The sequence below is a fragment of the Gopherus evgoodei genome, chromosome 8 (assembly GCF_007399415.2).
Source record: "Gopherus evgoodei ecotype Sinaloan lineage chromosome 8, rGopEvg1_v1.p, whole genome shotgun sequence".
Classification (NCBI taxonomy): domain Eukaryota; kingdom Metazoa; phylum Chordata; order Testudines; family Testudinidae; genus Gopherus; species Gopherus evgoodei.
The window spans coordinates 21,303,462-21,591,819 of NC_044329.1; the positions used below are offsets into that span (position 1 = coordinate 21,303,462).

At 44.4% G+C, this 288,358-nt stretch overlaps 3 protein-coding genes across 9 annotated transcripts; 1 reads left to right on the plus strand and 2 right to left on the minus strand.

The window, feature by feature from the left end:
* Nucleotides 1-1,188: 1,188 nt before the first annotated feature.
* On the minus strand, nt 1,189-86,329 carry STK10 (serine/threonine kinase 10). Its single transcript, XM_030574191.1, has 19 exons — nt 85,595-86,329; nt 65,199-65,363; nt 35,519-35,567; nt 32,326-32,475; nt 27,508-27,580; nt 26,422-26,616; nt 26,200-26,281; nt 24,032-24,166; nt 19,890-20,468; nt 12,932-13,062; nt 10,632-10,755; nt 8,917-9,096; nt 8,572-8,664; nt 8,274-8,403; nt 7,757-7,881; nt 6,671-6,859; nt 5,305-5,430; nt 4,759-4,872; nt 1,189-4,643 (listed from the first exon to the last, which is right to left on the minus strand). The coding sequence occupies exons 1-19, from the start codon at nt 85,748-85,750 to the stop codon at nt 4,503-4,505; spliced, it is 2,937 nt and encodes a 978-aa protein (XP_030430051.1). The 5' UTR covers nt 85,751-86,329; the 3' UTR covers nt 1,189-4,502.
* A 6,439-nt stretch (nt 86,330-92,768) lies between these two features.
* EFCAB9 (EF-hand calcium binding domain 9) lies at nt 92,769-105,092 on the plus strand. Its single transcript, XM_030573692.1, has 4 exons — nt 92,769-92,904; nt 101,473-101,621; nt 103,149-103,325; nt 104,937-105,092. Exons 1-4 carry the CDS (start codon nt 92,769-92,771, stop codon nt 105,090-105,092), a joined length of 618 nt encoding a protein of 205 aa, XP_030429552.1.
* A 3,615-nt stretch (nt 105,093-108,707) lies between these two features.
* Nucleotides 108,708-227,927, minus strand: UBTD2 (ubiquitin domain containing 2). 7 transcript variants are annotated; one of them, XM_030572758.1, is made up of 4 exons: nt 201,010-201,085; nt 199,881-200,116; nt 172,983-173,219; nt 108,708-115,883 (listed from the first exon to the last, which is right to left on the minus strand). In XM_030572758.1, the coding sequence occupies exons 2-4, from the start codon at nt 200,092-200,094 to the stop codon at nt 115,486-115,488; spliced, it is 849 nt and encodes a 282-aa protein (XP_030428618.1). In that variant the 5' UTR covers nt 200,095-200,116; nt 201,010-201,085; the 3' UTR covers nt 108,708-115,485. The 7 variants fall into 7 exon arrangements, with proteins under 7 accessions (XP_030428618.1, XP_030428619.1, XP_030428620.1 ...); XM_030572759.1 differs by lacking the exons at nt 199,881-200,116; nt 201,010-201,085 and adding an exon at nt 227,805-227,927; XM_030572760.1 differs by lacking the exon at nt 199,881-200,116 and having other exon boundaries at nt 201,010-201,086.
* Between the last annotated feature and the right edge of the window lie 60,431 nt (nt 227,928-288,358).

Sequence of the window (288,358 nt, forward strand, 5' to 3'; positions counted from 1 at the left end):
GGCCCATTATCCCCAACTCTTATTCAGACATCAACGCACAGGCAGTTTTTCAAAGTAGCTTTGCTTTCTATTTCCACCACCTACTCTATTGTACTGGAGCACATCGTGTTCCCATTATAAAACTATACAGTCTCAGCCGAGAGCCCCTCCTCCCGCTTGATGCCAGACTTCAGGCACCAAGGGGATAATATAAACCAGTTTATAATTTGAATTTATAGCAACGTTTATTAAAAAATGAAGTTTAAACAGGCCCTATGGCCTGTTACAGACAGAAACATTTAGACAGAGCAGACTGGAGAAGTAGTGTCGAAGCCACAGACAGCCCTCCTGAATAAACGCAGTAAAGAAATAAGTACTGTCTCACAATCTTATGATGTTCCCAAAGCCAGAGTCCACCCCAGCAAAAGCTAAAACCATGGTCCAGTGGTTAACAGCACAGAACTGGGCATTAGTCCACATGGGTTCTATTCCAGCTCTGTGACTTATAGGGTGACCAGACAGCAAATGTGAAAAATTGGGACGGGGGTGGTGTTAATAGGTGCCCATATAAGAAAAAAAGACCCAAAAATCAGGACTGTTCCTATAAAATCGGGACATCTGGTCACCCTAGTGACTTAGGACTAGTCACTTAACCTCTGGGTCTCAGATGTAACCACATGCAGCATCAGAAGTTGGCATGGCCAATTCACAAATGTTGGTAAAGGGTTTTGAGCTCCTGAAAACTAAAGGTACCATAGCACTATTACTGATGATTTCAAGGCAGAATACAAGTCCCATTGAAAGTGCAGTTCCTGGCTCTGCCAAACAGTGTCACTCTTTAACTATCTTTAGATTAACATCAGCAAGGACTTTAGGTCTCAGCTTCAAGCTGTAGCTCTTCTAGACTCAGAGGGGTCTAGCTTCCCTGCAGAGATCCATCAATACAAAATTGCTACATGCAGCAACAGCATTTTCAGAGCAGCCAATTGCATCTGGAAAACTGAAGTTCTGCTTTGCAAGGCTGATAGCCCAGAACAGGTATCACAGAGTCCCCTCACACAGTTAAACCCAAGGTTAACTCTGCCAATCTGAAGCCAAGTTCAGAGAGTACACAGAACATTAGACACAAACCCCGTGTCTCACTTTGTTACTTCATTAGATTACTATTCACAGAGTGGCTGCCCCACTGAAGACACTTTACAAAATATTAAAAAAAAAAAAGTTTTATTCAAAGCCACATAAAAATGACATCCCCACCCCCAACAGACAAAAATAAGTTGGTTTTATTTGCCTTAGAAAAAAGATTACTTCCAAAAAGGGAGAAAAATCTGACCCTTAAAAGGAAGAACAAGCTTCCTTTAAACGTTGCAACTGCAAAACACACTTCGCTGCTCTCCTTTTGGAGATCAGTATTGCACTTACGTAAAGCTACAGTGCACCATACAGCAACTGAGAGGCAGCAAACAGCACCGGAAAAAAAAAAGTTCTCAATCCCAGGTTAAGAAAATGGCAACTAAGTTACAGGTTTCTAGCCACCAATAAGATTAACTAATGAGTGAATGACTGTTGATTTACAAAGAGCTGGCATATCCGATTCAAGCTGGAAGCCCCCAGAAGTTGTCCCCATCATCGCTGCTGCACAACATACAAATCAAACTCTTGCCCAAGCTAGGAGTAAGTCTAGCTCTGACTGACTCTTCGGCATGGAGTTCTGAGAAAAAAACTGTCTGGAATACTGTTCATGCTTTGACATTTTCCTCCTCTCTCTATTTCCAGCATAAAGATTTAAACTGGAAAAGTATCTCATGTATAGGTATTCCAGAAAGTCCTTCCAATGATAAACATTTCAGTCACGCACACATTAAAGATGAAGGGGCGGATTCCAATCTCAGGGACACTAGTGATTTCACAGAGTTCTTCTAAATTTACAGCAGCAAGACTGAACAAAAAGTGGCCCCAGGGCTACTGTAAGACATTTCTAACACTATCAGAAGGCTCAAGTCAACCCAGGTCCTTCAAAGACAACTCACCTCCTTCATTCCTACATCAACTCCCAGAGAGGCAACATCACCATACATCATGATACATCATGAAGGCACAGCTGATACTTAGGGAAATAGACCAGTTATACTGCAGATAGAGGTAAACTAGCCATTTCAAAAAAGGGGCTTAGTAGTGAGTGAAAAAAATAAAAATAAAAAATGAGGACCCCAGGTCTCGGAACGCATGGTGCTTTGAGAGATGGTACAACCAACTATGCAGTTCTTCTGTGTGCTTTTCTTTTTCCATTGACATATCAGTCAAGCCTCCACTATGTATGGCTGGCTGCCCAGGTCAGTCTATCAGAGCTACTGTGAGTCAAGTAATAAAACAGTAATACCTTTAATTTCATACGGAACTCAGAACAGTCAAGAGGACACAAGTTTTCAGGGAACTGAAAGATACTTTTAAAAAATTCTAAATGGATAGGAAATGTCCTCCTCTTTAGTACAAAGGTGTTTCGAAACTTACACCTTTGAGCTCCAAAGCTTTCAACTTCCCATGTATCTAGGATTCTGTGCTAACATGAGGTGTCTCCTCAAGCTGGTGCTACACAGCAGAGTTAGTAAGTCTCTTAAGACACCACCTGAGATGACGACACAGTTGCTCTTAGGTGGAATATTTTTAATAAGGATCCCATGATTGGAAGATACAATCTAAGCTTCAAATGACAATGTGGCACATAGACCAAAGGAAGGAAAAGCTAACTGTTACCACATGCTGTTTTGTGATCAGACAGTCACACAAGGGAGAGAATGCTACATATCAAGGCATCTTGTACACTACGGCAACTCTGTGCTCTTGTCAAAATCAGACAACAGCTGTATCGGAAACACAAGATTCACTTGCTACTCTGCTAATTGGAACAGTATAAGGAGACTGGCCGCAGTCTGGATACCTTGGGACTTCTTAGGATTGGCAGTACCTAGGCTTGGATAAGGGAATCTTAATTCCTACCCAGTCACTACTTAAACAGAGATGTAGACCATCATGGTGCCAATTTGTGTGTGTTGGGGATGGAGAGTGAGAGACTGATTCACAGCATCGTGTGGATACGGGTGAAAAAAGGTAGACAGAACCTGAGGTACAGCTGCCCTGTCTAGTTTTGTACAACCCCAACCCTAGGCAGGAAGCCAAGAGAATGTGAAATAAAGTCGTGACAAATCTTTGCAAGGTCTTTGCTTAAGGAGCTTAGGCACCACTTCTGGAAGAAGTTACTCTTTACAGCTGCAAGCCAGCCGGAGCTGTCAATTGCATCTTTCCCATCACCAATTTAAGAGCCAGACTGCCAAGTCTTTGCCAGTTTGAATCCTTTGAAACCAAGCTTTGCAGCAAGTAATCTGTGTTGCAAAGGCCTGGCTGGCTAATCTACATGCTCCAAAAATGCACAGCACTTTCTGAACTCCAGTTTGTGCACAGCTCTGAGGGCTGATAAAAGTATTTTCTGGAAGCAGTAACCCCCCGATACAGAGGGTACATGATCACTACTGACACCTCGGTGTGTTAAACTGCAGAACCAAGTAAAACCATGAACCTCTCCCTGCTCCTCCTTCCAACCATACTTGTGTTAGGAGGCAAGAGTTTTAGGCTAGCCTAGCAGCATAGCTGTGATGCTTCATACTGCCCTGTGGCACAGGGCAGTGTGATTCCTAGACACCATACCCCACACAGTCCTGCAGGGTCAGCGAGTGACACAGAGTGACTAGGAACCTGAGAGGAAGCTGTGCCATTTAACATCAACTCCCAGGGCAAACAAAGGAAAAGCAGAGACATTTCAGCGGGGGAGCCCAGCTAGTCCCCCAGGGTTTAAATTGGGAGGAAAAACTGCTGAACCCCTTTCGAGCAAACAGGGGAGGTGGAGACCACAGTAAAACTCAGGTAACTCTGCTTTGTGTTTGCAAGAAAACCATCTGAACCCTTGTAGGCCTCATGGATCCAGGAGGCCAGGGTGGCATCACACAATGCTAATGCTGACAAACTGCACCCAACCACTGCACTGGCAACAAAGAGGGGAAGGAGGTAGCCACAAAGAATAGGGATGTTTAAATAACCACTTTGGACAGTGTTTGAGAGTCCCTAATACTTCTCATGTCCATAGCATTTATTGCGCCAATCTAGGATTGGACATAGCATGGACACCAGTCTCATCCACAGGGTAAAGAGTTCAGCAGACAGCATGAGTAGAATCATGGGTACAGCCCTGCCAGCTATCCCTGCTGGGAGAGTCACTGCAGCTCTTCTGGCACAGTGAGCCGGTCCCAGGAAATGCCACCTCTGCTCAGAATCAAGCTGATCTCCCAGTGTCAGACAGAAGTGGCAGGAGGCCATATTTCTCTCAGGCAAAGCAGAGACACAGAAGGGAACTGCCCTGAGGGAGGCCGGCGTGTCAGTGAGAGGGTTCCTGCAGTCCTGAGTTGCTTGTCCACAGCTAATCAAGGTAGAGCAAGTGCCAGCTAGCTCGCTGGCCCGCCCCGATCCAAGCGTTATGAACACTCTGCAGAACTGAAGGGAACGAACTTGACAGGTTTGTTTAGAGATGCTGGGGTCTGACCATCTGCTGCCTCGCTCAGTCTGAAGAACATCTCCTGCTCCCACTTCTTCTGGTTCAGCTCGTCCTCCAGAGCCTTAATTAAAAAATGAACAAAGAAGAGAGTTTTATTTGCGGTCATGCTGTCACTGTATTGACACAGCCCATGCCAACCAACCAGGCTCCAGCAGCCTGTGTGCAGGGAATGTTACCTTCTTCCGTGGCCTCAGCATATCCCGCCAGTCCTTCAGGTGCTGGTTGTGGTTTTCATCCAGGGCCTTCAGTTTCTGGGTCTCATGTTCCACCAAGAGATGACACTTCTCATTCTAAATAAAAGAGCCAGAAGAAGGTATAATGAGTCTGTGGATGGACTGTATCAAGGAAAAGCAGCAAAGAATCCTGTGGCACCTTATAGACTAACAGACAAGGAGACACTAGAACCATCTCCTCCCTACATGCTCCAGAAGAAATGGAGAACCCTCTCCACCCATGCTCATCCTACGGTTTTACACCACTTCTGCTGAACCTTCGGCAGCTCAGAGCTCTGAACTATGATCACATGTTTAAGGGAACCCTCTAATAGGAACAGATAGGAGATTGCACCTTCAGTCAAACTTAACTGCCAGTTCCCACAACCATATTTCTCACAGCAGCCATGACCCCTCCTCCGTACAGGTAATGCTAGTGAAATGATGCTCCCCACCCCCAGCTTATACATCTGACTGCATATGTGCAGCTCTGCCTCAGTGTGATGTTACCTGCAGTTGCTGCAGTTCGTTCGCGTTGCTCTCACACTGGGCACTCATTTCCTTCATCTGGAACTCATGTTTCTGCTGCTGCTGCTGCCGCTCTGCCTTCTGCCGCTTTTCTTCCTGCTGAGCAAACTGGAACAGAAAGCAGCCCCCAGTACCCTCAGTCACCCAAGAGCAGAGGCTGGCTAAGAAGTTAACGAGCTGACACCATCAAAGGAATAAAGAGCCAAGGTGGGTGACACCTAAATGCTCGGTTTAACTGTGACATCCATATACAGCCCATTCAAAACAACCTGCCCCCAAACTCAGCCCCAACTCCACAGAGTCAGGCAAGAGCCAGTGATCAAAACAGATGCTCTTTTAATTGAGCAACTTTAAAACAAACACATTATGGACCTATATAGTGGTTGCTGGCACTCTCTCTAGGCTGCCCCAGAACATCCTACACCCATGTGGACATATAGTACCTACATGCAGATATTTTCATGTGAACGAGAGCTCATCCACTTCACTGTTAAGCTGCTGGGCCTGCAGCAGGCCTGTTACGCTGCTGTTATTCTACTGAAAATCGTCCAAGCATTTGGAATAGCTGGGGGCATTCAGCAGCAACCCCAGATTCGAGAAGCAGTTTTCACATCAGGCTCCTAACACTAATGAATGTGGTCAATTAATTTTAACAGGAGATGAGAAATAGTTTCCCTTACCCCTTATAATGGGACCTGCAGTGACGTGGCTGGATTCTGGGGCTTTAGGACCACATGTCCCACTGACATGTTCTAAGTCACTTGTTCTAAGTGACGCCCACCCACTGCGACAACCACCATCCCTCTTTCCCCATTCCCTTCGCTTTCGGGCACACAGTTCAAAGAGTGGGAATGACAACTCCTTGCAGACCAACCAGGGGGAGGTTCCAGGCAGTAGCTCACTGCCTTGCTGGGTGGCAGAAGGGGTCAAGGTCACCTTTGGAAATCCCTCCCTGAGTGCAGGACTCTGCACTACTTTGATACAGGTTTTCATGGGTTATGGGAGAACCGACAAGTTATACCACTGCTTTCCTCCCACAGGGCCCATCAATGCTGTCCTTAGTTTCTCAGGGTGGGCTGCTGTTGAAAGATGGCAAGCATTTCCCTCTAGCACTGCTATAGGGTGACCAGACAGCAAGTGTGAAAAATCGGGACGGGGTGGAGGTAACAGGAGCCTATATAAGAAAGAGACCCAAAAATCGGGACTGTCCCTATAAAATCGGGACATCTGGTCACTCTACACTGCTATGTCACCTGCAAAGCAGTGCAGTGCTCCACCCCAGGCCATGGGGGAAGTCTCCAGAGCCCATGTGTTCTGCAGCATTACCACGTGGCTCAGTGAGCCTGACCTGTTTTATCTTCTCCCTCTGTTCTGACATGCTCCCGCTGGAGTTTATGTGGAGGCTCTTCTTGTACATAGCCATGCGGGTCTTCCCTTCGCTCCTCTGGATTTTGGGGAGACGAGCTTTCTCTTGCTGCTGCCGAATCCTCAGCTGCTCTATCATTCGCTGGTTATACCGCTGCATTTGCTCTCGCTCCTAGAACAGCAAAGCAAGGAAATAAAGCAAGGTCAGCAGAAAGAAAAGGCAAGTCAGGCCGATGGAGAGCAAAAGGATGATTACTGTGCTAGGGAATGGTGGAAAACACCACATCATTGCTGACTACAACAAAAGCTCCTCCCTAGGGCTGTAGGAAAACATGTCCAACAGGCCCCAGAAAAAGCAGGGGATGGAGGTTAAGATGAAGAAAAATGGCAGCCCACTTCCATGTGCTCCCTTCTGAGTTCATGACATGGCCTGGTGGGCAAGGATTCTCCATGCTCCAGGTGGGAGTGGCGCCCTTCCCATCACAAAGGGAGAAATGAAGACACAACTGATCACGGACAAGGTGAAAAGAGCCAGACTCATGTATCATGGCAACATTCCAGGAGCAGAAACATGGGTGCAGTGCTAGCTTTGCTCCTCAAGGGTGGGAGTTGGGATCTTCATTCAGCAAGCCTGGTCACAGGCATCTTACTGAAGAATTTCAAGTGAGTCAGGTTAACTACAAAGCCCTGCTCCTTTCATGCAACTATTTCATACTTTCAATTCCCTTGCCATCCGTAAACCAGCAACACATCAGAGACTTTCTGGAAATAGCTCATTGTCGAAGATCTCAAAGCACATGCCTCTCTTCTTGAGGCAACACTCACACAGCGCAGGGAAGGGATCTCAAATATTAGCAACAAAACAGGCTGATATTCACTCCTTGTCCTGCTGCACACACACCCACCTGTGACAATCACCATCCCTCTCCCCATTCCCTTCGCTTTCAGGGGCACGCAGTTCAAAGAGTGGGAATGACAACTCCTTGCAGACCCACCAGGGGCAGGTTCCAGGCAGTGGCTCACTGCCTTGCTGGGCAGCAGAAGGGGTCAAGGTCAGTTACTCTCTTACTTTGTCATGCTTTCGGACCAGCTCGTGTCTCTGGAGGAAATACTGGTCCTTCAATTGCTGCTTGATCAGCTGGTGTTTCTCCTGTAGGTGGTGCTCTTCTAGCTCCCAGATGGAAGCTTCTCGGTCTAAGGAAGGGGAGAGAAATTAAACACACACTCGCTCACTCTTATCCTGAGCTCTAGTGATCCCATTAGTCGGGAGTAGTAAAGCAGATGAAGGGGCAATCATACACCTTCTTCTGTTTTCCAAGAGGCCCTGGTTGCAAGCTATATCTGTGAATTGTCTCTTGTAATTATGAGGCCTAATTGGTTTGTATTTGTAAAGCGCTTTGGAGATTAAACCGCTAAGTATTATTATTATTATTAAACATTCAGGCAGGACCTGGCAAGGCTGTTTATTGCTAAATCCTCCTGATAGCTTGCAGCAATGTCAGCATCTGTTGTGTAGGAAGAGCCAGCATTAGATAAACCCATTGCTACAGCATTTGTTTTCTTCCTCCCCACTCTATCCCACTCACCTCTCATGAGCTGCTGCTTTTTGTTCAGGCACTCACGCTCCTTGTCGCAGATCTCCTTCCTGTTCTGCACAGTAATATTATTCATGGCCAGCTCCAGATCCTCTTTCTGTTTGGCTACAAACTCTCGTTCCTGGGGGGAGATGCCAGTAAAGTGAGCTGTTTTCCAGCTGTAGCTTTACGTGCACCTTCAGTATTTTAAACCCTGTGGCACTTGGAGGTAAGAAGCCAAGTCACCAGGTGCCCCTCTCCTGCATCCCCTCTGCTCTTTGGTGTGAGGCTAATCCTTTCCTGGGCTTACCAAGACTTGTTTCTTCTGCGCAAATTCCTCCGTCTTCACCTTCATGCTCTCCTTGCGCACATACCGGGGAAGCTTCTCAACTTCGGTCTTGACCTTTGAGAGAGAAGAGACGAGACTTTCAGTGGGTAACTTAGGCTGAAGCTCCACCTCAGGAGCTGGGCCACAGGAACAATCCTACAGAATAAGAGAAGCAGAAGCCTCCCACTGAGGATAGCTACTGCTGCCTCTCCCTCCCTGTCCCCAAGATATCCCCTGGGTAAGGATGCTGTGATCCACTCCTGGAAGGAACGCTCTCTGTAACAGCTAGTGCAAACCAGTTCTTCCCCATCCCTTTCCCATTTTTACCTCCTTCTTCTTCTGCTTAAGCTGCTCCTGGAATTTGTTGTAGTCTCGTTCCTGCTCAGCACGGATGCGCTTCGCCTCTTCCCGCCGGCGTAATGAGTGATCTTGTTCCATCTTCTCGATCTGCTGCTTCTGTTGACGTTCTAGGTTCTCCAGCTCAGTGTCGAAAAATTTCTTTTTTGCCTATTTGGGGGCGAGGGGAAGAGAGGGGAAGAGAATGAAGTTCAGACTAAACCCTCTCTGGGCTATATTCTTTCTCAAATCAAAGATAGCGAGCACTGAAGGAGTGGACACAAGAAGTTTATGAAAATGAGATACTAATTGTACTGGGCAGAGCCAAGCCTGGGGTGGGCAGGCATTGTGCAAATCTCTCTTCCCTCCCCCCCCACAGTTCTACCAATGCACCTCAATCTTGGGTATGTCTACACTTACATCCGGAGCAATCGATCCAGCGGGGGGTGGGGGGGGAATTTATCACGTCTAGTGAAGACGCGATAGATTGACTGCCAAGCGCTCTCCCATTGACTCTAGTACTCCACTGAAGCGAGAAACATAGGGGAGTCAATTGGGGAGCATTAGCAGTCAACCTACCGCGGTGTCTTCACTGCGGTAAGTCGATCTAAGTAAGTTGACTTCAGCTACGTTATTCACGTAGCAGAACCTCCCTTATTCCATCTCTGGGCTTGGCCAGCTCAGGAGGTGAACTTCATTCCTGATGTGCAATATACTTCTGGAAGCAACATCCTGGCGCTGGGAGAAGCCCAAATGTATGATTTTTTGCTCAACGTCCCTGGGTATGCAAACCACTGAAGGACATTGCCTTCTGCAACATTTCACCAACGTATCTGTCTTCTCTCTACTCAAGTCGCACCAGCATTATACCACCATCAGCAGGAACATGGGCCCTTGTGGGATGTGGTTTGATTGCTAAGTGCCTCAGGAGAACTGTAGAGGGAGCACATCGTTGTTCCATAATGTGTCACACTACGATGTTGGCAAAAATCTTAGTGAGCAGGTACTTCTTTTTAAGGAGGGATTCAAGTGGACAGCATGTCAAACAGGTCAAGAGAGACTCTAAATATTTAGGGAAACGTGAAATGCGTACAGTCCCTCTTGGCCTCTAGGGAGACCTGGGGGTTACTGACAGGATGCAGGATACACTTATCTGCTGTCTCCTGAAAGGTTTTTTTAAAGAAATTTGACTTGGCTATAAAAAACCCCATCCATTTACTTCAACACATTCTGACGCCTCTCCCTTGAGCAGGCACAGCTGGGCACACAGCTGTAAATCACTACAGGACAATTCACCTGTATTCAGTTTATAGGACCCAAAGTCTCACCTACAGGCTCAGCTCTGACACCACCAGAATATGGGGAGAAGAGCTGGCCCAGCACCTCCCCTTTGCTATTGGACAGGGTGGGTATAAAGGAAGTCCTGGCCCACAGCAATGCGTTCTGGAAAACCAGCCTAGGGCTGCAGGCTCCCATAGGGTTTCCTTGATTGTTGTGCCCTCTGAGTGAATCCAGCCAGCATCGCTTTAAAGAGTGAGCAAGGGTTTAGGATTAGTTTTTAGTGGCTTGTGTCACAATAGGCATTGAATATCTCTGCTGACCAGCCTAGAGTACACGGCATCTCTCGCTCTGTATCTGCAGGACAGTTGCAAAGGAGAAGTCAAACGAGCTAGGACATTTAGGTTCACCTTCCCCTTCTCACCTACCGTCATTTCTTGTTCAAAGCGCCTCAGCATTTGTTCCAGCTGCAGGTGGTGTTTGTTGTTCAGTTGGGTCTGGTTCCGGTGTTCCTCTTTCTGAAGCAGGCGCAACTCCCGCAATTCCTGGCGCCTAAAAGAGTTTAAAAAAACCCAAAACCACGAGTAAAATTCCAGGCTTGGTGCCTTCCCCATGCAGGCAGAGTTTGTAAGTGAAATAACATGGGAGCAGAAATTGCATTTTCAATGCATATTCAACCACAGTGCAAACCAACCAACCACACAGGCACCCCCTGCAATGATCAGGAAAGGGTTACTGCTTTGAACTCTGGGAGCGAGGTAAATGCAGACTCATTGATTTGCATCCAGGCTCCATGGCACCAGTTCTCTGTCTGTAGGAAGGCAGGATGTTAGCGATATTAACAAGGGCAAGAGGGTCAACTCTTACAGGCAAGATCTATTAGCCAGCAGAATAGTAGTGGAAGCCCCATTGCTTGGGACAGTTAAAACTTGTCTAGAGAAACCCCTTGAAGATATACTTGTAAGAAAGAAGCCTCTCCTACCCAGCAGGGTAAAACCGGTCTATTACGTCCCATCCAGTCTAACTTTATAGTAGTCTTTGCAATACAAGTCAGCCTGAGTTAGGGCTGCCCTGCCCATCCTGCAAGTTCAGGACTGAAAGCAGTCCATGACACAGATGGTGAGAAGGATAGTTTTCCCATGTGAACCAAGGAGATGTTACACCTCAGATCTGATCTAGTCATCTGCCTTTCACTGAAGCATCTATTAGGCAGTCCAAGCCTAGTCTGAGTGTCACATCCATGCTCATTTGCCAGGTTTACAGGCTGGCTCAGCTAGAAATTGCTGATGTCCTGGGTGAGGGAGAAAAAGAGTCACAGTTTTTAAGTGAAATTCCCAGTATGACCTTCGCTCCAGTGCATTAGCGTTATGCTCTTCAGCAAACCACACACAGTCTGGGAATCTTGCTGGGAAAACCATTTTAGAGCAATTTCCCTTATCCAAACACACTCACCCCATTAAATCAATTGGCCCAACAAGATCTGCTCCTCTCCACTCCAGTCTTAAAAATCAATATCTTGGCACGTTCCAACAAGCAGCAGGAAAAAAACCCAGATATGAAACTTGCAAGTGGGAAAAGATATGCAAAGAAAATGCACTAAGGCTGCTAGGCAAACCTTGTGAAATGGTAGCTTTCTCTGAACGCACTTTTGTGCAGTGACGTGTGAGTTTTCAACCCCTTCTCTGTCCCACTTGCCCCCCCCCCCACACCCAGTAGTGTAGGTAGAGCAGGCCAGTTATGAAAATAGAGGCCCAATTTTCAGTTACTCCTTCCCTGTACTTGTGCAGGAAGAAGAGGGTGTAAGAGTGGCTTTAAGCCATCTTTGCATGCCCTGTATTCTAGGGCCACTTGGCACCTGCCTGGCCCTCAGTGCAAGTTGGAGCAGCCTCAGGACTGCTCCAACTTACAGTAAATTTCCCCTGGCACTTGGGAAATAGACCAGCTGAAGAGTAATATACCTTATGGGAGCAGGGATAGCTTAGAGACTTGTCAACAAGCAAGGGATATCCTCAGGGGGTCCTCCAGAGCAATGCTGAGGGATCTTGTTGTAACAAACAATTGGGCCCTGGATTTTTATAAGTCTTTCATTTCACTGTCGCCACTAATCATAATGAAGCCAGAAACAGCCCTCTCTCTCCCCCGACTAGAATCCTAGAGGCTTGAAGGTTACAAAAATGTAATGGAATTAAAGCTTTCGAGGGCCTGAACATGCCGAAGACTAAAATTCCCCCTAGTTCTTCCGTTATTAAAAGTCTATCCGAGCAAATACAAAAGCCAACAAACAAAAGCATCTTGAAAAGTTCTATTAGTTTACTCTAGCTGAGTTGATGTGTCACACTGATGGCTCTGGAAATGGATGCAAGTTTATCCACACAACAGGCTTAGCCAAGACAGAGGCAGTGAAAGCTTCCCACACAGAGTGCCCCTGGTAAGCCTCAGCAGTGAATGCATGGCCCATAAGTGAAAGTGTACCTCAATGTCCAATGTCAATGTCCAATCCTTAGCCTCTACTGGGACTGCCAACAAGCGTGCCAGTGAGGTGGTTTGTACGTTGTGGACAGCTGCCCATTGTGAGCTGGACTGTTCCCATTAACATTTTGCTACCATGTGGAGAATTGAGGTCATTACTGGGTGTGTGCTTAGGTGAAAGGCTGTGTCCCCCATCGCTAGTCCTGGGAGCCAGCCAAGCCAACCCTCCCAAATTCCCAGTGACCAACTTCCAGCTTGCCTGAGGAATCTCATCTCTTCATCTTTCTTCTCATCCTCGCTGATGATCTTGGAGGTGGTGACACTCACTTCCACTCCATCTACCACAAACTTCCTGGTCCGTTTCAGTGTCTTGTTGTGTATCCTGGATTCCTAACATGTAGTAGGAGAGAAGGAAAAAAAACAACCGAAAACAAGAGGTCATGAAATGAAATTCTAGGTTACTGTTTAATGCACATTCTGAGCTGAAGCTTTGCCAGTGGCCTGTATGACAGCCAAGCACTAAGGCCAGAGATCTCAAAATAATCCCATTAGCATTTTTAATAAAAGAAACAGCCTCCCAACAGAATAAACAGAACTCATTCAAAACTAAGCACACAGCTTTGCCTCATTTTATCCTGCAAATCCATACTGTGCTCTCATTTATCGTTAAAATGAAATACTGGTATCACATTAGGACAGTCAGCATCCTCAGTACAAAAGCATTACTTAAAAAGAAAAACAGAAACAATCCAATGATTGTAGAACTCTCCTCCATACCTAGCCATATAGATGGCTGATGTCAGTGTCCCTCTTGTTCATATCATGAGACTAAGGTGCAAATTTTTAGCAGTGAGAGTAATCAACCACTGGAATAATTTACCAAGGGTCATGGTAGATTCTCCACCGCTCAGAATTTTTAAATCAAGACTGGATGGTTTTCTGGAAGATCTGCTCTAGGAATTATTTTTGGGACCTTCTCTGGTCTGCGTTATACAGGAGGTCAAACTAGATGATCACAGTAGTCCTCAGAATCTATAAATTCACAGACATAACAACATTTGTCACCCTTCCCTTTTTAAGCAAGTCGCAGCTTGTTGAAGATGCCAGGGGTATGTCTACACTGCAATTAGATACCCGCGACTGACTGACTTCCAAGGCTCAGACTGCAGGGCTGCTTAATTGCAGCGTAGACATTTTGGCTCAGGCTGCAGCCCAAGCTCTGGGACCTTCCTACCTTGCAGGGTCCTAGAGCCCAGGCCCGAACATTTACACCACAATTAAACAGTTCCTTAGCCCGAGCCTGCTGGCGTCAGCTAGCTGCGAGTTTTTAACTCAGTATAGGCATACCCTGAGCCACCAACTGCATCTGCTCTAACCCATCAGACAGAGACCAACATCTACAAAATCTCCACCAAGCATTCTTAAAGCTACAATACCCGCATGAGGAAATAAGGAAACGGATCAACAGAGCCAGACGTGTACCCAGAAGCCTCCTACTGCAAGACAAACCTAAGAAAGAAACCAACAGGACTCCACTGGCTATCACATACAGTCCCCAGCTAAAACCCCTCCAACGCATCATCAGGGATCTACAACCCATCCTGGACAATGATCCAACACTTTCACAGGCCTTGGGTGGCAGGCCAGTCCTCGCCCACAGAAAACCTGCCAACCTGAAGCATATTCTCACCAGTAACTGCACACCGTACCATAGTAACTCTACCTCAGGAAGCAGTCCATGCAACAAACCTCGATGCCAACTCTGCCCACATATCTACACCAGCAACACCATCACAGGACCTAACCAGATCAGCCACACCATCACTGGTTCATTCACCTGCACATCCACCAATGTAATATACGCCATCATATACCAGCAATGCCCCTCTACTATGTACATCGGCCAAACTGGACAGTCTCTACGGAAAAGGATAAATGGACACAAATCAGATATTAAGAATGGCAATATACAAAAACCCGTAGGAGAACACTTCAACCTCCCTGGCCACACAATAGCAGATCTTAAGGTGGCCATCCTGCAGCAAAAAAACTTCAGGACCAGACTTCAAAGAGAAACTGCTGAGCTTCAGTTCATCTGCAAATTTGACACCCTCAGCTCAGGATTAAACAAAGACTGTGAATGGCTTGCCAACTACAAAACCAGTTTCTCCTCCCTTGGTTTTCATACCTCAACTGCTAGAACAAGGCCTCATCCTCCCTGATTGAACTAACCTCGTTATCTCTAGCTTGCCTCTTGCTTGCATATATATATACCTGCCCCTGGAAATTTCCACTACATGCATCCGACGAAGTGGGTATTCACCCACGAAAGCTCATGCTCCAAAACGTGTTAGTCTATAAGGTGCCACAGGATTCTTTGCTGCTTCTACAGATCCAGACTAACACGGCTACCCCTCTGATCCCTGAGCCACTGCAGCTCCCACTAAACGCAACAGGAGCTGTGAATGCTCAGCACCTTCAAAAGTCAGGACATAAATTCCTAACTGGTGCATTTGGAATGATATCCAGCTTTGTCTGCTGGATCAGAATTTGGGTCCCTATATTTTGCTAATCACCAGCAGCTCTGAGCTCCTTCCAGGGAAGAAGCAGACTAGCAAATCTTTGGCTCATTTTCACTAGTACAGGTAGAGACAAGTGTTTTCACTCTCTCATTCAGTGGCGCAGTAGGCTGCAGTTGCCATCTATTCTTACAGAGGATCTGAATACAATTAGGCTGGAGGATAGGACCCAGTGACTGAATTTCTTTGTCATGAATGTGGGAAGGAAATGACATAAGCCATGTGGCATTTTGGAAGGTGGCCATAGGGGTGGAAGGAACAGCAGGAGGGTGAAAAAGAAAGGAAGAGGGGAAGGCTAGAGTATGTCAGTTATTTTACCTTCCCCAGCAATGACGACTAGTTAGGGAAAAAAAGGTTGCAAGAGCTTCCAATGAGCCCAAGAAGCCCAGAGTTTACTGTGCCCATGAAAAGCTTGTTGCTCAATTCAGCAACAAAAGGAACAGTCAAAGGACTTGTTTATACGAGGGAGTTGTGCCAGGATAACTTAAATCCATCTAAGACTAGCTTCATTTGGTTTAAGTCAGTAAGCAAACTACTTAAGCTAAAAATCAAGAGATGGCATCCGCAGCCTAAATTACAGCCAAATAGCTATGTTAAGAGAACATGATGGTTGCAAAGCCAAACATTCAGAAGTTAGAAAATGCCAGAATTAAGGTTGCCCATGCTACCTTAATTTAGTCCATTTCTGCATACGTATTAAGCTACAGTCTTTAGTTACATGGTCACACACTATTTCTCCTGCTTCTTTCAGTGCACAGGATGCACAACACTCAATTACTGAGCAGCTATTCAATCTCTCAGTGTGGCCTCGTGTCTTACTACCTGCACAGCATTCAAACTCCTGCTCTAAGACAGAATTATTAATTTTCTCAAGGTCATTTCTACCTGAGTGCTTTCCAAAGATTCGTGAGTTTATTTTCACAATACTCCAGAGAGAGGCAGTGTGGCCTAGTGGATAGAATACTGAACTGGAACTCAAGACCTGGGTTTTAGTCTTGACTCTGCCACTGGCTTGCTGGATGACCTTGAGCAATTCACTTTTCCTCTCTGTGCTTCAATTTCCCCACCTGTAAAATGGAAATAATGATACTGACCTACTGCATAAAACTCTGAGATCTACTGATGAAAAGTACTAAATATCATCATCATTCCATTCTACAGATGGAGAACTGAGACAGAAGTTAAGGTCACATGTCCACTAATTTTAGGTGCCCATTGTGAGATGCTTGGGCCTGATTTTTCAGTGTACTTAGCATTATATAGCTCTTTATAAGTTCAGAGCACTGCTCCCATTGACTTCATTTGCAGTTCAGTAATATGCTGGGCACTCCGAAAACAAGGAACACAGTTAGTGGCACCTGTGAAAAGTCCCGTTTAACTAACTTGCACAATATTACATAGGAACTGTGCAGCAGGGGCTGAATCCAGTTCTGCAGATATTTACTGACAGCAGAGGAATGTTGAGACACAGGAATCTCAGGTTCCATACTAGCTTCTGAAGAGGAGTGTACCCCCTAGGGGTCACAGACCTTTCTGTCTCTATTTCCTCCAGCCTGTGTCCTCATCTCAGTCTCCCCTCCACAATCTCCAGGCTCCTTATCCTAGTCTCCTTGCCCAGCAGTCCCAACCCCACCCTCCTGGTCCCTAATCTCATTATCAGAAACAACTGAACCATTTTTGCTGAAGTTTCCAAAAAGATTCAACCCAAGGCAGACATCCAGCATGGAAAATTTCAGCCAAAATGGTTTTTGTTTGGCAAAGAGTTATAAGCAACTAAAACCAAGGTCTTATAATGGAAAGTGTTGGGCACCCTTGACTTTAGGTGTCTTTACAGCTCAGACGAGAATAAGGGTATCCACACACTGTCAGTCAATTGCACAGGTTTAGTGATATTGTTTTAAATTCACACCCTAAATTATTTCAGTGCAACTTTCTACATACACAAGCCCCTGGTCCTGTATGATTCAGTGCAATGCACATTGAGCTCCATCTAGCAACATCTGTAAGTTTTGAGATTCCATCTGGAGGACGACCAGCAGGCAGTGAAGACCCCCCCATGTCCTTCAGCTGCCCCCGGCATCTGGTCAGTACATGAAATAAACAGACAAGCACAGCCACTTCCCCTGAATATAAATGGGAGCCCCCTGGAAATCCCAAAGCATGCTAGAAACATCACCTGCAGAGCACAGGCTAACTGATCCCCTCACCACTGCCCAGCTGGGAGGAGGGGAATTCAGCACACAGACCTCAATCCAGGAGGACTGAAAATGTGAATGGGGAGCTCAGCACCTCTCAGAATCAAGGCAGAGAGAGGAAGTTTGTGCCCGAGCTTCGCTTTCACATGAGAACTTTTAAAAGAGCCACTAAAAGCCACACTTGCAATTGGTTGCATACTAGGGCAAGAATGAAATGTTCTCCACAAGTTTGTATCAAAATGCCCTTACCCAGGAAGATCTAGAAACCCATGGGGAATTCTGCCATTACAAGCCTTGGTCTAGGACAGTGCTTCTCAAGCTCTCTCATGTGGGAGAGCAGCAATTTTTTTTTCCAGTGTGCCAGGGACTGGTGCTATATTATTATCCTATTCGATGCTCTTATGAGGAAACTTGTTGCGGATCGGCAGCCGATGGCTCGGGGACCGTCACCGGTCCGCGGACCACCACTTTGAGAAGCACTGGTGTAGGAGATCCAATCAAAGGGCTGGGAACCAGGAACGCTGGAGCCCTAACTTTGGCTCAGACATGGATCCCCCTCTCTGGAGTTGGGCAAGTCAATTCACCTTAAGTATATGAGGGGTGGGATTTTACAGATGGGGACAATGATGCCTCTCCCCACTTCATGAGAGTATGGCAAGAATTTAAGTTCACGCAGTGCTTTGAATGGGTCATAGGCTGCATCATATATAGCTAGCGGGCTGGGGGAAAAGCAGCACATGATTTCAGATTAGATTCTTTTATGAAATTGGTGGCAGAATCCCAAATGCGGGATATGAAAGATAGAAATCAACTACTGTCCCATGGACCTTTCCGACAGTGTTACTGCTCCCCAGCAAGTACAGTACGGGATCCAAAGCTCTCCACTAGAGCTAGACTGTCCTCAAGTTTACTCGGAGGGTGCTATTAGTACAACTAGAGAGTCACATCTAGCTAAAACGCAACAGCATTGCTATTCACTTATTGCTCCCTACAACCCTCCCTCCCTGTCAGGGAGAACGATTAACACATGTGATATGTTCTTGGCTGGCCTCTGGAAGTGGATCATTTATCACAGGGAGACTGAAGAATGGGGATGAGACTTCTAACACAAGAGCCCCCACTAGCAGAACTGTGGACTCCAGGGGGAAGTGCCAATTATTCCTCTCCCAGCAGGAGAGCAGAGCTGGAGGAGGAATTTTGTTAGGAACGCTATTTGGGCATGTTTCTACACCTGGAAACCATCACTTGCACAGACAACTGGGCAAAGATCTTGTGCAATACACACATCTGTGGCTCTCTGAGTCACACTGCACCTCACTTCTCCTTCCAGGACTCAGCAAATAGTCACTTCATTTATTTTGCCTCCTCGATCAAAGCAATACTGACCCCTCACACTGAGCTTTGCAATCGTCCTCACTGGCCTCCCTAAAAGCCCAAACTGCTTGAAGATCTGAGTGCAAAGAACAGTTTAATCTCTGATATGAGCTAGGCCAGAGACATGGCACATTTGAGAAATCACAAGTGATCTCCACCCAAGCTTACACCAAATTAAGTTGTCTTTTTATCAGTGTTTAGGGGAGAGAAATAGGCTAATCAGCACTGTACAAAGGTGCAATTTAGTTATTTTGTTTTTCAGGCTGGGACTTGTTCACAGACTCAGTTAAGTACCCGCAAGGGAGAGGCTGGAGCAGTTATGTCAGCTTCAGGTTTCCTGCTGATTTACCAAAGACTATAATTAGTTGCAGAATGTAAAACCTTAACTAGATTTCACTGGCTTGGAATCTGTGAGTGTCAAGGAAAAGAGCATGTAACATACAGTAGCAACACTGAGAAAGTACGTGTTTAAAGGAAGTAGCGGTTAGGCTAATTCCCCCTACCACAGATTAATAATCATTACACACCACACAACCTCTGCTTCCAGGTAGGTTATCTGCCCTTAAACAAAACTACTCCCCAGCCTATGGGGTTGGACCCATTTCAAACTATTGCTGAAAGCTTTGGATGGACACTGGAATTATTTTGTGGCTTGGTGTTTATTACAGTGTCACCTGCCTGGAAACTGAAACCTGGGCGCTTTGATGAGTTTATAAGATTGCCTCTGCTGGAATGATAATTTGCTGATCCTTTCTGCAGCGTTCAGCAATTAAACACAAAGCAAAACCAAATCACTGCACTGTTAATCTTTATCTACCCCACCCATCACCAGGGTATCTGGATCCCCCATTATCATCATACACTAGGGACAACTCACTTTTTCTTCCCTGGCAAAAGATCACCACCACCCTGAAGGGGGAAAAAACCCCAAAGTTTGCTAGGTGCATCAGGAAAGGTGGCTATCTGGAAAGAGTCAGGAACCTCTAACAGGATCTCAATGCCGAGGTCTGAATATTGAGTTCCAGATTAAAATCAACTTTTAATCTTTGATTAATGCCTCCTACCTTACCTTCAGGGACAGCGATCCACTCTCCCTGTTAAGAGACAGATCAGCAGACAGAGAGATGGTGAGGTCCATGCTTTCCGAAGCAGAAGTGCTGCCAGAATCCGAATCCCTCTTGGACCTACTGCTGGCAAACTGAATAGGAGAATCCAAATTCCCATTGGCAAGCTTTTCCCCAGCTGCATTTTCCAGATGGCTGCTCTCCGGCCAGTTCCCAATGCTCTTACGCTCTTTGTTCACTGGCTCCAGGTGCTTGCTTTGGCGGCTTCTCTCCTCCATTGGATTAACCTTGTCATCCAACAGTCCTGACTGGGGGTTGGTGATTGGCTTTTCCTGGATGCTGGGGACTGTTCTGCTATACTCCGTCCCGGACGACTCGGAGCTGCTGGTGGTTTTCATGGAGTTCTCGCTGCCGATCCCTTCGTCTGAGAGTCTGTTTCTCTGCCTGTCTACAGTCTTCTTGGCCGTCTCCACAGACAATTTGGGTCCATTCATCTCCAGTGGGGAGGGGGATTCTGGAGGTTTCTCTCCCTCAAAACTCAGCTGACTCACCTCGGAGGGGCCTCGCTTGTGAGTCCCAGAGGGCTGAAAGGACAGGCAAGAGAGATGTGATAGAGCTGAGGCACACACAGCATCAGAGTGAAACTCAGATCACACGAGCGAGGAGACCCAATGGAGCACCTGAGCAACACAAGACTAGGTGCTGCTTAGTGAAAGACGCACGTCTCCCACTCTCACTAATGCACTGAACTGGTATTCCTCCTACCAACCCCCACCTCTTTATATTAACTTACCTTCACAAGAGAAAGAAGCCCACGTGCTTTAGGACTCAGCTAGCCATTAGCTGCATAGGGCTTAGGAAGAAAGGTCTCCCCGGGGTCATTATGTTGCATTATTGTTCCCCATGGGAGGTTTAAAACACTTTACCCTTGAAGCATGTGGTACTGGCCACCATCGAAGTCTGATAAGACTAGATGGACCACTGGCCTTATGCAATATGTTCATTCCTCTCAAACTCTCCCCCCAGAGCCAGGTTTCTGGGGCTGTGCCTGGGCCCTGAGATGCCGCAAGGTTCACACATCAGATCAGTGGCATGCACAGGTTTGCTTTGCACCAGTCAGACTCTAGTTAGCCTGGGGATGAAAGTCGGAAGTTTGGGGAAAACTGCCGCCCCCAGTTCTAACGAAGCGTTATGTTGAATGCTGGCACCATGTGGTCCAGCAAACAGAGTCCATGGGAAGAGCCTGCATTCTGGGGAGGAGTGAGTGTTTGACTCCCGATGTCAATGCTGTACACCTAGGTCAGCAGGCAAAGAGCACCTGGACTATTTGGATCTGGAGCTGCAGGTCCTAGCCACATGCGCTGACATCAGCATTTTCCAGAGGTCTGTCACAGTGTAACATGGAAGGACAATACTCCTTATGGCCCACGAATAACCAACACCATAGGAGACCCAGAGGAGCTGTATTGCTCCACTAGAGCTGGTTTCTGTGTTATCAATCCTTGCACAGGGAAGCAGGGCATTGCTAGGTGATGCCTTTGGGAGACAGCTAACAGCAAGGCTCAGGGAAGAGTTACCCCATTGTCCCTCCATTCTGCCAGCTCCTTTTAGGCTACACCCACACTGCACACCACTGGCAGCAGCGTGTAGGATATACGTAGCTACGTGCTGCAGTGAAAAGCAGGTTGTGTCCATACCATGATGTGTAGCTACACGGGACAGTGCCACTACCAGAGCCTCTCTTGCAGCAATGGGAAGGCAGTGGGGCATGACGCTGCTACAAGTAGCAGTGTAAATGGGGGAAACACTACTTGGATGTGCAGAGAGCCATGTAGGGTACATAGCCTGAAGCTCTGGAGTGTCTTTAGATGCCTAAGTAGTGCCTCAGCATCTAGACTGCTATTTATACCCAAGCTTGGGCTGTTTGCAGTGTATATGCTCCACACGCTGCCATAAGAAGTGTGCAGGGCAGATGTATCTTTAGACACTGCAAGTGCTGTAGCCAAGTGGCTTTTGCTCCAGGAGCTTTCCTGGGAGAAGCTGTGATTGTGCAGGAGAAATGGACCCAGGGCCAGTGTGTTTAGCTCGAGCTCGTACGGCAGTGAAATTCTGGGAGGGCAGTTTAGGTTCTTTCCCAAGATACCGTGCTCAGCCCAGACTGCTGCTGCTCTCTTCTCTTGGCTAACACTGGGTTTTAATAGTTCCTCTTTTGGAGCTGGGTCCAATTTCAACAGTGATCCTGCAGTGGGAGTTTAAGTCCCTCTTGGATCAGAAAAATCCTGACATCCTGCTGGCATCTCTCCCACAAAGCTTCTGGGATGGCCACATTCTGACCTGTTCTGTGCTCCTCGTTGTGACCTGTCTCAAGGAACCCCCTAGCAGCACATCATGAACCGGAACCCAGTGCTGCCAGAATGATGTTAACACAGTCAGCAGTGCCCTGATCCCAGAACAATTGGCTGTTGCTTCAGCCACCACTGACAACAGCACTGCATAACTGGAGGGGGGTCAGCAGAGGGGGACGCCTTCCCTGCCCTTAGAGCCAGCGAGCCAGTCCACACTAGTGCTGCCGTCCTGCTGAAAGCCCGGCATTACCAGCAGCAACAACAATTGTGGGTTCTTCCTCCCAAGGGAAAACTTTGCGTCCCTCCAGCTGCATTATTTTCCAGTACCCTGGGCAGGCATGGAACTGCGGTCCCCACCCCGACTTTCTGTCCACCTGAATTGACTTAATAAGGGCAGCAGCTCTGGAACTCTGAGGCAGAGATGGTTAAAAAAAAGAGGCTATTATGTTCTCTATTCTAATTAGAGATCTCTGTCTAGGTCTTAAATCTTTACTATGTGTTCTATTTATATTGGGAAAAAAAACCAGTCACTGACTGAAAGCACTTAAATCTATTAGGGCTCTAATTCCACCCTTAGACAAACTTGCACAACCCTCACTGACTTCAGGAGGAATTGATCTGCAAGGACAGAATTTGGTTCAAAACAACGTAGCTCACAAAGATTAGAGTTTACAAAATATAGTGATCAAATCTCTCACATCGGGCCTTTGATTCATCTGCAAACCTCAGCCCAGGCTTACAAAATTTGAAGTACATGAGGTAAGGTATTTGTGATAGTATATCTGTATGGAATGGCAAAATCTGGCCCTGTGTGATACAACATTGGGTGACAGAGGATGGAGTCTGAAACCAAGTTCATAATTTCTTTGACAAAGGATTTCTGATGAGGTTCAACAAGGACAAGTGCAGAGTCCTGTACTTAGCACAGAAGAATCTCATGCACTGCTACAAACTAGGCACCGAAGGGCCAAGCAGCAGTTCTGCAGAAAAGGACCAGGGGTTATAGCGAACGAGAAGCTGGATATGAGTCAACAGTGTGCCCTTGTTGCCAAGGCGGCTAATGGCATTTTGGGCTGTATAAGTAGGGGCATTGCCAGCAGATTGAGGGACGTGATCATTCCCCTCTATTCGGCATTGGTGAGGCCTCATCTGGAGTACTGTGTCCAATTTTGGGCCCCACACTACAAGAAGGATGTGGAAAAACTGGAAAGAGTCCATCAGAGGGCAACAAAATTGATTAGGGGGCTGGAGCACATGACTTATGAGAGGCTGAGGGAAACTGGGCTTGTTTAGTCTGCAGAAGAAAAGAATGGAGGGGGGAGGGATTTGATAGCTGCTTTCAACTACCTGAAAGGGGGTTCCAAAAAGGATGGATCTAGACTGTTCTCAGTGGTACCTTATTACAGAACAAGGAGTAATGATCTCAAGTTGCAGTGGGGGAGGTTTAGATTGGATATTAGGAAAAACTTTTTCACTAAAAGGGTGGTGAAGCACTGGAATGGGTTACCTAGGGAGGTGATGGAATTTCCTTCCTTAGAGGTTTTTAAACTCAGGCTTGACAAAGCCCTGGCTGGGATGATTTAGTTGGGGATTGGTCCTGCCTTGAGCAGGAGGTTGGACTAGATGACCTCCTGAGGTCCCTTCCAACCCTGATATTCTATGATTCCTTTCAATCCCAACAGTTTCCTGCAGCAACTTTGTCCTGCAGCTTTCCCAGCCTGCACCTTTACAGCCACTTTACAGGAACCTTCCACCCTTTAAGAAATAGGAGAGGCTGAGTGGAGGGAGAGAACAAGACTTACAGATAGAGGTTCTGATGATTCATCCTCTTCTCCTTCCTCCCGATTATCTTCGATTTCCTCCATCACTTCGGCCTTCGCCTCCGCCACCAGCTCGCGCAGAGCTCGGTTGCTGGTGACCTTGTTAACAAAGGAATGCTGCAAACCCAATCACACACGCGTTAAAAAGATTCCCACATATGAATAGAACATGTCAGAGCACACTGGGGAAAACAGACTCAGTTTATTTTCCATTTCTAGTCAGTTTCTAAGGCCCTCGCCAGTTAGCTAGCATTACTAGCTTTCCTAGGTTGAAATAAGCCCAATCCACCTAGTCGGCACCGTGGATTCAAATGTCTTGCCAGAGATCACAAAGCCTGGCAGTTAAAGACAGTTTCAGCCATTAGCTGTGCTTATTTGTGGATATAAATCCAGAGCTTTACGTTGTTTTGAACTCAGTTTTGTGTGATATGAGGTATGAAGAACTGCATGTGGATACAAACGTCCTAAACACTACGCAGCCTTGCAAAATACAGTGTTAACATTTACCACACAGAGCAACAGTAGCATTTAAACAAAAGTCACTTGCTGCAGTATAGATACGGTACAATGCCCTCTCCCTGACACCGAATGACTTGGGAGTGTCTCCATGATGCATGCATGGTGTGGGTCTCATCTGAAGGAGAGTGGCGTTTTTAAGAACCATACGTGTAAACCGAGTGGAGAGATGTGTAATGGAAATTGCAGTCAAAACCCTAGACACACACAGAGTATGCATTTGTGCTAAGCTTCATCAAGAGGCCAGACAGTGTATTGTATACTTCCTGTTATTGACTAAGGTAAACACATCCCCAGTTGAACTTTTCTGGGTGGCAAACCACAGGCTAGCGCACTCTCTCATCCACTCAGGGTTATTAGGCCAGAACTATCAATTTTCCAGATCAGAAGCTAATTTAAAGAGGCACATTACATACCAAATGAAATGCTCATCAGTCAAACAAAACCACATGACTGACCACTGTGGAGAGCGTGAAGGATGAAGACGACACGCCAGCACCACATACAAGTTATTCAGATAGGCAGTAAAAAGCATTTAACATTTTTGAAGGGAGAAGATGTTGTTTGAAGTTAAATTCACATCTGACACCTTGGCAGGTCTGGGAAATCAGAGTCCATTCCTGTTCCCACTGGAGTCAATCGCAGTTTTGTCATTGGCTTCAATGGGAACAGCTTTCGAATGCTGTAGTGCCCAAAACGTAGCAGGCACTTTCCAAACAGAGGATGAGATTGTGTACTCTGGGGCAGGGACAATCTAAAAGAGAGACGGGGAGGAGATGGCAACAGGCCTACACTTTGGTCGTTAGACTTCATATGGATATTCCGTACAAAAGGCCAATGCTTCTGAGTGAAGCAGCTAGATGTCAGGAAGTGACAGATTAAGATGGCCTATGCAACCTTAACACTGACCCTTCTGCATCTACATCATGGAAATCCACTGTACCATCAAATGCCATTCCCTCCTCAGGATCCTACAGCCATCCTGAACTAGAGTGCGAACTCTCCAGTTGCTTATCAGCCCCAGGCCCTGGCCGTTGGTGTTTAAATATTCGGATTATTTTCCATTTCCATTTTATGGCAGAAGCTTCTCCCAGGACAATCTTCCCAATTAGGTCAGCTGGCAACTGCAATATCTTGCCCCCTTCAAACATTCAGGTGACCAGACAGGATAGCGTTGTAGGAAGCTAGCTCTAAAGGCACTGCATGAGTCAGTCAGTAGTGGGTGCTAAACAACTTTCAACCTCTATCCCAAATACCATCTCTCCCACTCCTTGCTGATCTTTGGCTAAGAAGGACCCCAAGCGTTACTCCGAAATTACTTCTGTTGCACAAGTGCACAGGGCATTCTGATCATACCAGAGAGTCTGTCCAGGCACAGCCTTTCAACAAGCAGACACAACAAAGCTCATAGCTCAGTGTGCCTGTAAGAGGGTGTTACCAGCACAGCAAGAGATCCTGGAGAAGTACAAGTGGACTATAAAACTAGAGAAGATCAGTAAGTTTTGCTTAAAACAAGGTTTGGGATGTGCACAGCTTACTTAGACACATGGACTGCTTAGCAGACTCCAAGACAACCTAAACATGCAACAAAGGTGAGTCTGAAGGGGTCAGCTCCCTTGAGGATATCTGCCTACCTCCAGTAGCTGTGCTGCACTTGGCCGAGTCTCAGGGTTCTTATCAAGTGCCGTCTTCAGGAAGTCTTTGAACTCTGGGGACCTTAAAACACATAATGATTGGCAAGGAACTCCCTGGATGGAGTCTGCATGCAGCGCAAACAGCTGAGCCCAGCATCACTGGGAAGCCACAGCAAAGAGCTTCCGTGCTCTCAGAAGTGAGGTAGTCATTTGTCTTCTTACCATTTAGAAGGGCAGTTGAGCGTGGGAGGGTCAGACTTGGCAATCTTCAGCAGGACTCGCATGGGGTTGAGTTCATGGTGAGGGGGCTCTATCTGGGCCATTTCTATCAGCGTTATACCCAGGGACCAGATGTCAGCCTTGTAGTCATAGGGAGTGTCCTTCATGGTTTCACACATCACCACCTCAGGGGCCATCCTGCGAGGGAGAGCACAAGGGGGAGTGGGGACTGTCTGAGGCATCACTGCTACCAACACAAGCATGTTTCCAAGAGTAGCCTGACTGCATACAAGCCCCAGGAGTCAGTATTTAAACACTCTCATTGATCTGCAGCACTGCACCTTCACCTGAAATAGGACTTCACAGCTAGCCAAGGGGGAACAGCAGCTTTCCCACGGTTTGATAAGACCCATATTTCCCCTCCTTCTCCCCCATTCCCAGATCAGCTGAGACAGCCTAGGCAGTGTGTGAAAACCTCCAGGGCAGTGACATCTGGCATGGATGCTGCTTCAGACAATAAATTAATGCTCATTGATCCCATTCCTTCAGCACAAGGGTGATTTAGAGATTACATTCCTGGAGTGAGTTGTGGCTCCCATGCCTTTGGAGCTGCTTCAAAGAACATTCCACCATATGTGGTGGGGGAGGAGGAAGGAGAGAGAGCACATGTCCCAGATTCCACCCCACTTCCAAGTTGTAGGAATTGCACTGGGTTGGAGGGAGGGGTGCCATTCCAACAGAAGAGTATTCTGAAGAGATTCCTGTTTGTTTCCAGCTGCCCCAGTACAATCCTTGCTGCCCCTTTATGATATACACAGTTGGGGAGACTCTTGAGAGCAGAGAGGATACGGAACAGGTATTTTAGTTATTTTTTTTCTTAAGATTTCTGAACATATGCTAAAATCCTCCAATCCACACCTGATAAGGCAACCTGGTTAAGGGGATCCTATGTTCATCACATCCTCATCCCTAGCAAGACAATGTTATACTCTAGATTTCCGGTCTGATCTCCAAAAGGTGCTGAAAATGCACCGCTCCCACTGAATTCACCTTTCAACATAAGGCTGCTGAACAAGCCAGTTTACTCACCAGTAAGGGGTCCCGATGAAGGAATCTCGTCTCTGCAAAGTTTTAATGTTTTTGGCAGACACTCCAAAGTCAGCTGCAAAGAGATTAATCACATTAGATGCTCTAAAAGAACCAAAACGCCTTTCAGAATTGTAAAGCAAAGGCAAGAGTGCTGTGCAGTATGAATATGCATCCTCTCTAGACTAAAGACTGTGAAGTAAATTTACCTCTGAGTGCATGAGTTCCTTCCATCTGTGAGACCCTAAGAACATTTCTCCAGGTTAATGGACCTCTTTGCAAGACATGAAAGAGCAGATACTCCATGCAAGCCCATTTGCTAAGTCTCTTAGAAGCACAATTTGTTAATAAGAACTCTTACTTTTGAGACATAAATAAGGCAAAGAGTCAAAATTACCTCCTTTCCTTTCCCCACAACCCAACAAATGGTAATTATCGAGTGACATTAGCCATCTCCTTCCTGGTTAATAGGAAGCATTCTGTGCCTGCTACAGAAGAGACACTTTAAACAGCACTAACCAACTCAATAAGACTCCCCAAGCAACCTCATGTCCTGGGTGTCCCTAAGCTTCTAACTGCCAGAAGCTGGCAGTGGATAACGGGAATGGACCACTCAATAATTGCCCTATTCTGTTCATTCCCTCTGAAGTATCTGGGATTGGCTACTGCTGGAAGACAGGATACTGTTGTCACGGAGTGTAGGGGAGTCCAGTCCTGCACCCCTCTTCCTGGGACCCACAGTGACTTTTAGCCAGCCAGTAAAACAGAAGGTTTATTGGACAACAGGAACACAGGTTACGGCAGAGCTTGCAGGCATAGTCAGGACCCCTCCATCGAGTCCTTCTGGGCTTTTACGGTGCTTGGATCCTAGCTAGGATACCCTGAATTCCGCCCACACAGCCCCAAGCCCAAACTCAAAAAACTGCTTCCCTCCTGCCACTCTCTTCCTTTGTCCTCCTTCCTAGGCAAAGGTGTTGACCTTTCCCCTCCCTTACCTAGCTCAGGTTACAGGCTCCGGTATCGTCCATCCCCTGAAGTCCTCCCCTGCTCTCCTATTCCCCACACAGACAGCCCCTACTCCATCACAACTGGGGTAGATGGACCATTGATCTGACCCAGTATGGCCATTCTCATGACTCTGAGAGATCATCAGTTTTGCTCTCATTCCAGCCCAGCTCCACCTCTGTGCTTCTTAGTCTCTTTGGAAGATTCCTTCCCCCTTCCCATCATATATCCTTTAAGGAGCTGACTTAGAAGGGTCAAGTGATTCTGGGTTGCTGATGTGAATGTGGCCCAAGGCCATAGGAAGATTTAAATAGTTGCCTGTTCACTGGTTCACATGTAATTAACTGGAACAGATCTCAGTCCTGTTCCCAGCACATCATAAAAGCCAACCATCACTGGCAGCCTTGTACGATACGGGCTGGGCTGCAGAGAATGAATTGCCACCTCTACGGAGTAGAGGAAGGTCAATTCAACTCAGGCTCATAGCACGTTGGCAGAGCAGCTCTTTAGGGAAGCCTGCCCTGCCCTGTGCCAAGCCTGCTCTGTGGATAGAGGAATTAGTCCAGTCTCCAGCCATACCAGTCTGGCACCTTACTCCAGTACTGAGATTCTCCTGGGGAAGGGAGACTGTAGAACACTGCCTATTTTTGCTTTGCACATGTTTCACACCCAAAATACAATTTCTGGGCATCCTGCAAGATGTGAAACAAAACAAACAGTGATTAAAATAACAGCAGAACAAGTGACTGGACAGAAGAGAGATGCCCTACATGTAATACAACTCCATTCCTTTTGCTATTATAACCATGATTGCAGAGCAGCAGAAAAATTCTGCAAGTGTTGGCATCACTTGTGATACATTTTTCAGTGGAGAATTCATAACGCATGATCCAAAGCCGCTGTCTGACCCGGAGTGACTGTTCAACAAGCCAGCATGCTACAGTACCCCTGAAGACATTCAGGCAGAAGACCTAGTGAAGCAGTTTCCTGAAGGATGTGCAAACCGGACCAACACTTCCTCCCCGTAGGAAGTCCCCTTACCCGAGAGCGGATGGGGAAAAGAGAGAAATGCTCCCTTTCCTCATTTCCATCTCCCATTTGCTCAGCTGCCAAACCTGAGCTTCAGGTTAAAGAAAATCTATAGAGCAGTATGTTTCTGAAAGCTGAGTTGCAGACAGTAGGCAGCCAGCGCTGCTTAAGCAGCAATGACTTTATTCCTTCCTTCCTTCCATTCTAGCCTTCTGCCTCAGCAGTGTGCAGAAAATTTCCCAGCATCTTTACTTCCACCAGGTATTAAGTGAACTCCTCAGATTAAACACACTGGCTAGTTTCACAGCAGATTTTGCCTCCCAAGCATGTATCGTACTGAGGGTACGTCTACACTACAGGATTATTCCGATTTTACATAAACCGGTTCTGTAAAACAGATTGTATAAAGTCGAGTGCACGCGGCCACACAAAGCACATCAATTCGGTGGTGTGCATCCATGTACCGAGGCTAGCGTCGATTTCCAGAGCGTTACACTGTGGGTAGCTATCCCATAGCTCCAGCAGTCTCCCCCGCCCATTGGAATTCTGGGTTGAGATCCCAATGCATGATGGTGCAAAAACAGTGTCGCGAGTGATTCTGGGTAAATGTCGTCACTCAATCCTTCCTCCGTGAAAGCAACGGCAAACAATCATTTCGTGCCCTTTTTCCCTGGATTGCCCTGGCAGATGCCATAGCATGGCAACCCTAGAGCCAGTTTTGCCTTTTGTCACTGTCACCATGTGTGTACTGGATGCCGCTGACAGAGGCGGTACTGCAGCGCTACACAGCAGCATTCATTTGCCTTTGCAAGGTAACAGAGACGGTTACCAGTCGTTCTGTACCGACTGCTGTGCCATTGTAAATTGGCGATGAGATGACGGTTATCAATCGTTCTGTACCGTCTGCTGTTATCATGGGTGCTCCTGGCTGACCCTTGCTGAAGTCGGCTGGGGGCGCAAAGACAAAAATGGGAATGACCCCCCGGTCATTCCCTCCTTTATGTTGTATCTAAAAATAGAGTCAGTCCTGCCTAGAATATGGGGCAAGTGTACTAGAGAACCAGTGTACCAGAGCGCACAGCTGCTCCATGTCAGATCCCGCAGAAATGATGAGCTGCATGCCATTCTAGGGGGTGCCCCTGCAACAACCCCACCCGTTGCTTCCCTCCTCCCCCAACCCTCCTGGGCTACTGTTGCAGGGTCCCCCCATTTGTGTGATGAAGTAATAAAGAATGCAGGAATAAGAAACACTGACTTGTTAGTGAGATAAAATGAGGGGGAGGCAGCCTCCAGCTGCTATGATAGTCCAGGCAGTACAGAATCTTTTCTTTAGACATGAAAGGGGGGCAGGCTGATGGAGCTCAGCCCCCAGTTGCTATGATGAGGACAGTTACCAGCCGTTCTGTACCATCTGCCGGGAATAACCGGGAGTCATTCCTATTTTTACCCAGGCGCCCCCGGCCGACCTCACCTGAGGCCAGCCAGGAGCACTCACGAGATGACGACGAGGACGGCTACCAGTCCTCCTGCACTGTACCATCTGCCACTGGGGAGGGGAGGGGAGAAGATGCTGCTGTTCAGTGCTGCAGCACCCTGTCTACCAGCAGCATGCAGTAGACATAGGGTGACATTGAAAAAAGTCAAGAAACAATTTTTCCCCTTTTCTTTCACGGGGGTGGGGTGGGGTGGGGTGTTAAATTGACCAGATATACCTGAACCACCCCAGACAATGTGTTTGACCCTACAAGCATTGGGAGCTCAGCCAAGAATGCAAATACTTTTTGGAGATTGCGGGGACTGTGAGATAGCTGGAGTCATCAGTCCCCCTTCCCTTCCTCCACGAGTGTCCATTTGATTCTTTGGCTTTCCGTTATGCTCGTCACACAGCACTATGCTGTGGACTCTGTATCATAGCCTGGAGATTTTTTTCAAATGCTTTGGCATTTCGTCTTCTGTAATGGAGCTCTGATAGAACAGATTTGTCTCCCCATACAGCAGTCAGATCCAGTATCTCCCGTATGGTCCATGCTGGAGCTCTTTTTGGATTTGGGACTGCATCGCCACCCATGCTGATCAGAGCTCCACGCTGGGCTAACAGGAAATGCAATTCAAAAGTTTGCAGGGCTTTTCCCGTCTACCTGGCCAGTGCATCCGAGTTCAGATGGCTTTCCAGAGCGGTCACAGTGGTGCACTGTGGGATACAGCTCGGAGGCCAATATCGTCGATTTGCAGCCACACTAACCCTAATCTGACATGGCAATACTGATTTCAGTGGTACTTCTCTCGTCGGGGAGAAGTACAGAAACCGGTTTTAAGAGCCCTTTATATCGATATAAAGGGCCTCATTGCGTGGACAGGTGCAGGGTTAAATCGGTTTAACGCTACTAAAATCAGTTTAAACGCATAGTGTAGACCAGGCCTGAGTGACATCAAGCCTGCCCCCTTCCTCTTATAACCAGACCCAATAGATAAGGATGAGAAGCAAAGCTTCAGAGCAGGAGACCCTTACAAACCAGTGCACATTACCCCTCTCCCAGTGGAGGGATATTTTGCCTTTGAAAAAAATGTCAACCTGAAGTTTTGTTTCTGACATACAGATAACAACCAAGGCTTCTTAAAATATGGCTTGTAAGAGACTATGCTCAGTTGCTAAGAGTTTATTACAATACAGTCACAAGTAGAGCAAAGCTACTCAGCGGAGACTGAAATCACCATCAATTCAGAATTATACACCTAGCAAGCATGCACCCAACTTCTCTCTCTGTGACACCCCAACTAAAAGCTCACCAAGTTTGATATCTCCATCCTGGGTGAGTAGTACATTGCCTGCCTTTAAGTCACGGTGGATGATCTTCTTACTGTGGAGGTAGACAAGAGCCTCTAACATCTGGCGGCAAATCACTTGAATCTGGGGTTCCGTCAGGCCTCGATCCAACTCTGCAGAGAGACAGCCGTTAAACCAAGAGGGGATTAGAGAGGCTTCACTTGAGCAACAGATGCAGCCTGTGACCCAGACCCTGTGCAGCAGACTGTATATGGCCACTATACATCTGTTAGGTCAGTGAGATACCCATACAAATCACTCTAGTATTGAGAAAGCTAATTCCCTAAGCTCACAGCACAATATTCCCACATGCTTTCAGAACAGGGATACTACTGAACCCCCCGGGACACACACATGGGTCAACTGGCACGAGAGCATCGCAGATGATGCACACATTTCCCTTTGAGGGAAACCTATAGATCAATCATCCTTGGAATCCTAAAAGGGAGTCTGATTTCCCTCCTTGAGGGCTGGACACAAGTACTCACCACTGGGGCACTGTGGAGAGAACAGACCTGAACTCTAATTGTAGGAGACACCAGAATCTGCACTGGGATACTGATTTGCACACTAAAGCAAGGAGGACTACAGTCCTTGCCCCAAACAGTGAGAAGCTGGCCACAAGGCAGTGTGGGCATAGGGAGAGACATGACCTGAGTGGTGCTAGGCCTAGTCAACAGACACGTGCACAATTCATATACATTTGTCAGCCCAACGGTAACTACAGCAGCCTTCTATTTCTGCAGTTCGTTGGGACGCCCCAGAAAACAAAGTTATGCTCCTGTGCGCTCTCCCCTACCCATCAGGGAGATCCTCATTCTATGACCTTTATCCCAAAGCACCATCTCAGCAAACCATCTTCCTTGCAGAATGTTGAGAAGAGTCAGGCCTCCACTCCCCTCTCCCCACCCAGCCTCCTTGTGTTAATCTTCCCTCTGTGCCCAAAGTTAAATGGACAACACTGGAACCTGCAGATCCGGGCAGCTGGAATAGATGTACATGTGTTCCGGGCAGCTAGAATAGCCTATTGTACACTAAAGGAGGGGGCAGATTCTAGGACTGAAGGGAGCTTATGTTAAGTAGGACAGCCATTCATTCAAAGCCAAGGAACTTAATCGCAGAATCAGAGAAAAAGATGCTGGTTCAGCTGTTTTGTTCTTCTCCCTGCTTTTCCACCTCCCCCTTCCCTTCAGTAACTCAAAGCTGGAGATTTTCAGTGACCCTCAGCTACGAGTCTGGCCGAAGCACGGCTTTCACTGCACAGCTGTTCAGGAGCGTGCTATCAAGACAAAGGCAAATGTAAATGGTCGTGATTTTCCCACCCCTCTTGTTTTCCAGACCACCTCTACTATTAAGAAACTCTTAGTCTGACCCTCTTGGGACTGATTTACCTACAGGGGCAGCAGCCTTTCCCAGTCCCCAATCACCTATTTAATATACCCCGATACTGGTAACAATGGAACTCGGAGATTATGGCAACATCACCATCCCTTGGCCTGTATGGCCAGGCCAGTCAGTTAGGATTTCATAATACCTGTTTCCTCCCTCCCACATTCTAAGCCATATCCTCTGCAAGGCTGGCTGCCTATGAAACAGGAGATACCAGACCTGATCAGACAGGAGTCTAGGGGCCCAAGAAACTCAGATAGGTTGGAGCTCTCCTGCCCTGCTGGGACCTACCATTCAGCTGGAAAGCTCAACCACAGCCCCAGCACTGTGAGTGCAGTTTCGTGACAGAGATTGCATCATCCCTTATCAACCAGGCATCCTTGCCCCCAAACACGGACGCCAGGTTACCATAAGATGCGGTGATTTGGACACCACAGCAGAACACTGCAGTTCTTCAGGCAACTTTCCTGAATTAGACACATTTCCAATTTGCAGACTGGGAACTGAAAGTTATGAGCCTGGGCTCAGCACACTTCCGCAGGAGAAAACAGTCAGATCTTCATGAACACTGGGGGGAAAAAACCCAGGAGAAAGTGACCAAAGTCAAGGTTGTCACCTTGTCCCACAGTCTCTAGATGATCAGACACCAGGAGCACTGTTCTCACTCTCCAGCAGGGGAAGCCCTTTTTTATTTTTTTAAAAGGGAGAGATTGTGTCTTCATATAGGTTTGTACTGTGCCCAGCACAATGGGGCTGACATGCCAATGGGGGCTGCTGGGTGCAACTGTGCTGCTCTACCTGACATCAATATGCTTCACAGCGCTCAAAGGCCAGCTCCTCTCAACTGGAGGCAGGGCCCACATGCAGAAGGGAGGAGTTAAAGTGGTGGCTTTAACTCCTCCCTTCATGTGAGGGCCCGTCTACACTGGCAATTAACAGCGTTGCAACCTTCTCGCTCGGGGTATGAAAAAACACACCCGCGAGTGCAGCAAGTTGCAGCGCTGTAAAGTGCCAGTGTAGACAGTGCCCCAGCTCTAGCAGCTACATCCCTCGTGAAGATTTTTTTTTTTAAGAGTTTTGGGAGAGCTCTCTCCCAGCCCTGCGCCGCAACCACACCAGGTCATTGTCAGTGTAGACTAGCCCTTGGTCTCAGTCTGCTGTAACACTAGCTGTTTCAATGGATTACTGATGCCAGGGGTGGAAGGAGACTTGGAGAGACTCAATGTCAATGACACCCAGATTAACAGCTTAAACCCCTTTTCCTTTTACTGGAGGGCTTTCTTTAGGAGCATACAAGTGACACGGTATCAGTGTGCTGTATACATGGGGTCCCAAACAGACCTCCTCAGGCAGGAAGTATTATAGGCACCCATCCCCCCTAAAAATCACCTCCACCCCACTGCTTGCCAACACTGAGCAATCTATAGACCACGCAGCAGACTGACACACATAGCTCGGAAGATGCCCAGAGGTTGCCACAATAAACCTAGCCAACACGCAGATTATGGAGGAGAGGCAGAGGCTCCATAGTTAAGGCTGCAGCAGGGTTTCTTTTTAGTTACACAGAAAACCACGACCCACCACCCTACAAAAGCCATGCAAGGAGCCACACCCTGGGAGGGTAGTGGAGGATGTCGCGTCTGCTGCTAAGGAGCACAGGAACATTACATGAAGAGGACGGAGCTGCCCCGCAGTCCTTTGGGTGCAGATTTCTCTGTCTGCAACATATCCCTAGTCAAAGTAAGGATATTGATTTGCGGCACTTACCTAGCATGACAGCATCCACTGCCCCACCAGGGCAAAACTCAATCATGATCTAGCAAAACAAAGAGATAGGGGTTAAAATCAGTTATAAATAGAGATCTGAAACCTGTATTTTTGAGTACAGCCCACGTGACAGGGGAAAGGGAGCAAAGGGGCTTGTGTTGGAGCCAAACCTACTTCCCCCTCCCTACTCAAACAAGACTAGCTCTTGGTAACCCTCTGCACTGTTCAGATTTATTCACCATTCTTGCAGCAGCACAGAGACACTCAGTGGTTTTTGTTAGCCAGAATTTTATTCCTGATGCTACAAAACCATAAGTTTTACATGTGCCATTTTCTCCCTGGAGTGAGAGATCTCACAGGCAACCATGGCACAGAATCCACATGGCACTCTGTTGTTCCCAACAGAAAGGGCATACACACACACACCCACAGCACATCCCTCCGAGAGCTTTCCTGAGTCCCTACGGCCCACAACCTGAGGAAGCAGGACAGAGCTTTACTTGGCTACAGCGACGGAAGTATTGTTTTCTTATTACGCCGACACGCACGTGAATCAAAGCCAGGCTAGACCCTCATACCTGGAGGCCCATCTGGAGCAGCCTTAAGGTTTCAGTTCCGTCTTCATGTTTGTTTACAGCTTTTGATGGCTGCTGGGAACAGGGGCTATTCCAGAGCTGTGGACTTGCCAACAGGATGAGATAGCTGTCATACCAGAGAGCTGATGTGGCTGGAATTACTATGTTACTTTTTTTTTAAAAGGGGCTTTTTTACGTTTGGTTTTGATTGCTCCATAGTTAGCAGCCTTCTCCTGATTTTATAAGTGATTTAAGGAAAAACATTTCAGTACAGAGCTGTAGTCAACTGCCAGATCTTTGTTACCTCCACTATGGAGGAGGTACTATGTATCTGCTGGTATCCCAGCATCCTCCTGCACCATCACCACCACCCTTCAAGGCCGAATCCCAGAAAGTTAGTCTGACCCAGCTACGTCACTCAAGGATGTGAAAAATTCACACCCCTGAGAGACGTAGTTAAGCCAACCTAAACCCTAGTGTAGACAGCACTAGGTAGCTGGAATAATTCTTTCCTCGAACTAACTACTTCCTCTTGGAGAGGTGGATTTACTACAGTGATGGAAGAACCCTTTCTGTCTAGTACAGACATAGCCACAGTGACTAACCTTCTGGCATCCCCTCAACCAGTGCTGCTTCTTAATCTGTTGATATGATCACTGCTGAAGAGCTGGGCCCTGCGCCAATAGCCCAGTGGTGTGAGAGACAAGACAAATCTCCCACATGTGGTACAAAGCTGCAGCTACCAGGCTAGCCCTCCTTGCTGTGCTGCTGCTCACGTAGCCGCCAAGATGCTACTTGTGGAAAGTGCCAGCAGAAGCCATGTGGATACCATATTTCCATGCAGAAAGCTAAGAGGCTTTCCAAATTGACTGGCAAATGCTAACAGGACTGCAGCCTGGTTAGTGATTTACTTCTCTCAAGAGCAAAAGCCTCTACTTAGCAGGATTAGGCACAATAATGGATTAGTGCCATTTGAGATTACGCCTCAGCCGGCTGCAGTGCTAGATGATCACACAACTGTGCCCTTCAGGAGATCCCAAGCAAAGAGGCTGCAGCACTGGAGACTCAGAATCACATAAGACCTCTTTGCTGTATGTTGGAGAGGGATCTCATCCAGGCTGGTGGGTCCAAAGTTGGGCCACTCAAGACCTCTTGCACTGGTCTGAAGACTGCCTGGGTTTCCACCCTCACCTCCATTCATCTCAGTGAGAATGCTTCCAACGCCTTACTTCAGGAAAAGCAGCTCTGTACCAACAGCCCTGCTCCCCAGAGCAGCCCAACCACCAGAGCGTGCATTCCCGGGACAGAAGTGGGCTCAGGTAAGCAAAGACTCAGTTTTCAAAACTTTCAGGGGTTGAGATGAGGATATGGAAAGATACCTTGCACTATAAAACCACCCTGACGGTGTCTCTTTTCATGTCCCAGTACCATACAGGGCAATATGCAGAGAGATTAAAGGCCAGAGTTTACTTTTGAGGACAATAACCAAATAAGCTAAGCCCTCTTTTAGATGGGGCTACTGAGGACAGAGCTGACTGAACTGCAGCTCTGTGTGGAGCCAGACATTTCATGCTGAGGTAGTACTAATCCACACCGCTTTGAGGAAGGACGCTCTTATGGTTAAAAAGCACAGGACGAGGACTCAGGAGATTTGGGTTTAAATTCCCAGCTTTCCAACTGACTCACTGTGCAACTTTGGTCAAGTCACACCCCACTCCTTTTGCCTCAGATTGCACAGGGTGTACTTCCCTGTTTCCGAGACAGCGTGAGGCATAATTCATTAGTCTCTACAATGCTTTGAGCTCCTCAGACTGAAGGTGCTATAAAATATAAGAACAGCCATACTGGGTCAGACCAAAGAACCATCTAGCCCAGTATCCTGTCTTCCAACAGTGACCAATGCCAGGTGCCCCAGAGGGAATGAACAGAACAGGTCAACATCAAGTGAGCCATCCGGTCTCCCAGTCCCAGCTTGTGGCAAATCCTTGATAGAGGATGATAATAGCAACATAACAGATAGCCATTGGTGGACCTATCCCCCATGAACTTACCTACTTCTTTTTTGAACCCTGTTATAGTCTTGGCCTTCACAATATCCTCTGGCAAGGAGTTCCACAGGTTGACTGTGCATTGTGTGAAGAAATTCTTTTGTTTGTTTAAACCTGCTGCCTATTAATTTCATTTGATGACCCCTACTCCTTGTGTTATGAGGAGGAGTAAATAACACTTCTTTATTCACTTTCTCCACACCAGTCATGATTTTATAGACCTCTACCATATCTCCCCCTTAGTTGTCTCTTTTCCAAACTGAAAAATCCCAGTCTTATTGGGTAAAGAATGGTGTCCCTAGCCTCTGTTCGTCAGAGGATGGAGATGGATGGCAGGAGAGAGATTACTTGATCATTGCCTGTTGGGTTCACTCCCTCTGGGGCACCTGGCATTGGCCACTGTTGGTAGACAGATACTGGACTAGATGGACCTTTGGTCTGACCCGGTACGGCCGTTCTTATGTTGGAAGCTGTTCCATATCTCTAATATTTTTTGTTGCTCTTTTTTGCCCTATAGAAGGGCAATGTACTACTTTGTGTCTCTTACAGTCACTGTACAGAGAGCCAGCTGCCACTCAGGAGTCAGCAAGGAAATTGCTCTGGACAGGGTTGAGAGATCCAAGGCAGATGCGGCAGCACTAGGCAAAGTGTCTTCACCTGCAGAGCTGCGAGAAATGAGGCAGAGGCAAAGACTGGGAGAGCACTTTGAAGAGGCTGGGGAGTGGGCGGATATAAGGTGAATTGATGGAATGAGCCCAGAGAGTCTGAAAACAGGGAGAACAATTTGGAATGCGAGTCACAGAACTCACAGGAGGTAAAGAAGCTGGGACAATATGCCCCACATGCTAACATGAGAAAGGGGTGCAGTTGTGGCATTACCTAGATTGGTGTTTAAAACTGGAGTGTCTCCAGCAAAGTAAAAACACAGGGACTGCTCTACTGACACTGTTTCCCTGCCCCACATCCCCACCTGGTTCATTAGATCCATATCACAGCTCAAGTGAGGCTGGGGCTGCCTCACTTAAACCATTTACTTTAAGTGGCATTCTCCACCCCCATCCATTAGAACAAGTGGATGCAGTTCCATGCATCCGCAAGCGAAGTGATCACACAGGATTCCCCTGCTACACACTACTGCCAGCAAGGGGAAACAGCACTTCCTCTGGACAGAGCATTAGAGGGCAAAACAATCCGGAATGATGGGGATTGGCATGGAGTTTTGTAGCAGTGGCATGTTCAGTCTCATAATGGGGAAGGATAAGATGCAACGGCTGTTGAAAAATGAGAATCTCCCTCTGTTCTTTCCGGGAGCAGCAGTGTCAGAGCAGTACCATCGAGAAGGGATTGGACTCTCTTCATTCATACAGCTCAGCACGACTTACATTGCTTTCATGAAGAAGGCCCAACCAGAAGCTACCTGTTGTTGCTTGTACTACCCAGGCAGCACACCTGGGTTCGGTTCTTGGAGCTACCTTTGACCTGGGGTTCACAAACCTCAAGCTCAGCCCAGGAGCAAGAGGTAAGTCAGTCCCACATGGCCTTTGTATAAGGGTCAGTTCAGACTCCCAGTAAGCAGCCATCAACATGCTTCCTGCGCTGTGCCAGAAGGTTCCAGTCACATGCAAGTTCCTCCAGGTCCCGTTCTGGGAGCATCCATATTTACTTTTGTAATTTGAATTCTCTGAAGCTGTAAATGGCAGGGGGCAGAGCCCCAAGAAGAGATGGGAACTCAAAGTTCAGCCCTGAGGCACTTCACATGTAAGCAGCCCCACTGATTTAAATGGGCAGAGCAAGTTCTGAGCACCTCACAGTCAGCCCCTTAGGGTACGTCTACACAGCAACTAGACACCCACTGCTGACCTGTGCCAGCTGACCCTCGCTCTAGGCCCCTGCGGGGTGGAAGGATCCCAGACCTTGGGCTCCAGCTCCAACCCAACCCAAACATCTACACAGCAATGAAACAGCTCCACAGCCCACAGAGCCAGCCCCAGGTTTTTCTTTGCTGTGTAGACATACCCTTAGACACCCAGATGTTAAACTGGTTGCCAGACCACCCTCCTGCTGGGTTACACCTCCCGCTGAAGCATTTAAGGTCAAAATACTCTAAAGCATCCTCCCTCAAACGCAGTCATTCTTGAAAGAGAGTGGAGTGCCACAGAGCCAGTCAGCTGACACAAGCAGGAAGCGTCATATGTGGGGTTCTTGTGCAACAGGAGCCTGTTGTCACTCCAGCTCCCCAAATTTCCCTGGGAATGGACACTTGTGTTCCCCAGCACAGCGAGTGAAGGTTGCTCTATAGGTTTGGCCTGGAGAGAGATTACGAGTTTGTATGGGGAATGGAGGGAGCGATGAACCCAGCTTTGTTTGGGTCAATATTTGGTGTGTTTGATCTTTGCAAAACCTGATTTTGGATTACACTATGAGAAGGGGAGGAGGCAGAGAAAGCCAGGAAAGTTAATACATCTGAAACACAGGCTGAGCACAGAGAAAAGGATGTATGTGTGGCGGGGGGAGAGGCGGGGAGGAAGAGAGCCAGACAATGGGAATCTGGAAGGTTAAAAAAAACAAACTGCATTTTCAACTAGGCCAGAGATGCTAATGAATAACTAAGGGTCGGGGCTGGTTGGTCTAAATATCTAGAAAGCATTTGTGCTCCTTTCAGCCCTGAAATCTGAGTTTAAACAGTCTAACTCTCACAGTCCCAAATGCATGAAGTCCAATGACCTGAGTTCATCTTTTAGCACTGGACACACTATCCCATACATTCCGTCCCACAGAATGCAGTCCTGCAAAGCATGGGTGCGCGCGCGCGTACACACACGCACACACTCTCTCTCTCAGGACCAGCCTGACACAAAATAAAAACCCAGGCATCATTACTATTAATAAACTGAAGCCACATCGAAAGCCAGTCCTGGATGTTGGCAGCAACTATGACTCTTGAACTTGAAGCCATGAAATGAGAAAGAGTTGAGGAAGGTGGCAAAAAAGCAGGATTTGGATATTACACAGACAGGATTTAAAGCACAAAGGGTAACGATCTCTCAGTCATTCACATGCCACAGGGCAGGCACCCTGGTGGTCTGGTTTAAATGAGGTTCTGGGCAAGTTAAGACAGTCGTAAAAAGAACTGTTGACAAGAGTCCATGTTTCTGCGCACTGATTATGCCTGTAACTCATTAAAAGACTTTGGCTACAAATTAACCCTTTACTCAGTCCTATTTTCACCTGTTTTGATAAGCTAGCTAACTGTACTGTATTTTCTGTCAATGTCACCCTGCAAATCACTGGTAGCCTTGTACCACCTCACTCCATGAACGATGCCAATGTTAATACTCTGTTTGCTCCCATCTCCTCCTCCCTGCCCTGTGCCATGCTGACCTGTCTGGATATTATGCCCTCCCCATGACACGTCCCCCACCTTAAACTCTCCTCAGTACCTAAAAAAAACAAAAAAAAGACTTCACTTCTTCCCACAGAGAAGAGTTTAATATTTCAAAAGGTGCGAGGGGGGCGGAGAGAAGAAAAATCCATGGCCTATTCATCCTGCCCTCTGGCTTCCCTCAGGCATCTTTCAGAGTGCAAGCTCTTTAGGACAGGGACTGTGCATTCTGTATGGCACAAGCACATCCCTGGCACTTAACCCTTCAGCAACAGGGCACAGCGGCATTACAAAAGGCATGATACACCAGGATTCTAGCCACTCAATCAAAAGCCTACAGGTTTCGTACAGACTGCAAACCAAAGATTCAGCATGCACTGTCCAGTCACCTGCAGCCCTAATGGTGTCTTGCAAAAGCCAACCAGTGAAGACAGCAGGCAGGGCCAGTGCAACCATTTAGGTGACCTAGATGGTTGCCTAGGGCGCTGGGATTTGGGGGGTGCCATTTTCTTCGGCAGCGACCATGGCGGCCGGATCTTCGGCCGCCCCGGTCGCCGCCGGCATTTACGTGGAGGGAGTTGGGGCAGGGGAGCGTGGGGAGGGCCGCCTGCAGCAAGTGGGGGGGGCAGCACACAGGGGAACTCCCCGCCCCAGCTCACCCCTGCCGCACGTCCTCCCCAAGCACTCCATGGCTGCTTCACTTCTCTCACCTCCCAGGCTTGCGGTGCCAAAGCTGATTGGCACCGCAAGCCTGGGAGGCCGGAGAAGTGAAGCAGCGACAGTGTGCTCGGGGAGGAGGCGGGGCAGGGGTGAGCTGCTTCACTTCTCCCACCTCCCAGGCTTGCGGTGCTAATCAGCTTAGGCCCCGCAAGCCTGGGAGGTGGGAGAAGTGAAGCAGCCACGGTGTGCTCGGGCTGCTCGTGCACAGAGCAGGGGTGAGCTGGGGCAAGGGAGGGTGCCTCAGGGTGGAGAGTGGGGGGTGGGGAGCTGCCGCAAGGGGGGGGACCTCAGGGTGGAGAGGGGGAGCTACCGCGGGGGGAGGGAGGGACGCCTCAGGGCAGGGGGCGCAAGGTGGAAGTTTTGCCTAGGGCACGAAACATCCTTGCACCAGCCCTGGCAGCATGTTATTCTATAGCTGTAGCCCACGAAAGCTTATGCTCAAATAAATTTGTTAGTCTCTAAGGTGCCACAAGTACTCCTGTTCTTTTTTGCAGATACAAACTAACATGGCTGCTACTCTGAAACCACTCAATATTTATAATCCTTGGCGAGCACAGGATCCGAAGCTGCTAGGATGCAGATTGCACAGCCTTCTCAGGAAGCTGCCTCCTAAAACTACAAAGGTTGGTGTAGAGATGTGGCTAGCCAGCACAGCCCCCTCCCCCCTCACATCAGGAGTCTCACATTCAACAGTAGAGCCAACAAAGTCTGGGCTGGCTTTCTTATGAGCAGTTAGGAGAGGGGCTTTGGCAAACATCCTGTTTATAATAATTTTTTCAATGCAACAAGTTCAGGACTTCCTTAGCAAAGCCTGCTGAGCACATCTATGGGTCTGAGCTCCAGAAGAGGAAATTTAGCCTGAACAATAGCTTTTTTTTTTTCCCTTTTCACTCAAATTGTTAAAGCAGTCACAAATCTCCTGGGTTACACTCTTCAGTCTTTGGTTAACACTTTGTATACTGTACGTGCAGCAGCACCCAACTACATGCTGGGTTTGTATTGGTTTTCATCACAGAGGGACCTAAGAGACAAAAGACAGACTGCTGACCACATCCTGTTAATGCCACCAGAAGTCACAAGGACCACTGATACAGAGGGTCTAGAGAGATCTCTTTACCGAAAGTGCAACAAGCAATCTCCTGTCTAGCCCTGGCACCAGATACTAAGATGGGGACTTTACCTTCACCACCTTTGTCCCCAGCAGCAAGGAGAGTATTTCAGATTCTTGTAGCCACTACAGATGTTGACAGGTTGCAGCCAACTGCACAGACCTGAGAAGGATGCTGTGGGATGTTGTACTGATCTAGTTTTCAGTTTAACAGAAAGTCCTGAGCTGCACCAAAGGGGTTAATTTTGTCCCCCAGAATCAAGCTCATGGGCACAGCCACCTTTTTATGATCAAAAGGGAGAATAGACTCAACAGAATCTTGCAACAATAGTTGGGCACCTTTTATGTGGGAGATTTGATCACTGTTGCATGGTAGTGCCAGGCAAGAACCCTCCCACGCCCTCTTCTTGCACTCGGAACGCTCCAGTAAAGCAGCAGGAAGGGGATTTTAAGAGGGTTCGAAGAATCCACACTCCTTCCAAGTTTTTCCAAACCGCTGCAGAGCACCTGTCCCTCCCCTTGCTCTTTGCGCAGCCAGCCAGCAGCTGTATTTATACAGAAAGGGCCACAGGAGGGACATGCATTCCCCATATGGAAAGTGTGAAGCTCATCACCTCCCCTCAGAAAATGCACATTTAATGTCAGGAGTGCTTCTGACTCAATGATTATAGAACTTGTGCTGTGTCACCGATTTGCTCCTTTGCAGAAAAAGTAATTCTCTCAGTAGGTAAAGAAGGAACGGTGCACTGGACCACCTGGGCTTTCACTGCGATTTCAGCTCCATTAGGACTCTTTAGATTTGGTAAAAAAAGAACCCAGAACAATCCTCATTCCCCAAGCCTGCAATAAGTGAACACACCCAATTTTCCAGCAAAGCTGATGAGCACATGAAGCCCAGTAACTTGCCTGTACCCGCACATTTCCAGGAGATACTCAAATTTTTGATACAGGGCCTCAGGCTCCTAGGGTCTTGCTGAAGTCACTCTAGTGCTCTGAAAAATAAAAACTCACAGAGGACAAGTGTCACTTTCTGCATTTTCCACTGCTTCTACTAGAAGCTGCAGTTCACTGGTGCCCTGCCACAAAAACATTTAAAAAAATGTTCTGCTCCCATCAAGTCACAGTTAAGGACAAGCACTCCCCAAAACAATGTCACAGCTAAGAATGAAGAGTAAACTGAGTTTTTTCTCACCCACCAGCCATTGCATTTGCCCGTGCAGAATGGGTGTGGAACAAATTTGATGGAAGAAGTTTGAGGAGGGGAGGAAGCCTGCTAAAGGGTTTACAATGAAGAGACCCAAACCTGCAAGTGATCAGATTCTTGCATGGTTTCTGGTTTCAAGTGAATTTCCTCTCTCTTTCACAGAGCTCTCCTTTGCCCCTTCCATCATCCAACACAGAGCAGGAAGTACGTTTCTTTATAAATGGTTTCAATCTTCCTGTAGCAAGTTTAGCGAGCTCATTCCACACAAGCATAACTATTTTTTCTAGGGTGTGTTTAAACTCAGGGCACTCTAAGGTATGTGGTTTCTCTCTTTTTTAAAAAGTTGGCATTTATTTGGACTACACACTGTAAGTTCGCATGGTGAGGAGCAGCTGATGTCTCTGAACTATCACTAGATGTAACAAAAGTTGGATTAAATGAGTCAGCTGACAGACAGGAAGCGTCATCTGGGGGGTTCTTGTGCAACAGGAGCCTGTTGTCACTCCAGCTCCCCAAAGTTCCCTGGGAATGGACACTTGTGTTCCCCAGCACAGCGAGTGGAGGTTGTTTGATAGGTTTGGCCTGCAGAGAGATTAAGAGTTTGTATGGGGAAAGGGGGGGAGTGATGAACCCAACTTTGTTTGGATCAATAAATTAAGCCTCTCAATGAAGCTCTCTTCTTGACCAGCTAAGAGGCATGAAGGGTCACATAAGCCTATGGACTGAGCACCCCTGTGGTCTCAGGAGGGACATCTCCAGGTCAAGGATGAGTCATGGTGGTCATTCAAGACCAAGCGGGGAGCCCAGAGTCAATAGAACCGTTTCTGCCCACCTACAATGCTGCAGAGGTGTTATCTTTGTGCTGAACAATGAGCAGACTATTGCTTCTTAACAGCAACACTGCTCTGGAGCATCAAGGCTGCTATTAGATGGTACAAACTGTGCTAGGCAAATTGACAGCAGTGTTTAAATGTTCCAGGTCATCTCCCTTCATTTAAACATTTATTACTGAGCAGCTCACAACTCCTGGGTGCTGGATTGTGTACACCCCCAGGGATGTATTCTCCTCGACCCCAGCCACATGGGCTGAACAGCAGCAACTTCCTCTACAGAACTGTGCTGAGGTTTTTAACCTTTCTGGCTAGCAGCAGGCTGCTTTTCGCACAATTCGACTACAACAAAAACAATAAGCGGCAGCATCTTGCAGCTGTGTGCGCTAGGTGGAGCAGGGTTTGAAGCAGGAGAAGTCTGTGCCTCTGTGCCACAACCACCTGTCAGTGTCCCACTCCCACATTCTTTGCAATACTACTGCAAGGCCCATGTGGGAAGCTTACGATCTCCCCTCGTCACATAAGCTGAAAGTGCTCTGGGCACCATCCTTTCACATTAATCATGTGACACGATCAAACTCTCATTTATCTGGAAGGCTGGAAAGTGCCAGCATTCCAAGGGTTAATTTCTAGGGAAAGGGGAAACCACTTGATGGGGAAGATGTGACATTGCAGTGCAAAGAATCATCTGGTGCTGCTGGCTGCAGATTCGCTACCCCGGTATAGAATGTTTACAGCCTTCTGAATAAACACACTGATGCTGTTTTTGGTGGTGAGGGGCAAGATGTGAGGCCCATGGTTTTTGTCCCATTTACAAGCTCTTGCTGTAAAAGCTAGGAACTGCCTGATCTGCTGCACTATGTGCTTCATTTACACCTATACAGAAATTAGACTAAACTAATCATATACTTTCCACCTTCCCCCTTCCTATGAATTCCCACTAAGCCTGCACCTAACTCACTAGCAGTGGCTAGTTATGTCTTGTTTTTAGGCTACTTCCCACATCAGTTTCCCCTTTCACACCCCACCCTGGCCCAGTGTTAATATTTTTCATGCTGGAGCAGCCAGCCATCCTTTAGGAGACCATGTTGCCACTGCAGATCTGGATTGAAAAACAAAAGGAAACTGAGTAGCGGGAATGGTGAGTGGTGTGGGGCAGGGGAGAGGAAGAGACACACTCCTAATGACAAAGCCACTGTGTGTGTATGTATGTGTGTATCATGAACTCCAGCTCAGCGTCTGTATCTCGGCCTGGGAGGCATTAACCCATATTTCCTGTTGTGCCTCGAAAAGCAGCACCCATTGATGTTTACAGCCAGATGGAGTGATCCATCTGTTTGAGCAGCAACAATCCTGACAGGTGTGTATAGGGGGAGGGGATAAAGAGATGATCTATTTCTCCAGCCCTGCAGGGAGTTTGCCCACACCCTCTTACAAAGTCTGCTTGAAATCACAAGACTGTTTAATTACAGGCCAGGGCAGTATTTCTACAACAGTGTGGCTGCCACCTCAGCCCAGAAGAGGATTCCATCTCCTCTCTCCCTTTCCAAAGTTATCCCTATAAATGAAATATTTTCAAGGAGGCCTCTGCCTACAGCAGGAAGGCCAAAATTCTCCCATGAGCTGAATGAGCAACCCATGCACCCCTCAGAGCAAGGCTCTGCTCTCAGTGACCTGCATTGCCAAGCAGGCTGCTGCCTTCTGAACCAACCAGAGACTTTTCAGATTCAATGTCTGCATTCCTAGGTACCAGGCATTGCAATAACCACTCATTACCAGCAGTTTCAGTTTTTCCATGTTTAGAAGCATAGCTGCCACGAGAAAAGTGGCCATGCAGCAGCAGAGAGTAGAAGATCATTCTCACCTGCACACAGGGCTGGCTCCAGGCACCAGCGCAGGAAGTAGGTGCTTGGGGCGGCCAATGGAAAGGGGTGGCACATCCGGGTCTTTGGTGGCAATTCGGCGGCGGGTCCCTCGGCACCTCTCAGAGGGAAGGACCAGATGTGGAATTGCCGCCAAAGAATGAAGCGGTGTGGCAGAGCTGCCGCCGAAGTGCCGCCAATCGCGGCTTTATTTATTTTCCCTTTTTTTCCCCCTTCACTGCTTGGGGCAGCAAAAAAGCTGGAGCCAGCCCTGCCTGCACAGTTCACTGCAGTAGAGCTGATTTGAAGAGGGGATGGGGAAGGAGGAGGAGAGAGTCAGGAGCACATGGTACTGAGGTGCGTTAGTAGCAAAACGTGTTCAGGAGTTGTAGATCTCAGCAAGAGCTGAGGTTTCTTAGCATATATCACACCCACTTACTGGAAAAGCAGAAGCAACATAGCAAATAGCAGCAAGCCCTGTGAATCACAGACTTCTACTATGCAGTGCTGAGTTAGTCAAGCCTGAATAAGCAACCCCAATTCAGCACAAATGCTTTACAGCAGGACAAAAAGGTAGACGGGATTCTCTCGGGAGTCCAGGGTAAGAGGGCCCAGACTACCTCAAAAGCTTCTGGTATCACAGGGGAGAGACCAGATAATTGAGCTCTAGATTAGAGAGAGCATGGTGAGGGAATCAGAAAAATGGCTAACAGGGATTTCCACCTACTAAATAAAAAAAGCCATTTGGATTCCACTAAGTGTCAGGAATATCGCTGACAGAACATCTTTTCCCTGTTCTGTTGCTCAGGAGATTCTTCCCGTGAACAAATTCAGAAAAGTGGGGCCTTGGCGCTCTCCTTTCAAGCGCTGAAATACAAAGTACAATTCTGCTCAGAAAAGCAACTTCCTGGGTGCATGTGTCAGCATCCTCTCTGCCAACATCAGCCACTAACATCTTCACCCCTTTACACTCATTAGCAAGGCAGAGCCAGCAACTCTGAGTGAGAGCGGGATTCCCCTCCTTGTGTACATCAAGCTGATTAACACAATTTAGTAAAGAATTATACCCAGGCAGTCCACTGAAAGCACAGAGTCCTCAGTAATGTCTGTAATCTCTTATTACAGTAATGATATTGTGAAAGGAAAGAAGCCAGCCTGACTCTCAGAGTCCAGGCTGCATTTGCAGGGATGGCGGTGAGAACATTCCCACTTACAAAACCGAGTACATGTTCTGAAAAACAAAGAGACAAGAAAACTCCACAAGACCAATGTTATGTGGCGTCACTTTTCTGAGTGCAACCTCTAAGCTACATGAAGGCAGGGTCTGCTTTAATGGTAAAGAGACAGTCCACCTCCTCCTTCCACTGTAAGGAGATGGAAAGCAGGAGGGCTAATAATATACCAGGGAAAAACACTCTTACGCAGTGTCAGTTTGGGTGAAAATCACCAGTCATGTTCTGTTGATTAAATTTCAACAGCCCACTGGCATTAGGTAACAGCCGGTTGGTTGCCTTGGTAATAATCATCCCCATGATGGGTGAAGTCTTTCCATTTTCATTTCTAAAACCCAGTTCCTCTAACTGATTGCATCATCTGTGATTAACAGGAAGTCACCCCACTAGCTTCAGAGAAAGAGAGAAGCAGATTCAGGATGATAAAATCCATTCAATCCCTTTAAACAAGTCCCCATCTATATCTCAAAAGGGGACTGGAGCTATTTGGCACTGCAGTTAAACTGCAGAGAAAGAGAAAACAAGTGCAAAAGATTTCAGCGGCAAACCTGGCACCACCCCTTCCTCTTTTAAAAAGAGCCATGGCCTTTGGTCCATTCCTTCTCCCCTCCGCCCAGTCACCCTGCAATGCAAACATTTCAGATCAGTGTCCCTGACACACTCTGGGTGCAGCACGTATTCCCCTCCCACCCTCCCCAGCTATACATGATGCTGGGGGAATTCACCTTTAGAACAGTATCCTCTATGTGAACTATCCCAACCCACTGAAAAAATTTCCTGCCTTAGGTGCAGGATAGACTCTCCCTTTGTAGCACCCAGCCCAGGAAAGGATCATGTTTCCTGGCAAGCTCTTTAGATAGAAAATGCTGGCATCCTTTCACCACTTTAACAAAGTGACTCTTGAGGTATTCGGGTTGGCAGAGGCGGAAGGTGTGGTTCAGAGGCAGACCAGTCTGCAGCAGGCTGCTCCCCGAGGGGACGTAGTACTAACTCTCCCCTCCAGACTATGCACAGACACAAATTGGCAACTTTCCTTAACCCATCCATAATGCTCTTTCAACATCCATTGGCAGAAGCTGAGAGGCACTGGAATGATGGGAAACAGGTTGGTCTCCAATCAAGGAGAGTCAGGCCATCTCTAGGACACTCTGGACTTGAATGAACAGATCAAATATACACAACATCTCAGGGAAGCTTCTTCCCATGGATTTGTAGTTTTGATGCCAGAACAGGATAAGCAATGTAAAAAATCCACCATCCACAAAGAGGAAAAAGAACAGTCTTACTGGGTTGGTAAACTCCAGCTCTCTGGGCTTATTTTAGCACACTAGGTTTAACTAAGAAGCAAAAGTGGCTGCAACAACCCTGAGAGAGTCCAAAGTTTGCACCCCAATAAAGCAAGGTCTGCAGAGGACGGAAGGGTGAAAAGCAAAGACAGCGCTTCATGTATTTGTATTATGGCAGCATTAAAGGCCTCAACCCAGATCAGGGCCGTATTATCCTAGGTTGTGTACAAAATGCAGAAAGGGCCATTTGCTGCCCCAGAGCTCACAACCTAAATCATGAATGGCCAAACTCGCAGATCCTCCAAGCCACATACAATAATATTCAGAAGTTTGAGAGCCAGGCGTGCCTGCCAGGACTCAAAGCTCCCGCTTTGCGGCAGGGTAGTGGGGCTAGAGGCTGAAGCCTTGAGCCCCGGCAGGCCCCTCCCATGAGGCTAAAACCCCTAGACTTCCCTCTCTGCTTGGCAGAAGCCCCTACCTCCACCATCCCGCCGCAGGGCAGAAGCCCTGAGCTGCCCCTAGTCTGGTAGGCAGAGAATGGGGGAAATGCAGGGGCCCCATGGGCCACACTTTAACTGTAAAAGAGCCACATACAGCTCAGGAGCTGCAGCTTGGCCACCCCTGGTCTAAACAGACGAGACTCATAGACTCTAGGACTGGAAGGGACCTCGAGAGGTCATCGAGTCCAGTCCCCTGCCCTCATGGCAGGACCAAATACTGTCTAGACCATCCCTAATAGACATTTATCTAACCTACTCTTAAATATCTCCAGAGATGGAGATTCCACAACTTCCCTAGGCAATCTATTCCAGTGTTTAACTACCCTGACAGTTAGGAACTTTTTCCTAATGTCCAACCTAAATCTCCCTTGCTGCAGTTTAAGCCCATTGCTTCTTGTTCTATCATTGGAGGCTAAGGTGAACAAGTTTTCTCCCTCCTCCTGATGACACCCTTTTAGATACCTGAAAACTGATATCAGGTCCCCTCTCAGTCTTCTCTTTTCCAAACTAAATAAACCCAGTTCCTTCAGCCTTCCTTCATAGGTCATGTTCTCAAGACCTTTAATCATTCTTGTTGCTCTTCTCTGGACCCTCTCCAATTTCTCCACATCTTTCTTGAAATGCGGTGCCCAGAACTGGACACAATACTCCAGTTGAGGCCTAACCAGTGCAGAGTAAAGTGGAAGAATGACTTCTCGTGTCTTGTTTACAACACACCTGTTAATGCATCCCAGAATCACGTTTGCTTTTTTTGCAACAGCATCACACTGTTCACTCATATTAAGCTTGTGGTCCACTATGACCCCTAGATCTCTTTCTGCCATACTCCTTCCTAGACAGTCTCTTCCCATTCTGTATGTGTGAAACTGATTGTTCCTTCCAAAACACAAGATGAGGAGGAAACAGAAAAATAGGGACTTGCCCAAGGCCGCTCAGCAGATTGTTGGCAGACCTGGAAACAGAATCCAGGGCTCCTAAGAGCTAGCCTAGTGCCCTACCCATTGGACCACACTGCTTCTTCCACGCTTGTACATCAAGGTAGGTGAAGACCAGCACTGTTCATTGGAGCTGATGTACTGTTGCAATGTGCTTCTTCCGTTCCCACTGCTGAACATCCCTGTAGGACTTTGCCAGCAAGCTACTTCCGTAATGCAGACTCCCTAGTATGACCTGGGCAACAGCCTGAACATTACAGACCAGTCGAAGATTAGCAAAGCCTGACATTCTTCTGTGTCAAAAGTAAACAAAACAGGCAGCATCCAACCGCAGTTATCAGTTTCAAGAGGCTTGGCACTGGCTGAGTCTTGCTAGAACATAGCGTTGCTAGATAAGATCAGCAGCGGATCATATATTAGAATGAGCCATCAACAGAGGTATTCCCCTTTCTCCAGCTTTTTGTGCAGTAAGAAGCAGAAAAAGCTGATTCAGTCTAATTGAAAATCCAGGTCTACTGTACCTGGGAGTCTACCACCTTGCTCACAGCCTCCCAAAGCTCATTTCACGTAGATCAGGCCTCTCCCTCTCTCCATATTCTATAGCAGGTATGTGTGTGCATGCACGCACACATTACCGGGCAGCATTTCATGATGGGGCCTAGGGGGTGCAGAAGTTTAAACTTCTGTGAAAAGAAGGTACTTGCCATTGATAAAATGAGAGGGCAACAGTAATATTAGCATTATGATACAGAACAAGCAGACTAAAGGAAGCAGATAGCCTGCTCTCCCTTTGGCCTATTTGGCAGAGCAGTGGTTCTCAAACTTCATTGCACTGCAACCCCCTTCTGACAACAAAAATTACTACATGACCCCAGGAGGGGGACCAAAGCCTGAGCCATCCTGAGCCCTGCCACTTGGGTGGGAGGACCAAAACCAAAGGCCTTCAGCCTCAGGCCAGAGGTCTGTAATCTGAGCCACGCTGCCCAGAGCTGAAGCCAAAGCCCAAGCCCTGTCGCCCAGAGCTGAAGCCCTCAAGGTGCAGCTTCAGCCCTTGGTGATGGGGCTCGGGCTTCAGCTCTGGGCCCCAGCAAGTCTAATGCCAGCCCTGGCGACCGCATTAAAATGGGATTGCGCCCCACAGTTTGAGAACCGCTGTGGCAGATGCATGACCAAGTTCTGATGCAGAACTATGAAGCTGGGCAGTTCTGCCAACCGTAAGAGGAGAGACTCCATTTGCCACAACTCACCCTCCTTAGAAGAGCTATTAACGTAAGAGAACAACTTTTCCCTCTGCACGCTGACTGAAAGCTAGTCTGCTTCACACTGCTACAAGTTACACCCCACCATTAACTTCCCTCTTTTTCCCCAAACACCTGGACTATCTCCTTCAGGAACATAGGAGAGCACAGAATACAAAGTTGTTGGATTTTGGTTTTACTGCTCACAAACTGGCCTCAAATTTGACTGACTCCACTCTGGGTTGAGGGCTTTTTTGTGTTTTATTTTTAATCACATAAGCATTGTACTGATCAGTGAAAGTCAGTTTCAATTTTGTTACAAAGTCCAGGGGATATCCCTGGTACCTTAATCCACATTCCTTTCTTCAATAAAAGAGTAAAGTCCAAGGGCTAAACTCCCATCAGAAGACGAATGAAAGACAAAACAACACATTCCTACACCTACTTAGCTTGGCACCTTTATCTGTGCCCTTCTGTTTCCCAATACATGCTGGAAGAGAGGGGTGCCAGTTCCACTGCCTTCAGGTTTTGAATTTGGCCCATATGATGCTTGTGAGCTGCTGGTGAACTGTCTGGCACATTTAACATCAAGACTGAATGTCCTTCTAAGAGAGATGCTGTAGCTCACCAGTAAGTTCCTGAGCAAGAACGTATAGCCTGTTTTATGCAGGAAGTCAGACTAAATGACCATAATGCTCCTTTTTGGACTTAACAGCTATGAATTTGCCTACATAGCCCCGGGCCCCCACAGGATCTGCTCCAAATGGCCCAGGGGTTTAGAGAGTCTTTCATAAACTCCATTTCATAGAATTCTGCAAGGTCAGCATCACACCCACACAGAAATGCACTAAGGGCCAACGAACAATCAGCATCCACTCCACCCCATCGGCAGCACTCTCCCTCCTAGGCAGCAACAGGCCCTTGTGCATGCTAGAGATCTCTGGTTACTCCATAAAATAATAGCGAAACCCTCATTGCTAATACAGTAAAAACTCAAATGTCAACAGCTTGTCTGACATGGCAAATATTCTGTAGGTGGAAGTGAAATAATTAGCTCTCTGTAAGACAGGCAGCTACAAGCTTGCCAATATTCTTTACAAGAAAAGGGCACTATTTACCAGGGACTTGAAGGATAATAGATCATTTTCCCAGAACAAAATAACCTCCATGGAGAAATATTTGGAATAAAAAAAAAGATCAATCCCCATCAGCACAGGAAGAGGCAGCAAGACAACAGGTTCAAACCGCCCCCCAAAAAACCACCACACATCTTTTTGGACTTCACAATGGAGAGCTTTATCTATAATGAAGCATGAGGACGATAATCGTACCACCACTTAACTCTTGTACAGTACTTTTCATCTGTAGAGCTCAACGTGGTTTACAAAGGAGGTTGGCATCATTATACGCATTTTCACAGATGGGGAAACTGAGGCACAGCGAGGGGAAGTGACTTGCTCAACATCACATAGCAGGTCAATGGCAGAGCCAGGAATGAAACCCATGCCTCCTGATTACCAGTTTGGTGCCATATCCACTAGACCACACCACCTCTCATTCAACTGCCAACATTCCCATGTTGGATGTATGTTGAAATGCAGAGTTCCTGAGAGACTGGAATGGAGCTTGGTAACAGTCTTTTCACTGCTAAGTAACCACTTCAAACATACTCCAAGCTAGCAGCAGCCCACAGTCATCAGCATATGAAGGTACCCTCCAAAATAAATTTGTTGTCTCAGTCCCGTTCTTTGTGGCTACATGACAGAACCACCATCACAACAGCACCCCATTGGCAGTCTCAGCAACGAGGCCAAAGAATAAGTGGGTCATAAAGTGATGCTATGAATGATGCTATCACAGCAATCTCATCATTACCTTGTGTTCCTGTCTGCTGTATCCACTGGCTGAGTTGCAGTCTTAGGCTTGGTCTACACTACACAGTTAGGTTGATGTTAGCTGCCTTATGTTGACCTATGTCAGAGCCTACACTACAGCCTTGCTCCCGCCAATGTACATGTCCTACTACACCCACATAACTCCACCTGCATGAGAGCTGCAGGGCTTATGTTGGTGTAGTTAGGGCAATGCAGTGTCTGTGTTTATGCTGTATTCCTTACATTGGCTGCTGGCTAGAGCCATGAAATTGACAAGAAAGCCCGTTCCCCAGCTGGGCCTCCGCTCCGAGCTGTCCCCCAGACTCCGGGCTTGAGCAGCCCTCTGAGCTCCCTGCTCTCTACTGGGAGTATGTCAGCCAACTGGACTCCGGGTGCAGATCTCCCCGCCAGAGGTAAGAAGCCTCAGGTGGTTACCTCCCCTTCCCAGCAGGGATCGAGAGCTGGGAAGCAGCTGAGCTTGGGGGGGGGGGGGGTGGGCGGAGGGAGCCTGGCTCTCAGCCCGAAACTGCCCCTCTTCAGTTGGTGGAAGTGCTCCTGGTGAGCGCACACACCACCGACAGAAGGAGGGTAGCATGGGCATCAGCCACTGAAGTAATTACTGCTGTGGCTGTAAGTCGACCTAACATAGGTCGACTTAGATTGCAGTGTAGACATGCCCTTAAACTAAGCTCTTCATGGCAAAGGCCATCTCTATTATACACCTGCACAATGCCTAGCATAAGGAGGCTGGGGTCTCTAGGTGCTATCGCAAATACAAATAACCAATCCTCCTCCCCTCTGCACTGCAAGGTGGGCCCTACAGGGCGCGCTGAAACACACTGGCAGAGGGAGGCATTGGCAGCACCTTGCATTGCTGCTCTTGGGTGCAGACAGACTGTTAACCTCAAAGGCACCTCAGACATTATATCCCCTTAATTAAAGGTTTATTTTGAGCCTCTGAGCACAACTGCCAGTCTGTGCCCAGTCACCTGGTTTAGTAACCAGGGAAAGCTCCCTTCTTTGCATTGTCAGGATTTAAAAAGAAGTCCTTCCAGCTGTGCAAGCCACTAAAGCACAGATCCGTATCCCAGGGACTCCTCTGAGCCAGACTCGCACTCTGAAGTAGCGAAACACTTCCTTAAACTAACGACTGAGAGCTGGGGAGGGACATTCCCATTCGAGTTCAAAACCAAGCACAACACAGGTTGAAACACTTCCAATTTAATCAAATGGATGCAAAGGCAAAGACAAGTCCATTCCCCCAGTAAGCCAGAGTTAGTTTCTTTGGACATCACAGGAAGTTTAACTCCCGGGCCATTGGCGTTTCCACTTTCTGACCTGTCAGTTTGATTAGTCTCATTACTCAACTTCCTCGTGGGAAGAACAAGCCAAAAATACAAGCAGGCAACAGATTCCAATCACTGCTCTGGAATCAGGCATGGAGCATGCCCATGGCTACTGGGAGCTGCCATCTTTGTGAAGGGATGGGTCACTTGTCACCTCATGCCAAGGGCATGACAACTGCAGTATCCTGTTTTCAAAGGAACAAAGCTGCATGACTCCACTTTGTACAGAGGTCATCACAGGGAGGGATAAATGCAAAGCCTGACTGGTAATTCACGAGTCTCCCCCTTCCATCTGAGTGGCCAATCCCAGTAATTAGAGCCTTTGAGATTGTGCTCTGGCCTTTAAGTACCTAACTGCAGAGTTTGCTGCTGTGGTACTTATCTAGCTGCTTCATGCAGTCCAGAAGCATATTCGTAATGAGAAACCACCTCTCCCTCTTTGTTGTGCCCAAATAGCTGGGCTCACATGCCTGGTCTGAACACCTAGGACAAAGCCTTTACTGTTGGAGGGTTTTCAGTTGGAATTTGCTTCCCGCACTGATCTGATATGGCTTGAGTTGGGCTGGCCTTCAAGGAATGGTTTAAAGGCCTCTTCACTCAGGCTTTTGCCTGACGGGAAGAGGACTAAAGATTTAACAGCTGAACATTCAGGAGGAGCCTGTCAATTTCAGTTAAGATTCACCAATTTGAACAGTCCAATGTTTGTGTCTGAAAGGTTATGGGTGTAGGTGTGTTTTTAAAGGAATCACAGTTTAAGATAAGCTGAATTACATCAAGCACATGTTTCCTGACATTTTACTGACACTATAGATTACAACTGAATTTTAAAACTGTTACTTCGTTATGATACTGGCTATTCACTTTTTGCACACATCTATCAGCATTTCACCGGGGAGAGCCACTAGTTGGCTTTCCTTCTGTTTCTAGTCAACTTTGAGCTTTAGGGCATGGCTACACTTGCAGATGTAGAGCACTGAGAGTTAAACCTGCCTTCAGACAGCGCAGTAGGGAAAGCGCTGCAATCTGTCCACACCAACAGCTGCTTGCGGCACTCACAGCAGCGTTGGGAGCGGTGCATTATGGGTAGCTATCCCAGCATGCAAGTGTCTGCAGCGTGCTTTTCAAATGCAGGGGGTGGAGTGGAGTGTGACAGGGAGCGTGTTGTGTGTATGTGGGGAGAGAGAGTGGGTTTGGGGGGGGGCTGAGAGCATGTCAGCAAGCTGTCTTGTAAATTCAAACAGCAGCAGATCCCCCCACCCCTCTCCCTCTCCCTCTCCCTCACACACACACCATTCCACAGTAACGGTTGCTTTGTCTCGGAGCCAGCTGTCAGAAACGGAGCTTTCAAAGGCCATACCTCCATTCCTAGGCGAGTTCAAAACAATGAGAAGAGTGGCCACTTGACTTAAGGGGATTATGGGACGTTTCTGGAGGCCGATCAGAATGCAGTCATATAACACCTCATTCACACTGACGCCTGGGCATTGGAGCTAGGGCGCAGCAAACGTTATTCCTCTTGCCGAGGTGGAGTACCAGCAGCGCTGTAGCCACGGAGTCAGAGCGCTCTACGTGCCTTGCCAGTGTGGATGGGTAGTGAGCTAGAGCGCCCAGGGCTCCTTTATTGCGCTGTAACTTGCAAGTGTAGCCAAGCCCTCAGATTCTCCTACGTGATCACAGTGCTAGGATGCTTGGATTGGAAACAGCAGGGAAAATGTTTATTTGCATTTCTTAATTGTTTTTATGGAATATTTTTAAATCAATGGAAACATTTCCATGGCTCTCAGGGCTTTGTAAAAGCATTTTTAAAAAAAGAAAGAAAAAAGAGAGGAATGCTGTAAGATCAAAACTGCAACTTATTACTCATTGCAGGATGGGCTCTCAGTTTGGTTTTGAGTTACTGTATCATCCCCACCTGGAAGTACCTTCATTAATATCAATTATGTGCAAATTTTATGTTCTTGGCACTTCATTTAATAAAATCAGTGATGGTGCAGGTAGGGAGTAACATGGCGAGATAGGATTTACCTCCATCCCATCTATAGTGCCCTCGTATTTATGGGTAATGAAATTAAGTTCTCAGGCTATCCTTCTGAAAGTGTTGTGCAGGTTTCCTTTGAGGACTGACAGGTCAGATAGAGGGATTGCTTTGTGAAAGGTGTTCACCCACAGGGCATAGCGTGTTTTTGTCTATCATCATTTTCCTGTGTGAGTTCATTAAAAAAAAAACTCTCTCCGGTACAATAAAAAACCGACATTCACTAGATGATCTAGATAAGGCAGAAGCACCCCACCTCAAAGATAAATATTCCTGCTGCACCTGTAACTCTAAGCTTGTCAATACCTTGGAATGTATGACTTTCTGGTCATATACCAGGTGTGGTAACAAGCATTAGAAGACTCAGTGGAACAGTGAGCCTGTGGTAGCAAAATACAAGGAGCAGATGCTCAGCTAGTATAAATTGTCATGGCTCCACTGATTTCGACACCAGCGGAGGATAAGCCCCCAGGTCCAGGCAATTTCACACCTAGCAAAAAGCCAATTACTCATTTAAGCAATCTGCAGGAGCCAGTTTGTGTTACCCTGTTTCAGTCCTCAGAGTGAACTACCTGGATATCAGAGTCCAAACAAGCATACCCCAAAATCCAAGGACGTGCTAACGCACAACAGCCAGGCAGAGATTAACTGGATCATGTAGCAGTCACATCTGAGTTCCAGGGCATCGGTAAGTATTTAGGAACAAAGAGCAGCTAGTGAATCCTCTGCTGTGCTTGTGCAGTGGCTCTCTGGTTAGACCAAGTTTGGGGTGAATTTTAGTGACACAGATATAAGCATTGGTTGATGAGAGACCTAACAAGGGCAGGAACTGTGCTGTCTCCCCTGTGCTGCATTGAGGTTTTTTTAGGGTCAATCACAGTATAAGTGTTCAAAGCACTTTCAGAGAGAAACATTTACTACAAAAGCACAAGGCAGTGCGTAAAGCACCAATTTAGACCTGCAACACTCCTGCTAAGTGAAATGTTAAACATTAAAACAAAACAGTATTAATTCCCAGGGGAAAGGACTCTGGGGGGAAAAAAACACAACACATCCTGGGAAAGTATCTTGTACACATGGTATCTGACGAATACACCTTTCTATGGCTCAAGCTTACTGTATAAGGGATATTTCCCTGGTATTTAAGGTTGTTACAGCTGGACTTAACATAGCAAATCTGATACTTCAGTGTCAGCTTTAAAAAAAAACAAAAAAAACCCACATTATTTCCAGTTAAAAGAAGTTAAAAGCCACCCAACACCTCACGGGACTCAGTATCCTGGGGCAACACGTAAAGAACTTTTTATGATGATGCAGGATTTTCAAGAATGCTTGGTATGAACTGGTACAGAGAAAGGGAACAGAAACCTGCTGAATGCACCATCTTGGTGCCATTTGCTTTTGATAAGGATTTTTTAAGTTGGGTGTTCCCAGAGCAAAGGCCATCACTAGAAATGGATGCAACAGGACATGCTAGTGTGAAAAGCTTAATTTCTTATCCAGGACTTCAGTTCTCCTCTCTAGTTACCTTAGTCTTATTTTTGCCCATACTGTCCCTCCCCATCCTCTCTGCCCCCTTGGATGACTACGACGGAGTGTAGCCTAATGTTCTCTCTCTTTGTCCCACCCCATCAGATCTGGAATGCAGACACAGACATGATCTTGTCCTGTGGGCAAGAGGACATGTGATGGTGCCATATGGATAGTTACATATGACCAGAAGTCAGAAAGCCCACACAGTGTCCATGTAATATGCACAATGATCAAAACAAACATGTTTCTCTGCCCACTGAAAATTCAAAGGGTTTTTGTGGTGGAAGTGAAATAGTTGCAAGGTAATGGAATCTGTTCTCCAGCTACTTCAGTTAGGTATTTATACATACAGAGCAGGCAAACTAGGCCAATTCCATAAACTGAGCCACTAAGCCAAGCCATTAGCTAAATAAACTCTGATGGCCTACAGATATGCTCCAGCAAAGGTAAGTTACCAGGCTGGGGTGTGAGGTTTAAGCTTTGGTCTCAGGAAAAAGCCCATTTACATGACAATAGAGGTTTAGTTTCATAACCACAGTTTATAGCAAAGCAGTAAAAATATACCACCCACAGCTTACTTCAATTAGAACCTCACACCTTATGGAAGAGTTTTGTAGACATTAAAGAGGGAGAGGGATAGCTTAGTAGTTTGAACATTGGCCTGCTGAACCCAGGGTTGTGAGTTCAATCCTTGAGGGAGCCATTTAGTAGGGATTTGGGGCAAAAATCTGCCTGGGGATTGGTCCGGCTTTGAGCAAGGGACTAGATGACCTCCTGAGGTCCCTTCCAACCCTGATATTCTATGATAGGGATTAAAGCAATAGGGTTTTATACAAATTACCCTAAAAACCTATTAATTTAACTTAGGTTTTTCAACCCACCTGTAAAATTCCATAGCAGGGAGATATGAATGATCCTCTATTCCAGTGGTCCCCAACCTTTTTCGTCTGGCGGGTGCCAGACGATGAGCCAGAGAGGACTGTGGCGGCAGACAAGCATCCGTCGAAATGCCCCCAAGCGGCAACATCAATGGGCGTCACCGTCGAAATACCACCGACAAGCTGCAGCATCCAGAGGCGTCACCACCGAAAATCGGTGGCATTTTGGCGGCGATGCCTCTGGATGACACTGCTTGTCGGCGGCATTTTGGTGGATGTTTATCCGCCAGCCAGTATGCGGGCACACGCAGACGCCCCGGCAGGCACCATGGCGCCCACAGGCACCGCGTTGGGGACCCCTGCTCTATCCATTCTACAGAATGGTCCAAGAAACCTACAGGTTTCAAGTCTGGTTTTACTGGGAAAAAAAAATCAATGGAAATACTCCCACTGACTTCAACTGGCCCAGGATTTCACACACAGAGGTTCTAATTCTGTGTTAAGTTCATAGGACTTTTCTATACAGGATGCAAAAGGGATATATTTGTTACTGTTAAACAGACTGTCAAGCTGTAAACCAAACTTCCTCTCTGGAGGTCAAAAGTCAGGTGCTGAGAATGAAGGCTGGTGGAGAAAACATCAATCCAAGAGCAGTTCCACCCCCACCCCTACCCCCAAAGAGAACACACACTTAAACAGATGGAGACATTTGAAAGTAGGAGACTGCAAGCTCCTCTGGCCCAGGGCCATTCCTTATCTGCTCTAAGCATTTCTACAGCTCCTAACACGTGCAGTATCTAGAATGAGGAAGACAGTGCATCCAACAGCTACTATATTCTCTCCCCAAGAGGAGGAAGTTCAATAGTGCCAACCCCAAGCATTCAAAAATCATGAGGCTCCGGCCCCAAAGAGTTATGAGATTATTTTTAACAACAGATATCGGGGGCAGGTGGTGGTGGTGGGGTGGGAATTGCCTTCAGGTTCCTGAGCCCATAGGCTGCACTCAGGTCACATTTGCAAGCTTTTCTCCCCAACCACAAGGGCTAAAAACTTGCTTTTATTTGCATGAGAATCTCCACCCTGGTTTAGTGCCCCAATTCCAACTGCTGGGCTTTAAGAAACGCACACCAAATATCGCTAGGCTCGCGATAAAAATCATGAACGTTGGCAACACTGCAATTCTGGGAGCTTCTTGGGGTTGTTTAGAAGCAGCACAAGCTTGCTTAGCTCTTGCCCAGATCAGAAGAAAGTGAAGTAAATCAGTAACTACTGGCACGGTGCATGGAGCACAGCATCAAGGTGATGTATTACAATTTAAAATTCCTCAGCGTAGAATGTTGTAATGAGGATAACTCCATCCCATAAAGTTCACGGGGTGTCCATACTCAGCACTGTTTACACCTGTGGCCTGCAGCAGGCTTTCACTCTCACACTCGAGAATGCAGGGGCTTCTTTTCACTCAACTTTATACAGCTCAGGGGATGCCTTGGACCAAAAGAAGGGTGAATATTTAGTTTAAAATGAACCTACTTCAGAGTCGGGAACATTTTATACACTCTGCCCCGTGCAGAAGTTAGCTCCACAAACACCGCACTCAGCTGTCTACCAAAAATGAGGCAAAACCCTGACCCCTAAACATGGGAACTGCGAGGGCAGCAACTGGAGCTCACAGCAACACTAAAAGCAGATGCTGCTGAATCCCAGGTTTCTTCACATCTTTTCTTTATTAATTCAGGAGCACTTGCTCTACCAGCTCAGTTAACTTCTCAATACTGGGGCCAGCACTGCAACATGGACTTCAGTCTATTAAGATTTCTGTGTCTGTGTCACGCAGGCTGCAGCTGTAACCCACACACTTTCGAGACAGAGATAAAATGAGTCTGTTCTACAGTCTTAGCTAACAGCCATTTGGCTTTTAGCTCATGAACTAAGCTCCAGAGGTCCCACATTCGATCCCGCCCACCGACAACCAGGGTCTGTCAGCATCACACAGCAATAAGATGCTGGGAGCGGAACATGGTACTGACAGGGAGGCTGAGTAAGTCATGACCTCCGCACTGGCTGGCGAAGCCCTGCAATGCCTCTACACTTGGGGCACTCCTTCATGCCACTCTCAGAACCCTGGGGAACCCCGTTGCACTGTTGACATGGCACAGCACAGCTGGAGTGTTCCAACAGGGCTTTGCTCCTGCACGGACCGTTTGAGCCAAAAACTCTATAGATTCTGCCTCTCTGGCTTCTGAACACCTCTATGAGAAAAAGGTTTTTACATAATTCTATTTAACAGAAATTTATCTTCTTAAAACAACAAAAAACAACCCACCCCTATTTGGATGCAAAAATTCCCCTACAATGTTTGCAACCCAAAAGCTGCAGCCTTGTATTTGTTGCAAGAGAATTTGGGAAATGTTGTTGACAGAAGCTAGGCTCTTGGGTGGGTTTGTACTCAGGCAACCAGCCTGAGCAGCGACCACACAGCTATTTTTGGTACACTAGCTGAATCAGAGCTGGCACATGTCTATCCAAGCAGGGAATTACACCTCCTAGCTGCAGTGTAGATGTAACTAAGAGTGGAACTGCCTGGCATGTTTACTTCCTACGAGCTCGGTGAAACATAGGAGTATTTAAATGAACGGCATAAACGGTGAAAGACAAATGCCACTTGCACATAACCAAAAATAGGACACTAGCCACCTAACAATGGACTGAGGTATAAGATGATTTCCTCTCATGGGAGGTTTTGATACCAGGGTATCTTGTTTCATTAGTTTCTAAAGGACTGTTTAATTTTAGTAGGTCAGCAGGCACTGACACATTACACAGAGCTTTGCATAGAAAAGCAGAGCAAAGGGGAAAGGCAGAATTTGCTACAGGAAGGAAGGAAAGCTTCCTACAGAGGGAGGAGGTGGGGACGAGAAGCTGATGTTTTAGAAAACAGAGGCCAACAAATAAATCAGGCTGACTAGTTAAAGTGGGGGGAAGCTGAAGGAGGTAGGAATGGAGTGGGGAAAGCTGTAGAGCAGTGGTTTTCAAACCTTTTTTTCTGGCGACCCAGTTGAAGAAAATTGTGGATGCTCACAGCCCAACAGAGCTGGGGATGAGGGGTTTGGGATGTGGTAGGGGCTCAGGGCTGGGGTAGGGGTGCGGGAGAGGGTCAGGGCTCTGGGCTGGGGGGGGCAGGCCCTGGGGTGGGGATGAGGGGTTTGGGGTGCAGAAGAGGGTTCTGGGCTGGGGGGGCTCAGGGCTAGGGATTGGGGCATGGGATTACCTTGGGCAGCTCCTGGTCAGCAGTGCAGCAGGAGTGCAGAGGCAGGCTGTCTGCCTGTCCTGGCACTGCGAACCGCGCTGCACCCTGGAAGCAGCCAGTAGCAGGTCCAGCTCCTAGGCAGAGCCACATAAGTGACTCCGCACAACTCTTGCCTGCAGGCACCGCCCCCATTGGCCAGAGTGCAGAGCCAGGGCTTGGGCAGCCTAGGAGCCAGACCTGCTGCTGGATACTTCCGGGGCATAGCGCGGTGTCAGACCAGGTAGGGACTAGCCTGCTATAGCCGGGCAGCACTGCCAACAGGACTTTTAACGGCCTGGTCAGCAGTGCTGACCAAAGCTGCCGCAACCCAGTGCCTTACATTCTGCAACCCACTACTGCGTTGTGACTTGCAGTTTGAAAACCACTGGTACAAAAGTAAGACAAGTCTGGACTCTAATCCTGAGCTTGTTGGTTAGTTTGACTTTTTGATTTCTGGCAAAGTCACAATGTCAGCGGACTCCCTGAATTCCCTCACGAGGAGAACGTTTGCCTTTCACTTTGCTGGAAGGTTATAGATTTATTTTGATGCTTGAACCTAAAGTGACACTTAAAATGAAGATCAGTTGCCATCTGAATGCTAGTTCTCAAGACAACGTGCAAACCGCCTTCCCTTCAGAGTTGCAGTGCTCATGGAAAGGAGGGTTTGAGTCTCACATTTAAGAGCTCAGATGCTGCACATTTAACCTTGATTTATAGCAAGCCACAGGAGACAGGGGAGAGCGTTAGTGTGCTTCTCAAAAAGGACACTGATACATGCTGGCACAACAGGCTTCAGTCTGGGCTGCATCCTAGCACACAGTCTAACATGAAGCAAGAGACCCTGGCGTTGGCATTTCATCTCTCAGATGCCAGTGACCTTACCAGCTAGCAGAGCCCTACATTCAGATTTCAGAAGCCACTAGTTTAAGTTTAACAGTGAGGGTAATTAATCATTGGAACAACTTTCCAAGGTTCGTAGTGGATTTTCTGTTATGGGCAATTTTTAAATCAAGATTGGCTGTTTTTCCTCTAAGACATGCTCTAGTTCAAACAGGAATTAACTCAGGGAAGTCACATGGCTTGTGCTACCAGGAGGTCAGACCAGATCAGAGTGGTCCCTTCTGGCCTATAATATATGAATAGAGAGTCTTCAGGAATCTGCTGGGAGGCTGTGAAGATGCTTGAGGGGAAGGGCATTAAGATTGCTTGGAAACACAACATCTTGCATGTTTATGGTTTGACATAGCCGTGAAGGCTTCTAGGGCCACCCAGATGTAGTTGCAAGAAGGGGCAGCTGTACTGGCAGATATGAACAGAGAGAGAACAGAATACATTGGTGAAGGATCTATATACACCCCAATTTCTGAAGCCCCATACAGGCATCCTCACTGACACATAAACCACAGTCTGAATCCAGCAGGGAAAGGGGAATCCTTCTCTAGCACCACAACCCCTTCTACCCTCCCTGCAGCCGCACGCTGAATATCAGAGGGTTTTCCTCTAACACAAGAGGAATGATTACTAAGTAGTGTATGCTGACAGACAAGGAACGGGGGAGTCTCGGGACCTTGTCTAGACTGTTTCTAAGCAGCTCATCCAACTAAAAGAAGAATGAGGGGGACCCAATGACTATGAGAACAGTGTCTAGTGTACACTTTGTGCCTTGCTCGCAACTGCCAGAGACTTTCAGAATGTTAGAGGCTCTACGGAGGTCGCTTTGCCATGAGCAGTGTTTTGTCTTCCAGCACAGCATGGAGAGAATGAAGAATGTACAAAAGAGGGGGTGGCATGCAGTAATAGCCTCTTACCCACAGTTTGCTGTCATGATAAAATGCTCCCAGGAGCTTGACAATGTATGGGTGATCACAGGTCGCCAAGATTTCAATCTCCACCATATAATCCTCCAGTTCCTCGTCACTCTTCGCCTCAATGACTTTTGCAGCGGCTAATGCCCCTGTCTCCTTATTCTTGGCCTGTAATGTAAAACCCACAATAAGTACATGGACTGAAGGAAAAAACAAGATGAGCCTTTGGTGTTAACCCAGGCTCCATTCTCCCAATTCTCACCCTCAACTCCTTTAGGAAGTGCCTGATATAAAAGTGGGGAGAATGTGCAGATGCATCTTTGCTACACAGACCCAGGGATAGGATAACTTACATAAGGTGACAAAAATCCCTCTTACCTTTCTCCAGTTCCCTGGTCACCGCCACTTCACTGCAAGAGGGAAGATGCTTTTCAAGAAGTCAAGAGACAAACCCATCAATGTTACCGTGAAGGCGTGGGAAGCTAAGACAGCCCCATAGCATAAGAGGTAATGGCCTGATTTTCAGGAGTCCTACGGGATCCACAAATCCCCTTGGTTTTGGCGGGAACTGCAGCGCTCAGCATCTCTGAAAACGTTCAGACCATAAACATTTACAAAGCAGGACCTCCTGCTGTACAGTTCTGAACCAGCTCCAGCCTTGCCCCCGAGACATGCTTAGCATTTACCAATGTAGCTGTGCATAATGGAGATGGGGCCCTCAGGTAGCTGTTTGGTGGGGGGGCGGGAGGGCAAAGCAGAACAGAAGTTAAATCTAACTTTCCTTGACAAGCCAGCACCTTATGTTTTATTGATCTTTGTTGCCATGGCATTTCTGGAAGCCTTAGATCAAGTTGGGGAAGACATGAGATATACTCTCTTGCCCACATCCTCCAGAGGGCTTATTTAACCAATGATAAGGGCCAGATATACTAGAAACAGCTTTGTTTATCTCAAGCTGCACCACATAAGCTGAAGGGTTCCTCCCCTTGTTCTCCTTTCCTCCCTGCTTCTTCAATCAGACCAGTGTGCAAAGTAACTGAAGCAGCCAGAAATGACATTCAGATTGCAAGCTTGTCTCTCACCAACAAAAGTTGGTCCAATAAAAGATATTACCTCACCCACCTTGTCACTCAAATTGTCATCACTTTCAGTCAAGAGAAACAAGCTCTAATCGACACTTGCATCCATTATACTGCATGCTACCAGTGAGGGGAAATGCCAACATATGCAAATAGGCAGTATGGTCTTCTCTTTCCACACAAAGGATCAGCCTCCATCACACTAGCATCTGTGATCTGAACTACCCTGCCCCCAATGCACTACTGCCTAGAGACTAAGGTATAATCCCCAAATGACAGACAGTTCAGGGGTGCGTTGAGACAGATCTGCTACCTTTGTTCAAAAGCAAGTGATTATACGATCAACTTCAGCTTTAAAGGAGGAGGGGCTGAGGAAATGGGAGTGACCTCTTTCATATCGGGCCCCTAAAGAGCTATTTAAAAATCAATGTGCTAAACTGTTTTCTATGAAGACAATCATAGAACTGGAAGAGACCTTGAGAGGTCATCTAGTCCAGTTCCCCACACTCAAGGCAGGACTAACTATTATCTAGACCATTCCTGACAGGTGTTTGTACAACTTGCTCTTAAAAATCCCCAATGACGGAGATTCCACAACCTCCCCAGGAAATTTATTCCAGTGCTTAACCACTCTGACAGGAAGTTTTTCCTAATGTCCAATCTAAATCGCCCTCGCTGAAAATTAAGCCCATTGCTTCTTGTGCTATCCTCAGAGATTAAGAAAAACATTTTTCTCCCTTCTCCTTGTAGCAACCTATTATCATGTCCCCTCTCAGTCTTCTCTCCTCTAGACTGAAAAAATTAGGTTTGTTTAATCTTCCCTCACGGGTCATGTTTTCTAGACCTTTAATCATTTTTGTTGCTCTTCTCTGTATTTACTCCAATTTGTCCACATCTTTCCTGAAATGTGGCACCCAGAACTGGACACAATACTCCTGTTGAGGCCTAATCAGCACAGAGTAGAGCAGAATTACTTCCCATGTCTTGCTTACAACACTCCTACAAATACATCCCAGAATGAGGTTTGCTTCTTTTGCAACAGCGTTACACTGTTGACTCTCATTTAGCTTCTAATCCACTATGACCCCCAGATCCCTTTCCACAGTATTCCTTCCTAAGCAGTCATTTCCCATTTTGTACGTGTGCAACTGATTATTCCTTCCTAAGAGGAGTACTTTGCATTTATCCTTATTGAAAATCATTTACCTTCAGACCATGTCTCCAGTTTGTCCAGATCATTTTGAATTTTAATCCTATCCTCCAAAGCATTTGCAACCCCTCCCAGCTTGGTATCATCCTCAAAACTTTGAGTGTACTCTCTATGCCTTTATCTAAATCATTGATGAAGATACTGAACAGAACTAGACCCAGAACTGATCCCTGCAGGACTCGTTATATCCTTCCAGCATGACTGTGAACCACTGATGACTACTCTGGGAACAATTTCCAACCAGTTATGCACCCACCTTATAGTAGCTCCTTCTAGGTTGTATTTCCCTAGTTTGTTTATGAGAAGGTTATGCAAGACAGTATCAAAAGCTTTACTAAAGTCAAGATATAACACATCTACCTCTTCCCCTCATCCACAAGGCTTGTTACCCTGTCAAAGAAGGCTATCAGGTTGGTTTTACACAATTTGTTTTTGACAAATCCATACTGACTTACTTATAATGAGGAAAGGGTCTGAGCAGCGGATGCATTTTAGTAACTGAAGCCACATACACTGCTGCTCTCTAAGAAGGTTATTGACAGGGTGGTTCCTCTGTTCACAGCCACACCGTGCCAGCAGCAGGCTGATTGAACATCCATCCGGGAATGTTTACAGCATTATTTTTCTTATTACTTTGCCCTTCCCAAGACCCCAGAAATAATCTAAGAGACTGAAGTCAACAAGTGGCTTGGCTAACAGAATGCATTTGTTAACAGTTGACAGACATTGGTCTCCCAGCCAAGTCAACCACTCTACAAAGGCGATGGTAACAGTGACACACCAGGCGCTTAAACATCTGCCTGACTGATGTGTCCAGTACACAGGGCACAAAGCTGGGCATAGGACATGTGTGGGAGAGGGGGCCCGACAATGTATTTTTCTGCTCACATGCCCAATGGCAGCTCGTTCCCACTCCTTGAGACATCCATTCCTCTAGCCTTAGGTCCTCTTTCCCCTCTCTCCTGTGTTCTTCCCCCTTTCCTCCCCAGAAGGCAGAGTGCTCTCAGCAGCAGCTCCAAATTCTTCAGAGTCCCACCCTCCAGGGTGCAGTGTGGGGCCTCACAGATCAGGATGTTAGTCAGTTTCACTTGGCTGGCAGTACATTTGCTTTGGTCTGCTCTGAATGTGAGCGTCCATATAAGAAAAACTTCCCTATCAGGCACAGGACTGCTAGCATTGTTCACCCAAAGGGGAAGAGACTAGCTGTTGGCTATCTGACTCCGGAAGTCACACCCTGCACAAAGACTGTTTTCACAATTTCACAGAATCAGCAGTTTGAGGGGTAGTAGAAATCCCTCTTAAGTCACCGAGTCTATTTCCCTGTCAAGGCAAGAGTTCTCCCTATGGTGCATTTCCTAGTGCTCAGTCTACTCTATTAAGTGCCCCATGTACACTGTATGTTTACTCCTCCATCTGAACAAGCAGGGAAACTTGGTGCAGAGTATTCAAGGCAGGCAGGTAACTGCTTTCATACAAGAGTTTGGCGTGATGCATTCACCCATGACCTGAGAGAAGGGAAAAGCCACATTTCTGTGTGTTATTGTTTGAGAGGGAAACGCTGGCAGGCTCCAATTATGATCTACCTTGTTTCTCTTTTTATGTATCTGTTTGGAAGGCCTACGCAGAGAGCTTAGAAAAGGATTAGTTCCCAGCATAAACAGAGTAGGTCTAGCTGAATCAGTCTCTCTCAATATATGGTTGTATCATCTATACTGAATAAGTGGCCTGGCAGAGGATAAAAGAATGGAGGGGAAACTGCATGAAGTGTAGAAGAAAGGCAAGTCTTCTCTCCCCAAACTGGACATATTTGCACTCTAGTGGTTTTAGAAGAATCCAGCACTTGCTGACCCAATACACCCTAAGAGGATGAAGTGGGTGGTGACCCCATTTCTATTAGGGCATATAAAACTAGCTTGAGCTTGGAGCAATTACAAGGGTGCCTCTAATTTTTTCCTCTTAAGTTTTAAAGAATGAATTACCACCAGGACACTGAAAAGTGATGGGCAGGTAAGTGGACCGGTGGGAGACACAGGAAAGTGCTGCCTTTCCTAGTAGAGTTCTTTCAAAAGAACGGACAATAATGACTGTACAGAGCAAGAATAAATACCCTTATAGAGCCTCTGTGTGCGTTAGAGGCTGGTAGAGATCTGGCAGAGGAAGTATGTGCTGTGAGAAAAGGTGTGGCTTCCCTTTGTGGTTACAACACAACACATGCACTTCCCCTCTGATCAAGGCCAGTTAGACAACATCCTCCAGTGCCACAATGCACTTGAGAAGCACTCAGAGGCTCTGCACTCAGCTGTCCTTAGCAAAGGCATCATTTATAGCTACTGTCCTTGAATTCCAGACAGGTTCTCCTGGCAAGATGGGACATGGATCACCGTGACTCACATCCAGTCTATTTTAATGATGAGTCTGAACCAAACTCCCCAAACTTTGAGGGCTCCTCTTAGTTCAGATCCAAGGCAAGAGAGTCCAGCTGCATCTCTAATACCATTGCCTCTCCTTCATGCTGGGGGCGAGGCCCCTTCCAGCCTACATTTCTAGGAGTCTGCTGAATAACCTTCTCTGGTGCATGCATGGTCTCATGTGTTACACATCTCGCATCAAAAAACTGGGTCCTGTCCACCTCTCCCTGACTCTATGCATTTGCTTTCTAGGGCTTCCCACCCTCATGAACCCAAATCCTCTTCTCTCCCCACTCCAAGATGGAAGCCAGAGTGCATTTAGAGGACTGTACTAGTCACTTTAGAAGCACCAGAAAGCCCCACCAGTCAGCATTCAGAGCATCATGCAAGTCAAACATTCATTTTCATGTGCAGCAGCCCATTTACAATCTAAATCTCAGAGAGCAGAAGGTGAGCATTCAGCAGGTGTGAAGGAAAGCCTGCTTGCAAAATGGGGGAGGGTGTTTTTCCACAGACTACTCCAGGGAACTGTATCTTCAGTTCAGTTGCCATCTCTCAGCAGCACTGCTGATTTCTGCAATTAGTTCAGTGAACAGAGTTACACTTGTGCAGGGAGCCAGAAGCCCCAGATGGAAGGTCCTGCCTTCCTGCCAGGTTTCTCTCTGTCTTTTCTTTGTTTTTTGAAGAGGGCCGCCAGATAAAGCCTTTTTTTGGCAGGCATTTAGAAGGTGCATTTGTAGCACGGCATCTCCTCTAATTTCAGATTTGCACTGAGGTGTCATATGCAGTGCACGGAGCAGCGAGGGGTGGAGAAGGGACTCCTGCCCTCTCCTAGGTGCTTAGTTATCAAGCCCTCCCCAGTCCCCCATCCCCTGGCCTGTATTCCATAGGAAGGGGCCTTTGCTCTGATGCAGTGCATAGGAATTCTGGGGAAGTTCCAAATTTTTTTAAAGGGATATTATTGACGTAAATATATTTACTACCATAGCAAGGAACATGAGCCATTGCACTAGCGTAATTTTATATCGAAAATTAAGAATGAGGAGGCAGAATGTTGCACTGAAAATGCAGAACCACACTGCAGAAGCTGCAGGGATCTAGCCAAAAGCTTTGACTCTGAAGCACAATTCTACCCCCAAGGAATGGGTTCTATGGCAGATTCCACAGCCCTGCTGGTCATACTAGGCATGGTGACACATCCCACTGGCAGGGAGTGCTCAGAGCACCCGTGTTCTGATCCAAGGGGAAAAACTTCAGAGCACGGACACAATAGCCCAACATACAAGACTGGCCAAGGCACTACCAGAAACTTGCTAGCAGAGACCTACAGGACACCCTTGCTAGAGAGACTTCAACTACATTAAAATGTTTCTTAGAAGCTTGACAGCACTGAAGAGTTGGAGATTAGGCAGATTTGAGCAGGAGGTCTGTTCCCAGCTTGACCACTACCTGTGTGTGAAGTCTGGGCAAGCCACTTCCCTCTCTGCCTCAGTTTGCCCAACAGTAAAAAGACTGCAAGGCCTCATGAAATCAGGGCTTGCAAAGCAGCTCGAAGCCCCCAGAGGAACAGTCTCCATTCCAGTGAGGAGCGTTACTAACAGGCTGAGTAACAACAGAGTAACACCCCCTGTTAGTCTCCCTCTGGGTATGAGCAATTCTTATTCAGAAAAGAGGATGTTTTAGGAAACTATATGCTTATGTATCCATTTAGATTGAATATCTAATACAGTCCTTGTGTGGGCTGGAAACTCCTCACAAGCCAGGGAAGACGTCCCTGCCCTATCTAGACAAACCCAGTCTAGCACACAATGGCCTAAGACTCAAAGTGCACAGCCCTATTAAACAGATACAATTAAGGGGCACAGGCTAAGCGGCTGTTTGAGCCAGACGGGCCAGCTGCCGGTTTTTAATTGCAGTGTAGACATACCCAATGAGACTTTAAGGCTGTCCCCAATTGGGTTAACAGCACAGGAACTGCTAGCTTTCCAACCAGGCGTTGTACTTTAGGCAGCACTGAAGCAGTTACATTTTTGACCATCTCAGCTTCCTCTTCTCTTCTACCCATTAATGGAAGTAGAAGACTACTGGTATCGGCTCAGGGAAGATGAGGCTGGAGCTGCTCAGCAGCAGAGACAGAAAGAGCAGAGCCCTCTCTCCTCCATTGCCTGCAGGCCAGCTGGGGCAGATTTACTGAACCCTGCTAGAGGAAGTTACAAAGTCACATTTCAGAGGAAGTCTGCATAAGAGCAGATAACTTTCTGAGCCAGTAGTTAGAGCACCTGCTGCTCCCATTTCAAACCCAGTGAACTAGTGACTCAAGAAAGGGAATCTGTATGTCGAAACCAGCGCTGCCCTGTGGGCCCATTGCTATGAATAAGCAGCACTTACCCCACGCTTTTCAAAGGGTCTCAAAGCATTCACAAAAGGACACTAATTCCCCACACTTTCTAGGGGGAAACTGAGGCACAGAGGCAAAGTGATTTATCCAAGACCACACAGGTCAGTAGCAGAGCTGGAAACTCACTTCAGGTTTCTGGACTGGGAGTCCTAACCCCTATGCACTGAATTGCCTTCCCCAAGTGACTGCACTAGAGAGGCCAAATCCAAATCTGGTACAGTCAGGTGAGTTTTCTTCTACCGAGCTCCACGTATTCACTCCAGATCTGAATTTGACAGTAGGTCCTCCTACTACATGAGCTTTAGCAAAATGTGCTATAGCATACACCTCAGAATTACACTATACATAAGCCACACTTACAATCCCACTACAGGTTTGGAATTTAAGGCAACTGTTTCCAGTCATGTTTATATGAATATTTTGCACTTATACCATCCCCCTGTATCCTTGAAGTTAGAGCTACTATTACCTGCCAACTTCATCCATACTGTGCCGAACGACACATCTACATCTACACAGTCTGACAGCTGTATCATGTAACCTCAACCCACCCACCCAACCTAGAAAGCAGCTTTCAGGATGCCAGATACATGCAGACCATACATACACCAGACTTGGGCTGTGGTCTGGTATGCAGCATTTCTGTAACTTATGGCTGGCCATTTCCCTGAACTCTGCTTGCTGGAGTTTTGCTAGGCATGACATAATACAACATGGACATAGATAGAGTGAAACCAATCTGGAAGTAAGTAGGTCACATGCTTGCACTGCTATCCATGGAACTACAATTCAGGTTTACAAGACAGGCCATTGATAATTTAAACTTTCAAGCCAGCTTCTGATCTCAATTGCCATGTAACTGATCAGAATCTGCCCCACAGATACTGAGAGGAAGGGAGTGTGTGTGCGTGTGAGGGGGGAAATCACATGAAGGTAGACTGAAAACCAAACTAACAATTATATTTAAGGAATCTATGCCCTTCTAAGTTTCTGACCTTGGAGTCAGGACAATATTCCTAATAGCAATGAGAACGCACATCTCCAGGCTGAGTAACTGAAGTTATATCACTATCTACAAGCTGCCAGCTATAAGAAAAGGGTCATTAAATGTAACTTCTCTACAGCCTTGTGTCACATGTAATCTGGCACCAGCACTGGCTCCCTCTGCAGCCTTGGGCAAGTACAACTTTCTGCCTCAGTTTCCCTCTGTACAATGCATCATAGGGGGTTTGTTTTTTCGGGGTGGAGAGCACTGAGGAAGCATCAGAATGGATCAATGTTGGTAACGCACTGTATACGCATTTATTGCTTGAGCCATGCATTAGGACTGATGAGGAAACCATTTGAGACTATGGTGACCTACTGCTCTATTTTATGAGGCAGATTTGTTAAAGAGCAGAACAGTTTGGAGTTCACCACTCTAAAAGAAAGTGTAGTTTAGCCACCAATCCACTGTCTCCAGCGCACATCTCCCCAACTATAGGGGCTCCAGAGAAGGAACATCAGCCAGCTATCCAGCCAGAAAAAATGCTGGAATATGGTGAAGTAGGAAACTGAAAAGCATTTCTGCCGTCAGGTAAAATACTCTCAGCTGTTCAACATTTAAAGAGCTAGCAGCATTCCAGAGGCAGTCAGTTTTTCGACTGAAGTTCACCAACATAAGAGACCTTCAAGAACTCAGCAGGTGAATGCCCAGATGCCAAGAATATAAACTGCCTGATACCGATCTGATTATGAACCGCAGCAGCTTATTCCAAAGCGCATCAAGCTGCATCTTGAAGCCCACCATCACGGCCATTCTAACCCCAAGGTAAATTTATCCCTAGACTGCTTCTTTACACTGAAAAAAGCAGACAGCTGCCAGTGGGGTGCCCAGATTGTATTGATGAGCGATGGATGGAATTATAGCCTGGTATTTGAAATCCTAAATGCCTTTTATGGCCAGCACCCACCTTGCTGGAGATTAAGTCACTAAGCAGCTGAGATTGACAGCTTTTAAAAAGAGTAAATGCAAAAGCAAGGTAGGAGCACTCACTTACCACTGGAAAACATATAAACTAAAAGTCACTCACTGAAGCACATCTACGGAACCAAGCAAAGGATCAGAATCTAAGGGTACAAGGCAAGAAGAGGATTTAGTTGTAGTTGTAGAGTGAGAGGTGGCTGCCCGACATGTTACAGCTGAACACACTGGGAATACCCAGAGCAACAGAACATATTTATAGGACTACACGCTAGAGGCAGAGGCAAGAAGTTATTGCTCAGCTTATGGACATAAGGAATAAAGATTGAATACTGTAGAAGAAAGGATCTCTACCAATGACTATGTACGAGAAATGTCCAATCTTCTTCCTACACGTGGCCTCCCCAACAGCCAACGCAAAAGGTTGGTCTGAATTCCAGTAAAACAACCCTGTAGAACATATAAGTGGAAATAATGGATTGCATAAAACCTAGTCATCTTCTTTGCATCTTAACTACCTCATGAGCTATTGCAAAATTCAGAGGCTGACAAATCCACCCTAGAACTATTCGAAGGCATTAATGAACATGCTACCAGAGGCCAGGTCTTGCTGTCCATTGAAAGAGAACAGAGTCATGGGTGATGTAAGGATAAGGCTCCAAGTGAACTTGTTCTTTTTCGTTATAAAAGGAGAAATCACTACTGAATGCATGGGGGTTTTTTAGAACAAAAAGCTTTATCAGTACTATAGCACATTCATTCTTCCTCCATTTGCTTGTCGGCACTTCCAAATAACCCACTTACTCCTCCCAAAGCAGAGGCTGATCTTACTAACATAGTGGAATAACATCACCCCATTTTCAGGGTGAAGTCTCCATTTTCTATCACTTCTTCCCTCCCACTCCCCCCCAAAAAGCTTTTCTCTGCATTGAATGGTGTTTGACACTTCAGATCTCTTTGGAAGTCCAGTGACTTTGTTTAAAACAGAGAGTGTATGTTTATCCTCCCTCATCAAACTCTGCATTTCAGGGTTGATAATTTCGATAAAAAGACTTTGCATGCAGCATGGTCACATTGTGTAGATCTGGAAATTGCTCATTCAGATATTTATCAGGGACAACATAATGGTTAATTGCTTTCAAATGAACTTAGCCTGAGCTGTCTGCATCAATAAATTAACGCCACTATAGAGAAGCTAGAGTTAATGTTCATATAACAGTCAAATAATCAATGACAGCTGAAATTAGTTTCCTAGCTGACAAGCCCCATAGAGTCACTCAGGTTTGTCACAATAAATTATGCATTTTTATACCCTCTGAACTCAGTGTTTGGGACCACCCAGCAGACTGCTATGACAAACAGGCAGAGACAGAACTACTAAATAGGTCAGGGCTGCAGAATGAAGCACTATGGATGCAACAGGAGACTCATGGGATTCCCAGCACTCTGCTGGAAGCCACCATGGCACAGGTACGCCTAAACTCACGCTGGGAGGGCAGAGAGGCTGATCTGTGAGCAAAACAGAGAACTCCACAACAAGAACTCGCTTACTATTGGCAGAGAAGAAGAGATATATACCAATATCCATTAGTTGTTGCTTTTTAAGAGGAATCCCCAGCCTGCTCCACTGGGTGTTGGAACTAACACTTGTTAACACTTGGTAGCAAAATGAGACCTTGACTGACACTACCCAACTCTTTTCATGCAATGACGTTGGTCATTCATGTCCTTTATCAGTTCCGTGTAAGCAGGAAAATGGAGTGGTTGGCACAACCACTGTGTCAGGTGACTATGAACCCATTTGTACAAAAGGGGTGAAAATCCTGGTCCTACCCCAATCGGTGAGAAAACTCCAAATGACTTCAACAGTCAGAGTTTTTCACCCAACATGTCACCCTCATTCTAACCTCGCTACCTCTACCAAAGCAACATGCTGGCAATGCTGAGTGAGCCAGACAGTGTGTGCGTGTTAGGTTCTCACCCTACATTCAGCTGAGCCACTAGGGCTTCAGATCTCTAGCACAAGAGCTGACCAATAAATTCTCCTAAGGGAGATGTTCCACCCACAGGAGGAAGAGGAGGGGGAAGTACTTTCCTGTAAAAGGGGATTCAAGGGTTGCTTTATGAGGAATTTTATGCAAAAGATTGTAAGAATTAAGGTGCAAACGCCCAGTCATTCCCTCCACACACGAAAGGAGGAAGGTTAATAGCACTGGGTAGGAACCTGCCTTAGGACAACAAGAAACACTGGCATCACAGGCCTGATTTGTATTTCCTTCCTACCCCTCTTCAAATGCAAGTCAGCACAGAAGGTCAACACTACCTACTATTTTGAGCCTACTGGAAATGAGGCCTACATAGACAGGCTCATTAGCTCTGTTCATCACCCCACCTCTTATAATCCTCCCTACTTCCAAAACCACCACCCTAAACTATTTGCAGGCTAGACCTCGCAAAGTTTTACCCCAAACCAGAAAGAGGAAACCTTATTCTACCCAGCAGCCATTGCTGCCTCAGCACAGACAAAAAAGTCCTTTCACTTCTGTTTACATGTTCTTATTTGTGCCGCAAACCTCACCAATGTAAAGCCTTCTCCCTTGTTCTTGGTCCTCTGTATCAAGTTATGGTGACTACCACTGACCTGCAGAACTCTGCCTGTATCTGAACAAGGATTAAGCTGGGAGCTTAACACCACGTTTCAATTTAAGGCTCCGCCTGATCGACTCTTTCCTCAGTCTCCTTGGCATGTTTCCTTCCCCACTATCCCCATCCTTGTTTACTTGCGCCAAGTCCTGCAGTGCTTCATTTGGCACTAGATTCACTCGGAGAGAAATGGAGTGCACCATAAATCACGTGCAACAACTGCTCCAGTTACCAGGCTATGGGCGAGGGAGGGTAGCCTGTTTCCAAGGTCTATCTTGCTACAGGGCCTTTCAGGAAGAGACATTTGTGAATGTGTGTCGAAGGGTGTGGGTATGGCTGAGAGAGAGGGGGGGCGGCTCTGTCTGATCCTTAGCAGGATAGAAGGAAAAGTGTTTTCCTAAGGCAGGGGTTCTCAAACTGGGGTCAGGACTCCTCAGGGGTTGTGAGGTTATTACATGGGGGATCGCGAGCTGTCAACCTCCATGCCAAACCCTGCTTATCTCCAGCATTTATAATAGTGTTAAATATATTAAAAAGTGTGTTTAATTTATTGGGGGGGGAGAGGTCGCACTCAGAGGCTTGCTGTGTGAAAGGGGTCGCCAGTAAAAAAAGGTTTGAGACCCACAGTCCTAAGGGAAGGTGTGGGGAGGGAGGGAAGGGAAGCTGAGCAGAGAGTTAGTGATGCCTCACTTTTCAATAGAGCTGTTTAACCACAGTTTATCAGTCCTCCCAGAGTGACAGACCAAGGTGTCATCTGTAAAATGAAGAAACTGAGGTAGGCAAGATAACGTCACACAGCGCTTCGGAGGCAAAGGCGCCTAAGTCTGGGCCCAATAGTCCTAGGTGGTAAACACGAGCTGAGGCACAACTCCTACATGAAATGCATAAGCAAAAACTTTCTGCTCACTCACTGTGTGTGATTTAGAGCCTTCTGGTAAACATGGTGCAACATATTGGGTTCTGTCCCATTAATGTAATGTCAGCCAGGATTAGAAAAACCACTGTCCAACTCTTAATGATTTGCACCAAGTGGTTACTCCGGCAACCACGGAAACTTTTTGGAAGGATTAGGGGAAGAGAAGTGGTTTGGAAAACAAATTGTGAAATGTTAATGAGAAGCAGAAGCACTTCCCCCAGCTTTGCAGACTAGGTGCAATAAGAAATCACATAGTCAGAGAGATCAGCCTATGGCTGTGGATCTCCCGGCTCTAAAACATCACAAGGACAAGCAAATAACATGATCGAAGCATGATGCAAAACCCTGACACACACGTGTTTCCTCCCTGAGGGCTGAAGGAGAACCCAGCATCATTTCTCGTAGAGAATGGATGAGAGACTAAAAGGATTAAAGCAATGGCACATCAGACAAAGATGGGTGGCAGTCACAGGCCTTTAAGGACTAGCCCAGTATTGCTTCTCGCTCACCAGCTTGTTCCCATATGCCACGGCGCTGAGTGCATCAGAAACGGCAAGGCCAACCAGCTGACTTTTTCTTTGCTGATACTTTTAAAGTGCTGCTCTGCAGCATCTGCTCATGAGCCTTCTGCTCACCTTGTATTTTTGAGTGGGTATGGGGAAGTGTAACTAGCAAATGGATTTATCTGATAATGCATCTGCTCCTTCCCAGTGGGGCCCTCATTGCTTTGAAGCAGGGGGAAAGGATAGAGAAGTTTTAAGAGCCAAGAATCCACTAAACAAGAATTCCCCCCAAGTCTCCTGGAGATATTCAGCCAGCATAGACCCAAGAGCTTTGTAACACTGCGCACTGCTCACTATTAACCTCTTCCTCCCCAGGGGTTTTTGTCAAAAAGCCATAAAGGCTAAAGGAAAAAAACATGCGACCACTTGTTGGAGGTTTCCTAGCAACTTTCTACGTTGAGCTGGGTGCAGAGGAAGCTCACAGCTGAGGAGCGGGTTGAATAGCTGGTGTGAGTCAGTGCCAGGGAATGGGGCTTAGGCAGCCAAGGTTACAGTATTTTGGGGCACGTTTTGTTCAGCCTTTTTGCCACATGCCAGAAATGCGTCAGAACAACTGGGCCCTTGTAGGGAAAAAATTAGCCCTTCACTTTCCTACCTCCACAATTAGAAACCCAACCACCATTGCTGGTGTACTGGGATTGTGAATTGCTTCTGCCCTGCAGCACAGATCCTCTTGAAGGACTTCGTTGATGGAGACAGAGGTGGCATGCTTGAACCTACTTGCAAAAGTTACACAAAACTCAATACAGACAACAACGCAAACACTTCAGAAGTTCCAGCACCCACGCACTTCGCCCAGCAGGTCCTCCAGGACCTCCTTCGTGTGCAGTTTCAGTAACTATTTCCAAGCTACAGGAACGCCAGGCAAAAGTGTCTCAAGTTAGGTTAACTAAATACTTTTGCATGAGATCACAGGTAGCCACTGAGGAAGTGAACACAAAAGCAATAAAATGCTATTACAGCTGACAAGAGATGTTTTATAGCCTTTATACTTTGTGAAGTGGCTGCGCTGGGAGCTGTTTTTCTGTAAGTAAGTCAACTGAAACGTAAGAAATTGGACTGACTTAGACTCCACTTCCAAGCGGAAGCAGTTCCCTCAGTATTCTCCTCACAAATGGCAGACTGTCCCTCCGTGACCCCACATCACTGTGAGAGCACTGGGATACAATTCTCAGGCATTGCTTCAGAGGCGAGGGAGCTGGGCGGTTGTCTTACCTGAGAAGTAAGCAAAGCTGGGAAATGGGAATGAAGTTTGAGACTTAGTGTCAGGCCAGACAAGCTAGACTGTGAATGCTCCAGTCAGGTAAGCAGGGGCCTTTGCTAGCTTAATACCATATGCATCTCACCCTTTAAACCCTCCAATACCTTAAGCATGCCAGTGCCAATGCTACATCACTTTCTTAAGAGAAATGTTTGCTGAAACTTAGCACAAGTGATAAAAGAGCCTGGATAAAGTTTTCAAAAAAGTGACTTAGGCACTTAAGAGTTAAAAACCCACTGAAAATCAATGGGTGCCTAAATCACTTAGGTGTTTTTTAATACTGTATCCACCTTTTAATCCAAGTCTTCAGTTACAGAACCGTTTGAGAGATTGGGGGCACTATAGGCAGAGCGGTATAAGCGTAGTGCTTAGGGCCCTATTTGAGGATCCTGGCCACATTGAATTCAATGGGAGTTTTCCCTTTGATCTCAATGGGACCAGGATGTCATCCATAGTGGTTGTATTTGTAGGGCCACTAGGATGCTGACACCCATTTACTAGGAAAGAAGCAGCTTCTTCCTCTCCCCCCTTTTAAATGGAAAATAACCCCCTTGCTGTTCAAAGAGACAAGGGCAAAATTAACAGGCCAAACTGTGACCTTACAAAACATGCACATGTTGTTTTGTGAATGTTTTATGATGCAGTTGGAAAACTATTGGGGGGTTTTTAGAACGGCCAGCAACTTAGAAACTTAACGTGCAAGTCGGTAAAACCGCATGGAGAGATATTAGTTGAATCAGGCCTGAGCTACCGAAATCCACCCCAAAGTCAGAGAGTTGCAGTTTTAATTAGTGAGCACTGAGGCAGGTAGGAGAGGAAACAGTACAAGCACTTCTAATGTATCTATCACCATGGGATCCAGGTATAACCTGCAGCTATATGCTGCATAGTAAATAAGCGGTTTTATTTTCATTCTCGTTCCTCACACCAAGATTTAAACAGTAGTTATATTTTCCAGGGCACATAATATTACGCACCTTACTACCATCACAGACTGAATAATTAAAATGGATTTTTTTTTAAATTGAGGTGGACAAGATGGAAGAGGAAGCATATAACAATTTCTTTATAAAGGAGACACTAATTTATGTTCCTGAAGTTGCAATCAGATAGCTTCTGGGGTTGGGTGGGGTGGAATAATATCGATATAGAACCTTTTACTGAAAGACCTTTGATCAGGAATTCAGATTAATGAATTCTGTTTGCTGCAAAACTGACATTGCAACTGCGAGCAGCAGGATAGACCGCACTATTGAAGGGGACATCCTGTCCACACCCTGCCACAGGCAAGTGTTATCAGGGGAGTAGGTGTTCTCCTCTGTGCTACTGGAACACAGCGATAGCATTTCATAAAAAGGCATAAACACAGCAAAACAATCCCATGATTAAATACAGCAAGTTCTAAGGGAAGACGTCTTTAGACATGTACAAGTTGACAGGCACATGCACTCCTAACTATCCCCTTTGATATTTGTGCAACTGTTTGCCACAGTAAGTACTACATTGAACAGTATTTGCAAGATGGAACTGCTGGATCAGGGCTCAGAGTCTCCTTGTTGGACAACACCACTACCGATGCCCCTGAGATTAGTATACAGAGGAGCCAGCTCAGCTGCCTGAAGTTGAAGCAATTAGCTACATTCCACAAAACTAAAAGTCAGTGGAGCCATGGCTGTAAGTTTTATAAGACTTGTCTTAGCGCAGTCGTAGTGAAAAGCGTGAATAATCCTTGATCACCATCAAACTTTTTTCCCTAGTCATCATTTCCTTTGGAAAAGGGCTGTGGTTTTGAAATCCTACAATTATCCTTTGTATTTATAGGTCTCCAAATCTAGAGGTACTGCAGGCTGCAAAGACCCCTTAATATAAACTGAATAACATTCACAGCTAATGAAGGCTTCCTGTAGCTACGGGCCTGCTTTCACAGGGCCTGATCCAAAAGACAGAAAGGCTCCCATTGACTTCAGTGGATTTTGGATCAGGCCAATAGCAAAGTGTGCTTGAAGGTCACATTTCCATCTAACAATGCAATACCCACACTATAGTATCTTATAACAGCAGAGATTACAACCATTGACAGCGAGAGGGAAACTGCTTCTCACCCCCCGTCCTTCCCTGCCACTTTGCAGCTTTATTCCTGTGGCATAGAGTATTTTGCTGCTTCCCATTCACAGCCACGTTCTCCTTTGCTATACAGATCTCTAGGCAGGAGCAGGAGAATCCCAGCCATTTTCATTTGACTGGAGAATTCTTTAGGATTCAACACACGCTGTTTAGACGGGCTCTGTCATAAACCATTTTTTTTTAAACAAATCATTTAAAAACCATCAAGTTGTCAAGGGCCCTTAAAGTTACTGATACTACGTTGACAAAAGTAGGAAACTACTTCAAAGTTGGTCAGCTTCACACTTAGGAAATCCCTACCAACTCTTTAATGAAAATATTTATTTATTTATTTTTACACTTTAACAGGACTCAATGAGGCTATTACACACCCGAGTCCTCCCTCCTCCACCATAACAACAAAAATCTTTCTAAAACCAAAACCTGAAGGTTGCTCATTTTTTCTTTTACTAAACTTCTTAAATTTGCTCCGGAGTTGAACTTTGCTAGTTAAGTTTCAGCCAGGAGCAAGATGTTGATGCATTTAAAACACATGGACACAGTATGCTCAGATACTACGGTGATGGGCATAGCATAAGAACTGAAAGAGGGTAGGACACAACTGCAGACAGACTGTACCATAATACTGCATGGTCATGCAAGAGATAAGTAAAATATTTTGTACACTAACCTAATGCAAAAGTTTCCAGTTCTTCATAATAAATGTGTTGTTTGGACAAGGAGTCTGAAACTACTTGCTTGTGTACGCAGCAAGATGTGCAAAATCTCAGAGTGTGATTTCAAGTGTTTTCTATATCTTGACTAGCTGCAATTTTTCTGTGTGTGTATGTGTACGTACACAAATGAACAGGAACAATAAGGTATGCCTAAACATTTCACTTCAGCATCCTGTGCAAGGCCATCTTGCTACAAACACCCATGACTCTCAGCTCCAGATTCGAGTGTTAATTTAGAAGATGGAGAAGGGAAGAGAACAGATGGATTAAATCCTGCTTAGTGGCACAGAAGGCTGCGTCTCTATAACAATCTTACTGTCTAGTTTCTAAATATGACTTTATAACTATTTTTGAATATGATCTGTCCCCATCAGCTTACAAATAAATACACCGGATGCATTTAAATCCAAAATGCTTCAACACCAACCATTTATACACCAACAATGTCCTTTTCTATCAGAAGGGTAAGCCCAAGGAGAGAGAAGATGAGCAACGGAAAAGTTTGGTTGTGGAGAGTGAAAGAGTTAGTTCTTGGACTCTTGCTGGAATTCAAAAGCCCTTGCTTAAAGATAAACAATGTTAAAAAATAAAAAAAAAAGAGGGACATCTTAGAAGTAGATATTTAAAGCCTGGAAGCAGATACTCATGACCAAATACTCTAGTAGTAGGTGGCTTAATTTTAATGTGCACGCTATAGTATGGCAGCCTATATTACTGCATGCCTTTCTAGGCACCTGGGGACAAGGCAAGTGAAAGGAGACAGTTATTTGGGGTGGGGCTCGCATTCACGATTAAGCAAGTAATGCCTTCAGTTACAGACAGCCTGTTGGACTACAGTGATTTTTTTAATTTGATTCCATATTTAGTAATGGCATTCAAGAGTGATGGATGGGTTTAAAACTTCCTAGAGAGCCTGTTCCAATTTGTTTGTTCTCTTCACAATCATATTTTTGCTATTTTGAAGCAATATTTCCTGTCTTTGTCTGAAAGAATCTCACAAACAGGGGCAACTGATTATACAAGGAAAAAAGTTAAAGCGAATGTGGACAAAGTGCTTTCCAATACACAAAGCAAAATGAAGCCAGAGAAAAATAATCTCTTTCTAACCTCAGGTGCTACTGGTAACAACAGCAGGGTAAAGATTTCTGAGAAGAGTAATTGTGAAGACAGTGCCACTTTCAGCAAAAGTTGTGCACTATTAGATAATTATTTCTGCTTAAGAAAATGAGGGTTTACTAGCAACATGAGACAGACAAGCAATCATTCCCAGGGGCTCTGGCAAAGCACCTCAGTCCTGACCTGCAGCCCACCTGCTTCCTTCACATATGTGGATTTTGACTTGTTCTTCAGCAGCATTTACTTATCAAATTCTAAGGCATCAGTTCACACTGCAAAATTGCCAATGAGTATATTCAATAAGACCTCTAAACTCATCTTTTCTGACTCTGAACACCATTTGAAGCCAGGTCTTGTAATATGGCTGGAACACCAACCCTCTTCATTCATCTTGTGACAAGTCTCTAACAGTCTTAAGACACCAAGGCCACAGTTATTGTGCAGGCTTGTTTGTCTAGTACTCAGCATCGCACAAGCCTGCAGTTTGACATGCAATAGAAAGTACAATAGAGTATCTGGCTTTGAAAATGCAACCCCTTAACATAAAGATTAAGCACTCATAGCACTGCATCTGTCCCTGCTGTCAACGGGCATGTCTCCTTTGCAAACTCCAAGAAATTCTCACCATTTCCTGCTTGCAAAGGACCACAGTGATATGAATATTTTTACCACTGGAAGCATATAAAGCTTGCATGCAGCCTTCTGAGTGCTGACTTCTAAGAAAGATCTCTTCATTCATCTTACCTAGAGGCTGGGCAAGGAACACCCAGCAGAGCTATTAAACTATCACTCAGAAAACATCATCTCACCTCTCCTTGTGCCTACCCACATGGACGCTTTCCTCTCTCATCCCTAATGCAAAGTACATAGCTTTTCATCAGTTTCTAGTCACAGTAGCTAGTGGGATCTGCAAAGCTGACTCAGGCTCCCAAAAGGATTTTTCCTGAAATGCTGAAGACAGCTCTAGATTTGTTTAACAAGTCAGGAGACTGTGAACAAGCCCTGGACAACAGGGCACAAAGACAAGAGATCTTTCAGCCCAAAGCAATGCTGCTTAGATTTGATAGAAAAGGAAAGTGCCAGAGCTGATTTGCTGCATGTTGCTGAGCTCTGAGACAGCCCCTGCAGGTGTCCTTGTCAGCCACCTGCGACATCTACTAGGACACACCTTTATCTCAGCTGACACAAGCTGCACTAGAAGAGGGTTTGGGAAGGACAGGAGGAGGAGGAAACAGTAGATATAATGCTAAAAAATAAATTGGCACAACGGACATGTTGTTTTTTCTACTCATATATCGTCCTCGGCACCCAAAACCACTCCAGGGCACTTAGTATTTGCCTGGGAACCTCCCAGCCAGACACTGGCCCGCACAGTGTCATAGGGACCCACCCAGGCAGAAGGGCCAGCACCTCCCCTATCCACCCCAAAAATGACAATCCTGTCTGCGGATTCTCAGTCAAAAAGTTCCTCCGCTCCAGTGCAAATACCATCCCCTACCCCCACTCCGCGGCAGCCTCCAAAGGGTTCGTGTATCTTCCTACAGTTTCCCCACACTGCACACACAGTCCTCAGGGCACCTGCACTCAATGGCTGGTGCCAAAGGACCCTAGAGAATAAACAGTAAACACAGCCAAGGGGGCCCTTTTCTCATAGTGCCGGGGCATCTCAGCCCTGCCCGAGGGGCACAACTTTAGGCTCAGACTCCAAAGAGTGTAGCGGGGAAATGGCCGGGGGAAGGGGCATGGCCTAAGCTCCCTCCTCGCCCGTCCTCTTCTTTGCTTCCCCCCTAGTCCTCCTGGCTGCCATGCATCGCTCCGGCTGTAACCTTTCCCCACACTGCCATGCCACCGCCACCCCAAGGCCAGGGCACGCACCCACCCATGTGCCTGGGGTCTCAGTTTTCCCCCAGGCCAGCCCCGCCACACACACAACGGGGGCTTTGCAGTCCGTTCCCCTGGGGGCACCCCCAGCATTGCCCCGGGGCGGGGCCCCCGGACCCACCTTGTACACTTTGCCGAAGGCACCGTCCCCCAGCTCCCCGACGATCTCCCACACCTCGTTGGGGTCCAGGTCCCGGCGGACGTGCTCGTACTCCTTGGATCGCCTCTTCTCGAAGGTGGAGAGGCGCAGGATGCGGCGAAAGTTGGCAAAAGCCATGGTGCTGCCTGGGGCGGGGGTCCCCGACCATACAACAGGCAGAAGGGAGCTCCAGGGAGAACCTGCGTGTACCCCGGGGACACGGGAGAGCGCGGGGGCCAGTAGAGCAGAGGTGCCCTCGGGAGATGGGGCGAGGGGCGCAGTGGAGAGGAGCGCAGAAAGCGAGGGGCTGAGGAGTCGCAGTACGGAGACACTTCACAGCCCAGCCCTCAGGTCCAGTATCCCCGCACCAGCCGGGCGAGCCGCTGCCCAGCCTAGGAAGGTGCCGTGCCCCCGGCCAGCCAGGATCCCAGCGCCCGGCAGATGCTCCTCAGTGCTCTGCCTGCGGGGAAGCAGGGCGCGACAGCAGCAGCCGCTGTTAGGACAGGGACTTGGAGCTGCCGGGCACAAGGCTCTCAAAGGGGAAGCGACGGCCAGCGACTGCCCGCGGCGCTCAGAACAGCTGGAGCTGCTCCCCGCCCGGTGCGCTGCGGAGTTTCCCTCGGGACCAATACCCAGACGGGGAGGGCGGCGCAGCCTCAACCCGAGCGCATGGAACCAAGACCGCTCCACCTGCTGGAGCTTCGCTAACGCCTTCCCCTGCCCATTGGATACAATGTTCTACTGTCCCCGCCCCTAGCCCGCTGGATACTTTACATTCTACTGTCCCCGCCCCTAGCCCGCTAGATACTTTACATTCTACTGGCCCCGCCCCTGGCTATAGTTTACCCGAAAGGGCACTGGTGTGTCCCTTGCCATGCAGTTCCACTGCCCCCGCCCTCTTCGCAGGGAGCACTGGGAAGTGTAGTTCTTCCTCTGTGTGAAGTATCAGAGGGTAGCTGTGTTAGTCTGGATCTGTAAAAGCAGCAAAGAATCCTGTGGCACCTTATAGACTAACAGACGTTTTGGAGCATGAGCTTTCGTGGGTGAATACCCACTTCCTCAGATGCATGCAATGGAAATATCCAGGGGCAGGTATATATATGTGTGCTAGCAAGCAAGCACACATATATGAACTGTTGAGCTTCAGTTCATCTGCAAATTTGACACCATCAGCTCAGGATTGAACAAAGACTGTGAATGGCTTGCCAATTACAGAACCAGTTTCTCCTCTCTTGGTTTTCACACCTCAACTGCTAGAACAGGGCCTCATCCTCCCTGATTGAACTGACCTCGTTATCTCTAGCTTGCTTGCTAGCACACATATATATACCTGCCCCTGGATATTTCCATTGCATGCATCTGAGGAAGTGGGTATTCACCCACGAAAGCTCATGCTCCAAAACGTCTGTTAGTCTATAAGGTGCCACAGGATTCTTTGCTGCTTCCTCTGTGTGGTGATTTGAAGAATTGCTTTTCGGTAGTAGTTACAAAGGTAGAAGCAGCCCGTGAACCATTGAGCTCTGGACTGGTGCATAGGGGTTGCCTGTCTTGCAGAAACCCAGAAGGGTCACACTAAATTGTGACGTTGTGATCTATTTGCTGACGAGTGTGAATATAATATAACTAAAATATGCTTAGTGCAAAAGGTCTCTTGTAAGGTATCATTACAAACTTATAATCTACTGAGTGTGAGCATCTTATTTGTATAAATGTATCACTCTTGTATCTGAAACTAGAAATATGAAATATAACTGAGGGCCTATTTTAATTATGCAAAGTGTTGGCCATTAACGGTGGTTTGGAGTCTTAATGGCTCTCATTAGCCAGGACAATTAACTGTAGATGGCTCTGTTTTACTTGTAAGTCTTGCTGTATAGGTGTGTGCTGGCAAGTGGGTAATGAAGTCTTACAGTGACATGTCATCATGTCACCTGAACTGGAATTCCTCTTTAACCTGGTGCTTTTCCATTAAAAAGAAGGGGTGGGAATCTAGAGGGACAAAGGATTCCCACCTTATGCAAAAGATACATAAGTGTCTGAGTAGATTGTCATAGCAAGACTGTGAACTGCTGTTATGCACCAATAGAAGTAGCAGAAGAGAAAGATGAATTTTATCCATGGCTGGGTAACACTGTAGATCATAATTTGATTTGATAATGGAAGATATGAATGCAAATGTTGGTAACAGACATTGTCAGCAAATGAATAGCAATGGACCATATGGCACTGAGATGGCAAACAATAATGGGGAAAGGTTAAGAACTTGTGGTGAGATGCATAATCTGATAATTGGCAGTGCTTAGTTTCCTCAAAAAGATATGCACAAGTTTGCATGGAAGTCACTAGATGGTCATATCAAAAACCAGATTGACCACATTATTATCAGTAAAAGGCAAAGAAGGTCATTACTGGATAATAAAGTCTATACAAATATCAAGTGTGGCAGTTATCATGAACTGCTAATGGGAAAGATTAATATGAAATTAAAGTCCAAGAAAAAGATGTCTGTAGCTCGAGGTCAATTTCATCTTGATAAATTAAGGGATAGCTCTGTGAGGAAGACATACAGGGTGAGACTTGGAGGTTATTTCAAACCATTAATTTGCGATAATGAAGAAATTGCACTCCAGACTGGATGGGAAATATTCAAGGAAGTGATATAAAATACATCAGAGGAAGTTATTGGAAGGCATAAGCAAACAAGGAAATCTGGACAAGCAATGAAACAAGAACATGATAAGAAAAGCGTGAACAAGTCAAGACTACTGAGAAAGTGGAAGAAGTGAAAGTGTTACCAAAGTGGTGAAGAAATTACAACAATTGGACAAGCAAAAGTTCTGGAAAGAGGAGGTTCCACAACTAAAGGAGGCACGAAGAAAACAAGATATGAAAATGATCTACAAAAAGGTTAAGTTGTTAGGAAACACAATTAGGCCAATGATGCAAGCAGTAAGAAAGACTATTGGTGAACTGCCAACAAATGCTGAAGAGATGCTGCAAGTATGGAAAGAGCATTCTGACAAAATGCCGAATGCTGTAGTTCATGGAGATGCGAGCATTCTTGACATGCTAGATGAACAGGGCAGATTGCAAGACAATGGATTTCAGCACTGAACCACCATCAGAAGAAAAATTAGAGCAGTGAAGCAATTAAGAAATGGGAAAGCTGCAGGAACAGATAATATAACAGCTGAGCTGCTACAAGCTGGCAGGAGAAATGCTAACAAATCTTTAAGAAAAATATATAAGAAGATATGGGAGCAAGAGGAGGTACTGTATGACTGACTAAAAGCAATAGTTGTACTAATCCCGAAGAAAGGGTATCCTACCGATCTGAATAATTATAGTGGTATACGCTTATCATCAGTACTGGGAAATCATGATGAAAGTAAATGTCAACAAATTAAGACCAGTTTTACAGGAAATAGTAGGTGAGGAACAGTGTGGCTTCATACCAGGCTCAAGTTCCTTTGATCAGCTATTCATGCTCTGATAGTTGATTGGAAAAAAATGAGAATGGGGAGTAAAGATGTTTACCGTTTTCATTGACTTCACAAAGGCATTTGATTCAGTGTGGATGGATGATACTCTTCACTGCCTTGGAAAATTGGTGCAGTTGACGTGGACTTACAATAAATGCCAAGAAAACAAAGCAGTTGCATCTTGGAAAAGGGACAATAGATATAATGTTGAAATGCAATAGAGGTGAAGTCATAGGAAAAAGTAAAATCTTATATGTATCTAGGAAGTTTGAACAGTGCCAAGGTTAAAAGGAGGTGTGTCTTAGCAACAAGTACTGCACAAAACTGATGAAATTATGGACTCATAAAAACATTGTTTGCCACCAAAGTGGAAATTGATTAAATCAGTGTCCTAACAGAATAACTCTACAGACTGGTCAGAATTGCATTGAATTGAGCAGACATCAGAAGGCTGGAGCCAGTAGAGAGTTCTTTGGAAGATGGCAATAGTAAAGTGAAATGATTTTAAGACAAATGAAGTTAGAAGGAGAGTAGGATGTGAAATCAGTGTATGGGATTGGCTGCAATCAAAAAGATTACAGTGGTGGTAACACTGTAGAAAACAAACAGATGATAGGATGCCCAAGAAAATAATGCAAACGCAACCAAGATCAATCAGGCGTAGAAGCCAACCCCCAACTAGATGTCAGGACATCGTACACAGGATTATGACCAGGCTGGCTTAAAGGAGAACCAAGCCATGGACAGGAATGAATGGTGACACAGTACTGCTCGCTGTGTCTTGGGATGAGAAGAAATATATATCTAAAACATAAACTTCTGAAGAGAGAGCATGGAGGAATACCATGATCACCTGTGCTTCATACTGCGTAAAAATAAAATAAAATAAAATGTAGTTAAAAAAAAATTTCAAAAAAGTCACAGCTTCCTATCTTAATTCATGGCTACGTATCAAGAAAGGGTTCGATTCTGCTAGCACTTATGCAGGGAAGTAGCTTTACATAGGTTACCAGACCAATTGAACATAATGGTGTTACTCATTTGCATAAGTGCTTATATAGGATCAAAGGACAGGTTGGAAGTTGTAAAATAAAGCTGTTTTTGAATCACCTGAGTGTAAAAAATGTATCTAAAACTATCTCAACAGAGAAAAATCACTTATCCTTCCCCAAGTTCAGCTCTTAAATATAGCCACTAAATATTTAACTTCTGGGTGTTTGGTTTTTTTAAAGATATAAGCATCTGTAAGTATGGATAGACAGGGTGGGAATCCTCCACATACTTTAAATTAGCTCCAGCAAATTTAAAATTGGAATAAAATGGGGCCATCTAGAGGAATTATTTGATATTGCAGTCTTATGTCTAGGTCTGAGACCAACTGGTCTTGGCTGATCAGTTTTTACTTTATGTGGTGTTGTTGTAGCCAGTCGGTCCCAGGATATTAGAGGGACAAGATGGGTGAGGTCATATCTTTTATTGGCTCAACTTCTGTTGGCGAGAGAGAAGGTCGAAAGCTTGTCTCTCTCACCAACAGAAATTGGTCCAATTAAAGATATTACCTCATCCACCTTGTCTCTTCGTTTTTTAACTTGTTCATTGAAATGGTTCCCTCCTACAATATTGAGTCTGAGTCTCCTCTCACACTGAGTTCATTGCTGTGATTCTGGATTTACACTGAGGTAGCCAACTGTTGTGACTTTTATCTTGAACCTCATGCTATTTGATGCTTTATATAACAATCCAGCTGCTGGAAATAAGGGCTCATATGCAGACTTCAGTTTCATTTAAGAAAAAATACATTTCTAGCCCTCAGGGTTGTGGAGAAAAGCTTGCAAATGTGACTGAAGCATACCTGCAAAAGAGGAAGGCAAATGAAAATAACCCAACATTGATTTGTTTTTAACAGTTCATTATTTGTCAGCTATTCTCATGATTTTGGGGGGCTGATACAACGTTTGAGTTTGGCAAAACTGGAGTGAGAAGAGAATTAGGCCAATTGTTTTCAGAGTTATATATCAGTTAATTTGCATTTCTTCCCAATACGTCATGTGCCTACTCATTAATTATTATTCATGTTGCGGTAGTAACCAGGATCCTCAGCCCTGGACCAGGACCCCTGTTTACAAAAATAGAACAAATAATCAATCCAAAGACTTTACAATCTAAATATAAAACAAGATAGATACAGACATATTCACATCCCCAAACTCACTTCTTTGCTGAAGCCCATGAACTTCAATCCAGGTTGGCAAATCTGCTGTCACCAATCCAGGAATTGTTTTCTTATTGTCTTTTTAAAACACTAACATAAATATAAGAAGTAGGCCACAAAAATATTCAAAAAGCATTGGGAATCTGCCTTAGATTCAAGAAAGTGGGTCTGATCCTGTAGTCAGGGGTCGTACTACTGTAAGTAGTTCTATTTACTTCAATGGAACTACTCAGAGGAGTAAGCACTTCACTCAGCAATAAAAGCTCTTAAACAAGATCAGTGTGGGGTGTGATTTTTTACTGAGGGTATGGCTACACTTGCAGCTGTACAGCGCTGGGAATTACAGCTGTCTTCGTACAGCTGTGTAGGGAAAGCGCTGCAGTGTGGCCACACTGACAGCTACCAGCGCTGCAGTGTGGCCACATTTGCAGCATTTGCAGCGCTGTTGGGAGTGGCTGAACAGGCATTCTGGGATACCTCCGAATACCTCTGGAGGCCAATTACAGCGCTTTTGGTGGCCACACTGGTGGAGCAGCGCTGCATCACCAGCGCTGCAATCGTTATACCCCAGGCAGAGCAGGAGTACAGCCAGCGCTGCAGCCAGGGAGATGCAGCACTGTATGTGCCTTGCAAGTGTGGATGGTAAGTTGCAGCGCTGTAAACCCACCACCAGCGCTGCAACTCTCCAGTGTAGCCAAGCCCTGAGAGAGTTATACCAGTACCACCCCTTGCATAGATCCTTACTCTAGTATAGCCATCCCCTTTCCTGTACAGGTATAACTATAAAGCACTGTTATACTGATATAACTAGGTGTGCCCTAGGGGCGTTGTCTCTCTTTAACTACACCAGCCTAGTTTTAGTGGTACAACTTTCTAGTGTAGACAAGGCTTTAGTGCCCTGTTTCAACAAGGTCCCACTGAAGTCACAATAGACTCCGTGAACTCACACATATCTTGCTGAATTGGGACCTTAAATCTACGTTTCCTTGCAAATGTGAGTTTCAATCTGATTCTGATGTTCTAAAATGCATTTAAAAAATATGTGATAAAAGAATAATTCTTCATGCCCATTTTAGAGGTGTACCCTGACTCCTCAGTGGTAGAGAGCCATTTGCTCCACAATGTTCAGTTGATCACTCAATGCCTAAGGTGCTTGCAAGAGCTCTGCTCTGTTCAGTGTCCTGTTCCAACTGGCTTATTGTGCATAGCAACAAGACCTTCAAAGTGACCCACCCATCCTGTCTGCCTGAAAAGTTCAGCCTTTAGAGGCACAATCTGATGATGCTTGGCAAAAAAAACCCCAAACAAAAACAAACAAAACAAAACAAAACCCCCAAACATTTCAATCAGGAGAATAAATGATTGTGTTCTGGTTCCAAGATGGAATTCTCTTGCTGTGATGAAGGCATCACCTCAGGTAACAGTGAATGTTCATAGGTAAACAGAATTAGTCACTGCCAAGATGAGGCTGAAACCTGGATGTTTTCTGCAGTTTCTGTATTTAGATAAAATACACTGTTTATTATCAGTGAGAAATGCTAGGGCACTTGCAGAATATTTCCAACTCCTAGATGTTCATAAAAAGAATACTTTGAATGGTAAGTATTTTCCAGAGATCCTGGAATTTCCTATCACTAAGATTAATGTTTATATCTATCTATATATAAAAGAACCATCTGATGCTACAAAGTTTAGGATTTAAAAACTGTTTAGGATTTGTTTAAAAACTGTTGAGGGTTCAAAATAATTTTCAGAGACATTAGAAATACCATGTCCCAACTATTACAACAAATACAGCACTCTATAATGCTAATTGACTAGTTGGCTTGGTTAATGCAAAGTTTTGGAATTGCCCCAGATAGATGGCTTTCAGTTGTAGCATATGCCGCCGTGTCTTGAATGATATAGCACTTTCCATCCATTCTGAAAGCTTATATGACTGGTAACACATCAGATGCTGAAATGATACCCAGCCTCCATACCCAACCTACTAGCATGGTTGAAGTAACTGAAATTTGTTCAGCTCTTGCCTGAGACATTAACTTTTTTTCTCTCTCTCTCTCCCTGGTTCCTCTTAAAGCGGACAGTCCTGCAATTTAAATGAACTTGTGTGGCATCATTGCCATCAGTATTATTCATCATTAGCACTCGGGTAGCACTGAAAAGCCCCAATGAGGACTAAGGCACCAGTGTGCTAGGCACTGTACAAACACACAATAAAAGAGAGTCTCTGCACCAAACAGCTTACAATATAAATCAGTGATACTCAGAACTCAGTGGTTCAGGAGCCAAATTAGCAACCAACATAACCCAAAAGAGCCACAGGAGTGTGAATTAATTGTTTTATTTGCTCTCTCTCTCTCTGTCTGTGTATATATATAATTTCTTGGTTATTCTGACCAAGTATTATTATTTTATCAACTACAACTGGATAACATAGTAAAAGCAGCCTGATTGGTTAATAATAAATGACACAGTGTTTGAAAATCATGTCCCACGAAAAGCCGCAGGAGACACATTAAAGAGTCACTTGCAGCTCCCGAACCTCAGCCTGAGTATCACTGATCTAAATAAACACCACAGATGAAGGCTGGGATGAAAGGAGGTGATGGGGTTGGTGGGTGGCAAAGTCATAGTCGTTTTGAAACACTTCACACCAAATCTGTTCAGAGCACTGTAGGAGACTGCAAAATAGACACTCACCTTTGTAACTGTTGTTCTTCGAGATGTGTTGCTCACATCCATTCCAATCAGGTGTGTGCGCGCCGTGTGCATGTTCGTCGGAAGATTTTTACCCCAGCAACACTCAGTGGGTTGGCTGGGTTGCCCCCTGGAGTGGCGCCGCTATGGCGCTGGATATATATCCCTGCTGACCCAACAGCCCTTCAGTTCCTTCTTGCCGGTTACTCCGACAGAAGGGAAGGAGGGCGGGTTGGGAATGGATATGAGCAACACATCTCGAAGAACAACAGTTACAAAGGTGAGTAACCGTCTTTTCTTCTTCGATTGCTTGCTCATATTGATTCCAGTTAGGTGATTCACAAGCCTTACCTAGGCGGTGAGGTCGGAGTGAGATGTTGCAGAATGCAAAACTGCTGAGCCAAATGCTGCATCATCTCTGGAGTGTTGAACCAATGCATAATGTGATGCAAAGGTGTGAATCAATGACCAGGTAGCTGCCTGACATATTTCCTGAATGGGAACATGGGCCAGGAAGGTGGCAGATGAAGCTTGAACCCGAGTAGAATGGGCGGTGAGGTGGCTAGCCGGAACGTGAGCCAAATCATAGCATGTACGAATGCAGGATGTTACCCAAGATGAAATTCATTGGGATGAGACCGGTAGGCCTTTCATCCAGTCTGCCACAGCTATAAAGAGCTGAGGTGACCTTTGGAAGGGTTTTGTTCTCTCAATATAAAAGGCGAGAGCCCTGCGAATGTCTAGGGTGGGCAGCTGTTGTTCCCAATGCGATGGGTGCGACTTCGGGAAAAGACTTGGAGGAAGATGTCGTGATTGACATGAAAGGCGGACACCACCTTAGGGAGGAAGGAGGGGTGTGGTCGCAGCTGTACCTTGTCCTTATGGAATACCGTATACGGGGAGTCCACTGTCAAGGCCCGAAGCTCAGATACTAGTCTTGCCGAAGGAATAGCGACGAGGAGGGCTGTCTTCCAGGAAAGGTACAGCAGCAAGCAGGTGGCCAGTGGTTCAAAAGGAGCACCCATAAGCTTGGCTAGCACCAGGTTGAGATCCCAGATAGGGGTCGGGCATCTGACTTGAGGGTACAAACATTCCAGTCCCTTGAGGAACCTTGAAACTATGGGGTAAGAGAAGATTGATCGGCCATTTTCCCCTGGGTGGAAGGCGGAGATGGCTGCCAGATGCACCTTTATGGAAGAGACTGCTAGGCCCTGTTCTTTCAGGGACCAGAGGTAGTCCAGGACAGTAGGAATCGACACCTGCCTGGGGACTGAGTTACGCTGAGCGCACCAGCAGGAGAAACGCTTCCACTTGGCCAGATATGTCATCCTAGTGGAAGGCTTCCTACTGCCCAAGAGCACCTGTTGGACCGAGGCAGAGCAACTCAACTCAGACTGGCTCAACTGTGCAGCAACCATGCTGTGAGGTGAAGAGACTGCAGGTCCAGACAGTGAAGCCTGCCGAAGTCCTGTGTTATGAGATCCGGCCAGAGTGGCAGGGGCATCGGGTCTGCCACTGAGAGGTCGAACAACATGGTGTACCAGTGCTGCTTTGGCCACGCTGGAGCAATCAGGATCAGGTGGGCGCTGTCCCTGCGGAGCTTGAGTAAGACTCTATGGACGAGCGGAAATGGTGGGAAAGCATAGAGTAGGTGCCTCTTCCACGGGATCAGGAAAGTGTCTGAGAGGGAGCCCGGGGAGCGTCCCTGGAGGGAGCAGAACACCTGGCATTTCCTGTTCTCTTGGGAGGCAAAGAGATCTATGTAGGAAAACCCTCAATTTGGAAAACAGAATGGATGACGTCCGGACGAATCGACCACTCGTGAGACAGGAAGGATCTGCTGAGGTGATCCGCCAGAGTGTTCTGGACTCCTGGGAGAAAAGACGCTACCAAATCAATAGAGTGGGCTATGCAAAAGTCCCAGAGGTGGACGGCTTCTTGACAAAGGAGGGAGGAACGTGCTCCGCCCTGCTTGTTTATGTAAAACATGGCCGTTGTGTTGTCCGTGAATGCTGATACACAATGGCCTAGGAGACGGTCTCGAAACACCTGGCATGCTAGACGGACCGCTCTGAGCTCCCGCACATTGATGTGCAAGGCCAGCTCTTGAGGCGACCAGAGGTCTTGAGTGCGAAGGCCCTCGAGGTGGGCACCCCAACCCAGAGATGATGTGCCCATGGTTAGGGCCATCGAGGGTTGCGGTGGGTGGAATGGCATCCCTGCACAGACTAGAGTGGGGTTTAGCCACCAGGTTAGGGAGCCCAGAACCTTCCGAGGAACAGTGAGCACTGAGTCCAGGCTGTCTCTGCGTGGTTGGTCACAAAGGTGCAGGAGGCCTCGTGACCTACTAGGCTGAGGCAAGTGTGCACCAACGTTGTCGGGAAGGTTTGAAGACCTCAAATAATTGAAGCCATTGCTTGAAAACGCGACTGCGGGAGGCAGGCTCTGGCCAGATTGGAGTCCAGAACCGCTCCTATGAAGTCTATTCTCTGCGTGGGTGTCAGAGTAGACTTCTATGTGTTGATCATCAGGCCTAGTCTCCCAAAGAGGTCTTTGATGATATGCAGGTGCTGCGACACTTGTAACTGAGAAGTCCCTTGAATGAGCCAATCGTTGAGATACGGGTAGACGTGTACCCCAACGACGCCGGAGGGAGGCGGCGACTACAGCCATGCATTTTGTGAACACATGCGGAACTGTAGAAAGGCCAAATGGAAGTACAGTGAACTGAAAGTGTTGATGGTTGACCACAAAATGGAGGTACCGTCTGTGTGGCGGGTAAATTGCGATGTGGAAATGTGTGTCCTTCATATCGAGGGCGGCATACCAGTCTCTTGGATCCAGGGACGGGATAATGGTCCCCAGGGTTACCATGCAGAACTTCAGCTTTATCATGAATTTTTTGAGTTCTTGCAGGTCTAGGATCGGTCGTAGACCTCCCTTTGCCTTGGGGATTAGGAAGTAGCGGGAATAAAACCCCTTGCCCCTCATGTCTTTTGGTACCTCCTCTATGGCTCCCATGGCTGGGAGTGACTGGACCTCTTGTAAGAGGAATTGCTCGTGAGAGGGGTCCCTGAAGAGGGACGGGGAGAGAGGGTGGGAAGGCGGGGTTGAAACAAACTGGAGGTAGTATCCCACTTTCACCATGCGCAGGACCCAACGATCTGAAGTTAGCTGGGACCAGGCAGGGAGGAATTGTGAGAGGCGGTTGAAAAAGGGAGGAGAAGGATCTGGTAGAGCAACTAGTGGGCTGCCCTTGGGCGTCCCATCAAAAATTCTGCTTGGGCCCCGCTGGTGGTTTATGGGGGAGCCTGATTTTGACCTCCTTGAGGGCCAGACTGCCTCCGACGATTCCCTCTACCATGCCTTCTGCTAACGTCCTGACGCGGCCTAGGCGGGGCGTTAGGGCGGTGTGGCTGGGGCCGGAAGGTCCTGCATTGGGTCACTGGCATGTGCATACCCAGAGAGCACATTATAATGTGATTATCCTTCAGACTTTGCAATCTGGGGTCAGTTTTATCTGAGAACAGGCCCTGGCCTTCGAAGGGCAAATCCTGAATAGTTTGTTGTAATTCAGGGGAAAGGTGCCTGATACCTGGAGCCAGGAGGTATGCCTCATCGTCACTCCTGACACCAGAGTTCTGGCTGCAGAGTCCGCTGCATCCAGAGAGGCTTGCAGGGAGGTTCTTGCTACCTTTTTACCCTCCTCAAGTAGGGCTGTAAATTCTTGACGGGATTCCTGGGGAAGAAGCTCCGTAAACTTCCCCAAGGACACCCATGTGTTAAAATTATATCTACTTAAGAGGGCTTGTTGGTTTGCCACCCTAAGTTGGAGGCCCCCGGCCGAGTATAGTTTGCCGCCTAGGAGATCCATGCGTCTTGCCTCCTTTGACTTAGGAGCCGGGGCTTGCTGGCCATGACGCTCCTCTTGTTCACCGATTGCACAACTAAAGAGCAAGGAGGTGGGTGAATGTAGAGATATTCATACCCCTTTGAGGGGACATATATTTTCTCTCTACTCCTCTTGCTGTAGGTGGAATCGAGGCTGGGGATTGCCAAATGGTATCCGCATTAGCCTGTATGGTGCGGATTAATGGAAGAGCCACTCTAGTAAGTGCATCAGCCGATAAGATGTCCATGACAGGGTCCTCTATTTCAGAGACCTCCTCCACCTGTAAGTTCATATTCTGAGCCACTCATCTCAAAAGGTCTTGACGGGCCCTGAGATCAATAGGTGGAAGGCCTGAGGAGGATGTTCCCGCCACCGCCTCGTCAGGCGAGGAGGAGGAGGAGAGGTCCGGGACCAGGGGGTCCTGTGGGGCTCCTGCACTTGAGGAGCGTCATCTGTGTCAGGTGGAACCTGGCTGTCTGTAGATGGTATTGGAGCCTCATCCGTGCCCATGGGAGTGGGGGTGGGGGGCGGCTTACTGTCGCCTCTGGTACCCGGTGTTCTGACAGGGCCGACCGTGGAGCCACTGATGGAGCACCTTGGGCCTGGTGGTATGCCCATGGTGTCCAGAAGGACCAGTGATGAGGCCCTTGCTCGTGGCTCTGGCTCTCTGGGAATATATGGCTGGGGACGTCAGAGTCACGCTCCTGAGGACAGGATGCGCTACCAGCCTGCGGAGACACCGATGTGTGTCTCGATGGCCACGGTGGTGCTGATAGACTCTGGCAGGGCGACGCTGTTCTGGATGCTTGATCCCGGGGCGGTACTGGGGAGCGGTACCGGGAGCTATAACGGTACCACGAGTGAGACCGAGACCTTCTACCGTAGCGGTGCCGGGAGGTTGACCGGGATCTCGAGTCCCTTCGTCTGGAGCGACTGCAGAATACACGGTGCCGAGAGTCAGATTGGTACCGGGAGTATCCGGCCGGCGAACGAGATGTCGAACGGTGCTGCGAGTGCGACCGGTACCAGGAGGGAGAGCGGTGCTGGGACTGCGAGCGGCACCGGGAGCGGGAACAACGTGATCGAGAGCATCTGTGAGGCCGTGATCTTGAACGATGTCTCTCTGTTGGACCAACGGAAGGTGGCCTTACCAGGGCCGGTTTTCTGATGGATTGTATGACCCGCACCGGCGGTGCTGGGGGTTGAGGCCGTGTTGACTCCGTCATGGTGATGAGCTCCCTTGCCGTGGAGAAGGTCTCCGGTGTAGAAGGGAGGGCAAGTTCAACCACAGCATGAGCCGTGGAGCTGTCAGACACCGGACTCAACGGCCCCTGTGGGACTGGGATCGATGGTGCCATGCTCAGTAGAGCTGCAATCAGCGATACCACAGTTGACAGTGCTGCGGCAGAGGACGGTGCCGGATGAACCATCTTCGAAGAGCGCTCCTTCTGTGGAGCTGAAGCAGTTGGAGCGCTATGTTGCTTCCTGGGTCTCGGGGACAGGGAGCGATACCGAGCAGATGTCGGTGCCGGGGCTCCTTCTCGGTACTGGAGTGGTCCGGGGCCGAAGGGGCGCTCCTTACAGAAGCAGCCTGTTGGGCGCTCGGTATCCGACTCCATGAGGAGCTGTTTCAATCGAAGTGCTGCTCCTTCTTCATCCTTGGTGTAAATGACTTGCAGATGCGGCACTTATCCGTAAGGTGGGATTCCCCTAGGCACTTGAGGCAGGAGTCATGGGGATCCCCTATTGGCATCGGCTTCTGGCATGCCGAGCATGATTTGAATCCCGGTGCCTTGGGCATGGGCCCGTACCGGGGTGGAGGAAAGAGGCTAATCCCCGATCCCCCCTTAAACTATATATGCTAACTATAAATACAACAACTAATACTAACTATAACCACAAGAACTCGAACTATACAGACAATAAACAGCAAAGAACTACGAGTAGCTAGGGATGTGGAGATCAGCATAACGGCGCCACTCCAGGGGGTGACCCAGCTGACCTACCGAGTGTTGCTAGGGTAAAAATCTTCCGACGAATGTGCACGCAGTGCGCGCACACCTAATTGGAATTGATATGAGCAAGCACTCGAAGAAGTTGGCTTTCTCCCTGCCCTTAAGGTGCACCTTACATTGTACAACATCACTGTCAAGCTAAACATTGTTTAAAACAATTATTCAATAGTTAAAAAAAATAAGCAGTATCTGCAGGGAGTTTAAGCCCAAATTTTGACCTGCCCGAAGACTATTATGATAAGCAATGGGATCCCCAAAAGCTCTGTGGTCATTTTGATCCAAATTCATATCCAGATGTAATTACTTGAGCCTGTCTGTTAAGGGAGGCAAATCAGAATCCTGAATCCTTTTATCCTTTAGTAAGGCAAACATTTGGATGTAGGTTTCATGCCTTGGGCTCAGCTCTCATTTTAATCTGATGAAGAACATCGCATGGAGTCTAAACATCTTTTAAAAGAGAGTAAAACTATCAGAAACCACCAAAGAAATAAGTGCTGTGAGTTCCCCTGCTGTCTGTGCCATGGTGGTGATCTAACCTGATTGCAGTGTCAAGCCTCATTTCCCCACGCCAGTGACAAAGTACAAGGGAAAAAAAACAGAAAAAGGACAAATGATTGGTGGGGTTGTTTGCCATATAAAGGGCTGAAGTCTGGCCTCATAATATGCACATGCAGCTCCCTCTGGGCCAAAATCAGCAGGGACACACTTGAGCTAATCCAAGGAGCTGCTGAGTGCCCTCAAATATGGCTGACGTCAATGGCAGCTGAGGGCACCCAGCATCTCACAATATCCAAGACTTATAAACAATGAAAAGTATAACTCTAAACAAAGAGGGTGGCTGGGTCTTTTCAATAAAACCCTGAAGACCAAACAGCTATGGCCTGGTACCTCCTCAGGGCAGACGAAATTCCTTTGCAGGGGCTCCATCATCACATTTCAGGTGAGCATGTGACAATGTTTGCTGCAGTTGCCTTGAAGGCGTGGCACTTGCTGGCCCATTCTGTAAAGAAAAAATCATCTGAAAAGATCTTTTATTCAGCACATATGAAATTAATTTTTTCCGAGTGAAAAATTACAACTTTTAAGCAAATTTCTGGGGTGTTTTGCTCAAACACTTAAAAAGGAAAAATGTGTTTTGGGCAGCTGAATAACAAACAAAAAAAACCCACCAATTTTTAATTTTTTTTGTTTGGTTTCTAATAGCTGGCACATTTTTTAAAACAAATTTGGACATTTTTTAACCAAAATTTGTCTTATAAAACAGTCATTTTCCTTTGGAAATTTATTTTGCTAAAATATTTTTAACCAGCATTTCAACATTGGCCACTTTAGGACCCCCTACATGGGCACATTGCACATGTACACACACACTACCTCTCTCTTGACTGATGTCACCGTGTGTATATTATTACTATTGAACATTTCTCTGAGTTTGTCACTGTATTTTAATTGGCTGTGCAGTAACCTGAGCACCTTGGAGCAGTGGGTGCATTATAAATCCTATTAATTATTACTAACAGCTTTGCACAGGTTAGGCCTAACAACCCACTGTTTTCCAGACCTGCAGCTTTATCACTTTCTCCGTTATGTGACTGACCTGACAAAGAAGCAGATCATGCTGGTGTTTGATTTGCTAGACTGGAATGCCACAGGGGAGATTGGCTTTGATGAGTTCTACATGCTGGTGTGCATCCTGATGTCTCACGAGGCAGGTAGCCTGGGGTCCCTGTTGGTGTGTCAGCCAGAAGCTTCAGAGAAGCTGATATTATTCAGTGCTTTCATAAACGAAATCAGCTAGCTGGGAGTCTAATCTTTACTTATAATGATAAGTAGAAGGTAGAGGAACTTTCCACAAGCTAGAAACTGTCTAAATGCTCTTATGTTTGGAGTAGGGTGACCAGAAGTCCCAATTTTATAGGGACAGTCCTGATTTTGGGGGCTTTTTCTTATATAGGCACCTGTTACTCCCCACCCCCTGTCCCGCTTTTTCACACTTGCTGTCTGGTCACCCTAGTTTGGAGGCAGCTCACTGAAAATAAAAAAAAACCTCAGCTCACAAAATGAGCTGCAGGCGCCTTCTGCTTTCCACAAAATAGCAAGACTAGACCAGGATCCCATTTTCACAGGTCACCATTTTCCACCCTCTCTCTGTTGTGCAACAGAGCACACGATTCTTCTTCAATCTTTGTCCTACAACTCTCTTTCTTAGTGATTGTTATTAGAGGTCAGACCTGTTCAGAAAGAAAACAGTAACGTGGAGTGAGAATTAAAGAGTGTGTGGGGGAAATGAATGTTAACGCAAGCCAGAGTTATACACAGCTCCCCACTTTTCAGGACTCATACTGTAGCCCAAGTGTCTCCTTTTTCAGGGGGCAGGCTGCTAGCAGTGTCATCCTGGGGAATCCTAAGAGGCAGTGCTTAATTTGTAATGAAAGAGGTGCCAGGACTCAAGCAATATTTTTGTACTTTAATAATGGATGCAGCAAACCCACAGGTGCCAGGGCTATGAACTGCCAAGTCTAGAGGAGCCGGGGCTCACCCCTGGCACAAATTAAGCACTGCTAAGAGGGCAAAGACCATCCATGGATGTGCAGCTGGCCCGAGTACTTAGAGTCATTTCAAGAGCAACTTGTGGCTTTGCCAGCTACATGAAGGAAAGTGGGACACCCAGGGTACGTCTTCACTACCGGCCGTATCGGTGGGTAGCAATCGATTTCTTGAGGATCGATATATCGCGTCTCACCTAGACGCAATATATCATGTGCTCCTGTCAACTCCGGAACTCCACCAATGCGAACGGCGGTAGCGGAGTCGACGGGGGAGCCGCGGACATTGATCCCGTGCCATGAGGACGGTAGGTAACTCTATCTAAGATACTTTGACTTCCGCTATGCTATTCATGTAGCTGAAGTTGTGGATCTTAGATCAACTTCCCCCCTAGTGTAGACCAGCCCTCTGTGTGCTCAGTTCATTTCCAGGGCTATCCAGCTCAGAATTATTTTGCAGCACTAGCAGGGTTTGAAGGTCTGGGGCAAGCAAAGCTGGATGCACGAGGCTAGGCATGCGTGTGTGCAAGGAAGCCCTGAGTTCTTTTCTCTTCGTGTTGCAAGTGGGAATTAGGAAGGTTACCAGCTTTTACCATCTAGACTTGAACTATGGTTGGTGTTATATGTATTTTCTAAAGCAGGACATCTCTTCTCATTATTTGTTCCTAAACATTTTTGTCCTGAAACAGAACCACCTGGAAAAGCAGTTCATTTATCAACACTCTGGGCCTGTGTTTGAGCTGCTGGATATGGATGGAGGACACACAGTTGGCCCTAGGGAGTTCCAAGCCACTAGGTTCCTTTTTAACATCAAGAAGCAAGAGCTTGAAAAGATATTCAAGGACTTTGATGTCTCTGGAGATGAGGTAAGAGTCTAGGAATAACAAGCCCTTAATATTGCCTCATTTTATTTATTAACACACAGAGGCTCCAGCTGAAATCAGAGCCCCATTGCATCTGCCCAAGAACAATCCCTATTAGGAGCTCACAATTAAAATAGACAAGACAAAGTGTGGAAGAGGAAACAGGCTGAAAGATTAACTGTCCAGTGTCACAGAGAGGGCAGTAGTTGAGCTCAGGTCTAATGAGTCCTGCTGCCTGGCCATATAGCTCAGTAGAGTTCCTCTCTTAAACACTTCTCTTGGCTCCAGCTTCACTCAGAGAAGCTTTATATTGCCCTGTTACCTTATGCTAGAGCAGCAGAAGTGGTTATGCAGAGCCTGCCATTCAGACAACTGCAAAAAGGGGGGACAGTCTTTTTTTTGCCACACTGGTTTATTCCGTTCTTTATACTGAGGTCCCAGGTTATGCTGGGCTTTAAATCAGTGTCATCTGGAGACTGAGGGTTTGATTATGGTGCCCTTCTTACTAGGTAATTCACTTTCACCTTGGGATATAGGGGACCATCGGTGACTGACCTCTGTGATCTCTGCCAACTCCCTCTTCGTCACTGTATTGAATATAGGATTCTAGACCTCACCTTTCAGGCTCGTAACTTTACCTCTCCCTACCTATCTGCTCTTGTATTGATCATGCCACTCTCACTAACAGTGGAAGCCTCCATTGCCTGTTTGCTTCCTCCCATAAGCACCTCCATGCTTTCTCCCCTGCACATCAGCCTGGCCTCTTTCAAACCCCTCCACAAGACCCATAACCAAGGTGAAGTCTGATAAATGTGCCAGCTCATAATGACTAGATGGGTGGGGATTATTGGTATATTAAGAGCTTTATATAATCATGTGTTTCATATCACTGTTCTGTGTGGGTTTGTAAAGCAGCCTCAGGCGGTAGTCTCCATGCACCTTCCCACCATACATTAAATGACAGACTAATGTCTGTCACAAAAGGTTCATTCCTTCTTTCTCCACGGGTGGCAAACTGTGTGTGCAATGTTCTGTTCTAATTGGTGGTTTTGTCTTCCACTCTCCTCTCCTTCAATTATTTAACAGCCACTTGTTGCATTTTAACTTAGATATTCCCTAATTACAAACTCATATTAGGAGATTATAACAGTGCCTTAATCTAAGGACTCTGCTAGTGCTTGGGGCATCCAGACACAACCCTAATGCAAATAATGGACCTGAAGCCAGTTATTTCTGCTTTGCAAAGGACTGTGGGCTGCTTGGTTAAAGGGCATTTTGTAAGAGCTTGCTTGTGGGGTTGTGCCAGATATAATTCTAAAAACGCAGATTTCCTCCCAGAAGCATCATGATATCTGCAACCACTGTGGAATAGTAGAGTGATATTCACATGGTGGGGAGATGCCTTCACAGCTGCAGTATGGTCCTTTGAGATGGGCCCAGCCCATCAAGTTCAGATCCAAACTTCTCCAAAGTTTGAGTTGAAGGAACATGGTGTGTATGTCTTGCTGGGAACCCAAATCTTGGGTCAGGCTTCTCTCTGACATTAAGGTGGTATCAGCCATCACTGTCTTATTAAGATGCTATTTCATATTCCTTCCCCACCCCCAACACTAGCAACTGAACTACAAGGAGTTCAAGATGTTTACAATCTTCTGCATTGATAGACAACAGAAAAAGGAGAAGGAGAAAAAGAAGAGGTTGGATGAAGAGATTCCAGAATCATCTGGGGCAGACCTCACCAAGATCAGCATGCATCAACTACACTTGTAAAACACTATTTGATTCAATCAGGAACAAGTACAACCATCTCTCTCCCAGGCCCCAGCCACAGAGGTTTTTGGGTTAGTTATAAACACCAACCTTTAAGAAACATATAAACTCAAATAATGGTCCAAATAATTGCAGCTGTATAATTTTGTCCCCAGATCCCATCTCAGATACCGCATGCAAGTGCATAATCGGCTCTGATGTCATCCCATGTGGAATAGCTGATGCAGCTTGGACTTCAGGGCAGGCACATTCCTCATATTTCACCCCAAGCCAGTTGCTGATATTCATGTCAACCCTCCCTACCATACTGCATTGCTCAAGTATTTTAGGATAGCGACCCTGCTCTACCCTCCATTTACATTACATCTTGCTTGAGACAGAGCAGTTTTCCCAATACAACCATTTTATCACCTTTGAAGAGACTGATGAAATAAAGTTTAACATAAAACCCATCTGGCTCATCCCCTTTGATACTGGATTCATTCACGTTTGTCAGCTTTCCCCCCCATGCTGTTTTCTGTCCATATTAAAATGTATCCATTAAAAATAAAAGTGTGGGGGAAATGAGATTTGTCTCATCTCCCTGCACCCGTTACTGTTGTTGTGAAGGAATGGAGCCAGCCAAAGGCAATGCTCATTTCTTTGTTAAAATACATCAAATTAAATCCATCTGTGGAGAGAATAGAAGGGATGGGCAGTTTCTCTTGTTAAGTACTGACCATTTAAACCATTAATGGAGCAGTTTACTAAACTCAGTCCCCCTTCTCATCACTTCTGCCATTCTCAATTTGCCTTAACTTAAGCCTCCGTGCATTGAACTTTGCAAGCTGTAATTCTATAACAAGAAGGCTGAATCACATATGAAGGCCCAGCTTCTGAACTGAGGAATTGCCACCATGGTCCAGTGTCGTTACGTTAAGCGTGGCATAGGAATTCATAATAGGAATTCTATTTCCCCACTCCCAAGGCTTTATTCCCAGGACTCAAGGCAATGAAGTTGTTGAAGCCCCAGTTTTGAGGTTATTCAGAGAGATCATGTTTTCGAACCTGACAAAGAAGGAATGGCTGTTGTAATGCTGGCCCCTTTTAGTAAGTTACCTTTGTGTTTATCACTTTTTACCAAAAGATTCTGAAGAACCGTCAAAAACTAAACTTTCAGCCAGATTCCCCTCTTGTATACACTGGTTTAAACTGGGTCACACTGCATGAGCTGCAGTAGACTTCCTCCAGATGTAACAACTAGGGCTGTCCAGAAAACAAGAACTCCACTTTGCAGGAATAAAAATTATGGAGGTTTCAACACTGGTTTGCCTGATTCACAGCTGGGACTTGAACTTGGGTCTCCCACATTCCAGTGAGTGACTAATCATTAGGCTATCGGTGATTCTGAAATGAGTACCTCTCTGACCAGAAGTTCCATCCCAGGCCTGCCAAATCTCCTGATGTTTCATCTGAATAGATACATTGAAACTAAAACTTTGAGCAGAAACATCGTGGCCTTTTCCAATAAAAACATTTAGTCAAAAATTTCTTAACCAGCTCTACTGATGTGAGGAACAGAATTAGGTCCTCAACATAGGAATCATTTCACCTACCACTATAATGTGACCCACTTGGAGCAAACTCCGTCAGCCTTTGCTGTGATGCACAGTACCACTACATAAGAGCTTAGGAGCAGAAGGGAAGAATGCAATATCCAAACCTCAGATGGAGTGCTGGCAGGCAGAATGTAATTACCCTGTTGGAATTTGACCAGTTCAGCAGGGTTAACACCTACTGCAGTAAAGCAAGGCTGGCCCATTTATAATATATTATGTAACCTGGTAGAATGAGATATAGCTGCACAGTCAAATAAAAAAGAAAATACATTCACAAGTACAAATAGTAAATTGATTCCATACTCATTAGGAGTGAGGAGAGTATTTTGGACACACACAGCAGCCATAAATTGTATGTTGACCATACAATCAGAACTGCTGCAACTGGACAGTGGTTTGCATTGACATAGTCTCTTATGAGGGATGTACAATGTTAAACGGTTCATTGGTAAGCATTAGGCTTACCATTAACCAACCTTAAATGTTATCCCCCTCCATGCTGGCTGGAGTGGCCCCAGCCTTGGCCACCCTATGCCAGCCAGAGGAACCCCAGCCCCGGCCGCCAAACCCTAGCCAGCCAGCCAACCTCAGCCTCAGCCGGAGCAACCCAAGCCCCTCTCCCGTTAATCAGTTAACCAATATAGTTTTAATCATTTTAACGGTTAACTTTTTAAACAATATTTACATCTCTCTCATACACACAACCTCAATATTAGTAGGAGTGAACAAGCATTAGACCTCACTGTTTTGTGGTCTGTAGGGAGTAGTGACTGAGGAATTTCAACTGCTGTGCACTTTTGACTAATTCTCTTTCCCATTAGGTGGTACATCAGTTACTGTAAATATAGATCTAACGCCCATTTCCTGCACTGGGCTTCTGGACACTAGCAAAAAGTTGTGTGTCTTTATTGCCACATTACAAGTGACCATCTATTATCTGAAGGGCACTGTCACAAGTGGAGAGTGTTGTCTCAACATCTTGACATGGCAAACCTTAAAAATAAAGTGCTTGCCATTACTGGGCTCCAAAGGAACATCTGCCCATTCCAGAAAAGGAAGGATAGCAGCTGAGACACTCGAAGGATAGGTAGCACGAGTAGACTGTGCTCCTGTTCTTCCCCATCAAAAAAGGGGAGAGAGTCAGGAAGGAGAGACAGAAAAATCCTCACACATATCTTTACATTTAGCTCTTACATTATTTTTTCTATATTCTGTTATGACAACACTCTCTCCAAAATTAAGTTAAACAGGTGAAACTAACTGTAAGGATGATTAAGGGAGCAAAGCAACTTATCCAGGATGATTCAAGCTCTTTTGACACGATAGGCACTTAAAGACTATAAAAATGGGCCCAACTAAAGGTTCGTCTACATTGTGCATTAATCCACACTAGAGGGGTACAAATTCTACTGTACACTAGTGTCCATGCACTAACTGGCTTGTGTGGACCCTGCTTGTGCACTGTGTAGTACTGTTTGAAATGGGACTATATTAATATGCATTAGGGAACTTTTAGTGAGTGCCCGTGGGTCCATCCATGCCAGTTAGTGCATGACGTGCTGTTGCATATTCAAATTCACTCCCTTCTGGTGTAGACTAAGGCACCATGTAGACATGCCCTAAGAGATGTACCTAACATTTCACTTAATATTAAAGGGCAACTTCACAAATAATTTACTTAACGGTTCCCTCCATCCATAAAGCCCACAATACCAGACTGTGTGTGTAATATCACACATTACACTTTCAAGTGTTGGAGAAACTTGACCTTTGGTTCCCTACCCCACTCCTCAGGGACCTGGATTCTTTCACTGATTTTGAATACTCTATTTTACACTATTCCTGACAGACAAATTGTGTGAGATGCTGCTGAATGATACATTTGTTTTTATGACCTGAGTATCTTAACCATCCATGGGCAAAAGTATAATAAAAAGATTGCAGAAATACAACTGGGAGTTAAATCATATTCCAATAACTTAAAAAGAGAAAAACACTCAGTTTGTTTCTTAAGGCATGGTGTTTCCAGTATTAATTTTATTTTTAAATCCAGAAAAAAGAAATCGTTGGTTTTTCTTTGCTTTTTTAATACAAGAAGTTTTGTACAGAGTTTCTGACTCATAGAAATTCAGGTTTTGCTCTCAATGTTATAGACGCCTAGCTATGTAAAAAAATTCACATAATTTAAGTTTAAAGACAACCTAATTGTGCTTTGCAATTGATTAAAAAATATGTGCGCACACTACTGTGATATGTCAACCAAATAACAGAGGTACAACATAAAAATATACAATGCATCTTAATGTAACTCAATGTTCACAGCATCTCCAGATAGGCTAAAGAATTAATCATTGGACTGAACTACCCAGGAAGGAAAAAGCATGTTTCACACAACCGGTGTGTTCAGTGCTAAAAGATTTAATTTTATAAAAGTTACAGGGGTGGGGGGGGAGAGGGGAAAAAGTCACATCACTATAATCCCCTCATCCTTCTCTCAATAGCTGTTGAAATCATATTTGTCTGCATCAGTACCAAATTATCTAGCACCTTATCCTACGTAATATGAATATTTCTTTGATACATGGCACACAAACTGCGTACAAAAGAGATTTACCATAAAAGAGAAGATATTTCAAGAAGTACAAATTTGATGGTACCAGCCATCTTTGGAAATCACTACCATGAGGCAAAGAGGATATGAACCTAAGTCCCTTGCACATAACATGTGAAAATGAAGTGTCTTACACATCTCCAACTGACTAGTGCACAATATTGCACTCATTGCTCCAAGATATCTCCAGTTTCTAGATATTTCCTGGACTTGGAGAAGAGAGGCACAAATAGGGTCCTTGATAAGACCATTTGATTACTTTAGTAAAGTCATATCAACAGATTTTATTTGCTTCAAATTTCCTTAAACTGTCTCCAGTCTTTGGGGCTAGATTCAAATTGCCACGGGGGAAAAAAAACAGGATTAAAAGTAATAAAACAGGATTTTTTGGAGTTCCAGGTGAACAAAATTTAAGGCAAGAGTCAGGATTTTAAGTTCTCAATTTGCTACATGGTTCTGATTCATTGGTCTTCATACTTAAATGTACAAATACAGCATTCCATTGGATAGATACCCAACAAATGGCCCTCCTCAAAAGGATAGGAACACACTTCTTCATGGACAGTCCAGTGGCTATATTTAATAAGAGTTTCAAAGTCCATAGTAAGAAGCTCAGCTGATTTAAAAAAACCCATGTCTTCAAACTATTTGACTTCTGTAGGCTCAGTGGCACATGCACTATTATGTTTCTTCCTTGGAAGAAGAACCATAGCCCTAGATTTATCATGGATGGTCCACCATGTCCTACGAACAGTAAGTGGCATCCACACCACTAGGGAGCATTTGTTGAAACTGATGAAATGTGAAAGGAGAAGAGCCATCTGCAGAATGAAGCAATTAAAAATGCTTTATGAAAATGAAGCAGTTTTAAACAGGCAGATTTGTATTGTCTGACAATTTTGTAGTTGCAAATGCAACAGTATGATATTATCTATTTTGGTACAAGAGAGAAGCTTGGTTGTTGAAGAGATAGTTTGTTTTGTCATTGGACTAGCTGGGATATTAAATACATTTTAAGGGGCACTGATTTGGCCCAAAATACATTTCTTCCTTTTTTTAAAAAAAAGTTTGCCATGTACATGGAATTTACCCAGTTTCCCAAAGCAAGTTCTTTAGACCTCTCTTTTTAAACACAATCTATTCCAAAAGAATGTCTGATGTTCAACATTCATGAGCAAGCCTACAACCAATGACAGGTGGGAAACAAAGGAAACTTTTTTAGTTAATGGAAATTATTTCCATTTCAAAACACTTGACACGCATCTATAAAGTGAAGTTGACAGATTATGAAAAGAGCTGACGTGTTCTTTATAAAAGATTTAAAAAAATCCAAACATCATCTTTGCGTAAGATGCAGGGTCTTTAACAACATATTTACAATGATGTATGAAAGATTCTGCAAAATATAAACCAAGAATCAGAAATTTAACTTTAGCATTTGCGTTTATGAATAGAATAGTGATGAACAAATTTATAGCACTCTTTTAATTTGCCAAATTTATGCAGCTGAAATGCTTTCAAAATTCCAAATTCCAATTCTAAAAAGCAGCCCACCATTGCATCAAACAAAAATATATTTACTAGCAATGCATGTGTATGCAGAAGCATGTCTGATATTATAGCGATATTTTATCATTAACAGGTCATTCGCTTTATTGAATGTCATGATGTAAACTGAATGTGTTGCTTCATCACAAATATTAATCATGACTGCTTTTTCTCTCTCAAAAAGCTGAATCGGTTGATTTAGTAGGCAAGGCAAAGGGAGGTTGTTTCGTTTTTACATGGTGCCCTTAGCCACCCAATCACTATAAAAAAATCCCCTATTTACTCTGCACTTTCACATCACTTAGTTTTCCAAATATTTCCTAGATACAGACAAGTAGAGGCTGCTGGTTTTAAGCAGGAAGTCAAGTGTTTTCTCAATATTACTGTCTCAAACCGAGTTTTCTGTAGATGATATTCACAAAATGTAATGCACAAAGGGCCAACATAGTGGAAACAAAATTCAAAGTTACATACTATGGAAAAGTGCAATCACTTGTTCTTTTTGTAAAACACAATACTCTGTAACATAGCCATACACATCCAAAATGTCCCATTCTTGGTAATTTTCTACATCAGACAATATGTAGTGCTGGTGATCCTCTGCCTTTAAAGCTATTCTGGGAGTACAGAGTTTAGCCTGTCCATTACTTCTGGGTCAGATACAAGCAACACCTTGGCAATAACAAGCACAAAAGTTTAAGCTCTGTGTTAAATAGACCTGTCACTGACATAAGAATGTAAAAACGTAATTTACTGGAATCACTTCCTGGCCACAGTTAATCAGGAGTGACACACACAAGGCCAAGGGATCTAATGAAAACTTTATCCTATTACTCCTCACCTGATTATGTCAACTCTTTGTACACATTATAAAAATCTCCCAATTAGTATACTCCTGTCTGAGGACACCGAGCCGCGTGATACTACACATTGATTGGGGTGCCCAATCTATAAGACAACAAATAAAGGCCACATAGGAAACTTGTCAGGAGCACAAAGGCCATACTGAATCCGAGTGCACATATTCCAATAAAAATGCACACAACACCATGTGCTCATACTTGCCTTTCTTAAATGAGGAATGGAAACTGCTTGGAGTAATTCAGCCCTGCAGCTGGCTGGATTATTATTATTATTTTTTTTACTATGACTGCCAGGTGAGGACAGCATGGCCAGAAGCTGCAATTTAGAACTTCACTAGTCACACTTTGGGGATCCAAAGTCTACCCACAAAGTTCTGCTTTTCCTTCTTCTTGTCCCACAAAGGTGTCCCATGCCTATCTATTTCCTAATGCTACACATTGGGCACCAATTCTGGCCTGGGATGCAAGCACACAGTTCCCACTGAGTCCAGTGGAACTGCATATATTCATGTGGGGGTAGATTCTTGTCCTGTTCATTTCTGTTTTTATAGCCAGGGGTCTTGTAGGAATACCAAACCTGGTCATCTTACAGATTACAGGAAGTATAGTTTCACTGAATATATATAACCACATACAATACATTCATCAGCATGAACACACATATATGCATATTTTCAGAAATGATCTCCTGTTAGAAGCATTAACCTTTTCCTTAACATGGATCTTATGAAATCTCTTTGTTTCCAGTTGTATCTTCTACATTCAAACAAAGTTGTGTGGTTAGGTTTGTCAGTTTCTCACGAGGGGGATAAGAGACCAGTATTCATTTTCACTTAAAAAAAAAAAAAGTGATTTGCAATCAGACTGCTTGATTTTGAGATTTGTGCTTATGGGAAGGGAGATAGGAAGGAGAGAATGTTTTCTATGCAACAGCCCCATGAGTGGTCCAAACCGGCAATGCTCACCCCCTTACACGCATGAAGGCCAATTAAAAATTGCTTAGACATCATTCTCCTCACTATCCCCCTCAAAATACTTAAAAAAATGTTACATGTTACAGCACAACATACTACAGTTGATGCTTTTTCAAAAGAGGTGTGGAAATGCATTTACATTGTTTGTCAGAAACCTGTAATATCGAAAATTATATTCAGTAAATTACCTCAAACTCTCTGAAAATGCATTCTACAAAAGAATAATGATGATTTTGTAACTCCCAACATCTTAGTTACAGCTTTGTTACTTTACAGCTGTAACTTTCCCCCCTTCCAGAACTGATTCTAGGGAAACTCCATTATAAAAACAGATTAAAACAAAAATTTCTACCATGTTTCACAAGACCTGCTGCTCCAGATATGAAATGATTATTTGCTGCTTAGATAAAGTATAACATTTATTTTATAAAACAATCTACTTTTACCAGGCACATTTGAACAGTGAAAAATCCATGAGATTTTTAAGGTGGTTGTACAGAAATCCAGTATTATTTCCCCCTTCGAGATGCAAAAGACATGTGGTGAAAGAATCACTACAGATTAGCTGGATTTTGTCTTAAAAATTCTGACTTTTGTGAATTTTACACCCTTTGTGAAAAAATCCAAAGGTTTCGTGCAAGTCAGGGCTTAAGTCTAACGTTTGCTTTTTTTCACAAAAAAATGTAGCAGTCAATTTGGTGCTCACAAAAACGAGGGACTAAATTACATGGCTACCTCCATACAACTCTGTCATTGCACTTCTGTGTTGCCAGGCTTCAACCTACCTTGAGTAGATCTAACAGTGATTTGTGGTTTTGTGACATACAACATGGGAACTATGATAAAAGTAAAGCTCATGCTCATGTATGATGTGGTATCAAATATGAACTTCAGTTTCTAAAAGTGAAAGACTAGCGTACTAAATTCAAAGTGCCACCTAGCCAGTGAACAGATAAAAAGGTTAGAGCGATATGGAAAGCCTCAGGAGTTGGCAATTTCAAGTGAACTGTGCTAGTTCCAATTTTACACTGTTATTTGCCAAGTAAACAACCCCCCATTAAGTTGTACAGAATTAAAGTAGCTTTCTTCACTTCAAATGTAGAAGTGTCTATCCTAAAAAAGTGACTCTATTATCAGTGGAATAAAAGCCATTCTGGGCAATTTTAGATTTAGGTATGGAAGACAGACAGAGCAATATAGTGAACCATGTCTGAATAGGCAAAATAGAGGTTTGGTAGGAATTAAGTCATTTGAGTGCACGAGGACTGAAAAACTAAAAATAATTGTGTTTATAAAAGGAATGAGGGACATAGTTTCAGAGAAGGATATACCCTGTATCCCAAACTCAAAGAGATGCAGAGCATCCAAACAAAGGAACTAGATCAGTTTCTTTTAACATGGTAACAACTATTCAATAATTACATTTTTTTCAACATTATGTTCATCCTATTAATTAATTTTGTTAGGTGAAAAATGATCATAAATGTTGTCCAAAGCACTCTGCAACAGAGGTGTCTGTTTCCAGAAAACAATGCTCCTTTTACATTCTGAAGGGAAAGTGCCAGATATTAAACCTAGTGACCATATTCTAGGCTCCTGATGCATTACAGTGAACGTATTTCCACAAATGCAGACTAGAAAGTGACCATGTCCTCCAACACTGAGACTTAGGGAATGGCCTTTGTTTCTACTGGTAGTGATATGAACAACCAAATGTAGTGTGCTTTATATTCTCCTTTCTACGATTTTCCACAGAGTGTGTCCTCTGAGAAGTCAGAATTGCATTCAATCATATTTGGGTGTAACTTCGTGATTTTATCTGGAAGTATTCTAGGCTAGTATACCAATGTCAGTTGATAAAGGTTGTACGGTTTTTTGTTGTTTTTTTTTAAATCTCATATCAGTGTCCCTCTTGTAATTAGCTAGCCTTTTGTTAATTGTCTGTTTTACAGGATCGAGAAGGGTACAGTAATTTAGTAGGCACATTACTCAGGTGCCAATGAGCCAGAAAACTGCAGCAAAAGTCAACATTGCAGCAAGTAACTTTACAGTACAGTACATGAATGGTTTATTAAAATGTGTATACATTTCCTAAATTATTGCCTAATGCTCCAGAAGGCAGTATTTACCAAACACTGAAGCCTCAAAACGGCACAAGCCCATTTATCACCATCCTGGAATGTGCTAAAACTGGTTGGTCTGAACATGAAGAAAAGCCACATTTGGGGTGGAACACAGCATTGATAGAACACAACACAAACATCTGTTCTTCAGTCCACCTCTCTCTGGATGAGATTCACTACGCCACAGGAGTAATCTGACACAGTACATGAGTTAAACCAAAACAGAAACAATCATCATAAATACTGAGCAAAGTGGACCTACCAGAGCAGCTACACTTCTGGGATGAACTGTAAGTGGTGCCGATTTCATGAAGTACTACAATTTGGTTTAATTTTTTTTCTTTTTTTAAAAAAAGTGCTTTCTCCATGGATCAATGCTCCACCTACAGTTCCAAGCATTATTACAATTTTTTATTTAAATGACAGACTTCCCCCTTACTCATACCCTTCATTGCATTTGCCATGTTCTTCTTTCTGTGGTGTTAAAAAAATATCAGATCAGGCAAACCCCAAGGGACAGTTTACATTTGTGTTTTGTTTCTGTAGATCTCCATCACAGATGGAATTTTTGCTAGTCATTTCTTGGAACCAATCCATTAGCAGGAAAAATAAGAGCAGAGAAAATAAATCCCATGTGACAGAAGAGGAGGAATGGAGAATCAATAAACAAGCAGAATCAGTTTTCCATCGGGGTTGGATTTGCTAAGGGCTGGCTCACAATGACTTGCACCACATAATCCTTCGGGATTTTCAGCTCCTCCAGTTTCATTTTGTCTGCGAGCGGCCTGCCTGAGAAGAACCAGCGCTGACTGCTGGGCTCCACTCCTTCCACTGTATGCAGTCGCCTCTTCATGTGATATACCGTGTCCATGCTGCGGACCATAAGTTTGAGGTCTTTGCCTGTTGAGAGGCGCAAGCGAAGCTGGCATTCATGCCCAGAATTGGGTGGTGGATCGGGAATATCTAGAGTCTCCAGGTCTCCCTTCTCCTCTATCATATTGATAGGTGGGGCCAGGCAGTAGACTGGAAGCTGGTATCTGTTGCCCAGTTCATCATAGCACTCTGTAAGAGCACCTTTGGGAGACAGAGGAAAGAACAGTATAAATAAATGCATTTTACACTTAAATCAAACTGGTGGTAACCACAAAAACATTTGTTCTTGTTATTAGAAGAATGGTAGATTGAATTATATGTACGTGATTAAAATTATAGAAATTTTTGGATAGATGTTACACTATTATAGGCCTGAAATTTCACAAGTTAGAATCCCCTTTTCTCTCAAGCCCCCTGATGGTGCCCACCCCAATGAGAACAAAAATACATTTCAGCATTCAGCATTAAAGCAACAAGGAAACTGGTCTGCAGTCTTTGATAAGGAGTTCTCTCACTACTGATGTTGTAAGTGAGGTTCAACAGACAACTCAGGAATTATAACTTACATTTACAAAGCTATTAATAAGTATCACAGCGTGTACACTGAGAGACACGTTTCTCACCATGAGACTTTCAAGAATTACACTAGAAAAATGCGGCAGAGCTACATTTTTAGCAATAAAGTTTTCAGTTAAAGTAAGTTAAAGCGAGAATTCAAGCCTGACTACCTATGTCATATATCACATTCCTGCAGTTTGTCAGGAAAATGAGACGCAGAGGAAGTCAGCCTTTGATTTCCTAAATCAGAGAAGAAATCTGCTCTCAGTCAGTGGAGTTAAAAAGCACACATTTGCATACCAAGGAAATGCTACAACGTCTTGCATTTACCTGCTTGTAATGAATTTTCTCATTCTTGCCCCTAGATGGGGCACATACACTTGCAAGATTATCCATCTTTTTGTAGTTACAAATGTTTGAAGATGAGCCAAGTCCCTGAGCTACAGAATATTTTAAAAACTCATTGACTCTGCAATTCTGCACACACCATCCCAACTGTTCCCCATTAGAAATTAAGGCCTTTTCTAGTTGGAGGCTTTTTTCATGCTGACAGTGAATTGCCTTAAATGTCGCTGTTCAGTTGATCAGCAAAAATTACTGCAACATGAAATTATATCTTGGGGACATACTGCATAGGTCTTTCATTTCATTCTAACGGTCACATCTGATGCTGAGAACTAGTGTACTTTCTTTGAAACAGAAACTTACACATTCTTTTTAAATAAATATTCTGTTTTTTAAAAAGAGATTTTTAGCTCATTCCTCACCAACATAAGTTAAACATACAATGAGCATGGACTGATTAAAATATAAATGTCCCAAAAGCTGTCACATATCAGGACTTTCATCTCTATTTGTGTGACCAGCAACAATCATTATACTGTGGGTTTCATAACAAATCCAGAGGAATATGGTTTTCCTGCAGCAGAGTAATTTTTTTAAAAAGCGAACAAAACATGAAAGAATGATGTCTGGAGTAGACAAACGTCTATGAAAAATGGAACACTTCTAGTAATCAGTCAAGTGAAGTTGTCCTGAACTCAAATATTATCCAGTGATAGTTGTGCCCCCAAACTGCCTGCTCTCTTCCAGTAGAAGGTCTTTTTTTCCCTAAAATGGTCAAAAGGGCAGCTCCACTATATGAAAGAAGAGAAATGGCTGTACTACCACCACTCTCAATCTTATCCAGACTAACACGGCTACCCTTCTGATATTTGACAATCTCAGTCTTGTGCTCTCTTGTGCATTCCACAGTAAACCAAGCAGGACTAATTAACATTTAATCCAGGTACTTTATATAAAGTATGACAGGAGAAATAACTAACTCCTTCAGTTCTCACAGCCCAAAGATTTTTTTTGCCTTTATTTTGTTGAACAGTACACATTTTTGAATACCTAATCAGTATGGCAAATATCCAACACAGCAAGATTAATTTTTCCTGTGAACAGTAAATTTATTTTTTGAGTGCTTTGCTACGTGCAACCAAATAGGTCTAGCATTTTTATAGTCCCAAGGAAGCTAAACTATATACCACTATCAATTTTTAAAAACACATATTTGCCATAAAAGCAAGCTACTTCTTAAGCTGCGGCAGGGCAGGGCCATAAAGGGGTTAATATGAAATACAATGGTAACATAGAACTAGGATAGGCTTGCCAAGGGATTTCTTCATGACCTATATTCCTAGTCCATTTGAACCAACACCAATGCCAAAGTATATGCTATAAACAGCAGGTTGCTTAATCATAATCAGGTAAGCAATATTAAAACCCAGCTAACTCGGTGCAGTCTTCTTGGAATATGCATACAATTCTTTGAGGACTTTGAAAGGGGTAAACTAAAGTTGCTGTCTCGCCACTGAAAAATGCAGTCTAATGACAGTACTAGCAAAGGTTTAAGATAAATTATAAGTATAAAAAATGTATTTGGAACCCTGTCTTCAAAACTTTCAAACTTTCTCCATCACTGTGAAATATTTTTAAGATTCTTGAAAATCCTTAAATGTGCCAGCTGCACCACTGCAGCACATCTGGTGAAGATGTTCTATGCCAATTGGAGAAGGCTCTCCTGTTGGCATAAAAACCACTACCTCAGCAAATAGCAGAAGCTATATCAGCGGGAGAAGCTCTCCTGCCGAGACAGTGCTGTGCACACAAACGCTTATATCAGTGTAACTCTTGTCGCTTAGGGGGCTGGTTTATTCACATCCCTGAGTAACCTAAGTTATGCCTACACAGGCTGTAGTGTAAACATAGCCTGAGCATTTAACTAGAAACAAAACACACGTGAAAGAAGAACAGACAAAAGTGAAGTATCATCTGACAAAGTTGGTTGTCAGTGTTGGAAAGCTTATGTCACCCAATATACTTACAGTGTTACACATTTAACATTATTCTTCATTTGTTGAGTGCCAAAAATACTTGGCATTATGTAGAACAGAAGAAAAATGGGTCCCTGTCCCAGGGAGCTTTCAGTCTCCTCAAATAAAATGGAACTATGCAACTAGAACCCATATTATCAGTGTGGTTCTGGTCCCATTCAAGCATCTAATCCACATAGAGGTTTATGAAACTATTATATGCTTTAGACTAAGGAAACTAGTTCTCTAGCTAAAGTGGTAGATGTTAATATACTTTGATCTAGAAGTCCTGGGTTCAAATCCCCACAATCTGTCCAGCTGTGTTGTATTAAAAAAATTACATACACAAGTCAATAATGAAAAAATGTCATATCTGCTTGAATTCAAAAGCGAAAACATATCTGACTATATTCACAACTAGAACTGGGTGAACTCTTTTTTTTTTTTTTTAAGAAAATGCAGTGAAATTCAAATTATTTGCAAAATGTCTGTCAATGATACATCAGTTATCATTACAAGGACTGTCTTATTAATAACAGATTGATGCTCTTCAGATTCCTGACAGTGTGTGTATTTTTTATTATACATAGTAACTAAACAGAGAAGTAAATACATTTTGACTGCTCAAAACTTTTATTTTTGCTGTTATAATTGAAAACTTTCTGTTACTAACACTAAAAGCCACTTTTGGGCTTATGTTCAGGCCAGTGGTTTTCAACCTTTTTTCATTTGCGGACCCCTAAAAAATTTCAAATGGAGGTGTGGATCCCTTTGGAAATCTTAGAAATAGTCTGTGGACACCTAGGGATCCTCAAACCACAGGCTGAAAAGCACTGTTTATGGTAATAACCTTTCATGGATCCCTTAGGCATAGTCTGTGGACCGCCAGGGGTCCGCGGACAACAGGTCAAAAACCACTGATTTAGGCCACAAAGTCATGCCACAAGAAGTGGCATTAATGGAATGTTAAGAGCTCAATAGAAAAAGAAGAAAAGGACAATTTACTTTATAGGTTCCTCCATCAATTGGGCAAAAAGGGGCCTCACAAACAAATTAAGGGGATTCCCATTTGGATACACTAAGGACACTGGCTCCCTTAAACTTGTGACACAAAGCAACACAGATGGAAATTTCAAAGTTAGACAGACAGCTCCATCCTCTGCTTTTTCCATTATTAATGTTATTTCTTGAGTGCCAACAGTGTGTCTGAAGCTGGAACTCTCAGACAGTGATGGCCCATGGCTCAAAAGGCTTCCAGTCTAATACTGACAGCCAAAACCAGACCAGACAACACATTAGAATAGATGTAAAGAACAAAGGATCCAATGATTGCCAAACTTCTAAATTTGGAGGATGTGTTTGTTATTGGATTGAAACACAACCAAGGGGCTCTGGAGAAGGGCGTGGTTTTTAAGGAGGAAAATGAACCAAGGGAAGGTGACTGTGGCACAAAGAGAAGGAGAGAATTCTACATGGAAGGAAGAGGAAGAGAAAAATGACTTAAGATATTTCAGTACAGTCAGCAAGGAAACAATGGTGTAAAAATATCACAATAGCTAGCTAGAACTCTCTTACAAATTTTAATTCTCCTTTTGGTCATTTATATTAATCACTGTGGAAAAGATTAACGTGACACTGTATTTTAGGAGAGAAGAAAAAAGGATGTAATGGACTATTTTATGATAATCTGTAGCACCTGCCAGTGAACCAGTATTTCAGGTGTAACAGAAGCTCTCTCAGCCCTCTTGACCGCATGGTAAGTACCCTGAACATAACTATATGCAAGAGGCTGGGAATACAGAAGGATATGGCAACAATGGGAGGAAAGGGTGGATGAAGCTTCATTAGAGAAAGTGACATGTAAGATGGCCTACTATAATTTTGTGTCACTGTCTCAAGGAAGTAGAAACCAATAGTTTACTTCCTTTGGCAGCACGCTTATCTTAAGCAGCAGTTTTAAAACTTTTTAAAAAGTGCAAATCACATCCCTTCTACGCCACTGGCACATAACATCATTGTGGCAACTACAGCAATTGCTTTCAAGGAACAGTATTAAGAAAGCTGTGTATTTTATCTTCTAATACAATTTAGTAGGTGGATACAAGGGGAGATGGCACCATGTGAGAGCTTACAGAACTTTGTGGAGCACAAAGTAGTGCAATGTGGGACACAAACATTCCATGAATCAAAGATCGAGAACCTCTCAATAACAGAGGGCCCACTGTAATAAAAATTACTGGAGTAATTTGATACTGACCTTCCCATGTGGCAATATCAGGTATTAACCTTCGGAACCGCTGACAAACGTCAGTTGATTGTGGCCAGAGAACATAGCTGAGTGTTTTATAGTAATAAATATGTAACACAGGCTTACAGACAGAGTGGGGGGGGGGAGGGGGAATGTCCTGTTTACTTAAAGGAAGTAATATATTCTTGGACTCAGAACAGGGACATTTTGGCATAAGTCAGAAGGTGGCACAGAAAGCTTCTTAAAAGCTGTTATATAGGCTTGCAACAGTTTTAGAGTTTTAAACAGAAAAACAATAAAAACCAATAAAAACAAAATTAATATCAAGCACACTGGATTAGAAATTTTTTTAAAGATGAAGTACTATATAGGCTATAAAACTGTGTCTTAACTAGTTATTAGTGTGAAGAACTTTTTCCTAGAATAGTAACTGAAAACCCTAGGGAAAAAATGACTGGTTTCTGTGCTTAAACAGGTTTGCTTAAATCAGAATTTGGATGCAACTGTCCTTTTGCATGTTAAATATTATTAATTTAATAGATCCAAACTATAGTAAACGTAAAATTTCTGGAAGAGTTGATGAAATCAAGAACAAGTTTGTATGCCCACACTTATTCAAAGCTATAAAAGAATCTTAGAACGCATTCTAACAGCCCTTTTTTCAAGCTATATAGTGCACTAACTTCAGGAAGATGCAGCAAAATCTTATTTGCTGCTCTCGATGGTGCTTCACTTTCACATAGATCCCCAGCAGTTTCAAGATAAACCCTTAAGAACCCAAAATTTACAACTGACCAGACTTAAACAAACAAACAAAACCCCCACCACCACAACAGCAGGTTTGCTGTCTGGGGAGAATTTTTTTCCTAGCATGCCAAGGACAAGTAGTTCATCTAAAGAGTTTAAATGTCTGTGTATTTATAACATTTCAATCATCCTAGAAACAGCTGGTTCATTTGTTCTTATTACTAAAAAAAATCTCCATTCGAAAAGCATGTATATTATTCAATTCAAGGACAGTTGGACTGCTCAAAACACTGGCAACTGTAAGACTTTTATCTATAGCTTGCTGCTCTGAATCTAGCCTGGGTCACTAATTCCTGAAAGACATCGCCATCCAATGGTGGTTTGAGAGCCTATATGAACTGAATCTATCTTATTCTAGTTCATAGTGGTCAGGGATTCCTAGAAGGCAATCACTATTAACATGAAAACTGAACTATCTTCTGTGATATTTTGTATTTATGCAACCTACCGTTAATACAAACTGGGAGAGTAAAACAAAAAGGGTGCTACTTTGCAATCAAACCCATATAACTTAGTGATTGGAGCAGTATTAAAAAGTTAAACAACGGTAGTTCTTCAGTTTTCTGGAAGGTGGGGCATTATATTATTTGCGGAAGCCTGTGTGTCACACTAAGCACTAAAACAATTAACTATAAATATCAATGGTGCAGGTGAAGTACTTTAAAGTAAACAAGTGTGAATTCCCCATGCTCTTTTCATGTTCATTTGCCAGCCACATTAAGCCTACATCTGCCACACAAATTTTAACATCTGTAAAGCTACTGTACATTACATTACCTCATCAACTCCTCATGAAGTGTTAAGTGCTTTCCCTAGAATCTAACAGTCTCACTACTGCTTAAATAACCAAAGGATTCCAACTGAGCTTCTATCTTTATCCTCTTTTTAGCATAAAACACTTACTCAAGCACTTTGAAGCAAGAGCTTGTAGACAATAAGAATCAAGCATTTAATAATTCTCATTCCAAATTTATGGGAAAAGAGCTCTACCATTAAAAGAACATTACATGTCTGGCTCAAGTCCAAAAAAGGAAACACTTTCTGACCCAGCAGGAGTTCTGAGGGCTGCAGAAGCTGATTGGTAGGGCCCTACCAAATTCACGGACATGAAAAACATGTCATGGGCCGTGAAATCTGGTCTCCCCCCATGAAATCTGGTCTTTTGTGTGCTTTTACTTTATACTATACAGATTTCATGGGGGAGACCAGCATTTCTCAAATTGGGAGTCCTGACCCAAAAGGGAGTTGCAGGGAAGCCGCAAGATTATTGTAGGGGGGGGTCACGGTATTGCCACCCTTACTTCTGTGCTGCCTTTGGAGCTGGACTGCTGGAGAGCAGCAGATGCAGGCTGGGTGCCCAGTCTGAGGGCAGCGCCTTGCCAGCAGCAGTGCATAAGTAAGGGTGGCAATACCATACCATGCCACCCTTACTTCTGCGCTGCTGCCTTCAGAACTGGGTGGCCACAGAGTGGTGGCTGCTGGCGGAGGGCACAGCTCTGCCAGCAGCAGCGCAGAAGTAAGGGTGGCATGGTATTGCCACCCTTACTTCTGTGCTGCTGCTGGCAGGGCTCTGCCTTCACAGATGGGTTCCTGGTCAGCAGCCCCTACTCTGCAGCTGTCCAGCTCTGAAGGCAGTGCCACCACGAGCAGCAGTGCAGAAGTAAGGGTAGCACTACTGCAATCACTCTACAATAAAAGACAGTTACTTGCCTTTGTAACTGTTGTTCTTCGAGATGTGTTGCTCATATCCATTTCAATTAGGTGTGTGCGCACTGTGTGCATGCTCGTCGGAAGATTTTTACCCTAGCAACACTTGGTGGGTCGGCTGGGCGCCCTCTGGAGTGGCGCCGCTATGGCGCTGGATATATACCCCTGCCGAACCAATGGCCCTTCAGTTCCTTCTTGCCAGCTACTCCGACAGAGGGAAAGGAGGGCAGGTTTGGAATGGATATGAGCAACACATCTCGAAGAACAACAGCTACAAAGGTGTCTTCTTCAACAGCTACAAAGGTCTTTTCTTCTTCGAGTACTTGCTCATATCGATTCCAATTAGGTGATTCCCAAACCTTACCCAGGCGATGGGGTCGGAGTGAGATGTTGCAGAATGCAAAACTGCTGAGCCAAAGGATGCATCATCTCTGGACTGTTGAACTAGAGCGTAATGAGAGGCAAAGGTGTGGACCGAGGACCAGGTAGCTGCGTGACATATCTCCTGGATGGGTACATGAGCCAGGAAGGCGGCAGATGAAGCCTGAGCTCTGGTAGAATGAGCGGTGAGGTGGCTCGAGGGAACATGAGCCAAGTCATAACAAGTACAGATGCATGCCGTCACCCAAGATGAGATCCTCTGGGAGGAGACAGGTAGGCCCTTCATTCGGTCTGCCACCGCGACGAAGAGTTGGGGCATTTTACGAAAGGGTTTTGTGCACTTGATATAAAATGCGAGCGCTCTACGGACGTCTAGGGAGTGCAATTGTTGCTCCCGTCGTGATGAATGTGGCTTCGGAAAGAAGACCGGAAGGAAGATATCCTGGTTTACATGAAAGGCCGAAACCACTTTAGGAAGGAACGCTGGGTGTGGTCGCAACTGCACCTTGTCCTTGTGAAACACAGTATACGGTGGGTCCACCGTGAGAGCCCGAAGCTCGGAGACTTGTCTGGCCGATGTAATGGCTACGAGGAAAGCTGTCTTCCAGGACAGGTATAGTAGAGATCAGGTTGCTAATGGCTCGAATGGGGCAGACATGAGTCTGGTTAGAACCAGGCTGAGGTCCCAGGTTGGGAAGGGGCGTCGTACTTGGGGGTATAGGTGCTCCAAGCCCTTGAGGAACCCAGAAACCATCGGGTGCGAGAACACTGAGCGGCCACTCTCTCCTGGGTGCAAGGCAGAGATGGCCGCCAAGTGCACCCTCAATGATGATATCGCTAGGCCCTGCTGTTTGAGATACCAGAAGTAGTCCAAGATGGTGGGGATCGAGACCTCAGTGGGAGTGACATTCTGCGTTTCGCACCAGCAGGAGAAACGCTTCTACTTGGCCAGATACGTTGACCGAGTGGAAGGTTTCCTGCTACCCAGGAGTACTTCTTGTACTGAGGCAGAGCAACGTAACTCGGACTGGCTTAACCACACAGCAGCCATGCTGTGAGGTGAAGGGACTGCAGGTCTGGGTGGCGAAGTCTGCTGTGGTCCTGCGTTATGAGGTCTGGACGAAGAGGCAGGGTAATCTGGTTGGCTATCGACAGGTCGAGCAGCATGGTGTACCAGTGCTGCCTGGGCCACGCTGGAGTGATCACGATCAAGCGAGCTCTGTCCCTGCGGAGCTTTATCAGGACCCTGTGAACCAGCGGGACCGGTGGAAAGGTGTAAAGCAGTTGGGTCGTACACGGCATCAGGAAAGCGTCCGAGATCGAGCCCGGGGAGAGGCCTTGGAAGAAGCAGAACATCTGGCATTTCCTGTTCTCGCGGGAAGCGAAGAGGTCTATACGGGGAAGTCCCACTTCCAGAAAATGGAATGAATAATGTCCAGACAAATCGACCACTCATGAGACAGGAAGGATCTGCTGAGTCGATCCGCCAGAGTGTTCCGAACCCCTGGGAGAAAAGACGCTACCAGTCTATTGAGTGGGCTATACAGAAGTCCCAAAGCTGGAAGGCTTCCTGACAAAGGGGGGAGGACCGTGTCCATCCCTGCTTGTTTATGTAATACATGGCCGTTGTGTTGTCTGTGAACACTGAGACACAGCGGCCTTGTAAGTGCTGCTGAAATGCCTGGCACGCAAGGCGGACTGCTCTCAGCTCTCGGACATTGATGTGCAAGGCCAATTCCTGAGATGACCAAAGGCCTTGAATGCGAAGATGTTCGAGGTGAGCACCCCAGCCGAGAGATGAGGCATCCATCGTCAATCTTGGCTCAACTCGGTATACCACCCGGGAAGAGATGCCATAGACATGATAGTCACCATTCCTCCGAGCATCTTAGGCTCCCTTGACTGGTGGCTGATGCCTTCCCTGGTGTGTGCAGGAGTGCCGTTCCATCCACCCCAGCCTTCTACGGCCCTGACGACGCGTAGGACCCAACGATCTGAAGTTAGCTGGGACCATGCAGGGAGGAAAAAGGAGAGGCGGTTGGAAAAGGGAGGTAAAAGATCCTGGAAAGAAACTGGTTCACCGTCCTTGGGCGCACCTTCAAAAGTTTGTCTTTGGCCCCGTAGGTGGTTTGGAGGGACCCTGATTCTTGCTCTCTTGGGGTCAAGACCGCCGTCTATGATTGCCTCGGCCGCACCCTCTGCCGAAGTCCTGTCTCGGTCTAGGCGGGGGATAAGGACGGTGATGCTGGGGACGGAAGGACCTGTGCTGAATCACCGAGGTGTGCATCCCAAGGGAGCGCATGACCACCCTTTTGTCCTTAAGGCTCTGCAGCCTGGGGTCAGTCTTTTCAGAGAATAGGCCTTGACCGTCAAAGGGCAGGTCCTGTATGGTGGTTTGTAGCTCAGGTGGAAGGCCTGAGACCTGAACCCATGATATCCGCCTCATGGCGACACCTGAAGCCAGGGTCCTGGCTGCGGAGTCAGTTGCGTCCAGGGAGGCCTGGAGAGAAGTTCTCGCCACCTTCTTCCCTTCCTCCAAAAGGGCAGCAAACTCTGGGCGGGAGTCTTGGGGAATGAACTCTTTGAATTTCTCAACCGCCGTCCAGGTGTTATAATTGTACTGGCTGAGCACGGCTTGCTGGTTTGCCACCCTGAGTTGGAGGCCCCCAGTAAAGTATACCTTGCGGCCCAATAAGTCCATGCGCCTAGCCTCCTTTGATTTTGGAGCAGGAGCTTGCTGGCCATGGCGTTCCCTTTCATTGACTGACTGCACGACAAGGGAGCAGGGAGGAGGGTGCAGGTACAGGTACTCATACCCCTTAGAGGGTACCATGTACTTCTGCTCAACTCCCGACTGTGGGCGTAATAGATGCTGGATATTGCCAGATGGTATCGGCGTTTGCTTGTATCGTACGGATAAACAGCAAGGCCACTCTTGTGGGGGTGTCAGCTGACAGAATATCCACCACCGGGTCCTCTATCTCTGGGACCCCCTTGACCTGAAGATTCATATTCAGGGCCACCTGCTTCAGGAGGTCCTGATGTGCCCGCAGGTCAGTTGGAGGAGGATGTCCCTGCCACCGCTTCATCTGGAGAGGAGGAAGAGGAAAGGCCAGGGACAAGAGGGTCCTGCGTGGGCTCCTGTTCTTGAGCAATGTCAGTCTCGGGTGGAACTTGAGACACTGCTGGCTGAATGAGAGCCTCCCCTGTATCCGTGGAAAGGGAGTGGCTGACCGTTGTCTCCGGCACCCGATGTTCCAATGGTGCGAAGCAGAATGGCACTGGAGGTGCACCTTGGGCTTGATGGTATGCCCAAGGTGTCCAGAATGACCACTGATGGGGTCCCTGTTCCTGGGTCTGGGTCTCCTGAAAGACACATCTGAGTCATGGTCCTGTGCATAGGAAGCACTGTCCGTGTGAAAAGACACAGATGTGTGACGAGATTTCAGGGAGGCACTGAAAACCCCTGGGAAGGGTCTTGATCTCTAAATGACCTCTCCCTGTGTGGCACCGGAGAGCAGTACCGGTTGCCATACTGGGAGCAAGTCCGGGACCTGCGACCGGAGCGGTCCCAGGAGGTCAACCAGGATCTGGAGGTTTGATGTCTAGAGTGGCTGTGAGAGGTGTGGTGCCGGGAACGGTACCGGGAGCTGGATTGGTGCCGAGAGCATTGGGCTGGCGAACGGAACACTGGGCGGTGCCGCGAGTGTGACCGGTACCAAGATGCGAGTGGCGTCGGGATCATGATCAGCGATGGGACCGACAGCGCCGGTGGGACCGTGATAGTGATCGGTGCCTCTCGAAGGTGCCGACAGAGGGTGGCCTCAGCAGGGTAGGCTTGCCTATTAATTGAATGACCCTCACCGGCGGTGCCGGAGGTTGAGGCAGCGTGGACTCCGTCAGGGCGATCAGCTCCCTTGCCATAGAAAAGGTCTCCGTCATGGAGGGAATTGTGATCTCAACCATGGCGTGCACCGGGGAGCTTTCAGGCACCGGACTCGACAGCCCTTGCAGGACCGGAATCGACAGTGCCGAAGCTGTTGGTGCCGCGGCAGGTGTTGGTGCCAGGCAGTCCGACTTAGGCGGGTGCTCCAACTGCGGTGCAGGTGGCACGGAAGCCGCAGGAGTCTTATGCTTCTTAACCAGCGGAGAGAGGGAACAGTGCCGAGCAGATGATGGTGCCGGCGACGGTCGGTGCTGAGGGGCCTTAGCAGTACCAGCTCGATCCGGTGCCGAAGAGACGCTTCTGCCGAGGGTGGTGGAGTAAGAGCTGCCTCCATCAGGAGCTGTTTCAGACGAAAGTCCCGCTCCTTCTTCGTCCTGGGCTTAAAGGCCTTACAGATCCGGCACTTATCCAAGAGGTGGGATTCCCCGAGGCACTTAAGGCAAGAGTCATGGGGATCTCCCACCGGCATCAGCCTGTGGCAGGTCGAGCACGGTTTGGGGCCCGGTACCGGGTGCGGGGAAGGGTCTAATCCCCGAACCTGTCAACTATATACACTAACTATAACAAAGAATTAATAAAACTAACTATAACTATAACTATAGAATATACACAAGAATTAATAAAAGAACTGCGAGTAGCTAGGGAGGTGGAGATCAGCTAAGCTGCGCTCCACTGTTCCAACGACTGACACAGGCGGTAAGAAGGAACCGAAGGGCCGTTGGGTCGGCAGAGGTATATACCCAGCGCCATAGTGGCGCCACTCCGGGGGGCACCCAGCCGACCCACCGAGTGTTGCTGGGATAAAAACCTTCCGACGAGCGTGCACGTGGTGCGCGCACACCTAATTGGAATCGATATGAGCAAGCACTTGAAGAAGAATTTGTGACCCTGCCACAACCCCTTTTTGGGTCAGGATCCCATCAATTACACCACCACAAAATTTCAGATTTAAATATCTGAAATCATGACTTTAAAAATCATACGACAATGAAATTGACCAAAATGGACCATGAATTTGGTAGGGCCCTATTCATCAGTAAATTAAGAGCTCATTTCCACTCAGTAGCAACACCTGCTGAGCAGTTCAGAATGGCTTTAACCAGCTGGCTGCTTAAAAAAATAAGCTCAGCATGGAGACCTGAGGATGTACAGGTAGCAGAGGAAGGTGTTACAGAAAGAGGAGAGATTAAGAGTTTCATGAAAGTGCAAGTTCCATCTGCACCTGGACAGTGTGCATTGAACATTAAGGTGTTGAGGTCACTAGAATCCCATTTCTTCAGCACTGAAGAATGAAAGCACATGATTCAGCCTGAAGATGCTCTGCTGGGTAAAATATAATATACTGAATTATGTTTTGTGGAGCAGCTGCTTTGCTACAGTTAAGGATAAGAAGTCTTTTCTATTTAAAGGATGACCTTTCTAAGTGCTCTAAAATCTTCACCGTTACTAGGATTGTCTTGATATTTGATGTGCCTCATGGAGGCACTGGGCAGTCTTAGAGGTCCAAATTTGAGCAAAGCATTCTTGAGATACTGCCCCCTGAAAAAAACACCTTTAAAAAAAAACAAATTCCAGTCTTGTAACTAATTTTTTGCACTCACAAGGGGCTCAAACTATGGCTCTGAATGCCCCCAATTGATTCCAGTCACTTGACATTTATCTCAGCTAGTGCATGGCCCCCACTGATCCTTCAGGGAAGAAATATAAAATGATGGGATCTAAATTAGCTGTTACCACTCAGGAAAGAGATTGTGGAGTCACTGCGGATAGTTCTCTGAAAACATCCACTCAATATACAGCAGCAGTCAAAAAAGCTAATACAGTGTTGGGAATAATTAGGAAAGGGATAGATAATAGGACAGAAAATATATTGCCTCTATACAAAACAATGGTATGCCCATATCTTGAATACTGCATGCAGATCTGATCAGTCCATCTCAAAAAAAGATATATTGGAAGTTGGAAAATGTACAGAAAAGGGCAACGAAATAGACACATATGGAGATATGAAATAGCTTCCATATGAGGAGAGAGAAATAAAATTGGGACTTTTCAGCTTGGAAAAGACACACCTAAAGGGGGATATGATAGAGGTCTATAAAATCATGACTGGTGTGGAGAAAACAAACGAGGAAGTGTTATTTACTAATTCTCATAACACAAGGACTAGGGGTCATCAAATGAAATTAACAGGCAGCAGGTTTAAAACAAACAAAAGGAAGTATTTCTTCACACAACGCATAGTCAACCTGTGGAACTCTTTGCTAGAGGATGTTGTAAAGGCCAAGACTATGACAGGGTTCAAAAAAGAACTAAATAAATTCATAGAGGATAGGTCTATCAATGGCTATCTGTTGTCATGTTGCTATTATGTGCCTATCACGTGTTTTGCTTTGTTTACTTACTTTTGGGGAGTCTTGTCCTGCTCATTTTACAGCTAATTTAGAAGGGGCTTTAGGTATTTTCTGAAAGATAATAAATTACACATGCTCTGCGCAGATATGAGAGAATGACTGATGAACATATTGCTACTCTTCCACTTGGGGGATTATTATACCAGAGTGCAAGAATTAATCCATTAGCACTGATTAACTAGAGGAAAGATGAAAGACAGGATAATGCTTCTGAACAATGGAACTCTGAACAGGAGATGCTCACAACATTTTTAGATTCTTATAACTTTTTGGGTGCAAAGCCAGGGAATATGGGCAGGTTGGAGCAGTTGAGGGAGCATGTGGAGGGGATGCTGGAGTAGTGCTGGGGCTGTGGGAATAGGGAGAGTGCAAGAAGGAGATATGGGTTGAGGGCTCAAGACAGTTTGGCAGTCAGCCCCATATTCTTCCCTGCTACATGCGCTGGAATTCGAGGAGTCTGAGCCCTTCTCCCTGTCCTCAGGGAGGAAACTGGCATCTGGGGATCCCTGCCCCTGGGAGGGATCTGACCCTTTTCCTTACTGTTCCCCCTTCCTTATGGGTGGGTCAGGGTCTGGGCCCTGTTGTCCCTTTGAGTGGGGGGCTGAGAACAGGTATGCTTGGTGTATGGCAGGCTCCCAAGCACTGACATGGGGTAGGGAAGAAAATGAGAATAAAGGCTGAATTGAATGGAGCAGTCCACACCTCTCAAAGCTATTGTTTTAAGCTATATTCAGCTCCATGGAGTGTTGCCATTCAGCTGAGAATGGATCACTGAGCTGAATAGGCAACTTCACACCTCTTTGTGGAGCCTGCTGCAGGGTGATGTGTACTATACACCTTTCCCCATACCTTAGCCCATTGTTGGGTCAGGGACTCAATCTCCACTCTCCTGCCTGTTCCTGCCTCCAGGTGGTAACATACTCCTCACAGCCTTACCACCTCCCTATAGCTCCTCCACACTTATCAGGGGCATGGAGAGGCAAGGAGGCGGGTGGTGTGTATGGGAGAAGCTCAGAGCAGCTTTTTACAGATGAGAAACTGAGACAGACTTCAGAGCTTATGTCAACTTAATTCTGTAAGCATTTACACTGAAATGCAGCTCTCACTGACACAAGTCGCCCACTACCCCGATTTAACTCCACGAGAGATGTATCACTTAGGTCGATGTAGTTAGGTCAACGCAGTGTCGACACTGCATTGCTTACATAGACTGTTGCTGCCTTTCAGAAGCCATCCCACAATGCCCCACACTGGCAGTTAAATCAGTGTAATCGCTCCTGGAGAGGACGTGCATTGCCGACACAAGGAGAGCAGCGTGGACGTGTAAAACTGATTCAACTACTGTAGTGGCTGTACATCGATTCAATTTAGGTCAACCTAATTTTGTACTGTAGACTTGCCCCAGGTCACACAGCAAGTGTCTTGAGGAGCAGGGAATTGAAGCCAGCTCTCCCAAGTCCCAGTTCCTAACTACTAGGCCACCCTTCTTATGCCTCTCCAATGTCTGTCCCTCCCTTCGAAGTATTCCTAGTGGCTACATGCCGGTCTCTGCACGGATTCTGCATCCTCTCTCTAGCACCTCAACCTGCAGGTCCCATGCTGATGGCTGCCTCTCCACAGCAAGGACTGTTGGGGAGGTAGAACCAGGATGCTGGACAGGCAGAGAGATGGGACACCATGCAGAGGCAGCGAAGGGACTAACATGCAGCCCATGCATTCTGTGCATTCACGCCTAAATAAATCGGTTAGTTTTTAAGGTGCCACCGGACTCCTCATGGTTTTTGTGGATACAGGCTAACACAGCTACCCCCGATACATGCATTCTGTGACCGCTAATCATTGCCAAGGCGCCAGAGGCAGTGGATGGAGAGAGCTGGGCTGTGGTAAATTGGGTGCTGAGACACTATTTAAAAACAAAAATACAAAGAAAGAAATCAATGAAATTAAATGCTAAAGCACTTCAACAACACAGTTAAGGTTGTCCAATGGTGCCTCGTGGCCTTTCAGAATGTGGCAAGTGGCTAAACTTAACCCCCCTGAAAACCAGGAAATATAAAATTAAGGTACATGCCATCCCTCCATGGGGTGAGAAGCTGGCCAGGGTAGGTGGTATGGTTTAGGAGCAGGGGATAAACTGGAACATGGGCATAGTGTGGGTGTGTATCCTGGCTCAATATACAGGTTGCATATCCAAGGAAGTGTGCCATTGCCTGTGATGTGTATGCAGCAACAGAGGGAAGACCGCAAGGAGCAACTTTTTATATGTTGATGGCTTAATGGGATGGGAAGAGACTACGTATGTTGCCAGGGATGGTGGTGGAGGGTGGAAAGAAACACACCAGTCTTCTCTCATGTGTAGGGTCCTACCAATTTCACAGCCATGAAAAAGTGCCCTGGACCATGAAATCAGCCCTCTCCCATGAAATCTGATCTCCCCTTGCTGCTGGGAGCCTCGAGGCTACTAGCTGCTAGCCCTGCCATGCTGGAGACGGACAGAAGTTGTCCTTCCCCTGCACGGCCACTCTTGATGAGATCATCAGATACATGAGGGGGAGCACAGACAGGAGGGTGGTACACTCTCACTTTTGCACTGCAGCAGCCCAGGAAGTGGGCTCCAGGCTTTGGTCCTCCTGCTCCCAGCTCCTGCCACAGCACCAGGTGCCGAGCTCAAGGCTTCCTCCCACAGCATCTCTTGCCAGGCTGGGGGCTTTTGCTCCTGGCAGCTGCAACTGGGGGAGCCTAGGCTCTGGCATTCTGCCCTTCTCCCCGAACCTGTGGCTCCAGCTATGGCTCCAAGCGCCGAGCCCAGGGCTTCCTCCCCTGGGAGCTTCCGCTCCATGGCTGCAGCCAGGGCTCGGGGCAGCCCGGGCCAGGGACTTCCTCTGCTTCTCTAGCGGGGACAATGTGGGCTCAGGGCTTTCCTCGCTCGAGACGAGCTCAGAGCAGCACAGGTTTGGAGCTTCTGCCCTGGCCCTTAGCCAGGGCAGTGCAGGCTTGAGGTTTCTTCTGTGGCTCCTGCTGGGGCTCAGAATGATCCGGTAGAGGATTCTGCCTTGGGGCTTCTTCCAGGGTTGGGGCACCCATTTTTCCTGGGGGACTGCAAATTGGCTGGGGTCCCTTGTCTTAATCTGTCCCTGTTTGGGGTATTCCCAGCAGCACAGGGGAGATCCTACCCACCTCCAGGAACCTCTAACTGCAGGAAGCTGGGAGGGTGCTGCCTTCAGAGCCCAGATCTGAAGGCAGCACAGAAGTGAAGGCAGCAATCTTGGGACCCCCCCATATCAACTTTGCAAACCCTCCCACTGATGATCACATTTTGAGTTGGGACCCTCACAGTTACAACACTGAAATTTCAGATGTAAACATCTGAAACTGAAATTGACCAGAATGGACTGATGACTTAATGGGATGGGAAGAGACCCCTACTCATGTCTTAAAATTGGTGTAACAAATAAAATTGTAAAAGATTTTGGGACACAGACTATGCTGGTGAGTTCTCTCCCTGCCCTGTCAGCAGCTCTACCCTCCCAAAACTGCAAAGCACATCATTAATTGCATAGCATCCTTTGGATAGCCACAGTAGTGCCTTAAGTACAAACCTACTACATCTGCCAAAAAGAACACTAACGCCTGCCAAAAAATGTGTCTCAAAAAAAAAAAAAAAACCAACCAAAAACCCACCACCTGTGGAACCGGGCAATGGGAGCGTGGAGCCGGTGCTCAGGGTGGGAGCAGTGTGCGGAGCCCTGTGGCTCCCCTGTGTAGGAGCCAGACCTGCTGCTGGCTGCTTCTGGGGTGCAGCGAAGTGTCCGAACAGGTAGAGACTAGCCTGCCTTAGCCAGGCAGCACGGTCAACAGGACCGTTAATGGCCCGGTTGGCAATGCTGACAAGAGCCACTGTGACCCAGTGCCTTACATTCCGTGACACAGTACTGGGTTGTGACCCACAGTTTGAAAACCACTGATCTAGAACATCAAGTTTGAATGCTCGCTTCAGCACTGCATGGTATGAGCGGTTTCTCCCTTTACTGTGTTCCTGGTTGAGGGAACAAACTTGGGCTTGAGCATGAAGTAAGGAACAATTTGCAGGGGACCACAGCTCCAGGCATGTTCAGCACAAAACATTTGCTAGGAATAATTCTGAGACTACCAAAGGGTTGGGTATCCAGGAAAGTTTTAGGTTGTTTGTCTAAAGTTAAAAAGGAGAAGTACAGAAAAAGACCTATATCTCCAGCATGCACATAAAACTCTACAATAGCCTGCAACCTCCCACTACAGTTATTCAGAAATTATCCATTCATAAAATGTAGTGCTGGTTAAAGGTAATGAGCTGAAGGCATTGAAGATGGAAGTCCTCTATCCACCGAGCTATCACAGCACAGGTAGTGCAGTGCCTGCTTCCCAATAACATGCCTCCAAGATTTCCTGGAGGAACAAACTAGGGGGAAAGGAGGGGAGGAGAAAGGATAGTTCAGAGTCCACAGCCCATTCAAGCTTTAGCCCCCTTGTTGGAAGTCCCAACAAGTGTGCAAATCAGCTCAGCATGTAGTGGTGGGTTTGTAATGTGGATAGACGTCTTCTCACTAAACTGAGACTACCAACAATTTACTTTGGACTAATGACCAATGTCAGAAGGCAACGGCTTTCAATCATTACCAACCTAAACCAGAGTCTAACTAGTAACCTAATCAGGAGCAAAAATGAATTTTCCATTGGCAATTTTCTGAAGTCGATTTCTCTTCCTCCTCATGCCCACCACAAAATTTTAGCACATTAGACTTTCGCTACATGAGAAATTACAAAGAGAATAGATGTGTCAGTCAACGTTGTTTTATCCAGAAATCAGATTTGCCAAAGGAAGTCACTTATGTATTAACATTCTATGATCTTGGTGTCAACACCACCATACGTGCTGTCACTTTTCTGTATCACTCTGTACAACATAGATCTAATATAGCAGCAGGATCACAGCTTCCACATTCAAAAAACATTACATCAGGGCTCAAAGATGACAAGTCCTGTTTGCTAATAATAAAGTATACATGTGCTATTCTGTTCTGCATTTCATTAAAATAGATGCTATGTCTAGACAGTCGTCTTAAAAATACTCCAGTTATCTTTGCTAGAGGTTCTTCTCTCCCATCCCCTTCAAATACATTTAATGTTCTCCAATCTTCATCTCTCTTTTTAAAAAAAGATTCACTGGTGATCAGGACCTCCTGTACCTATACTGCATGTCCCATGGAGAATTAATTTACCAGCATTTTAAGTGACCAGGCATCTGGTGAATTTGAGGCTGTCTGTAGAGCTGAATTTACAGAATTACAGAAACTGTCACAGCCTTTAATATCACTAAGTTTTTATTTTTAATCATCTTGAATTTGTGCCCCAGTAGATATAAAGGAGAGCCCTAGCAGTCAGACATGGATTTACACAAAAACCCAATGAACAGCTCTCATAACCATAAAACCATAAAAACCAAACCGTGTTTTATGCAACTGACGCAGATTTGCTTCTCCTTGCTGCTAATAAAGTGGGCATGAACAGTTCTCTATCTTGGTTCTGCTGGAGGCTCTTGTTGCTCAGAAGCTTTTCCCCTCTATCCTCCGAAATCAGATTTGTAAAGCCGCCTTCAATTCCTCCTTCTGGATGCAGAGGACAGAGCAGTTGGGTGGCAGCATCCAACTGCATTCTCTATCTGTGAGGTTGTAATGATGTTATAAAACGGCCATAAGGATTACACTGGGAAAAACATATGCACACCTCACTTCCTCCCAATGCCGGAAGTTTAAGGCATAGAACCTATACACTTCTAGAAGTTGCCAGAGAAATGGCAGAAGCTGCAGTAAACCTGAGCCAGAGTCCTCCAATATATTAGTAAAAGCACTTCCTGACCTTAATAGCAAAACACTTTCAGTTTCCTGACCACAGCAATGTCTTTATGGGCAAAAGAGGTATTTGTCAATCGTTTTAGTTCAATTAAGTTAATTTAATATGATCAAAACCACACCCTCTTTTTTCCCATCAAGACAGGACCCAAGAGCTTGATACAGAGAACGTAACATTTCTATGGGATGACTAAAACCAAAATAATGTAAGAGACACTCTCAAGAGACACTCTCTGGTGGCCAGACAGCAAGTGTGAAAAATCGGGATCGGGGTGGGGGATAATAAGCGCCTATGTAAGACAAAGCCCCAAATAATGGGACTGTCCCCATAAAATCAGGTCACCCTACTATTTAAGGGGCTTAAATAGAGTTCTAATGACTGGTTTTTAGTTACCTCTGGTACTTAAGATAACATATTAGATCTGCTGCTTGTATTTTCTTACTCGTAAGAGGATTTTACTTTAAGTCTGAACAGCATCACACTACTCAGCAAGACTACAAACAAGCTACTTCCTGACCTGATTAATAGTAACACAAGAGTCTACTGCAGTATTGTATGAACAAGTTGATTAATTATATACATATGAATGCAATCAATTTTCACCTGCGGCTTGCCTTTGCTACAAAAATTAGCTCAAGTTACTCCACTCAAGCTAGCCTAACTCGAGGGAGGCCTTGTCTTCACTGCTAAAAAGGTATTATTTTTTACCTTGCAGTTATTAAAAACATGTAAGCTACTCTGAGGTAAACCAGGCACTTCAGTTTTACCATGAGGTAAATTTGGTGAGATCAGCAGTATACCTACCTGAGGCTGACTTCACATAGAGCTTGAGTTTGCCTATACAGTGCCTATGGGGGTGTGATTTCTAAAGCACGCTAACTGGTCTGTGTAGACCCTGCTGATGCACAGTAAAGGTTCCCTAGCACTTGAAGTGCACCAGCAGGATCTACACAGACCAATTAATGCAAAATACATGAGTGTGCTTTAGATACATCCCCATAGTGCACACTACCCCACTGGGTAGGCAAGCCCATAGTTTACTTTGGTAAAACTAAAATGCCTTGTCTCACTGTGTCTTTATTTTAGGCTCTCTCAAAGCGCATTAGCTACCTGGAAGTAAAAAACAAAGCCTTTCAACAGTGAACAGAATCAGTGTGTCAACACTTCAAAACACTCTTGAACACAGAATGATTGGATTAGCAGTTGATAAGTTGTAACTCCAGTTGCTGCATCCCCATTGCCTTACTAGCTTGAGTGAACGAACTTGATCTTCAAATCCTCCCGTTCCTCTTGGGCCAGCTAGCTTGAATTTAAAGCACCACTTTTTTTGAGCTTGTGTGTGTGTGTGGGAATGCTAGTTAGATTAGGGGCAACACTCTATTGTTAACATGTGCTAGAATGAGAGTGAAGACAAGCCCTTGGACTACACATGTGACCAAGTGAGAATTCTGGGCAGGTAGGAGAAGTACCAACTCAGTTTTAAACAGGCAATGTATGAAAAAGATTAGCAGAATAAGGTATATGTATGTTAAAAACTCTGTCTGCACACTGCCCGCCTGAACACAATGGAGCAGAAAGACAATACAGAATGGAGAACATGGAAATACAGATGTGCCTGTGTTCCCACAGTGTGCCATTTTTCTCATACTAGCCCTGGATTTGCCCACATTATCAGGCAGACATTCAAGACCAGATTCTGATAAACTTGTTCCAACCAGTACTTTACACTCAGTCCCATTGAGGTCAAGGAAACTACAAGGGAGTGAAGCGTGATAAGGAACATGACCCCCCCCCCCGTCTCGTTAGATAAGTTTTGCCATTGTGTTACAGTTAGAGGAGCTTTGTAATTATTTTTACAGGCCCCTATATGTAGGTCTCAGGGTTAACTAAAACAATGATACTTAAAAACAATTTGTTTATCAGCATACTAAGCATTAAGGTATGAAGAAATGGGGTATGACATACTGACAAAAGAGGAACTGGGAGGACAGAAGGTCCCTTGGGGGCCAGCTTAGCTTTAGGCAAGTACAGTGTAACAAATATTGCTTACTTAAGATAACCGCAAGGAGGGGACACAATGACCAGCACAATCACTGCCAGAACACATGAAACATATTGAAATAGCTTGTTGATTTGCAATATTTTATGCCAGTTACGGTAAAATATTAATCTTAATTTGCAGTGTTAGCAATATTAACCCAAATATGGGCATGCTTATGTGTGACGTTTTGCGGTTTTAACCTTTATAAGCTTGATGAAAATTGTAAAGAGCAGAGCAGCCTACCTCTTGCATGGGATTACGCAGTCTCTCCCTGTATGCATACTTGTAAATCTTGTTATAACAATAAAGGTGCCTCCGGCTGTCTGATCCAAAATCAACCATGTGGTCGATTTTCCACAACAAGTGCTACTCAAAGTGAGTGAAGGTATTGCAATCTAGCCCTCAGTGACGGGCTTTTTTAAAGCTGGAAAATTAAGAATATCTGCATTATTTAACCTAAACAGCTCAAATTAGCTGGCTGCGCGTCTAGTTTGCTTGGTACAGCTGTGCCAAGTGCAATTGTGGGCTTGCAAAACGATGTTTAGAGAACACAAACCTATGAATATAGTGAATGAGATTTCCTTTTAGAACTAATCTGGAGCCAACACACACACAGGCTACCTGTTCTACTTTACACATGAGAACTCATTCAAAATGAGCTTTCTGTGATCTTTCCTAGCAGCATGGTACCAATTTATGCAACATCTCTGGGAGAGGAGAATGCACGTGTGCACAGTACCCAAGGAAAATTAATCAACAAGACTCCAGGGAAGCCAAACTCTCACAATCCCACATGTCACTTAGGTACAAAGATAAAGAAATCTACAATATATATTTGTTTTTTTAAAAAACTGGGTGATTCACTGAATGACAAAAAGCATAAGCATTGTTATCCTGTGAATGCATTTGAGAGGTGGACGCATATTACAATTAATTTAGCTATAAAATATCAATTTTATTTACACGTTTCACCTTCTCTGTATTTTGTTATACAAAGTATATTTCTTAATTTTTGATGTGAAACATCTTGCCTTGATCAAAGTAATTCCGCCTCTTCTACAGAAAACATCTAGCCAAGGACACTTTTAGGGATCTGTATTAAACCTCAGACAAGTTAATTACTCAAGGTCATAATTCAGCTGTAGCATCTTCATAAGACTCTGATTTGCTATAGGACAAACTCTGAAGTCTCAGCAGGCTATTCTTTTTCTCTGTGTAGTAACATGCCGTGAAGTAAATTTAGGGTGAAAACAAGTATCTTTTTTATTGTTGCATGTTTTCTTTGCAATAATGTACCATGAAACACCTTATGTTTAATATGTGCTTCAGAATCTGTCATGCCCATAAACGCATGATGTCAAGAAAGTAGAGCACTTTTAACAGAAACAGTAGAGAGAATTAAGGAGGAGGCAGGTAACTGGCTAGTGGAAGTTGTACTCAAAATATATCACTCTTGTACCAGTTTATGAACTTGTTCTAGAAGTTTTCTGAGGGGAAAAGGCAGTTACTTATACTAACTGATTCTTTTAGCTGTGCTGTCGATGTGGATTCTTGTGTGAGATATGGATGCTGCAGTAGTGCCAGGTCACCTGCACTCTGACTAACTGGAAGATCAGGCATCTCCTCACCACTTACACCCGCACTGGGTCCAGAAGGCTCACCGTGAACATTTGTGTCTATGTATTTTAGGAGAGCTCCTTTCTTCTTAGATAGAAAAGCTTCTTTTGCTGTCTTTCTTTTTCTGAATGCTGTCCCAAAGGAGCATTTGTGTCTTTCACTCATGATTACTGTCCTGTTAGCTATAGCTGCTCTCAACACTCAGCTGAAGATGACAAATAAGCAGGCTGGTAACAGGGCCTGAGTCAGGGAAGATATCAGCATCTTAACTTAAGGGCCTAACTGGCTCCTACTACTTCAGTTGACAGCTTGTTCTCCTCAAGCGGGTTCAGGGAAGCAGCAGGAAAACAGGAAGCTCCCTGAGAAGCTGGTGTTAATCAGTCTAGGCTTCACTGTGTGCAGCACATCATTGGTTTTGGCTACAAACGATTTCTCTCCATCGAAAAGGAGGTCCTCAACTGTGTTCTGGATCTCCAATGGAAATGCTGATTAATTGAACCACGAGGCCAGTCGCATGACCATAGCCGTGGCAGTGGATCTGTCTGCAGTGTCAGCCACATCCAAAGAGGCCTGTAGAACCGTACGTGCAATGTTTTGTCCTTCAGAGACCAGGGATTTAAATTGTTGTCTCGTCTTCAAGAATATCATTAATAATGTCTATACGTTTCCCATAATTCTTGTGGTCATATTTGGCTAATAATGCTGCATAATTTGACATTGAATTGAAGTGCGGAAGATATATATACTTTGCAGCCAAAAAGGTCTAGCCTCTTTGCTTTCCTTATCAGAGGGGAAGGAGCAAAAGTGCTGCTCTTTGCCCTTTTGATTGGCCGCATCCACTACCAGCGAGTTGGGAGCTGGGTGTGTTAACAGGAATTCAGATCCTTTGGAGGGGATGTAGTAAAAGGGTGAACCGCAAATACAAGTTGGTGGAGTAGTGGTCAGTGTTTGCCACATTGTTTTCGTGGGTTCCATGATAGCACCACTGATCAATGTGGCTATCTTGGAAGAGGAAGGAGGCTGTAGAACGTCTGTCAACTCACGTTGAGTTTCTGACACTACCTCAAGGGCAATTTTAAGCCACTCTAATTTTAGCCACTCTTTCGAACAGATCTTGAAATTGAGAAAAGTCATCCACCATGGTTGGTGGTGGGAGCATGACTGCCTCATCTGGCGAGGAGCAAGATTTATTATTGGGTGGCAACGTGTCAGGAGCAGCATCCTCTTCCTGCTCTGCCATTGGCTCCTCCTGTGTGTCCCCTGCAACCATCTGCAAGAGTGGGGGCAGAGATCTGACTACATCCCTGAGTGGGCTAGGACGTCTGCTGTGGTGTCATCTATATGACTCCCATAGACTCCAATATGGCCAGTGATCCAGGTAAGGCACTGGCGGCCCCAACCAGGGGTGGCCATACCAAGGAGGCATGTTGTGCCTGTATGAGGACCATATGAGGACCATGATCTCAATGGTCCAGTAGCAACTGGGGTCCTGAACGAGGAAGAGTGTTGAGGGGAGAATTAACCTTCCACTGTGTCCTCTTCATCACTGCAGAGCTGTGATGGTATGAGCGACAGATGTAAGTGTGGTACTGATGGCCTTGGTGATATATTGGTGCTGAAGAGAGGAGACTACGGAGTTGAGCAGACCAACAAATACCTACGGTGTAGGAAGTAGCATGGTCCTGATAGTCTGGGTGCCACAGGGCGTGGTGGCGATTATGCCGGCAGTGCAGTGAGCTTTGTAGGTGCTGGTGTTGCCAGTATCAGCACCGTGACGGCGGCCGCATTAGACTGCAGCGCCGGGGCAGGAGTGGTTGTCAGTGCCGTCTCCTTAGAAGGTGCCAAAGGTGCCGCAGTGGAGGCAGGCAACTTAGAGCCATTAGCCTCGGCACAGGAATGGTGGGTGCTGGAGGTGCCTGGAGTATCATAGGTGTGAGTCACGGTGTCATTGTCATCGGAGACTATTTTTTGCTTTTCTCCTCTCTTTGGGATGAGGAGGATGATCGTTTCTTTGCTGGTCCTTTGGATTTTGGGGACCTCGGTGGTGAGGGAACTGGTGACTCGTACCAGGAAGGGGGTTCTTGTCCTAGATCAGAGGCTCGTCTCAAGGACTTCGCTATTAAGATGAGCTTAAGCCTCAGGTCTCTGCCCCTTCATGCCCTAGTTTTCAATCTGCTGCAATGGGCACACTTCTGGGGAACATGGGATTCACCCAGACAGCGGACACCCTAAGTGTGTCCGTCGGACACCACCATCACCTCTCTGCACATAGTGCACCACTTAAAGCTTTGTGAACCTGGCATTATCACTGAACTAAACTACAGAGTAAATAAGATTTTTTTTTTTAAAACAGGAACTAAGCTAATAAATGAAACCTAACTACTAGAAAGACTACCAAAACTAACTATGTAACTTAACTGAATAAAACTACAGGTTTGAAGGGACTGTGGAGCTCTGTCTCAGGGTGGGGATGGTTGAGAAGGAACTGAGGAGTCCGGGTCACACACGCGATGCTTCAGCTGCCAACGGCATGCGACGCAGGCACCATGCATGTGTAATCCATACGAGCACTGCTATAAAATTCTCAGAGCAAAGGCACAAGGACGCACCAACACCTGGAATGGAGCACCCACAAGGACAGCTCTCAAAGAAGCAACCTTTTTCTTTCTGAACTCCCCTTGCTCCTCCAACATGCTATAAAAACTCCATGGCTGACCTGTGCCACAGCAACTGTTTTTCTGACTATAAAAGCCAGGGCCCTCATTAGGGGCAGGAAAGCAGGGAAATTGCCTGGGGCCCCATGACACAAGGGATCCCATGAAGCTAAGTTGCTTAGGCTTTGACTTTGGCCCCGGGTGGCAGCCCTCAGGCTTCAGCTCCATGAGGTGGGGCTTTGGCTTTCTGCCCTGGGCCCCAGCAAGTCTAATGCTGGCCCTACTTGGCAGCCCCCCTGAAACCTGCTTGTGGCCCCCCGGTTGAGAAGCACCACTTTAAGGGGAGGACCCATCAACCCTATTAATACAATATTGATGTCTGCAGAGGGAGGCAGCTCTTGAACTGGGGGAAATCATGGATAAGGCCCTTAAGGAATCTATCCACTGTAGGGTGAGAAAAAAAATGTAGCGCTAAATAGAAGGGTGATGGGCAGAAACTGCTGCTAGAGGGACTCTTATGGAGCTGACAGACAGTCCAGATTGTTTCAGGGCTAGCAGGTAATCCCATATTGCTGAAATGTGTGTTATCAAGGGAGATCTCTTGGGCTGAGATGTCCAAATAGAAAACCTCTTCCATTTAGCTTTTATAGATCAGTGCAGTTGAGGCTTTCCTGCTTTGGAGCAGAACGTTCTGAACTTCAGTTCAATTGGTTTTTTTGGAGGACATTATCCAGCCAGCATTCAGGCTGTCAGATGTAATGAAGCTGGGCCCAGGTGTAGGCTGCCCATTGTTCTATCAGATTATGTCAGGCAGGACAAGTAAGCTGACTGGTTGTTGCACTGAGAAGTTTAGTTCTGAATCCCAGAATTGGCTTACACCAGATAAGGTGATCGTGATAATCAACCATGCCTCTTGTCTCAGATCTTTCAGGACACTCCAGTGTCATGAGAGTCTGAGGGTCGGGGGAAAGCATATCTAAGGCTAGGTCTACACTACGCAGCTTTTGGTGACTGGTTGTGCCGCTATAGCTGTGCCGTGAAAAGGTGCACAGTGTAGCCGCTGTTTGTCAGCTGGAGAGAGCTCTCCTGCTGACAAAAAACTTCCACCCCCAATGAGTGGCGTTAGCCCTTGTTGGCAGGACAGGGCTCCTGACGACAAAGTGCTGTTCACACGGGCACTTGTCATTGGCAGAACTTTTCTCTTTTGGGGTGTGTGTGTTTTTTTAACACCTCTGAATGACAAAGGTTGTCTCTTTCACTTGCCAGTGCAGACAAACCCTAAATCCCAGTGCCCATAATGAGAAAGGCATCCAACAGGGAGGCTGGACTGGAATTTCCTCTGGACCAAAACAGTTTGCATTTCTTGTTCTGGTTGATGGGTATCTCAACTTGTGAAAGTGTTTTAACACTGAGTCTCCAAATCACAACTTGTGGTTGTCTGAGAACTGTCAGCTATGGTGATCTGTTAGGTAGTTCTGAATGCCCGTGCAATGAATGTGGGAATTTTAATAATATTTTTATCCTATGCATGCTTCAATTTCCCTCTGGGCTTTGCATTGTTATGCATAGAGTATAAAGAGAAGGGATGCTGATATTTGACTCGCACAGCAGCCTGATTGGAGATCACAGCCATCAACAAACTGAATAAAGCCTAAACATGTGAATGGAGGATCCAGAATAGACAAGGGAAACCCCAATGGCTAGGACATTCAGATCTAGCGACCAACAGCCAAGAGGAAGGAGATTTCCCCCACCTCCGTGGCAGGAAGCAGCAAAAAGGCCCTGAGCTCGAAAACAAAGGGAAAAGGTGATACATGGCTGTCTTAAGAGCTGAGCTCTTGGAGACACAGGGCTCCAACCTTGGATAAAAAAAGGGAGGAAGAGGGGAGGAAGAGAGCGCAAAAAGATGACTTCTACAGCAGCTTAGCTGGGTGAAGCTCTGGTGTTGACCAGTCTGAACTCTGTTTTAACTTTTGCTTCTTTATGCTAACCAATGGTGACTAATACACTGGCACCTTGTTTTGGAAAGGGTGTCACTGCGAAAACTTAACAGAAGCACTGTTCCCTGAAGATGCAGAACAAGGACAGAAAAAGTCATCTGTGGGAGCCAGGCTTGGCTGGACTTGCTGAAGGAAGTCACAAAGACAGGAATTGCTGGTGCCCGAAATGCCAGTGCTGAAATAGACACTGATGGCCAAAAAAATCTGATCCTGTGAGCATGTGTACCAAGAGTGGAATCCATATGGACAGTCATTTGCAGATCCACCATTTTAGAGTTGTAGTGATGGTTGTAGTTATAACTGATGTTACTGTGGGATCAATACATTTTATATGCAAGCTACAGTGGGAAAATTCATTCAAAACAAATCTATTGCTTAACTGCATGCTCCAAATATTCCAATAATCTTTGGGATCCGTGACGCATGGCTAGAAAGGGCTAAACATCCTGCAAAATAAATAACCCTCAAAAGACATGTTGGGAGATACTATTTGTGCTTTTTAAAATTTCATACGTATGAGTAGGGTCGATAATCTCCAACAGTTGCTGTCTATGCTGTATTCTGATATAATTTACATGAACTGTAAACACGGAATATCTTGGTATTTATCTCTCTTTGAAATGTACTGTGAATGGTGGAGGAAAAAGCAAATGGCCTTATGTTAATTCATACTGCTAAGTAAGGGTGATGGATCTCCTCCAAAGTAATCCTAATTACCATCTGTTCTCCGAGGAAATCCCAACTTGTCAAAGAGGACATGAAATTGTATAAAAGATGCTTGGGTCCTGATTTTGTCACCTCAGATCTGCTTAAACTTCATCAGGGGAAGTTTGAGTCCCAAGACTGAGGTCCCAGTTATGCTGCTATGCCCTGAATATGATACCTGGACACTGGACTAGGACCTATGAACTGAATTCCAAAGGAACTCTTTGCAACTACAAAGCTCACCATCTCTGCTATGAATCTGAACCTCAATGGATTGAACTCATGTCTGTATGTATACTGACCTTTTAACCATACTCTTTCGTTTTTTAAAAATGTTTAGTTTAGTTAAGAACTGGTTGTAACACATATTTGGGTAAGATCTGAAACATTCATTAACCTGGGAGGTAATGCGTCCAATCCTTTCGGATTGGAAGAACCTTTTCTTTTATACGATGAAATAAGATTTAGAGAAATTTTCATCAGATTTGATGTGGGTACCTGGATGGAGGCCTGAGGCTGGATCACTTTAAGGGAACTGTGTTGTTTCAACTTCTGAGTAACTAGTAATGTAATAAAGAAGCTGTTTTATGCTGGTTTGTTGAGCAAGTATTAGAATATCCACCAGCTTTATGGGGATTGTCTGCCCCATTCTTTGCAGTTCATCCCTAATTGTGTGACCACAACTGGCTCCCAGTAAGACCCCAGTCACAGGATATTTAAGAGTAGAATACATAATTGCACCTGAAGTCTTAGAATTATTTTAACACCCCATTGCTATGAAGGCAGCACATTTTTGAACATAGGAACAGACTTTTAACAATACTTTTGAGATAGAAAGAGATTTGTGGATGACTCACAAGACAAAAATACTCCTGACTGTGGTTTTGATAGAAACAGATAGATTCACTATTAGCAAGTATCTTTCACTTTGATGTGGCTCCTTACACCATTTCCCCTTAAAAATGACTCCCATCTACGACAGAAATTATATATACTATCAGAAAACAGACTGGAAATGGAAATATTTAAGGTTTACTTGAAGTTGATTGCAACATCTCCAAACATGAAAGGTTTTTGCACCTTTGAAAAAAGAAAAAATAGAAGTGCTCAGCAATGAATTCATTCATTTAACATGTAACTAAGGGTCACTTTCTGATCAAACTATGCTTTAGCCAAAGGGACATTGTCAATGTGAGAAATAAAAACATTTCCATTAGAAAGTTTTGTATCTACTGTTACAAGTGACCTGTAAGATGACTAACTGGAAGTTGAGGGAAGTTTCCCTCTGCATTTTTTCAGTTTTTATTTGATGCATTAACAGTACACTTTGTATAGCTGGTTTCATAATTTTGTTGATAGTTAGCTGCACATCCCATCTTAAGCACTAGCATAACAGCAGGAGTGATGTTTGAAAACAGTCTTGTGCACAATCTTACCCAGGACAAAAGCACAAACTGAAGAGGCAAAGGAAATGTGACAAAGTTCCTTCTCTATCTTGGTGGGTTCTGCGCTTACTGGTGGATTTGCTTGCCTCAGATTCACCCTGTGGGTCAGGAAAACAGTCCAGAGACACAGTCCCCTCTGGTAGAAGCCACAGTCCAGGTCAATTCCTTCTGTGTTTGATCAGGAGTTGGGAGGTTTGGGGGTAACCCAGGCCCACACTCTACTCTGGGTTCCAGCCCAGGGCCCTGTAGACTGCAGCTGTCTAGAGTGCCTCCCAGAGCAGCTGCGTGATAGCTACAACTCCCTGGGCTACTTCCCCATGGCCTCCTCCCAACACCTTCTTTATCTTCACCACTGGACCTTCCTCCTGACGACACTTGTACTTCCAGCAATATGCCTACTTACTCTCAGCTTCTTGCATGCCTCTTCCTCCCAGTTCCTTGCATGCACTTCCTCTCCTCTGGCTCCCTTTGGCCTGACTGGAGTAAGCCCTTTTATAGCATTAGAGCAGCCTTAATTACAGTCAGGTGCTTAATAGCCTCACCTGATTCTTAGCAGGTTAATTGGAGTCAGGTGTTCTCATTAGCCTGGAGCAGCCCCTGCTCTGGTCACTCAGGGAACAGAAAACTGCTTATCCAGTGGCCAGTATATCTCCCTTCTACTACTCTGCTGTTCCCAACTGGCCTGGGTCTATCACAGAAGTCATATGCAGAAGAAAGACGGGAAGGTTCGAGCATATTTGGTGGTATTTGTGGGCTGGCCCAAAAGACCATCAGCATCACCAGGGGAACAGACGTTTAAGAAAATTATTATAGAAGTTTAAAAATAGTTCAGAAAATCCCAGTTAGAGGATAGTTATCAGAAAACCTGATTTTTTTTGGACAATATCTAAAAATTCCAATTGGCCTCCTGCCTCTTAAGAACATTATGACTTTCCGTTAACCTCTCCATTCAAAGAAGTACATTGTAGTGATTTAATGTTTCACTAGTAGGAAGTCATGTGTCCGACAAATTTTAATAAACACAAGTCCATTACAGGCAAAGTTAAAACAGCATGATCATAGCCACCTAAATAAATTCTGCATGTCCTCTGAGATAGGCAGTTTTCATAGATTGTAAGGCCCAAAGTGATCATTATAAAATCTAGTCTGATCTCCTGCATAACACACCTTAAAGCTCCATTTCTTTGATATCAACATGCTGAACAAGCAGCAAACCTAACACAAGGCACCACATAAGGCTAACAAATAAACGTGGCTCATTTTAGACTTAAGACATTGGATAAAGAAGGGAGTTCCCAGAGAAAAAGACCACAGTAACGAATAATCCATGGGAATAAATTAAGATGAAATAAGGAAAAAAAGGATAAAGGAATGAAGACATGAACAAGTTCCCAAAGATACATGGAAGCAGTGGTCTGAAGGTCTTTAGATGTCAAAGTAGTCCATGGCTCTAATCTCCACTCATAACAACTGTGTGTGCATGTATCAGAGGGGTAGCCGTGTTTGCTGCTTTTACAGATCCAGACTAAGAGTCCTGTGGCACCTTATAGACTGACAGACATATTGGAGCATTAGCTTTCGTGGATGAATACCCACTTCGTCGGATGCATGTGTGTACATGGTGTTTACATACACTCATTATTAGCTTATATTACAGTAGTGCCCAAAGTATGCAAGGCACCAGGCAAAGAGAGAGAGAGAGCCTCAGCTGTAAGATCACAATTTAAAAAGGACAAAACACAAAATAAAGGAAGTGAGGGAAAGGGATACAGTACTATGACCATAGTGATTAGGATGGTGATAGGCCTATGTCTTGTTAAGCACATTTTAAAAAAAATTATCTCTAACTGCACCACTAATTAGTCATTATCCCCCTGACACACATACTGTATATTAACCACCCACAATCATCCATCTAGTCAGCATTATTATTCACATAATACACTGAAGTTGCAATGCAGAAAAAACAGCTTTCATGAAACACTGTACCACATACTTACTTTTTAGTCTAAGCCAGGGATCGGCAACCTTTGGCACATGGCCCACCAGGATAAGCCCCTGGCGGGCCGGGCCGGGCCGGTTTCTTTACCTGCTGCATTCCCAGGTTCAGCTGATTGCAGCTCCCATCGGCAGGGGGGATGTGCTGGCCGCCGCTTCCTACCACCCCATTGGCCTGGAGCGGCAAACCGTGCTAGTGAGAGCTGCAATAGGCCGAACCTGCGGACTTAGCAGGTAAACAAACCAGCCAAGCCCACCAGGGGGCTTACCCTAGTGGGCCGTGTGCCAAAGGTTGCCGATCTCAGGTCTAAGCACAGGGGAAAACCTGTTATCTCAGAGAGTACTGCACAGTAGCCACGTAAAATGCTGACTTCTTAAACGGTGATCACTAAATATAAATCAATTTACTTGTTTCTCTCTTATTTCAGGTCATGAGATCTCTGGAATTCTTCACTTTTAAACAAGCTTCCATCTGATGAAAAGCAGCACACAAATGTGGGGCTTTAATTTGGTCACATTTTGCACAGTACAAACCTAATAGGATACCAGTCAGGCGCTTTGATTGCAGCTGAGAAGCATCTGCTTCTCCACCCCTCAACTTCCCTCAGTATATTCAGTTATTTGAAGACAGTTCTTTCAGAACGTACAAGCTAAAAGCTGGTGCTACTTAAGAGCTGGGGAATGAAATCCAGCCTACACCTCTACAGCAGAAGCAGTGAAGGAGGAAAATGAGTAACCCATTTAATTGATGCTGTTAAGGATCACTTTGCCATACGGTATTCTAGAATTGCTAAGCAATGCAGAGCATGTTATAACAGTACTAGTTTGCATTTCTCTAAGTATGTATTTTGGCCATAAAACTGGACTTTGAAATTATTTCAGATCTGTAAAAAACTAAACACTTGACCATGGTATACTGTAGTCAACTGCCCTGCTTTTCAATCTCAAACTGTCAGCCTTAAAATGTTTAGGGGTGAAAGGCAAAAGACAAAAGTTACTCACCTTACGTAGCAATACTGGTTCTTTGGAGCACCCATAGAGACACGCATCTCACTGTAGGTGCACTTGTGTCCCTGTGCTGCTGATCAAAGAATTTTGGTAGTACTGTCCGTTCGGCCTGTACATGCTCTGTCCCCCTACTTGCGCTTTGCCACGAGGTTAACCAGTGTTGCCAGGTGAACCCTCCTCAGTTCCTTCTCTACCACAGATTCTAAGATGAGAACTCTGAAGGCGAGGAGAGGAGAGTGGGTCATGGGGCACCCATAAGAGCACACATCTCGAAGAACCATTGTTACTGCACACGCTAACTTCATCGTCTTCTTCAGGTAGAGTGCCTATGGGTGCTACATGGTAGGTGACTCCCAAGCAGTATCCCCAGTGGGAAGCTGGGATTTCAGAGTTGAGTCTGTCATGGATGATATTACTGCATAGCAGAATCTAGCATCTGCAGCAGAGTCCCGCAGGATTGCATAGTGTTCTGTAAAGGTAAGTGAAGATGTCCAAGTAGCTGCTCTGCAGATTTCAGGTATGGGGAGACCTTGAAGAGGGTGACCGATGAGGAAACTGATCTTGTACAGTGTGTAGATTGTAGACGAAGGTGCTAAAACTGCGAATCTGATAAACAGAGCTTGATGCAGTGTGAGACCAATTTAGAAAGTCTCTGAGCTGAAATCACTGTGCTTTTAGACCTATCCACAATGGAGAGAAAAATCTAGGATATTTCCTAAAAGTCTTGTCCAAATAGAAAGCCAAAGCTCTCCTTATATCAAAGGATGTGTAGAATGGTTTCCCTTTTATCCTGGTGAGGTTTGGGGTAAAAGGTCAGGAGGTGAATGAACTGATTCCTGTGAAAGGTGGAAGTCATTTTGTGGGTGAACTTTGGGTGTGGTCTGAGTGAGATTTTTGTCAGGAAAGAACACCATGAAGTGGTGGTTGTGGTGGAGGGGGGAGAGATGGACCATCAGAGCTGCTATCTTCATTGAAAGGTGCATTAGTGAACAAGTGGCCATGGGTCCAAAGGATGATCTAGTCAGCCTTTTTATACTAAATTCTGGTCCCATTGTGAGGTAGGATGTCTGAATTGGGGAAAAGAGGTTTGCTATGCCTGTAAGGAATCTCTTCCTAGTTAGGTGTGAGAAAACGGAGTAACTTTATATTTGTTGGTGGAAAGTCGCTATTGCCACTAATTGTACCTTTAGCAAACTAATAAAGAATCCGGATTTCTTAAGAGTCAGTAAATAGTTTAGGACTATGGCAGAGTGGCTGTATTTGGGATAGTTCTTCTGGAATGGCACATCAACTGAAATCTGGTCCACTTTTGTAGATAAGTATGATGGGTAGCCACTTTCTTGCTGTGTGGGAACACTTCTTGTACCTCCACAGAACAGGATGTCTCGGGACCATGAAGGAGTCAAGCTTTGAGCTGTAATATTATCCGTAGGTTGGGATGGAGTGTGTCCCCTTTGTTCTGCAAGAGGAGGTAAGGAGTGGAAGAGCTGTCAGTAGACACAGTGAGAGTTGTGACAGGTAAGGAAACCATGTTTGCCTCGGCCAGTGGGAGCAATCAGAATGACACTTATTTTCTTTATTTTCAACAGGACTTTCAATAAAAGAGGAAATGGAGGAAAGGTGTAAAGAAGGCCTTTGTCCCATGGGTGGAGGAGAGGGCATCCCCCAAGGAGTGCTGTCCGATGCCTGCTCTGTAGTAGTATTGTGGCGATTTCTTGTTCTGGTAAGTGGCAAACAGGTCTATAATCGGCATCCCACATCTTTGGAATACATCATGGAGCATCACCAAGTCTATCTCCCATTCGTGGTCGTGTGGGAAATATTGCTGCTGAGTGCGTCCACTGTCGTGTTGTGCACTCCCTGCATGTAGGTTGCTGACACTGTAACACTATGAGAGATGCACCAGTATTCCACAAGTTTATTGCTTCCACACAGAGGGAGGATGATCTGACATCCACTTGACCATTTATGTAGTACATACAGGCTTTGTTGTCCATCATGACCTTTGTGTGGGTGCCTCTGATTGGAGGGAGGAAGTGAATGCATGTGTTCCTGACCACTCTGAGCTCGAGAAGGTTGATGTGAATACAAACCTCAGTAGGCAACCATTTGCCCTATACTGTGAGGTTATTGAGACGTGCGCTCCAACCTATGAGGGATGCATTTATGATGAGGAGTAGTAATGGGGGAGGCTGTGCAAACAGGATCGCTGTGCAGACATTTGCTGGGTCCTTCCACCAATTCAAGGATTGTTTGATCTTGGTGGGTAGCAATAGTGGTTTGTCTAGGCTGTCTTTGTTCACTCTGTAAATTGAACTGAATCATGACTGGAAGCATTTCATGCAAAGTCTGGCATGAGCTATCACAAATATGCCAGCAGCCATGTGCCCAGAAGCTGAAGGCAGTGTCTGGCCGATATCTGAGGACTGGTTTGCATGGTTTAAATAAGCATTGAGAGACTGAGGATCTGTGTTGTGGAAGGAGCGCTCACTCAGACAGAGCTGAAATAGACTCCTGTGAATTCTAATCTCTGTACCGGGGCTAATGTTGATTTTCGTATGTTGATTTGTAGGTCCAGATTTCAGAATAAACTCAAAGTTGTATGGGTAACCCGTTGAGCTTTGTTGAAGGACCATGTCTTAAGGAGACAATTGTCCAAGTAAGCGTAGATCATGACATCCTGGGAGTGTAGGTGGACTGCCACTACAGAAAGGACCTTGGAGAATACTCTGGGAGCCAATGAGAGGCCAAAAGGAAATGCTCTGTACAGGGCAGAGGTCCTGCCCTAGAGTGAATCTGAGGTATCATCTATGAGACAATACGATTGAAATATGAAAATAAGCATCTTGGAGGTTGAGGGCCAAGAACCAGTCTGCCTGTTCCAACACTGGAAAAAAACTGTTGCTAAAGTGACTATCTTGAATTTCTGAGCCTTGACAAATCTGTTGAGTGCTCAGCGGTCTAGTATGGGTCTCCAACCTCTTTTTTCTTGGGTATCAGGAAGTAATGAGAATAAAAACCTTTCCCTATTGGATGTTGCTGTACTGGTTCTATGGCTCCTATGCTGAGGAAGTAGGTTCTCTCTTGTGATAACTGGCTCTCATAAGAATGGTCTCTGAAGAGGGATGAGGAAGTGTGTCGGGTGGAGGGAGAAGGTGGGTGAAATGAATAGAGTACTTATCATGAATGAACTCTACCACTCATTTGTCAGATGTTATCCATTCCCAGGCACTGCAGAACGGGGCAAGGCGGCATTAAGGTTGGATAGTTTGCAATGTGGAATTGTAAAGTGGCTGATGAATAAGCCTCTCTCCCAAAGAGACTGAGGTGTTTCCAATCCCTATTATAGGGCGTGGATTTCATCTGGTATTGTCAACCACTGGAGTTTACTGAATCCACAATGATTGAACCAGGGGCATGTAATATTTTTTATTGGCCCACTTACACATTGGTGAGACCGATGCAGAGGTCTGCCATATAAGTTTGGCAGGGCCCAAGAGAGCTTCGTTGGTAGGGAGAGCTACTCTGCATGAGGCAGAGGAATGTAAAATGTCCAGTAATTTATGGTGCGATTCTGTCACATCCTGTAGTGGTAACTGCAATGTATCTGCCACCTTCTGAGCTAGGTCCTGAAAAAGTTTGAAGTCGTCCGCTAACGATGGTGGAGGGGGCATCACTATCTCATCTGTGATGAAGATGAGAAGTTAGTCTGGGTGTAACCTCTTCCTCAATATCGGCCTCCTGTTCCTCCTTCATTTGTTCAAGAAGCTCGGAAGCTCTAGATGCAGTGGCAGAAGGAGGGTGCCTCATTGGCTCCTGGTAAGCCATGGTAGAGCTTTGGGAGGCACAATGTGTATATGCCTGCCATGGATCTCAGTAAGGCCACTGGGATGGCGGGAAAGGTCCTGGTGCTTGGTACCATGGTAGCCCAAACCAGGGAGTTTGAGGGTCAGAAAGATGGTACAGTTGAGGTCTATATTGGTAATGGGTACCATAGGGTGCATGAGAGGAGTGAGAGGAGACTATGTCATTCTGCTTGTTGTCTGACTCCCCTCTAGAGAATGGGAGTGCCTGGCATGATGTTGAAGGATAATCTGGCGCTTGAGGAAGACTTGGTACTGGAGCTCTGGTACTGAGGAGAATCTGGTGTGTCAGACATTGAAAGGCCTTCCAAATACCTGATGTCTGATGGTACCATAGGCATCTGTACCAGCAGTGGTTGGTGGTGCCAGGATGCCTGTACTGATGGAATTGGAGATGCAGTCTTGGTTGAAGGGTCCACCACTGTTTGGTGCACCGTTGACGGTACCAGCGCCGTTGCCACAGTGAAGGAGCCTTCCCCAAGGCAGAGTCTCTCTTTCTCTCACCCCACTGATACCAATGTTTCCTTGCCTGGGTCTATCAGGTCCTCAGGTGGCCCTTGTTCTGTTAGGACAGTACTGTGTGAGCTCTGGGTATTGGGTTTAGATGTTTCAGTGCCATCAGTACCAATGATACCAAACAAGTGATTGGCTCGTTCAGGCAGGGCCGGCTCTAACTTTTTTGCCACCCCAAGCAAAAGAGTGCCGCTCTGCCGAACCAGAAACAATCCCCCCCTCCCCGCTGAACCAAAAACAACAAAAAACCCCAGCGCCACCCCGCCAAACCAAAAAGAAAATCACCCCCCGACTCAGAGTACCACCTCGCTGAACCAAAAACAACAACAAAAAACAAACCCAAGCACCGCGCCGCAGAACTAAAAACAACAAAAAACCCACTGCCCTCTTGCCAAACCAAAACCACCCCCCACCTGTCGAGTGACGCCTTGTTGAACCAAAATGAAAATCAATCCCCTGCCCTGGAGCACCGCCCCATCAAACCAAGATTGGCTGCCCCTTATAAGGAGCTGCCCCAAGCACGTGGTCAGCTGGTGCCTGGAGCTGGCCCCGGGTTCAGGGCTCACTGTGGGGACTCTGGCTCTCTCTTTACAAGCCTTGTGAGAGTCGTCTTAGGCTCATATCTCCCTCAGACGTAGAGGGTTGTGGTGAGGATTGCCGCTGTCCTAAGTCTTGGTGTGAGTCTAAAGGTGGTTGGGGAGCCGCGTCCATTAGAAGAAGTTTGAGTCTCGGCTCTGTAGCCTTTCTGGACCGCAGCTTTAACTGCTGGCATAAACCACACTTCTGGGGAATGTGGTTTTCCCCAACGCAACAGACATCATGGGAATGTCCACCGTCAACAGGAAAGATTCTTTGCATCTGAGACACTTCTGAAAGCCCAGTGAACTGGGCCTGGGTGTTGAACAAAAATAAAAATTTAAATTAAAGATTTTTTAAAATAAAGGAATAAAAGGAAGGAAATTCTAAGAAGCAGATCAAAATGGGAAATGATTAACCAGTCTTTAGAAGATAACAGACAGATAAAGTTCCGTCTCTAGCCAAGGGCCGTTGAGCTGAGCAGGGTTGTAAAAAATATGCCTCATCACGTTGTCAAAAATATACAATATAACATTACTTCTGATATACTGAAGACAGGACAGGATAATCTAAAGAATCATATTGCAGAACGAAAGGAGCCCACTATAAGAAGCATCTTTATTATTTAAAAGGAAACAGCTTAACTGAATCTTGGTTTACTTACTATAATTACAAACACCTGTAACTGTAAAATGAACAGAAGGTTTGGGTTTTTTTCCTAGTTTCCTTTGTACACTGTAGTCTATTTCACCATTTCCCCTGCATAGGCAATTTCCCTGGTTTGTGCAGGTTTTTCAGAGCAACAGGGAAGGGGGAAAAAAAAGGAAAAATGGGATTGTAAAGTCACAGCAATAGACATTGGGATTCCAGGGCAAGTGTCTGATCTCAAAATGCTTTAAAAAACTTACTCTGCTCAGTTTTAAAAGCTAAGTGTCCCTTTCAAAAAGGGACATGAGAAAAATATTTAGCAAAAATTCAAAGAAATTCAAAATTCCAACTGAAAATTAAAACAAAAACTGAAGGTTACCAGAAAGTGCTCAACTTCCCGCTATTAACTCTGTTTAATTAGAAGCAAGAGATGCTTCCTCACCGCTTTTCTATAAGCTAATGCTGTAAACCTGCCTTTAGTGGAAAGCTTAGGAAATTTATTGCACAAGTAAAGGGAACTCCCAGGAACTGATATATTATAACATGACGTACTTTCAGCCATGAAAAACTATTTTCTCCTTCACATTTAAATACTGAATTTCACCACCCTACAGTTCTAGCAAGAGGACGAGCAGAGATAAAGCAGTAAACCCTATGTGCTGAGGCTTTATCAATTTGACAATGCTATTAAATAACAGAAAAATGAAATGGTTAAAAAAATTCAAAACAAGAAATGAGACTTTAGAAATCACTTAAGCTTTCACAATACTCTCTATACCTTGTGCCCATACTAGCCTTTTCACAGAAGGACAGAAAGTGGGATAATTTAAGGAGTTATTATATTTTACATTAATCCACAGCAAAAAAATTCCACTGCAAATTAAAAGAAATATTCCCCTACTGTTAAAAGAAAGAAGAAAGTTTGCTACAGGCATTTCAAATTACCCTGCCAGCCCACAGATGTCTGCAGTCTAGGGAGTAAGGGGGTCTTTTTTGCTCTTAGTTCTAAAGACAAGAAAAGCTCTATTCACCAGTAATAAAAATAGTATTTTCAATAGTGTGTAATGCACAGAAATCCTATGAGAATGTTAATTTTGGTGAAATCTCCCAAAGGGATGACAATTATTGCACCTGACCAGAACCAACACAGCCCAAACATTTCACATATTTCTCAACTCAGGTTGTTTTTGTATGTGGAAGATAGCAGTTTTCTGAAGCAGACTGGAGAGACCAGAAGAGCTCCTCTTACTCAGAATTTGTTTACTCTAGATCAAAAAATGAAGTGTGCTCTTTTGGCTGAAAGGAAAATAGAAAGTGAAATGATTACTATATTTTTGGCATGCTCTTATTTTTAATTGTCAAGCGCTGAGATAGTGTTTTATATGTAAAATAAAATGAATGTAGTAAAAGCATAACATCAAAACAATCAAAGTTTAAAAAGACAGCAGCAGAACTGTGATCTATGCAATCTATCATTTTAGTTAAGTAGTCCAGGTACTGAATGCTGTAAAAGGAGAGCTAGCAGTAGCAGTCATAAATGAAGGTGGGAAAAAATTCAAAATGTGTTACGTTAATATTAATGGAGCTTTAAATTTACTTGCTGAACATCTGAGTAACAAGGAACCAAATGAAACAACTTGATATGTCAAGGTACTTTTCTAAACTGTAATGTCAATTTTGAAAAGCATTAGATGTCAATGACCTGCTACTGTACAATCCTACACACAAAAGCTTCAGCAATGGAAAAAAGTTTAGGCTAAAATCACTCCTTCACATCTGCACAATTTCCTAAAGCATTCTCTTTGGATCACCACGCTCATTGTGGCAAATCTTATTCCTTGTGAGACCTTTGGCAGTAATCTTGAATTATAAGATTAGTACATCACTATGAACTTCAAACAGTGCCAACTGTATTGTTCTCCTATCCCTGCCTTTGTTACTTTTACCAGGCATGACGGCTCTAAACCAATAGTCTAATACAGTTTTCCTTTTTAGATGTTTAATAATAAATAGGAAGCTAATTTCCTACAAATCTAGTTAAGTGGTGCTGTGTATAGATGTCACATTCCTTACAATGGATAGAGATTCCACAATCTTTTCCTTATAGTCCATAGGCCCACCACAAGGCTATTTTTGATAATCACATTGATGGAGATGACTTAATATCCAGAGTTCCCAAGAGTTTTCAGAATGCTGATGAAGTCTAAAATTAAGCACAGATAGATCTGCAGTCACTGTAAAATCATTCAATAGCATTTTGAAGTGAAACATATTAGAAACCATGACTGATGGTCAAGGGCCCACTGAAGATATTTTTCAAATGCAGTTCTGTGTTTTATGGCAGAGACAACATAATACATCATAGAAAGGCTGATTTTGCTGATGACTATTAATCTGGAATTTAAAAAGTGTGTGTGTCATTTGTAATGGTAGCTCTTTCATTGAACTAGTAAGGAAGGCAACTCCCTACACCCTTACTCCAACAGCATCAGAGACCAAGTGATGGATATAACAGCTTTGAAAAAATAACCCTATTGCTTCATGTTTGCAGTGTTGTTCCCAGGATACTAGAGACACACACAAGGTGTGTGAGGCAGTATCTCTTATGGCAAAAGAGACAAGTTTTGAGCCTACACAGCTCTTCTTCAGGTCTGACAACACATCTGAAGAAGAGCTCTGTGTAAGCTCAAAGCTTGTCTCTTTTGCCAGCAGAAGCTGATGAAATAAAAGATTACCTCACCCACCTCGTCTTCCTATTGCTTTAGGACCAGAAATTTACAAAAGTAAAGTGAATTTTAAAAACGTAAAGTGACCCGGAAGAATTTAAAGCACCAACTTATTTCACAACCTCAGATTCATCAAACCACTGGCTGAACAGCCAGAAATAGCAATGACACTGCAGTATTTCCCAAAATCGGTGTTCTGTTTCTGTTGCTTTAAAAGAAACTTGTGTTAACTGTTCATTATTAAAAGTCTCCAGTTTGCTGTGGGTACTCCCAGACTAACAAACACAAGTTATTGTCTGATTAAAAAATTAGCATCAAGAGACCATCCAAAACCTCCTGAGGAAGACTCTCTTCTCCATCTCTTTTCTTCTAGTGTATATGTCTGCTGGGTGGCTTTTTTAGGGATTAACGTTTTGGAAGTCAGGTAGTATTTGACTAACCAAAGAAAATAATGATGGCTACATATGGGCCCTTATACAGTGCTTATTTAGAATAGCACACAAATACAAGCACTTAAATATGGCATCTTTACATTTCATCTAAACTCTGTTGCCACCAAGAGGAGTCTTAAGGCTCTTAAGAGGCAATGTGAGTTGTGCAAGTATCCCCATTTTACAGATAAAGAAACCAAAGTGTACAAGGTTAAGAACTTTCCCAAGGTGATGTTAGAAGACTGTGGCACAGCCAGTAACAGAACTCAGGTCTACTAATTCCCTGTCTTGTACTTTAGCCACTAGACCATGCTTCAGCCCATCATTTTAAAAAAAGCTGATTTCATTCTCAGATGCCTTGACAAAAAGAGGCTCATCTATTTATAATCTTGGTAGATTTAAAATTAACTACTCTATGTGTCTGTGATGGGATAATAAAAGTAAATACTATATGCAAAAGGCACTGTCATGTGGAGCTGGTACAACCTTAAAAGGGCTGGTGGCACTTTGTAGCTAACTTTATATGTCCAGGCTAGAAAGCTGTCTGGTCCCGGATCAATAAAAGCAATGAATGTTAGTTTCATCGTTGGTTTCTACAACAACAAACTATTGTAATCCACTTAAAGAAAGTCACATATGGCTTCTGGTAGTTTCATAGTGCAGGGGAGGGCTCTTCCCACACTATTTTCTATCAGCTAGGTCAAGGCTGCATGGAAACACCAACAGCTATATTAATGAAAGGACATACTGTTTAGTCTGTCCAAGGCGGCTCTGTTCCTTGGCTGTATGAGGATCAGAGAAATGATCTTTTTTGCCTTAGTGTGTTCAAGTGTTGCAGTAATACAAATAAAAGGCGGAGTGCTTAAAGCTTCAGAACCAATAGCAAAATTTACAAAAGTTGGCTATACAATAAACTAGATGAACTGGATATTAAATGGCATGTATTCTATGGAGTTGAGCTATTTCAAAATGGGAAAACAAGCAACCTACAAACTTGAATCTAAAAATTCAGAATCCTGCAATAATTTAAGGAATACATGCACAGTGCTTTAGGTACTCCCAGACAGTCTGATGTTCACTAATAGGCTTGTCTTTCACAGATACTTCTGTGCGTTTGTTTCCAACTTATATGTAGTACCTCAGAGGGACACTGCCATCTTGAATCTTAGTCCATTAAAAAAAAAAGGAGTTAAAGTAGTTTTAGGTATCATATTTGCCCTGGAGTAATTTCATTTCTGTCCTAATCCAAGCATCCTTCATTCCACTGTTGCTCTGTGGAAGACGCACAAAAAACAGGGAAAAGGGGAATTGACTATACAGGGCAGATAGAAAAAGAACAAAAAGTATGTCAAATGCACACACTAAACAAGCTGAAATACAAAAACACATTTTCATTTACTCTCAGTTTTACTCTCATAGACTCATAGGTCAGAAGGGACCAATATGATCATCTAGTCTGACCTCCTGCACAAGGCAGGCCACAGAACCCTACCCATCCACTTTTATACAACCCCTAATCCAGGACTGAGTTATTGAAATCCTCAAAACTGGTTTGAAGACCTCAAACTGCAGAGAATCCACCAGCAAGCGACCCATGCCCCACGCTGCAGAGGAACGCGAAAAACCTCCAGGGCCCCTGCCAATCCGCCCTGGAGGAAAATTCCTTCCCGACCCCAAATATGGCGATAAGCTAAACCCTGAGCATTTGGGCAAGACTCACCAGCCAGCACCCAAGAAGGAATTCTCTGCAGTAACTCAGTTCCCATCCCATCCAACATCTCTCCGCAGACTATTGAGCAGACTTATCTGGTGATAATCCAAGATCAATTGCCCAAATTAAACTATCCTATCATAACATCCCCTCCATATACTTATCCAGCTTAGTCTTGAAGCCAGATAAGTCTTTTGCCCCCACTACTTCCCTCGGAAGGCTGTTCCAAAACTTCACTCCCGTAATGGTTAGAAACCTTCATCTAATTTCAAGTCTAAACTTCCTAATATCCAGTTTGTACCCATTCGTCCTCGTGCCTACATTAGAACTAAACTTAAATAATTCCTCTCCCTCCCTAATGTTAACCCCCTGATATATTTATATAGAGCAAGCATATCCCCCCGCAGCCTTCTTTTGGCCAGGCTAAACAAGCCAAGCTCTTTGAGTCTCCTTTCATAAGGCAGGTTTTCCATTCCTTGGATCATCCTAGTAGCCCGTCTCTGGACCTGTTCCAGTTTGAATTCATCCTTCTTGAACATGGGACACCAGAACTGCACACAATATTCCAGATGGGGTCTCACCAGCGCCTTATATAACGGTACTAACACCTCCTTATCCTTGCTGGAAATACCCCGCCTAATGCATCCTAAAATCGCATTTGCTTTTTTAACAGCCGTATCACATTGGCAGCTCAGTCATCCTGCTATCGACCAATACCCCAAGGTCCTTCTCCTCCTCCGTCGCTTCCAACTGATGCGTCCCCAACGTATATCTAAAATTCTTATTATTAATCCTTAAGTGCATGACCTTGCACTTCTCACTATTGTATTTCATCCTATTACTCTTACTCCAGTTTACAAGGTGGTCCAGATCTTCCTGAATAGTATCCCTGTCCTTCTCTGTGTTAGCAATACCCCCCAACTTTGTGTCATCCGCAAACTTTATTAGCACATTCCCGCTCTTTGTGCCAAGGTCAGTAATAAAAAGGTTAAATAAGATCGGTCCCAAAACCGATCCTTGAGGGACTCCACTAGTAACCTCCTTCCAGCCTGACAGTTCACCCTTCAATACGACCCGCTGGAGTCTCCCCTTTAACCAGTTCCTTATCCACCTTACAACTTTCATATTCATCTCCATCTTTTCCAATTTAACTAACAGTTCCCCATGCGGAACCGTGTCAAACGCCTTACTGAAATCGAGGTAAATTAGATCTACTGCATTTCCTTTATCTAAGTAATCCATCACCTTCTCAAAGAAGGAGGTCAGATTGGTTTGGCACGATCTACCTTTAGTAAATCCATGTTGCAATTCGTCCCAATTACCATTGACCTCTATGTCCTTGACTACTTTCTCCCTTAAAATTTTTTCCAAGACCTTACATACTACAGATGTCAAGCTAACAGGCCTATAATTACCCGGATCACTTTTATTCCCTTTCTTAAAAATAGGGACTACGTTAGCAATCCTCCAGTCGTACGGCACAACCCCCGAGTTTATCGATTACTTAAAAATTCTCGCTAACGGGCTCGCAATTTCATGCGCCAGTTCCTTTAATATCCTCGGATGGAGATTGTCCGGGCCCTCCAATTTTGTCCCATCAAGCTGTTCAAGTTTGTCCTCTACCTCAGTTGCGGTAATATCCACCTCCATATCCACATTCCCGTTTATCATCCCTCCATCATTGCTAAACTCCTCACTAGTCTTATTAAAAACTGAGGCAAAGTACTTATTTAGATATTGGGCCATGCCTAGGTTGTCCTTAACCTCCATTCCATCCTCAGTGTATAGCGGCCCCACTTTTTCTTTCTTTGTTTTCTTCTTATTTATGTGGCTGTAGAACCTTTTACTATTGGTTTTGATTCCCTTTGCAAGGTCCAGTTCAATGCGGCTTTTAGCCTTCCTCACTTTATCCCTACATGTTCTGACCTCACCAAGGTAGTTTCCCTTGCTAATCCCGCCTTTCTGCCACTCCCTGTAAGATTTCTGCTTTCTCCTAATTCCCTCTCTGAGTTGCTTGCTCATCCAGCTTGGCCTACAACTCCTGCCCATGGTTTTTTTCCCCTTTCTTGGGATGCAGGCTTCCGACAATTTCCGCAGCTGCGACTTAAAGTAATATCAGGCCTCCTCCGCATTTAAATCCGCAAGTTCCTCCGTCCAATCCACTTCCCTAACTAATTTCCTTAACTCTTTAAAATTAGCCCTCGAGAAATCGAAAACCCTAATCCGAGATCTACATTTGTTTATCCCTCCATCTAGTTTGAAATGAATCAGCTCATGATCATTCGAACCAAGGTTATCCCCTACCACCATTTCTTCTACGAGGTCCTCACTGCTCACGAAAACCAAATCTAAATGGCATCCCCTCTCGTAGGTACTTCAACTACTTGATGAAGAAATCCATCCGCTATCACATCCAGAAAAATCTGACCCCTATTATTCTTGCAAGCACTCGTCCTCCAGTCTATATCCGGGAAATTGAAGTCTCCCATAATCACACATTTCCCCTTTGTGTTTACTTCATTAAAGAGGTCTCTATCCATATCCAAATCAGATCCCAGCGGTCTATAGCACACCCCAAGCACTATCTCAGGGGAAGCTCTAATTGCTTTTTTACCCAGTGTGATTTTTGCCCAGACAGACTCTGTCTTATCCATTCCATCGCTTCTTATTTCATTACAGTTAATCTCATCGTTGATGTACAAGGCTACTCCACCACCTTTGCCTTTCTTCCTGTCTTTTCTAAACAGTACATAGCCTTCAATACCTGTACTCCAGTCATGAGTACTATTCCACCAGGTTTCTGTTATCCCTATAATATCCGGTTTCACTTCCTACACCAGTAGCTCCAGTTCCTCCATCTTGTTACCTAGGCTCCTCGCATTAGTGTACAGACATTTTAATTTTTGGCGTTTAGAGTCAATTACATTCTTTCCCCCGTCGTGCACAGACCTTCTACCACCAGCATCACCCGTTAATCTGGTTTCTACTCCACTATTCCTCCTTGGATCAATTCTTTGGTCCGCAAGGGTATCCCCTCTCACTTTGTTTACTTCCCTCTCCAGGTTATATTCCGGCGTGGAGATCTCCTGAACATCTCCCAACCATCTCCCCCAACTTCCTAGTTTAAAGCTCTCTTGATGAGGTCGGTGAGCCTCCATCCTAGAATTCTATTTCCCTCCTTACTTAGATGAAGTCCATCCTGAGCGAACAGTTGTCTGTCCGTAAACGCTTCCCAATGACCGTACATCCCAAAGCCCTCCTTGTAACATCAATGCCTGAGCCATCTGTTGATCGCCATAATCTTGTCACTCCTTCGTCGCCCTGCTCTAGGAACCGGCAGAATCCCACTGAAGATCACCTGAGCCTCGATTTCTTTGAGCGTCTTCCCCAGTCTGGCATAATCCTCCTTGATACAGTCCAGCGAGTAACTAGCTGTATCATTTGTTCCCACATGAAGGACAATCAACTGATTCTTTCCCGCTCCCGCTAGGATCCTATTCAGCCTCTGGTCCACATCCTGTATCTTAGCCCCTGGCAGACAGCACACCCTTCTGTTCTCCCGATCAGGTCTAGTTACAGGCCTGTCTATTCTTCTCAGTAAAGAGTCTCCAATCACATAGACTTGCTTTTTCCTGGCGACAGTGTGATTCTCTGGTCTATCCCCCACACCAGCTTGCCGCAAGTCCTCTCGATTTGTATTCGCCCTTACAATCCTCCTAGGGCTCATACTTGGTGCCGCCTCCATTGACTCCTCCCCTCCTTCTGCAGGACTAGCTGCTCGTCTCTTTTTCCTTGCCCTCTCTCCTTCAGCAGCCTGCTGTGCTCCATCTTCATTTCCCAACTCAGCAAACCTGTTCCTGAGTTCTATGTCTCCATTGCTGGCCCGTCTTTTCCTCTGCCTGGTTTTCCTAGTCACATGCTTCCACCGGCCACTTTCCTCACCCAGCAGCCCCTCCTTAGAGTTCTTTGGTCCTGCTTCTATCCGCTCGTCTGAGCTTATCCCCTGCGCCTCATCATGTCTGTGTTCCATCATCTGCTCAAACCCCCTTCTAAACTCAGCCAGAGTTTCCACCTGCATCTCCAGTCCTCTTATCTTTTCTTCCAGCAGCTCTATCAGGCAGCACTTCATGCAGACAAAACTCCTTTCAGGTGCCCCCTCCAGGATCATGTACATGCCACAGCTACTGCATCCGGTCATCCTCAGCATGTCTCTACCTGCTGCCTCCGCCTCCATCGTACCGTTCCACCTCTGTGCCTGGCAGTCCACGCCTCACACCGTACCACAGGCCACCAACGAGCACTGGACCCCTGCCCCTTCCCTTGTCTGACTTCCTGGTTTCTCTGCCTTGGTCTCCCCTGTGACCTCCCCCTGGGGACTCCCACTGGAACTCCCGTTAGCCGCTCTGTTCGCTGGCTCCTGTGCCGCTGCAGCTGTCTGTGCCGCTGCCTGAGTGCCTGGCTCCTTATATAGGACCCCTAATCAGGTAAGCCCCGCCCCCAACTCAGGGCTCAGCCTCGCTCCCAGCACACAGCCCCTAGCAGCCTGCACACACACTCACTCACACACAAACTCCACAATACAATCCACAAACTACAAAAACCTGCTCCTCCGACAGAACTCCCACTGGAACTCCCCTGTTAGCAGCTCTGTTCGCTGGCTCCTTACTTATAATAATAATAGAGAAACTTTTCTACAAAAGTAATTTAAGTTTACAGTGTTTCTTTCAGACAATATCATCTAGTGTTTTTTAGAGTGGATTGATTTAAAACCAGGGATGTAAATATCATTTTAAAAGTTACCATTTAAACTATTAAAATTATATTGTTTAATTGGTTAACCAATTAAAGGGAGAGGGGCTGGGACCGGCCTGCGGTGGCCCAGTGGGGTTGCTCACGCCAGTCCGGGGCTGGAGGTTAACGGTTAGAATGGGTTAGCCGGTAAGACTAATGCTTACTGGTTAACTGTTTAATATTTTACATCCCTATTTAAAACACTGATTTTAATCATGATTTAAATCAGAAAGCACAAAAGCTTGATTTAAATCAGATTTTTATCTTGTTTTGTATTTGTACTTTAGTTGTTCTCCTAACAAAAAGTTAATCCAATGGATATAGTGCTTAGATTATCAGAAAGCCTTTGACAAGGTACCTCACCAAAGTCTTTTAAGTATAATAAGCAGTCACGGGATAAGAGAGAAAGTCCTCTCATGAATCAGTAACTGGGTAAAAGACAGGAAACCAAAGGTAGGAATAAATAGTCGGTTTTCAGAAAGGAGATAGGTAAATAGTGGTATCCCCCAGGAGTGTGTACGGGGACCAGTCCTATTCAACATATTCATAAATTATCTGGAAAAGGGGGTAAACAGTGAGGTGGCAAAATTTGCAGATGATACAAAATTACTCAAGATAATTAAGTCCAAAACAGACTGCGAAGAATTACAAAGGGATCTCACAGAACTAGGTCACTGAGCCACAAAATGGCAGATGAAATTCAATGTTGATAAATGCAAAGTAATTAACATTGGAAAACATAATTCCAACTATGCATACATAATAATGGGGTCTAAATTCGCTGTTACCACTCAAGAAAGATCTTGAAGTCAGATGGTTCTCTGAAAACATTTGCTCAATGTGCATTGGCAATCAATATAGCTAACAGAATGTTAGGAACAGAGAACAAGACTGAAAATCTCATATTGCCTTTATATAAATCCATGGTAGGCTGACATCATGATATTGTGTGCAGATATTGTGTGCAGATCTTGCCTCCCCATCTCAAAAAAAGATGTACTGGAATTAGAAAAGGCAGAGAGAAGGGCAACTAAAATGATTAGGGGGTATGGAACAGCTTCTGTATGAGGAAAGATTAAAAAGACTGGGACTTTCCAACTCGGAAAAAGAGACAACTAAGGGAGGATATGATAGAGGTCTATAAAATCTTAACTGGTGTGGAGAAAGCGCATTTCCTCTCCCTGTGATCTACTCTGGATCCAACTGCAGAACGTGCAGCAGTCATAAGTAAGAGCTGCAACAAGGATTTGAACTATGAACTACTCTTTTTCCCATTAACTGCTAACAAAATAGCATTGGACAGAACAGCTCTGGCAGGAGGTCCATCATAATTCCCAATGAGAAAAACAGTTGAGCATCTCATTTTATTTTCCATTAAAATCAACACTCAAATACCACTGAACGTGCACTCTTTAAGGGTATGCCTACACTGCAATTAGTCAGCCCTTGCTGGTCCATGCCAGCTGACTCCGGCTAATGGACTAGTTAATTGCGGGGTAGATGAGGCTCAGGCTGCAGTCTGAGCTCTGGGACCATCTCACCTTTCATGGTCCTAGAGCCAGGGCTCCAACCTGAGCCTGAACAGCTATACAATTCAACAGCCCTTTAATCTGAGCCCTGGCCAGCTAGCATGGGCCAGCTAAGGGGCTTTGACTGTAGTGTAGACATATCCTAAGGGCTGTCTTTTTATCTACGGAGATGTATACTGTTTGGTCAGCTGTTCTATTTTACCTGTCAGTCTCTCCCTTATGATATAAATATCTTTTCCATTTGCACTGTGCTGTTCCAAGTCAAAGAACTGTATTAATTGGCATTCAGCCACTCCACCTCAGTGGAGTTATCAATAGGGTAGACTACAGCATTGCCTGTGAAGTATCCAATATACATTAACAAGCACTTATGTAGCCCTTTTCAAGTACTCTAAAAACCATCAGTCAATCTGCGTCTATATGAAACGTATGAGTCAATGGTCTCAGTGTTACTGGAATTCAGTACATTCTGTAATGGAACTATTAGGCTGAGAAGCAATATAGTACTGAAAAAGCATGTAAACATCTTCAAGTTATATAAGGTACTAAAATATCTTTTTCAAAGAGAAGCACATTGCCTAAAGTAAAATGCATAACGGAAAATCAGCAGAGGGATACAGCACTTCGACACCTACATGGAAAGGTTCTCTTTATTATAGTGAACCAGACCCAAAGGGAGAAAACACTATGTAGTGGGAATTATGCCTGAATCAGGAGCAGGCTCCTTAGTTGTGTTTAGAATTTTTTCTAAATGTCCATAGACAAAGTTTCATTTCTTTCAAGCATCTGATTTTGTATTTCACTTTTCTGTTTATATGTTCACCCAGATTATCTGTGTCATGTTTTCTCATGGAAGTGAAGGAAAATCCTTTACAAATGTCTACTAGATTTAGCTGGCTTACTTAACTAGATCTTTTTAAGATTCATCAATATATTTAGCATTATCATCCCCATTTTTAACGAACGTAACTGTTACCTACAGTACATGTGACAGTTATATTTATGTACAAAAATATTGCACGACTGCTTATTGAAAAATTGTCTTCCTAACTGGTTGGTAGTAGTGGCTCTCAACCTTTCCAGACTACTCAATCCCATTGTCTAAAATATAAACACGAACTTTATAAGTTGATGATTACTGAACCCAAGGTTGTCTGCAGAAGCTGCTGGCTGGAGATGGTGACAGCATGTGTGAGGTCAAGAGGCAGAGAAAGTGCAAAGGAGGTGGAGTCTTGAGGAACCATGAGAGGGACGTGGAGCCATGCTCCCTGGTCTCAGAATGGGGTTGCAAGGTAGTAGACTGGCCAAGCATTGAACAGAACCAGAGGGCAAAAAAAAAAAAAAGATATGGAGACAGGGGATCCATTTAAATAACAAACAAAGAAGGCAAAGTTAAAGATGGCTGGGTGGTGTAAATCATATCAGGAAGAGTGATGACAGATTACATGGCAGAAGTGGAGTGGCTGAATTCCATAATTGTGCATTTCCAGACTAATTTTGGAGATTTTGTAGTTGATTTCTTGTAAGCAATGCACTCTTTTTTAGTGTTATTTGGAATAGAGTAAGATTAAAATGTGATTCTCCCCCCTCCAAAGTCCAGCTAAATTGGTGAACAACAGTTAGGTTACACAGCGTATAAACAGAAAGCCTGTCTTTTAATAATTTATCGATGTAAGACACTCAGGTTCTTTGGCAATTGGCAGAGATATTAATTTCTAAAGTAAGTATCTTGCTTTGCAATGTAAAGGTCATTCAATCTAGCAAGTCTCCCAGCTGTTCAATATACAGACTGAAACACCATACAGGAAGACACTTGGCATACCAGAAGACAACAGGGGAAAAAAAACCCAGCTTACCTGACTGGCTAATATTGACTATTCTCTCTGTACAAAGATCAAAAACATCTCACCTTGAAAACCTGACAAGGATTCTAAACATTCTGTAACTATAGGCTACCTGGAACTGAAAGTGAGCATGAAAATTAGGCATTATTTTGGGCAACAGTGGGCATGTGATACAATTTTAATTCCCACATTTCAGAAATGTTCTGTGTACAGTACTTCCAGTATGGGTCTCAGAAAACAGGCTTCAGTCTCCCTATGGCAGGCAGTATCCCAAAGGTATTACCCACTGAATGCCAGCATTAAACAATATGTCTGTGTATATATAAATGTGTGTACACCCTCCAACCATCTGTGTGCAAGGCACTAGGCTGCTACAGCTAACACTGAAGAGAGAATTTTCTATGGTTTATAATATTCCTCCTAAATTCCTAAGAAAGTTCAAAGTAGTGCCATCTTAACTACCCAAAGATTTTCAGATTTTTCATCTTTTTTTGGCACTCAGTTAAACACTTGAGATTTAAACCTTCAAACTCTGAATTCCCTCAGTGACGTAGGTACAGATGCTTTGAAAGAGAATTCTGAAAATAAAATTACTTCTCTTCCATTTGATTAAGTCGAAATTGCATATTGATCACGTGGGTTTCCGTAAAGAATGTGCACAGATACATATACAAACAAGCACATACATTTCTGGATATCCACGCACAAGCCCTACCCCTCCCAGCAACCTGCTAAACCAGCATTTTTCAAAGTTTGGGTTGCAACCCACTACTGGGTTGCTCTGGTCAGCATCACTGACCAGGACATTAGAAGTCCCATTTGTGGTGCTGCCCAGCTAAGGCAGGCCAGTGCCTACCTGTTCTGACACCATGCTGGGCCCCGGACACGGGCGGCAGCAAGCCTGGCTCCTGGGTGGGCAGAGGGGGGCCCTCTGTGCACTGCCCCTTTCCCGAGCACCGGCTCCGTACTCCCATTGGCCAGGAACAGGCCAATGGGAACAGGGACATGTGTATGTGTGTGTCAGTGCCTGTGGGCAAGAGTCATGTGAAGCTGCTTGCACATCTCTGTCTAGGAGCTGGACCTGCTGCTGGCCACTTCTGGGGTGCAATGCAGTCTGTGGTGCCAGGATCGGCGGGATGCCTGCCTCTGCATCCCAGCTGCGCTGCTGACCAGGAGATGCTGGAGGTAAGTCTGCGCACCAACGCAGTGCCCCAATCCCCTGCCCAGCCCTGAACCCCTCCCAAACCCAGAACCCCTTCCTGCATCCCAAACCCCTCATTCCCAGCCCCACCCTAGAACCCTGACCTCCTCCCGCATCCCAACTTTGTGCCTCTCTCACACATTGAACCCCTTATTCCTGGCCCCATCCACCAGCCCTCACCCCCCAGCCCCAGCCCTGAGCCCTCATCTCCAGCTCCGTTGGTATCAACAATTTTCTTCAACTGGGTCCCCAGGAAAAAAGTTTGAAAACCTCTGTGCTAAACCATCAGAATCCTTTCCCATACGTACTGGTCTTCTAGCCTATCTTTAGGATGGCAAAGATCTAACAAGTCAGACAGTCTCTGAGTGGCTTGCTGTCACAAGTTTCATATTTCATCTGAAAGTGACAATTCATCTATACCCTTTTGCAAAATTTAAACTGAATGCATGATCTAATGCTGTCAAAATATCTCATAATCAGTGTTCTGTATAATCCAATCATTGAATTTGACACAGAATCCACCTCTCACTGCAGAAATATGCTCCGGGATTCAAGCTTTCATTTTCTAAAACAATTATATTTTGATTAATCATTTGTATTATGGTAGCACTCAGAAGTTTCAATCAGGATCAGAGCCGCATTGTGTTAGGTTCCACATACACATTTAGGCTATGTCTACACTACACAGCTTTTAGTGACATGGCTGTGTGGCTAGAGCTGTGCTGCTAAAAGTTGTGCAGTGTAGCTGCTGTTTGTTGGTGTTTGTGTTGTCAGCAGGAGAGCATTCTTGCTGACAATGCACTGTTCGCACTTCTGCTTGTCACGGCAAAACTTTTGTCTTTCGGGGTTGGGATGGGGTAGTTTAATTGCCAGTGCAGATATAGCCTAAGAGACAGTCCCTATCCTACAGAGCCTAAAATCCAATTAAAAAAAAAAAAAAAAAAAGACTTAACAAGTGAGTATCATAAATGCAAGGGAACAAGAATGAAGGGAATAGAGAATAGAGGTTAAAATGATAAGAACACATAGTGAGAGGCAATCTATGGGACAACTTTATTATAAAAATTTAATAAATTTAGATACCAGTGAACCTACTGATCCTTTTGGTTGCAAAGAAAAACCTTCAAAATAGAAACTAAGTGAAAACCAATGCATTGTTGTATTCCTAAGTCTGCAAACACTCAAACAGCTTCTGAGATGTTAACTGGTCCCATTCATCTCAGCAGATGTTGACATTTCAACTGTTAATTATTTCAACTGATCATTTTGGCAGAAGTTTCCAGTGAATCCACAATCCCCTCAGTGACAAAAGCCCCAAAAGTCCCCTCTTTGGTTGCCAAGATATCCATCTTCCTCTGTTATAAGGTCTATAATGTAGTTTATATGTTGCAAATACAAAAATCCAGAAACATTAAAATTTAAAAGGTCACTGTAAAATAAATCTATTTGATAGCAAAACAATACATGATATAGTTCAATAATATATCATTTCATGATTTAAATCAATGTTTGATTTTAACTGAAACTATTACAGAATTCTGCACTGACACGCAAAATCAAGGAAGCCTTGCGGCAGAATTTAGGATCACACTGGTGCAGAGTTCACAGGACCTTGCTTATGACAAAGGAACACAGAATGAAAAGCAAAAGTCTAGAGAGGCCTTTTGAGATATCAATCATTACCACATTAGGTAGTTTGACTCCTTCCCACCATCCACACAAATCACTTATTCAAAACACTGCTCCTGTTGCATATGAAAACTGTGGACAGTTGGGAACCATAACCACTTGGACTCAGTTGAAGCCTGCCTAGTGGAACTACTAAAGGTCTGTTTAGGGTTAAAATTACTTATGCTGCAACAATATGCTCTGCAAAGAGGGCACTGGTAGACTACATGAAGATCATTGTACCAGGCAAGACATGGGAGTATTTTACCTGTCTCAGGTTTGTTTGGCTTGGGATACCTGTTTGAGGGATCAAAATGTTTTTGTTGCTGTCTAATCAACAGGAGAACTTGGAGTCTCCTTTGACCTATATAGCACTGGGAGATTCTGAAAATGATTGCCTGTGGATTCTTCTAGCCACACGTACTCTGAATTAAGGACAGCTATATTAATTCACTTGGGACAGCAATATTAAATCACATGGAATTTCAATCAAAGCAACAGGTTGTGCTTAGAAACCCTTCTATTTGTTTGTTTTCAAGAGGATGTGTTAAAGAGACAGTCAGAACACTGGGGAGCACATCACCTTCTAGTAAAAAAAATTTAATCTCTCAACAGCCTTGAAAGAATCCAACTGCTGAGACTGAGCGAGAGAAAGTGAATACACTGACAATGCAAATAGTAACACCTTCTTGAAGTGTTATTAGCTGCAGTATATACAACAGGCTACAGCAAGAGACACTCCTAGAAGCCCCAAACCACAAAAAGCTAAAAAACTCCAAACCACAATATGAGAGCAGTTCAGTTTCACTAGGGGCCTTGAAGCCTGAAACAAGAGATTTAAGAAGTCAGGGTGTAACTAGGTGTAAACTATCAGAGGGGTAGCCGTGTTAGTCTGGATCTGTAAAAGCAGCAAAGAATCCTGTGGCACCTTATAGACTAACAGACGTTTTGGAACATGAGCTTTCGTGGGTGAATACCCACTTCTTCAGATGCATGTCATGATCACTCCCAAAAGCATCATCCCAGGTTAATTGAAGCTCCCAGATAGCCATTTTTCACTTCTGTCCCCTTGGGCTGCATTGTGAATTAACACTTCAGGCAAAACAAGGCCAGAATATGTACACTGCCCATCAGAATTCATCATTCCACTTTAAGCATGGGAGACTAAAAGTACAGCCTAACCAGAGCATGAAAGCTTTGAAGCCTGTGCTCCAGTTTGGGCCTATTCCCCATATTTCCTGAATCCTCAATCATCAGATACTTGAAATAAACTACAGCTCTGATTTCCTGAAAGTGGGTATTCAAACGCTACCTCTACTACCAACAATCCTTAGAAAAACTAGAACAGAACAAAATCCTACTAAACTTAAAAACAATGAACATGAGAAGCAGTTTATTTCTTATGCTGAACGCTGCATGTAAGGAAAGAAGAAAACTTCATAAGAAGATCAAAAGTCAAACTACAGATTAAGTAGAAGTGAAAACACATGAAATAGGCACATCCGAGATCTCAAAGCAGTTTGCAAACACTACTAGGCGTTTTAGATGTTCTTTTTCCCCAGTGAAGAATCAATTAAAACACCATGAAATCTGTCATATACAGTTATCCTATAGATCAGAAGACAAATATGATTGCCTAGAAGAGGTGTCTTTTAAAAGTACAATAAAGCTGTACTGGAAATAACGTGGGTATTCTGAAGTAACCTCTTGAAACAGAGCGTGGCTTTGTATGTCATGTCCTTAGTGCAGGTGCTAATACACATTTTAAACAGCATACAGTTGAGACTCAGCTAACTAGAAAGATCTATATGTTGTCAGCACCCTTTTGCATCTTAGCAAAATTCTGGTTTCTTCCAGCATCAATATGGTAAATGACAGTCATATGAACAAATGAGGACTTCTAGGATATTGTGCGTCTCATAAATTTATTCCCAAATGGTAAACTATACTCACAAGCCTTCCATTCCCATCTATCCTGTTACTATTTTTGCTGAGGTTGTGTCCATCTCAGACAAACCTACCATGTGGTAGCGTTATGTTTGCACCATCAATGATTGCTTGTGCCAGTTCATGATCATTGCTCTCAAACGCATGTGCAGCAGCCTTGAGGGCATCCCAAATCTCCTTGCGGCCTTCAAAAGCTGGTGCTGTGTCCCAAAACTCATCTCTTTTACTGCGCAGCTGTCCATCTGTCATTGGGTAATCGCTTTTCCATTTTGGTTTCTCTTTTTTCAGGGGTTGATTACGACCTAAAGCAACTGTAGAAAAAGATACAAACACACATTACTGAAGTCAACCTGGTTATATTTTAGTTGTGAGCAGCTTCAGCTTTCTCTCCAGAAACTCTAGTCCACTGTAAGTTCTCCAACCCTGCACATATTCCCCAGACTGCTCTATTTCCTTTTTCAAGGCTCTCTGGTCATTTAAAAGGTTCCCTCCCTCACAACCCTCTTCAGGTTTCACTGTTCAACTCTTTCTGGGGTTTCCCCTCCACTCTCCAATTATACCTGCGTCTCTAAATGTTTAAAGATTCCCTGGGTGTTCTTGAACTTCTCTCCAAGCTCTCCTGGTAACTGTCTCGTCACTCCTTATGCCATCTGCTCCAGCCTGCATGACTTATTCATAAAACAACAACAGAAATCTTTCAGCATGCTACAGCAGCTATACAGTGAGAGAAGCACATTAACTAGCAGCATCCTACTGTCACAAAGACAATGCTACATCAGGATCTTTCTTTTCTATTCTGCCAGCAATGAGTTCTGCACAAATAATGCTCCACTACTAAATGTAAGAGTTTTATAAAACAAAGTATTTTTTATTGTCCTCTTTGTACACCTTATTTCCCTTTTTGCATTTAATCAGTTATTCAAGTATTCATGACTCCAAGGCTAAAATCTTAGTGCAGATACAGAAATCTCTAAAGAACATATTGTAACTTTACAAGCTTTCCGATAGTGGATACTTCATTTACATGAAATATTTGAGGATTTGCCTGACTTTAATTATAGCAATATCCATTTAATGGAGAGACTGCTAAAAAGGAACTATAAAACTTTCCTGACATAATATTAGGCCTACTTGTTCAGTTTTTAAGATCCACCCAATATGTAAGCATGTGCTGGTGATTACAGAAACTATCACTTTGGGTTTGTTAGCAATTAGCCCAGCAGAATCATCGTTAAGATAACATTAAAGAACCTTGTTTATTTTGGAAGCCTAGAAGTTTCCCTCTCTTCCTAGGCACTCAGATACCACAATGATTCATGGAATCATAGGACTGGAAGGGACCTCGAGAGGTCATCTAGTCCAGTCCCCTGCACTCATGGCAGGACTATTATCTAGACCAGTGATTTTCAAACTTTTTTTCTGGAAACCCAGTTGAAGAAAACTGTTGATGCCTGTGACCCAACGGAGCCACAGATGAGGATTCTGGGTGTGAGAGGAGCTCAGGGCTGGGGCACAAGTTTGAGGTGCAGGGGTGAGGGCTGCAGGGTGGGGCCGGGAAGGAGGGCTTCAGAGTGTGGGAAGGGATTGGCGTGCGGGCTTACCTCAGGTGGCTCCTGGTCAATGGCACAGCAGGGGTGCTAAGGCAGGCTTCCTGACTGTCCTGGCACCGCGGACCGTGCTGTGCCCCGGAAACAGCCAGCAGCAGGTCCAGCTCTGAGGCAGAGGTACACAAGCTCCAGAGCTCAGGGCCGGGGCACAGTGTGGAACCGAGGGCTCCCCCCCACCCCCACACACATCCCCAGGCACCGGATGTGCTGCAGAGCGATGTCAGAACAGGTAAACACTAGTCTGCCTTAACCAGGCAGCACTGCTGACCGGACTTTTAACGGCCTGGTTGGTGGCGCTGACCAGAGCCTCTGCGTCCCAGTGCCTTACATTCCACGACCTAGTACTGGGTTACAACTCGCAGTTTGAAAACCACTGATCTAGACCATCCCTGACAGGTGTTTGTCTAACCTGCTCTTAAAAATTTCCAATGATGGAGATTCCACAATCTCCCTAGGCAATTTATTTCAGTGCTTAACCACCCTGACAGTTAGGAAGTTTTTCCTGATGTCCAACCTAACCCTTCCTTGCTGCAATTTAAGCCCATTGCTTCTCATCCTATCCTCTCAGTCTTCTCTTTTCCAGACTAAACAAACCCAATTTTTTCAATCTTCACTCATAAGTCATGTTTTTAGACCTTGAATCATTTTTGTTGCTCTTCTCTGGACTTTCTACAATTTTTCCACATCTTTCCAGAAATGTGGTGCCCAGAACTGTATACAATACTCCAGTTGAGGCCTAATCAGCACGGAGTAGAGCAGAAGAATTACTTCTCATGTCTTTCTTACAACACTCCTGCTAATACATCCCAGAATGATGATCAGTTTTTTTTTAAAAAAACAGTGTTACACTGTTGGCTATATTTAGCTTGTGGTCCACTATGACCTCCAGATCCCTTTCCACAGTACTCCTTCCTAGGCAGTCATTCCTCATTTTGTATGTGATTGTTCCTTCTTAAGTGGGAGTACTCTGCATTTGACCTTATTGAATTTCATCCTATTTACTTCAGGCCATTTCTCCAGATCATTCTGAATTATAATCTTATCTTCCAAAGCACTTGCAACCCCTCCCATCTTGGTATCATCCACAAACTTCATAAGTGTATACTCTATGCCTTCATCTAAATCAATAATGAAGATATTGAACAGAACTGATCCCTGCGTTACCCCACTCGTTATGCCAGTCCAGCATGACTGTGAACCACTGATAACTACTTTCTGGGAAAAGTTTTCCAACCAGTTATGCACCCACCTTATTGTAGTTTCATCAAGGTTGCATTTCTCTAGTTTGTTTATGAGAAGGTCATGCGAGACAGTATCAAAAGTTTTACTAAAGTCAAGATATACCACGTCTACCGCTTCCCCCCATCCACAAGACTTGTTACCGTGTCAAAGAAAGCTATCAGGTTAGTTTGACACAATTTGTTCTTGACAAATCCATGCTGATTGTTACTTATCACCTTACCATTTTCTAGGTGTTTGCAAATTGATTATTTGCTCCATTATCTTTCCGGGTACTGAAGTTAAGCTAACTGGTCTGTAATTCCCTGGGTTGTCCTTATTTCACTTTTTATAGACTGGCACTATATTTACTTTTTTCCAGTATTCTGGAATTTCTCCCATCCTCCATGACTTTTCAAGATAATCTCTAAAGGCTCAGCTATCTCCTCAGTCAGCTCCTTGAGTATCTGATTGGGACTACACAAATCCTTAGGACTAACTGGGGTTTTTCTAAATATTTCATAAAATATATTAAAATTTTGGGACAGCCCAAAAGTTGTTTTGGGACTTTTTCCTTATGTACAAACTGCACTTGTACTGATCTTGGATTTTTATTTTTTTTTGGTAAAACATCTTCTGAACAGTAGAGAGGGCAGGGGCATGATAGAAATGATCTCATGAGGGGTGAAAAAAGCCTCTCTCTATCAGCAAAAGTTTAATGCAAAAAGTGGTATTTGAATCCATCACTGGCAGTAGCAGCCTTGTCAAAATGGGTAATTTCCCCTGACAGCAGTAGGGGAAAGCAATAAAAAACGAGAACTCCTACCCTGGTCAAATACCACAAGACTAAGTATGTTGTTCAGTGTTTATATGGGAAACAAATGTCCTTCAGCCAAATGTAAGGACATTTGTGGTTGAAACTAAATATTCTAGATGTGGGACACAGACATATGATGGGTGAGGAATGCTGTATGCTTGTCTCCTCTAAGCAGTATTCTATGTAAGTCTGTCAGTCAGTCTAGGAGACCAGCACCTATAATGGTGGGAAGATTCCCTTGACATGTTCTTAGGCCTGGTCTACACTGGGGGGGAGGGGAAGGAATCAATTTAAGATTCGCAACTTCAGGTATGAGAATAGCATCGCTGAAGTCAACGTATCTTAGATTGACTTACTTTGCCTCCTCACGGCGCAGGATCGACGGATGCCGCTCCCACGTCGACCCCGCTTCCGCCTCTCACCTTGGTGGAGTTACGAGTTCCGGAGTCGATGGGGAGCACGTTTGGGGATCAATGTATCATGTCTAGATGAGACGTGATACACTGATCCCCGATAGATCAATCACTACTTGCCGATCCAGCAGGTAATGTAGACATACACTTAGTGAAGTAGCCTTTACATTTCCACTACTGCGGAAGAATCACAAACATCGCTGTCTGGTTAGGGAGGCAGTACAAGACCTAATCTGTCACCCCATATCTGCCTTACAGAAGACAAATTGCCTCTGATCAAATAAGACTCTGCAGCTGCTGTGCCACTGAGGTCCAGAGAATACAGTTTCTGTTTAATAGAGCTGCTAATTATTAGTCTTTAAAAATCTCAAAGCACTGATGGAACAGGAGAAATATTTATATTTAGCGTTCTACAAATCTACATTTACAAGGGATGAGGTAAGTGACATTCCCTCAACTTTATTCCATGTGTTTTAGATCTGCAATTTAAATCAGAATATTCGCCATAACCCCTCCCCTTCATACACACAGCTACAATTAGCTACAAAGACATTTTTTAACAGGGGATCCACTAAGGTTCTACTGTAGTGCAAAGAACAGGAACAATTAATTTACCAGATTATGAAAGATTAGGAAAATATGAAATAATCTGACTCCCAATGAAATGAAATCAGAACTTTCCCTAAAGCTTCAAACAAACTGAAAATCTTAGTTTCTGGTATCAGTTATATTTTCCAAGAGTGGCTGTTTTATTCCAGGGATATCCCTTCCTTCCTTAATTCCCTCCGCAATAGATATTTCTCTCTCACTCTTGACCAGTGAAAGCTAGATGCTACTTTTAAAAACCAAACACACATGAAAATGGAATGTGCGTTCCACTGCTGATAGAAGGTGGCAGCATAAACATGAATTATCTTCCTTTATAAAAAAAGAAGTGATTAAATGGCTTTAGAAGATCAAACAGGATTATTTAGGAAGCCTAATTTATTCATTGTCTATACTGGCACTGCAGAAAGAATTCTATATCCACACACATTCTTTAAAGAATGAAAAAATACACTCAAGGTTACTGGTAGTACATTTATATAGTTGGACTTTACACAGCCAATATAATACCTCTTTTAAACATGAATTCAAAGTGGCATTCATGTCTTAGGATCTGGGAATGTTAATTCACTAAAATTAGATATTCGCATGAATTTCAGACAACAAGGTGACATTTCATAATACATGTAGGCACAGCAAATGTTCAGATTAAAAAATAAATCAGGGGAAATGTTTGAGTTGTGACTAAGTCAGATAACAATAAAACCAATGAACAACAAGAATGAAACCACCAGAAAGCCAAAGTAGCTCAGCATGCAGGCTATGCTGTCATTACAAAACTGATATTCTTTCAAAAGTTTAATTGACCATATACATTTATTGCTCTTAGTTAACATGGGACTAGTGCCATTTGCTTTAAAAGTGCTGACTATCTACCAGATTTTATAACAGCAAACGTAATTGTTTACAAAACAGACACTGAGTTTGCTGGCAAAGCCCAGATATTAATGTTCCAAGTCTTTGTTGAGCACATGTAGCTAAAAACTAACCATGGCTCAGTCTGAAACAATGGTGACACATGCAGTTCAGACCAAATAGATGTGGGTGTTAGTTAGGCAACAGATTTTGAAATGCTAAAAACGAGCTTGTTAAAACTTAAATTGTTTCTTGAAAAGTGGTTTGCGGACAACATACGAAAATGTATCTCACCAGAAAAACTTAAAAGACCAACGAAACGTGTCATTTTTAAACAAATGGTCAGAGCATCAGATTCTAAAAGGAATCTTACCTCTGGCAAGGAAAACGCAGTTTGGGTCAATGGATATTTGCTTTAACATTAGCTAGCCTAATCTTTGTTTGCATATAAACCCAACGAATGCTAATTTATCCCACAGGATCTTCTCTCTCCTCCCCCAAACATTAATTATGAAAGTGAGTTAGAGGCACTTCCTGCAACTCTTTAACAGTGCTTTTTCTGCAAATACTGTCTTTTCGGCAAACAGTCCAACAGTGTTACAGCGCTGGAATAGGCAATCTATTCGCCACTCCTATGCTCACTTCAGTTTCCCCCACTTTCCTTGGCCCCAAAACTGGTCTGCACTAGATGAGGAGGACAGCATGGAAGATTTGTTCTTTCTGCCTGTTGTTACTGCCATTCTAGAACAATTTTATCCTGGCAAGATAGCCCAATCCTTCCTTTGTGGGCAGAACAGTTATGATATAGCTACAGACAAAGTGGTGAAGATCTTTTATTAGACCAACTTCAGTTGGCAGAAGAGACAGAGACAAGCTTTTGAGCTACATAGAGCTCACTTGTCTTGGTCTCTTCCACCAGTAGAAGCTGGTTTAATAAAAGATTCTCTCACCCACTTGTCTCATGTATCCTAGGACCAATACAGCTACCACAACACAGTAAACAACAACATGATTTAACCAGTGATTATTTTCACGATTTCATTTTTATGTTGAAGTTGGGTCTTATTAAAGGTGTCAAACAGGAAGACTGAAGTCTAGCAGTAGAAGTGCCTGGGTTCCAATATATCGAACAGATTGTCTATTTCTGCGTCTTACTTTAAAAAGTTTGTCCATCCCTAACATAAGTTCAGGGTGAAGAGGTCAATGTCAAATTTACAAGTATTGGTCAAGATACAGGCTGCTGCACAAAGGCATTCATAGAGTCAATGTATTATTTGTATAGCACTGCAGTTTCAAGGATGAAAGGTCCTCTTCCCCCGGCTAGTGGGTACCTTTCCCTCTCCCCTCGAGACCCCTTGTCATAGAAGCCTTCTTTCAGTGGAGACTGACCAGACGGGACTCCTCCTCAGCCCTCTCAATGCTGTTCCTAGAATGGTGCGAGAAGTCACTGCAAACACAGGAAAAGTGTTCCTTACCCTCCAGGGATTAGCCTATTCTCTCTTCCGCAATTCCATTTCAAGATGCACCCCTCCCACAAGAATCAAACCCAGGTTTCATGTTGCAATTAGGGCATGAATCACAGTGCCCCTGAGAACCACCCCCCACCACTCTCACACATTCTGCACACACAATTATTAAAGCCACTAAAATCTCATTTAGGACATTTTCCTAATAGAAAAGCCATCAAAACTTATTGTCTTTTCTAGCTAATTACCAGGAGTGCTGTGAATTTCCCAGGTTCAGAAAACAGCATGAGGTGAAAAACAGCAAGACAGACACTGGGGAATCTAGAATGCTGACTATGGGGGGTGCAAGTAAAGATTTATAGTAGGTACATCTGACAACTGCAGATGTGAAATGTTAATCTCTTCCTCCAAGTCTTCTGACTAAAAACTCATACAACTACTATAATATTCTCTTCCACATCTGCATGCACACACATAAAACCAAAACCATGAATCCTTCTCAACAAAAAATTGTTTTTCAAGTACAAATATTAAACCTTTGGACCCAAGTAAAATGATCTCCCATCATGAATACATTAAAAGCATATGCATCAGACAAATAGTCCTAGAAGCAGGATTCACCACCACAGAACGAATGTGTCCATCTAGTTTGCTTTATATTTTGGACAGCGGCAGAGCCTTCAGAAGACTGCAACTGCTTCACTAAATCTTTGCTTCTGGCAAGTTATGGAATCTTATTTTTCAGGAGGACAAACTGTTTCCAGACCTCTGCAGACTATCATGAAGTTTTCTTCCTCACAGTCATCAATTTGACTTATGCAGTGTAGCTCTCTGCATTATCAACTATGGACTTTTTAATAAATCCATCCAGATTAAAGCCCAAAATAATCACCTCTGTTTCTTAAGTGAATTTCACAAATTATATGAGTAAAGTTGTTTCATTTTATTAGGATCATGCTTGCTAAGTCAATTTCAATGTGATCTAGTAATTTTCCTACTGTGAGACCAGATAAGGGGAAGCAATTGATTAATCTTGACACCGCCCGCCCCCCACAAAAAGCTCATTATTTTGAATACTGTTATCCCATTATCAATGACAGAAATTCAACACAAACTTCCAACTTTACTTATAGAGCACCAGAGTTGTGAGACACCTTACAATTAAATAAGATAATGTGTCTGCCCCAAGAATTTACTGTTCAATCAAATCATGAACAGACTACTGAAGAAAAGAGGAGCAATTATTCAGTGATGGGACAGTCATAAGATGTATGCAAAATATATTGCTTTTCATCAGTAGCAGATCCTTAGTTAAGGGCTGCCCAACACATTCCATACCACCACTCCATTTTCAATTGCTTATAATTTTGCCGAATTTTAACGAGCTGGGCTCAAATTTTCCATGCTCAGTGTCTGCCTCAGGCTGATTTTTTTTCCCAGAACATTCCAGCAGAAACAGTTTGGTCATTTCTTAGAATGAGGTTAGGGAAAAACACTTTTTCCCCACATTAAAATATTCTTACAACTGTTCACTGAGAAGCTCTAGTCTAGTGACTCCTTTCTTTGCAACAGGAACTTGAAATTTGATAAGGGGGGATGGCTGCCCTGGTGTCACATGCCTTTTGCTGTTCTGAAAAAACACCCATTTTTTCCATGTTGCTTTTTTAAAAACCTAGAAAATTACAAACAAAACCCACATTAAAAGAGCATTAAGGTTTCAAAGTCAAACACCTAATAGTTAGGAAATGCCAGAAGTAAGGTTGACTGGATAACCATAGTCTGGGGCCCTTGTGTGCATGAATTAGGATAGTCTCTAATTATTTGAGGACATTAATTTTTTCTATAAGACCCTTTCCTTTGTCCTGTGCACTGACTGGACAATCGTCACTGAATGGATAGCTATTCAATATATCTTTTGATCCTCAACACTATGTAGCTGTGCTATTTACTTCACATCATCAGACCCTACACTAAATAAAAGTTGATAATTTTCTCCTGTTTTTTTTTTGTGAAGCTCAGCCAGTAGTATCTTAGTTCTTTACAAATATTAATGAATTTATCTTCACACCACCTCCATGAGGTAAGGCTGTACTATCCCTATTTTATACCTGCGGAACAGAGGCACACAGAGATTAAAGCCAAAATTGACAAGTGTCAAATATTTTGGATGCCCAATCTGAAGTGCATGACCTAATTTTTCACACAGTACTTGGAATTTTATTACGGTTACCAGATAGCAACTGTGAAAAAATGGGACAGAGGCTGGAGGGTAATAGGCGCCTATATAAGAAAAAGTCCCCCAAAATGGGACTGTCCCTTTAAAAACGAGACCTCTGGTCACCCTACATTTTATTGCACATTACACGTTCAAACCAAATCTCCCACTGACCTCACTTGTAGCTGAGAGCGCTCAGCAATGCTACAAATCAGACTGCAGAGGTCTTGAGCTGGGTACCCAGGAAATGAAGAACATGAATGAATTTTTTGATTTAGGTGACTTGCCCAGAATCATATAGAAACTCTGCAACAGAGGCAGGGATAGAATCAGTTCCTGGGGTGGCATTCAACTACCTACCAAACCATCCTTTTCCTTCCTTCAGTCCCCTGCCTCATTCACTATACAACTTCTGGAACAACTTAGGCAGGGGTCATACAAACAGATTCATTCAATACCCAATGCTATTCACTCCCTGAGTACCATGTATCCTGTGCACAGAAATAAATAAAAATCCTGGCATTTTGTAACTTCAGTGCTTCACTTCACAAAGTCAAAATTATTTTGTGTTTTTCCCCCCTGGGTGCAATATAAACTTCAAAGAACGTCAACGGAGGCTTCATAGAAGCAGTATGTTAAGGCAGGATATGTAGGAAAAGCTGATCAGAGAGTGTGTGTGTGTGGGGGGGGAAGGTAACCCAGGGACAAACAGTTACAACTGTTGGGAGAGGGCAGGGGTTTGAAGCAGCGTTTTGGATGGACTGGTTGGGAGAAGCAGGAAGACCCCAACAGATGAACATTACAGTTGTTAAGATAGAAGATGATCAAGAAACACAAGGTTATAAGGAATTGAAATGAGAAGGAGCGAGGACAGATTTTAATCAGTGTTCTAGAGGAAGGGACAAGATCCAGTGACTGCCTGGCTGTATAGAAGAGAGTGGAATACATTTGTAAAGCTGGATTTCATGGCAGGGAAACCTACTGACCTTGATAGCAGTGGAGAATGGAGCTAGTGGAGAGGGTTTGGCAGAGAAAACTAAGTTCAGTTGCTTAAACTGTACACACCCAAGTATAATTGGTGAAATAATCACTGCACCCTCTCTGGGCATAAGTAGGTTGAAAGATAGATGAGAATATTAGCTTCAAGAAGAGATAGGTCAGAACAGGCTAACTTTGCATTAAATATAAATTTGAAACAATTATGAATTTAATGATCAAGAATGTTATTTGAACACAAAATTCTCTTGCTGTTAAATGGAGGAGCAATTACCAACTCCAGTTTTCTAAAAGAATTTGAATTTATTATTCCCAAATTTCAAAGAGAAATAATCTCAAAGAATTTTTTTCTGCCATTGAATAGAATTGGAATAAAGACACTTATTTTAGAAAGTATTTGTGCCCCATTTTTCCCTTACCTATTTTGTAAAATTTGATATATTATCTGGGCTACTATTAATCCTGCCCATTTTCTCAGATCATCCTGTTTTAATACTACTACTAAATGAATTACACCACTGTGGTTGAAAAAAAACACTAAGACTTACTATAGAAATTTGGTTAACAAGAATAAAAGAATTGAGAAATGCAAAGATTTTCCCCCTACGTTATAGGGTGACCAGGCTAGCAGGCTCCCTGCTAGCCTCTGCACCGCGCGGCTCCTGGGAAGCAGCTGGCATATCCCCCTTCTGGCTCTCATGCCTAAGTGAGGAGAGGGGAACCTATGGCCTGTGGGCTATTTCTGTGGTTAATTTCATCCAGGCACAAGCACCAGCTCACCCCGCTGCACGAGTAAGCCCTGAGCCTCCACGCCCCCACCCATGAGGCTGAGGCCATGAGTGCCTGCTATGGGGGGGAAGATGGAGCAAGCAACAGAGGGAGGGGGGATAGAGCGAGCAGGGGTGGGGTCTCAGAAGGGGTGGGGCATGGGCGGGGCCTCTGAGGGGTGGGGTAAGAGTGTTCGGTTTTGTGCGAGTAGAAAATTGGCAACCTTACTACATTAGGTCAACAGCTTAATTTACTTGAAGGGATAATATATAGAGAAAGATCTCACAGAAGTGGAGAACTGGCTGAAAACCTCAGCTGTTCATTTATTCTAACATTAGTTGCCTTTTTAAAAAAAAAGGACTGAATTGTTGTAAACAACTACAGTGTTTAGGGTGGAAGATGTAAACTGGACATCACTGAAACACTCTCAGTCTTAACTGTTCTAATGAATTCTTGTTTTTACTGAGGGCCAAGAGTTACTATGTAAGATCAACAGTAGATAGCCTACAGGTACATCTACACTGAAAAATCACAGCTGCTAGTTGACTTGAGTTCGCAGGGCTCGGGCAAATGGACTGTTTATTGTGGTATAGTCTTTCGGGCTCAGGCTGCAGCCTGAGCTCTGGGACCCTCCCACCTCGCAGGGTCTTAGATCTCGGACCTGAATGTCTATACCACAATTAAACAGCCCCTTAGCCCAAGCCCTGCGAGCCTGAGTCAGCTGGCACAAGCCAGCCACAGGTTTTTAATTGCAGTATAGACATACCATATGAGACTCAATGAGGTGTTCTCTTCCCTCAGGCTCTCTGGGAGGAGAAAACATATGCACATACCAAGAGACTTTCGACTGAGGTCATTATGTTTCAAATGTTATACTTCCCAGTCCACGAGTCGATACATGAATTTAGAAGCTAAATATACATGTGTGTGTGGCAGCTGGGGGGGGGGGGGCAAGAGAACAAAGAAGGTAAACAAGATGGCATTCTCTGATGCTAGCTTGAGGGATTCATTCCAATTAATTTGCAATAAAAAGTAAGACACAAAGTATAAAGACAAATGACAAGATGGGATGACTTATAAAAGCGAGTACGCCAGGAAATGAAATCACAGAGTGAAATGTTTCAGAGTAACAAACCTCACAAAGGGGAACCACACATAACAAGCTCAGCAAGTACCAGAAATGATTTGGGTTTTTTTAAAGCAAGTCAATGAGATAGACATAGTGGAAGACAATGGACTGTGTACTTGAATCAAGGCTTGCACTCCCTACAAGATTAGACTGTCAGACATTGCATGTACCAGTGTTAAATGATGTGTGCAATCTTCACAGAGGAGGGAAATCAATCATCTGTGACATCCTTATGTGGTCAGCCAGCACGGCAAATGGCACTGTGCAATCAGAAAGACAGCTGCTCACCTGTTCTCAGAACTGGGGCACAGAGACAGGGAAGCATCACTATGGAAGTAGGAGGGAAGGATAAGGAATCTCAGTGTTTATCTGGACTTTCCCCCTTAAAGGCACATTGACTGCATGATAGATCAGTTGTTGCTAGTTGGTGAAAAAAAAGTAAATTATATTGGTAATTATTAGCAGCTGGACACAACTAAAAGTCAAATAAGCATGCACCCCTTTCCTCCTCTCCATTCCTCCTTTCCACACACAAGGCCATAAAATCACTGCATAATCAGTTTGGAGGTTTATTTCACAGCATGAGAAACAAAGCACAAGGGAAGAGGAGGGTGCATAAAAGTGTGGTGGCAAAGAGAGGAAATTGACTCAAGAGTTACCAGTAATTACATTTTATTCTTCATCCTTCACCACCACCAGAGTCCCCTTGTGAAGATCTGCCAAAGAAATAAGGCAGCAAGGGAGGGGTATAGAGCATGAAAAGCTGTTTGTAACATTGCACTCGCATTTGGAGGAAATATCAATTCTATAACAAGAAAGCCCACCTCCCAAGAGGAAGCAAGACAGCTATCCATAAAAATGGTAAGGGTCGGTCCCTCTGTATGATCTACCCATCCAGATTTTTATGACAACAATAACATTTGTGGTTCCAAGACATCACAAAAGTGCGTGCTCAGTAGTTAAAAACAAATAACATGAACTTTTATATAAATGCCCTGAATCAATTTATTACACCAGGACAACAAAAAAAAAATACCAAAGGGCACAATTCTCCACGATTCTATGGCTCAAATCAAGGGAGGAGCTCAAAAGCCAAGTGGCTTGGATAGAAACTATTGAATTAGTATCGGGAAATCCCAATACCATGTTTTCCAGGGGGTGAGTCTACTTATTATTAATTCGTAAATTTAAGTTTAAAAAATGAGGGTTTTTTCTAGGGCTGCCTGTTTGGCTCCCTGCCTAATGGCAGCACAATGAACAAGACATCTCTAATCTTCTTAACAGAACTCGCAATACAAAGTTCAACTCCTTTCTTCTGAAAGATTGTGACCGTCAGGAAGTGGGACATCTTGCAGACTCACTACATCAAGTTCAGGGTTAACACCCAACTCCTCTGCTCCTTATTCTTACAAACAGCTGCCAATGTATCAGGCATGTTCTCAGCCATGATGGGGAAAAGGATACACATATGATGCTCCAGCATACTCTCATCAGCTTATTAAACTTGTAAGAAACCCTTGCTTTCCCAGCTATATTGTCTGTGCAGCAACACCAGTCTGTATGGATACACTATTTTCAGCATTTCTTCAACCAGCTGCAACAGTGATATGGTGCAAGCGCCACAACAGATTGGGTGTAGGCATTTTCAGCTGTCATTTAATACTACCTACACTAGAGCTTATAAGTTGCTACCAGCGGTAGCACGTGCTAGACAGACACTGGGAAAATACCACAGCAGACAAAACCTTTGAGGAATGCTAGGACAGACTGAGGCCTGGTCTACACTATGATTTAAGGTTGAATTTAGCAGCGTTACCTCGATTTAAGCCTAGATTCGTCCACACAACGAAGCCCTTTTTTTCAACTTACAGGGCTCTTTAAATTGATTTCTTTACTCCATCTTCGACGAGGGGATTAGCACTGAAATCGGCCTTGCTGGGTCAAATCTGGGGTAGTGTGGACGCAATTTGATGGTATTGGCCTCCGGGAGCATCCCAGAGTGCTCCACTGTGACTGCTCTGGACATCACTCTCAACTCAGATGCACTGGCCAGGTAGACAGGAAATGAGATTCAGAAGTTCGCGGGCCTTTTCCTGTCTACCTGGCCAGTGCATCTGAGTTGAGAGTGATGTCCAGAGCGGTCACAGTGGAGCACTCTGGGATGCTCCCGGAGGCCAATACCATCAAATTGCGTCCACACTACCCAAATTTGACCCGGCAAGGCCGATTTCAGTGCTAATCCCCTCGTCGAAGGTGGAGTAAAGAAATCAATTTCCAACAGGAAAAGGCCCACGAACTTCTGAATCTCATTTCCTGTTTGGCCAGCGTAGCAAGGTGCAGGTGAGTGCAGATCTCATCAGCAGAGATGACCATGATGGAGTCCCAGGATCACAAAAGAGCTCCAGCATGGACTGAACGGGAGGTACAGGATCTGCTTGCTGTATGGGGAGACGAATCTGTGCTAGCTGAACTCTGTTCTAGTAAACGAAATGCCAACACATGAGAAAAAGTCTCAAAGGGCATGAAGGACAGAGGCCATAATAGGAACGCAGAGCAGTGCTGTGTGAAAATTAAGGAGCTAATGCAAGCCTACCAAAAAACCAGAGAGGCAAACGGCCACTCCAGATCAGAGCCCTGAACATGCTGCTTCTATAATGACCTGCATGCCATGCTAGGGGGTGCAGCCACCACTACCCCAACCCTGTGCTTTGACTCCGTCAATGGAGAATCACACAACATGGAAGCGGGTTTTGGGTATGAGGAAGATGATGAAGAGACTGACGATAGCTCACAGCAAGGAAGCGGAGAAACCGGTTTCCCCAACAGCCAAGATATGTTTCTCACCCTGGACTTGGAGCCAGTATCCCCTGAACCCACCCAAGGCGTGTTCCCAGACCCTGAAGGCGGAGAAGGGACCTCTGTAAATATTACACATGGTTTAAAAGCAAGCATGTTTAATGATTAATTTGCCCTGGCATTTGCAGCCAGTACAGCTACTGGAAAAGTCTGTTAATGTGTACGGGGATGGAACGGAAATCCTCCACGGACATCTCCATAAAGCTTTCCTGGATGTAACCCCAAAGCCTTTGCAAAAGGTTTCTGGGGAGGGCGGCCTTATTCCATCTGCCATGGTAGGAGACTTTACCATGGCAGGCCAGCAGCATGTAGTTGGGAATCACTGCATAACAAAGCATGGCAGTGTATGGTCCCGGAGTTTGCTGGCATTCAAACAACATCCGCTCTTGATCTCACTGTGTTATCCTCAGGACAGTGATATCATTCATGGTCACCTGGTTGAAATAGGGTGTTTTTATTAAGGGGCCATTCAGAGGTGCCCGTTCCTGCTTGGCTGTTTGGCTGTGGCTGAACAGAAATGTTCCTCGCTGTTAGCCACACGATGGGGGGTGGGGTGAAGCATGAGTGATCTCTCACACCAACCTGGCAGGCCCTCAATACAAGAGGCAAAATGCAACCCTGTAACGAAAGCACACGTTCTGTGTAATGTGAACAGCAAGGTTTAACGTGAAAGAGTGTACCCGTTGTTCTTTAAAAATGTGTCTTTTTAACTACCACTCTCCCTTTTCCTCCACCAGCTGCAAATGTTTCTCCTTCGCAGAGGCTAGTGAAGATTAGACGGTGAAAAAAAACACACTCAGGATGAAATGTTCTCTGAGCTCCTGCTGTCCTCCCACACTGACACAGCACAGCAGAATGCGTGGAGGCAGACAATGTCAGAGTTCAGGAAAGCACAATATGAACGCGAGGAGAGGTGGTGGGCTGAAGAAAGTAAGTGGCGGGCTGATGATGATAGGTGGTGTCAGCTTGCTGACAGAAGGCAAGAGTCGATGCTTAGGCTGCTGGAAGATCAAACTCATATGCTCCAGCGTATGGTTGAGCTGCAAGAAAGGCAGCAGCTGTATGGACTGCCGCTATAGTCCCTGTGTAACCAACAGACCTCCTCCCCAAGTTCCATAGCCTCCTCATCCAGACGCCCAAGAACATGGTGGCGGGGCCTCAGGCCACCCAGCCACTCTACCCCAGAAGACTGCCCAGGCAACAGAAGGCTGGCCTTCAATACATTTTAAAGTGCAGTGTAGCCTTGTCTTTCCCTCCTCCCCACCCCTCCCAGGCTACATTGGCAGTTATCCCCTATTTGTGTGATGAATTAACAAAGAACGCATGAATGTGAAGCAACAATGACTTTATTGCCTCTGCAAACGGTGACCGAAGGAGGGAGAGGAGGGTGGCTAGCTTACAGGGAAATAGAACCAAGGGGTGGGGGGTTCATCAAGGAGAAACAAACAGAACTTTCATACCGTAGCTTGACCAGTCATGAAACTGGTTTTCAAAGCTTCTCTGATGCACACTGTGCCCTCCTGTACTCTTCTAACTGCCCTGGCATCTGGCTGCGCGTAATCAGCGGCCAAATTTGCCTCAACCTCCCACCCCGCCATAAAGGTCTCCCCCTTACTCTCTCAGATATCATGAAGTGCACAGCAAGCAGTAATAACAATGGGAATATTGGTATCGCTGAGGTCTATCAGAGTCAGTAAACTGTGCCAGCGTGCTTTTAAACGTCCAAATGCACATTCTATCACCATTCTGCACTTGCTCAGCCTATAGTTGAACAGCTCCTGACTACTGTCCACGCTGCCTGTGCATGGCTTCATGAGCCATGGTATTAAGGGGTAGGCTTGGTCCCCAAGGATAACTATAGGCATTTCAACATCCCCAACGGTTATTTTCTGGTCTGGGAAGAAAGTCCCCTTCTGCAGCTTTTGAAACAGACCAGAGTTCCTGAAGACATGAGCGTCATGTACCTTTCCCGACCATCCCACGTTGATGTTGGTGAAACATCCCTTGTGATCCACCAGTGCTTGCAGCAGCATTGAAAAGTACCCCTTTCTGCTTATGTACTCGCTGGCTTGGTGCTCCGGTGCCAAGATAGGGATATGGGTTCTGTCTATCACCCTACCACAGTTAGGGAATCCCATTTCAGCAAAGCCATCCACTATGACCTGCACATTTCCCAGAGTCACTACCTTTCGTAGCAGCAGCTTAATGATTGCTTTGGCTACTTGCATCACAGCAGCCCCCACAGTAGATTTGCCCATTCCAAATTGATGCCTGACCGACCGGTAGCTGTCTGGCGTTGCAAGCTTCCACATGGCTATCACCACTCGCTTCTCAACTGTGAAAGTTGCTCTCATTTTGGTATTCTGGTGCTTCAGGGGAGGGGAAAGCAAGTCACAAAGTTCCATGAAAGTGCCCTTACACATGCGAAATTTTGCAGCCACTGGGAATCATCCCAGACCTGTAACACTATGCAGTCCCACTAATCTGCGCTTGTTTCCCGGGCCCAGAATTAGCGTTCCACAGCATGAACCTGTCCCATTAACACCATGATGTGCACACTGCTAGGGACTGTACTTTGTGAGAAGTCTGTGTCCATGTCTATGTCCTCATCACTCTCGTCACCGTGCTGCCGTAACCACCTCACCTGGTTTTGCTTTGTCAGGTTCTGGTTCTGCATATACTCCAGGATAGCACGCATGGTGTTTACAGTGCTCATAATTGTCGCGGTGATCTGAGTGGGCTCCATGATCCCAGTGCTATGGCGTCTGGGGTGAAAAAAGGTGCGAAACGATTGTCTGCTCTAATGGAGTGAGGGGCGACTGACGACATGGCTTATAGGGAATTAAAATCCACAAAGGGAGTGGCTTTGCATCAAGGAGAAACACAAACAACTGTCACACAGAATGGCCCCCTCAAGGATTGAACTCAAAACCCTGGGTTTAGCAGGCCATTGATTTCACGGAGGGAGGAAGCAAATGAATATAAAACAAATTGGGTCTATTTCTTGTTTTGATCCACTCCATTTATCTTTTACATTTTAGGCTGGCAGTAGACGGTGCAGTTCGACTGCTAGCTGCCATCATCTGCTGGGTACTTGGCAGAAGATGTTGCATTATGACTGTTAGCCTTCATCATATCCTGGCTGCTTGCCAGAAGACAGTGCCGTAGGACTGCTAGCCATCGTCATCTCCCGGGTGCTCGGCAGAAGATGGGAATGACCTGGCTGAGTCACTCCCATGTCTGCTCAGGCGCCCTGACTGACCTCACCGAGGTCGGTTAAAAGAGCACCCAAGAGTACAACGATGGCTACTAGTTGTAACGCACGGTTTGTTGCCAAAAGGCAATGAGCTGCTGCTGTGTAGCAATGCAGTCCCATGTCTGCCAACACCCAGAAGACTTATGGTGATGGTCAGCTGTGCAGGCTCCATGCTTGCCATGGTATGGCGTCTGCACAGGTAACCTAAGAAAAAATGCGTGAAATGATGGTCTGCCGTTGCTTTCACGGAGGAGGGGCCTGATGACATGTACCCAGAATCACCCACGACACTGTTTTTGCCCCATCAGGTATTGGGATCTCAACCCAGAATTCCAATGGGCGGCAGAGACTGCAGGAACTGTGGGATAGCTACCACAGTGCAACGCTCCAGAAATCAAAGCTAGTCTTGGTACTGTGGACACAGTTCGCCGACTTAGTTCACTTAGAGCATTTCTTGTGGGAACACACACGATCGACTGTATAAAAACAATTTCTGAAAAAATGACTTCTATAAATTCAACCTAATTTCGTAGTGTAGACATACCCCATGATAAAGACATGCAGCAAAAGCCTCACAGACCTTTTCTTGAAGCACTTAAAATCCTGAAGTGGAAGTCTTCTTTTGAGGTCAATAGCAATCACATACTCCTATTGAATGTAATTACCACCATTGTTTGTGCTAGACAGCAAAATGCACATTTTTACTTCTGGAGAGCTAGATTTAAATTTAGGATCAGTTCTGGAGAGGTGGATTTAAATTTAGGATCACAGCTGAAAATGAATACGCTGGCATCAATGCAGATTCTTTCAAGGGGAAAAACACCACACAGTACCTAGGACAATTCATTCAGTATAATTAGTAACCTCTTCAGGAATGCAAGAGAAAGCTTGCATGGAGGTTACTTAAAAACTGTTTATTGCTTTCAGTCTCTCGCCAAGAATGTAATTCAGCAGTTTCATCAAGAAAACAGCAGTTTCATCAAGAAACATAGCTAACACGGCTACCCCTCTGATACTTGACACCATGGAAGGCACTGCATTTAGCCGTATGGAGTGGAAATCACGCTCCAAAATGTCTGTTAGTCTATAAGGTGCCACAGGATTCTTTGCTGCTTTTACAGATCCAGACTAATACGGCTACCCCTCTGATACATTTTTTTGAAACAGCATTAAATGACTTTTATATTTTCTCATGGATTCAGTTAATAGAGAAGCGTTAGACGTATCAGATGGAGTTGCAGAGTACACAGTTCCACCGACAAGTAAATCGTATGCTGACAATTATGCTACTGCCTGCTTGCCATTCAAAGCCAACAGCATAAACTGGCCTTCATCTGCTAGTTCAGATAGCACAGTTTTGAAGTCATGAATCAGACCATCCACTTCCTGTTGCAAATGAACGCCGTCCTGGCCCAGGATTTTAATTGTTGCACAACCATCATTTTTATGAGGTACAAGGGACAGGATATAAAGAAAAAATAATTGACATTTACTGGGAGCTGAAATAAAATGTATATCTCGTTAAAAATAACTTACATTTCAAGATGTTCAAAGTGTTTCCCCTACATGGAAATGCTAACAACCACCAATTTGTGTGCTTGCAGCAAGATCAAAATAAGATTAAACTAAGCTGGAAGTCTTATAAAGAAAGCTTTGCTTTTATGTTGACCAAAGCTTATAATGGCAGCATAATGGTTGAGCAACCAGCTCTCTCGGATTCTCAAACACACCACACAAGGTCAACAGGAATTCAATGAAGCGATAGGCAGGGACATCTGTTGTACATCAGATCTATATTTTGCCACAAACTGAGTAGTTATAACATCCAGCACACTGTGCAGAGACCTTTTTCATTTTAAAAATGAAAGCAATATACTGTTATAAATAGAAGAATGCATTTAGCTAAATATTTTTTCTTTTAAAGAAATGCCACTGACTTTCCCTTGTAATTCAAGTACTCATGCCTGAAGCCAGTACACAAGTAAGGACACCAATACAATATATAGAACATAGGTATGAGAACTTTTAAAGACTGAAGACTGCTTAAAGTTTCATAAAGATGACTCCTTAGACCAAAACCAACAAAATAAACCCAAACCTTTATAAACTTCAGGTCTCTTTTCCATGAAAATAGGCGGTGGGGGATAGGGAGAGAAGGTTAAAAGGCAAGGTGGGGAGTCAAGCGACCTATTCGCAGAGAGCATCCTGCTGACAGATCCATTTCTCATACTGAAAGGATTCCAGCTTGAGTGCCTCTGCTGATCTAAACTGGCAGGATGGCAGACTCTAAGCTAACCAGCTCCCACAGAATGCAGGGCTTTATAGGTCAGTGCTGATGTCTTGACTTCTAGATGGAAAGCTCTTTTCAGCAAGCACTGATCCAACAGTACTAACAATGTGCTCCTGATGTGAAATTGCTTAATAAAAGCTGTGGATTCCGCACTAACTTCAGTTTCCTACTGATCTCAATATGTAACACCAAGCAGAGCACATTATGGTAATATTGGTAACTTTTCATAGAAGTGTGACATTTACACTGGACAAACATACAGTGATATGATATGAATCACAAGACCAAGGTCCCTATTTCCCTCATTTAAAGAATGTGATGCTGTAACTCAACTATTCATTGCAAAGCCACTAACATTTTTTGGATGAGAGGAGCATGAGTTCCATAAAGAAATGCACAAAAATAAACTTGCAAACCTCAAAGTTAACAATTGTTTTATGATGGCAAATGATGAAGTTGGGTAACTTCAGTTAATGCCACACCTTGAGTTTATCCTACCAGTATAATTATTAGCAGGGATCAAGTCTCACATCAGCCAATTAACTAAATGAAGTTAATAGCCTGCTTCAGCTACTTAAGCTCATCAGCTAATTGAAAGATTGGAAAAAGCTTGAACTAGGGTTTCTACCTGACAAATTCACTATGAAGTATCTTTAATGATTTAGTTTTATAGCTGGAAATGAAGATATACTCATACCTTACAGGAAACTGAAAAACAATTGCTCAGTTGAAAGTAAGTGTGCTTATTTATCTCTTCTCTTGATCCTTAAGACGGACATCTGACTGAAATTCTATGTTTCTAGGCATTAACAGAGTTCTCTCCTCATTTTGCAAGCCAATAGTCATGATTTAATTACTGTTTCATGCTCAGATAAATCACTAATAGAAATAATTTGTACATGCTTCTGGCTTATTTCATAGACATTTGTCTATGAGACCAGTGTCTTGCTCAAACCTACTCCTCTCATTTTTCTTAACGCTTTGCCCCTGTAATTTCTAAAAACATTTCTGTCACTGCGAGATCAACCCAGCAGCTGTGTATGCATGCAACTATGCTGATCACTTTGGTAACAAAAAAGACTGCATACAGAATGTATAGTGACAGGAAAACTTATTCCCTACACTCCTCAAATGTCAGATTTCTTTCTGTGAAATAATCCCTCACACATCTCCCAACAGTGGGCAGTAGAGTCTCTCCAATTTTACCTATCAACAAAGGCCCTGTAATATAGAGCCTTGGCACAACAGGGAATTAGGCACAGAAAGCCAACTCTAGCACTGACTTTGAGCATTATCAGTTTAAAATGCTAAATGCTAACAGATTATGGCACTGCAATATCACTCAAAGCTCCACTCAGGATTGGGAACCTAAATGTCTATAGTCATGAAGCCTGTTCTGTAGGAGTACTTTTCTTCCTTACAATATTGACCACCACCTTTTTGACACGCCTTTCCTGAGGTAGGTGGAATTTAAACTCAAAGACTTAAATTCTTCTTCTTTTAAAATTACTATATAGGAAAAAAGTCACTTAAAAAAACCCATGTTGTGACCCTAACTAATGAGTGTAAATATAGAAGTTCATTAGCTTCGCTATTGTGTGTCCCAGTAATTCAGATAGCAAGATACAAAACGAACATTTATGATTTTATTTTAACCTTCACAAATTGAGGAGTGCTCACAAATGAAACTGCTACAAAGCTGATCTCCATAATAAAATGGTGGCTTAAATCAAAGATAATGATATAGGGAAGGAGGGGAGATACAGGTCAGCAGTTTGCTTCATTCTCCTTGTCAAACATTTCTGGACTAGATATCCAACTAATAAGCCTGAAACTTTATACTTGGGTATGCATTGTTTGGCCTGAGTTAACTCCAGGTAAATATCAAGTTGACCAACACCATCCTCCAACAATCACATCCACTGAGAGAAAAAATGAGAAAACAGCAAACTAGTTTAAACATCTTGTTTGTTTTTAGTAAAAATAAACTCCCATCTGCTGTTCTGGTCTGTTACTCTACAATAAAATCTGACATCTAGCAGAAGAGTAACCTCAGTAATTGAAGTGTTTCAGCAGTGGGTGAAAGGGTAAAGAGGAATAAAGAGGTCAGCTGCCAATGCTCTCAATCATCTCAGCTCAGAGTTCTATGGAATCAGCAGTGGCGTACTTGGTATCAAATTTCAAATAACTTCTACTACTGGTTTGTTTTGTTATTAATGCGTACGATGATAGAGGATACTTGAAAATATATTTAGGAAGGTCTGTTTAAGTTCTGGTAGAACTCCAAAGCTTCCAAGAGTTGCAAGACAAGCTTGTCTATTTTTGGTTTCTGACCCATTTGTAGCATGCAAGCTTTGCTTATCAAAATGATGTTGGTGATAGCCAGTGAAAACCACAGACACTAGAATCCGATTGCAATTATTGTAACCCAGGTCAACTCCAATGGGTAGTAAATTTGAAAGATTTCAAGCATCAAAGAAAAATTGATCAACAGACAACACTATTCTAACTGAGAACGCTGGGAACACAGACAAATCACACTGACTGGGAAGACCACGTTTAGGGTGACCAGATGTCCTGATTTTATAGGGACAGTCCCGATATTTGGGGCTGTGTCTAGTATAGGCATCTATTACCCCCCACTACCTGTCCCGATTTTTCACACTTGCCATCTGGTCACCCTAACCGTGTTCAAATTGAGAATAATCAAGCTGCTAGGAGTTTCTGACAGCAGGGTGACAGGACAGAGATTATACCCTGCTACAATAAAAGTAAAGTGCTAAGGATGGATAATTTAAAATTTATTCTACAATGTGTTATGGGGGACTGTATACCAGAGAAGGCCAGACGGACCCATGAGGTATGCTACTTTGATATCCAATATATCTTCTTTAGACTATATTCTGCGCTGCCAGGATGACAATCACTAATTTGTCTATCATCTAATTTCCAGGGATCATGGAATATAAAGATCTTGGAACAACAGCAAAATGCGCCAGAGTTCAGTTTTCATGGTTAAAACTTACTTTGAAATTGCATCTCATATTTGCAACTTGAAATGACAATGAAGACTTTTAGGCACAGAATAAGCATCATGTTACACAGCCAGAGGATTCACCAGATAGATAGATAGGTACAGATGACAGAGGGCGACAAACTGTATGTATATAAGAAGAAATTACTTCAGGTAACTAGGATTTTGCAATCAGCACACAGGACTTGCTTTCCCTTTCTCACTTTCCTAAAAGGGTTTGCAACTGAGTTTAATAGGATTTAAATGATAACGTAATCATCAATTACTGGCATTTATCTTTGATTAATTCTCCTCATGCTGGAAAGCTGTGAAAATTTCACAACATTTGTGCATTACTAGTCTACAACATGAGATGACAAGAACTGCTAGCACATGAAGGGAATGAGAACACGAACTCAGGATTACCTTTTTTGGCAGGGGACTAGTAGGGCACATTCTACAAGCTTAATTACTTCTCACTTCTTGGTCAGGACTGAGGTAATTTGCAGGGCTGGGTGGTTGTCAAAATCCTCTCATAACATCAACATTCCCTAAATGAGGTTTCAAACATTCTTAATTCAAAGTGATTCATTTCAAATACCAGTTACACATTTGAGCTTTACATCTTTATAAGATTTATATGGCATGTAATTACTACTGTTTGTATTATTTACATAGCAGCATACAGGTAAATGATGCTTCATAGAACAAAAAGACATTATTTGACCATAAGAACTATACAATCCACAGGCAGAGCTAGTTATTAACTTGAGATACAAGAAATCCACAGATTAGCCTCAAAATATCCATGTAGTGTATCCATAGTGTACAAAACAAGAACATTCACTTAAATGTTCTTTAAAGCCAGAGCAGCTTTCACTGCTTATCTCCTTTTCCACTAGATTACCTGCTGTTTTCATTAATCTGGGCTAGTTTACTATGCCTCTGCTGCCAAAAGAGTACAAAACATTCAGCTGCATTCTGAGTCACTCTATGAGAAAGCATTTTCCTTTGCATAAGGGACTTGAGGTTTGGATTCACTGGGACAAGACACCAAAACATTTGTTTGGTTTGATAGACTCCGAATACTTCCAAAGAGACATTTGTTTAGAACATCTGTTACCTCAAGAAAAATAACCCTAGCTCTTACACAGAAAAGGAATGCTATTTTGTTAGACATACAAACATGAACAAAAATAATTTATGTACGGCAATATTAACTATAAATAGGCAGAGATTCCATGCTATTTATGAATTATGCATTATTTACCAATATGCACAATCAATTCCATAAGAAGACTAAGTCAAATTTCCAGTGTAAAGAATTCTTGTTTCATATAAAAAAAATTTTTTCGGGGGGGGGGGGGGGGGGAAGAGGGAGAAAGCCTACATTTATCTTGGAGTCAGAGACTAGCTACAGTATGAGAAGTTCTTCACACCTTGCACGGTGGATTAGAAACCACTATTACTAAACAGATTTTCCTACCTTCACAGTTGCAAAGGATAGCCTTGCGTTGCACACTGCATACAGTAAGTGCCGCCAGTGTCAATTATTGCACAAATAGATGTTGGCAAATTAGAGTCTAGGAATTAAATTTATTTAAGAAGGAGTTAATGCTAAAATAAGTTGGATTTAAAACTGATGGGATAGGAGTATTTTTTGGGTATTATATGGGCTATGATATGCGTTATAATACACAAGGTAGCATTCATGTCACACCAAATCAATTTTCCTTCCTTTTAAAAGGAAATCAGTTACAAAATATAATTTGGTTTAATAAAGCACCTTTAATACTCAAGAAAGCAGAGATCTGTGCACAGTGAAGTAAATACTGGCAGTGCAGCGATTGCGTAGGCAGAGGGATAAGCCACTATGTACTCAGCAAGAGCTCAAATACAGGTTTGAACATCGTATCTGTCAGGACATGAGTTACTCTACCCTTTTTGAAAGGTACTATAGGATTTTAAAAACCTACCAAGAAGGGGCACAAAATACCTCTTATTTCCCATTGTAACACTCCATTCTAAAACTAGGAATGTGAGTTATCAGGCCAAGTGTCTCCACTTCTCTTTCCCCATATAATTAAAATATGAATGTTTTAAAATCAGACTAAAAATACATGTATCCTTTAAAAAAAAAAAGTGCATTCAAATTAACAGAATGGGATTTAGCAAGATGTGTCTTTCTTGGCTCTGAGTTTACTTTCCAGATCCTTTTGCTTTTCATTTTTTGAAGTGAAATTAATTTTTTTTCTGAAAATTAAAGGACATGGACTTTGTTGGTACATAGAGGGTAGCCAATGAGTTAAGAAGCATTAGCACAAGATATGCTTAGGCACAACTGCTACAAGATTTATCAAGCACAAAAATCCCAAACAGCAATTATTTCAAAATAAATAAGTACCATGGACTTATTCTTACCATATGGTTTTTAATACATTTGTTATTTTATAGGTATACTAATACTTTTGCTTAGATATAGAACTGTTATTGAACACAAAAGCATGCATTATGTATATTGTAATATTTACAATAAAATAATTATTAAAAGTTACTGCATGGCAAAGCCTTTTTCTAGTACTACATAACTGTCAGCAGAATAATAATCTGGTGAACTATATATACCAAATGTTTCCATCTATGGACTCAGATTACAAATCTTCAGGGTAGGGACCATGCCTGCATGTTTATATATGGTTTAGCACAATGGGACCCCTACCCTGACTGGGACTTTTGAGTGCCACTATGATATAATTAACAAGCAGCAGCCCATTCTGCTCCTACGATAATGTCTAGGACAGGGGTAGGAAACTTCTGGCACGCGTGCCAAGCTGATTTTCAGCGACACTCACACTGCCTGGGTCCTGGCCGGGTCTGGGGGCTCTGCATTTTAATTTAATTTTAAATGAAGGCTCTTAAACATTTTAAGAACCTTATTTACTTTAATTTAGTTTAGTTATATATTATAGACTTATAGAAAGAGACCTTCTAAAAACATTAAAATGTATTACTGGCATGCAAAACCTTAAATTAGAGTGAATAAACAAAGACTCAGCACACCGCTTTTGAAAGGTTGCCGACCCCTGGTCTAGAGTAAACACTATATAGTCCTCAAACTTCCTGGTTTTTGTGCAAGCCTGTGTGATAACTACAACACTAATGTCTATGACTGGAGCTTGATTGTCTAAAGATCTAGTTCCGCTCATCAAAATCCACCCACAGACAATGTAAATTTCATCACAGATTCACTTCAGTATGATTTGTTTTGTTCTAGTTTTTATGCTCTGGAGTATTTCTTGCACCCTTGCTCCACGCAGCTGTAGAATTTGGTTCTCAGGATCCTCACTACCATAAAGATGTTTAGACACATCATTAGGATTTAGCTCAATATTGTTAACAGCTTTATTAATATTTTAATCACCTGAAGGCCTCTTGCATCAACCTAGTGTAACCTCCATGGAGTTTACCTTGGCTTCTGCAGTGTTGGTGCCAGTAGCTCAGGTGTGGAGTGCTGTGGGTAGCTGAAGAAATTGCAGGGAGAGGAATGCTGCTTCCAGAATGTAGCAAGCCCAAGGGCAGGCTCAGAATCTCAGTGTCTCCAACAACCAAAAGGGAGAGAGGAGACACACTAATTTGAGTGGCAGAGGACTCTGTCAGCTCAGGGGAGTTATTGCAGCACATGCCTGGACGGCCACCAGCACGCCTGCTCAAAGGAGGAAGCAGATTAAAGTGAGGATGACTGACAGGTTAAGACTCGGAACATGAAGCTAGCCTAACCAAAGAGTAAGGTCTCAGGATAGACTGCCCTCAGGGTAGCAGATGGAGAGAGAGGAGCCAGTCACTGCAGGGAGGACATGATTTTTGGTGAGCTTGGGAGTCAAATGCCTATATGCAGGGTTACACCCTGAAAACTGGCCTCTGGGTATTTGGAGGCAATATCCCTCAGTTTGTTCTGGACCCTGTTCATGATATCTCTCTATTTAAAAGCTTTTGGCTGGGAAAGCTCCCAATTAGTTTAGGACTAGATTAGTCCCTTAGCTAAAACGGGTACTATAACTCAAGAAATACTTGTTGTTAGACCAAGAGTCCCTGCCTGTTTCAACCTACATGTGGGTTTTATAGAATAAGAAATGAGGATTTAGGGTTTACACTTTTTTTTTTTTTGTATAGTCTGCACTTGTTCCCTGAGTCCCTCTGTGGGGAGAGATACCCTCCGAGGCAGAAGCAGTACAATTTTGGTAGTGAAAAGTTCTACATGACTAGCATAGCATGGGCAGTTGGACGCCTCCTACAGCTGCTGAGGGAACCGAACCAGGATCTGAAACTGAGGAGCATCCATGTCATGGAGTCTGTGAGTGCATCAACCATTACTTAGGAAGTCAGGACCATTGTCTGGAAGATACCTATCCAATGACTATGTTCTAGAGCGGTGGGATAACTTTCTATCTGCTACTGCTGAATGCATCCCCCCCACCAGCCAGCCAGGGCCTCAACATAGTATGCATACCAACAGGACATTAAAGTCTTATTCCCGTCTGGTGTAAATTACAGGGTTGGGCACGGGTGACCCTATGAATATTTGTTTAATACAATTACCTGGTTTGATATACTCTATGTCTGTGTTACTCCATGGAAGTCTCCATACATCAGGTGGATAAGTCAGAGTTAAATGGTAATTTCCTTCAAAGCAGCCCCTCTGATACTTTTCCCAGGAAGGAGTGTGCCAGGTGGAGGCACTGCCAAGTAACTGTGTATCAGAACAATACAAGAAAACACTCAGATGTGGGACTCAGAAGAACAGAGGCCAGTCCATCAAATCCATACGAGGAGTAACAAGGAGGAGGGAACCAGGCAGGATCAGGTACTACATGTACCTGCTCTCCCCACAGCAGAAAGAAAGGTTGCAAACTCCTTACAAGTGGGGTATAAACCTAGAATGAAATATAGAGATTAATCCTCTTAACTATTCCAACTATGTCAATGTTTATGTTCTCAAAGACTTTGAGTGCTGCTGTTTTCATGCTTGATTTTAGAATTTACATTCCCTCCCCTCCCCAGGGCATAGTATTGCTCAACTGGCTATGTGATTCACATCAGGGTTAGCATCTTCTTCTGATTTATGTGGTATAGGCCCTTCAAACAGAATTTTAGACTAGGTAGAATATTGGTCTTTTCTACTTTGGCAGTTCTTATGTAAGAAATAATTTCAAGATGAATTTTGCATCAGCTGCACTGAAGACACATACACCAAAAAATTTAACTTCTTTAGCAAACAGTTGAGCTTAATGTGCAGGTTTTTAAAATTCTGATAATTCAGAATAGTAGATTAAAACTAGTGGGGTGACCTTTAAGCCCTCTAATGCTTCTTAATGGCAACAGAAAATTCTTTTAAGATTATGGCCGAAAGATTAGAGAAGCATCTTTCAATGATGATTAACAGGCCTCAAGATTGATTTTCTGTTGATATTTAGCAGTTTACATACATAATCCCACACACTATTCAGTCAAAAGATTTTGTAACTGCTGTACATGATTTTAGGTGGAAAAGCTTTTGACAAGTTACACGGAACTTTTCTGTTAGTGCACCCGGGGGGAAAAAAAAATTCTGGAGCTAAATTTTTTTAAAAATAGGCAAAGCTAGTAAATTTATCTCCCACTGTAAAATCAATGGTTACTGCATCTGAATCCAAGGGGAATTTCATCTTGTGACACGTTCCTCATGCAAGTAGAACTAGACAAAATTGTTCCCCCTCAACTTTTTGTTCTGGCTGCAAAGCAGCTTGCAGAAATTAAAACCAGTCCAAGTTTAACAAGAAAAAAAACACTAGAAATATAAAATGAAGTTGATTTGGTTGCAATTAAATATCCTGATATTTGCTATCAGTCCTGTGATTGTTAACTCATTAAAACATTCACATTTTGGTTATGTTTCAGAGTTCTATTTAGAGTAGAGCTGGCTGGAACATGGGCAAAATAAAAGTTTGATGAAAGTTAAATTTTACAAAATTTCAGTTGTTGAAATTAAGACCTCTGATAGAGATTAAATAAAACCTTCCACTACCATTATTCTTCTTAACTTTTATTTTTTAACATGGCAGTTTTAAACGATAGCCATATTACCTTTGATAATATTTTTGGATTAGGATCAGTCCTTATGGTTGCTAAATAACTGTTCAGAAAGAATAAAAAAAGGAAAACTGCCAAATGGAAAAAATTCCTGGCATTTAAGACACACACATCTGGAATAGCAGGAGTTGATCCAAACAGCCCAAGCTTCTAATCCAAGTTACCGCTCCAATAAACTGAATGCATAGTGTGACCACACAGAATGTGTTTGGAAGAGCTAGTTTTACCAATGTATAAAATTAAAGCCTGATTAGTAAAGTGAGCACACATGGTACAGTATCTGCTATTCAGGACTTAAGTCTTTTAGTTTGAGTTCTGTAGCGTTGTAGGCCTGTAACAGTTCTGAACAACAGAAGACAAGCTATGTAACACAGTCAAGGCAAGGTGTTACTTTTAAATATAATGGTGTTTGGCACCTTAAAAATGCCAAAGAGAAACAAAGCTATATAATACTTTGTCCCAAAGTAAAATTTTGCTGTGCAGATGTGCCCATAATAAATTAAACATTAGGCCCCAATCCCACAGCGAGATCTAAGTTGCCAGACCTCCCCATTAACTTTCATTGGCCTCTGCCTGAGCAGATTCCATTGCAAAACTGGGTTCTTAGTCCCCAGAATTACATCAGGATAGTGCTTGAATACCATAGCAATAGATGCCATACTAAAAATTAAGACAGACCAGTTAGGAACTACTTTAATAAAAAAATTCTCCCTTTTCATGCAGTATGGAGGTTGTGGATTTTCGGATCATGAACAAGACAGCAATTTTGTTAATTTTATTAGCCTGTGACCTGAATCAATTTTCTTGTTGAATTGGAGACTTTGATCAGTGTGTCTGGCACACTAATTGACTAGAGGCCTCCTTATTTAGGGTCTATGAAATTCCACCCTATACCTTGCATAAACATCTATATGTAAACATCTTGTTTATTTATAAAATATTTGAAAATGTTTCCAAATGGCTTTAACTGCATTCCTCCTTTGCCAATGTCAAACAAACAAGAGAAGATACAACAGAAAGGTATAAAATATGAGCAAGAAAAATAGCACAGGGACTTGAGACCATACCTTTCATAGTAAAGGAATGAGTTTATTAATGAAATCGTAATTATATAAATTCTGAAAGGGTAAGAAATGTAAATGCTGGAAAGGTGACTCTCTATATTTGAGGTCAGCAGCAGACTATGTTAATGAAAGACTAATTCAACAAGGAAATTTGGAAGAAGCTTCCTGCAGGAAGAACAATCAGATTATCTAATCAGTTAAACGGTCACTAACTCAAGAGTGAAGTCAAGATCAGATCAATTGGTGAAATTTCTAATATGGAGTCTTCTCTGCTTGATGGAGGCTGTTGAACAAGATAACACAGAAGGCTCCCTTTCCAATGCTATTATTTGATTCTCTGCAACACTGTTTCAAATTTGAAGGCCTTACACAAGCCTGACAATAGTACAGTTCTCAGCTATGAACTGGTGACTACTTAAAAATGTTAAGTCAGAACAAGACTCTCCTCATATCAGTTTGCAAATGATGCAAACAGTCACAGCAAGCCAAGACTGCTCGGGGGCGGGGGGGGGAAGTAGGGCAATTTGCCTCAGGGGCCCCCACAAGAGTTTTTCGGGGCCCCTGGAGTAGGGTCCTTCACTCGCTCTGGGGCCCCCCGGAAAACTCTCCCGGAGCCCGGGGCCTTGGAGCTTCTTCTGCTCCGGGTCTTCGGTGGTAGGGGGTCCTTCCATTCTGGAAGTGCTGAGTCTTTGGCAGCACTTCGGCAGCGGGTCCCGGAGAGGAAGGACCCCCCCCCCCGCTGAATTACTGCCAAAGCAGGGCCCCCCCCGCCGCTGCCAAAGAAGACCGTAGGCCCCCTGAATCCTCTGGGCAGCCCTGCAGCAAGCAAGGAAATTAACAGGGTTTTAATTATATTTTTCTTCCCCAGGGGAACTAGAATCTTTTCCCACCTAACTCTTACACACAGGGCAGTATACAAATGCAAGGTACTAACTCCCATCAGGAGTTTCCCACTACATCTGTGTATAAAACATGTAAATTGATAATAAATACTAAGGTTGGTCACTTTCATTTGTGCCATTTTCCCAGATACAATCAGTAGAGAAAAGTATATACTGGTGTACAAAAAAGTGGTGCACACTCATATTCCTAAGGTATACTCAGAGACATGTTCCATGGAGTAAGCAGTTTGATTCTGCCCATTGAGCCATCTCAGAAGACTATACCAAAAGAAATGTACGGTCAATAAATTTGAACATTTCTGATCTTGCTCTTTGTTCAGGAGTCATAAAACAGTGCTGTTACATATTATTAAGAGATGTTCTTAGCATGAGAGCACTGTTCAATCTTTGGAGAAGTGCTTGGTTTTCTGATGCACTACTTTGGGAGAGCTGTGGTAAACAGTAAGGGAGAGTATACTTTCCCTTAATCTCCTAATCCATTCCTAAGGCAGAATCAGTCATCCCTGTTTAAGCGGAGAGCTCTGAAAGAGGAGATTGCTGGCCAGCCTGTCGTTTGTGAGCACCTCTGTTCCAGAACAGGTGTAAGTATGCAAATAAAATGAATTAACTATGAATATATTCCAGATTGCCATCACTGGGAATCCCTCTTCTAACAGGAACCCAACCAGCAAGGTCCCAACACTTGCTACTGCTCAGCAGAAGGGTGACATTCCATTTTGGGTCTATGTGCAAATGCAACATTCCCCCTCTGTTACTAGGCTTGGAGAATGTCCTTACTGAACACACATTGTGTTTGGAATTCTCTGCTAATGAAACTAAAACAATTGCAGATGACAGCAGTCTTTAAGAATGCATCATTTCCCTCCTAATGAAACCCAGCACATTTTAGTGATTTAAAAAAAAAAAAAAAAAAAAAAGATTCTTCATATTTAAAACCAGTTTGTGATACTCTTCTCCCTTCTGGATACCAACACCACCCCAAATAAAGTTCTATTTTGCATCTCCAGTTACAAAAATCCAAAAAAACCTAGTATGATCATTTAATCAGAAGATATGAGCTTTTATCTAGATCCAATTGCTCGAAAAAACGCTGCTCTTCTTTCTGCTAGACATACTAAAACATTGTTGGTATACTTGACATTATTCAGTTTCCAGTGAGACAGAACACGCACAAGTCAGTTTTTTATTTTTAAGATTATAATAATTAGCAATGGGGATTCTTGTGAGCAGCTACAATAACAAGCTACAGGACTATGAAGCCGATAGTCTCCAGTGAGAACTGACATGGGAAGGAGGCACTGTACTGCTTCAAAGACAGTAAACTTTGGAAAGGTTTATATTATCGTCTTCCCCGTTTAGGATTACTTATAAGAGCAATACAAAAGTACTCACACATCAGACGTCAGATTTCTCCTTAGGTTTGCGCTACCGGGCCCAATCATCATAAGAAGGGGAGGAAGAGATCAGAGAGAGCCCAAGCAGCTTTCATCTACCCACTGGGTGCCAGTTAAAACAGCTGACCTCAACATTTCTCAACTTGTGATGCACTTTGTTCTAAATTGTCACCTGTGTCAAACATGTATCTTTTAATCATAAAAATAAAAGGGCTCAGTATGAGTGACAAAACTGGCCTAAGTCTGGTATAGCCAGTATAGTTGACTTGTGAGACCAGAAGCTCCAGATGGCAAATGCAGCACATGACTATCAACCTACAGAATGCATTCAACACTTGCAGTTATATGAAAACAAATACAATCAGTGTAATACTCATATGCATGCCTTCCAAACTTTGATTCTATGGAAAATAACCTGATCATCCTACTGACATATTTATGACCACCACTGAGGAAAACATGGAAAGTGCATTTCAACAAAAGACATAATTCTAAGTAAGGGTATGTCTACACTACGGGATTATTCCGATTTTACAGAAACCGGTTTTTTAAAACAGATTGTATAAAGTCGAGTGCACGCAGCCACACTAAGCACTAAGCATCCATGTACCGAGGCTAGCTTTGCACTGTGGGTAGCTATCCCATAGCTATCCCACAGTTCCCGCAGTCTCCCCCGCCCCTTGGAATTCTGGGTTGAGATCCCAGTGCCTGATGGGGCAAAAAACATTGTCGCGGGCAGCTCTGGGTACAGCCTCACCCCTCCCTCCCTGAAAGCAGCAGACAACCGTTTCGTGCCTTTTTTCCTGGGTGAACTGTGCAAACGCCATAGCACAGCAAGCACGGACCCTGCTCAGCTCAAGACCACAATCGTGGACGTTGTAAACACCTCGCGCATTCTCGTACAGTCTATGCTGAACCAGGACCTGCAAAACCAGGTGGGGAGGAGGCAGCTACGGCAGCACGGCGACGAGAGCGATGAAGACATGGACACAGAATTCTCTCAAACCACGGGCCCCTGCACTTTGGAGATCCTGCTGGTAATGGGGCAGGTTCTAGTCATTGAATGCTGATTTTGGGCCAGGGAAACAAGCACAGACTGGTGGGACCGCATAGTTTTGCGGGTTTGGGACGATTCCCAGTGGCTGTGAAACTTCTGCATGCGTAAGGGCACTTTCATGGAACTTTGTGACTTGCTTTCCCCTGCCCTGAAAAGCCAGAATACCAAGATGAGAGCAGCCCTCACAGCTGAGAAGTGAGTGGCAATAGCCCTCTGGAAGCTTGCAACACTAGACAGCTACCGGTCGGTCGGGAATCAATTTGGAGTCGGAAAATCTACTGTGGGAGCTGCTGTGATGCAAGTAGCCAAAACAATCATTAAGCTGCTGCTACGAAAAGTAGTGACTCTGGGAAATATGCAGGTCATAGTGGATGGCTTTGCTGAAATGAGATTCCCTAACTGTGGTCGGGCGATAGATGGAACTCATATCCCTATCTTGGCACCGGAGCACCAGGGCACCCAGTACATAAACCGCAAGGAGTACTTTTCAATGCTGCTGCAAGCACTGGTGGATCACAAGGGACGTTTCACCAACATCCAAGTAGGATGGCCGGGAAGGGTTCATGACGCTCGCGTCTTCAGGAACACTACTCTGTTTAAACTGCTCCAGCAAGGGAATTACTTCCCAGACCAGAAAATAACAGTTGGGGATGTTGAAATGCCTTCAGTTATCCTGGGGGATCCAGCCTACCCCTTGATGCCACGGCTCATGAAGCCATACATAGGCAGCCTGGATAGTAGTCAGGAGTTGTTCAACTACAGGCTGAGCAAGTGCAGAATGGTGGTAGAATGTGCATTTGGCCGTTTAAAGACGCGCTGGTGCACATTACTGACTCGCTCAGACCTCAACCAAACCAGTGTCCCCATTGTTATTGCTGCTGGCTGTGTGCTCCACAATATCTGTGAGAGTAAGGGGGAGATCTTTATGGCAGGGTGGGAGGCTGAGGCAAATCACCTGGCCGCTGATTATGCACAGCCAGACACCAGGGCGATTAGAAGAGCACACCAGGAAGCGGTGCGCATCAGAGAAGCTTTGAAAACAAGTTTTATCACGGGCCAGGGTACGATCTGACTGCTGTGTTTGTTTCCCCTTGATGGACCCCCCCTTGTTTGACTCATTCCCTGTTAGCAACCCACCTTCCTGCTTCGATCACAACTTGCTTAAGGAAATAAAGTCACTATCATTTAAAAATCATGTATTCTTTATTAATTCATTATAAAATGAAGGAGAGAACTGACAACGTAGCCCGGGTGTGGTTTGGGAGGAGGATGGGAGGGAAGGAAAAGGTCACTAAAAAAATTTCAAAGTAATGACAGCCTTTTGGTTGGGCTGTCCATGGGGGTGGAGTGGGCGGGTGCACGAAGCCTTCCCCCACGCGTTCTTACACGTCTGGGTGAGGAGGATATGGAACATGGTGAGGGTGGTTACACAGGGGCTGCAGCGGCACTGTGTGATCCTGCTTCTATTCCTGAAGCTCCACCAGACATCGGAGGATGTCAGTTTGATCACGTAGCAGCCCCAGAGTTGCATCCCGCCACCGCTGATCTTCCTGCCTACACCTTTGATCTTCCTGCTGCCACCTCTCATCTCGAGCGTCCCTCCTGTCCTCACGTTGGTCCCTCCTGTCCTCATGTTCACTGTCATCTTTCCTGTAATTTGATACCACGTCCTTCCACTCATTCAGATGAGCTCTTTCATTGCGGGTCACTTCCATGATTTCCGAGAACATTTCGTCTCGCGTCTTTTTTTTCTGCCGCCTTATCTGAGATAGCCTTCAGGATGGAGTAGGGAGGCTTGAAAAATTTGCAGCTGCATGAGGGAGGGAAAAAAGGGAGAGAAGTATTTAAAAAAATACATTTTACAGAACAATGCTTATACTCTTTCATGGTGAACACCACTATTCACCTTACATAGCATGTGTTTTCACTACAAGGTCGCATTTTGCATCTTAATATTGAATGCCTGCGGCTTTGGTGTTACAGATCACAGACGCAGGTCCAGGCAGCAGAATTCGGCTTGCATGCGGCCATGGTAAGCCATTGTCTTTCGGCTTCCGCAGTCTTCATATACACAGTGCCCTCCTTTCCAAAATACCAAGCAAATCCCGTTCAGTGCTGCTTCTTTCCTGTTAACATGCAGCAGCAGAAACCAACCCCCCATCCCATTCTCTGGATGATCGCTTTACCCCTGCCCCCACCACGTGGCTGGTAGCAGGGAAGATCCCTGCTAGCCAAATGCGAAAAAGCTCAGCGCCAATCACCCCTCCACCCCCGCTTTGTTAACTGCAGGGAAGGATTTCTTTTCAGTCACAGGCAAACAGCCCAGTAGGAATGGACATCTCTGTCCCCTTAATTAAATTCCCGTATTTCAACCAGGTTACCATGAACGATATCACTCTCCTGAGGATAACACAGCGAGATAAAGAATGGATGTTGCTTGAATGCCAGCAATCACCGGGACCATATGCAGCTAGGCTTTGTCATGCAGTGATACCAGATTACTTGCTACATGCATGGCGTGGGCAAGTGTCCTACCATGGAGGACAGAATAAGGCTGCCCTGCCCAGAAACCTTCTGCAAAGGCTTTTGGAGTACCTCCAGGAGAGCTTCATGGAGATGTCCCTGGAGGATTTCCGCTCCATCCCCAGACACGTTAACAGACTTTTCCAATAACTGTACTGGCCGCGAATGCATTCCAAGTCCTCAGGCAAATTAATCATTAAAACACACTTGCTTTTAAACCATGTTTTATATTTACAAAGGTACACTCACCAGAGTTCGCTTCCATGGCTTCATTGTCTGAGACAGTGGCTTGGGAGGGCTGGGAGGATAATTCCGTCAGGGTGAGAAAAAGCTCCTGGCTGTTGGGGAGAACGGAGTGCTGTGTGCTCTCTGAAAGCTCGTCTTCCTCCTCATCTTCCCCGTTTGTAGAATCCTCAGCCATGGCTGAGATTACCACCCCAACCTCGGAATCCACGGACAGGGGTGGGGTACTGGTGGCGGACCCCCCTAGAATTGCATGCAGCTCAGCATAGAAGCGGCATGTTTTCAGCCCTGCCCGGACCTTTCACTTGCTTCTTTGGTTTTCTGGTAGGCTTGTCTGAGCTCCTTAACTTTCACACAGCACTGTACTGAGTCCCTGGTGTGGCCTCTCTGCATCATGGCCTTGCAAATTTTTTCAAATGTTTTTTCATTTCGTCTTTTGGAACGGAGTTCTGTTAGCACGGAATCCTCTCCCCATATAGCAATCAGATCAAGTACCTCCCATGTGGTCCATGCTGGAGCTCTTTTTCGATTCTCAGGAGACTGCATTGTTACCTGTGCTGATGAGCTCTGCATGGTCATCTGTGCTGGTGAGCGCTCCACACTGGCCAAACAGGAAATGAAATTCAAAAGTTCGCGGGGCTTTTCCTGTCTACCTGGCCAGTGCATCCGAGTTCAGATGGCTTTCCAGAGTGGTCACAGTGGTGCACTGTGGGATACCGCCCGGAGGCCAATACCGTCAATTTGCAGCCACACTAACCCTAATCCGACATGGCAATACCAATTTCAGCACTACTCTTCTTGTCGAGGAGTACAGAAACCGGTTTAAGGAGCCCTTTATATCGATATAAAGGGCCTCGTTGTGTGGACGGGTGCAGGGTTAAATCGGTTTAATGCTGCTAAATTCGGTTTAAACGTGTAGTGTAGACCAGGCCTAAGATAAATAGGATAGAATCTTCAAAGTAACCACAATATGATAACCCCATAGGAAGAAAAAAAGGCCTTTCAAAATTCTGAGCCCCCTCCCACAAGCCAGCTCTGGAACGTACATTTAAGAAATTGTTCCTTTTATAAGAAAAAGCAGTAAGGAGATATTAAACTACTGGACTTGGATGCTGATGGATGCAAGAATTATTCATATAATGCCCTCTCTTCTGAAAGAGAGATCTGGGCAACATCACTCTCCAAGTCTGTTTTTAAGAAAGCAGAAAAGAGGTTTTGCAAGGAATCAATTCATTTAGATAAGGGCATTAACCCCCCAAAAGGGAAATACAATTCATTTGTCTTCAATAGAAAAATAATCCTTTTGTGTATTTTATGAATCACGCAGCACTTAAGAAAAAAGTGGTCTTCTAAAGTGTCTAATGTATAGAGAGCGTTTATAAAAGTTAGAGGCTTATTTGGATCATTTCTTAGTATTTCCATGTATTATCAAATTTTAATATCCATTCTCTGTCTCCACAAATGCCAAAGTGATTCTATTGCCAGAACAGCTGCAAGATTGCAATTTGCCTTCCCTCCCTCTCTAGCCTGAAGGCATTTCATTTCAAAACCAAAGAGCGAGCTTCAGTTATTTTTAAAGACCATGCTTAAGTTTTGACTACAACGCAGCACTCAAAGCATTTGGGACAGGTACAATGAATGGATTTGTCTGTTTCAGTTGGACTAGGAGACCTATGGAATGCTGCTTACGTACCATCAGCACAAGCGTGTACAATATGTGACCAGTTTAAAGCATGTGGACTTAGGTAATCAAGTAGCCGTATACAATACACATTCAACTTTAGGACTGCCATCTTTGAACTGTTCTGGATACAGAATTAGTTTTGCATTTGGACAGCAACATGGAGAAGTATAGATCTGAAACAAGAAGAACTGAATAGGACACAATTTACAAAAATAAAATATTCATTACACAGCATTGGTGAACACTGATAAATCTGACAGCGATAAGCACATTACAGAATCTACTCTAAGTTGGCAAATTTGTTACCATGCTACTCTGTATTTGTAGAAATATGCATTCCTTTGAAGCCCTCCCACAACTTTACTTCACCAAATACTGCTGTGTATTTTATGAAGCAAAACAAGGCAAAAACCCTAGAGATGGCACTCACAAATACGTTACATAAGTATTGTTTTAATAGATATTTGACAGCTTGCACTAAAAAAAGGAGCAGCTGTTTTTTGGTTTTTTTCCTCTCCAAAATGCCAGAGCACAGCTGGGACCTGCAAGTCTATCATTCAATTACCTGTCCAGCACACATAATCTATCTAATGAATTTGATATACAGTACAAAAAATTGTTTTTATTATTACAGTGAGCAGGAAGTTCTGATGACATCCCTAATAGGGCATAGCACCAAAGGTTGGCATAAGAAGGTTCCATATTAGCTGAAGAGATCTCAAGAAAGGGTAATAACAACACAAAGAATTAAGGATGAGAGACAGGGAACATGCAGTAAGGAAATGCTTAAAGGAAAAAAGGATGGCATTGAGGACAACATAATGGAGATGAACACAAATTAAAGGACAGACTAACCTTTGTACTAAGTCACTTGTTACAGTGGTGGGTCAGGGTGGGCAACAGCTCAATATGGGCCTGTTTTTAAAATGTTGAGAGATATGGGGGACTTGGGGGTCACGATTACTAGAACTGGAGACTCCACCTATGGTTGCAGTCTATAAAAGTACATGTTAAAAATCTTAAAATAGGCTTCAAATATGTGAGTAGTTATCTCTTACATTTTCCCTTTTCAGCTTAGCTGAAAGTGACTCTGTATTCACAGTAGAATCTTACTAACCCTGGTATTATGGACTCTTATTGTAACAGTGAGCAAGATACTGACCCTGCAAAGATGAACATGAGCAATCCCACTGACTTCAATGGAATCCCATGATCACGGACGCTGCATCAAAATGTTTTGTTCATTTAGTCTGACATTTGTGGTTTAATTATACTTAATTATGTACAAGTAAAGGCACTTGAAAATATTCTATAAAAATTATGAACTCTGGTGTACCAGACTTACGCAATATTTTTTGCCCTTTCCAAGAAGTATTTTATGGAAGAAATATAAAGTGTGTGGATTAGCAATTTTCACTGTAAATAATTTACCTCCTCACTAGAGGGCCATTATCCAGGAATTCCCAGTCTTCCAAAGGACTCATTTGTTTGTGTAGGTATTAGGATGTTGATGAATCCAAATCAGTTGGTATGATGTTATTCACCCACTGCTGGTACACTCCACTAAATCATAGGCACTCTCTTTTAAAAGGAACTATATTTACTCACACAGACACTCAGAGGATGGCAGTTCTTCAGCCCAAAAAAAGTGACAAAACAAATGATTCTCTTTCATAAGAGCATAAGAATGGCCCTAGTGGGTCAGACAAAGGTCCATCTAGCCCAGTATCCTGTCTTCTGACAGTGGCCAGTGCCAGATGCCCCAGAGGGAATGAACAGAACAGGTAATCATGAAGTGACCCATCCCCTGTTGCTCATTCCCAGCTTCTGGCAAACTGAATCTAGAGTGCCCTCAGCTCACAGTACGTGTGCCAGATATTTAGCTTTGTGGTTCTGTTTTAAATATACAGAGGAAACAAACTTTCTATAAGAGGTGCCTGTACTGTACTGCTGTACCCTAATCCTGACACAATTCTATCCTTGAGAGTATTCTCAGAGGATAGGCACCTCCTTACTGCGTAAAGGTGAAAAACTTCTTCCTACTAATATGTTGGCCAAACTGTCAATTTCTCTATAAAAAATAGTTCTAAGTGCCAACAACAGTAGATCCAACAGACACATCATAGCTCGATGTTCTCCTATTTATTAAGATCGCATGGCATCATTCTACACTATATACAACATTGTATCATAGACAATCAACATTTTAACCTCAGGTACTTTTTTTCTGAAAACCCTCTAACTGAGAGAAGCCCAAGCTCTCCTCTTTGTTATTTGAAAACCTGCCTTCTCTCATACTTAAAACTGTGGGAAACCAGAGGACAGTTCATGTTCATTCTTTCGCTCTCTCTCTCCCCCTCCATCCTTTAATAAAATGTTTCCTTTTTACAGAGTAATCTTGCAAATGAAGTTTTCAAATTCCAGTCTTTGCGTAGAGGATTCTCTGCTTTAACTCCAATGATAATATCTGCTCCATTACAAAAATTCTCTGCTACTGGCTGTATTCACTTAAAAAAGTTTACAGAATGAATACCTTATGTAGTTCTCTGATAATCATCTTATTATAGCAGGCAACGTGTAGGGCTAAACTTCATTGTGCAGTTATTCCTTTTTTAAAAAAATAATCTTTTGAGGCAAATTACCAAATATGGAAATTTCAGCATAGCAGGAATTTGGGGGGGTGGGTGTTTGCTTTTTTTTTTTTTTAAAGCTTCATCAAAATCCTTGGTCATATTAGACTTTAATAGAAGAGAAGGAAAAATTTACACTTTAACCCTTTAAAAAACTGCCATGGCCCTCACATAGATAACTTCAAAACAGTCACAATTTGAAATTTTGCTGGTAGGCTCTCATTGAGAAGTCAGCCATTCCACTCTCAATTCTGGAAAAAAAATATGAACTGAAAGTTAGCTACTACACATGTGCAGTAGAAAGTTTTGTTCAGTCAGTGTTTGCACTTTGTGTGAGTTTCTGCTGTAAACAGCCTTTAAAAGGCCATAAGGTCTTAAAACAGTTCAAGTAAATTAATAAATGCACCCTTGCTGGCATATGTAATTATCTGTTTCTGCACCTGCATTCAGAATTTACAGTGCCTCAAAATTTCCCACTACTCTAAGATTTCAGGGCATTAGGGTACTTAGCTCACTAGGGCTGGTCTACACCTACTGGAGGATCAATACAGTGGCGATCAATGCCTCAGGAGTCGATTTAGCGGGTCTAGTGAAGACCCGCTAAATCGACTGCCGATCACTCTCCTGTTGACTTCTGTACTCCACCTGATCGAGAAGAGTAAGAGGCGTCAATGGGACAGCATTTCCTGTCAGACAGTGTGGACCCCACGGTAAATAGATTTAAGCTATGTCAATTTGAGTTACACTATTCACATAACTCAAATGGCGTAGCTTAGATTGACTTTTCCCTTTCATGTAGACAAGGCCTTAGAAGGTAAGGTAGCTTAAAAAATTCGTCTCTTCAGCATTTGGAGCAATGTACATGTTCATGCTGCCTTAGGTATGTTTAAGAAAACCAGGACATTAAAAGCACAATGTGTCATTCAGCTTGCACAGCTACATCCGTGAGCTATTACTCACTTGAGCAGTGGTAGTCCCACTGAAGTCAGGAATAGAAGAGGACTAAAGTGAGTAATGGCTGCAGGATCAGGTCTATGGCTAGCAAAAATCAGGAAATGCAATGTTAATGTTCCAACTGCAACATTAAGTTGACCATATCAGACCTCCTGAATATTTTATTGTATACAGTTCAAGGTAGTCAAGTATCAAACTACACAGCGCATTTTAAAGCACAGTCCAAAAAATAGAGGCTTTGCAAATTTTAAGAGTTAAAGCTGTTCTTGAAACCTTAACTGTTGCACATGCTGATTTTTGGGAACTGACAATGAAACTCGATGATTTGATGACACTTTTTTTTTTTGTATTTGAGACAGAACGACGATGACAAGGAACAAAAAGCATTTTATAGGCAGAGAAAGTAACTTTCCTTTTCTTAGTCTTAGGTTTCAGCCAGATAACAGAGAGCGAGCAGATTCCTCATTCTTTCAGGTCTCCTGTTACAGTTTAAATGTCTCATTCAAGAACCATTCTCGGCAGAAGTAGTGGAGTCAGTGACTCCAGGTTTTTTCCTTCCTTGTGCTCATGCAGTGGGTCATTTCACACCTTTTCGCTTTAGACTTAGGGTAATTTTGAGGACTGATTTGTTCACTGAGCCCTTATGCAGAGTGATGTCATGTGACAATATCTAACCACTATGAAAATCTGCTGCTGTGGTACAGCCAATTCCACAGAGAATTTAGCTGAACAGTCCCTGTGTGTTAGCTCCTGACAAGCAGATTCACCAGCTGAGCCAAATCTCTGTCTGCAAAGTCACAATATAAATGCCAAATGCTTATCATTATAAGTAAATAAAAATCTTATATTTTTGGTATACAAAACAAAGATTACTTTAAAAGCCAAATATATATGTAACCCTTCTGCCCCTCTGAGTTGGCAGCAACAAGGGCCGGGTTCAGTATCCAGGGGTTCCGTTTCAGTAACACAATGCATAACCGGCTCGAGCCCCCAACCAGTGACCTGGGACACTCACATACCGCACCCCCCTGGGCGCCTCTAGGAGGCAATACTTTAATAAAGGAAGGAATCAATGCGGCATCCCATTGGAGAAACACCACAAACAGGGTTATAACACAAACCATAAACAAAAACCCATCTCCAAGAATGTTTGGCACTGTCCTTTTTCCCCTTAGGGTTTTAAGTCCAATCACCCCGAAGTCCAACAACCCAAAAGTCTCTGGTCAATGCCACCCCAGAGTTCGAGAGTTTATCTGTAGAGGTCCCTCTCCCCAGCCTGGGTAGAAAGGGGCACCTTATGTGGTCCGGGGCCAACTGCCCTGCCTCTCCATGGGTTCTGCTTCCGCCTTCTCCACGAACTGCTCCGCTTTACCAGCCGCTCCACTCTGCTCCTCCAGCCGTCCTCAGAAACTGCTCCGCTCCACCAGCTGCTCTGCTCCATGAGCTGCTCTAGTTCTCCCTGCAAACTGCTCAGCTCCGTTCGCTCTGTGGGCCACACCACCCGTCCCACAGCTGCTCCGCTCTGCCAGCTGCTCCACTGCCACCAGCTGTCCCGTGATCCGCTCCAGCCGCCCCCACAACTGCTCCACTCCACCAGCTGCTCGGTTCCACAGTATAGCTTCAGGCTCCCCTACTAGTTAGCACAGTACTCAGTGCTCTCAGCTAAGTAATTTCAGCTCTTTAGTGATTTCAACTCTCAGTGATCTCAGCTCTTAGTAGGGGAGCCCCAGTGCTAGTGCACCATTAGCCCAAAGTGAGTTCAGCTCAGTAACCTGTATTTAGATTCTTGAGGGAATAAAAAAATCAACTCTGACATTCCACAGTGGAGAGAGGAGGGGGTGGAAATGGTGCTTCTGGCTCCACAAGGAGACTCCACCACCAGGCGCAGATACCTGTCCCCAGCCTCTCTCAATTCACTGGGTTTTGGAACCCATGTCCCTTGTCTAGCAAGTACCACCCAACTGAGGGTGAGTCATGTGTCACCAAGCAGTCCCACAGCTCGGCAGTCTGAGATAGGGTAGGTGTGCCTATGCAAATACATTCTCTGAAATTCTTTCCACCAGATGTCAGGGTAGAGCTTATCCTGACTCTGCTTACATCTACATACATAAAGCAGCCTGTAGCTCTGGTCAGCAGACTTTCGGCATGTGAAAATTCATAGCTGTAGTGTCCAAAAATAATAAGCTATCAATTAAGATTATATTAAAAGTTCAGCAACTCTATTCCTATAATGTGAGGATCAGGAGTTTGGAATCCAATATGGAGTTCCATTTTAATTAGCATATATTTATGAAATTTAGCTTTTCCAAATGTCACTAATTCAGCTCCCATTAACAGAAATTCAGGATTGCTACAATTGGAGAAAAGTCACAGTATAAATCTTTCAGGTCTTGAATTACATCCTAGCCACTTGCTAGCAGACAGGAAAGATTAACAGATTTTTAAGGCCAGAAGAAATCATAGTGATTGACTAATCTGACCTGCATAATAGAGGGCATAGGCTTTCATTGTATTAATTCCTGTTTCAAGTCCAATAGCCGTGCCTGAGATAGAACATATTTTAAAAAAACATCCAATCTTGATTTAAAAATCTCCAGTGATGGAGAATCCACTACAACCTTTGCTAAAATAGTCCAATAGTTATTTAAAAAGTTGTCTTATTTTTAGTCTGAATTCATCTAGCTTCAAGTTCCAGCCATTTGATCTTGTTCTATCTTTCTCTACTAGACTGAAGAGCCCTCATTATCAAATTTCTGTTCCCCTTGTAGATGTTTAGATTGTGATCAAGCCACCGCATAACTTTCTTTTTGATAAGCTAATTAGATCAAGCTCCTTAAGTCTTTCACCAGAAGGCATGTATTCCAATCCTTTAATGATTCTAAGGGCTCCTGTCCAAACCCTCTCCAATTTATCAACAACCTCCTTGATTTGTGGATGCCAGAACTGGACACCATACTCCAGCAGTGGTTGCACCAGAACCAAATACAGAGGTAACGTCATGTCCCTACTCCTATTGAATCACTTCCTTGTTTACACATCCAAGGATTACATTAGCCCTTTTGGCCACATTGTTGCACTGGAAGCTCATATTCAACTGATTATCCACCATGGCCCCAAAGTCTTTTTCAGACTCACGGCTTCCCAGAATAGAATCCCCTATCCCAGGGGTCAGCAACCTACAGCACACGTGCCAAAGGTGGCACGCAAGCCGATTTTTGATGGCACGCACTGCTCTGGAGTTCCAGCTCCTGCCCCGTTGCCAGCCGGGGTCCCAGCCCCCCTCAGCCTGCTACCAGCCTGGGGTTCTGCTCACCGAAGCTGGCAGGAGGCTGAGTGGGGCCAGTGGCTGGGACCCCAAATGGCAAGGAGCCAGCAGCCGGAACCTCAGACCGGCAGTAGGCTATGCGCTACTGGTACCCGAGACTGGCAGCAGACTGAGCCACTAGCCCCCCCTCCTCAGCCACTGCCGGCTGAGTAAATGGAACCCCAGACTGGCAGCGGGCTGAGCGGGGTTGGTGGCTGGAACCCCAGACAAGGATCGCAGGCAAGGATCACACTAAATTGACAAGATTTGCATTTTAATTTTAATTTAAATGAAGCTTGTTAAATATTTTTAAAACCTTATTTACTTTAAACACAACAATAGTTTATTTATATAATAGAGAGAGAGAGAGAGACCTTCTACAAATGTTAAGGCACAGGAAACTTTAAATCACAGTGAATTGGCACATCACTTCTGAAAGGTTGCCGATCCCTGCCCTATCGTGTAGGAATGGCCTGCATTCTTTGTTCCTAGATGATTAACTTTATATTTGGCCATATTAAAATACAAATTAATTTGTGGCCAGCTTACCAAGCAATCCAGACTGCTCTGTATCAGTGACCAGTCCTCTTCATTATCTACCAATCGCCCCATTTGAGTCATCTGCAAATTACTCAGTAATGATTATATGGGATTTTTCCACAAAATCATTGATAAAAATATTAAGCAACGTAGGGCAAAGAACTAATCCCTGCAAGATCCCACTTGAAACATCTATTTGACCATGTTACCCTGGTTATAATTACATTTTGAGACTTATCATTTAACTAGTTTTTAATCCATTCACTATGTGCCATGTTGATTTTGTATTGTTCTAGCTTCTTAATGAAGCTGTTGTGTGGTACTAAGTCAAATGCCTTACAGAAGTGTAAGTATATTACATGAACACTATTACCTTTATCAACAAATCAGTTCTCATAAAAACATATCAAGTTAGTTAGACAAGACCTATTTTGCATAAACCCATGTTGATTGGCATTATATTATTCTCCTTTAATTCTTTAGAAAAGGAAACCAGTTATCAGCTGCTTCATTATTTTGCCTGAGATTGATGTCAGTCTGACAGGCCTAGAGCTACCTGGGTCATCTCATTTTCCATTTTTTAATAGTGGCGCAGTAGCTTTCTTCTGGAACTACCTGTTCCAAGACTTACTGAGATTAACATGAATGGTCAGAGAGCTCCTCAGCTAGCTCTTTTAAAAAACTGGGATAAAAGTTACCTGGACCTGCTGATTTTAAAATGTCTAACTTTGATAGCTGCTGTTTAGCAGTATTGGAAAGTATTTAATCATATGATACTAGTACATAATTTGCTTTCCCTCCCCCCCAGATGAGGATAATGAATCAAGAGTTCTCTCAAATATACACATCCTTCTAGTATATATATCTGATAAATGTGAAGGCCCTCCTGAAAACCTTTGGCTGTTGGGAGACAGCTCTCTTCAGTCACAAACATTCCTCCCCCACCACCAAAGTGGAAAGATCTTCTCAGTTTTGGAGGAGAGTCACTGCCACCTTATCCAGCCCCTTTCAGGAGTCCTCTGCCAGCGTCTTAATATTAGCCATGAAACCAACCTCGATGTCCAGTTTCACTCTAAGTAATGCTTGGAAAAAGGTATGAAGAATAAAAAAGAGTACTGGGGTTGCCTCTAGAGCCTATAACAGAGATTTGCGTGATAAGATATAGGTATAAAGCAGTAATGCATGAAGCCTACAGACCTGACCCTGTAAGACAATAGCTCAACATAAGGATATAAGACTTATAAAGCTTTTGCATAAGTAGTTTAACCAGGAACAACCTTAAATCACAAGACAGCATAAGACAGAATTCTGTGATAAGTATGACTAAACTGCTGACAGGTAACCACAAAATACCAATTAATGCAAGTTTGGTTATTTAAGTATAGGAACATCAGCAGAAGTTGAACTGCAAGGTTGCCTTAGTAACCACTGATCTCTATGCTAATAAGTTTGAGTTAACTAATTTATTAACCTATAATATGAGAATACCCCAACATTATCAGGGTGAGGAAATTTAGTTATGGACTAAAGAGGCTAGACATCCTTATGAATATTTACCAGGGCCACCAACCCTACAATAAGCTAAACCATGACCTAAGCAGTTGGGATCTTTTGGCATGCCAGATATGTGATAAGATCTTTGTGGACCATCAATTCTAGTCTCCACAAAGATGATGTGAGTGTATGATTGCTCCAATGCTGGATGTATGGACAATTCTGTAGTATATTTACCTACTTGTTTAGGTTGGAGCATCTGTGCTTTTATTAATTGAGTTAATAAAAACTACTGCAAATTCAAAAGGTTTTTCTTCAGTGTGAGTGCTGCTCCTGTGCACACCAGGGTTCCCACATTAATAATAATTCTAATAACTCTAGGCCTGATCTCCTGATGAGACCCTGTCAAACCACAGAGTGTTGATTGGGGATTACTAAAGAATCAATGCAACTAATATGCAACCTACAGATCAGGCAACAACTCACTGCAGGAGGAAAGAGTATTGCATCAGGTCATGCTCAAGAAGTTATTGGCTATGTCTATGCTGTTTTAAAACTGCAGCAGTGAGTCTCAGTCTGAATCTACAGACTCAGGCTTGTGCAATGGCACTAAAAGCAGCAGTGCAGACGTTCACCTCCACGGGCTTCAGAGCCTGAGCTGAAACATCTACACTGCTGTTTTTAGAGCCACAGCGTGAGCTCAAGTCTACAGACTTGGGCTCTGAGACTTACTGCCCAGGTTTTAAAACAGTGTAGATATACCCATCCTGAATCTGACGAGATAGCAACTTGGGGACATGCAACTTCAGTGAACAATTAATTTGTGGCTTTATATAGCAGGTCTTCATAGGTTGCAAAACAGTCATCCTACAAAGTAACTAAGAGAAAACTTAAGCCATTACATCAAAAGAGTGAGTTTTAGGGAAGTAGAGATAGTAAATGAAAAACAATTGCTTAAGAACATAACTGACTTTTTATACACAATGTATGATGAGTTCACGAGAGAGACTGGGAATTCTTTTATACATAAGATATCTCAAGTACTTCAATTCTTTGCTTATAAAAACCAAACACTGCTTAAGGGTAGGGTTTTTGGTTTTTTTTAATTATTTCATTTAAAACAAGGACATTAGATGAAATGAATTTTTGGAAGCTTGACTTTGAACTACAATGCCAGATCAGCTTTAGCTATCTAGAACCTATTTTTCACTTGGAAAAAAAATTGTGTGGGAAGTGACCCAGTTTACTTTTGAAATCAGATTTTTATTTCTTGGGAAACATTTCACAAGTACTCAAACCACTGACTTCCAACATGCAGCATTTCTCCTTCCTTAAAAAAAAATCTTTTTGGCAAAAGGAATTATTGTAAGGTCCATATAATTTTTCTTAGCTAAATTACCTTAGCAACACTTGAGCTATTACCACTTTACTAGGATGTTTGGAGCACTATACTGGTGGAGTTCTCCTTAACTACATGAACTGTGTTGCAACTTGTGACTCCAAATATTACTCAGCATTGCTATGAAGGAAAAAAATTTTCTTTGCTGTAATAAAAAGGGATCAATCCTTTTGAAAAAATTCACAGGAACAGAATACTAATTGTGATACCTTCGCTCCATATCTACTATAGTCATAAATCTTGAAAGCACCACTAATGTTTCATTTATTATATTTACTTAATATTCAGAGGTGGAGGATTTTGCTGCATGCAGCATTGGAAACCCCAAATAGAGTAATCAAGCATTTGTTTATTTCTATACTCCAGTCAGTAACTGAACTCAAACAATTGCTGGGAGAGAGGAGCAATACAAACAAGCAAATTAAAAGAACGGTTGCATTAATTAGTCTGCTTCTATTGACAGAAGAGATGACACCTTATTTCACTTAGTGAAACAAGACTGAAGTGATACTGAAGCAACCACATAAACCTAATCTGGCCCATTAGTTTGTTAAAATGATACTTATACTTCAAAAGAAAAATGTTTAGAGACTGATTTCAGAAGTGCTGTGCAAGCAACTGCAGATACCCTTGGTTTCAACTGGTGTTGTGTGGATGCTCTGCACCCCTGGAAATCAGGAGTTCTAGGCTACCTGAACAAGAAATGTTAGACTGATTTTGGTACAAATCTCTGACATACTGACTGTTGTACAGTTTCCACAACATTCTTATGACAGATCTAGGGCAAATTATAAAACTGTCATTTCATGTTTAAACTTTTCTTACTATGTAGCTTTTTAAAAGTAAAACTTTTAACTATATTTTCACAAAATTCACAGAGAAAATGACATACCAAAAAGTATGATGAAAGCCAACAGTATATGTCAGCTGTGAATTCAAGAGCATCTCTACACTGGTACACAGGGTAGAGAATGATGAAGTAAGCACTTTTTTCTTAGATAGCAATACAAAACAGATGTACTATGTACTGGCATAAAACTAGTTTAAGGCTTAAAATAAATAGCTAAAACAAGCCAGATTACATTATATGGAAGTAGAGGACCCTTTGCCTGTGTTCTGATATAAAGGGTGTGTATCAAAAAGCTACTGACCTTTCAGTCAATAGTCCTTTTTAAAAAAATCTAAGCTAGCCATGGTTGGAGCTACTGCATTGGTCAGACTGTGAGACACAAACCTTTGACTACTTAATATGTGAACTCCCATAGTCAGTCTTCAACAAACATTATGAAAGCATTCAGAGTAGCAGTCATGTTAGTCTGTATCCGCAAAAAGAACAAGAGTACTTGTGGCACCTTAGAGACTAACAAATTTATTTCAGCATGAGCTTTCATGAGCTACAGCTTGAGCTGAAATAAATTTGTTAGTCTCTAAGGTGTCACAAGTACTTTTGTTCTTATTATGAAAGCACTTATTGTCACCTCAAAACAGAAGTGCTCACTGCAATGCTACACTACTATCCAATAAAGATATTTTAAAATGTTTTTTTCTATAGTTGGATAAAGTTTAGACTAAGGACTGTAATTGGCCTTCCAGTGCTTTCGGGCCAATGGCATCACATTAAGCACTGCTATAAGAATTTGCACTCAGAACAACCAGCTATCCCAGTGCGTCAGCTGAGCATGCAATCACATGCTTCTATTTGTTCCTGTTGCCACCACAAGTTGGAGGCAAAAAGAGAGATGACAAAGGTCAAAACAACTACTGGAGTTCTCTCTCCCAGTGGAGAAGACAAGAACTCCAATGGGCAGGCTAACATGTCAGAAAGAGAACAGCAGCAGAGAGACAGCTGCAGCCCAAAGACTTAATCTATAATGACTTGTGGTGCCCATATTTCAAGAAGTTGGATCTCTTGCCTTCTCTTCACTCTATACAAATAACTGTCTTGCTGAACTCTGCAGACAAAAGAAAGGCAAGACAAACAAACATTGCACAATGCCTAACAGAAAAGATTTTAACAGACTTACCAGAAGAAAATGAAAAGGGAATTAATTTCAAAGGATAGGAGGTAAAATAAATAGCTTGCATGAGGGGATGGGACCCAGATGTAGCATTTTGGCAAGAAGAATTCTTTTAAATGTTTATGTAATGGTGAACCAAGCTGAACATAATTTGGTGCAGATCTTTAGAAACCCTAAAAGCAGGCACAAAAGTGTAAAGCCCTCCATTATTTAACCCGAGATCCATGTATTTGAAGACAGCTCATATGAACAGATCAAATAATCTGTAGTATGGAGTGGCTAAGGATGCGAAATTTCTCACCAACCCACATCGCCCAGGGTTGTAAAAGCTCACCATAATGTTTAACAAGGCATATCGAAGAGAAATCTGAGAACATCAATTGATGGGTTTTTATGGAGTACTGTCCTGATTAGTATACAATCATCCTTTTTTTCTTCTTTCACATTTCTCCTGGAAATCCCCCATTCCACGAAAACCGACTATGCTAACGATCACATATCACTGTTTTACCTCTGCTGGCTTTTACACAGTAAGCATTTTGGAGCAGCAATTTTGTTTATGCTTGCTTTAATCTGTTATAAAGTATTGTATAACACTATAGTACTATAAAAAAGTACTAATAATTGAAAAGCTGGAGCTAGCCTGGGGAGACCGTTCCTCTTCCAGTAGGATGGGCACAGCAGTGCCTGCTGAAGACCAGATATTTTTGTTAAGTAAGAGCCTGCTCCTTCTATTGAAGCCAATGGAGCAGGAGTGGGCCTCAGGCCTGCACTCCAGAATAATTTATGACAAAGACATGTGCCAATATTTCTGGCCAGCTGATTGTGTAGACGCACACACGTCTTAATGAATCTACTCTAAGGACCAGCTAATTTAAATATCTTGCTGACCTTGAAGTATGCTAATTGCTCTACAGCAAATCAGAAGAGAAAAACTGTATTTGATCAAGCCATTTTAGCAACTTCACTGAGCAGCAATGGATATATAAAGTGGGGCTAGTGACTGCTTGAAGATCTCATGAAACTACAGGAGGAGATGATTCTGATCTGAGTTACACTGATTTAATCCAACAAAATTTCATCATCTTCCTTGGAATTATAATAGATTCAGACTGGTGCAACTGAGATCAAGATCTGGCTCTGAGAGTCCTTCAGGATCAAGAATGTTATCATGGTTAACCAGTCTCATCACTAGTAATTATTAGTTCATGAAGCAACTGTCCCTTTCTTTAGGAGAAAGTATAAAGCTTTGCAACAAACAGTTATCATCATTTCAAGTATCAGAGGGGTAACTGTGTTAGTTTGGATCTGTAAAAGCAGCAGAGTTTCCTGTGACACCTTATAGACTAACAGACGTATACATCTATTAGTCTGTAAGGTGCCATGGGACTCTTTGCTGCATCATCATTTCAGACACTGGCAACACAGCATTTAACACTGAAGTTTTGGTTCTAAACTATTTTCCTGGAGTTTATGATATGGCTCGAGTCACTTGCAACAGGCTGAAAGGTGGGTAACACTGTACTAGATCACAGAAACTGAAGTTAGAGACAGAAATGACCTACTAGATAATTTAGCCCATCCCCCTTCTAATGTAAGATTGTTCCTTATATTATATGCTCTACTGCTTTGGCCAGTTTGGTGTCAGATGTCTCAAGTCAAATTCTCTTGAGACACCAAGAGTCTCATTTACCACAATCATTTTATAATGTTTTAGATCCAAGAGTCAGAAAAGTTGGTCTTTGACATCTTGACTGATAAACTATGGTATATTAAAAACATATTTTGATGCACTTTCAGCTTAACTATAGCTACCTTAAAAAAAAAACAAATTAACATTTCAAAATAGGGTAATACACACACAGTATTAAGTAGTTTATAAATATATTTTCATTCAGTCCCATATAGTTCAACTGAAATATCAGATTATTTACATGAAACAGACTCGAAGTGCATAATCCTTAGAGTCTGAGCCTGCCCTCCAATATGTGGTTTGCAATTGTGGGCTTGGAAAATCCAGTTGCTGTGCCAACGCACCCATGCACAATAGGCTATTTGCCCCAAAATATACAATGATGCATGCTGTGTAACCTCAAGCAGAAGCAAGTCCTTACCAGCTAAATCTGGGACACTAAACTTTACCAATTCCATTGAAATTGCCTGCCTCACACACTACCATTGAGAATGTAATGATATGGCATTACACACTCTGCTGAAGAATTATAACATATCTTGTCGATACTGTATCTAATCCACTAGATATCAAAAGGTGAGATAAAAGTAAAACAATTCAGAGTCAAGGCTGTTTCTGCAACCTTGCCTCAATTCATAATGCTTAGTTACTAAACAATGGCTGACATTGCATGGATGTGCTGAAAAATCCAGACCCCCTGTAAATAGTATTAAAAGCTATAAGACAGCTTTTTGTTGTAAATGTTCTTGTTTAGCTTTCAATATGAACCTGTCCTCACATCCTCCTGAAAACTACTATTCTTTGTTAACTGGTCACAGCTAGTTTGGTATTGAAAAATTTGTTAGTCTATTCACTTCCCTCCTAAAGTCTGACAAAAGTTGATTTGGAAAAAGCTACCGAATTCCCTTTTACTTTAATGGGAATTGTGACATTAAATCTTATGTAGCTTTAAAAAACACAGTAGGGGGTTATTTAAGATACACACTTGGTTCAAAGAGTCACTGAAATGAGCAGGCAGCTGCTTCAAAAAATTGTTTTAAGATCTGTACTTTTTATATTTTACGCAATATATATAAAACAACAGTGCTGCTAAAAATGCTCCATCACTTGGGTCTTTTGAAAGAAGACCAAACAAAACAATACATAATATAGCATCAAGAACAAAGTTGCAGTGGCAGGGAGATGATTTGGGTGACCTAATAGATCATATTTCTTTATTTTCATACAAAAATAAATGCGAAGTAGTTAAGAACAGAGACTATTTCCATTGCAGCATTCTCTCTCTTCCCCCCCTTTAAACAGGTATGTAGCTAACACAATAGATAAAATTAAGTGCTGAAGCAGTGTGTTTTACTAAAGTGAATATTTAATACCAATAATTTAAACAGGGGAGGGCGAAACGTCCATCTTTTATTGGAAAGCAGAGAAAGGCAAAGTAATCAGGAGATAATCCCCAACAGCTAAATTATTTTCTATGTACTGAAACAATGGGGGTAAGTCCCAGACAGAAAATGGAGTTCAAACATTACTTTATAGGATAAAAACCTATGCAAGTCAAATAAAATGCAAGGCAGCACTCTGATCAGCCCACTGCTTTGAGTGCAGCATCATGTCCACTGAAGGGACACACGTTATCAAGAAGAGTTTCTAGTGTCTGGTATTGGCTTTTAGGTTAATTATGGCTTTGTATGGAGAGGAGAGAAAAGCTAATTTTTTTTTTTTATTAACACTGACAAAAATGTTTCATTTCTATTATTTTTATCTGCACATATTTGAAAACCCTCCGTAAGTTCTCAGGGATGGCCTCCCAGCAAGGCAGGGGAAAGGGGGTTAGGTCCAGCTGGACCACTCCCAAAGCCCTTTTCAAGCCTGCAGAACTGTGCAGCCGAGGGGCATTTTGAAAAGATCCCGCGGTTCCTAGGGAGCTAAGGCGCCGAGGCCAGGCAGAGTGAGTGCGCGGCCTGGGCCGGGGACTAGGGCTGCTTTCTCCCCACGCCCCTACCTGCCCTAGCGGCCCGGAGCCGGGCAGCTGATGGCAGCTGACTTCGGGAAAGTTGCAGTGAAGGCGCAGGGGGCGAGGCTCGCCCAGGGGATGCCCCCGGGGGGGCGGGCGGGGAGAGGCACCGGGCCACCTGGGGGCGAGGGGACTGTACCCCTGGGGGGCGCTGAGGGGGCCTGGGCCAGGCTCCCCTCCCTGAATAGCGGGGGAGGGCCCGGGCAGGGGGCGAGGGGCCCCGGAAGGGCGGTGACGCATGGCGAGGCCCCCAGGGGAGCCCCTCTGGCCCGAGTGCCGCGGTGCCCAGGGGGTCCCTGGGCGGGGAACGGGGGACCCCGCGCAGTCCCGCCCGGCCCCGGCCCCCTCTCACCTCCGGTGCCGTCCGAGTTCTCGTTGAGGCTGCCCGAGGAGTCGTGATGGGAACCCACACACCCGCCCATGGGGCCCGCCCGGCCCTGAGACCCGCCGCTCCCCGCCCGAGCTCCGCCACCGGCCGGGCAGGCGCGATGGCTGCGAAGCCGCCGCCTGCTCCCTGGCCGCCCCGCCCCTCAGCGCTGCGCCGCGCCTGGGCCCGCCTCCGCCTCCAGCCCCGGCGCTGCGCCTGAGCCCGCCTCCCCACGCACCCGCCTCGGGGAGGGTCTCCCGGGCCGCTAGCTCGCTTGACCCGCCCAAACACCCCAGGGCAACACCCCTCAGCCTGGGGTTACCATCACCCCGTCTGTGTTTCCACCACTGGCAGAAGCCTCCAAGCGCCCCGACCCAGTACACGCTCCCCCCCTACCCATGGTACAGACCAGGGGACAGCCTGGGCTAACCCCTTGCCTACACCTGTGTCAGGAACCATGGGGGAGGCCAAGGTAAGTCCCCCTTCATGACAGAGAGCCCTAGGAGGGGTAATCCTCCTCCCTCTCACTTCACCTCTTTCCCCCACCCCAAAGCTCAGAGGTGCAGGCAGCCGCCAGGGTAACCTCCCTGTCTCATAGCACAGTCCACACAGCTGCCTCCCCCACATCTCACCTCAACAGAAGCCTTACTCTTCATAATGAATGTGATTTATTATTTTTAATCATTGTGACTATTTGTTATTTATCCCACAGCTAAGGGACTCAGCCCTTGATAGCCAGAAAATGATGAGGCCTGTACAATATAAGTGCCTGATCCTACAAATGCTCAGGGATTGGAGTATCTTTACGCATCGGAGTGGTTCAATTTGTTTCAAGGGGTCTGCTCACCTGGATAAAGTTATTCATGTGCATGAGGGTGTATAGGCTGAGGTTCTAAATCAAACATAACACATCAGAGGGTATCCATAACCCAGTCTCAGCAATACTGTGAAGATGCATTAGAGTTTGCAAAGTATTTGAGATGAGCACTAGAAAAGGACAAAGGATTATTATTATGACTGTCAGAGTGAGGGCCAGATTTCCAAGAAGTTGTGCAAAACTCTGTGCATAATTGAATATCTAATATACAGGTACAACTATGGTGTCTGAGTGCACACAATATATTGCTTGCCAGATAGGGATCATGCCAGCCAGACACATATCAATTTGTTACACACTTTTGCTTATACAGTTGTACTCCTTACTTTTTTTCTTTTTTAATCAGACCCTCAGTGTTATTTAGGTTTTCATGTAATTTATTTTAGCAAATGAAATATTGCACTAAATGCATGTTAGTAAAATACTGATAGACATCTGTAATACTTATGAGTGTATGAACTGCCCACAATATTTTCATTGTGTCGTAGTGATGATCTCAATAAACCCTTCAACTATTAAATAATTTTCAAGATACATAAGTGTTATAATCTCCATTTCACCAGTGAAAAACTGAAGCCCAGAAAAATTAAACGTCTTTCTGAAGCTCACACACTGAGTCTATTCTATTCTATGGTCTATTCGATAAGATTCTTATATCATACTCACCACTGTAGTATCTGACCACCTTCCAGTAGTGCATTAAGCAAAGTGACTAACATCTGTCACACATGGTTCATTCTCTCAATACTCTCCCCAGGGAGAAAACTGGGCATGCAGTAGCATTTTGATATATTTACTTACAGGCTGGTCTGTATTTACAACAGAGAAGAGAGATTGAAGAAATGCACCTTGCAAGGTGGTGAGGTTTGTGGTAGTCCTTAGTTCCTGTGTGAGTTCATTCCACAGTCTTAGACTCGACTTTGAGAAAACTCCATCTCCTGCACAGCCAAGCTTTACCCTTATGGTTGAAGGTTCCACTGTGCATGAGAAGCAGAGTTGTCAATTGTGGTCTTCAACCTGGAACTTTAGGTGATCTTTTAGATATCCTGGGTGCAGGCTATTGTGCACCTTGAAGAAAAGGACCAAGATCTTCAAGTTGAATTGATACTCTATGGGAAATCAATGTGGAGAACAGAGGACAGGTCTGATGTGCTCACAGTAGCTTCCATTCCTGAGGATACATGGTGCAGTATTCAGTACTAGCTGGAACTTCCTAAGGGTTGATGTCTTCATGCACAGATGTACTGCCCTGCTGAAGCATGGACAGGTGGTGACAAAGGGCCAGGTCATTGTCCACCAGGATGGGAAGGAATTTCCTAGCTAACCAGAGATGATAGAAGGCATTATTTGTGGATGCTTGCTATGTGCAAGTTTAGCCTCAGTGAGGAATCCAGGAGGACTCTTAAAGTATATACTGAATTGATCAATTGTCAACAGCCAGCAGTAAAATGGAGAACTGAATCTCCTGACTGCCGTGCTCTAACCATTAATCAGAGCTTCTTCCTTATATAGTTTGGTGTTTTAGATAATAAAATACATTAACTTTGCTAAAGTGCCTCATGAAAAAATTCTTTACCCTTTTGTATAAGGACAGGAGGCCATATGCTCAACTGGTAGTAACAAATTTTTATGTTTTACACCTATTTATACCAGCTAAGCCTGGCCTAAGGTATTTTGTGTTTGCTATTGGGAATGAATACAGATGAGTCTACAAACAAAAGTGCTATTTTAAAGAAAACATGTAATGATATCTTTAAACTGAATAAATATTAGGAATGCAGAACCAGAAAGTTGTGAACAATATTTCAGATTAGAATAATATATTTGTTTGTATTTAGATCACAAGAAAAGAACACCAGCCTGTTTTCTACCCCACATTATCTCTGTTTATTATGCCACACTTTTATGGTGAATTTTGATTTAACTATTTTGCAGTAGTCTTATCAGGATAGTAGTATGCATGACTAGACTCTAATAGAGATTTTTTTTCTTTTCTATTTAAAGTTTTTTACTTTTTCCTATTTTATGGTTTGTTTTCCTTAATTTTTGGTTAGTTTCATAATAACTTAGATTCAAACAAGATGACACCACAAGAAAATGCACATGCACACAAAAAAATCAGTCTCTCACTAATAACCACTATTTATTAAATCCTCAATCTCAGTTAATAAATTGTCAGCTCAAATTAAAAACTCAAAGTCACTGCCGCCACCATCATCTCAGTTACTCAATATCTGTCTTCAGTGCTGTGGGGAAATAAAGATAGGTTTTTTTTGATGTTTCATGTCTAAAAGCATCATTTCAGTTTCAACCTCACAGTAGGCTTTGAAAGTTATGGTTTACATGTGCTATCAGAAGCACTGTAGCTCTTCAGAACAACTCAGCAGTAATTTAGAACATTTCGAGAGGAAAAAGACAGTGCAAAAAAATAAAATCTGGTTAACAGACTGAGAATTAGGATCCCTACCAGTCTGTGCAGGGAAGAAGTCGGCTTTTTTTTTTTATAAAAAAGTTTCATTTTCTGTTGCCTATGTAACTTATTTTACCTGCTTAAAAACACGTTGCAGAGATACTTTCATAATTAAAAAAAATCATAGCTATTTATGGGACTGCAATTCGCTATAATGAAAGGAACAAAAATCTATTGACAAATGCATTTTTTCTAGTTTTATTTGGATTTGCAACTTTTTAAAGGAAATTGAGTAACCTTTAAGAAAATGCATGTATATAATTAAGATCCCAAATAACTGATGTGATATAGGTAGGGGGCCCATTGCTGCAAGATGAAGAGCACTTTCACCTTCCATTTGATTTCAGAGAGGTGAAAGTGTTCTGCATCTCACTCAGCCAGGAGCAAGCATGAAGCCCAGGACTGATAAGTAAACAGGAGGAAAGAGCTCTCTCTGAAGATACTAGTTGAATATGAAAGTAAAGAGCACATTAGTTACAGGGCAAGGCAAAGTACGTGGGTGTATAGAAGAACTAACTACAAAACAAAGGAGATATTGATTGACCCCAGTTGTCTAGGTATATTGTTAGGTTTTATTTGGAAATTTCTGTTTAGTCTCGTGTTTGCCTAGAACATAGGGATAATCAGGGTAAATCTTTTCAGGAAAGGCTTAGAAGATTCAACCTTTTTTTTCAGAATTGCAGAACTACTATGGAGAGAAATAATTACAATTTACAAAATTCTGATATCGATTGTGTGACCACCCCTAGAGTTTGGAAATTTAATTCTACAGGCTATGAGCATGAGACTGAAATGAGACAGATGTTGAGGTTACATAACATAAAGAGCTTTCCATTCAGTGATCACTAAGTGGAATAGCCTATCCAATGAAGTTTAAAAACACAACATATTAATGCATTTAATAGGAGGCTAATTAAATAGCGAGAGAGGGGGATGAGCTTCAGCGTCCAGTCCACAACTTCCAAGAGCTGCCTGTACAACTATTTTTAGAGTATCAGTGCAAACCTTGCTAGTCTGAGTCTGTTGACCTGGATTGGGATGCTCGTTCCCACTTGCTCCAAAATGTTATAAATCTACCCATTGGGGGCCAAAGTCAAATTTACAGCAGGATCACACTGGCCCAATATTTCTGGATATACTTGTAATTCAGGGAATAGGCCACAGAAGACAGACCAATGGTTGTTTCTAAATGCAATTTTTATTTTGAAGGCTATACTATATGCTGTTATGAAACATTTTATGAAGGGTATTGATTAAGCTCTGGTATGGGCACTAAAGAATTCCTGTGTTCTAATCATGGCTCTGCCATAGATGCCCTCTGAGGCCTTGGGCAAATACCTTACCTTCTCTATTTTTCTCTGTAGGTAAGACAGTATGTATATACATACATTTCAGGAGTATGATTAGGATTAACTCTTATCCTTCATTACTTGTTAACTGCTGATTGCATGTTGGTGGTAAAATGCTTTTGATCTTCAAATAGTACTTGTATAACACAACAGTGTAATGAACTGGCATCAGAATTGTTCAGCTGTGAGTCATAAACTCTATAGTGCCAGCAGCTAAGAGTAATTATCCTTTGGCACAAGTGCTAGGGGGCTTTGTTTTTGTGGCAGGAGGATCTGAGGTGTAGCCTCACTACCCAAGTGGCCTTTGTGCAGCATAGAGGCAACCATAAAGCCCCTAGCTGTGTAACAGGATTACATTTTTATTAAGATATTTTGTATGACAAACTTGCCATTCTTGCTTGTCCAGTCTGGACCTTGCTAATTGTTTGCAGTGGATGATAGTGCTTTTGCCATCACATTGAAAATACAGCATGCTAAATCCCAATTCTCCAGTGATTCATCTTTGCGTGGGAACCAATATGAGATGCTGATGAATTGCATGAGTACTCAAACTTCTGGCTGAGGCATCAGCATTTTAATATTTATTTAGAGGCTTTTCAGTGGCACTTTGAGCCATACAGCGCACCCACGAGATAGAGAATTTTCCTCCTTTTATAGATGGGAAACAGACAGTGATTAGCTGATTTGTCCAAGGGCACACAGAGTCTGTGGCAGAGCCAAGATCAGAAGCCAGATCTCCTGCAGCCCAGTTCAGTGTAACTTCAAGATCATCCTTCTCCCCAGAGAATTTCAGGAAATCTGGCATTGTAAAATGTTCAGATTTACCTCTATACTGTTCTCTTCCCTCACCCTACTGAGGCGGTAGCCCCATTTTGAAATGGGACACGAGGAAGGTTCCCCTCTTCTGCATGATAAATAGAAAAACCATTTAGATGCAACTTATAGAATTCTAGCTCCCAATAAAAAATGTGTACCTGCTACAGTTGGCCTGTCTCTGGGCCAACTATAGTTGTCACAGGTCTGCTGTGCTGTCTGTGCAGAGCTGGGGTAGCATACAAGAAGAATATATAAAAAACACACACACAGCCAAACATCTATCCACAATTGCCTGTGGAAAAACCTCAGAGGAAGGCTAAAGTTACAACCCTCCTGAAGCCTGGAGACTGCAGAGTTTTCAAAACCACTGTCAGGGTGGGCTGAATTTGCTTCATCCTCATGGAACTTGCAAGGGAAATAATTCTCCTAATCTATAGAAACCCCACCATGCTTGAGGAATCCAGCAGATGTTAGGACTTTCACAGCTGACTGAGGCGTGTCCCACAGAGACCCAATCCCTCCATACTACTCCCTGGTCCCCCCATTTCCCTTAACATGTCTCCCTCAGTAGTCATGCCTCCATGCATTCCAGTGGGCCCATTACTACATTCAGAAAGAACCTATCCCTGGTACATAAGATACTGGTAAGGTCAGCTTGTTTTATGTGAGGAAATTCCCATGCAGTTGGAAGATGATAATGCCACAAAGAATAGTTTTCCTCTATCTACAACCTCTTTTCCCACTCACAGAGTCCCACATGTTTGGAGATAGGATGACCAGATGTCCTGTTTTTAAAGGGACAGCACCCCTGGACTCCTGGTTGCCGGCCCTGCATGCCCAGGGTCCCGACTGCCGGCCTTTTGTGCCCAGAGTCCCGACTGCCGGCCCCACGCACCTGGAGTCCGTGCTGCCGGCCTCGCACGCCCAGAGTCCTGGCCTCAGCTTTGGGGGGCTGGGAGGTGGACAGGGGTAAGGGGGCTGGCTTTCAGCACCCCCACTATTAAAAATGTTGCAGTGCCTCTGTACTGGCAGGTCCTGCTGCTGATCAGATCCCTGATCGCCAGCTGTCTGTCCGCCAGTGGTGAGTTGGAGGGGCCAGTGGCCGACAATGGGGATGGGTGTGCAAGGCTGGTGGTAGGGTGAAGATGCAGCGTGCAGGGCCGGCCGCTCCTCCTGCTGGTCCATCAGCACAGCCCCAGCTGTGTGCCAACTCTAGGCCAGTGGGGCCCCAGCCCCTGTCCCGCTTCCATCCAGCAATGGCTGCGTGCTGCAAGCTGTGGTGGGTGTGGGCAGGCGCCAGGTGGTGGCCAGTTACATGTTGTCTCTGCTGCTCACCCTTTGGCTTTTATATCCTCCCCACTCCTGTCCCCTCCCTGCTTTGCCTCCCCCAGCCCTGCTGCTCCTCCATATTGCCCTGGCAGGGCATGTCCCGCTCTTAGCATTGATAGAGAAACAGCCCCTGGTCAGAACGCCCAGCTCACCCACAGCCTGGCTGGCAGGCTCCTTCCTTCCCCCACTGCCTCTGGCTGGGCTGGTGCCCCAGGAAAGCCCAAGACCCTCCGGCTTGAGGCGCTGGCCAGGAGGAGCCAATACCTGCATGTGCCAAAGCCCTGTGCAACGCTGACATGGGGAAGCCTCCCCACCCCTCAGCTAAGCTCTGGAGTGGGCGGGGGGTGGGAAGCTCCCATCCCTTCCCTCCTGCAAAGTGCCAAAAGACTGCTGCTGGCCACATTCTGGTGTGAACTCAGGCAGAAATCTGGGGAGGGAGGCATGTGACCCTGCATGCCCCCATCCCCTCCCGGCCGTGTGTTGCTTTGGAAAGACGTGGCTCCAGGAACCAGCAGAGGCAGGTACCTCCCAGGGGCCCAGCCCGGCATGGAGGGCAAATAGTGCTGGGCAGGGAGAGTCAGGTAGGTCGGTCACCCCCGTGTAAAAGAGGTGTACAGGAGTGAGTTTGTGTCACCTCTCCCCATATGTGTGTGGGGGCTAGGTGTGTGTGAGTATCACCCCTTCCTGGTGACCCCTAAAGCCTTAAAATAAGAAGGTAAATTAAAAGAATCCAACTATGCAGTATTTCTTATTAATAGGGGCTCAGTCAACTTGATATTAATTTGAATGCTTGTCCTGAATAGTTCTGATTGATTGCCATTGAATTCACTTGAATACGAGTAATTTTAGCAGATGTCTTGTATTCAGCATAGAGAAATATGGTCACCCTATTTGGAGACCAGAAGAAAGAGTAAAGGTTGAAAGCTGGGCTATATCTGCAGGTTTTCTCCCCTCCCTTCATAACAGCAAAAGTTATGTTTTAACTCTTACAAACTTCATGCTGGAGGACTGTGCAGTATGTGTCATTGTTATAACACTGTAGAGAAAAGTTTATTTGCTCCGGGGGTTGCTGAAAATAGCTGTTTAATGTATAATGACAATGGTTGTGACAGATCTTTTCGGTAGGAATCTAGATGCTGTGAGGCAGATTCTATTGCAAGATCGCACAGAATTCCCCCAAATTCCTCTGTAAGAAGCATCTCCACTTCACAGAAGTCTTCAGCGTACTGGAGGCCATGTTAGATAGATACTTTGCTGACAAACAACCTTCTTGAATCTCACAGAGAAAGTCCAGATCTTTCTAATTCAGAAGACACCCAGGTTTCTTGGTTGCTTGTCTCAGGGCCTTTTTTTGAACAAGAACTCTGAACAATCTCTTGCCTTTTACACTGAAGCTTGAAAGAAGGGGAAATCATCAGCCTACAGTTAAAGTAGATATTTCACTGTTAATTCTTCTAAAAAAAAGTTGTAAAAATCATATTTGTCAAACATTTATTTTTGTGTGGGTAAAGAGTTGCAATCAGTTTGAACATCCAGTATGGCCAAACATTTATATATGCACATGCACACAATTTCATTATTGATTCAATTTCTTGTCCACACTGGAAGTTGAAAACTTGCAAACTTGTTTGATGGATCATTTGGTTCCAGAAGTGCTATGAATGTACCATAAAGCAGTAGCTGTCAGCTGGTGGGTGCCACTGTGATAGACCAAGTGGTACGGCAGCTGACATGGTGGACTATCATGAAGCAAAATGGAAGATGACAACTTTGCTGGGTCTTCTGCTTTTAAAAGCACTTCTCCTTTTTAGCAAGTTCTGACTTCTGCACGCTGTTCTGAAATCAGTTTTTTTAAACCCACAATCACTCCAGTGCCTGTCACCTTCAGTTCTTGGAATGAAATATTTAATGAGTGCTGCGTTGTCACAATTGTGGATGCTTTTCTAGTGGCCAAAGTGTACTATTTCTGACTTAGCCTCAATTCTTAAAGAGTCAGAAATGAAACTCAGCTTCCCCCTTGTGGTGAGCTTGCTGTAACGCACAAGAAAAAGTTTCACAAATACTGGACTGTTAGAATAAATTACACACACACAAAATGTTACTCTGATGATCTTTTGTACAGTGTCATTGGTGGTCTTTTAAATGTTAAATACCAGGTAAACATTAATATCACTGTATAGAATAACATTGCATCTGCAGAAATTGAGTCCCCTATTCAAAGTTCTACTACATTGTTTAACAATGCAAAATTTCAACCAGTAAGACAAGTCTTATCTCTATGGACTGAAGAGATATGCGAATACAGATCTTCCTGCACTTCCAACTGCATTTTAATTTACTCATCCTTTTGGGGGTGGATATTATGTATCAGTGTGTTAAATAATGAAGTGACTTAGTGGCATTGAGACAAAGCAAGTAAACATATACGCAACCCTGAGATCTGCTTGTAAAACACAATGATACAAAATGAGTTGATTTACAGGTTGCTGGATACTACAGGGCCAGCACAGAATGACTGACTGTGTGATGAAGGATTTCAATGGCCTTTCAACAATTACTTATATTGCAGTAGTGCTTAATGGCCTCCATTAGGATATGGGCAAGAGTTATAGAAATAAGATCACATGGTTACATATGTGGCTAATGCACAAACTAATTGTTCCCAGAGGCACCAAAATCAGCTCTCCCTGAATGACATGCAACCAAACCACTGTTTATTGGCTGATTTCATGTAGGCATCACAGCACTGGAGTGTCTTGAGACGAGAGGACAGAGATAAAGGAGAGGATTGTGGCTCTACATATATCAGATTGTGAAATCTACCGACAAGATGGTAGATTAAATTCAATGCTGGTAAGTGCCAAGTAATGCAAATTGGAAAGAAATATATGAACTTCTATGCCTTACTGTGTTCTATATTTACAGTATCAGCTAAAGAAAAGGACCTGGATGTCATTGTAGACAGCTCAATGAAGAGTTCTATTCACTGATCAGCTGTGGTCAAAAAAGCAAACAAGATGTTCGGAGCCATAAGGAATGAGATGGAGAACAATGAAGAAAATAGGATAAATGCACTATATAAATCAATGGTATGGCCTCATTAGGAATGCTGTGTGCAGTGTCTCAAAAAGGGATTTTGAAGAATAGGAGGGGGCTCAGATGAGCAATGAGAATGATTAAGGGCATGGATAATCTCTTCTATGAAGAGAGGGTGAAAAGACTGGATTTATTCACTTTAGAAAGATGACAAATAAGAGGAGACATGATAAAAGTATGTAAAATCATGAATGGGACAGAGAAAGTGGATCAACAGAGTCTGGTCTCCCTGATTCACAAAAGAACAAGGGGACATTCACTGAAAGTTAAGGGTGACAAATTCAAAATTGATTAAAGGGAATATTTTCACTTAATGTGTAAGTGGACTGTGGAATTTATAGCCACAGGGAGGGAATTACTTAAGGCAAGAACTTGCAAAATTCAAATAGGAAATGGGCTTTCAAATGGATAACAAGAATAGACAGAGTTATAATATTAAATACAAAAAAAGTTTTAGAAGGAATGAAAAGCCTTACAATTCTGGGGCATAAGCCAATCTTTCTAACTATTGAGAGTTAGGAAGAAACTCCCCTGGGTGGCAGACTACACCAGATCTGCTCATTGCAGGGTTTCTTGCACCTTCCTCTGAAGTGATTGGTATTGGCTACTGTCAGAGATTGTCTGGGTCTAATCCAGTTTTGCAATTCTTCTGTTTCAATTAATTCACAGAGTGAGAGGGTGTTCTATGCATAAGGAGCAGCGTGGAAAGAAACATGGATCTGGTTGAGAGACAGGCTGACAAACTGGTAGGTATGGTTGGCATCACTGGCAGAGCAGAGCATGCCGAGGACAGGAGAAGACAATTTGCTTTTGAATTTGAATGAATGTGGAAAATCCCTCATCCCCCATCTCTCCCTTTTACTTAACTCTGATGAACAGCAAGACACACTCTGGAAATATAGAATTCCTCTGCTCATGCCTTCAGCCCTGCTCCCGAGAGATGTAAAACACCCACTCAAGTTAAGGAGCTGTTTGGTAGGCGGAGCATGGAGGTAGCCATCCTGTAGAGTTCTAAAGGGTGGGTGCATTCAAGGGGAAGTCAGACTGCTTTCGAGGAGGAAAGATTCTATCTCCCAACAAACTGATTTTGATAAAAGAAAAGCAGTGCCAGACATTAATGATGCAAGCTAATGTCCCCATATGGTGGGATCAACCATGCTGGAAACATGCTACTTTAAGAGATGTACAAAATGGACAGATAAAAAACATTTGGAATATGAACATCTATGTTTAAAACAGTCTCTTGGGCTGCTTATTAGGAAGCAGAGTCATATCTGGGAAGCTTTCACTTGGATTGTACTAGCTTCCTCCTTAACACTCTGTATGGATGCAAAGTACAAGTAGAAATATCTATCTGTCATAGATAATGCTGAGCTCTTGTCCATAGATCTCAAAACATGTTACAACGGAGGGTATACAGCATGATCTCTGTTTTGCAAAGAAGGAAATTGAGGCACAGAGAGGGCAAGTAACATACCCAAGGCCACACAATATATGAATGACAGAGACAGAAACAGAACCCAACTCTAGGCTGTGTTACTCTTTGCACCTGAGCTCTGTAGGGCTGGGAGGAGGACAGTGTTCACCTCACCCCCTGGCCTCCCTGCTCCTCACCATGGTCTGCCAAGTCACTACCCTCTCCTGTACAGACTGCACACATGGAGCACCCTTCATGTGGTCCAGAGGTGGAAAAATGCTTTGGAAGTAGTTGAGCCTCTGGCCATGTCTACACTACAAAATTAAGTTGACATAACTTACATTGGCATATAGTCATTGCAGTTATTAAATCACTTGTGTATAAGCACACGTGGCTCCTTGTGTCAGCAGTGTGCGTTCTTCAAAGGAGTACTTGTATTGTCAGTGTGGGGCATTGTGAGATGGCTCCTGAAAGTCAGTAACAGTCAATGTAAGCAGTGCAGCATCTACATTGACACTGTGTTGACTTAATTACAGCAGCTGTGACTGTGCCGCTCAAGGATGTGGTGTTACTAAACTGGCATAGAGAGGAATGTTGGTGGGAGCTTACATTGACATGACATGACATGACATGACATTACATTGACATGACATGTTGGTTAAAAATGTTGGTGGGAGCTTACATTGACCTATCTGTGTAGTGTAGACCTGGCCAGTGTCTGCATAGGAGGCACTGTATCCCTAGCAGAAGGTCCCCACCCTGCACACGTGTGTCTAACATGCAGGTCTATAAACCTATATCAAACAGCTGATAGAGAACTCAAAAACATGTAAATGAATAATGCATTTTAGAGCACAGGGAAGATTGGGAAAGATCACTTTTTAAACTTTGCATGATACTTACAGGCTGTTAGTTCCAGGTGACATATTTTCTCTCAGAGAAGTTAGTATTACGTGCAATGTCCAGAGGTGAAGTATTTTTGTTCTCTTATCTATAATAAAGTTCTGCGTGGAAAAAAAAAAAGAAAAGGTTGGCAGCACCTGACTGACTGTCTTTATTAAGTCAAAAACTTGACCCCTCTTATAACTTTACTTAATGAGAACAAGCCGGATTAATCTCTCCTGTAACTCTATTGAACTTCACAGACTTGCATCAAAGATAAAATTTGGCTCAACATCTAGTTTGAACTTTTGACGATGAGATTAAAAAAAACAGCCACCCAAAAACCTATCAACATTTGTCAGCCATTTATACTTCACAGTGGCCCAACAATTTAGACTAGAATCCTATTGTTATATTTCCCCATCAACAAAGAGGATCATATCCTCCTGACTGGAATGCTTTTTATTTGAGATCAAGGAAAATAACAAATGTCTCTGGGAGAGAGAACAGAGTGTAAGCATCTCTTTTAGCCTACCATGATCCAATTGTGGGGTGCAGTTGAGCCAAAGACCCCAAGTGAGGGACACATGCAGGGAACTTAACGCCATTTAGAATGAATACCTGTTTCTGTGATCTCAAACCCATGATTCTGTATTTCCAGTGCAGGTCATTTTCAACAATTAAAATGAGGGGATGTCGAGTTTATCCAGAAGCTAGGTTGGGACTAATGTGAGTGCTAGCCCATGAAGTGAAGCCCCTTTGAGACACAATATCTGTCACTCCATAAGAGTCTCTATTTCTAATTGCCTCACAACATTCCCCAATGATCCTGCAAGAAAACAGACAATGCTCGGAAAACAGAATCATCACACCCAGGGCCAGCGCTACCATTTAGGTGACCTAGGCAATGGCCTAGGGTGCCAGATTTGGGGGGGGGTTGCTATTTTTCCGGGGGGGGCAGCAGGTGGGTCCGGTGGACCTACCGCAGTCAGGCCGGCGGATGGTCCGCTGCTGGAAAGGCCCTGGTGGAGCTGCCGCAGGCATTTCGGCGGACAGTGCGCTGGTCTAAAGGCTCCGGCAGACCTACCGCAGGCATGCCTGCAGCAGGTCTGCCGGAGCCTTTAGACCAGCCGACCGCGCGCCAGCATCACTGCGGCAGCTCCACCGGAGCCTTTCCAGCAGCAGACCGTCCGCCAGCATGACTGCGGTAGGTCTACCGGACCCACGGGGGGCGGCGAAATGGCCGTCTGCCTAGGGCGTCAGAAACCCTGGCGCCGCTTCTGATCACACCTTGTCCTGGGAAGACCTCTCTCGCTACCCAGCCTGCCACATTGCCTGGCCTGCTTCTTGATCTCTTAACCCCCTGCTGTAACCCTGTCACCACATATGTATTTATTCTTCACTTACAAAGGATGGTACACTATGTTGCAGGTTTATCGTAGGAAGAGACTTCCACATAGCCATCTCTCCTCAAACCAGGATCACCCTCTGAACTTCCCCCTGCTTCCTGTTCCTCTCACTTACATCCTCCCTGTTATTGAGCCAATTGCCTCATTAGCCAAGCAATTGACACCCAAGTGAGACTGATTAATTGGCTTCAATTAAACCTGCACTCTCTCCAGTGCTGCAGGAACCTCAGTGACCAGGGTGCTACTAATAGTGCCTCACTGTTACACACCTCCTTACAAAAATACAGCTATCTATGCCACCCCTACCTGTGCAGGTACACAAGGGCACAACAACATAAAAGTTCCCAGTAAGTGAAGATTCAGGCGAGTTATAATGATATGGATCTACTTTAGAACAAAGTGAACTATCTGTGTGTAGCCTCCATGTACTGGAGGCAAGCAAGAAACTGTCACTCAAACAGCAGCTGGCTACTTGTTGGGAGCTTTGTTTAATGTGCTGAAATGTAGCCAAAACTAAGCAATGAGTTCATGGAGCTGTGCCAGTGGGACTCCGCCCTGCCATCCATCAGCACATAACCAATCTAAGGAAGGTCTGGCTGAGAGGTTACCATGCCTAGGTTGATGGTTCTCAGCATTTGCAGATGACTGTCCTCCTTTCAGGAGTCTGATTTGTCTTGCTTACCCCAAGTTTCACCTGACTTAAAAACTACTTGGTTACAAAACCAGACATAAAAATACAAAAGCATCATAGTACACTGTTACTGAAAAATTGCTACTTTCTCATTTTGTCTGTATGTAATTTTAATTTCTACTGACTTTGCTCATAGACTCATAGACTCTAGGACTGGAAGGGACCTCGAGAGGTCATTGAGTCCAGTCCCCTGCCCTCATGGCAGGAACAAATACTGTCTAGACCATCCCTAACAGACATTTATCTAACCTACTCTTAAATATCTAGATATGCTAGTGCTTTTTACGTAGCCTGTTGTAAAACTAGGCAAATATCTAGATGAATTGATGTATCCCTAGGAAGACCTCTGCGTACCTGGTTGAGAACCACAGGCATAGGTGACAGGTGCAGTATAAAACCTGGATAGAAAGAACCTGCAGCATCTGAAATACCCTATGTAATGCATAGGAAACTACATAGATCAAAGTATAGTGTTCATTAAAAGCCAAAGAACAGTTAGAAATGTACCATCATTCACCTAAGCAACTGATGTTTATGATTACACCCAGGTGTAGACACCTTATTACTTCGATATATTCTAATGTGATTGGGGAGCATATGAAAAAGCAAACTCAGTAATGGTGACAGTATAATAACATCTAAGCACCTAATTTTAAGCGTACAAAATAGTGTCGTTAACCTGGGGAAATCACTGACACAAGATAATACTGAAGAAACGAGCCTGGCAGTATTCAGGGAAAGGATTGCATATGGATATAAATAATAGGAACATCCAAAGTTCCATTAGATGAGCTAAAAATGTATAAGAGGTTCAGGACCTAAGACAACCACTAACTCCCTGGGACAAGGAAGAAATACCTCGTAAGGGATGGTTATTTAATAAATGACAATTCTGACATCTCTTGTGCCTTCCTTTGAAGCAGCTGATACTGTTAGGGACACTACTGAACTAGATAGAGCACGAGTCTGATGAGGCGTGGCAAATCACATATTCCTATGTGAGTAATATAAGACTAATATCTCTCGTCTGTAGATGGCAGCACATGTCTGAAAATACAGCTTTCCTGGGACTAGAATTTTGTGTTAAATGAGAACTCTTTGGCTGTGTGGGTGAACCCCACAAGTATATGCAAGATTATCCCCCAGCTTTTCTATAGAGCTGCCTCTTTAGCTCACCTGGTACAGAAACAGCACAGATGCGTTTTAGGACAAATTCCTGCTCTTTTGTCTTTTTCTTTAGTAATATGTGTGTGTGAGGAGGGGGGAGGGCAGAGTTATATCTTGGTAACTAATTTCCCCAGTTTCGATTTTAGGAGGGGACAGGAGGGATATAAAATAATGAGTTTTTTAGTGCACATATGAATGTTACAGTTCAAGCAAGTCTCTTTTTTTTAACAAATCTGCTCCTTGTTCAAATTCATGGCTGATGGATGGATGCCATTGCACACAGCTGACTGGAACTCAAATGACTGCACTACTAGGACCAGACTTCCACCCTGGTGTGAGCAAATGTGTCTTTCACTGACTACAGAGAGAGGTGCACTTGTTTATTCCTGAGATGCTTTTGGTCTATTGTATCTATATACTGTAAATATTTGGGATGAAACATTTGGCCTAATTTTATTATTTGTATTACAGTAGTGCTTAGCAGCCCCAACTGAGATCAGGGCCCCATTGTGACAGGCTCTGCACAAAAACATGGGAGGAGACAGTCCTTGCCTTGAAGAGCTCACAGTCAAGACAGAGAAATGGTGGAAGTGGAAACAGAAGCACAATGAGGTGAAGTGACTTTCCCAAGGTGAGTGGCAGAGCCAGAACTAGAACCCAAGTTTCAACCCAGTGGGTTAGCCACTAGACCACACCATCTCTCATTTTAAGCACATTTAGAATTACGGATCCTAAAGATATGCTCCATACTGGCTGTTGTTCCCATTAGGAGAGAGTATGGGGTAATAAAAATGCAGCGAAGGGCAGGCAGACTGAAAAAAACACCCAACAACATGAAGGCTCCAAAAATGGATCAGAGGAAGAGAGATGTGAACTATGCAAGTCACATATTGTGCTGGCTGAGATTTGGTGGTATGGTTTTATTAGTCTTAACATACAGCCCAGGGCTCCCTTCAGCTACATCCTAATCAAAAAGTATTTTCTTAGGAATCGGCTTTGGAAAAAAGTAAGTTTTGATTACAGAAAAAAAGTTCATGAGCTTTCACTAACCCCGCACATACCAAATAGTATCTCAAGAGGTTGCCAAACCTCAGGCAGTTTGCCCATCCCTAGTAGAGAAAGGCTGGGCATGCAGTGAGAGAAGGACTAAAGTCATTGCTGACATCACCCTTTCTGAGATCCTGACTGCCATGCCAGAGACCTGTGTGTCACTGCCTGTCAGGTCTGCTGCTCCCCTAGAGGAGAGAGGCTTGTATTGGGGACTGAACTATTACATACTTAGTTCCTGGAAGGGGCAGAAGCATGCCTTGTGGGCAAACAACCCCATGATTGTTCCCTTCAATAATGTGGGCAAATGTAACACCAACAGACGCTGGTCGTTGGCATGCAGGATCGAACCTGGGACTTTTGAAGCTAGTGCATGAGCCTCTACAGCAGGAAGTGTCGTGGGCCGAGGGATGTGCTGGCCACCCTTTCTGCAGCCCTCATTGGCCTGGAGCAATGAACCACAGCCAAAGGGAGCCATGATCGGTCGAACCTGTGGACGCGGCAGGTAAACAAACCAGCCTGGCCCACCTGTGGCTTTCCCTGAACAAGCGGCGGCCCTAGTTTGAGAATCACTTCTCTACAGCATGAGCTAAAAGCCAACCGCCTATTAGCTAAGGCTGTACAGCAGACTCATTTAACTCTCTCTCTAAGTGGTCTCGGTGCCACTAGATGGGACAGGACACCACACCCAGGAGGTGTGTGGGTTACACAAACACCAAACGAAGTTATGTGTATGATGTCATAGCATACCTGGACTTCAGCTCTTGACTCCTCCCCACACAAATCCATCTCTTCTCCCTACCACCCCGCCTCCATTCTCTTGAGTCTAGAGAGTCAGGACTGAGTCTGCAGCCTGGGCAAACAAAATGAAAGCCGGTGCTTTGAGTTCTTGGGGAGTGGGTGATTCTGTTCCTCCACATGGAAGCAGTACTGCTGGGTGTCATGAAATGGGACGAGTACTTGGTCTGCTCAGCCTGACATGGTGTGGAGAGAGAGTCCCTCAGGCCTGCCACTCCTTGTGTCTGTTGATGAAGGCCCCGGACAGGGGCTGGGGGACTGCAGCTGAGGAGTCTTGTCAGCTAAGTTCTCTGTCTGGTGAGTCACAGGCAGCAAAAGTAAGAGGAGGAACTGTCAGAATCAACATGAATTCCTCCAGAACATGGCAGATGTGGCAGAAGGAGGGGGTCTCACAACAAGCAACCAGCCTGTGTGTACAAACAGAAGCAGAGTGGCCCACGGGGCAAATGTCCATTCGCCCAATGGCTCTGTCCAGGCCTGCTTATGTTACACAACTGTGGCCTTCCACACCAATCCAGGAGAATCAGTGAAGGAACCCTCATCACCTGTGTGGGGAAACCATATCAGTGTTAACAGGAATGAAACCAGAGAGGTTCTATAGCAATAACACTAAAAACCTGTGCTATCGAGCATGGGATTATTGCCTTAATTACTTGTGTGGGTTTTTTTAAAACCAGCCTATAGAATTCTATAGCAGGGATTGAATTCTGTAGCAAGGATTGAATTCTCTGCCCAGTTCTACTGGGTGATTCAATAACAATCTCTAGAAATTCATCCAGTTAATATAATTTTCTATTAAACTGTACAGGATAACTCTCTTTGGCCAGATGGCTGGTGACCCAACATAGCTCTTTGAGGGCAATCAAGCCCGAGACAAGGGTGCACAGGCTTTTATTGGCCCTTCTAGGAACTAAACTCCAACCTGGAAGTCTGAGCTGAAAGTGCTTTTAAAATGAAACCAGAAGTATAGGTACCCAAACCTCTCAATAGCTCTGAAGATAGTAGAACTATTTTGCTGTTGATTTAGGCTTGATCCGAAGCCACTGAAGTCAATGGAAAGACTCTCATTGTCACCAGGCTTTGGGTCAAGTCCTTGTTCTGATGTTTTGCTGCGTCATGTTTTGTGAGAGGGGGTGTATTTTTGCCTTAAGTCTCAACCTGCAAATTTACACATGCACAACACTGAAGCCAATGGTACTACTAACACCTAGAAAGATACTTGTATGTAAACATTCACAGGATCGGGGCCTAAGTATTTAATTGTGAAATATGGACTGTCACATTTTGTTACAGTGTCAAACATGAAAGCCCTGATTATCACTGGCAGGGAGTGAAGGATCCAAGCTGGGAGCTTCCAACTCATTTATGTCATTCATTAATTATTAGCTCTCAGCCCTCTAGGAACATATTTATGAGATCTGGGGGCAAGATTAGATCAGATCAGATCATGCTCTTGGCTTTCTTAACAGCTCAGCTCTTGATTATTTTGCCAGCCAACAGGAGAGACTTTATGTTGTTGAAATTATTATTTGAGTAACTATGAAATGTACCATATAAAACCAAATTATATTGCAACGCAGCAGAAAAAGGGATTTTATGAGATTTATAAAAAAGCACTTATCACCTGGCAACAGATCACTGAATCTTCAGCAAAACCCAGTTTGCTATTGGACTTGTTTATATGAAGTGCTCAAAAGCGAGAGACTAGCTTTTGCTTTGTAACAAAACCAGCCCCAAGCAATTACACAGATCTTACTAAACACCCACTAGGGTGCACCAGATTATATCCAGAGCTAATTATGATGTAAAACCTAATTGAAATGTAACTACAGATCATGATAATATGAGCAAACAGGTTTGGATAAGAGAAAAATCAATCAGAACTTCCACCAACACCTTTTGGGTTGACTTATTTCCCCTCTTCCCTTGTTTTGCAGGCAGAGTGGGAGATGAGCTCCTTGGAAAAGCTGGCCCTTACTGCACTATTAGCCCAGTGGGTTGTATGCAATTATCCATTCCTTTTCCCAGTAATCTCAATAGTGCTAGATGTCTTTAGGAGTACAGACCTCTAGCTCTCTGGTCCTGTCTTCAGTTGAATTAAAACCACGTACATGATTTTAATACAGGGTTTATCTACCCTGAGCTCTTCTTTAAAATTTCCCATCTGCAGTAGTAGCAATGGAAGCTCTTGCATAGCCAAGGCACCAGTAGCTGCTTGTGGTTCTACCATCTTGTCACCTAGACCTGCCCTGAGCAGGATTTGATGACATGTTGGTTAAAAATGTTGGTGTCGCACCAGTGGAGTTGCACCAATAGCAGTGCAACAGAGGGAAATTTAAAGAAACGGTTCAATACAGATATAAATTAGTAGTTGACTATCTAGTCTCAATCACTTAAGAAACAGTTTAAATTCAGTTTATTGCTGTTCATAGGCTTGCTAAACCATTTAAACAAGTTTGGGAAATGCACAATATGTCCCAAATGAGTGATGGGCCTAAAGTCAAGGCACAGAGATTTGACAGGGAGATACACAAACATAAATCTTCTTGATCTTATTCCTGGTGCACGAAGATTCACACCATACTGACAAAACTTCCAAAGTCCTAACCCGGCATGCATTCGGCTCAGTGTAAAAACTGCGATGGATTATCTGGGGAGGACGTTCCAAATTCCTGACCAGGAACCTACCCAGGATATTTCAAAAGTTTTAATAAATCAACACAAGTGGATATGGGGTTGGGGAGTGTGGGGCTGGATGGAGAAAGTAGAAAGAAAATTATTACAAATTAATTGGAAAGGAAACTTTCTAAAATTGTGAGCTGTGAAGACTATTACCTCAGGAGCGCAGATGTTCGTCTATTTATTCATCTGTCTTTCTAGCTATATGGGGAAAGGTGGAGACAACAAATACAATAAAACCTAAATAAATACAATTATAAACCTGGCAGGGGCCTGTTCTAAGTCATTTACAACCCTAAAAGGCCCGTGAGGTCTTGGCTCAGTCACACTGGAGGGTGAATAACCTTGCAGCGCGGGTCCTGTCAACACGCCCGTGGAGAACATTTGAAGGGGTGGCAGAGGCTCTTTCTTATTTAAGAAAAGGCCTCTTGAAATAGTTTTAAAATAGCCTGCCAAGTGCTTGTGTGTAATATTGCTGGCTAAACAAACAGGCATTCTCATGTGAGTGCAGAAGGCTTTGCATTATTAAGATTAAATGGTCACATAGTTCTTCCCTTCATGTTCGTCCAAAAGCAGAAAACAAAAACTGTGGCTTGACATCATTTATTCCCCACATTCACTAATGCAGAGCAGTGAACAGTCTTTGAGGGATTTTTACTGCCTTGGACAAACAGCATGAAATCCACCCTATTCTCTAAGAGATGGGTGAGCCACAGCGGAAAGTTTAGGCCCATGGATACCAGAGGATGACATTTAGGTTCTTTAAGATTTTGCCCAGTACTGGTATATGTTTATCATTTGATATTTGTCTAGTGCTAACGTGTTCAGGCAGCTGGGTGATTCAACTGATCAAGTTATTAACTTTGGGAGGCCCGAGTTTAAGCTCTTACTTTGTTCCAATGAAATGGAATTTGGTGTCTCCTCCTAGTCACATCAGCATTTGTTCACATCATGCTGTGTAGTTGAGCAATCCTAGAAGCCTCTGTTTAGATGTCTCAGGGGTACAGCAGTTTGGGGATGAGGTGCGCTGACAGAGCTTTGCAGGGCATGGAAGGTACCCACCTGCTCCATGCTTGCCTCTTGCTAATGCTATTAATCCTTAAGCACTCAATTCACACAACAGTGCTGTAGCTCCTGGGGAAATCACAGATGTGTTTCAGGGGGTCATGATTGCCTGCCTTTTCTGTACATCTAGATGGAAGAAGGGTCCCACAACATTTTCCTGTTATAACATAGGGACATGGGCATGGAAAAGGTTGAGAACCATTATTATAACTAAATATATGAAACAAATTCCCAATTAGGAACAGTCCTGATTCAGACCAGCATATGATTTTACATCTATTATGTCTCTCAAAGCATTTAGAGTGCAGTACTGTGCTTCCTCTGGTTAGGTTGCCTCCTGCTTCATTCACCTCTCACTGAGTGGATTATTTGAGCTGATATGAGCCCTACCATTAAGGATGAGATTCCTGATACTGGTAGCTTAACTTACATTGTCAGTGGCACCAGCCCATACATTTGATGCCTGTGATCAACCCTTCCTGTTGCTTTCAGCATCCTCATCTGGTTTTTTCAGTATTTTGGTGGGTTTTTTAACAATCTAAATATGTTACCTATTTGGCTAGTGAGGGGTGGGATAAATATCCAATGGGAGTGAATATCAGGAAACTAAAGAAGGGATTTCACATTCTAATGCAGGGCACTCCGCTATAGATACATGGCATTTAATATACAAAGGGAGTCTTATAAATAGGGCACAAATGCTCTGATAATGGAATTTCCTAGAGTTAAGATTCATCCTACTTTGCTTCTTTACTTCAGCACAGGTCTTGCATCAGTGGGCATGTGGCTGGCTAGCCCAAAATAGGATTTTATTTTTTTCCTCTTATCTCTTTGTAAATTCTATACGATTCTTTATTTTTATATATTTCAAGTTGTACAAAAAATTTAAAAAGGGGCCTGCCTGAGCCCCTTGCTGACGTTGGCAGATATTTAAATTCAGCACGTTCACCTGCAACCTGTAGTGTAACAGCAATCTCGCTCCACAACTGTTGAATCCAGGCAATGATTTAGGAAGTCCCTGTGCAGTGACTGTACAGCAGAGGCTGTATGCCTCCATCTGCAGACTAAAGACTCAGGGAGTGCAAGTGTCTGTGTGTGTCCAGCAGCTTCAGCCAAGGGTGCACTTTGTGATAAAAGCCCTGAGTTCTGTTTTTTCTAGGCTGGGGGATTCTACAAATCCCAGAGGGGGGGATGATCCAAATATTTTCAAAATTCAGAATTTTGAAATTTAAAAACAAAATGTGGAACATTCCCATAGATTTTCTGTTCTTTCATCCAACCAAGGAGCTGGTGGAAATGTTTCAAATTTTAAAGTTTTACAAAATTTCAATTTTTAGGGGAAGAAATTGGTGGGGAGAGAAGGGATTTGGAAAAAAAAAAGTGTGATATTTTCCCTGACCAGCTTAACCTCATAGCCAGCAATGGCTGAACAAAATATAAACAGAAACAGATGCCCCTTGCATCACCCACTTTCACTGCTCTCCCCGAAAGCTTGGGGCAATAGGTGAAGTTACTATTCCAAAATAAGGATCTGACCCAAATCTCATGAGTCAACTGGAAGGCTCCTATTGGCTTCAAAGAATGTTTGGACTGGCTACAAATTATACAGTGCTCTTTCTTCCAAAAGCCCCAGCATCCTAGCAGGGTTGCTAATTATGGTTGGCTGTATTCCTGGAGGTTTCATCACATGACAATCTCTAATGAAAGATTAAATTTAAATTCCTGGAGACTCCCAGACAATCCTGGAGGATTGGCAAACCTTTGGTGGCAATTCTGGAGACTCCCTGGAGCAGGAACCTTATGGGAGTTGGGGTTTTAATATTTCCACAAATGTTGAAGTTTCCCCGCAGGATCCAAACTCTTATTTAAGAGTCCAAAGTTTATTTAGCCTTGGTGAAGGGAGAGACTTCCCATTGGTATAATGGATACACCGCTGCCCTGGTACCTTGGCCTATGTGGGAAACTCAGTCCATCCAAACAGCAGCCTCATAGCGAGGGGTTTCCACTTGTAAAACAACATTTAGCAGTAAGAGTAGGCTGACAAAGGAAAGACTAACCATAAAAAAATCTTTTGCAGTCAAAATAAACTGAGTCATTTCATGCTGCTATGACTGCCTGGTTTTGAGCAGCTCAATCATAGTCAGTGTCACACAAGGAAGCTACCCCCTGCATGCAGCTAGCAATATGGGGCAAGTAACATGCCAATAAAAGGCTAAGAAACTAGGCTTTCCCAGAGGCTATTTACAAGAACAAAGCACCTGATTCTGGGGGAGGAAAATATATCCCAGAAAGTCAAAAGTCAGCAAAGTCTTCAGTATTTTGCCTTTTTGGACACAGGTGGTCAATGGTCATTCAGTGGGCTAGTGGGTGAGAAGCCAGACTGCTCTTTGTTTCTCTTCCTTCCTTATTCTCTTTTCCCTGTTTCTCTCCCTTTGTCAGGGTCTGCTCTAGTCTTCCCTCTACCTTTCCTTCACTGCGGGAACTCCCAGTTCTCACCTTCTCATGGTCTTCCCTCCCACCCCTATTAATCTCATTGGAGTACTGACTCCATAGCCCATGAGAACACTTCAATGGCAACATTAATTCTTTCATTGCTGATCATTTTAGTGTTCTCATGGGCTATGGAGTCAGTACTCCAATGAGATTAATAGGTGATTGGAAGTTCACATTTCAGTGTCATTTTTCAAGACTGGCTGCAGACTCAGGAAGGCTTAGCTACATCAGCTGACATTCAGTTTACATTTGGAAGGTTTTCCTCTGTAACCACGAGTACTATAAATTTATTTTTTCTTAAATACAAAAGATGAGAGTCTGGACAAACTGAATATGTCCTGCAGACTACATACGTACATCAAGTGGGCTGTTTGACATACCTGCTCTAAATAAAACTAACAAGTGGCTGACAAAATTGAGAGACATACTTGGATCAGCCTTAAACTGAGACGTGGAGAGTGAGTGAGCAAGAGAAAGATGAAAAGGGAGAGAGAAATAAGCAGTGGACAGGAGGTGGAGAAAACATGTATAGATAGAGAGAGACAGACAGCACAGGAATGAGAGAGAGATGAGGAAGAAGAGTGAGGCAGGATGTGAAAGAGTGAGAAAAATGGTTAGAGAAATGGAGATGGAGAAGAGAGAGAGAGAGAGAACATACCAGTGAAAGAGTGAGACAGATCAGCAGGTAGAGAGACTGAAGGATGTGAAGAGAAAAATATTTGGATAGCTGAAGAATGATACACTGAGTTAAAGAAGGGTAAATTGTCAGCTGAGAAAAGAGATCTGCATGTTGTGCACAGTAGATGGAAGGGGCGATCTCTCATGGGAATCGCTTTGTTAAAACTCAGCTACCTAATTGAAGAGAATATTAAATCCAAATAAAGAATTGAATGGATTTGACAAAGAGAAAAAAGAAGGGAAAAAAGTAAATCCAATTTTTGGGCTGACCAGCCACCTGCCATCTGTCCCAAGACTTGTGCTGGAGGAAAGAAGCAAAGTGGGCTGCCTGTGATGGAGTGACTACCTTTCAGGTTGCCGCCTCTGAGGTACAAAAAACCAGCACATCTGGGATGATCCTGAGCCCATAAATCTGGACAGCTGCAAGTGTGCACTGAACAACTGGACAGATTTCCCAGAATAGCTACCTCAAAACAGGGCCAATCCTGGGGAAACCTGGATAGGTGGCAACTCTACTCCCCTTCTGGATACCCCTGAACCACCAGCCTGATCACTGGGCTCAGAACCATACTTCTGAAGAACAATTTTTCCCTTTGCTAGGCAGCTGATTGCACCAAAAATGACAGGAATTAAAAAAAAATTGTGGTGGGATGGAGAGACATTCTCTCCTGCCATCCCTAAAAACTCTCCCTCCAATCCCAGTTCCAAGTCACCCCATTGAACAGTGCTACACAATCAATATACTCGGCATACTTTTCAGGAACAAAGCATAAACATTTTCAGAGGGCACTTTAATAAGTGTTTATTTGCCCAGCGCTGTTGCCTCTCTCCTTTTCTTTATGGGAGAGCATTTTGATTTAAATGGGAAACTGAATAGATTATGCTGTGTTTCACCCTGCTGTCTGTAAACACATTTGCTCCTGAAACACAGGCTATGGGGGAAAAAGGTTGTTGAAGACCCATAGAATATTGGCAGCACATCACTGTATGGAAGATTAACTTTGTACAGCCACCACATGGGACCAAATTCATCCCAAGCAAGACTCTACTGAATTCCACCAGGGATATCTTTGGCTCAGTGAGTATAACAACGATGAAACCTTCAGACTATTCTGTTCCAAAGAATACGAATGAATCAGTCTGGATACCAGCTAGTTTTCTTGCGACTGGCTTGTCCAAGAATTCTATTGCATTTGCCATGATCTGAGCAGGAACCATGGAGAGTTTTCCTCACTCCTCTCTCTCTCTCAGAGTAAGCGGTGTGCACCGCTTTCCTCTGAGCACCCAGAAGGAGTGCAATGTGCCATAAGCTTGCCAAGGCTAATTAGGTCTCTCCATATGCAATGAATAAATAGTGAATGCAAGCAAATAAACAACATTGACCAAGATATGAAAGAAATGCAGTGGAACTGCCTGCACCCTACTTTCAGAGCAGGAAGATGAGTTTTGATCAAAGAATTATCCATCTCCCTACACTGCTGTGGATCAATGGGAACAAGCAGGTTCTTTCCTCTGCCAGTTCAATTTCATTTCTTCATACCGGTCTTAAAGAAGGGACCTGATGCAGGGCTCCAGGCTAATAATCCTAGGATTTGCAGAAGGGAGCGCTGATGGCTAATAATAAGACTAAGTAGCACTTGTCTAGTCCTTGTCAAATGTTCATCTTCAGAGCACTGCTTAAACAGTAACTAACCACCCCTCCCAACCTCTTCTGTGGGGCAAGTCATAATGTCCCTGTTGCTGAGAGCCAAGGTCTGTAAAGGAGTAGGGATGTGAACTCTGATGTTACTGCTTGCTAGCCCTGTACACAGATTGTGAAATGGGCCCAATGGGAATGAAATTAACTCTTTATTCAAGTAAAAGAACTTTAAGGAGCACAACTGAACCCCTGAAAAAATACTGGAGACCAAGTTAAGGCTGATAATGATTCTTTCTCCTTCCCCCACCTCTCAGCAAAAGTCAGGCAACTGTCCATCCAGAGGCCCAAAAGTAATTATTTATTTGTCACATAAGCACCTTTTTTGCTATTATTGCCATTTATTTACAGTAGTACCTAGAAGCCAGTCAAGTAGGGGCCCTGTTGTGCTAGGCTGTGTACAAAAAGGGAATATTGTTCTTCTTCAGACATTTGATCTCTCCGTTTATCTACAGTAGATACTTTTATGGCTCCCATATTGCCATGGTACCTGAGCACTGCAGTTCCATGCTCCAGTAATGCAGACAAGTGATATTCTAATCCCTCTAGGACTCTGAAAGGCAGCTCTTGTGACACTGCATCCAAGAATTACTCCTCAAATTAGACTGTGGAGGGATCTAACAGACTCTTTGGGGTATGAATGGTGTCTTCTTTTGTATGTGGTCAGTCTCTAGCACACTGTAGATACTACCAGAAAAAACCCCAATTATTATTATTACTGAAGTGCCAAGAAGCCCCAGCAGGCTGAAGCTGCATTGAGTAGAGCTCTGCACAGACATAAGAATGGCCATTCTGGGTCAGACCAGTGGTCCATCTAGCCTAGTATCCTGTCTTCCCATGGTGGCCAGTGCCAGATGCTTCAGAGGGCAACAGGAACAGGGAAATTTATTGAGTGATCCATCCCCTGTTGTCCAGTCCCAGCTTCTTGCAGTCAGAGGTTTAGGGACACCTGAACCATAGGGTTATATCTGTAACGGGTTGTACCACCACTTCTGGGATGCCACCTGATATACTGAGATTTCACTGAGCCTGCCTGCCCCACTAGCCTGCGCTCCCTCTCCCAGTTTTGCTGAATTAGGTACACACACACACACAGCTCTCTATGAGAAGACTCAGCTAAGAAATGGCCCAGCACTTCAGTGCAGTTCCCCTCTGAAAAGGGCAGCCAAAAGAATATTGTCTTGTGCTGTAAAGAAATCTATACAACATAAGCTCATAAATTTGCCCCCTCTCTCAATGTGGAGGAAGATGTGCACAACTTCTTGTCCCCCCTTATAAATTGCACAAACTGGGTTTAATAATAAACAAAAACAAGTTTATTAACTATAAATGGCAGATGTTAAGTGATTATAAGGGATAGCAAACAGAACAAAGCAGATTACCAAGCAAATAAAACAAAACATGCATACTACGCTGAAGATCTTTAAGAGATTGGTTTCAAGAAGTAATTTCTCACCCTAAATGTTGTTTTAGGCAAGCTGCAGTTTCTGTTGCTTAGAGTTCCAGTTATTTCTCTTTACAGACTAATCTCCTGTCTTAGTCTGGACTCAGCCTTGCCTTTCCCACCACTCAGTTCCTTTGTCTCATCAGGTACTTTTAGCAGTCTTTCTTCTTGGGAAGGAAGGCAATGGAGAAGAGTTCTGTTTGCCTTACTCCCCAGCCTTAAATAAGGTTTACATAAGGTGGGAAGCTTTTGTTTCCCAGTCTTGATCTCCCCCTCCTTTTAGTGGAAAATTACTAGAAGTCCAAAATGGTGTTTAGTACCAGGTGACAGGACCACCTGACCTAGTAATGTCACAGGTACATTCTAGGATGCCTCTCAGGAAGGAGAGAGATTAGTATCTTCAAAGTCTTATTATTTCTTCCTAATGGCCCATCAAGGCTGATGGCCCATTGTCTGGTGAGTGTCTCCCAAATACATACAGAGTTGTAATTGTTACATAGTCAATATTCCTAACTTTAGATACAGAAATGATACATGGATACAAATTGGATAATCACATTCAATATAACCTTTCTGATGATACCTTACAAGACCCATCTTGCAAAAAAAAAAACCCTCAGTTATGCCATATCCAGACCATAAGTATATTTCCATAAAGAATATGGGGTGTAACATCACAACATCCCTGATCATCTTGGCTAATAGCCATTGATGGACCTTTCCCCCACAAACTTATATAATTCTTTTTTGAACCCAGTTGTACATTTGATCTTCATAACATCCCCTGGCAATAAGTCCACAGGTTGATTGTGAGTTGTGTGAAGAAATCCTTTTAAATCTGCTACCTGTTAATTTCATTGGGTGATCCCGGTTCGTGTGTTATGTGAAAGGATAAATACTTCCTTATTCACTTTTTCCACACTATTCATGATATTACAGACCTCTGTCATATCCCCCCCCCCCAGTCATCTCTTTTCTAATCTGAACAGTCCCAGGATAAATATCTCCTCATATCGAAGCTCTTCCATACCCTTAATAGTTTTTGTTGCCCTTATCTGCATCATTTCCAATTCTAATATATCTTTTCTGAGATGGGGAGATCATAATTGTACAAAATATTCAAGGTGTGGGCGTACAATGGATTTATACAGTTGTATTATGATATTTTCTCTTATTCTTTCTCTTTCCTAATGATTACTAATATTGTTAGCTTTTTTGACTGCTGCTGTCCACTGAGCAGATGTTATTCCAAGAATTATCCAGTGACCCCAAGATCTCTTTCTTGAGCAGTAACAGCTAATTTAGATCCAATATTTTTGTATATATAGTCAGGATTATGTTTGCCAATGTACTCTGCACTGGATCATACTTGTCCACATGCTTGTTGACTTCCTCAGAGAATTCTCCCTCAAAAGGTCTTTCCCAAAGCAGCTTACAATCTAAGACATGGCAGCAGGTGTGCAGCAGAACGGAGAATGTGCAGGGGGAGGAAGAGCAGGCTAAAAGTTGCAGGAACACAACTGCATAGCGCTTTCCCTCAAGGCTTGTCCACAGCTGCTAACATTATAGTTTTTCTAGGCAAAAATTCCATGCAAAGGCAGCTGCTCCAGTGCCCCAGGCTACATAATGCATAGTATGCACATTCTAGCAAGGGGCTTGTGATAGGGTCTGTAGCCCATACAGGCCCTGAATGGGTTAATGTGGGCCTGAGAAGCCAATTATGTAACCTGACTTTCCTTGGAGGGACAGCCAGGCTTAAATGATCATGAAGCCCAGCTAGGTATGAGCAGGCTGGTTAGTATAAAGAGAGGAAGTTTGCAGCAGAAGTGGGCTACAGGGGAAGAGTCTGCAGTCACTCTCTGTGGGATAGAAGATTTAGGAAGCAGTCCATGGAGGCAGCAAGGAGTCTGAGGGAGTAGACCTTGGGTTCCTCTACCAGCCACCAAGGAAGGTAGGGTGAAACCCTTTGAGGTAAGGATCATGGAGCCCAGACACAGATGGAAGACCTGTGGTTAAGTCTCTGGACTGTAGCTTATTTTGACTCTGTTACCCTGGAGGGGAGGGGCTAAAGCATGACCAGGCCAGAGGGCCAGGTTGTGGGAAGAGAGAATATTACAGTGACGGAACAACCGTTGGCAGGGAGCGCCATATGGGAGAGAATTTCTATCCTGCACCTGGCCATGAGGAAGTACTTCTGAGGTGAGGGAGCCCTGTCACAGGACTCCAGAACAGCAGAATAGCCTGGCAGACACAAAAGATCAGTGTGGCACTTTGAAAAGTACCATTAAGGAATGAGCGCATTTCTACAGAGGATTCTAAAGCAGCAGCAGCGGCATATGGAGCACTTAAAATTTTAGGTGGACCACTCTAACTTGACTGACACAGACCTACTGTAATCCACACATCTTCTGGATGTGGTGTTCTCTCCCATGTAGTGACACTGAGACCACTTAGAGAGAGAGATTAATGAGTTCATTTTACAGCCTTAGCTAACAGTCAGTTGGCTTTTAGCTCATGCAGTAGAGGCTCACACACTAAGCTCCAGAGGTCCCGTTTGATCCTGCCCGCTGACGACCAGGGTCTGTCAGAGCTACACTACAACTGGGCCAAAGTGCATCACATGAGACTTATAGGCTGCTGCCCTGTTCTCTTTATCCCTGTAGGTCACATATTTGGGTCAGTACTCTTATCTCCCTTCCTCTTGGAAGCTTGTAGCATTGCCACTCAGTCTGTCTGTACCTTCCCGTTGTAGTGAGTCCATGGCTGCAGGGAAACTAAACAGGCACACATGGCACTGAAGACCAGATTTAAGGTTCTGTGCTCCTGGACTCTATTTTTGGAGCTAAAGAAAATTCCACATTAGCTGTGGTGACTTAGTGTTTATATCTTCTACAGCCTGCAGCCACTTGAGGGAGACATAATTGCACGCATTGGAGCAGCTCTGGCAGTACATCCAGTAGAGAGGAGGGGCTAGTCAAGAATATTGAGCCAGAACAGTACAACATGGAAAAACACGTGATGAGAAAAAGGCAAAAGAAGTTAGTGGACAGGGCCAATTTAGATAAGGTGTTAGGTCCCATGACTGGAAACTGGGAGAATTATGCCACCTCAGCTGTGCTCGTTAAAAGTCAGCCTTTCCTTATTTGCTTAACTAATAGATTCCAGCAGCTCTTGCTGCACATCTGCTGTATAAATACAGGCTAATTTCTATTCAGCACCAGCACAGCCCCGCGCGTGCTCCATGAATGGCAGAGATTAGCAAATAAGCGTTAAATGTAGAGCTGGTGCCTTACAGGAAGTGTCTCTTCTTAGGATATGGGAAACTCAGGGCTGTTGACATGGGAACGGTAGCTCACCGTACGTCCTGTTCCTTCTCTCTAACTGAAAGATAGATTTAATTATCCAGATTGGGAACAGACTTTGGATAAAAGAGTCCCTCAGAAAGGCTTTATACTGAAGCCAAGCTGCTTCTCTCAAGAATCTGGAAGGGAAGCTAAACTAATCCTATTTGTTTGGTGGGTCTTCCTTTCCATGCTTACATTCCTCCTCTGATGTATTGGAATGGGATTTCATCAGTTCAGTATACACAGTCCTTCTATACATAGCCCCTCTAATCACCACCTGCAGAGGGCAGCCTATGGTCCTGCCAGGGGGATTCTAACCTGGCCAGCTAAGGAGCTTTTATGGGCTCTGTACATCATGGAAAGAAAGAATCCTTCCCAGTATTGGGATTAGAGCACTACTATAAAAGGACTCAAACACATTAGGGCTTGGGGTTCAAACCCCTCAGTATTGGAATCCAGAGTCTTAGCTTGTAGTCTCAGGTGCACATGCAGTTACCAAAACTGTTCATGCAGTTATTGCAAACAACCGTGCAAATAGTACCTAGCCACCTGAATCCTAATTTGTCTATAAAAACACAGTAATTCGTATTGAGAAGTTATTTAAAACATTTGAACAGTCACAAATTATCTCTCCATTCTTATTTTAAAGCCTGTCTACAATAACAAGACAACTTACATGATTTTAATAAAACCCAAATAAAATTTGAAAACAATATTTAATTAGCCCTGGGCCCTACAGGTCTTTGGCTGATGGTGCATTCTGCTGTGCTTTGACATCTCCATGTATCTGGAATATCAGCTCTTGTTATCCCTGCACTGCTGTGGGTTTGAAAAGTGAGACAGTATTGTGAGCTCATTGTATATCCAACAATCCTGCTCATTTATCCCATGGCTGGAGGGAACTATTATTTGGTCTCAGATGAAGCCAACATAATGATTCATTACATCTCTACATCTAAATGCTTCTTTTCCCACTTAATTTTAGTTTTGCCAAGTGGCATCTGCATGATTTAAAACAAACTATAAAAAATATGGGGCTGCATTGCAAGTGTAAAATTGATCAAGTCATAATGTCAGGAAGGGTAACAACCGATAAAACCCAATGAAATAAGCAATAAACTGTTTAATGAAACCCTCTCTGCAATAAACTTTATATCTATAAGTGATTACTTTCCCCCTTTTATGGGGGTTGCAGATTAACTGTCCAAATCAATAAATACTTTATCCTTTAACCCCTGGGCTTATTTATTCACCAGTTGTTTAACCCTGTGTCTGCGCTACGCAGGAAAAACAATTCTCTCTTCATTATCTACTGGTGGAGTAAGAACATAAGAATGGTTGTACTGGCTCAGACCAAAGGTCCATCCAGCCCAGTATCCTGTCTACTGACAGTGGCCAATGCCAGGTGCCCCAGAGGGAGTGAACCTAACAAGTAATGATCAAGTGATCTTTCTCCTGCCATCCATCTCCACCCTCTGACAAACAGAGGCTAAGGACACCATTCCTTACCCATCCTGGCTAATAGCCATTAATGGACTTAACCTCTATGAATTTATCCAGTTCTCTTTTAAACCCTGTTATAATCCTAGCCTTCACAACCTCCTCAGGTAAGGAGTTCCACAAGTTGACTGTGCGCTGTGTGAATAAGAACTTCCTTTTATTTGTTTTAAACCTGCTGCCTATTAATTTCATTTGGTGCCCCCTAGTTCTTATATTATGGGAACAAGTAAATAACTTTTCCTTATCTACTTTCTCCACACCACTCATGATTTCATATACCTCTATCATATCCCCTCTCAGTCTCCTCTTTTCCAAACTCAAAAGTCCTAGCCTCTTTAATCTCTCCTCATATGGGACCCGTTCCAAAACTCTAGCCTTGGAGTGATGGAAGAGGACACCTTCTGCTATTATTTTTTCCCTGGGCCTATAGCAGAGAGGGATTATGCTGGTCAGGATTCCATCAATTGCAGAGCCAACTGTTCTGAAATTCACTGGAAGGTGAATGTGAATTCTCAGGCTACATTTAAAGAAAAGCTGGGAACATAGCAAAATGAGTTGTCTTTTTGCTGTCAAGGACTTCCATTGGCATTGTGATATTAACAGGATATTCACAGCCAACCAACCTTAACCTTAAGCCAGCCAAGAAAGAACAATGGAGACAATTAGGGGATTGCAGGGAGAACCCAGGTGGACTTTCTGGTTAGACTCCCATCCCATGATAGAATTTCTGCAGTAAGTGAGTTGATGCTACTCCTGGGGGAATTCTGCTCCAAAACATTAAAAATTCTGCACCAAAAAATGAAAAAATTCTATGCACAATATTTTCAAATTCTGCATATCTTATTTGTCAAAATAACACAATATAATCACACCAGTTTCAGTTATTTATTTCAAAATACCTGTCAGCAAGTATGTCTAACAATACAGACAACAGAAAAGGTTCATGAAATGTTTTTTGACAAATAGATTCCTTACTAGGCATATTAATACAGAACTCTGAGTAATAATTCATTTAAACTACAACCATATTTCCCACACCACTCAGAAGCAGTACAAAGGGTTGGGAGAGTCGGGGTAATGGAGGAGCAGAGGGAGTGGGAAGTAATTTCTGGAAAGGAGCCTGGTTGTGAACTTGGAGGGTTGTTGGGTATGGGTGGGAAAAGTATGGAACAGAATCTTTTGGGGGTCACTGAGAGATTGTTAGGGAGCTTCCCCCATGAAGACCTTGGCTGATCCCTAGCCTCTTCCATTCAGTCAGGCACATCTGCCCCTGTCCCTATATGTCCCTGCACCTCCTGTCCACATGTGTCCCTCCACCCCCATTCAGACACGCACTCCCCCCCATCCCCATGTGGCCCTGCACCACCTACCCCATCCCCATGTGTCTCCATGCCCTCACTCAGCCAACCCCTGTCCCTATGTTGCTCTGCAACCCCCCCATCCCTATGTGTCCTTGCACCTCCCTCACCCCTGTGTCCCTGAATCTCCACTCCCATTCAGCCCCTGCCCTATTCTGTCTTCCCCCACTAGCCATTATGAGCCCCTGTCTGACCCCCCAGCAGCCTCACATTGTCTGTCTCCCCATAGCCCCTATCTCCTGACCTGGCCCAACAGGGGCTGTGAAGAAAGCAGGCTCTTTCTCTTCCTTCGCTGGCAGAGAGCTGCTGCTCTGTTCTATCACTACAGTGCCCTCTGGTGAGCAAAAGGTGGAACTGCAGCAGCTTTCCAGCAGAAGCTTTTTTCAGTGTAAAGAATTAATATGCATGGATCACTAATTATGCATGCACATAGTGGCATGGACTTGCCCCAGGAGTAGTTGATGAAGTTGCCATCTTTATGCAAATAGTTATTTTGCATCAACACCACTAGGTGGCGTTATATCAACAGACACAACTGTTTTGACTATGATATGGTTTGAAAAGACCTAGATAAATTCATGGAGGATAGGTCCATCAATGGCTATTAGCCAGGAGGGGCAGGGATGGTGTTCCTAGCCTCTGTTTGCCAGAAGCTGGGAATGGGCGACAGGGGATGGATCACTTGATGATTACCTGTTCTGTTCATTTCCTCTTGGGCACCTGGCATTGGCCACTGTTGGAAGACAGGATACTGGGCTAGATGGACCTTTGGTCTGACCCAGTATGGCTGTTCTTATGTTCCTTTCTGTCAGATCAAACCTCTTTTTGTGGCTTCCTCACCTAGTCCTGAGGCCGACTTCAGGTGGAATATTATTTCATTTGTTGGATCCTTATAGTGTCAGAGCTCCTGGGTGGCTCCTTATTTCCTTGAAACAGATACAATCAGAAACAGAGGGTTTGGAATCGATTAGGAAATACTGCCTCCCCCTCCCCCCCACAAAAAAAGGAAGAAAAAAAGGAACCACTCATACAAAAGCAAGGGTTGACTTCAGGTTCCCAGGTGCTATTTTTATATCCAAAGGGTGTTTCCAGGCTCCCAGTGGTTTTCTAGGTTAATTCAAGAAGGAACAGCCCTTGAAAAAAGGTTATGCTAATCAGGAGAGGCTTTTTCCTGTTTACCAGCTAGGAATCATTCTATTTAAAAGGGGTGAGATAGCTGCCTTGTCCATCTTACTGCCGGGTGAGAAAATCTCAGATAGGGGGCTCTGAGCCCCTTTGTCTTGTTTGGTGAGGGCTGCGGCAGTGGGAAAACAGATGGGGAAATAGAACAGAAAACTAGGAAGAGCTGAAACCATGTGGCTGATTTGGCTGAGGAGGGATAGTTAAAGCCAGGCAAGTTCTTATATTGGTCTTGCTACCACAGCATCTGGGGGCCTTGCCTTTTTTAGCAATTTCATTCATGTTATGACTCCATTGTTCTGTTTTGCTAACCTTGCTGTCTGTGGACATGAGCGCAACATGCAATCATGTGGCCCTGGGGGAAATCACTGTAGGGCAGACCTCCAGTGAGCTTCCCCAGAGTGTGGCTCACTAGAGCTATTGTGCATATAGTTTAGTGCCACAAAACAACTATCAATGGCCTCTAGTCCTCCAGGGCCTTCTGATAATCCATTACTGGGTGATCTATTTTGCCATCTACCTATTCTTGTTCCCTGGTCTGAAGTCACCTACTACTGCATATATGACTGTTCAGTGCCCTGATGCACTACAGAAGCAGCAGAAAGCAAGGAAAAGCTGAAATAACATGGTTGGTTTGGTGGGATGGGGAAGTTAAATCTATGTAGGTGCTTGTTACAGAGTCACTGTCTCCAGAGTACTCCCTCATGGCTAGGGGTGGATCTTCAACAGCCCTGCCTCAGTTTCTTTCTGAGGTTCTGGGAAATAATCCACAAAGGCCTTCCAGTGACTAATAACTTCACTGCTTGGGGTTGGTTTAAATAACAAAGTTCAAAACATTCCTCAAAGTCCTAAAGTAAAATCCATCACCACAACCGCATACTCAAACCTGGCATTTTCTGTCAGTCCTGGGGGCTCTTCTTAAGTCACAGACTGCTCTTTGTCAAGCAGTGCCTTACAGACCTTTCTAGCTGGAAACCTGCCCTGCTCTTCAAGTAGCTACTCCCAGGCTTTCCTACCTGCAGTCCATCCTTCCCCTCAAGAAGATCCAAAACTCTCACTGGGTTGTCTTCTCCTGGCTCACAGAGGCCGGCTGCTAAACACCCTCTGCCACTATCATGGTATCTCACCGTGTTCTGGAGGAGTCTTGCTGCTCTCAGCAATCTTCTCCAGGCCTTTGCTGAAGTATTTCTCTCCCTCTGCCCAGGCCTGTCCCTTATTTATTCCCAAGACCTGATTGAATCACATGATCCATCTTAATTTTTTCCACCTGGGAAGGCAAGTTAATAGTGTAACAGGTGGGGCTGAGGCATCTTTTTCATTGAAGGGCCTGCCACCCCGTGATAGTACCTATATGGGCCTGTACTGAGGTATATTCAATATATGCCACCCAGCCGTGTCTTATACAGATGGTAAGTTCCTTGGAGCAGGGGATGTCTATTACTCTACTTGCAAAGTGCCTAGCACAATGGGCACCCCTCTGATACCTAGCACAATGGGCACTCTGTTCTCAGCTGACCCCTAGATACCACCTGTGTCTGTCCGACATCACAGCTGGAAAGAGGCTTAATAAACAAATCTATGCGCTATATTGAAAGATAAATGAGTTTCTGGGACTGCTGCCCAGAAACAGCACTTCCTTCTCAGAATGGGCAGTGACTTCCCCTGGATGATTTTAATCACTGCAACAGCTGCACAGTTTGTGTTGTCCCTCACTTGTGGGTGCCCTGCCCTTCACCGAACATGTCCAGCACTAACTGGTGCAATTGAAATTCAATGGCATTCGCTTCTTGTCTGGAGGGCATTTTGCAGCTGTTCTTGAGGCGTGAGCTAATGAGTGCTCGAGGTCAGCAGGAGAGTGAGTTATGGCACCAACCCCCGTGGCTCTCAGACAAAATGGAGGATCAGCTGCTGCCCCTGCACTTCACATATGATCTGATCAGCTCTCAGTGCCTGAGGGGACTACTTATGGCCATGGTATCTCTTGCCAAACAGCCCATTCCTTGTCCAGAGCAAACATCAATATCCCAGACTCCACATTCCAAAAAAGGCCCCTGAATGGCTGGGACTGGGGCACATCCAGTTGAGAGCCCCTGTGAACATGGCTATACTTGAATATTTTTTAAAGGTATCACAATACCTGGGCATATCTGGGGCCTGGCCAAGTAGGTAACCCCACCAAGGTGATTCTAGCACAGTATGGGTGAAAATATTGCCTTGAAACATAGGCGCTGGGTTTGCATATCTAAGGGATCATTAGTTATTGCATGGCCCTCGCTTTGTAATGCTGGGCTGTTCACTTCCAACAAATCAAACTCCCAGGAAATAGATATGGTTGTGAACATTTAGCAATAAATTTGTGGCCACCAAGTGCTTTGTGGCTGTTACTACTGCTGCACAAAATGGACACAGGGCACCTCCTAGTGATGACAGGGCTAGAACTCAGACCTCTCTGCTCCAGAACTGCTGGCCCCGGTCACTTGAACTACAAGAAAACCTTGGCTAGCTATGTAGGACCATATGACTGACATCTGAGCAGTTCTAATTCTATCCAGCAAAGGACAGCGCTGAGCATGCACAATGGTCAATTTCTTACATTGAGACTTTTAAAAAATGTACTTTGAATTAAAGTAGATCATGATTCAAAAGCACCTGAGAAAAGCCCACAGCCAGCTGTGATGCATATGTGTAACAAAGGGTGGGGGAGGAATTGGGCAGAATGCATGAAGTAATAAATATGCAAAACAGTGAGAAATAACATTGACCTCTGTATATCACACCTAACAGAAATATGCTAGAAGCGGCACACCCCTGTGTGATCCTTTAACACTTCCTTGCTGAGATAACAAACAGCTTATTCTTGGCAAGAGAGTTCCAGGGTCAGTTTATAACTCACAGTCCAAGTAAATATGAAGCTGCCAAATGAGAATGTTTACAAACTTTATAGCCTTCCCCATATGAAGTATAAGGAAGCAGAGAGAAGCCATTCTTATCCTGCTGCTTGGGAATCTTGTAGACTCTCATTTTTTTTAACTCTTTCGGATGTATTTCAGCTGGATTTGCATGGCAAAGAGCAGTTACCGTCTGTGTGGAGTGAAAGGAAGGATGGAGAGGATCGTCTTCAAAGCCCCTCAGCACCGCTCCTGGATTGCCTGCAAGGGTCCCTACAAAGCAAGGGTTCCAAAACTTTTAATTAAGGTGACCCATCAATTGCATTTTGTCCTTTTTGAGACCTACCATTAAATGAATGCACCCTCTGCACTGGCACTGCAACTCCACACCTACCCCAGGACGGAGGGGAGGCCTAGGGCTGAGGACGGCTTTTAGAGAGTGATCCCAAGATGCTCTTACCCCACATCTGGGGGTGGCTGGACCAGATTTGAGTGAGTGGCGTTGTGACCCAGCACACAGGGTCACGGTGCCACTCAGGTTTGGTGCAGCCACACTTCCATGTTGATGAGGGGCAGGCAGGCAAAATTTGAGTGGCACTGCAACCCAGCATGCCAGGTCACACTGCCCAGAATGGGGAGCCAAGCCCAGCCCCATGGGACAACAGCCACCGCTGGGAGTTGAGTGTGGGACTGTCTCGCTCCCCAACCTCCCTCTCACCTTGGGGCCTCCTCTCTGCAGCAGGCTGGGAGAAGTGTATGTTTGCCTAGGCCAGGGCCCAGTGGTGGGTTAATCCAGCGCTGGATCTGGCGACCCATCAGGAACATTCCTGGGACCCACTGATGTGTCAGAACCCACTGTTTGGGAAACATGGCTCCCTACCCTCCTTGTCTGAGACAGATGTTTTTACCAGTTTCTCTGCATATATGCAAGCAATGGGGGGAGATGGCGTTTTGTGTGTGCACATGGGGTGGGGTTTTGGTGTAGCTACCAATAAATCAATCGATGTATGGTAAGAACACAGAATGCGATATGCACACATTGCAAGTGTTTAAGACCAGTTACGTCTCATCTGGAATCGTGGAGTGAACTTGGCCCAGGCTAGCCTAGGGGATGAGACCAGATAAGGGCATCAAACTTAGGACTTTCATGTGGTACCATGGAGCACTCGCTGGTTGGGGAGCAACAGACCAGATATGGGCATTGGATCTGAGTCACTTGTGTGCTGACATGATTGTTATTTGTTCCTCTATTCACACAACACCAAGCATGTGTGAGGTGGTTTCAGAAGCATATGAAGAGAGGGTTCCTGTCCTGAAGAGCTTTACATTCCAAATTGCCAATCGAGAGGCCAAGGGTTAGGGAGTGGAAAAATGATTGGGTCAGATTTAACATCCCCACTAAGAGCTCTTTGCACCATCAGAGTGATGCGAAAGGACCTTACATGAGTCCAGAACCCGCCTGTTCTGAGTTTGCACTAAGCCACATGGCAAGGTCCTCAGAGATCTGCCATGCACCCAGCAGCATTTCTGGGGGCTGTGGCACCCCCTACATTTTGCCTCAGTGTCTCTTGATCTTGTTTTCCTGTTCTTTCAAGCCAGAAGACATCCACCATGCTGGCAGCTCCTGCTGGGCAGAGAGGAGAGATAATGGAATGCCACTCGGTGCCTCTATGTTCTCCTTTGGCCCTCTCTACTTCAGATCAAAGGTAGCGTGGCACTGATCTGAGTGTACTTGAGCTCTGCAATGTTCGCTGTGGATTCTTGCCCAGAGGAGTCTGAATTGGGGCCAACAAATCTGTCTCGTTTATATCTCCTGAGACGGCTTGAGTCCAGAGCCCAGGAAGGGAAATTTCATCCATCCAGCCCCTCCCCTTCCTTCCTTGCATCAGAGCCAAAGAGTTTACCTTGGCCTGAAAGCTATGTTGATCTTTGGCGAGGCTGGAAGGGAACGAATCATTGAACTTTTAGATACTTTTCCAAGCTGCCTGCCCTGGCTTCTAGTGACTGAAGTGACTGCAGTACAGGGCCTGTTGAAAGACTTAGCTGGGGTTAAATACCACTGGATATTCAGCTGTCTCTCTGTGCAACAGCAGCTCTACAGTGCCCTGAAGTTCAAGAAACTCTGGGAACTCCTACGGGGTTACAGTAAAGCAGCCCAGGAACTTGTATTCACTGCCTCAGACACAAAGAGGAACAACAATCCATTCACAGCAGCACTGCTCTCCTATGAGCTGGAGGGGGCAGGTGCTCTGTAAATTGAGTGGCGCTGCAGAGATCTTCATGGAGTTATCTTATAGCAATGTCCTGGCATTGTATGGTGTGTGTGCATGGAGTACATAGAGTCATACAGAATCACTGAGTTTAAGGCCAGAATGGACCACCAGATCTTCTAGTCTGACCTCCTCTAAATCACAGGCCACCAACACCATGAAGACACCCAATAACCAGCATGAGACCAAAGTGCTACAGCCCTCCTGAGACTAAACTATTCTGTGCCACAGGGAGAGAACAGGAAAGACTGAGATACACCAATGCCTTAGGCCCCTGCAATGGCAGAGAAATGACTGAGATATAACCATATAATCGTGGGATGTGAACATCACTCATGCTGCAGAGGAAGGCAGAAAAACCTCAAGGTCAGTGGCAGTCTGGCTTGGGGGAAAATTCCTTCCTGATCCTGCCTTCAGAACCAGCCAGCCAAGCACCTAAGAGAGAGACTGCTCGGGGCCACCTCAGAGTACATAAGAAAAATACGACCTGAGCCAGAACATGTGGTGTGAGGATGTCACCCGCATTCAGATTCAGCATCACCACTGTACACTGATGTACTGTTGCCCAGGCCATATCAACATTGCCCCTTCTTCCCTCAAGTCTCAGGCCTTGTCTGCTTTGGGGTTATAGCCACTGGTACAGCTGCACCAGTGCAGCCCCTTAGGCTATGTCTACACTTGGAGCTAGGGGTGTGATTCCCACCTCTAACAGACATACTCATCAAGCTTTTGCTAAAAATAGTAGTGTAGCTGTGATAGCATAGGAAACACCAGTGGTATGGGCTAGTTGCCCTGAGTACGTTATCACAAGGTTTGGGTGGGTTTGTACCCAGGGCAGCCATCCCTGGCCTCTGCTTACTACTGCCCGTGCTGCTGCAGCTACACGTCTATTTTTATAATGCTAACTCAACGAGCCCAAGCGTGCGTATGTCTCTCACGCCTCCAGCTCCAAATGTAGATGTAGCCTTTGCATAGAACTGATTTACACCAGGGCTGCATGATTCATACTGTGCAGCTCACCCTGGTTTCAAATCACACTGGAATGCTATACGTTTATCCTCATCAGATCAGTACAAATGTAGCTGCACTCCATTGATGTCATGTCTACACTAGGGGATTGCACCAGGGCAGGTATATGGGTTGTTAAAATCCCAGGGAGAGATCCTGTTCCCCACCCCAGCAGTGTACAGGGCATGTATGGACATTGCAAGGGGCCAGGGGATAATTCCCCTGGAACAGGAACAGAGTAGGGCTGCTATATTCAGCCTTAAATCCCCCCTCACAAGCCCTGGTATGGGATGCAGGGGTATGCCCAGGGCAGGAGAGAATGGTTCAGCGCTACACCCTGCTATGGAGATTCTGGACTATGGAGCGGCCCATAGGAAGTCCTGGATAGGCTGCTGTAGTGTGATGCCAGGCCTGCTGTTTATACTGGGGACTTCACTAGCTCCTGTAGCAGTCCAGAGTCTGGGTGCTGCAAAAATGGCCTACAGCCACCTTTGCTCTGCCTCTCTGGGATATGCCTTCTGTGCTTCACCTCCAGTGCAGACAAAGCCTCAGACACAGGAACCTCTCCCTGCTGCTTTCTCTCTTCTCTGCTCTTTCAGCCACTTGATTTTCTGAACAGTGAGTATATGCTACCTTCAAAGCCCAAGGGCTCCTGTATGTTTGCACAAAGTTAAGTGCAGTGAATGGTACCATTGACCCAACTGGATTACCGACTGGAACATGCTGTTTGGATGCTTGGAGATAATGCTCCAGCTATGGAGATATGAATGCAAAACCTGGCTTGGATCACAAGACAAATGAGTTTGGTGGAGCTCTTCACAGTCCTGAGTGGGCCCATGCTCACATCACAGAGTTGGGTATGAAAGGAAAATCTCCCCTTAAAATAGGCTCAGGAGTGACAGAGCAGAGGATGCTGCCAGTCAGGACTGAGGATCATCAGCAGAGCTGCAGGGGAATCCTCAGAACTGGGAGTTCAGGGGTTGCTGCAGGTTGTTACTGAAGTGCACTAGCAGAGCTGTATGGGGGAGCAGGACAGGAATAAGAGGGAGGTACAGGTGGGCAGTAATGAGGTGCATTGGCAGAGCTGTGTGAGTCTCCAAACTGCTCCAGTAATTAGGGAAGATTAGCTGACATTACAGTAAACATCGCAGGGACCCAGATAATGGTAATCAATGAGTAGCAGGAGCTATTCTGAACAACAGTTTTCTTGTCCTTTTCTAGTTAGACAGCAGTTTAGTGTCATTTGCCTTCCCCAGCTGGGGGCAAATCATGGTCTTAAATACCAAAGGGATGATTTCAGGCATTTTAAAATAATGCCCTGTGTTTTTCTTCAAGCTAAGGAGAATATGAGGATCAATCAGGCCACTCTGTTCCTTTCCCAGCAGCAGTGCAGGAGTTTCTGAAGCGCTCCCATAATCATTGAAACTGCAGCTAGGCAAATTGTTCTATCCAGGTAATTGTTCACAGTCTGGTTGGAGCGTCCTGAGACAAATGGAACAATGGCCGAGAGGACAACTCAAGGACCTCGCATGAGGGGGCCACATAATTTAGCCTCCTGCTTCCACTCAGCCCAGCAGGTGCGATTTGACAGAAAACATTTTGCTCTGACTAGCTGTGGCAGAGTAGTTTCCTCAAGTCCAAAGTGCAGGGGGCAGAGAAGTGTGGGGGATGGGGAGTGAAACTTTTTGTCCCAGGAGCCACTTGATGTTTCTGTTTGTTTATAGTTGTCTCCTAATGGAAGAAGGTTGGGATTGGGGTATGGAAACCACAGACTGATTGACTCTGTGACCTTAGCATCTTACTGCCCCTCTCTGTGCCTGATTCTCCTTCTCTGTAAAATGGGAACAATAACAGTAGTCATCTCCTCTACCCCATGGCTCAGTTCGTTCATGTCCAGGTAGTGCTTCGAGGTCCTTGGTGCTGTGTGGGCCAAATTAAAAGCCCACTGAAGTCAATGGCAGGTTTCATTGCCTCCAGTAGTGTGGATCAAGCCCTGCGTGTGCTGAGCCTTATTCTAAAAATGTAAATGTTATTAACAAAAAGCACCCCGGGAGGAAAACCTGAGCTGGAGCAGAGTGGGGAAAGGGCTTTCTTTTTGTAGCAATGCTACGAAACAAGAGACTACAACTGGGTTTTGTAATGCACCAATTTGTGCTCAGTGTATCCCAAAGAAATCAGTTAGGTCTTAGTAACTTATAGATGGCAGGCTAGTTGCCATTCTGCATCTGGATTAGCTCTCTTAGTGCTGGATCTTGCAATAGTACTGAGAAAGGGGGTTATGCGGCCAAGCTCACTACGCAGCTCCTGGAGAGATGCAGAAGGATCCTTGACGTCTACATGGACAGAGACTGCGAGCAGGGCCAAAGAGACCTCATTTTCATGTCTACTCCAAAGCATGGCCCCACTGACAGTACATAATTCGTCATACATCATTTTAACTACTCTATACAGGACAGAGTAGCGCATGTGATGACCCTTCCTCTGGAGAAGGACAGCATTTGCTCTGGCCTGCGGAGAAGAAACCCCTAGACAGTGACGCTATCATGAAGTCATTGAAGTGTTTCTCTGGTTTGTAGCAGGAACTAGAAATTGGCTGAAGACTGCCTGGCTCTGGCCTGCCTTTCGTACGTGATTACTTGCATGTTTTGTGCCCTTTTGCTGAGCTTGCAATGGATACTTGAGGCAGTACTGGCCAAACCACACCCAGCGATAGTTCGTGCAGTGTCACAAGCCAAGTGTGTCAGGTGACCATGACTGTAGCATGATGAATTCCAAACTCAAGGGCATAATTAAAACCTGTTGAAGTGGTGTGTGGGTGTGAGTGTTTGCGTGGGTGTGAGAAAGCTGGTCTCATGCCTCTGTTTGTCAGAGAGTGGAAGCGAATGATAATTTGCTAATTTTGTTCCCAATTATGTCAGAAAGCAGGAAATAAGATTTGGAGAGTATGTGAGCCCTTCTCTGTTCCAGGAGTACCCTGTGATACAGGAAATGGCACTTGTGTCTTCTTCAAACATTATATCCTTGCCCTGCCAGAGGAAAAATGCATTGCTTTATCTTGTCTTTTCCTTCCAGGCATCAAAGCAAAATCCCCAACACAGCCATGGAGATGGGAGGATCCTGTGAACGAAACAACATTGTTATACCAGTAAATGTCCAGTGACCAAGTAAAAAGGGTGAAGACAATAGGAAACTGGGCCAAGATGTCTCCTGGACCATTATGCTGTGTGTGTGCCTGCTGGGAAGAGAGCAGCATGATTCCTGCCGATTGCATGGACAAAGCTCTGTGCTGTGGTAAGTTAGATAATGAGGATGCCAAAGTCATAAGACAAAACGCATCCAAGCTAAGGGAAGAAAAGAGTGGGAAGGCTTGCCAAGCACAGCGAGGCTAATGATAAATGAGATGAAAGGAATGTGCTCATCGTTACAGGGATGAAGAACCCCTTAAAGTCACTTCCTGATGGACCAAAGTATCCAATGACTTTACACAAAGCAGACAGATGAATCAGTGCAACTCTGCCTTGGCCTCGTGCACTCCAGTGAGGCTGAGCACCACTAATAGAAACAGTTGCACATGAGCCAGCCCCAGGTTTTGAGAAGCGTCAAAGGCCTTGGGAGATGGTCTTGTGCAGTGGTTCTCAACCTGCAGCCCGTGGGCTGCTTGGGCCCAATCAGCACAGAGCTGCAGCCCATGTAATATCCTCAGGGCCATACGGTAGTAGTGGATGTGGCCCACAATGGTAAATAGGTTGAGAATCATTGGTCTAGTGCCACAGTGGTGTTAAGGAGAAAAGAATTTGGCCTAGAGTATGTTGGTAGGCTCCTTCCAACTAGACACTTCCCCAAAAAGACCAGGGATCCATAAAATGAGAGTAGCATTGTACTACCCGTCAGAGGGACCAACATGGCTCACACTGTGCCTGGGCTCGCTGCAACACTGCGGGACTGTGGGCAGTGGCTCAGAATAAGATATGGAAGCAGCCAGGCAGTGGCTCAGAATAAGATATGGAAGCAATGTTTATGACAAGAAAGCAAAGCGCTGGAGAGACATACTTTAGGGTGCAAGCAGGCACTGCTCAGTGGTAAGCACAAGATGGCCTAGTTCTAGAGGTCTCATTTCTCAGGTCCTGTGATGCTGTACTTCATTACCGTGCAATAATAATAGACATCCTGGCATGAGCCCTCTGCCACCTACCCTCTGTCACAGCCCCATGTCAGCTGCGATCTCATGGGGAGTGGAAATTCTACCTGCCACTCCAGACAATGTGTTCTTACGCTGTGCAGTGAGAAAGTCAAGTGGCCCTGTGTACAATGTAGTGTGTGTGGCTGGCACGCTGGTCGTCTTCAGGAGGAGATGGACCGCCTTTGTGGAAACAAGCAGTGATCTGTAAGAATTAATACTTATGCAAACAGAGTGGAAACCATCAGGATGGAACATGATACTGAGAATGCGTCATGAAGCAGGAGCAAGCAAATATACTTCCCAATAAAAGGACCAAGAGGAGGCAAGGAAGACTGCATGGGGGGTGGAGGGCCTGATTCTCATCATTTACACCTGTACATAGTGGTGCAAGAAGGCACCAGATCAGAGTGGTAAACTTTTAACGCTCACTCTGCAAGGTGTAAATGCTGACACAAGATGCAGGGCACTAGAGAAGCAGCCCCACTGTTCACATGCAGGAGACTGTGCCTTTGGCTCACAGCTGTGTTTTACCTTTAGTTTTTATTCTGAAACACCAGCCAGCCATCAAAGGTAATAAACACAATGTGCTTATGTCCCTCTTCAAAAGGGAACTGTCAGAATCAAAGCATCATGGAGCGGTAAGGGACCTTTTATACACTGAAAAATCTCCTTTTATTAAATATTTGTGTTTTGAGGTTTATGCAAATCACATAATTCAAGACTTTCTATGTAAGGGCTTAATAACAGCTGGTGTCAGAGATGATGATTTACTGTTCTATGCAATTGTCTGCCCTAAGCTGTTCATGTAGAGGTCTCAACACTCTTAAGAGACCATTTTTCCTCAGTCTCTTGAGTGGTTGCTGCAACAAGTATGGCGATTTCCTGCAATATCCTGTACAACCCTTACTGAATTAAGTTAAACCTTATGTAATTAAATTTAAGTATTTTCGGAGTTCATTGTATTAAAATGCACATGTTTATGTGTTATTGTGGGATTGTATGTAACATCTCCAGGGAAGACACGACTAATGCAAACCTTGGGAAGTGTTATCCACATAAAAGAACTATATGAAACAATATGCCAGACAAGAATGGACTTTGAAAGTTAAGTGGGGATCCCAGAAAATCTCTAGGGGGAGGGGCATGCAAATGGACCACCTCTGGTTAAGCAAGAAGGCAGCCTTTTGAAGCTTTGCTCTGAGAAAGGGACCTGTGTCTGTTGGTCACCAGTTACACAATGATAAGGTCGGAGGCCCAACTGGTATAAAGGCGTGACTCTCAGATCCATGGATGTTCATGTTCTGAGCAAAAGGTGTTATGAACTTATGAGCACAGAAATATCCCTGTGTGAGGTCTGAAGGACTGACTCTTAGCAGAGCTCTTGTTGGAACTGAGTTGATCTTTGATATGCATATGTGTAGGTATTTTTATTAGTAAGTTCTCAGTAATGCTTTCACCTTAAAAATAAATGTGCTTCCTTAGGAAAAGCTATGTGGTACCTTATAATTGTGGGCAGTTACACTGTGTTATAGTCACTGAAGAGAAAGCAAAGCAGGCCTGCTTAGGCAGTCTGACTTGCTGTGGAATTCACAGTGTAGGCTGGAAGCCGTGCAGTCTGGAAGGAGAGCGATATGGATCTCTACCAGGAGTGATGACAGCTGAGGAGCTGGGAGTCTAGAGTGGGTACCTGTGCTGAACCACAGAGCGGGGAATACAAGTGCAGTTGCCCTGAACTGTGACAGTTGCTTAATACAAGTTTCACACAATACAGTACCTGCTCCTATCTGGATTTGCCGCTTGTCTAAATACTTTGAATTGGCCTCTCTCCTTCTCTCTTGCTCTCTCTGGGTTTGGTTCTCCTCCTCATACTAGCTTTATACTGGGGTATATCCATTGACTTCAGTGGAGTTACTCCTGATTTGCCCTGCTGTGAGGGCAGAATCAAGCCCAAGGCCTTTAACACAAGTTTCACTCTAACAGCACAAAGAGATCTTTTGCTGAAAAGCCAAGATCACGGGTGAAATCCTGGTGCCATTGAAGTCAGTGGTAGAAAGGGTCTCTCTCTGTAGGAAAGGCTACTGTATTCATTGACTTTTACAGCACACACAAGGACAGCCTCCATGAGGAATGAAGCACTTCTCATTTGGCTTTTGTCACAGGGTGAGTCTGGCTTTTTAAGAAGGAGAGGGGCCAGTGCTCCTGTGCCTTATCAGCACACTCCAATTTGGCCAATTAATTGGTCTTCAAAGAAGGGACCTGGGCACTAGGGGAGGAAAGACTTGGTGAGTCAGGGCTGCCTGCGAGGAGGAGAATGAGTGGGAGATGACAGCTGGCAGAGAGCCTATGTGGTTCCTGGGAGATGGCTGAAGAGAGGAGAGCAGCAAGATGCTCTCCATATTGACTGGGAACATTTCACTTCAGGACAAAATGCAGAGATAAAATTTCTCGATACGTTAAATGACTACTTCATGGAGCAGCTGGTACAGGAACCCACAAGGGGAGAGGCAACTCTAGATTTAATCCTGAGTGGAGCGCAGGAGCTGGTCCAAGAGGTAACTATAGCAGGACTGCTTGGAAATAGTGACCATAATACAATAGCATTCAACATCCCTGTGGGGGGAAGAACACCTCAACAGCCCAACATTGTGGCATTTAATTTCAAAAGAGGGAACTATACAAAAATGAAGAGGTTAGTTAAACAAAAGTTAAAAGGTACAGTGACTAAAGTGAAATCCCTGCAAGTTGCATGGGCCCTTTTTAAAGACACCATAATAGAGGCCCAACTTCAATATATACCCCAAACTAAGAAACACAGTAAAAGAACTAAAAAAGAGCCACCATGGCTTAACAACCATGTAAAAGAAGCAGTGAGAGATAAAAAGACTTCCTTTAAAAAGTGGAAGTCAAATCCTAGTGAGGCAAATAGAAAGGAACACAAACACTGCCAGCTTCAGTGCAAGAGTGTAATAAGAAAAGCCAAATAGGAGTTTGAAGAACGGCTAGCCAAAAACTCCAAAGGTAATAAAATGTTTTTTAAGTACATCAGAAGAAGGAAGCCTTCTAAACAACCAGTGGGGCCCCTTGACGATCGAAATGCAAAAGGAGCGCTTAAAGACAATAAAGTCATTGCGGAGAAACAAAATGGATTCTTTGCTTCAGTCTTCATGGCTGAGGATGTTAGGGAGATTCCCAAACCTGAGCCGGCTTTTGTAGGTGACAAATCTGAGGAACTGTCACAGATTGAAGTGTCACTAGAGGAGGTTTTGGAATTAATTGATAAACTCGACATTAACAAGTCACGGGGACCAGATGGCATTCACCCAAGAGTTCTGAAAGAACTCAAATGTGAAGTTATGGAACTATTAACTAAGGTTTGTAACCTGTCCTTTACATCGGCTTCGGTACCCAATGACTGGAAGTTAGCTAATGTAACGCCAATATTTAAAAAGGGCTCTAGAGGTGATCCCGGCAATTACAGACCGGTAAGTCTAAAGTCAGTACTGGGCAAATTAGTCGAAACAATAGTTAAGAATAAAATTATCAGACACAGAGAAAAACAAACTGTTGAGCAATAGTCAACATGGTTTCTGTAAAGGGAAATCGTGTCTTACTAATCTATTAGAGTTCTTTGAAGGGGTCAACAAACATGTGGACAAGGGGATCCAGTGGACAAAGTGTACTTAGATTTCCAGAAAGCCTTTGACAAGGTCCCTCACCAAAGGCTCTTATGTAAATTAAGCTGCCATGGGATAAAAGGGAAGGTCCTTTCATGGACTGAGAACTGGTTAAAAGACAGGGAACAAAGGGTAGGAATTAATGATAAATTCTCAGAATGGAGAGGGGTAACTAGTGGTGTTCCCCAAGGGTCAGTCCTAGGACCAATCCTATTCAATTTATTTATAAATGATCTGGAGAAAGGAGTAAACAGTGAGGTGGCAAAGTTTGCAGATGATACTAAACTACTCAAGATAGTTAAGACCACAGCAGATTGTGAAGAACTTCAAAAAGATCTCACAAAACTAAGTGATTAGGCAACAAAATGGCAAATGAAATTTAATGTGGATAAATGTAAAGTAATGCACATTGGAAAAAATAACCCCAATTATACATACAGTATGATGGGGGCTAATTTAGCTGCAACGAGTCAGGAAAAAGATCTTGGCGTCACCTTGGATAGTTATCTGAAGATGTCCACGGAGTGCGCAGAGGAGGTCAAAAAAGCAAACAGGATGTTAGGAATCATTAAAAAGGGGATAGAGAATAAGACTGAGACTATATTATTGCCCTTATATAAATCCATGGTACGCCCACATCTCGAATACTGTGTACAGATGTGGTCTCCTCACCTCAAAAAAGATATTCTAGCACTAGAAAAGGTTCAGAAAAGGGCAACTAAAATGATTAGGGGTTTGGAGAGGGTCCCATACGAGGAAAGATTAAAGAGGCTAGGCCTCTTCAGCTTGGAAAAGAGGAGACTAAGGGGGGATATGATAGAGGTATATAAAATCATGAATGATGTGGAGAAAGTGGATAAGGAAAAGTTATTTACTTATTCCCATAATATAAGAACCAGGGGTCACCAAATGAAATTAATAGGTAGCAGGTTTAAAACAAATAAAAGGAAGTTCTTCCTCACACAGCGCACAGTAAACTTGTGGAATTTCTTACCTGAGGAGGTTGTGATGCCTGGGACTATAACAATGTTTAAAAGGGAACTGGATAAATTCATGGTGGCTAAGTCCATAAATGGCTATTAGTCAGGAAGGGTAAAGAATGGTGTCCCTAGCCTCTGTTCATCAGAGGATGGAGATGGATGGCAGGAGAGAGATCACTTGATCATTGCCTGTTAGCTTCACTCCCTCTGGGGCACCTGGCATTGGCCACTGTTGGTAGACAGATACTGGGCTAGATGGACCTTTGGTCTGACCCGGTATGGCCGTTCTTATGTTCTATGGGTTTACTGGCTAGTGTCTCCAAGCCAGATAGCCAAGGCCAGAGGGCTGAAGGCCAGGGAGCAGCAGTGGAACTCTAAGCTGGAGAGCCAGAGCAAAGGACTGGAGGGGGCTGAAGGCAGGGCAGCAGCGGAGGAGCTTACCTGTTGACATCTCCCAGGCTGGAGAGTTGGACTCAGAGAAGCAGTGAGGGATGGGATGTGAGGGATGTTCCCCTGGCAAAGATGGTCCCAGAAGAGAGGTTGTGGGCATTCCAAAGGGGAAGAGTGGGCTTGCATTCCAGCAGGAAGGGCTGGGGTAGCTGGCCATGGCTATCATAGATGTGATATCATAGAATATCAGGGTTGGAAGGGATCTCAGGAGGTCATCTAGTCCAACCCCCTGCTCAAAGCAGGACCTAATCCCCAACTAAATCATCCCAGCCAGGGCTTTGTCAAGCCTGATCTTAAAAACCTCCAAGGAAGGAGATTCCACTACCTCCCTAGGTAACCCATTCCAGTACTTCACCACCCTTCTAGTGAAAAAGTTTTTCCTAATATCCAACCTAAACCTCCCCCACTGCAACTTGAGACTATAACTCCTTGTTCTGACATCTGGTACCACTGAGAACAATCTAGATCCATTCTTTTTGGAACCCCTTTTCAGGTAATTGAAAGCAGCTATCAAATCCCACCTCATTCTTCTCTTCTGCAGATTAAATAATCCCAGTTCCCTCAACATCTCCTCATAAGTCATGTGCTCCAGCCCCCTGATCATTTTTGTTGCCCTCTGCTGGACTCTTTCCACATCCTTCTTGTAGTGTGTGCCCAAAAATGGACACAGTACTCCAGATGAGGCCTCACCAATGTTGAATAGAGGAGAATGATCACGTCCCTCGACCTGCTGGCAATGGCCCTACTTATACAGTCCAAAATGCAGTTAGCCTTCTTGGCAACAAGGGCACTCTGTTGCCTCATATCCATCTTCTCATACACTGTAACCCCTAGGTCCTTTTCTGCAGAACTGCTGCCTAGCCATTCGGTCCCTAGTCTGTAGCAGTGCATGGGATTCTTCCGTCCTAAGTGCAGGACTCTGCACTTGTCCTTGTTGAATCTCATCAGATTTCTTTTGGCCCAATCCTCTAATTTGTCTAGGTCGCTCTGTATTCTATCCCTACCCTTCAGCATATCTACAGCTCCTCCCAGTTTAGTGACATCTGGAAACTTGCTGAGGATGCAGTCCATGCCATCCTCCAGATCATTAATGAAGATATTGAACAAAACTGGCCCTGGGACCGACTCTTGGGGCATTCCATTTGATACCGGATGCCAACTAGACATGGAGCAATTGATCACTACTTGTTGAGCCCGACAATCTAGCCAGCTTTTTATCCACCTTATCGTCCATTCATCCAGCCCATACATCTTTAACTTGCTGGCAAGAATACTTTGGGAGACCATATCAAAAGCTTTGCTAAAGTCAAGGAATAACATGTCCACTGCTTTCCCCTCATCCACAGAGCCAGTTATCTCGTCACAGAAGGCAATTAGATTAGTCAGGCATAACTTGCCCTTGGTGAATCTATGCTGACTGTTCCAGATCACTTTCCTCTTCTCTAAGTGCTTCAGAATTGATTCCTTGAGGACCTGCTCCATAATTTTTCCAGGGACTGAGGTGATGCTGACTGGGCTGTAGTTCCCTGGATCCTCCTCCTTCCCTTTTAAAAAGATGGGCACTACATTAGCCTTTTTCCATCATCTGGGACCTCCCCCAATCGCCATGAGTTTTCAGAGATAAAGGCCAATGGCTCTGCAATCACATCCACCAACTCCTTCAGCACCCTTGGGTGCAGGATATCCGGCACCATGGACTTGTGCTCATCCAGCTTTTCTAAATAGTCCCGAATCACTTCTTTCTCCACAGAGAGCTTGGTCACCTCTTCCCCATGCTGTGCTGCCCAGTGCAGGAGTGTGGGAGCTGACCTTGTTTGTGAAGACAGAGGCAAAAAAAGCATTGAGTACATTAGCTTTTTCCAAATCCTCTGTCACCACGTTGCCTCCCTCATTCAGTAAGGGGTCCACACTTCCCTTTACTTTCTTCTTGTTGCTAACATGCCTGAAGAAACCCTTTTTGTTACTCTTAACATCTCTTGCTAGCTGCAGCTCCAAGTGTGATTTGGCCTTCCTGATTTCACTCCTGCATGCCTGAGCAATATTTTTATACTTCTCCCTGGTCATTAGTCCAATCTTCCACTTCTTGTGTTTAAGATCAGCAAGGATCTCACTGTTAAGCCAAGCTGGTCACCTGCCATATTTCCTGTTCTTTCTACACATTGGGATGGTTTGTTCCTGCAACCTCAATAAGGATTCTTTAAAATACGGCCAGCTTTCCTGGACTCCTTTCCCCCTCATGTTATTCTCCCAGCACATGTGGAGTGCTGCTGGTAACTATTCTTAGTGGAACTTGGTAGAAATAAGAACAGGAGTACTTGTGGCACCTTAGAGACTAACAAATTTATTTCAGCATGAGCTTTCATGAGCTACAGCTCTCTTCTTCGGATGCACAGAATGGAACACACAGACAGGAGATATTTATATATACAGAGAACATATATTCCCTTTGCAATAGATTTCTCCTTTTTTTCATATTCTTTTCATTACAATTGATCCAAACTTCATAGTGACTCTGGGAGCATTCTTTCCTGAAAATTTTTATAAAAATAAAATTCAAAATAGATGTAGGGCATGAAGGGATGAGACATCAGGTGATCTAAATGACTGTTTGCATGGGGGTGATATATCAGTTTTATGTCGGGACTTTTGTTATGAACTATTTTGCATGAGGCTTTAATAAGAAACCAGCTCCAAGGCGGGGTATTATTGAGAGAGGGGACACTGAGACCAGGTGCTGCTGAGCAACGCCAGGCCCTGGGGAGGAATAGAGGAGGCCCTCAGGGTGCAGCTGACCCTGTTACAGGCACCATATGGGGTTTGTTTATAACTGTCTTGCTGGCTTTTTTCGGAATTAGGCTTTAGGGTTACAGAGGTGAAAGTAAGAATATCAGAGAAGCATTAGGATTAAAAATAAGCATGGGGGGGGGAAGGTCTTTCCCTGTATTTCAGTCCCGAATACTTCTTCCCTACCCTGTTCTGATGAGGCACCTCAAACCTGACCTATAGCATCTCTTGGTATTCCAGTTCTGGGTCCCTCATCTTCAATGTATCTTGATTCTAGCCAGCAGCCTCCTCTCCTATTCCAGTCCTGACCTTCCCAGACAGCTCTGCCAAGGCACCTCACTCCTGACCTGTTATTCAGTTCCAGGGTTTCCTCTGAGCAGCAATTTCCAGTTGTGTCCAATAATTATGCACTGGTTTTGTTAACTGCAAAAATTAGTCCCAATGTGACATTATGAAGCGTAAATGAAAAGCTTGTTCTCCACCTCACTGTATCCTCCTGCCCTCTGCCCTACATCCCTGTCTTTCATCTGCAGCAGCCACAAGTGCTCTTGAATCATGTTAAAAGAGCCACCTTAAGTGGGTTTGCAAATGTAATTGGGTCCTTTAAATACCCCCCTTCCCCAACTGTAGCTGTGCTTTATCAGTAGCTACTGATAAAACACTCAGGTTCTGTCAATAGCAGTCCTGGGTTCCCAGGATACTAATGCATCTGGGAGTGGGTGCCTATGTGAACAGACAAGACACACACAAGGAAGGGGAGGAAAAAGCCAGCCATGTGCAAAATAGTAACAAGTCAGAAAGTCCTGTGAAGTACATTAAACACCAGACCGACGAGTCTTCTCCTCCAGTGTTGCTGATGGGTAAATCTCAAAGTTTGGAGGTTCAGTGCAGAAAGTACCTAAGTATTTTCCCCTCTTTGGTCTAGCTATCAGGATGCACAGAACAGGCTCTCCTGGAAGACTATGTGCTTCCAGGTAGATTAGAAATGTTTCTGTGGTACTGTGTTTCCTCTTTCAGGCCTAGATCACAGAGCCATTGATGTGGAAAGGCCTGATTCTCCATTGCCTTTACATCATGAATGCAAGTGAGTTTATAAACTATCCAATCAAACAGTAGTGTCTTATGCTCACTTTGCACTGGTGTCGATGACCACACGACATGCAGGACAATTTGGAGTGAGGTCCAGGGCTGGAAAGGGCCTGTTAGATAATCCAGCCCATCTCTCCACTGCCAATGAAGTGTTGTTCCATACCTCTCCACCCTGCCCATGCCATACCCTCTCTCCCCCTTTGAGTGGGGCAGCACAGTGGCAGGTGGTAGCATCATTTCAGTCTGTTCCACACTAAGCTAGAGGTTCCCCTACAAAAGTGAATTCTTCAAGAGGTATGCTACTTATATGCTATGAACTAAGGACACTCTCCACACACAGGATGAGAAACACATGGAGTAAGTTATCCAGGAAGGTGATTATGGCAAAGAGATGACAGGAGTTCCAGAGACACCTAGGAGATGGAAAGAGGAGTCTGATGAATAGACAGGGGACTGTGATTCATACTCTGCCATTCTCTAGTGCCTGCCACCCAAGGATCTCAAAGCCCTTCACTAAAATTAGTGAATGACGTCCCTCCCTGATTCAGTTAAATATGAATATCCATGCAGCAAGGATGGAGAAAGTCAGGCACAGAGAATCAAAGTGGCTTGCCTAACATCACATAGGGAGTCTGCAGCGGAGCAGAAGAGCATGCAGATGTTCTGCCTCCTAAGTCCTATGCTTTAGCCACAAGACCGTATTTTCCAGGTCCATGAACCACAGGTAGTACTCACACTACAAATCACATGGTATGTGGGTTGGCTTAAGCACAGTATCAGTATAATCCATCATAATGACACTGATTAACTTGCAAAGGTGGCACCTCAAATACTTCTAGGTGTAGTACGATGGGTCAAAGTCTGAGGATGGTTGCCTCATGCTCTTATGCCCTTATGGAGGACAAGCTGCTCTCTAAAGTTTGGAAGCTTTTAGTGTTTCATGCCTCTCAGTTTTTCATTTTACGGCAATTTAACCCAGAGCAGAGGCATCAGCAGCCAGCATTTAGATTCTCTCTGGTTAAGGCTATTTTTAAACTTATTTAGTGCTGCTGCAAGGTGCTTTTTATTCCTCTGGATTCTTTTCTTTCTTGTTTGATGCTTCATTTCACAGTCCTCTCCAGGTGAAGATCAAAGCCAAACAGACAGAACAGAACCTGTTTGCTTCGAAATCCAGCGCTCAGAAACAATAAGGAATAAAAGGGAAGTCCTGCAAATCACTTTCATGCTAAAGAATCCAACACAGGCAGCACAATGACTGACAACCTTTGGCTTGCATCACTCCTGTTTATCAGGATAATTGAAATATTCTTCAGGAAAGTTGCTCAGGTCTAGAAAGATCTTTATTTTCCTGCTGGCTACGATCACCCTGAGTTGCATCCACCATGAAAGCATTAACGGGAGAAACTCTGCTTAGATTTAACCTGTTTTGTAAAAGTAAAGCTTTTATTAAGTTAAGCATTTGCATTAACAATAACCTTAGGTGTCTACAAATTGCAGTGTTTTCCACTTCAATGGAGCCATCTTTCTGAGGATCCCAAAGCAATTTACAAAAAGTAATTAAAAGAGTCTCATATCCTCCCAGCTATGAAGTAGGCAGGTGTAACTACCCTGTTTTTCCAGATGGGGAAACTGAGGTACAGATTGGTGAAGGCATGGAAAATGGCATAGGTTGTGCATGTACATTGGGTAACTGTGCATGTATGTGACCAGTTAGATGTGTAACTGTTCTTGCTATTCACAGATACTCGATCTGCATGTGTAATTTATTCATACGCTTGTGTACCTATTTTTGCAAGCCTAAAGGTGTTTGCCTACATTTGAAAAATCAAGTCCTAAATGATGTGATAGAGGCCACAGAATGTGATAGTGGCAGAGTCAGGACTAGACCCTGGGTGTCCTAACACCTGGGTCCTGCATCTGGGTATCCCTTCTCTAACCTGGATGCAGAAGACTTAGCCTTCAGCAAAGACTCCCTGTCTCTCTCCAGTCTTTGAATATGGATTATCCAGTCTAACGTACATCTCTGTTCCTAGTGCATTAATGAAAGAGCTGTTACTTATCCCTTTAAAACAGCTGGCTGATATAAAGCACCCTTTCTTCCTCCCATCTTTTTCACACAATGATTGATTGACAAGAAAGATGCTCCATCCCTTGAGAGGATGAAGAGCATAGAGAAGAAGTCCATTAAAGAGGAGATGCAGTAAAGTGTCATAATTACAGCAGGGACTGAGGTACAGGAGACCTGAGAGGAATTCAGCTCTGCATCACACAGCCCTCTTAGTCAATTCCTCTCAGTGCAAGAGCATGCCCCTGTCTCGCAGAGAGCCGTCTCTGAAAACTCTGTCCACAGTTGCCCCAGTGCAGGGAGTGTCTAGGGGTGGATATATGGACCAGAGGAAGAAGGGGGCAGGAAGAGGCAAGGCCGAGGCAGATGTGTCCCAAAGACAACATATGGAGAGGTGTGAGGTGCAAATCAGGGCAGCCCTAGCCCGCACTTTGGCCCCCAGGAGTATAGGGGAGGTGCAAGTACCTTGCCTCTGTTTCCACATCCTGCCTTAGTGCAGGTGTAGGGATGAATTTGACCCCTGGCAGGACTGGTGCTAGGGGTTTTAGTGCCCTAGGCGCACGGCAATTTTGCGGCCCCGTGCCCTGGTCCCGCAGCTCCAGTGGAGCTGCCACAATCGTGCCTGCAGAGGGTCCGCTGGTCCGCGGCTCTGGTGGAGCTGCCGCAATGGTGCCTGCGGGAGGTCCTCCGGAGCTGCAGAAGCAGCTGATTGTCCACAGGCATGACTGCAGAGTCTGCGGCTGCTCCACCGGAGCCGCGGACCAGCGGACCCTCCACAGGCACAACTGGGCAGCTCCATCGGAGCCACCTGCCACCCCCTCCGGCAAAATGCCACCCACCAATAATCCTGGAGCCCTAAGCATTTGCCTAGGCCGCCTAAATGGAAGCGCTTGCCCTGACCCCTGGATGCTGTCCTGCCCCTTGCTAGGTGACCTTGGGCAAGTCACTTCCCCTCATTGTACTTCACTGTCCCAATCACTGAAATGGAAACTCTCTGTTGTGAAGTGCCTCGCATTCCTTAGCAGAAAGGCACAACATGAGGCCAGGTATCATTATTCAGCTCAAGCCCTGTAAGAGCAGCTGGCTGCTTCCAAAGCTGCTAACTCAATAACGATGGTACCTGTAAATCCTCCGCAGGCAATGAATCCCCTTTTACTCAAGAGGTTTATTCGGTTACTCCCTGTTAGTTTCAGTACAGGAGGCATTTTAATGCAGAAATTCGATGAATTACCAAGGACTGGTGTCAATACCCTCCTCACTACGTCAGAAACGCTAAGCTTCAGGTGGCACCGATCGCATTATGGGCCTAATCTCATTCACTGTACCGCAGATAACTGTGAGAGAAGGGGTCAGATTTCCTTGGCTGCCTTTGTGAGTATGTTAAACTTATTATCCCCTCCAGTGTTCCAGACAGGAGAAGGGCTTGCAAGCCCTAACCTCATCTGTAATTACCCATTCTGGTTAACAGGGCACGGGCAACTCTGTCTTGTGAAATCTGCTTAATAGGATATTATTTATCAAGTCAATATTCTCCCCTCTGTAGTTTTTTCTCTCCTTGCATTTCCCTCTGCTACACATTCTGCCCTCCTGCAACATTTCAAAGACCGAAAGCCCCTCCTGGAGAAACAGGACATGCAGGCCCTTTAACAAGGGAATGGGACAAGAACCCTTCTTTCCCCATCTGCTTTGATCGCGGTACAATGCTTGGAGTCTCCGTGTAGCTCACACTCTGTTACCACAGATTGTTTCCTTACACCCTGTTGGAGGGAAGATTGTTGTTCCAAACTCACAGTTTGATCATTTCAAGGTTCCATTTTAAAAAGGCAATGAGACCGCAAGGTGACCGGAGCACTATTGAAGTGTCACTTGCAAAACACATCTCCTTTCAGCTGAAATGCTTTCAATTTCTGCCTTCTGTTATATGTCAGACACTGCTCAGTTTAATGAGGGGAAAATGCCTTTATGAAAGCAGGAAATACAAGGAGTCCTCTAGATACCACAGAGATGGCATCTTTCACCCTGGACCAATGTGGCTTTTTTGGATGGAGGGGAGTTCTCATCATTTTGAAAGTCTCACCTGATTTTCACGGTCATGCGTTATTTGCCTGTCCATATCTGAGAGTTTGCAAAGCAAGGACTCACAATGCATATACCGTACTGCTATAGTAGCAAATTAAAACAAGACTGTTTTGGGCTGCATACATTGAGATATTACTATCATTAGCTATGACTCATGCTGTCCAGGGTTAGGTCCATCTCAAGCACCATGGAAGTGCGGAGGATAACGAAGTATTGTGAGCTTTCCACTGACTGTCACACCAAATGGTATTATGGTTATGGCTCTGAACTAGGACTCAGGAGATCTAGGTTCTCTCCTGGCTCTGCTGCATACTCCCCATGTGACCTGGGTGAGTTGCTTAGGTCACAGGTGGCCCCTAGGGCTGGTCAAACAAATGATAGAAATTAAAAAAAATAAATCTCAAGTTTGTCATTGAAATTGCAAATTCAAACAATGTTGATCAAAGTGAGCAGCTGCTGATGCTTGGAGTTCATGCTGAGGTATTCTGGGACTGATTTTCAGAAGTGCTGAGCCCCATGGCTCCCACTGATTTTAATGGAAGTTGTGGGTACTCAGCACTTTGAAAATCAGGCCTGTCCTGTCTCAAGTTGAACTCTTGAGATTTGAGACTCTCAGAATCACTGGCCACTATTGAAAATGTTGGCTCTAATTTCTCTACATCTCAATTCCCCATTTATAGAACGGGGCTAATGACACTTCTGTACTATACAGGGGCATGTGAGGATTAAGTCACAGATGGTGGAGCAGTGTTTAGATAAGCCGGTGATGAGCAGAACCCCACCCTCTCTAGGAGTGCCCTTCCCAAGGACAGGTTAGCTTTGGGTCCCCATTTGCAGGTAAATTGAGCAGTGACTGTTTTGTGGGTGGTTCTCTACCTGCTTTGTTGCCTACATTATTACGGCCAATGAAGTGTTAGGGTGCAAAGGCTGCTTTCATTAGGACCCTTAGCCCAGGGTGAGCACGCTGATAAAACCAAACCCAAGAAGTATCAGACATACCTAGAATGCACAGCAGAAGCAAAGTTGCTGAGAAGCTGCTTTGTGATGTAAATGATCCCATTTCATCCAGGTGCATATTAGTATCTGGCAGTTTTCCTGATACCATTTATGTTTTTGTCACCTAAAGTGGTTGCAGAATAAGTCAGAGCACTATGTTTAGCCAGCTATTACAGGATATGAGTGTGAACGCAATACACAGTAATATAAGCAGTTTCAGAGGTCATCATCTGTGCTTCAGGATGCCCCAGAACTATCTGCTCGTGCTTGATAAACTGTATTGGAGGGGGCCTGCACAGGAAAATAAACAAGAGAAGGAGTTGCTAACATTCCTTTTCTCAAGGCCACTGCCAGGAATCTGTGCTGCTTATTGTTTCACCTCCGCACAGGAACCCTTCAGATTTCAAACTAACAGTATTGCCATCGTTAATGCTGTCTGGCTAGATCGATTGTGAATTGAAGGGATGCTGCCATTAGCAAATAAATAGACAAAGCCAAGGACATTGTTGTTATTTCAGACTCTCATGGCTCAATCCTGCTCCCATTGAAGTCAATGGAAGATGTCCCACTGGCCCCGAGGGGACCTGGATCAGTCCCGGAAAGGGAATAGGAGTGGTTGAATGAGTAGGGTTGTTGCTAGTCCCAGTTTGTGCCTATTAGGCTTATAGATGGGCTCGAGATTAATTCAAAAACACAGCTCTGGCAAGCAACTGGGCCCCTACCATGAGCAAAATACGCCTCCAGGGGTGCTGAGCACTCACAAAAGCCATTATGGTGTAAGGGAGCTGCAGCGATCAGCTCATTAACCTCTCTTCTGTCTCCAGAGCACTCCCTCAGCAGCATGCTACAGCCCCAGCTGACTCAGATTCTCCTTGTCTTTTGTTCTTCCACCCCAGATGGATGAAGAGCTCTTTCCCCGAGGTTGAGTTTCCATGGTTACCCAAAAGGTGCTGATGCACACTGGATGCTCCGTTTATGTGCAGCCCAAGTGTGGCTATGAATGGGGAACTAGATTCTCCAAGCTCAGACTGAACAGCGCCCCCTACAGCCTTCTTACTTATAACCAGGAGTGAATCTCCCCTTTAATGCTCTGTTACCTCATCAACACCTACACTATACCAGAGAAATTACACTCACTGGGCCAATATTAATAATAATTATTATGACTGGTTTAGTGCCTAGAAGCCCTAATTAAGGACCACTGGGCTAGGTGCTGTGCAAACACGTAACTAAAAGACAGTCCCTGATCCAAAGAGCTAACAATCTGAGCCGTGCCGTGTCACACAGCTCTT

Excerpts from the sequence above, each read along its gene's own strand:
- STK10 (XM_030574191.1), bottom strand. The coding sequence starts at position 85,750 with ATGGCTTTTGCCAACTTTCGCCGCATCCTGCGCCTCTCCACCTTCGAG. Across the intron at positions 6,860-7,756 it reads TGGTCCGAAAGCATGACAAA|GAGCGAGAGCAAATGCAGCG; the intron begins GTAAGAGAGTAA and ends TTGCTGTTCTAG. Across the intron at positions 4,873-5,304 it reads ACGAACTGCAGCAACTGCAG|AATGAGAAGTGTCATCTCTT; the intron begins GTAACATCACAC and ends TCTTTTATTTAG.
- EFCAB9 (XM_030573692.1), top strand. The coding sequence starts at position 92,769 with ATGAGGCTGAAACCTGGATGTTTTCTGCAGTTTCTGTATTTAGATAAA. Across the intron at positions 101,622-103,148 it reads GCATCCTGATGTCTCACGAG|AACCACCTGGAAAAGCAGTT; the intron begins GCAGGTAGCCTG and ends GTCCTGAAACAG. Across the intron at positions 103,326-104,936 it reads TTGATGTCTCTGGAGATGAG|CAACTGAACTACAAGGAGTT; the intron begins GTAAGAGTCTAG and ends CCCCAACACTAG.
- UBTD2 (XM_030572758.1), bottom strand. The coding sequence starts at position 200,094 with ATGTGCTGCAATAACTCCCCTGAGCTGACAGAGTCCTCTGCCACTCAA. Across the intron at positions 173,220-199,880 it reads CCAACACTGCAGAAGCCAAG|TTGCTTTAGGTCGTAATCAA; the intron begins GTAAACTCCATG and ends CTTTTTCTACAG. Across the intron at positions 115,884-172,982 it reads AAACATAACGCTACCACATG|GTGCTCTTACAGAGTGCTAT; the intron begins GTAGGTTTGTCT and ends TGTCTCCCAAAG.